Raw genomic sequence first — 288358 nt, 5'->3', positions numbered from 1 at the left:
AAAAGTAACTTCACCTGGTGAGATTTTAAATGTATATATTTTTTATGTTTTTCTTCCATAGTGTGTTAGCCAATGCCAGAACCATTGTTTTACCAGTTTTAGTTGCTAAGGTTAAAGGACCACTTCTCAGGTCATAAAACAGAAAGGAGCTGAAAAATTACACACATAGCCAAGTGAGCCTGGCGCAGAGCTATAACAACCTACCCCTGATATGGTGATATTACTGTAAACAAGGAGGAGCTATAATAACCTACCCCTGATATGGTGATATTACTGTAAACAAGGAGGAGCTATAACAACCTACCCCTGATATGGTGATATTACTGTAAACAAGGAGGAGCTATAACAACCTACCCCTGATTTTAAATGGTGATGTTACTGTAAACAAGGAGGAGCTATAACAAGCTACCCCTGATTTTAAATGGTGATATTACTGTAAAGAAGGAGGAGCTATAACAACCTACCCCTGATGATTTTAAATGGTGATATTACTGTAAACAGAACTATAACAACATACCCCTGATTTCAAATGGTGATATTACTGTAAACAAGGAGGAGCTATAACAACCTACCCCTGATTTTAAATGGTGATATTACTGTAAACAGAACTATAACAACATATCCCTGATTTCAAATGGTGATATTACTGTAAACAAGGAGGAGCTATAACAACCTACCCCTGATTTTAGATGGTGATATTACTGTAAACAGAACTATAAGAATTTGTAAGTCGCTCTGGATAAGAGCGTCTGCTAAATGACTTAAATGTAAATGTAAATGTAAGAACCTTCCCCTGATTTTAAATCTGGATGTTACTGTAAATAGAGCTTGAAAAACCTACCCTTATTTTAAATTGGTGATGTTAGTGTAAACAAGGTGACAATGGGAAGTTTGTGTTTTTTTAAATACAGCGAATAGTTTAATATCAAAATGGGGGTAACACAATCCATATAAAGAATGTTTCTGAATCTTAATCAACTGAAAACATTGTACAGATCAAGCGAGAATAATAGCCAGATTTATAAACAGTGTCAAATCAAGTGGGGTCAAACACAACAAGCAACATCCATGATCTAAATAAATAACAATAGGAACTCAAACATGAGGATATATCAAACAATCAAAGAGCAAACATTATCATCATTACATTCTAAGAGCTCAAATACATTCACACATTACACTGACATAACATGAAGAATAACAAAACTACCTGTAGGTCCATAGGTTCATAATAACAATACACTGTAAACTTAACTTGAACAAAAGTGCAATCGTATTGAAATGGGTTGAAATAAATTACTAGGTTATTTAGAAGATAAAATAAATAGATACATCTATTCTACTTGGTGTATGTTATAATAAAGTACATTCAAACAGTAGCCTTCCCCGTAGCTCAGTTGGTAGAGCATGGTGTTTGCAACATCAGGGTTGTGGGTTCGATTCACACGGGGGGCCAAGTACGAATATTTTTTTTTTTTTATGAAATGAAAAAAAATGAAATGTATGCATTCACGACTGTAAGTCGCTCTGGTTAAGAGCGTCTGCTAAATGACTAAAATGTAAATGTAGGTGGTGCTGTCCTAATAGATGAGGTAACCTAGCCTGACGACTCAAACTAAATTCTTCCTGCTGCTTTGTTGTTCACTACATACTTTAGTCTGAACAGGGTTAGGGTTATTATTGAAGTCGTTGGAGGTGACGAGGGGCATGATGGGCGTTGTACAAAACAATGTCTTCAGCGATTGGATTGTCTTTAACCAATCAGAGTAAAATCGAACCGCTGTTTTACCCACGTGTGTTCTAGCTCTGACTCAACCCATCGTTACTGGACAAATCAGAAGGCCCAGGATGTGTTGGCATTCGGTGAAAGGTTGGGGAGGTACTCAAATCCAGACTCATTGCGAAGAAGAAACTAACGTCCTTGGGCGTGGCGTAACGTTTGGCCGGAGCAAGGAGTTTGGGTAGCCAGGCAACAGGTAACCTACCTCACATCACAACACTCACCTACAAGAGGTCATCAATCTCTCAAACCTAAAAGTGCCATTTCAGTACCTCTAAACAGCATTAACCATATCATGGCTTGTATAATGCATGTGTTAATTAGCTTATTTATGACTGCGTAAGAATGACTCAACAAGGTTCAACATCCAGGCTCAGTAACAACAGGTGCTCCAGTCCTCAACAAAAACAGCTGTCAGCTACAGTGCATATAAGCACGGTCAGCAACAGACAGATGTTTACACAATGCTCCTAAGAGGGTCCTGCTCGTCTGCTGTGGTTGTCAACGCTGCTTGCCTGCAACCTGCCAGATAGAATGTGAAGGTTACTATACTGTACTACAGTGAATCTAAAAGGACGTTCTCCATAAACATTCCTGAGCTCCAAGACATGCGTTGCTCACAGTTTATTTGATAAAAGTCAGAACCATATATAGAGTTGATGACTCAATTCATTCCATTTGTCTTACTAAGAATATTAAAATAAAGATATTACATATTACAGATAATCTTGTACGGACTCACCTTTTTTCTTTAGAAGCTCGACACAGCCAAAGATGACTAAAAGGGAAATGATTAGGAATACTGGAATGGCAACAGCCCACGGGGATGTCCTCTTGTCATCTGGAAGGTGAAACATGAAATTCCACTAAGCATGTGTTTGGAGAGACAGCATTTAATCAGAAGAGAAAGACGAGTAATTTTACATCCTTCCTTTTTAATGCATTCAGTTTGAATAACATGTTGACATCATGTTCTGTCCCATCTATCCAATCATATCATCCATCATGTAGCTTCCCTGAGGATCTGGAAATTACCCAGAACTCAACACAACACTAGACTACAGTGTGATTTTAAAAGGGAGTGACTCGTGATGCTTTACCATGGTAGTCAACATTAAACCCAACAGGTGAGATAAGATTACTAACAGCACTAATAGCATCACAACATTAGCCTTTTGGAACCAGCCTGAAATCGCTGCATTCTGTTCACAGGAAACAGAATGTTGCACTATTGCACGATGATGCTGGTCACAAGGCTTTCACAACATGCCCCTGGGGATGATGTAGCCTGTAAATAGAACGCCAAATTCATGTACCCAAATGTAAATGTTTACTATTAACATCATGAATTTGGCATGCTATTTATAGAGCTAGGGATGATGTTTTCTCATAGTTGTTTTCAAGTTGGACTAATCTGACACGCTAAAATAGTATGGTTTAGAAGTATATAATAGGTCAACATTACGTACCCTCTCCAACCTCCCTCTCTCCAGGGAGAATAGGAAGCAGGACCCGCTCGTGTCTCTGTGTCCTCATCCCATTGTTTACGATACAGTCCACGTATCCACCTGAACCTGGCAACAGTTGGAGGGTGATGTTGCTAATGGCTGTGACAGTTTGGTCTTTGTTAATGACAGTCCAGTTGTTAGGTGTCTTTATGGGTGCTGCTGCAGAAATGTTCCATTGGATCCAAGGTGCTGGTTTACCCGTGGCAGAGCAGCTGACCACAACTTCCATGTCTGCTTTAGGTTCAGTGCTGGGGACTTTTTGCATTGTGGCTCTCACATCAGATACACCTTTGAATAGATGAAACAGAGAATATTAGATCATGTTGAGTTTATTTATATTGCTTATTTTACCTTTATTTTACCAGACATATCAATTAAGAAGAGCTTAAAAAACTATCTATCATGTTTTCATATATGGTTTGACACCAGCCAATTTTCCTTATAAATGCATGCAGAGTTCATGGTTATTCAGACAGTTTTGGGATTCAGACATTTTTTAAATCCTGCCAGTGATGTAACAATGCCAATATGGTGATTTATAGTTGCAGATTTCTGGTGTTCTAAAGCATAGTGTTTCTATTCTCCTAATAAAACCCCTAATAAACCTTTACACCTCCCATACTGTATTATTCAGATAACATGCCTTAGCAAATGTCCTGCTGTAAAAAGGGTGAAGAGGATGATTCTATATTTGGCGAAGCACCAGATGTAAGGACCTTTATATTACCTGTATTGGTTTTGCTTATAAATGTATTAGTGAAGCATTTACAGTGCATTCGTAAAGTATTCAGACTGCTTCCCTTTTTCTAAAATGTATTCTTAAACGGAGTAAATAAAAAAAGTTAATCAATCTACACACAATACCCCATAATGACAAAGCAAAAACATGTTTACACATTCTTGCAATCATAAAAAATTACTTCAATATCACATTTGTTTTATTGAAAATGTAATCCATTTTAGAATAAGGCTGTAACGTAACAAAATGTGCAGAGTCAAGGGGTCTGAATACTTTCCGAATGTACTGAAGGTATTCCTTATGAAGTCTTTATGAATGCTCGATAAGAGGATACCCCCAGTGACTTTCACTTCTATTCCAGTACCAGCACACCTGATTCACTAGGTCTATTCCAGGCTGGATAATTAGTTCACCAGGCGTGTTTGTACCTGTGCTGATTTACGATTATTATTTTGAGTTACAATATCACTTACATTAAAATATAACTTCAACTGAATAGAGAACAATAGAGGTAAGTCCTAAAACTGTTGTTATTCAGTGCATTAAATACCTTGAACAGTAAGACATGTCTGCTTGCGTCTTGATCCACTCGGGTAAACATTGAAGGAACAAATATAGCAGGCTTCGTCCGACCATGTTACATTCTTCACGGTAATAGACGTCGAGTTGAGAGATGCCTCCGTGAAAACCACCTTGCCTCGGTGCGGGTCTATGATTTGAGCTCCAAACCGCTTGCTGTAGGTGGCCAGATTCTCCACCGAGTCGTCTTTGAACAGCCTCTGCCAGGTGACTTGCAGCACACCTGTCGAGTCCGCATGGGTGCAGGTATATGATGCGTCGGCATTGAAGTCAACCCTGGTGTCTCCTCTAGCTACGACGTTGACAGAGACCGCTACAAATGGAAGAAGGCAAGTTTACAGGTAAATAAATAAAACAAGTTTAGCCTACATACAATATAATCAATTACCTGTCAAACTTGGTAAATGTTGTTTACTTAACATATCTCATTTTATATGAGCAGAGTCAACCCCAAGTCAGAAGCCATGGAAAACAATTTACCTTCAGAGAGCAGGCATAAAAGAATGAGAAAAGTCTTCATTCTCAGCTGGTGAATGTTGACTGAAGCTCATGGTTTCTCACGTTGAATCATATATAATATATTGCTTCGTTAGTTGCACGTGAAGTGAGTCAGATTCACCGAAAGTGAAAGAATGTTTTTGGAAAGCCCTTAAATTGTTGATGCGGGAAGCCTTGAGAGTAGCCTAGTTCCCCAGTGGTTCCCGGTCGTAGCCAATTACAACGTGACATCTACTGTAAATTAAATGACAAGGAAGAAGGAACTGTTAGTTCTTGTATTTTCTGTGGCTCACAGTAGGCTGAACCTTAATGACGTCATAGCAAAAAAAAATGAAATGGGAAATCTATTTAGCTATAGTTTGTTGACGTAACATTATTTTTGTTCACAGGCTCTGTGCCAAACTAAACTCCAATTTAGAGGCCATCACATCAAAGGCATCAACAGGCTACTACAACTACAGATAGTTCCAAACAAATTGGCTGCTTATGCTGCACCCCCAGAAACTATACCGAACAGAAATAAACTCAACATGCAACAATTTTATTATTTTACTGTGTTTCAGTTAATATAAGGAAATCAGTCAATTGAAGTAAATTTATTAGGCCCTAATCTATGGATTGACTGGGCAGGGGTGCAGCCATGGGTGGGCCTGGGAGGGCATAAACCCACCCAATGGCAGCCAGGCCCATGCCATTCAGAATTAGTTTTTCCCCACATAAGGGCTTTATTACAGACAGAAATACTCCTCTGTTTCATCAGCTATCCGGGTGGCTGGTCTCAAACGATCCCTCAGGTAAAGAAACTGAATGTGGAGGTCCTGGGCTGGAGTGGTTGCATGTGGTCTGCGGCTGTGAGGCTGGTTGGACGAACTGCCAAATTCTCTAAAATGACGTTGGAGGCGGCTTATGGTAGAGAAATGAACATTAAATTCTCTGGCAACAGTTCTGATGGACATTCCTGCAGTCAGCATGTCAATTGCACACTCTCTCAACTTGAGACATCTGTGGCATTGTTGTGTGACACAGCTGCACATTTTAGTGGCCTTTTATTGTCCCCAGCACAAGGTGTACCTATGTAATGATCATGCTGTTTAATCAGCTTCTTGATATGCCACACCTGTCAGGTGGATGGATTATCTTGGCAAAGTAGAAATGCTCACTAACAGGGATGTAAACAAATTTGTGCACAAAATTGGAAAGAAATAAGCTTGTTGTGCATATGTAAAACTTCTGGGATTTTTTATTTCAGCTCATCAAACATGGGACCAACACTTTACGTGTTGCGTTTTCATATTTTTGTTCAGTATAAATAGGCCTACACTTGATGAACAGTACATTTCAGTCAATCTGCATTAAAAAAAACATTTTACAATGTGGGAAATGATGACTCTGTGTTATGGGAATAAGGTGAACATTTTATGAGTCAGACATTTTAAATCCATTACAGTAGTATGTGTGTGTCATAGGGGTTTAGAGTTTTTACTACATGCTTCTCACATTAAGTGCTGTTCTGTTAATTGTGTCAGCAGGAAGTTACCAGATTCTTCTCCTGGTGGTTGCTGGTCTCCATTGTTAGTCTGGTTTTAGGGGTTGTGGGATTTTCTCTTCCTAGGAGATGTGCAGTGACTGACTGTGCCTGAATGTCATATCAAAAGGGGGAAGTCCACTGCCCCAGTGGGTAGAAGACACGAGTTGCATTACACAAGTGAAACTGAAAGTGTTTAAGATAGTTATGAATTTATTCATTGAAAGTGATGTTAACCTTACTATAACCAGTGGTGTAAAAAATACTTTGAAGTACTACTTAAGTAGTTTTTTGGGGTATCTGTACTTTACTATTTATATTTTTGACTCTACTACATTCCTAAAGAAAATGTTATTTTTACTCCATACATTTTCCCTGATGCTCAAAAGTACCTGTTACAGGACAGGAAAAGTGTCCGATTCACACAGTCCTACCATCCCTGGTCATCCCGACTGCCTCTGATCTGGCGGACTCACTAAACACACACGCTTCGTTTGTAAATGATGTCTAAGTGTTGGAGTTTGCCCCTGGCTATCCGTAAATAAACAAGAAAATGGTGCCATCTGGTTTGTATATATTTTAGGAATTTACATTTACTTTTGATACTTAAACCAAAATACTCTAACACTTTTACTGAAGTAGTTTTTTGCTGGTTCACTTTTACTTGAGTCATTTTATACACTGCTCAAAAAAATAAAGGGAACACTTAAACAACACAATGTAACTCCAAGTCAATCACACTTCTGTGAAATCAAACTGTCCACTTAGGAAGCAACACTGATTGACAATAAATTTCACATGCTGTTGTGCAAATGGAATAGACAACAGGTGGAAATTATAGGCAATTAGCAAGACACCCCCAATAAAGGAGTGGTTCTGCAGGTGGGGACCACAGACCACTTCTCAGTTCCTATGCTTCCTGGCTGATGTTTTGGTCACTTTTGAATGCTGGCGGTGCTTTCACTCTAGTGGTAGCATGAGACGGAGTCTACAACCCACACAAGTGGCTCATGTAGTGCAGCTCATCCAGGATGGCACATCAATGCGAGCTGTGGCAAGACGGTTTGCTGTGTCTGTCAGCGTAGTGTCCAGAGCATGGAGGCGCTACCAGGAGACAGGCCAGTACATCAGCAGACGTGGAGGAGGCCGTAGGAGGGCAACAACCCAGCAGCAGGACCGCTACCTCCGCCTTTGTGCAAGGAGGAGCAGGCGGAGCACTGCCAGAGCCCTGCAAAATGACCTCCAGCAGGCCACAAATGTGCATGTGTCTGCTCAAACGGTCAGAAACAGACTCCATGAGGGTGGTATGAGGGCCCGACGTCCACAGGTGGGGGTTGTGCTTACAGCCCAACACCGTGCAGGATGTTTGGCATTTGCCAGAGAACACCAAGATTGGCAAATTCGCCACTGGCGCCCTGTGCTCTTCACAGATGAAAGCAGGTTCACACTGAGCACGTGACAGACGTGACAGAGTCTGGAGACGCTTCTGCTGAGAACGTTCTGCTGCCTGCAACATCCTCCAGCATGACCGGTTTGGCAGTGGGTCAGTCATGGTGTGGGGTGGCATTTCTTTGGGGGGCCGCACAGCCCTCCATGTGCTCGCCAGAGGTAGCCTGACTGCCATTAGGTACCGAGATGAGATCCTCAGACCAGGGGCGAAAATCTGATATCAACTTTGGAGGGGACAATTACATTAAAATTTCTCAAGAGCAATTCCTGAGGGGGACACCAAACGTAGTGCTGTAACACATAGCCTACGTTGTAATATGGTAAATGTATATTGAGGAACCAAAGAAATAAGGTGTTTGCCGTACTCCTAACTACCGGTACCCAAAACTACACAACTAATCACAACAGCAATACCATTGCCTATAACAAATCTTAGTTCAGTCACCAGTTTAAGTTGAGAGTGGGGGTATCCATGGCATTTTCCAATTATGTTCCTATTTTACAAGTAAAAAAAATTGAGAACCTTTCATAATGTTGCCAAACAAAGACTCAACAAACTTACCTGAGACTCCCTGTCTCTGCCAGTCTGTCCCTGCATATCTGTCCCCAACTCTGCTGTCTGTGTGCCATCTGTTGCCTGCTCTGCCTAATGACATCATTGTGAAACATTCCATTAGCATTTCACTTCTTTCTTATGAACATTTTATCAACTAGTCTGAGATATTAGGCTACTAGGGTTCTTACTTTGCGTTTTGGTGTACTGAAAAATACTCTGATGTCCGTCTTTTTTCTGCCATTTTTCTGCCATTTTTCTACCTGGTTGGCTACACACACACAGTATGTAGGTTATTTACAGTAGGAGATGGGCTTCTATCATCTTATCTTCTATCATTCTATATGGGCTTCGATCTAAAAGGTAGCTAGCAAATGTGAAACGGATTGCAGTGACAAGAGTTGACAGCTGTATGAGTTCAACATTTACACAACATATGCTGCAACCTTTTGTAATTTTAATCGTTTGTTTCATATTGGCTGGCTTCTAACAATAGCTGAATTTGCAAAGCTAGCGAGCACCAATTCAGTGGTGTTTGCTATAATCTTTGCTACCCGGGTTAAATAAAGGTGAAATAAAATATATAAATAAAAGTTCCCTTGCGACAATTTAGCTTTTGCAACGAGACCATTAAATATATTTAAAACAATGGTAGAAGAGAGTGTAGTTGTGTTCAGTTTATCGCTAACCTTATCACAGGGACTTTGAAGCACTAACTTACATGCATGCTGATCGTGGAATAAATTGACGATAGCAAAGATTCCATCTTTGACAACTCCACATAAATGGAATAGGTACTAGCTAGCTTAATAGTTAATATTTGCGCGCTAGCTCTGCATATTCAGCTAGTGTGTGTGCGCGATTGACTGGATTAACCTCACGTCAGTTACGTGCATTGAGTGCCTTTCAGACAGTAGAATCGACCTCTCTGTTACCGAGCAAGCTAAGGAACTGGCTGTGGATCAAACCATTGTAAGGCAAAGGGTGGGGGGGTCGCAATCTTTTTAAACTTAAAAACGCGCTATTAAGTGTCTATAATTAGCACAATTGCTTTCATTGCGTATTATTAATATTATTTAAATTACATAGTTATGTTTCAGTGATATATTGGGGGGGACAAATCATATTTTTCCCAGGATGGGGGGGTCGTGTCCCCCCCGTCCCCCCCGGGATTTCCGCCTCAGACCCCTTGTGAGACCATATGCTGGTGCGGTTGGCCCTGGGTTCCTCCTAATGCAAGACAATGCTAGACCTCATGTGGCTGGAGTGTGTCAGCAGTTCCTGCAAGAAGAAGGCATTGATGCTATGGACTGGCCCGCCCGTTCCCCAGACCTGAATCCAATTGAGCACATCTGGGACATCATGTCTCGCTCCATCCACCAACGCCACGTTGCACCACAGACTGTCCAGGAGTTGGCGGATGCTTTAGTCCAGGTCTGGGAGGAGATCCCTCAGGAGACCATCTGCCACCTCATCAAGAGCATGCCCAGGTGTTGTAGGGAGGTCATACAGGCACGTGGAGGCCACACACACTACTGAGCCTCATTTTGACTTGTTTTAAGGACATTACATCAAAGTTGGATCAGCCTGTAGTGTGGTTTTCCACTTTAATTTTGAGTGTGACTCCAAATCCAGACCTCCATGGGTTGATAAATTGGATTTCCATTGATTATTTTTGTGTGATTTTGTTGTCAGCACATTCAACTATGTAAAGAAAAAAGTATTTAATAAGATTATTTCATTCATTCAGATCTAGGATGTGTTATTTTAGTGTTCCCTTTATTTTTTTGAGCAGTATATTAAGGTAACTTTACTTTTACTTAAGTATGACAATTGGGTACTTTTTCCACCACTGAGTATAACACAGTTAGATTTGAATATCATTTGTTTTTATCTTAATTGTAATAGTACATTTTATTACAAACAGCATGCCCATCGTTCTGTTACCATTTACATTCTATCTGGGAGTAGCCTAAGGGTGGCAGGTAGCCTAGCAGTTAAGGGCATTGGGCCAATAACCGAAAAGTCGCTGGTTCGAATCCCAGAGCCAACTCCGGGGTCACCGTCAATAATGGCTGATCTCTGGCTGTGACCCCACTATCTGAGGGTGTCTCAGGGGGAGTGGCCCAACAGAAGGTCGGAGGGTTACTGTAGAAAATAATGAAAGAGGAACCATCCTGACTGGAGGGTTATTACAGTACTCTGGCCACTTTCAGCAGCCTCTGTGGTAACTGAGTGTTGTACTGAATCCAATTCCAGGAAAGGAGGAGCAGTCAAAAGTAGATACTCCTTATCTGATATCACTGTAAACTTTGATATCCTGTCATTGTTTAAAGGGTGTTGGAATGTGTATGAGGAGTCATCTGGTGAAAGGGTTGCCGGTTAAAATCCCAGGTCAGATGAGACAAACTTCTCCAGGGGCACTGTTGTGTGTGTATGTGTGTAGTTTCCATAGAACCCCCTAATGGGAAATTGCATAAAAAGGTGTGTTCTGACCCGAACATCAGATCCAAAACATGTTCATTATATCTTGGGAAGTACCTGTCTTATATCCTAGTTGGCAGGTGTGGTCTTATGTTACTGTGGTGACATTGATAAATGTAAAGCTGTCTCACTCAACCAGAGGATGATTCCAGCTGCATCTCACTTATCTAATGTACATAACAACAGATAGTGAAATTATACATATTTCTTAACAGCTGATGTAGTCTACAGTACAGAATATTAACTATATAAGGCCTGTTACAAAGAACAAATGGTAAAAAATCTAAAGTACAGAGAGAATTCCACACAATCAGGTGATGCAAGGATCTTACACAAATATAAAGTATCACATATTTAGGTAATCAGACGGGACACTTTCCTGGAATTTTTACTTCAAATGTTGCATCACTATCCGTTCATACCGCTGTGACTAAGTCCTTTTTCAAATGCAGCACAGCGACACCTGGTGGAACTGTAGTTTCTGTTTCTTTACATGCATGTTGCTGTGGAGGCGACAGACACTCACGTCCCTGCTCTCCTGTTGAGCAAGACAAAAACTAGAGGGGGAACCATTGTAATACTATACAGTACCAGTCAAAAGTTTGGACATACCTACTCATTGAAGGGTTTTTCCAAGAGTGTGCAAAGCTGTCATAAAGGGTGGCTACTTTGAAGAATCTCAAAATATATTTTGATTTGTTTAACACTTTTTGGCTACTACATGATCCCGTGTATATATATATATATTTACATATTTTTTTCTTCACTTATCTTTTTACATTTTTTTTTATTCTAAATACTCAACCTCAAAGCACTCTCCTGCAACCCGCCTCATCAATTAAAAAAAAAAGAAAGTATTATTTACCTCATCTGAATTCCACGACAGAAGCTAGCCAGAGGTTAGCCATTTTCACTGGCTAACGTTGAAGTTCAGCTAGCTACGGTTAGCTGTCCTCAGCTATCCATTAGCTCGAAAAGCTATCGCCAGTTTTTGTACAGCGCGACTCAGACCAGAGCATATCGGACCTATTCTCTCTCCTTTCCTCGATTTCTACCGCAGGCTCTGGACATTTACACCTGGATCTTGCAGCTAACTAGCTGCTACCTGAGTGACTATTGGCAACGTCGGTCACGGAATTAACACACACTATTACGGAGCTAGCTAGCCAGCTGAAGAGTTCCGTCAGCCACTCGTGGGCTATTCCTGAGCTAGCCAGCTGAAGTGTCTCCTGGGCTACAAACTCACCTATCCTGACCCGTTTTACTGCCGATGCGGAGCCCCATTGGGTCTTCACGACTGGATCACCGACGTTATCTGCCCGAGGGAGTTGTCCAACGGGCCCCTCCGTCGCGACGTAACCTGATCGCCCATCTGCGGCCAGCTAATCGTTAGCTGTCTTTTCGGCTGCGATCTGAATAGGTCTGTCGGACACTTTTCTTGGGCCACTATAACTAACTATTTTGCCAACTTGGACAGGTCCCCCCTTCCACACGGAACCCCACTAACCCACAGACGGAAATGCACGAGGCGGCTAAAAACAGACCTCCCTCCCATCTTCCACCAGCCTGCTACCTACGGCCCGGCTAGCTGTCTGAATCTCACTGGACCCTCTGATCACTCGGCTAAGCATGCCTCTCCTTAATGTCAATATGCCTTGTCCATTGCTGTTCTGGTTAGTGTTTATTGGCTTATTTCACTGTAGAGCCTCTAGCCCTGCTCATTATACCTTATCCAACCTCTCAGTTCCTCCACCCACACATGCTATGACATCTTCTGGTTTCAATGATGTTTCTAGAGACAATATCTCTCTCATAATCACTAAATGCCTAGGTTTACCTCCTCTGTACTCACATCCCACCATACCTTTGTCTGTACATTATACCTTGAAGCTATTTTATCGCCCCCAGATACCTGCTCCTTTTTCTCTCTATTCTGGACGTCACAGACGACCAATTCTTATAGCTTTTAGCCGTACCCTCATACTTATTCTTCTCTGCTCCGCTGGGGATGTAGAGGTGAATCCAGGCCCTGCAGTGCCTGGCTCCACACCTACTCCCCAGGCGCTCTCTTTTGATGACTTCTGTAACCGTAATAGCCTTGGTTTCATGCATGTTAACATTAGAAGCCTCCTCCCTAAGTTTGTTTTATTCACTGCTTTAGCACACTCTGCCAACCCGGATGTCCTGGCTGTGTCTGAATCTTGGCTTAGGAAGTCCACCAAAAACTGTGAAATCTTCATCCCTAACTACAACGTTTTCAGACAAGATAGAACGACCAAAGGGGGCGGTGTTGCAATCTACTGCAGAGATAGCTTGCAGAGTTCTGTCCTGCTATCCAGGTCTGTACCCAAACAATTTGAACTTCTACTTTTAAAAATCCACCTCTCCAAAAACAAGTCTCTCACCGTTGCCGCCTGCTATAGACCCCCCTCGGCCCCTAGCTGTGCTCTGGACACCATATGTGAACTGATTGCCCCCCATCTATCTTCAGAGCTCGTGCTACTAGGCGACCTAAACTGGGACATGCTTAACACCCCAGCCATTCTACAATCCAAGCTTGATGCCCTCAATCTCACACAAATTATTAATGAACCCACCAGGTACAACCCCAAAGCCGCAAACACTGGCACCCTCATAGATATCATCCTAACCAATGTGCCCTCTAATTACACCTCTGCTGTTTTCAACCAAGATCTCAGCGATCACTGCCTCATTGCCTGCACCCGTAATGGGTCAGCGGTCAAACGACCTCCACTCATCACTGTCAAACGCTCCCTGAAACATTTCAACGAGCAAGCCTTTCTAATCGACCTGGCCCTGGTATCCTGGAAGGATATTGACCTCATCCCGTCAGTAGAGGATGCCTGGTTATTTTTTTTAAATGCCTTCCTCTCCATCTTAAATAAGCATGCCCCTTTCAAGAAATTTAGAACCAGGAACAGATATAGCCCTTGGTTCTCCCCAGACCTGACTGCCCTTAACCAACACAAAAATATCCTGTGGCGTTCTGCATTAGCATCGAACTGCCCCCGCGATATGCAACTTTTTAGGGAAGTTAGAAACCAATACACACAGGCAGTTAGAAACGCCAAGGCTAGCTTTTTCAAACAGAAATTTGCTTCGTGCAACTCCAACTCTAAAACGTTCTGGGACATTGTAAAGTCCATGGAGAATAAGAACACCTCCTCCCAACTGCCCACTGCACTGAGGATAGGAAACTCTGTCACCACCGATAAGCCCACTATAATTGAGAATTTCAATAAGCATTTTTCTACGGCTGGCCATGCTTTCCACCTAACTACCCCTACTGCATTCAACAGCACTGCACCCCCCACAGCTACTCGCCCAAGCCTCCCCCATTTCTCCTTCTCCCAAATCCATTCAGCTGATGTTCTGAAAGAGCTGCAAAATCTGGACCCCTACAAATCAGCTGGGCTTGACAATCTGGACCCTTTCTTTCTAAAATTATCTGCCGAAATTATTGCAACCCCTATTACTAGCCTGTTCAACCTCTCTTTCGTGTCGTCTGAGATTCCCATAGATTGGAAAGCAGCTGCTGTCATCCCCCTCTTCAAAGGAGGTGACACTCTTGACCCAAATTGCTACAGACCTATATCCATCCTACCCTGCCTTTCTAAGGTCTTCGAAAGCCAAGTCAACAAACAGATTACCGACTATTTCGAATCCCACCGCACCCTCTCCGCTATGCAATCTGGTTTCAGAGCTGGTCATGGGTGCACCTCAGCCACGCTCAAGGTCCTAAACGACATCGTAACCGCCATCGATAAGAAACAATACTGTGCTGCCGTATTCATTGACCTGGCCAAAGCTTTTGACTCTGTTAATCACCACATCCTCATCGGCAGACTTAGTAGCCTTGGTTTCTCAAACGATTGCGTCGCCTGGTTCACCAACTACTTCTCTGACAGAGTTCAGTGTGTCAAATCGGAGGGCCTACTGTCTGGACCTCTGGCAGTCTCTATGGGGGTACCACAGGGTTCAATTCTTGGGCCAACTCTTTTCTCTGTATACATAAATGATGTCGCTCTTGCTGCTGGTGAATCTCTGATCCACCTCTACGCAGACGACACCATTCTGTATACTTCTGGCCCTTCTTTGGACACTGTGTTAACAACCCTCCAGACGAGCTTCAATGCCATTCAACTCTCCTTCCGTGGTCTCCAACTGCTCCTAAACACAAGTAAAACTAAATGCATGCTCTTCAACCGATCGCTGCCTGCACCTGCCCGCCCATCCAGCATAACTTCTCTGGACGGTTCTAACTTAGAATTTGTGGACAACTACAAATACCTAGGTGTCTGGTTAGACTGTAAACTCTCCTTCCAGACTCACATCAATCATCTCCAATCCAAAGTGAAATCTAGAATTGGCTTCCTATTTCGCAACAAAGCATCCTTCACTCATGCTGCCAAACATACCCTCGTAAAACTGACCATCCTACCAATCCTCGACTTCGGCGATGTCATTTACAAAATAGCCTCCAATACCCTACTCAACAAGCTGGATGCAGTCTATCACAGTGCCATCCGTTTTGTCACCAAAGCCCCATATACAACCCACCACTGCGACCTGTATGCTCTCGTTGGCTGGCCTTCACTTCATAATCGTCGCCAAACACATTGGCTCCAGGTCATCTACAAGACCCTGCTAGGTAAAGTCCCCCCTTATCTCCGCTCACTGGTCACCATAGCAGCACCCACCTGTAGCACGCGCTCCAGCAGGTATATCTCTCTGGTCACCCCTAAAGCCAACTCCTCCTTTGGTCATCTCTCCTTCCAGTTCTCAGCTGCCAATGACTGGAACGAACTACAAAAATCTCTAAAACTGGAAACACTTATCTCCCTCACTAGCTTTAAGCACCAGCTGTCAGAGCAGCTCACAGATCTCTGCACCTGTACATAGCCCATCTTTAATTTAGCCCAAACTACTACCTCTTCCCCTACTGTATTTATTTATTTTATTTATTTTGCTCCTTTGCACCATATCATTTATATTTTAACTTTTAACTTTTAACTTTCTTCAAACTACAAATCTACCATTCCAGTGTTTTTCTTGCCATACTTTATTTACTTTGCCACCATGGCATTTTTTTGCCTTTACCTCCCTTATCTCACATCATTTGCTCACATTGTATATAGTATTATTTTTTTCTACTGCATCATTGATTGTATGTTGTTTTACTCCATGTGTAACTCTGTGTTTTTGTATGTTGTCGAACTGCTTTGCTTTATCTTGGCCAGGTCGCAATTGTAAATGAGAACTTGTTCTCAACTTGCCTACCTGGTTAAATAAAGGTGAAATAAAAAAAATAAAAAAATACAATGTAGAAAATAGTAAAAAGAAAAGAAAAACCATTGAATGAGTAGGTGTGTCCAAACTTTTGACTGGTAGCGTATATACAGTGCATTCGGAAAGTATTCAGACCCCTTGACTTTTCCCACATTTTGTTGTTAGCCTTATTCTAAAATGGATTCAATTGTTATCCCCGCCCCCCATCAATCTATGCACAATACCCCATAATGACAAAGCAAATACAGGTTTAGAATTTTTTGCAAATGTTTTAAAAATAAACTAGAGTATTACATTTACATCAGTATTCAGACCCTTTACTCAGTACGCCATCCCATCTGGTTTGCGCTTAGTGGGACTATCATTTGTTTTTCAACAGGACAATGACCCAACACTCCTCCAGGCTGTGTAAGGCCTATTTGAACAAGAAGGAGAGTGATGGAGTGCTGCATCAGATGACCTGGCCTCCACAATCACCGATGGTTGGTTCAGAATCGCTGTTCTATTCATTGGCCAGTACAGAGAATTAAGTAAAATCAAAAGTCCAAATCCCTATCACCATCCATGGCTAATTTGGGAAAGGAATGATTTTTACACAACAAGATGCAGAAATTCGTATTTTTTTGTGCACCAGGACCATATACAGCTGAATAATGGCCGTTTTCAGTTGGAGTTTTAATGCTCTTTCACGAGCGTACAGTTTCAGTACGGGTCTGATTTATAATGGGAAACATACTGATGCATGGCGTGCTCCAAGTTTATAAATCTCTATTTTTGTAGGTGCCCAGTCTTTTCAGAAATGGCACACACATATATTTAGTGTGAAATTTACGCAATGGCTATAAATGAGGCCCCTCGGATTTTCTCTCAAATGTGACTTTCATTTTTACACTAGCAATTTAAAGGTCACTGAATTTAGGGAAGTAATCAGAGGTAATATTCATCATACCCTGAAGACAGCTTGCCTGTCGAAACGTTGGATATTTTTCATCTGAGCTCCTAGAGTGTGTGGCTCTCCTTTATTTTTTTAAATATACACCGTCAGACCAAACACTTAGCTTTGACAGAAATATTGAAATAAAATTATGTTCCTCCATGATGTACACACTCACAGGTGTAGTTCTAGTGGTTAGAGTGTTGGGCCAGTAACCGGAAGATTGCTGGATCGAATCCCAGAGCTGACAAGGTAAACATCTGTCGTTCTGCCGCTGAGCAAAGCCCCCTGCACCTCTCTGATTCAGAGGGGTTGGGTTAAATGCGGAAGACACATTTCAGTTGAATACACTCAGTTGGACAACTCACTAGGTATCCCCCTTTCCCTATATCAGATGGTTGTATGTTGGTGATGTGTAGAAACACTGCCATTCTCTAAACTCAGCAAAAAAAGAAACGTCCCTTTTTCAGGACTCTGTCTTTTAAAGAAAATTCGTAAAAATCCAAATAACTTCACTGATCTTCATTGTAAAGGGTTTAAACACGGTTTCCCATGCTTGTTCAATGAACCATAAACAACTAATGAACATGCACCTGTGGAATGGTGGTTAAGACATTAATAGCTTACAGACGGTAGGCAATTAAGATCACAGTTATGAAAACTTAGAGGACACTAAAGAGGCCTTTCTTCTGACTCTGAAAAACACCAAAAGAAAGATGCCCAGGGTCCCTGCTCATCTGCGTGAACATGCCTTAGGCATGCTGCAAGGAGGCATGAGGACTGCAGATGTGGCCAGGGCAATAAATTGCAATGTCTGTACTGTGAGACGCCTAAGACAGTGCTACAGGGAGACAGGACGGACAGCTGATCGTCCTCGCAGTGGCAGACCAGGTTTAACAACACCTGCACAGGATCGGTACATCCGAACATAACACCTGCGGGACAGGTACAGGATGGCAACAACAACTGTCCAAGTTACACCAGGAACGCACAATCCCTCCATCAGTGCTCAGACTGTTCGCAATAGGCTGAGAGAGGCTGGACTGAGAGCTTGTAGGCCTGTTGTAAGGCAGGTCCTCACCAGACATCACCGGCAACAACGTCGCCTATGGGCTCAAACCCACCGTCGCTGGACCAGACAGGACTGGCAAAAAGTGCTCTTCACTGACGAGTTGCGGTTTTGTCTCACCAGGGGTGATGGTCAGATTCACATTTAGGAATGACAGGAATGTCAGTGTTCTGCCATGGCCAGTGAAGAGCCCGGACCTCAATCCCATTGAGCACGTCTTGGACCTGTTGGCTAGAGCCATTTCCCCAGAAATGTCAGGGAACTTGCAGGTGCCTTGGTGGAAGAGTGGGGTAACATCTCACAGCAAGAACTGGCAAATCTGGTGCAGTCCATGAGGAGGAGATGCACTGCAGTACTTAATGCAGCTGGTGGCCACACCAGATACTGACTGTTACTTTTGATTTTGACCCCTTTGTTCAGGGACACATTATTCCATTTCTGTTAGTCACAGGTCTGTGGAACTTGTTCAGTTTGTCTCAGTTGTTGAATCTTATGTTCATACAAATATTTACACATGTTAAGTTTGCTGAAACTAAATGTAGTTGACAGTGAGAGGACATTTCTTTTTTTGCTGAGTTTATATGTAGTGTGAATCTGGGGTCATAAGTGAAGTCGGTACCATTATGGTCGGTCCGAAATTACACTTGACAGTCATTTCCCCCACTTATCACTCTATCTTATCCATTACAAAAAATATTTCATGAGGTGTTTGGCTTGGGCAGAAGGATATCTTTATTTCAGTCACTGCCAACATGAAGGAAAACAGGTTGAGTGTACTGTTTTATGGAAAGTTGATTTCTTATTGACTAACTGCATTTGAACTGCAATCCACAGTTTGTTGCAAAAATGACAGATGTTAAGAAATTAAATCTATCATGCAATACATCCCTGTTACCTTCAACAGCTGTGCACAGACCCCACAGAACCAGAAGCAGAACCAGACTGAATACAAACATACTGACCACCTGCAGAACCAAACGTTACTCAATATTGTCTGCTCAGACCGAGTACAGAACTTAACGGCTATTCAGCGTTATTTGCTCAATAGAGGAACCAGGTAAAAAGCCAACCAAAATGATGCTGGGTTGACTTAGTTATAATGGACCTTGAGAGCTGAGCGTAGGAAGTGCTGCTGTTGTCTAGCTTGTATTAGTTATAATGTGCCTTGAGAGCTGAGCGTAGGAAGTGCTGCTGTTGTCTAGCTTGTATTCATGTTACACCTCTCCTAGTGCATCTTGGTCTTTGTGACTGGGGTCTTTGTGGAGAACTCACCACAGAGAGGTCTTATGATCAGACACATTGTTGCGTCAAAAGACAGGTATTGATATTCAAGGCGTTCAGATTTTCAACTGATTTCAAAGATAAAACACCAGCAGGGGGCGAAAGAGTGTATGCATTGTGGAACCCATCATTAGCTTGTGTTTCCCTGGGGAACATATATACTGGTGCACCTTTGTGATAGCAGGTGGTGAAATGTTTGGTGGAAAAGCATTTCACTGGAAGTCCTTCACGGAAGAGGAGACTCATCCATACACATTCAGCTCATTTAGGATTCTGGAGACTCAACCGGTAGGCACATGGACATTGTTGTGTAAAATTGTTGCAAGTTAGGTGTTTATTTGTGTTGAGAATTGAGACCAATTGTCTAATTTAGTATATAGTATAATTTAGATAATATGACTACATTGAGATTATGTATTTAATTTGAAATGACCTTACTTGAAGTAATGTATATTTATTTTTGTGTTTTGCCTTTAAAGGTTATCAACCTAATTAACTAATTATCAAGCTAACTAAAGAACTAATTAACTAACTAACTGACTAAAGAAATAAAAGAAGTTAGAAGAAAATTGAGTTGTCCCTTGCGTCCTTCAGTCCTTAAAGGCCTTTTTCAAGTTTGGGCAAAGAGCTGCAGTGTGAACCATACACAACTTGACAGTTGATAACCGCGTGGCAGGGAAGACAAAACGATTAACGGCCTGAAGTCAGGAGAGCTGTCGTCGCAGAGAGGAATATTGACTGACGTCTCAACATGGCGGAGGAAGCTCTTGGAATAACAGTGAAGGAGCTGAAGCAAAAAATAACTTTAGCTAAAAGCACTTTTACCAAGCAGGCAAACTTCCTCAGCAGAGTCGCAAAGCACATGACTAAAAGAGAACTACAAGAGGAGTTCAAGAAGCTCAAGTCGGAGGCGAGGACGGTCAGTGAGACAAATGACGAGTACAGGGCTGGCCTTCTGGTAGACATTGAAGCTGGAACCGATGAGGGTGAAGAAGCTGAACTGAGCAAGGAGAAGCAGAATGAAGTTGAGAAGACGTTCCAAGAATGCGAAGCACGATTGGATGAGGTCAGGGAGATGGTCCAGTCCAATCTATGGCCTAGATATGACGAAAATGAGGTGAAGTCTGCAATCCATGAAGCCGAGACAGCCTGTGATGGAGTTGCTCAGATACCTGTTACCGCTGTAAACAGAGATGGCTTTGAGTTACAGTGGGATAGTGTGAAAACACAAGTCCAAAATGCAATCGCAAGCCTAGCAGAGTGGGAGATGTGGATTCCGGTGGCAGAAAAGGAAAGGCTCGGAGGGAGAGTGAAGGATCTGAAGGCATTCGGCAACAACCTTGAAGCAAGGAGGGCAGGATTTCTCACAGCACAAAGAATTGCAGAAGAGGAGAGAGACAGAGGGAGAGTGCCGCAGGTGCCCATGGCAGCTCCACAACCGACACTGAGGATAAAGCCAATCTGTCTACCCAAGTTCGGTGGGTATAAAAGGAACTTCCATCGATGGAGAAGAGACTGGGAGAGTCTGCAAAAGCAGGGGGAACCAACAGGCTCAGTCGAAGTAAAGAGGATCCAACTCATTGACAGTATAGATGAGAGGATATGCAGAGGCCTCCGTTTGTCTTCCTACAACACTGCTGAGGACATGTTCAGGCTGCTGGAGAACAGATATGGAAACAAGTCTACAATTGCCTTGGAGATAATGGAGGATCTGGAGAAAATTCCTGCTTTAAGGGCAAATCAGCCTAGGAAAGTTATCGACATGATCCAAACTATAGAGAAGGCCCTGGATGACCTCACGGAGCTTGGAAACACAGGAGCCATCAACAACCCTCTAGTGATCAGATCCATAGAAAGCAAGTTACCTGACGACATCAAGAGAGAGTGGCTTGTCTTCATGGTTAATCCGAGGAATAATGTCACACCAGACAATCACTTTGAGAACCTTCTTAAATTCCTGAAAACACAAGAGGAAATTCTTGAAAAAATGGAGCAGCTGGGAGTGAGTGAAAGGCCAGAAAAGAGAAATGCTTGCATGGAGAGGAAATATGCATCCACGCGGTCCACAACAAAAGGAGGCTGTGTTGTGTGTGGTGATGAAAAGCACAGAGAAAATATATTCTTTTGCAAGCGTTTCAAGGAACTGAAGCCGGTGGAAAAGTTGGCTGCTGTAGAAAAGCTGGGGGCCTGCAAGAGGTGCTTGGTCTGTCATGGAGAAGATGATGAATGCAAAGAGACATACCTGTGCAGGAACAGAAATTGTAAAAAAGACCATTTCTTTCTATGCCTGAAGGGAGACTTCAGGAGGAGTGACTCAGAAAGAAGACAATTCAATGTGAGAAGGCATACGCGGACTGAGGAGCAGGAAGAATTTGTATCTAAACTCTCCCCAGAGATGGCGGACAAATTCAAGAGAGCGTTCACCAATATCACCGCAAAGACAAACTGTGGTGAAAAGATCCAGCTTGGAGAGATTGTGTCAAGTGCAGTAGAAGAATTGTCAGTTATTCTAATGCTGCTCGAGGTAACTGCCAATGCAGGACAAAAAATTGGAACCCTGATCGACTTGGCATCAGACACAAATTATATCACCCACAGAGCTGCCAGGAGATTAAATCTTAAAAGTGAAAACATCACTTTAGTCGTCCATGGAGTTGGGGGGATGGCCATGAAGGTTAAAACCAGAAGATATCTCCTCAGAGTGAGGGTCAAAATGCCTAGAGGCACAGAAAGAGCCCATGAGCTTGTCTGCTATGGTTTGAATGAAATTGCCAACATCCACAGAGTCATCAAACCTGAGCAACTCAAGAAGTTCTTCCCAGAAGTCAGTCTAGGAGATCTGAGGAGACCGGAGAGCATTGAGCTACTGATAAGCCACCGCGAAGGAAGACTTGCTCCGCAAAGAGTGAAGGTGATTGGAGACCTTGTCTTATGGGAGAGCCCGCTAGGAAAGATTGTTGGTGGAGCACATCCAGATCTGTTTGAAGAAGTCGATATGGCCGCGCACAGGTCTGGAACGCACTTTGCTCGATCCATGAGAGCAACCGCTGTCAAGTATCAGGAGATAACTAAAACACAAGAGTTCACAGCTGAAACCAAAAGCACAGTTGCTCGCAGAGAGTTCTTGGATTGGTGGAAATGGGATAGCATTGGAGCAGCTTGCGAACCGAAGTGTGGAGGATGCCGGTGCGGCAATTGTCAACCAGGAGGCAAGGAAATGACTCTGAGTGAGGAAAGGGAGCTGGAGATCATAAGAAAAGGCCTCACCTACATCAAAGCAGATGCTCACAGCGATAAACCGCACTGGGACACAAAATACCCCTGGATTCAAGATCCAAGTTCCCTTCCTTACAACAGGAGTGGGGTTGAAGCCACCTTCTTAAGAACAGAAAAACAACTCAAGAAAGAGCCAGAGTGGAAAATAGCATACACAGCTCAAGTGCATGAAATGGTGGAGAGAAGAGCAGCAAAGAAACTCACCAAAGAGATGATCGCCAGCTGGAAAGGACCAGTATGGTATGTCAGCCACTTGGTGGCGCCAAACCCACACTCTGTCACAACACCTGTGCGACTGGTATGGAACAGCAGCCAGAAGTTTAAAGGGGTCAGCATGAATGACCTGCTGCTGAAAGGGCCTGATGTCCTCAATCCCATCCGAGCAGTACTACTCAGATTCAGAAGAGGTGTCCATGCTGCTCTTGGCGACATCAGGAAGATGTACAATTCGGTGTGGTTAGAAAACCTGGAGATGCATCTCCACAGATTTCTCTGGAGAAACACTGAGGAGGAAGAGATTGAAGAGTATGCCATCACCAGAGTCAACATTGGCGATCGACCAGCAGGGTGCATTGTACAACTGGCCATGAGAGAGACAGCAAAACTGCCCATGTTCGCTCACCTGGAGGAGGAACGTAGGATCCTTGAAGAGGATGCCTATGTCGATGACATCCTGACTTCCCATAATGACTTACAAAAGCTGGACAAGGACACCAAAGGAGTTGAAGAGATCCTGAGGACAGGCGGATTCTTCCTCAAACCCTGGTTCCGGTCAGGCCAAAGTGGGAGGCAGGAGATCGTACAAGGAGCGGTGTCAGGGACAGTACTTATTCTCCCAAACCAGATGAGGAAAGGAGACAAAGCCCTTGGAGTTGGATACCTTGTTGAAGAGGACAAGCTGTACCTTATGACTTCAATCAATTTCTCAAAGGGGAAAAAGAAGACGAGAGTCGGACAAAATCTCCTTGAAGAAGAGGTGAGAGGGAAAACTCCAAACCCACTGACGAGAAGAGAACTGCTAAGCCAAGTAGCTAGTCTGTATGACCCAATAGGCCTCGTCACACCTGCCAAACAAAAGGGCGCCATTCTTGTCAGAAAGGCGTTTCAAGAAGCTGGAGGCAAAACTCTGACCCGAAACACGTGGGACAAACCTCTGTCTGAACAATTGAGAGAAGAAGCCATCAAACTGTTTGAGGAGTACACACGTCTTAGCCAAATCACCTTACACAGAAGCCTCACACCGGTCAACTGGATTGGTAAACCTTGGGGAATAACATTTTCTGACGGAAGTGAGAAGAGCTATGGAGCCGTAGTGTACTTCAGATGGGAAACCGAGCAAGGCATCCAAGTCAGGTTGGTTGAGTCCAAAGCAAAACTCACACCTTTGGACCAAAAGGGGGAGGCAGTGAAAGCTGAAATCTGCGGTGCTGTCTGCGCAGCACGACTTCGAAAGTACGTTGAAAAACACAGTCGTATAGAAATTGAACGATGGCTCCATCTGCTGGACAGTCAAACTGTGGTGGGAGCTATCCAGAGAGACAGTTATGGGTATCAATCTTTCTTCGCGAACAGAGTTGGAGAGATCCAGAAATCCACATCCGTCGAAGACTGGTGGTGGATCCCGGGAGGCCTGAACAGTGCTGACCTCCAAGAAGATTCCATGTGGCAAAATGGACCAGCGTTCCTGCGGCAACCCATGGAAGAGTGGCCACAGAAGTCAGCCAAAGAAATTGCAGCTTATGCCAAGGAAGGCATAAACAAACTTCAAAGGAAATATTTCTCTGCAGCACTGACCAGAGCGCAGGCCAAGAGAAACAAGAATGATGTACTTCCTGAAGTTGAAGTTCAGAAGGAAAGTCAGAGTGATGCACAGCAAAGCAGGCAAAATAACCCAGATGAACCTAAGACTAAGATCCGAAGACCACCAGCTGGCTCTGCGGTAACAAAACTGATTGACATCAGGAAATTCAGCAGCCTGACCAGGCTGATCCGAGTCATTGCCTGGGTTTGGAGAGCTGCAACGAAATGGAAAGAAGTGTTGACCAGGAATTCAGCCTCAGATAAACCAAAGTGGGAGGAAATTCTTTCAACAAACTGGAAGTCCAGAGGCAAACAAGCTGTACTCACTGTTGGGGAGTGTGAAGATGCACTAAGAGACCTGTTCCTTGCAGCTCAAGAAGGTATAACCTTTCAAGGCACCACTCTCAACAGACTCGCTGTTTACAGAGATGAAGAGACTGGGCTCTTGGTTTGTGGAGGGAGGTTCAAGATCTTTGAGGACGAGACTGCTGTACCAATTCTACCATATGAGGCATGGATATCCACTCTCCTAGCCCAAGAGGCTCATGATGCAAACCATGAAGAAATAGCAGGTACACTCCTCCGGATGAGGAAGAAAGCCTGGGTGATAAAAGGCCGGAAGCTGGCTAAAAAGAGAGTTGACAACTGTGTGGTGTGCAGAAAGGCTAGGGCCAGAAAGTGCCAACAGATCATGAGTGACCTTCCACCCGAGCGTATAACACCAGCCAGACCATTTGAGTATACAACAGTGGACTTATTTGGACCATATGAAGTCAAGGACGAGGTGAGAAAGAAAGTCAAGCTCAAGGTGTGGGGAATTGTCTTCTGCTGTATGGCATCCAGAGCTATACACACAGATGTTGTCAGTAACCAGTCAACTGAAGGCTTCTTACTGGCCTACCAAAGATTCACGGCACTGAGAGGGCATCCAAAGAAACTCTGGTCAGATCCTGGAAAGAACTTTGTGGGTGCCAGACCTGCCCTCAAAGAGCTCTACCACTTCCTGGATCAACAAATTACATCTGAGCTTGAAAATGAAGCTTCAAAGCATGGAACAGAGTGGAGCTGGAAGATCCACCCAGCAGACTCCCCTCACAGGAATGGTGCTGCAGAAGCAGCTGTTCGCACTGTGAAGCGGGCCTTGCACAATATGAGAGGCGAAGGACTCTTCACATGGAGTGAGTTTCAAACATTTATGTTCATGGCTGCTAACCTTGCCAATGAAAGGCCCATAGATGCCAGGACTCAGAGCCGGGAGGACTGCATAGAATACATCAGCCCTAATTCTCTTCTGCTTGGAAGGACTGGACCTAGGGGAGACTTAGGAAACTTTGAGTTTGAAGAATACTTCTACAAATGGTTTAGAGTCATTCAAGCAGAAGTTACCTGGTTCTGGAGGAAGTGGAGTCAGTTGGCTGGACCTAACCTGTTTGTGAGGAGTAAGTGGCACACAAAGCAGCGAAACGTGGCCGTTGGAGACGTCGTCTGGCTTGCAGACCAGAACGCTTTGAGGAGTCAGTATAAGCTTGGTAGGGTCGTCAATGTCAACGTTGACAAGGAGGGCATTGTGAGAGATGCAAATATACGAACCTTCCCAAGTTATCCTATCTCAACTTTGAAGCATGTTTGTGGAGACAAAGCAAAGAAACGTTCAACCAAAATCCCTGCTACAATTCTTCACAGGGACGTCAGGCGTTTGGTTGTGTTATTACCTGTAGAAGAGCAGAAGTAAAGCCATCGAAGATGGAGCCGATGTGACCTCCTTGGGTTCAAGAACCAGGACATCAAGTGGGAGGTGTTGCGTCAAAAGACAGGTATTGATATTCAAGGCGTTCAGATTTTCAACTGATTTCAAAGATAAAACACCAGCAGGGGGCGAAAGAGTGTATGCATTGTGGAACCCATCATTAGCTTGTGTTTCCCTGGGGAACATATATACTGGTGCACCTTTGTGATCGCAGGTGGTGAAATGTTTGGTGGAAAAGCATTTCACTGGAAGTCCTTCACGGAAGAGGAGACTCATCCATACACATTCAGCTCATTTAGGATTCTGGAGACTCAACCGGTAGGCACATGGACATTGTTGTGTAAAATTGTTGCAAGTTAGGTGTTTATTTGTGTTGAGAATTGAGACCAATTGTCTAATTTAGTATATAGTATAATTTAGATAATATGACTACATTGAGATTATGTATTTAATTTGAAATTACCTTACTTGAAGTAATGTATATTTATTTTTTGGGTTTTGCCTTTAAAGGTTATCAACCTAATTAACTAATTATCAAGCTAACTAAAGAACTAATTAACTAACTAACTGACTAAAGAAATAAAAGAAGTTAGAAGAAAATTGAGTTGTCCCTTGCGTCCTTCAGTCCTTAAAGGCCTTTTTCAAGTTTGGGCAAAGAGCTGCAGTGTGAACCATACACAACTTGACACACATCAACAGGTCCACTTCCTTCTTTAGACACAATGATAGATTCTGCACCACCACAAGGCTGAAGGGTGCTTTTATGAAGTGTAGAACTGATGCAGGTATTGGTTAGTTTCAATCAACACTAACACTAACCAAATATAATATATGTTTTTTGTGTTATTCCGGTATCCATGTTTGTAATGTTACCTTTCTCCATCCCCATCCCTCAGCTAATGTGGCTATCATTGGGCTGAAACACAAACTCCAGATTGTGGCTTTATCAATACCACCTGCTGTTTACTTATTGAAAGACCGAAGAGAAGAGTGGAACATATTATAATGTTCACTTCTCTTACAAAATATGACATTAGTCCAGTTATTTTCTTTGTCTGTAATATTTTATCCTTAATTTATTTAACCTCATTTCAAAATGATAGCACGTGTTGAACTTTTGATGTAAGCTGTATGAGTTCTTGTGGTAGTAAAAAGTGATGAAAAAAATACTTGTGTGTTTGGTTGAGTAAATCTTGGGAATCAATTAAGTAATAGTAATTATTACTTAAGTAAAGTAATGCATTTGGCGTCATTAGCGCCTAGGTTCAGAATGTCCCTCTGCACCAACTAAACTGGCCCTTTGTGGTAGAGCGTGCACACCCCTGGACGTTGTGTGCTGGAGTTTGGATTTGTTCTCCTGGTTTCCTACAAACCACTAAGTTATTCTTTGGAATTGCCTGGCTGTAGCAATGAGTAAGATGGCTAACACGACCGAAACGAAAAAGGCTAACAAGCCGGGTTCGGGTTTGAAATCTTGTGTCTCGGCTCGGTGCATGTTCTGGCTGCCCTCACTCTAATCAGTTTGTGTGCAGGACTAGGAGATGGTGTCGGTAAAAGTGTCTTGCCCGCAGCTGGCACTGTTTCCTAGTCATGGGCACAGGTTCTTTTGACAATCATGTAGCATTATTCAGGGGTCTTGTGGTTTCAGATAGTGACTTCCTTGCGGGATGCAGAGATGGATTGGGTCTTTGGTCGGAGCAAATGTCTTGTCTGCCTGGGCGTTGTGTATGCGTCTGTCTCGGTCAACCACCGATTACGTTTCTTCCTAGACTTGTTGATGAAGGGTCCAGTTCCACCTCTGTGATCCGGTCGTACGTAGACTTGAGACTGGGCTAGCTAAACAAGTGCTGCATATGGTGCTAGCTAGGTTGGCTAACTCACCGAGGTGAGCTAGCTATTACTAGCTATTCCTGCCTCCCCTCAGTGGAGTTGTCTGGGTAGCTCTATTGTTTAGTATATGTAGTGTTACGTTTCTTGGTTATTTGAAACGGACCATGCTGCGGTGAACGAGGCTAGATAGCCTCAATTAGACTAAAAAGCCTCCTGGCTAACGTCGGCTATCATGCTAAACTTCCTAGCTTGGCAACCCCATTACTATTTCCAATTTCTGGAATCCGGTAACCCCAGGAGCGAAGAGCCTTCGCACGGGTCCAAGTGACCAGCTCAATGCTTTTCATGCCCGTTTTGAGGGAGGAAATATCCTCCTGTCTCCAGAAGCAGGCATGTCCAATCAATTGAATTTACACCAGGTGGTCTCCAATCAAGTTGTAGAAACATCTCAAGGATGATCAATGGAAACAGGATGCACCTGAGCTCAATTTCGAGTCTCATAGCAAAGGATCTGAATACTTATGTAAATATGTATTTTTTTTGTTTGTTTGTAAAACTAAAAAAAACATGTTTTCGCTTTGTTATTATGGGGTATTGTGTGTAGATTGATGAGGGAAAAAAGGTATTTAATACATTTTAGAACAAGGCTGCGTTAACTGACGCCAATAATCACCTAATCATGATCTTCAGTTTAGAATGACATTTGATTAATCAGCTGTGTTTGCTAGGGATGGAGAAAAAGTGACACCAATCAGCAGAGGTGGGACCAAGTCATTGTTTTACAAGTCACAAGTAAGTCTCAAGTCTTAGCTCTCAAGTCCCAAGTCAAGTCCCAAGTCAAGACAGGCAAGTCCGAGTCAAGTCTCAAGTCCTAATCTTTGAGTTTCGAGTCCTAAACAAGTTATAATGTGCTCTTCACCAAATGTAATACCATTTCATATTTTCAACAAAAGTAATAGTTAGTATATTACATTTACGCAAATCATGAATGCTTTTAAAAATATATATTTATTACTTTCCAAATAAACTTTATATTTCCATGGAAATACATGGGTAGCCATGAGAAAGACCCCCCCCCCCCATAGTGATCGACTATCAATAATTGCTATGGGGCGCAATCGAGCTGTCACTGCTGTTTAAATGATCGGACCAAAATGCAGCGTTTGTTTCGTTCCACATATTTATTCGATTGTGAAACTTAAATGCAAGACCAAAATAAACTGAAAGACAAAATGACAAACCGTGACGCAGGAGGAAGAAACACACTCACAAAATATAATCACCCACAAACACAAGTGGGACAAACATCAATATAAATATGGCCTCCAATTAGAGACAACGACAACCGGCTGCCCCTAATTGGAGGTTATGCCAAAATAAAACCAACCTAGAAATACAAACCTAGAAACTAAACATAGAAATACAAAAATGGACAAACACCCCCTGTCACGCCCTGACCTACTCTACCATAGAAAATAACAACTTACTATGATCAGGACGTGACACAGGCGATGTAGGCTTGTACACAATCGCCCAACCTTAACACACACACCCTCTCTGTGTGTGGTTACAGTAGGCTAACGTATGTCAATGGTTTTAGGAACAGCAGTAACATCAGGCAGGATTTAGGCTACCAGCTGCCTAGCCAGTTGTAGCTCAGTCTTGGGTGCAATGATCACCTTCCCACACTGGCTGACTGTGTGGAGGCTCATTGATTTAACATTACGTTAACCTACATGCTACACTAGCAAAGTTATAAATTATATAACGTTAACTGTCGGCTATATTAGCCACAACTTACCGTTCTTTGTGCAGCTTCAAATGTCAAACAAAGTTGGAAGTTGTTGCGCCTCCTGTAATTTTCTTCCCGAATGTTTTGCAAGTTGCAATCCGTTTTTTGTTGATACCGCGTAGTATTTATAACCGAAAATAATAATTTGGGGTATCATCTTTCCAAGGGCTCCATCTGAATTCAGCCGCTGACGATCCTCTGCACTACCACGTGCAACTTTTTCCCAGCTGGCACAATTTGATTGGCTGCTGTCCGATTCAAACTGTAATCTGTTAAATGAAGAGTTTATGCTTTTTTTTAATAGCATCATTTTTAATATTGGACTTGGGGAGGATATCAAGTCAGTTCGAGTCAAAAGGCTCAAGTCCAAGTTAAGTCACGAGTCATTGGTGTTATAGTCAAAGTCGAGTTGCAAGTCATCATATTTGTGACTCAAGTCTGACTCGAGTCCAAGTCATGTGACTCGAGTCCACACCTCTGCCAATCAGGCCCCGAGAACTGGAGTTGCCCACCACTGCTGTAAGTAACAAAATGTGGAAAAAGGGAAGGGGTCTGAATACTTTACGAATGCGCTGTATGTGCCTTCAGCAAGCACATACAGAATGCTCACTAGCCGGCGGCTTTTACAGCCGATTGGCTGTTGGCAGCAGAGTTGAGGGAGCAAACAGTTACACACATCCATGCTACTGTCCGATATTCAGTCTTTAGGCTTCATAAGAAACAAAGGGGGTGTATACCTATGTATATACCTGCTATAGACCTATATCTATCCTACCCTGTCTTTCTAAGGTCGTCGAAAGCCAAGTTAACAAACAGATTACCGACCATTTCGAATCCCACCGTACCTTCTCCGCTATGCAATCTGGTTTCAGAGCTGGTCATGGGTGCACCTCAGCCACGCTCAAGGTCCTAAACGACATCATAACCGCCATCGATAAGAGACATTACTGTGCAGCCGTATTCATCGACCTGGCCAAGGCTTTCGACTCTGTCAATCACCACATTCTTATTGGCAGACTCGACAGCCTTGGTTTCTCAAATGATTGCCTCACCTGGTTTACCAACTACTTCTCTGATAGAGTTCAGTGTGTCAAATCGGAGGGCCTGTTGTCCGGACCTCTGGCAGTCTCTATGGGGGTGCCACAGGGTTCAATTCTCGGGCGGACTCTCTTCTCTGTATACATCAATGATGTTGCTCTTGCTGCTGGTGATTCTCTGATCCACCTCTACGCAGACGACACCATTCTGTATACTTCTGGCCCCTCTTTGGACACTGTGTTAACTAACCTCCAGACGAGTTTCAATGCCATACAACTCTCCTTCCATGGCCTCCAACTGCTCCTAAACGCAGGTAAAACTAAATGCATGCTATTCAATCGATCACTGCCTGCACCTGCTCGTCCGTCCAGCATCACTACTCTGGACGGCTCTGACTTAGAATACGTGGACAACTACAAATACCTAGGTGTCTGGTTAGACTGTAAACTCTCCTTCCAGACTCACATTAAGCATCTCCAATCCAAAATTAAATCTAGAATTGGCTTCCTATATTGCAACAAAGCCTCCTTCACTCATGCTGCCAAACACACCCTCGTAAAACTGACCATCCTACCGATCCTCGACTTCGGTGATGTCATCTATAAAATAGCCTCCAACACTCTACTCAACAAACTGGATGCAGTCTATCACAGTGCCATCCGTTTTGTCACCAAAGCCCCATACACTACCCACCATTGCGACCTGTACGGTCTCATTGGTTGGCCCTCGCTTCATACTCGTCGCCAAACCCACTGGCTACAGGTTATCTACAAGTCTCTGCTAGGTAAAGCCCCGCCTTATCTCAGCTCACTGGTCACCATAGCAGCACCCACCCGTAGCACGCGCTCCAGCAGGTATATCTCACTGGTCACCCCCAAAGCCAATTCCTCCTTTGGCTGCCTTTCCTTCCAGTTCTCTGCTGCCAATGACTGGAACGAACTGCAAAAATCTATGAAGCTGGAGACTCACATCTCCCTCAATAGCTTTAAGCACCAGCTGTCAGAGCAGCTCACAGATCACTGCACCTGTACATAGCCCATCTGTAAATAGCCCATCTATCTACCTACCTCATCCCCATACTGTATTTATTCATTTATCTTGCTCATTTGCACCCCAGTATCTCTACTTGCACATTCATCTTCTGCACATCTACCATTCCAGTGTTTAATTGCTATATTGTAATTACTTCGCCACCATGGCCTATTTATTGCCTTAACTTACCTCATTTGCACTCACTGTATATAGACTTTTTGTTTTCTTTTGTTCTACTGTATTATTGACTGTATGTTTTGTTTATTCCATGTGTAACTCTGTGTTGTTGTATGTGTCGAATTGCTATGCTTTATCTTGGCCAGGTCGCAGTTGCAAATGAGAACTTGTTCTCAACTAGCCTACCTGGTTAAATAAAGGTGAAATAAATAAATAAAACCCTATAGGTTTGTATCACCTTTAGAAAATAATTCAATATCGACAACTTTAAACGTTATTATCAACGTTTTTAGCCTTATTAAATATCAAACATAACACAACGTTTTATTTTAACTGGGACCTATAACAAATTAACTCTGCTTTAACAACTACTTAACCATTGAGCAGTGCAAGGAGTTAGTGTTACTTATGTCCTCTGTATGGTGTAAAATAATCTAGTACACTGACTATCAAATCCATGTTTCAAAAGTCTTTAAACTGAAGAGAACGGGTGTGATGCGTTCTGCCTCTTTATGAGAGAAGTCAGAGAGAGTCAGTCAAGTAAACTGTGGATCAAGTGGACCATCGGTGGCGCGCAGTTGCATGAGCGCTGCAAAACTACAGTGTCAATCCCGTTTCTCAACAATCTCTCTCTAAAGTTATATTTAGGTGACCTCTAGTGGCAATTGTTTGTATTTTTGGTGTGTCTCTTGAGTTGCAGAAGAATCAGACAATTCACTCTTGAAGCATTTCCAGCAGCAGATTTATAACACATTGTATAACAAGCGATGTCACAACATACATTACAACATTGTTTGACCATTTTATTTATAAAAGTAGAAAACAAACACACAACAAAGGACATCACAACATTGAGTATCTTACAACATTTGATTTATAAAAAGTGAAGAAAGAAAACACACACACACACAAAAACACACACCATGAAAGTAGTCTACATTATGACATTGTGTAGACTATAATATCACAACCCTTGATTTATAAAAAAGTGAAGAATAAAACCACAAACAAGTCTAGTGTGGATTTATCATGTTTCATCATTAACCAACTACAAACTATATTTACATACTGTATTTACATATACAATAACCAGCAGGCCTATGTGTGTCAGCCATTCAGTCCACTATTCAGTACCCACAATGCCTATGGATAGAAACGGTCTCTGAACCACACAGGTGTGTGTGAGACAGTATGGTAGTCACTCAGTCCTCGTAACCCTCTAAAAGTTTCCTAAAATAGATACAACAAAATGGCATAGATATTTATAAAAATATATATATACTTCTGACTGCATCTTTGTAATTATTCATGATTATTTCAGCTCACCTTCTACATTGCAGGTCATCTGGTCTCTCAGGAGATAATCTGTATGAAAGAAGGTAATTAAAATATTGACTGAATGGAGTATCCTATACTAGTGACATGAGTAACATAACAACAATGCAACAAATGCAACTCATTTGCATACATGCAGTCACCATGACTACCACCTCAAAACATCATTCCAGAGCTTCTTGTTCAATGAGAGAATAGGTATAAAAAAAAACATAAAAAACAAGAGAACTTAAACCTACTTCTCTACAACATCTTGTGCTTGTTGCATCATACGATTGGCTGAGGAGCTGAGGGAGTCTATCCTGAAACACAAAGTACATTTTTGAGTATTGTTTGAATTTTGGGGTTATTGTAACCCATTTTAACAATAACAATCATCTGTTTCAAGCACTCTACCAGGATGATCAAATATAGTTGTACAAATACCAACATTTTGAATGGACTGGAGATTGGTGTGGTCCTGAAAGAAATGAACATGGTCAATGTATTGATAAGAACCATATTATCTGTGGTAACACACAGTCAGTGCCGTTTCTAGGCTTAAGTGAAGTGAGCGGCTGCTTAGGGCCCCACAGCTACTAGGGGGCCCCCAACCAAAACAATGTTTTTCTATACAGTATATATCATATTTGTTTTAGGAAGTCAGTCGGGGTCTCAGCATACTGTTGAACTGCAGGACATTAACTTTTAAGCTGCCAAGATGAAGGGCAAAAATCTAGAAACAGCCCTGCAGACAGTGATGTAAACACTGACGTAATAAACATGACCACTCTTTGATCACAGAAATACACATCTTTCCCAAGTTGAGAGAATATATAGTACATTAGTGACATGATGAGTAACAAAGCATAACAAATACTAACATGCAGCTGAATGCATGATGCAGTCACCATGACCACTCTATGACCACCACAGTACATCATTTCAGAGCTTCTTCCTCAAGAAGAGAGACTACAGCAGACAGTGAGAGAATTAAGGTGTAAACCTACTTCTTTACAGCCTCCTGAGCTGGTTGTATCCTACGCTTGTCAGACGAGCTGAGGGATGGTATCCTGAATCAAGATGAATGATTTCGTTATGTTCAGATTTTAGTATTTTTGTTAATTTATACTAAAAGCTTTTGTAACATTCTCAATATCGTCTGTTTCAAGCTTTCTATCGGGATAATCAAATAAAGTTGTAAAAATACTCACATTTGTGACGGACTGGAGCTTGGTGTGAAAGAGATCAAACCAGACAATGTAGCGGCAAAAAACATAAACCACAGAAATACATTTCAAAGTTTCATTCCCAAGTTTCTTGATCAATGAGAGAGATTACAGAAGACATTAGGAGACTATGGAAGTAAACCTACTTCTTAGTCAACCTACGCTTGACTGTTGAGCTGGTTGACAGGTGTGACCTGAAAAAACAAACTTTTTTTTTTAATATAATTATTATTTATCTTAAAAAGCTGCTAAAAATGTTGAAAAGATACTCACATTTGTGATGGACTGGAGGTTGGTGTGACACTGAAATAAATCAAAATAAACACTGTACTGACAAGAACCACATCTGATTCATTATTTCATTACAATTATTTAATCATGAGAATGAGTTTTAACCTGTATAGCACATATTCTCAGAAAATGTAATGATCATGTTTTCTTTCAAATAGGTATCCATCATGATCCCTTAAATGTTCTTTAGAATGAGCATCTTACTGTTTGGATGTTGGTGGTGTCTTTAAGGGAGTTCTGCTGATTTCAAGGTCAGGAACTGGGGGTTTTCTACATCAAATTAGAGATCAACTGGTAAACAACTGGCAGTCAAATCACATTCAATTCAGAGTAACTGTTCAGTTTCAAGGAAATAGTTTTTATCTACCTGGAAGAGGTATCTTTTCTCCTCTTTTGCAGCCATATTACACAGAATACAGCAATGAGACACACTGAACACAACACTGAACCCATCACTGCACCAACCACTGCACCTGTGAATGAGAGAGATGACAAGAGAAGACAGAGGTCAAATTCCCAGGTACACTACACCAACGCCTCATACATGTAAATATGTCTCTGCACTACACCTGAAAGTTGAACAGTAAAACAGTCAGTCAATAGGTTGATTATGACCTGTCATTATTAGAATAACAACCACTTACCACTGACCCTGTCATCAGAGACCTGAGATTGACCTAGAACAGAAATACACAGGAAGTACTTCATCATGAACACAGGCAGTACTTCACCATGAACACAGGCAGTACTTCATCATGAACACGGGCAGTACTTCATCATGAACACAGGCAGTACTTCATCATGAACACAGGCAGTACTTCACCATGAACACAGGCAGTAATTCATCATGAACACAGACAGTACCTCATCATGAACACAGACAGTACTTCATCATGAACACAGGCAGTACCTCATCATGAACACAGACAGTACTTCATCATGTTCCTGATCATGTCAATATATTATGGTGATATTAACCCTAACCATTTCTCACCTGCAAATGAAGCTTGATCCCTAGTTGGAATCACCATGGAAACCTCCTTGACGGCACCACGGGATGACGCTACACACCTAACCCTGGTGTCTTTGTCAGGTAGACTGGACGCTGCCACCATGGCAGTTATGGTGACAGTGACTGTTTCATTGGAATGGGTGACATCAGCCATGGTGGATTTGTCTAGACTGATGTTTTCTATGTGGTCCCAGGTTACTGTAGGAGCAGGTCGTCCCGTAGCAGAACAGGACAGAGTGGTGTGACTGTTGTTGGTTTGTGTGATGAGAAGTGAGGGTCTATACAGCTCTATAGGACAACAACAGACACAGTGAATGTAAATACTATAATGTTTTCATGTACATCAAGGTCAAATGGATGCATGATGATTTGAGGAAATTGTTCCTGGGTTAATCATTTACACACAGGTCAAAGTAGAACAATGGATTGAAGGCATTGGAGGCCATTGTTCCTGTTTTAAAGGAACATAACATTGTTTTAAGACCTCAAAAGTAGTCTAATGTTAAGGTGAATCCACATTATACAATTTGAATTTTAGAGTGTAATGTCCCTTTAACCCCTCCTTACAGTTATCATATTTTACCATTAATTTGGAGGCAGGTCCTGCCACTGATAGCTCCTTCTGGATAGGCGTTAAACAGACACTTGTAGCAGGACTCGTCTCCTCTTGACACTCCTCTGATGACGATAGAGCAGTTCTGCAGTCCCTCGTCCTCAAACTCCACGTTCCTCTGAAAAGGTGGGTTGACTACTGCTCCAAATCGATTGTTGTAGGTGGCCACATTTTCAGTCGCCCCTGGTGTCACTTTCTGCCAGGTGACTTGAAGCACGTCTTTGGGTTTCATGAGCCTGCAGCTGAAGTGAGCGTCCTCTCCCAGGGTTGCCATGACAACCTGCTGTGTTCTCACCAGCTGAGAGAGCCCTGCATGAAGAAAGTTACAGGCTGTTTAGTACACACATCTAATACAGCGCTACATTTTAGCAACCTGCAGTGAACACTATGAAGGGACTAAACAACTGCATAAATACATTTAAAGGTATATGCAGTATTGCATCAATCATTCAAATTCTCATTCTGTATGTTTGTACATTTCAAAGGACTCTTGGAAGACTAGCCCTTGGTGGGCTAAAATAGATCCTAATAAAATAATTTCTAGGCTGTTATGTGTGTATGAAGTTTGAAACACGTATGTTAATGTTGTACTTAGAGTCCCCCTTGACTTCTTTCCAGTTTCAGTTTTTATCCAATTAATTGACTGGACAGTGCTTTTTTCTGTCCTGGCAACAAATCCACTTTTTTGCTATAGCTGATATAATGGCAGCTATTTAAATATATATTTAAACTGTAAACCTGTCCCTGGCAAGTAAATGTACAAAAATAAAGTAAAATACATCTTGCAGAGAGGCACATTGGGAAATATGTTAATAAGACACATGTATTTTAAGCCAACACAGTATTTTAAGCTGACTATTCAATGTCAGCTCAAAAATCTCCCAATTCAAATGTCCAGGCAACTTGGATATTTAAGCTCCATGGACTTTTCTAAGTTGCATTTTCTTTTAAACAGTATAGAACAGGAAGATGCGGATGTTTGTATACTGATGGTGACTGGACCGGCCATTCACCAGTAAAATAGCCACCTTAGCTTCAAATAATATAATAATAATTGTAATTATTATATAATAATAATGAATTCATTGTATTCCTTTCAGGACTATATGCAGTTACAATTGATGCATAATGCACCTATACATTTTACTGTAGTTATCTACATCTCATAATGAAACACAACTCTGAAATGTATAATACTGTATAACTTACATTTTAGACCTACAGACTTATCAAGTACTTCATATGAAAACTGATGTAACTCACCCTCAGTAAAGAATAGCAGCAGAATAGAAAGGTAACTGTTAACATGAGCCATGGCAGCAATGTGTGGCTAGGTGAGGCTAGGTGATGGACCTCTGGATGATGTGTGGCAAAGCATTATTTGAAACTAGGAACCGTTTTCAAGTGAGGCATGGTAACTTAGTGCATTGGATAGTTTAAAAAATAACAAGCTCTGTTCTGCAACCTTGTTGGCCAATTTTGAATGTGGCTTTCTGTTGTGAGCTCCCATAGAGATAAGGACAGTTGCTAGTCTTTCTACAACTCCTCCTCCAGTGAAAGTGAAAGTAAACACAGAACAGTATCAGGAAAACACCTTTGCAAGGTTGGAGGTAATAACATTATGTATCATCATGCATAGCTAAGTGAATCTACTTGTGTGATTAACTTAACCTATATGAAGGTTTTCCCTTGTGTGTGTCAGTACCATTGCTTGCTCAAAGATGTAGCTGTGAAGTAAGTCTCTCCCTACAGCCGTTTGATTGGCTCAGCAAATTGAGTGTGAAATCAAAGATAAGGGTGGCGTTTGAACTATGCTCTACACAGCAAGCAGATTTGATTTGTAAGTACTGTATATTATACATGTGTAGCCAGCATACACAACCAAGTGTGTGTGAGAACGACATGTAAGATATTCATGTGTCAAGGGGAAAATGGACTAGCCTGAGTACCAGTCTCTAGCTAACATTCAATGTTTTATAAGAAACATTAATGTGTTGAAAATTCAAAATTGTTTGCATAGTCAACTTACACACAGCTCTGATACACACACTTACCCCACCAGACATGCTACCAGGGGTTTTTTCATAGTCCCCAAATCCAGAAAAAATGTAAGGTACAGTATTATATAGAGCCATTATTGCAGATCTGGCTCCTGACCCTGAGACTGAGTTTCTCCTCGTCTGGAGGTCCCTGCCTGGTTATTAGTCTACCTCTTCTCTTTCTCTATTGTTGCTTCATTCTTTCCTCCCTTCAACAGTTAAATTAAATAAGTTCCGTTGTCCATATCGTCATCATTCTAATGACATCATTGATTAATAAAGGACTAGAATTAGATGCAGAAGAAGGCTTTCACTTCTCTTCATGAAGATTGAATGGTTATGGGTTTGAATAAATAACTGCCATAGGGTACCGCCATCGCACGTTTGCTCTTCTGCAGTATCTAACATTCAGAAAAAAAGAACTTGCATCCGTCTTCGAAGTCTTGCTATGAGAAATACAAAAAAAAAAAAAAAAGCCCAGCAAGCTGTCATTTAGGGCTAGCTTCTCGCTAGCGGGACACCTGCCGACAACATCCGGTGAAATTGCAGGGTGCGCAAATTCAAATAAATATTCTTAATATTAAACATTCATGAACATGCAAGTGTTTTATATCATTTAAAAGCTTAACTTTTTGTTAATCCAACTGCGTTGTCAAATTTCACAAAGGCTTCATGGCGAAAGCATACCATGCGATTATCTATCTTTTCAACCAGCACAGGCTTCACAAAATCACAAATAGCGATTCAATAAATCACTTACCTTTTGAAGATCTTCCTCTGTTTGCAATCCCAATGGTCCCAGCTACCACATGAATGGTCGTTTTATTCGATAAAATCCTTCTTTATATTCCAAAAGGTCTGTTTAGTTAGTGCAATTGATTTAAGTAATCCACTCGTTCAACATGCAGACAAAGGAGTCCAAAAAGCTACCGGTAAACTTCATCCAAACAAGTCAAACAACGTTTCTACTTAATCCACAGGTAGTCTAAAATGTAAATAAACTGTAATATTTCACACGGAAAGTACTATGATCAATTGGAAAGGAAAATTCATAAGCGCGCACCTTCTCTCTCGCGCACTGAAAGACTGATTTGGTTCAGGTGCTCTCCTAACATAAACTCCAAATACTTGTTCGTTTTTCAAAAAATAAGCCTGAAACCTTGAATAAAGACTGTTGACATCCAGTGGAAGCCACAGGAATTGCAATTTGGGTGATGGATATATATATATATATATATATATATAAGCAATAGGTTTCCATAATAAGAGCCTGGGAGCTGAATTTTTTTAAATTCTGGTCATATTTGTTCCTGCCATATCAATTCTGTTAGAGTCTCAGACATTATTTTAACAGTTTTAGAAACTTCAGAGTGTTTTCTATCCAATGCTATCAATTATATGCATATCCTGGCTTCTGGGCCTGAGTAACAGGCAGTTTACTTTGGGCACGTCAGTCAGGCGGAAATTCAGGAAACTGCCCCCTAGCCCTAAGAAGATGTATAGTCTAGCTTTTCTTGCATAGGACTCCAAGAGCTAAGGATTGTTTTTAAGGAGAGGCCAATGGAGCACAGCTGCTTGCATAATACACAAGAGACAGAGGCTATAAATTAGGAGCCTATTATGCATAACCCATAATTCAATTAAAATTAATTAAAATACAACAATCATCAACATAAACTTTGTACTTGAAAGTTTACTGAAGACAGGCTTAGCACTAAATACATGTAAACAAAAGAGAGTTATCACAAAGACACAGTTTACAGCCAAACATACATTCATCAGACATAGGAACTTTAGTAAATATAAATCAGGGGACTCCACACGGTTGTGCAGGTTTTTGTTCCAGCCCTGTTCTACCACACCTGATTGTAATATTTAAGGTTTTGATAAGCAGCTGACTAGTAGTATTGTGTGGTGTAGAGCAGTCAGAAGTTACAAATATCACAGCTGAGCTGCAGCACGTCACCAAAGACAATACACGAAGTGTATAAAACATTAGGAACACCTTCCTAATATTGAGTTGCACCCCTTTTGCCCTCAGACGAGCTAGTGGTTAGATAATGCAAATAGTAGCAAGGATATAGGGGGCAACTTTGTCTCATGGCCATTTCTAGGTTTATCTTATCCCATAATTGTCAATTTACTACTTTAGCAAGAGGTTCACAATACAGAGTTTGAATGATCCGCTTTGATTCGTTGTTGAAGTAAAAAAATAAAAATCCATAGTGGTGTGAAGGAAATGTATATCATGTGAAGATCCAATGTTTTTGGATTGTAGAAGAGGTTGGGGAGGAAAGCAAATCCAGACTCATCGTGGAGAAGAAAGTGGCGTGGCGTTTGGCCAGAGCAATATGAATGGGTGGTCAGGCTAAACCAAAATGGATCTCTTCTTTTCTACTGTATGTCTATTTGTATTTAGTTATTTTTTAACTAAGCAAGTCAGTTAAAAACAAATTCTTATTTACAATGACGGCCTACCCCGGCCAAACCCGAACGACGCAGGGCCAATTGTGTGCCGCCCTATGGGACTCCCAATCACGGCTGCTTGTGAAACATCCTGGATCCGAACCAGGGTGTCTGTAGTGACGCTTCTAGACAGACAGACAGACAGACAGACAGACAGACAGACAGACAGACAGACAGACAGACAGACAGACAGACAGACATATTATTTAAGTAATATAATCATAATGAATCTAGTTGCGAGAGTCCTCCTGATTTCAGGGTTATCAGGCTCTGTGTATCAAAAAAGAGAACATTTGATAAAGTAATCTGAAAGCAGTCAAATCTCATATTCCACTGGAAGGTACAGCACATATTCCAGAATAACAGCATTAATGGTATTTAGGAAAAACACATGGAAGTTTGACAATCAATGTCACAGTAAAACTGTACTTTCTCTCAGATATCTGAATAAAAACCTGATCTTCCACCACAGTGACCCAGCTAAAGATTGAGAGTTTATGGGGGTAAATTTGGGTAAACAACATGACATGTTATAAATAACATTGTAATTTCTCCCTTTGCACCACAACACTGCCACGGCACTATACCAATACATACATAGGTTAACTGACGTGGCACTCTTAAAATAAGAAAATAGTTTACTATGACTTGGCACTATAACAATAAGTAAAAACTGTAGGTTGACTATGACTTGGCACTATTACAGTAAGTAAGTAGGTTGACTATGACTTGGTACTATTACAGTAAGTAAATAGGTTGACTATGACTTGGCACTATTACAGTAAGTAAGTTGGTTGACTATGACTTGGCACTATTACAGTAAGTAAGTTGGTTGACTATAACTTGGCACTATTACAGTAAGTAAGTTGGTTGACTATAACTTGGCACTATTACAGTAAGTAAGTAGGTTGACTATGACTTGGCACTATTACAATAAGTAAGTAGGTTGACTATGACTTGGCACTATAACAATCACTGAGTTTCCACTGATCCAGATATTGGGAGATTTGAGATTGACCAAGCCCACAAAAAAGAAACACAAAAAAACATGCCAACGTGTTTATAATCATCCCAATTATCATGTATGTATTGACAAACCATGGCCTCTTTCACCAGCCAATCAGACTTAATCACTGACTGAAATCACTATAGAAACATCCTTAGTGGCATCACCAGAAGGCACCACACACTTAACCTTGGTGTCTTTGTCAGGTAGACTGGACACTGTTGTAGTAGTTGTGACAGTTCATTGGGGTGGGTGACATCGACCGTGGTGGAATGTGGTCCCTGGTTTCTATAGGAGCAGGTCGTCCAGTAGCAGAACAGGACAGAGTGGTGTGACTGTTGTTGGTTTGTGTGATGAGGAGTTAGGGTCCATACAGTTCTATAGGACAACAACAGTCACAATGAACAGCACGGGTCATAAAGCAGGTATCTAATTTTTATTTTATTTCACCTTTATTTAAGCAGGTAGGCCAGTTGAGAACAAGTTCTCATTTACAACTGCGACCTGGCCAAGATAAAGCAAAGCAGTTCGACACAAACAACAACACAGAGTTACACATATAATAAACAAACGTACAGTCCATAACACAATAGAAAAAAATATATATACAGTGTGTGCAAATGAGGTAAGATTAGGGAGGTAAGGCAATAAATAGGCCGTAGTGGCGAAGTAATTACAATTTAGTAATTAAACACTGGAGTGATAGATGTGCAGAAGATGAACGTGCAAGTAGAGATACTGGGGTGCAAAGGAGCAAAATAAATAAATAACAATATGGGGATGAGGTAGTTGGATGGGCTATTTACAGATGGGCTATGTACAGGTGCAATGATCTGTGAGCTGCTCTGACAGCTGATGCGTATAGTTATTGAGGGAGATATGAGTCTCCAGCTTCAGGGATTTTTGCAATTCGTTCCAGTCATTGGCAGCAGAGAACTGGAAGGAAAGGCGGCCAAATTAGGAATAGGTTTTGGGGGTGACTAGTGAGATATACCTGCTGGAGCACTTGCTACGGGTGGGTGCTGCTATGGTGACCAGTGAGCTGAGATTTATTTTTTATTTTTTTTCACCTTTATTTAACCAGGTAGGCTAGTTGAGAACAAGTTCTCATTTGCAACTGCGACCTGGCCAAGATAAAGCATAGCAATTCGACACATACAACAACACAGAGTTACACATGGAATAAAAAAAAAACATACAGTCAATAATACAGTAGAACAAAAGAAAACAAAAAGTCTATATACAGTGAGTGCAAATGAGGTACCGTAATTTCCGGACTATTAAGTGCACCTGAATATAAGCCGCACCCACTGAATTAATTTTAAAAAAATATTTTGAACATAAATAAGCCGCACATGTCTATAAGCCGCAGGTGCCTACCGGTACATTGAAACAAATGAACTTTACACAGGCTTTAATGAAACACGGCTTGTAACAAAAATAAATATGCTTTAACGAAGCACGGCTTGTAACAAAAATAAATAGGCTTTAACGAAACACGGCTTGTAACAAAAATAAATAGGCTTTAACGAAACACGGCTTGTAACAAAAAATAAAAAATTAGCAGTAAACAGTAGCCTACCAAGAAAGTCATTGGTCACTATCTTCCTCCTCCTGTGCACTGAAACCATCTCCTCGGTGTCGGAGTTGAATAGCCTCAGAATTGCTTCATCCGATATTGGATCGTTTTCATTGTCGCTCTCGTCACTTTCATCCGGAGGCAAATCCCCCGCTGAGCCCTCTTCAACATGCAGCAGTCCAGCCTTTCGAAACCTGTTGATGATAGTGGATTTTTTGACAATGCTCCACGCTGTCAGGACCCACAAATTTGAAAGCGGGAAAAATCCATATATTAGCCGCGTCATTGTTTAAGCCGCGAAGTTCAAAGCGTGGGGAAAAAGCTTATAGTCCGGAATTTATGGTAAGTTAAGGCAATAAATAGGCCATGGTGGCAAAGTAATTACAATATAGCAATTAAACACTGGAATGGTAGATGTGGAGAAGATTAATGTGCAAGTAGAGATACTGGGGTGCAAAGGAGCAAGATAAATAAATAAATACAGTATGGGGATGAGGTAGGTAGATAGATGGGCTGTTTACAGATGGGCTATGTACAGGTGCAGTGATCTGTGAGCTGCTCTGACAGCTGGTGCTTAAAGCTAGTGAGGGGGATATGAGTCTCCAGCTTCAGAGATTTTTGCAGTTCGTTCCAGTCATTGGCAGCAGAGAACTGGAAGGAAAGACGACCAAAGGAGGAATTGGCTTTGGGGGTGACCAGTGAGATATACCTGCTGGAGCGCATACTAAGAGTGGGTGCTGCTATGGTGACCAGTGAGCTGAGATAAGGCGGGGCTTTACCTAGCAGAGACTTGTAGATAACCTGTAGCCAGTGGGTTTGGTGACGAGTATGAAGCGAGGGCCAACCAACGAGAGCGTACTGGTTGCAATGGTGAGTAGTGTATGGGGCTTTGGTGACAAAACGGATGGCACTGTGATAGACTGCATCCAGTTTGTTGAGTAGAGTGTTGGAGGCTATTTTATAGATGACATCACCGAAGTCGAGGATCGGTAGGATGGCCAGTTTTACGAGGGTGTGTTTGGCAGCATGAGTGAAGGATGCTTTGTTGCGATATAGGAAGCCGATTCTAGATTTAATTTTGGATTGGAGATGCTTGATGTGAGTCTGGAAGGAGAGTTTACAGTCTAACCAGACACCCAGTTATTTGTAATTGTCCACATATTCTAAGTCAGAACTGTCCAGATTAGTGATGCTGGATGGGCGGGCATGTGCGGGCAGCGATCGGTTGAAAAGCATGCATTTAGTTTTACTTGCATTTAAGAGCAGTTGGAGGCCACGGAAGGAGAGTTGTATGGCATTGAAGCTCGTCTGGAGGTTTGTTAACACAGTGTCCAAAGAAGGGCCAGAAGTATACAGAATGGTGTCGTCTGCGTAGAGGTGGATCAGAGAATCACCAGCAGCAAGAGCGACATCAATGATGTATACAGAGAAAAGAATCGGCCCGAGAATTGAACCCTGTGGCACCCCCATAGAGACTGCCAGAGGTCCGGACAACAGGCCCTCCGATTTGACACACTGAACTCTGTCTGAGAAGTAGTAGGTGAACCAGGCGAGGCAGTCATTTGAGAAACCAAGGCTGTTGAGTCTGCCGATAATAATAATAATAACCCTGTTCCTGGAGAGATACCCTCCTGTAGGTTTATAAACCAACCCTGTTCCTGGAGAGATACCCTCCTGTAGGTTTATACTCCAACCCTGTTCCTGGATAGATACCCTCCTGTAGGTTTCTTCTCCAACCCTGTTCCTGGAGAGACACCCTCCTGTAGGTTATACTCCAACTCCAGTTGCATCTAACCTAAATCAACTCACAACCAGCAAATTATTAAAATATTGTGTGCTAGAATAGAGTTGGATTGAAAACCTATAGCATGGTAGCTCTCCAGGAACAGGGTTGGAGATTCCTGCAATATAAAGTATAGTATTGTGATGTAGTACTCAGAAGGGGGAGTAGTCTATAATCTAGTCTAGGTACAGTAGGAGGAAGTTATGAATGAAGGGGCTTTTAAACTGACTGCAGTATGGGTTAGTAATTGACAGCAGTATGGGTTAGTAACTGACTGCAGTATGGGTTAGTAACTGACAGCAGTATGGGTTAGTAACTGACTGCAGTATGGGTTAGTAACTGACAGCAGTATGGGTTAGTAACTGACTGCAGTATGGGTTAGTAACTGACAGCGGTATGGGTTAGTAACTGACAGCGGTATGGGTTAGTAACTGACTGCAGTATGGGTTAGTAACTGACTGCAGTATGGGTTAGTAACTGACAGCGGTATGGGTTAGTAACTGACAGCGGTATGGGTTAGTAACTGACTGCAGTATGGGTTAGTAACTGACTGCAGTATGGGTTAGTAACTGACTGCAGTATGGGTTAGTAACTGACTGCAGTAGGGGTTAGTAACTGACTGCAGTATGGGTTAGTAACTGACTGCAGTATGGGTTAGTAACTGACTGCAGTATGGGTTAGTAACTGACTGCAGTATGGGTTAGTAACTGACAGCAGTATGGGTTAGTAACTGACTGCAGTATGGGTTAGTAACTGACAGCAGTATGGGTTAGTAACTGACTGCAGTATGGGTTAGTAACTGACAGCAGTATGGCTTAGTAAGTGACAGCAGTATGGGTTAGTAACTGACTGCAGTATGGGTTAGTAACTGACTGCAGTATGGGTTAGTAACTGACTGCAGTATGGGTTAGTAACTGACAGCAGTATGGGTTAGTAACTGACTGCAGTATGGGTTAGTAACTGACAGCAGTATGGGTTAGTAACTAACTGATGTATGGGTTAGTAACTGACAGCAGTATGGCTTAGTAAGTGACAGCAGTATGGGTTAGTAACTGACAGCAGTATGGGTTAGTAACTGACTGCAGTATGGGTTAGTAACTGACAGCAGTATGGGTTAGTAATTGACAGCAGTATGGGTTAGTAACTGACTGCAGTATGGGTTAGTAACTGACAGCAGTATGGCTTAGTAACTGACAGCAGTATGGGTTAGTAACTGACAGCAGTATGGGTTAGTAACTGACAGCAGTATGGTTTAGTAACTGACTGCAGTATGGGTTAGTAACTGACAGCAGTATGGGTTAGTAACTGACAGCAGTATGGGTTAGTAACTGACTGCAGTATGGGTTAGTAACTGACAGCAGTATGGGTTAGTAACTGACTGCAGTATGGGTTAGTAACTGACTGCAGCATGGGTTCATGTGGTGAATTATTAAAGTAACAAACTACAGAATGTGTGGACATCAGTGAATAGAAGGAACTATGGCTATAGATCAATCCTCTTAGTTTGTTCTCTGATTAAATCATTGTACACTATACAGTCACTACATTTCACTACTTTCATAATTAAACTTTAATTTAGCCTATAGCAGGGGTGTCAAGCTCATTGCATGGAGGGCTGAGTGTCCGCAGGTTTTTGTTTTTTCCTTTCAATTAAGACCTAGACAACCAAATGAGGAGAGTTCCTTACTAATTAGTGACCTTAATTCATAAATCAAGTGTGAGGGTGGAGCGACATCCCGCAGACACTCGGCCCTCCGTGGAAAGGGTTTGACACGTGGCCTATAGCCACAGTTGAAGTCGGAAGTTTACATACACCTTAGCCAAACACTTTTAAACTCAGATTTTCACAGTTCCTGACATTTAATCCTAGTATGAATTCCCTGTCTTAGGTCAGTTAGGATCACCACTTTTTTTAAGTATTGTATAATGTCAGAATAATAGTAGAGAGAATTATTTATTTCAGATTTTATTTATTTCATCACATTCCCAGTGGGTCAGAAATGTACATATGCTTAATTAGTATTTGGTAGCATTGGCTTTAAATTGTTTAACTTGGGTCAAATGTTTTGGGTAGCCTTCCACAAGCTTCCCACAATAAGTTGGGTGAATTCTGGCCCATTCCTCCTGACAGAGCTGGTGTAACTGAGTCAGGTTTGTAGGCCTCCTTGCTCGCACACACTTTTTCAGTTCTGCCCACAAATTTTCTATGGGATTGAGGTCAGGGCTTTGTGATGGCCACTCCAATACCTTGACTTTGTTGTCCTTAAGCCATTTTGCCACAACTTTGGAAGTATGCTTGGGGTCATTGTCCATTTGGAAGACCCATTTGTGACCAAGCTTTAACTTCCTGACTGATGTCTTGAGATGTTGCTTCAATATATCCACATAATTTTCCTCCCTCATGATGTCATCTATTTTGTGAAGTGCACGAGTCCCTCCTGCACCAAAGAACCCCCACAACATGATGCTGCCACCCCCGTGCTTCACGGTTGGGATGGTGTTCTTCGGTTTGCAAGCCTCCTCCTTTTTCCTCCATACATAATGATGGTCATTATGGCCAAACAGTTCTATATTTGTTTCATCAGACCAGAGGACATTTCTCCAAAAAGTACGATCTTTGTCCCCATGTGCAGTTGCAAACCGTAGTCTGGCTTTTTTAATGGCGGTTTTGGAGCAGTGGCTTCTTCCTTGCTGAGCGGCCTTTCAGGTTTTGTCGATATAGGACTCGTTTAACTGTGGATATAGATACTTTTTTACCTGTTTCCTCCAGCATCTTCACAAGGTCCTTTGCTTTTGTCCTAAAATTGATTTGAACTTTTCGCACCAAAGTCCGTTCATCTCTAGGAGACAGAACGCGTCTCCTTCCTGAGCGGAATGACGGCTGCATGGTCCCATGGCGTTTATACTTGCGTACTATTGTTTGTACAGATGAACGTGGTATCTTCAGGCGTTTGGAAATTGCTCCCAAGGATGAACCAGACTTGTGGAGGTCTTCAATTTTATTTCTGAGGTCTGGCCTGATTTCTTTTGATTTTCCCATGATGTCAAGCAAAGAGGCACTGAGTTTGAAGTTAGGCCTTGAAATACATCCACAGGTACACCTCCAATGGACTCAAATTATGTAAATTAGTCTATCAGAAGCTTCTAAAGCCATGGCATCATTTTCTGGAATTTTCCAAGCTGTTTAAAGGCACAGTCAACTGTCACGGTTGTCGTCGGGAAAGGAGGACCAAAGTGCAGCAGGATTGTGGATGCTCATCTTGACGTTTATTTAACTCAAATGTGAACACCAAAATAATAAAAGACGAAGAACTCATGATCAACACAACAGTCTTGTCAGGCTCACAAACGCTAAACAAGAAACAATCTCCCACAATTACAAACACAAACACACCCTAATATATAGGACTCTCAATCAAAGGCAAATAGACAACACCTGCCTTCAATTGAGAGTCCCTGCCCCAATTAACTAAACATAGAAACAGATTCACTAGACTAAACATAGAAATACATAAACATAACACAGTGCCCAAAACCCCCGGAATACATAAATCAAATGCCCTACTAAATCAACCACCACCCCGAACCACATAAAACAAATACCCTCTGCCACGTCCTGACCAAACTACAATAACAATTAACCCTTATACTGGTCAGGACGTGACAGTACCCCCCCCTAAAGGTGCAGACCCCGGATGCACCTCCTAAATAAACAAACCCCCCCCCCCAAAAAAAAATCCCCCTAAAGGGAGGGAAGGGAGGGTGGCTGCCGTCACCGACGGCGCTAGTGCTACACCCCCCCTCCCCAACCCACCTATGCAGGTGGTGGTTCAGACTCCGGCCTACTGTCCTCCAGAATGCAGACCGACCCGATCAGCCTCGGGCCATAGGCAGACTCCCCTTGTTCCGGATCGTACGCAGACCTCTTCCACTCCACACTATAAGCAGACTTATTAGTTATACAGTTAATTACTTTAAGTTCTGAATTGTCAGGCTTACTCAGTTCAGGGTTGCTGCTAGACTCCCTTGGTTTCGGGTCATTGGCAGACTCTGGGCAGACGGGCCACTCTGGCAGATCCTGGCAGAAGGGCCGCTCTGGCTGATCCTGGCAGACGGGCCGCTCTGGCTGATCCTGGCAGACGGGCCGCTCTGGCTGATCCTGGCAGACGGGCCGCTCTGGCTGATCCTGGCAGACGGGCCGCTCTGGCTGATCCGGGCAGACGGGCCGCTCTGGCTGATCCCGGCAGACGGGCCGCTCTGGCTGATCCGGGCAGACGGGCCGCTCTGGCATCTCCGGGCAGACGGGCCGCTCTGGCATCTCCGGGCAGACGGGCCGCTCTGGCGACTCCTGACTGACGGGCAGCTCTGGCGACTCCTGACTGACGGGCAGCTCTGGCGACTCCTGACTGACGGGCAGCTCTGGCGACTCCTGACTGACGGGCAGCTCTGGCGACTCCTGACTGACGGGCAGCTCTGGCGACTCCTGACTGACGGGCAGCTCTGGCGACTCCTGACTGACGGGCAGCTCTGGCGACTCCTGACTGACGGGCAGCTCTGGCGACTCCTGACTGACGGGCAGCTCTGGCGACTCCTGACTGACGGGCAGCTCTGGCGACTCCTGACTGACGGGCAGCTCTGGCGACTCCTGACGGACGGGCAGCTCTGGCGACTCCTGACGGACGGGCAGCTATGGCGACTCCTGACGGACGGGCAGCTCTGGCGACTCCTGACGGACGGGCAGCTCTGGCGACTCCTGACGGACGGGCAGCTCTGGCGGCACCAGACTGGCGAGGCTGGGCTGGCGCACTAGATGCCTGATGCGTGGGGCTGGTACTGGATGTGCCAGTCTGGGCTCACGCACCTTAGGGCTAGTGCGAGGAGCGGGAACAGGCTGTACTGGACTGGGCTGACTCATTGGAAGCTTGATGCGTGGTGCTGGTACTGGACGTGCCAGACTGGGGTTTCGCACTTCCGGGTCAGCACGAGAGACAGGAACTGGAAACATCGGGCCATGGAGGCGCACAGGCGGCCGTGACCGCACCGCCTGCACAACCCGTCCTGGCTGGATGGAACTAACAGCCCTGTACAAGCGGGGTGCTGGTACAGGGCGAACTGGGCTGTGCAGGGGCCTGATGTTTACCGTGCGTAGAGCGGGAGTAGGGTAGCCTGGTCCTAGGAGGCGTACCGGCGACCAGATGCGCTGCGCAGGCATCCTCCTACCAGGCTGGATGCCCACTCTAGCACGGCATCTGTGCGGGGCTGGAATAACTCGCACCGGACTGTGCGTGCGTATGGGCGAGATTGTGCACACTTCAGATAGCCACACATAGCCAAGTGAGCCTGGTGCAGAGCTATAACAACCGACCCCTGATATGGTGATATTACTGTAAACAAGGAGGAGCTATAACAACCTACCCCTGATATGGTGATATTACTGTAAACAGAGCTATAACAACCTACCCCTGATTTTAAATGGTGCTTTTACTGTAAACAAGGAGGAGCTATAACAACCTACCCGATATGGTGATATTACTGTAAACAAGGAGGAGCTATAACAACCTACCCCTGATATGGTGATATTACTGTAAACAAGGAGGAGCTATAACAACCTACCCCTTATTTTAAATGGTGATATTACTGTAAACAAGGAGGAGCTATAACAACCTACCCCTGGTATGGTGATATTACTGTAAACAAGGAGGAGCTATAACAAACTACCCCTTATTTTAAATGGTGATATTACTGTAAACAGTGCTATAAGAACCTATCGATGATTTTAAATGGTGATATTACTGTAAACAAGGAGGAGCTATAACAACCTACCCCTTGTTTAAAATGGCGATGTTACTATAAACAGTGCTATAACAACCTATCGATGATTTTAAATGGTGATATTACTGTAAACAAGGAGGAGCTATAACAACCTAATCCAGATTTTAAATGGTGATATTACAGTAAACAAGGAGGACCTATAACAACCTACTCCAGATCTTAAATGGTGATGTTAATGTAAACAGAGCTGTAAGAACCTTTCCCTGATTTTAAATGGTGATGTTACTGTAAACATGGCCAGTTTTTTTTTTAAATACAGCGAATAGTTTAATATCAAAAAAGGGTAACATAATCCAGAAATCCATTTAAAGAATGTTTTTGAATCTTAATCAACTGAAAACATCGTACAGATCAAGTGAGAATAATAGCCTGATTGTCACGGTTGTCGTCTTCGTCTTCCGACGATATAACGAAATCGTCGTCTGAAAATGTAGACCAATATGCAGCAGGTACGTGTATGCTCATATTTAGATTTATTCACTACAAAAATGAACATACAAAAATAACAAAATACGAACAACTAACAGTCTGTCAAAGCATAGTGCTTTACACAGAACAATCACCCACAAAACACAAACACAAACACACCCTCATTTATGAGACTCTCAATCAAAGGCAGATAGAAAACACCTGCCTTCAACTGAGAGTCCCAACACCAATTCACCAGACATAGAAACAGACATACTAGACTCCACATAGAACTACCTAGACATAAACCAAAACCCGGACATACTAAATCAAACACCCTTTACACAAACACACCACCCCGAACCACATAAAACAAATACCCTCTGTCACGCCCTGACCAAACTACAAACAATTAACCTTATATACTGGCCAGGACGTGACAGTACCCCCCCCTTAAAGGTGCTACCCCAGAAGCACCTTAACACAAAAAAAATATAAATACCCCCAAACAATACCCAAAAGAAAGATTTCCCCCTTTCTAAAGGGAGGGAAGGGAGGGTGGCTGCCGTCAACGACGGCACTGTGCTACACCCCCCCTCCCCAACCCACCTATATTGGAGGCGGCTCAGGTTCTGGCCGTTCCAGGCAGTCTGGCAGTTCGGGGCAGTCTGGCGGCTCGGGGCAGTCTGGCGGCTCGGGGCGGTCTGGGCAGTCTGTCAGCTCGGGGCGGTCTGGGCAGTCTGTCAGCTCGGGGCGGTCTGGGCAGTCTGTCAGCTCGGGGCGGTCTGGGCAGTCTGTCAGCTCGGGGCGGTCTGGGCAGTCTGTCAGCTCGGGGCGGTCTGGGCAGTCTGGCCACTCGGGCAGGTCTGGGCAGTCTGGCCACTCCGGCAGGTCAGGGCAGTCTGGCCACTCCGGCAGGTCAGGGCAGTCTGGCCACTCCGGCAGGTCAGGGCAGTCTGGCCACTCCGGCAGGTCAGGGCAGTCTGGCCACTCCGGCAGGTCAGGGCAGTCTGGCCACTCCGGCAGTTCAGCGCAGTCTGGCCACTCCGGCAGTTCAGCGCAGTCTGGCCACTCCGGCAGTTCAGCGCAGTCTGGCCACTCCGGCAGTTCAGCGCAGTCTGGCCACTCCGGCAGTTCAGCGCAGTCTGGCCACTCCGGCAGTTCAGCGCAGTCTGGCCACTCCGGCAGTTCAGCGCAGTCTGGCCACTCCGGCAGTTCAGCGCAGTCTGGCCACTCCGGCAGTTCAGCGCAGTCTGGCCACTCCGGCAGTTCAGCGCAGTCTGGCCACTCCGGCAGTTCAGCGCAGTCTGGCCACTCCGGCAGTTCAGCGCAGTCTGGCCACTCCGGCAGTTCAGCGCAGTCTGGCCACTCCGGCAGTTCAGCGCAGTCTGACCACTCCGGCGACTGTTGCATGGCGGGCAGCTCCGACGACTGTTGACTGACGGGCAGCTCGACGACTGTTGACTGACGGGCAGCTCCGACGACTGTTGACTGACGGGCAGCTCCGACGACTGTTGACTGACGGGCAGCTCCGACGACTGTTGACTGACGGCAGCTCCGACGACTGTTGACTGACGGGCAGCTCCGACGACTGTTGACTGACGGGCAGCTCCGACGACTGTTGACTGACGGGCAGCTCCGACGACTGTTGACTGACGGGCAGCTCCGACGACTGTTGACTGAGCGGGCAGCTCCGACGACTGTTGACTGGCGGGCAGCTCCGACGACTGTTGACTGGCGGGCAGCTCCGACGACTGTTGACTGGCGGGCAGCTCCGACGACTGTTGACTGGCGGGCAGCTCCGACGACTGTTGACTGGCGGGCAGCTCCGACGACTGTTGACTGGCGGGCAGCTCCGACGACTGTTGACTGGCGGGCAGCTCCGACGACTGTTGACTGGCGGGCAGCTCCGACGACTGTTGACTGGCGGGCAGCTCCGACGACTGTTGACTGGCGGGCAGCTCCGACGACTGTTGACTGGCGGGCAGCTCCGACGACTGTTGACTGGCGAGGCTGGGTTTACGCACTTGCCGTTTAGTGCGGGGAGCGGGAACAGGACGAGTCGGACTGGGTGGACGCACTTCCGGGTCCGCACGAGAGACAGGAGCTGGAAACCCAGGGCTATGGAGGCGCACAGCCGGTCTAGATCTTACCTCCTGCACAACCCGCCTTGGCTCGATGGAACTAGTAGCCCTGCACGAGCGGAGTGCTCGTACAGGGCAGACTGGGCTGTGCAGGGGCTTGATGGTAGCCGTGCGTAGAGCGGGAGTTGGATAGCCTGGTCCTCGGAGGCGTACCGGCGACCAGATGCGCTGCGCAGGCATCCTCCTACCAGGCTGGATGCCCGCTCTAGCACGGCACCTGCGAGGGGCTGGAATAACTCGCACCGGACTGTGCGTGCGTATGGGTGAGATATTGCGCTTCTCAGCGAAACATGGCGCTCCCCACCTCATACGCTCCTCCATATAACCACGGGTAGCTGGCTTCCGGCTCTTCCTTCGCCTAGCCAAACTACCCGTGTGCCCCCCCCCAAAATTTTCTTTGGGGTGCCTCTCGTGCATCTCCTTCAGCGCGTCTCTGGCCTCGTACCATCGCCTCTCCGCCTTGGCTGCCTCAATTTCCCACTGCGGGCGCTGATAATCCCCAGCCTGATGCCAAGGTCCGGCCCCGTCCAGAACTTCCTCCCAAGTCCATTTTTCCCGCCAGTCCAACTCGAACTCCGTCTGCTCCTTCCTCTGCTGCTTGGTCCTTTGTTGGTGGGTGATTCTGTCACGGTTGTCGTCTTCGTCTTCCGACGATATAACGAAATCGTCGTCTGAAAATGTAGACCAATATGCAGCAGGTACGTGTATGCTCATATTTAGATTTATTCACTACAAAAATGAACATACAAAAATAACAAAATACGAACAACTAACAGTCTGTCAAAGCATAGTGCTTTACACAGAACAATCACCCACAAAACACAAACACAAACACACCCTCATTTATGAGACTCTCAATCAAAGGCAGATAGAAAACACCTGCCTTCAACTGAGAGTCCCAACACCAATTCACCAGACATAGAAACAGACATACTAGACTCCACATAGAACTACCTAGACATAAACCAAAACCCGGACATACTAAATCAAACACCCTTTACACAAACACACCACCCCGAACCACATAAAACAAATACCCTCTGTCACGCCCTGACCAAACTACAAACAATTAACCTTATATACTGGCCAGGACGTGACACTGATTTATAAACAGTGTCAAATCAAGTGGGGTCAAACACAACAAGCAGCATCCATGATCAAAATAAATAACAATAGGAACTCAAACATGAGGATATATCAAACAATCAAAGAGCAAACATTATCATCATTACATTCTAGAGCTCAAATACATTCACACATTACACTGACATAACATGAAGAATAACAAAACTACCTGTAGGTCCATAGGTTCATAATAACAATACACTGTAAACTTAACTTGAACAAAAGTGCAATCGTATTGAAATGGGTTGAAATAAATTACTAGGTTATTTAGAAGATAAAATAAATAGATACATCTATTCTACTTGGTGTATGTTATAATAAAGTACATTCAAACAGTAGGTGGTGCTGTCCTAATAGATGAGGTAACCTAGCTTGACGACTCAAATTACATTTTTCAGCTGCTTTGTCGTTCACTACATACTTTAGTCTGAACATGGTTAGGGTTATTATTGAAGTTGTTGGAGGTGACGAGGGGCATGATGGGCGTTGTACAAACAATGTCTTCAGCGATTGGATTGTCTCTAACCAATCAGAGTAAAAGCCAATGATCATTTTTCAAACCGCTGTTTTACCCACGTGTGTTCTAGCTCTGACTCAACCCATCGTTACCGGACAAATCAGAAGGCCCCGAATGTGTTGGCATTCGGTGAAAGGTTGGGGAGGTACTCAAATCCAGACTCATTGCGAAGAAGAAACGAACGTCCTTGGGCGTGGCGTAACGTTTGGCCGGAGCAAAGAGTTTGGGTAGCCAGGTAACAGGTAACCTACCTCATATCACAACACTCCCCTACAAGAGGTCATCAATCTCTGAAACCTAAAAGTGCCACTTCAGTACCTCTAAACAGCATTAACCATATCATGGCTTGTATAATGCATGTGATAATTAGCTTATTTATGACTGCGTAAGAATGACTCAACAAGGTTCAACATCCAGGCTCAGTAACAACAGGTGCTCCAGTCCTCAACAAAAACAGCTGTCAGCTACAGTGCATATAAGCACGGTCAGCAACAGACAGATGTTTACACAATGCTCCTAAGAGGGTCCTGCTCGTCTGCTGTGGTTGTCAACGCTGCTTGCCTGCAACCTGCCAGATAGAATGTGAAGGTTACTATACTGTACTACAGTGAATCTAAAAGGACGTTCTCCATAAACATTCCTGAGCTCCAAGACATACGTTGCTCACAGTTTATTTGATAAAAGTCAGAACCATATATAGAGTTGATGACTCAATTCATTCCATTTGTCTTACTAAGAATATTAAAATAAAGATATTACATATTACAGATAATCTTGTACGGACTCACCTTTTTTCTTTTGAAGCTCGACACAGCCAAAGATGACTAAAAGGGAAATGATTAGGAATACTGGAATGGCAACAGCCCACGGGGATGTCCTCTTGTCATCTGGAAGGTGAAACATGAAATTCCACTAAGCATGTGTTTGGAGAGACAGCATTTACTCAGAAGAGAAAGACGAGTAATTTTACATCCTTCCTTTTTAATGCATTCAGTTTGAATAACATGTTGACATCATGTTCTGTCCCATCTATCCAATCATATCATCCATCATGTAGCTTCCCTGAGGATCTGGAAACTACCCAGAACTCAACACAGCACTTGACTACAGTGTGATTTTAAAAGGGAGTGACTCGTGATGCTTTGCCATGGTAGTCAACATTAAACCCAACAGGTGAGATAAGATTACTAACAGCACTAATAGCATCACAACATTAGCCTTTTGGAACCAGCCTGAAATCGCTGCGTTCTGTTCACAGGAAACAGAATGTTGCACTATTGCACGATGATGCTGGTCACAAGGCTTTCACATCATGTCCCTGGGGATGATGTAGCCTGTAAATAGAACGCCAAATTCATGTATCCAAATGTAAATGTTAACTATTAACATCATGAATTTGGCATGCTATTTATAGAGCTAGGGATGATGTTTTCTCATAGTTGTTTTCAAGTTGGACTAATCTGACATGCTAAAATAGTATGGTTTAGAAGTATATAATAGGTCAACATTACGTACCCTCTTCAACCTCCCTCTCTCCACTCTCTCCAGGGAGAATAGGAAGCAGGACCCGCTCGTGTCTCTGTGTCCTCATCCCATTGTTTACGATACAGTCCACGTATCCACCTGAGCCTGGCAACAGTTGGAGGGTGATGTTGCTAATGGCTGTGACAGTTTGGTCTTTGTTAATGACAGTCCAGTTGTTAGGTGTCTTTATGGGTTCTGCTGCAGAAATGTTCCATTGGATCCAAGGTGCTGGTTTACCCGTGGCAGAGCAGCTGACCACAACTTCCATGTCTGCTTTAGATTCAGTGCTGGGGACTTTTTGCATTGTGGCTCTCACTTCAGATACACCTTTGAATAGATGAAACAGGGAATATTAGATCATGTTGAGTTTATTTATATTGCTTATTTTACCTTTATTTTACCAGACATATCAATTAAGAAGAGCTTAAAAAACTATGTATCATGTTTTCATATATGGTTTGACACCAGCCAATTTTCCTTATTAATGCATGCAGAGTTCATGGTCTTTCTGAAAGTTTTGGGATTCAGACATGTTTTTAAATCCTGCCAGTGATGTAACAATGCCAATATGGCGATTTATAGTTGCAGATTTCTGGTGTTCTAAAGCATAGTGTTTCTATTCTCCTAATAAAACCCCTAATAAACCTTTACACCTCCCATACTGTATTATTCAGATATCATTTGCCTTAGCAAATGTCCTGCTGTAAAAAGGGTGAAGAGGATGATTCTATATTTGTCGAAGCACCAGATGTAAGGACCTTTATATTACCTGTATTGGTTTTGCTTATAAATGTATTAGTGAAGCATCTACAGTGCATTCGTAAAGTATTCAGACTGCTTCCCTTTTTCTAAAATGTATTCTTAAACGGAGTAAATAAAAAAAGTTCATCAATCTACACACAATACCCCATAATGACAAAGCAAAAACATGTTTACACATTCTTGCAATCATAAAAAATTACTTCAATATCACATTTGTTTTATTGAAAATGTAATCCATTTTAGAATAAGGCTGTAACGTAACAAAATGTGCAGAGTCAAGGGGTCTGAATACTTTCCGAATGTACTGAAGGTATTGCTTATGAAGTCTTTATGAATGCTCGATAAGAGGATACCCCCAGTGACTTTCACTTCTATTCCAGTACCAGCACACCTGATTCACTAGGTCTATTCCAGGCTGGATAATTAGTTCACCAGGCGTGTTTGTACCTGTGCTGATTTACGATTATTATTTTGAGTTACAATATCACTTACATTAAAATATAACTTCAACTGAATAGAGAACAATAGAGGTAAGTCCTAAAACTGTTGTTATTCAGTGCATTAAATACCTTGAACAGTAAGACATGTCTGCTTGCGTCTTGATCCACTCGGGTAAACATTGAAGGAACAAATATAGCAGGCTTCGTCCGCCCATGTTACATTCTTCACCGTAATGGACGTCGAGTTGAGAGATGCCTCCGTGAAAACCACCTTGCCTCGGTGCGGGTCTATGATTTGAGCTCCAAACCGCTTGCTGTAGGTGGCCAGATTCTCCACCGAGTCGTCTTTGAACAGCCTCTGCCAGGTGACTTGCAGCACACCTGTCGAGTCCGCATGGGTGCAGGTATATGATGCGTCGGCATTGAAGTCAACCCTGGTGTCTCCTCTAGCTACGACGTTGACAGAGACCGCTACAAAAGGAAGAAGGCAAGTTTACAGGTAAATGAATAAAGTTTAGCCTACATACAAAATAATCAATTACCTGTCAAACTTGGTAAATGTTGTTTACTTAACATATCTCATTTTATATGAGCAGAGTCAACCCCAAGTCAGAAGCCATGGAAAACAATTTACCTTCAGAGAGCAAGCATAAGAGAATGAGAAAAGTCTTCATTCTCAGCTGGTGAATGTTGACTAAAGCTCATGGTTTCTCACGTTGAATCATATAATATATTGCTTCGTTAGTTGCACGTGAAGTGAGTCAGATTCACCGAAAGTGAAAGAATGTTTTTGGAAAGCCCTTAAATTGTTGATGCGGGAAGCCTTGAGAGTAGCCTAGTTCCCCAGTGGTTCCCGGTCGTAGCCAATTACAACGTGACATCTACTGTAAATTAAATGACAAGGAAGAAGGAACTGTTAGTTCTTGTATTTTCTGTGGCTCACAGTAGGCTGAACCTTAATGACGTCATAGCAAAAAAAAATGAAATGGGAAATCTATTTAGCTATAGTTTGTTGACGTAACATTATTTTTGTTCACAGGCTCTGTGCCAAACTAAACTCCAATTTAGAGGCCATCACATCAAAGGCATCAACAGGCTACTACAACTACAGATAGTTCCAAACAAATTGGCTGCTTATGCTGCACCCCCAGAAACTATACCGAACAGAAATAAACTCAACATGCAACAATTTTATTATTTTACTGTGTTTCAGTTAATATAAGGAAATCAGTCAATTGAAGTAAATTTATTAGGCCCTAATCTATGGATTGACTGGGCAGGGGTGCAGCCATGGGTGGGCCTGGGAGGGCATAAACCCACCCAATGGCAGCCAGGCCCATGCCATTCAGAATGAGTTTTTCCCCACATAAGGGCTTTATTACAGACAGAAATACTCCTCTGTTTCATCAGCTATCCGGGTGGCTGGTCTCAAACGATCCCTCAGGTGAAGAAACTGAATGTGGAGGTCCTGGGCTGGAGTGGTTGCATGTGGTCTGCGGTTGTGAGGCTGGTTGGACGAACTGCCAAATTCTCTAAAATGACGTTGGAGGCGGCTTATGGTAGAGAAATGAACATTAAATTCTCTGGCAACAGTTCTGATGGACATTCCTGCAGTCAGCATGTCAATTGCACACTCTCTCAACTTGAGACATCTGTGGCATTGTTGTGTGACACAGCTGCACATTTTAGTGGCCTTTTATTGTCCCCAGCACAAGGTGTACCTATGTAATGATCATGCTGTTTAATCAGCTTCTTGATATGCCACACCTGTCAGGTGGATGGATTATCTTGGCAAAGTAGAAATGCTCACTAACAGGGATGTAAACAAATTTGGGCACAAAATTGGAAAGAAATAAGCTTGTTGTGCATATGTAAAACTTCTGGGATTTTTTATTTCAGCTCATCAAACATGGGACCAACACTTTACGTGTTGCGTTTTCATATTTTTGTTCAGTATAAATAGGCCTACACTTGATGAACAGTACATTTCAGTCAATCTGCATAAAAAAAAACATTTTACAATGTGGGAAATGATGACTCTGTGTTATGGGAATAAGGTGAACATTTTATGAGTCAGACATTTTAAATCCATTACAGTAGTATGTGTGTGTCATAGGGGTTTAGAGTTTTTACTACATGCTTCTCACATTAAGTGCTGTTCTGTTAATTGTGTCAGCAGGAAGTTACCAGATTCTTCTCCTGGTGGTTGCTGGTCTCCATTGTTAGTCTGGTTTTAGGGGTTGTGGGATTTTCTCTTCCTAGGAGATGTGCAGTGACTGACTGTGCCTGAATGTCATATCAAAAGGGGGAAGTCCACTGCCCCAGTGGGTAGAAGACACGAGTTGCATTACACAAGTGAAACTGAAAGTGTTTAAGATAGTTATGAATTTATTCATTGAAAGTGATGTTAACCTTACTATAACCAGTGGTGTAAAAAATACTTTGAAGTACTACTTAAGTAGTTTTTTGGGGTATCTGTACTTTACTATTTATATTTTTGACTCTACTACATTCCTAAAGAAAATGTTATTTTTACTCCATACATTTTCCCTGATGCTCAAAAGTACCTGTTACAGGACAGGAAAAGTGTCCGATTCACACAGTCCTACCATCCCTGGTCATCCCGACTGCCTCTGATCTGGCGGACTCACTAAACACACACGCTTCGTTTGTAAATGATGTCTAAGTGTTGGAGTTTGCCCCTGGCTATCCGTAAATAAACAAGAAAATGGTGCCATCTGGTTTGTATATATTTTAGGAATTTACATTTACTTTTGATACTTAAACCAAAATACTCTAACACTTTTACTGAAGTAGTTTTTTGCTGGTTCACTTTTACTTGAGTCATTTTATACACTGCTCAAAAAAATAAAGGGAACACTTAAACAACACAATGTAACTCCAAATCAATCACACTTCTGTGAAATCAAACTGTCCACTTAGGAAGCAACACTGATTGACAATACATTTCACATGCTGTTGTGCAAATGGAATAGACAACAGGTGGAAATTATAGGCAATTAGCAAGACACCCCCAATAAAGGAGTGGTTCTGCAGGTGGGGACCACAGACCACTTCTCAGTTCCTATGCTTCCTGGCTGATGTTTTGGTCACTTTTGAATGCTGGCGGTGCTTTCACTCTAGTGGTAGCATGAGACGGAGTCTACAACCCACACAAGTGGCTCATGTAGTGCAGCTCATCCAGGATGGCACATCAATGCGAGCTGTGGCAAGACGGTTTGCTGTGTCTGTCAGCGTAGTGTCCAGAGCATGGAGGCGCTACCAGGAGACAGGCCAGTACATCAGCAGACGTGGAGGAGGCCGTAGGAGGGCAACAACCCAGCAGCAGGACCGCTACCTCCGCCTTTGTGCAAGGAGGAGCAGGCGGAGCACTGCCAGAGCCCTGCAAAATGACCTCCAGCAGGCCGCAAATGTGCATGTGTCTGCTCAAACGGTCAGAAACAGACTCCATGAGGGTGGTATGAGGGCCCGACGTCCACAGGTGGGGGTTGTGCTTACAGCCCAACACCGTGCAGGATGTTTGGCATTTGCCAGAGAACACCAAGATTGGCAAATTCGCCACTGGCGCCCTGTGCTCTTCACAGATGAAAGCAGGTTCACACTGAGCACGTGACAGACGTGACAGAGTCTGGAGACGCTTCTGCTGAGAACGTTCTGCTGCCTGCAACATCCTCCAGCATGACCGGTTTGGCAGTGGGTCAGTCATGGTGTGGGGTGTCATTTCTTTGGGGGGCCGCACAGCCCTCCATGTGCTCGCCAGAGGTAGCCTGACTGCCATTAGGTACCGAGATGAGATCCTCAGACCAGGGGCGAAAATCTGATATCAACTTTGGAGGGGACAATTACATTAAAATTTCTCAAGAGCAATTCCTGAGGGGGACACCAAACGTAGTGCTGTAACACATAGCCTACGTTGTAATATGGTAAATGTATATTGAGGAACCAAAGAAATAAGGTGTTTGCCGTACTCCTAACTACCGGTACCCAAAACTACACAACTAATCACAACAGCAATACCATTGCCTTTAACAAATCTTAGTTCAGTCACCAGTTTAAGTTGAGAGTGGGGGTATCCATGGCATTTTCCAATTATGTTCCTATTTTACAAGTAAAAAAAATTGAGAACCTTTCATAATGTTGCCAAACAAAGACTCAACAAACTTACCTGAGACTCCCTGTCTCTGCCAGTCTGTCCCTGCATATCTGTCCCCAACTCTGCTGTCTGTGTGCCATCTGTTGCCTGCTCTGCCTAATGACATCATTGTGAAACATTCCATTAGCATTTCACTTCTTTCTTATGAACATTTTATCAACTAGTCTGAGATATTAGGCTACTAGGGTTCTTACTTTGCGTTTTGGTGTACTGAAAAATACTCTGATGTCCGTCTTTTTTCTGCCATTTTTCTGCCATTTTTCTACCTGGTTGGCTACACACACACAGTATGTAGGTTATTTACAGTAGGAGATGGGCTTCTATCATCTTATCTTCTATCATTCTATATGGGCTTCGATCTAAAAGGTAGCTAGCAAATGTGAAACGGATTGCAGTGACAAGAGTTGACAGCTGTATGAGTTCAACATTTACACAACATATGCTGCAACCTTTTGTAATTTTAATCGTTTGTTTCATATTGGCTGGCTTCTAACAATAGCTGAATTTGCAAAGCTAGCGAGCACCAATTCAGTGGTGTTTGCTATAATCTTTGCTACCCGGGTTAAATAAAGGTGAAATAAAATATATAAATAAAAGTTCCCTTGCGACAATTTAGCTTTTGCAACGAGACCATTAAATATATTTAAAACAATGGTAGAAGAGAGTGTAGTTGTGTTCAGTTTATCGCTAACCTTATCACAGGGACTTTGAAGCACTAACTTACATGCATGCTGATCGTGGAATAAATTGACGATAGCAAAGATTCCATCTTTGGCAACTCCACATAAATGGAATAGGTACTAGCTAGCTTAATAGGTAATATTTGCGCGCTAGCTCTGCATATTCAGCTAGTGTGTGTGCGCGATTGACTGGATTAACCTCACGTCAGTTACGTGCATTGAGTGCCTTTCAGACAGTAGAATCGACCTCTCTGTTACCGAGCAAGCTAAGGAACTGGCTGTGGATCAAACCATTGTAAGGCAAAGGGTGGGGGGGTCGCAATCTTTTTAAACTTAAAAACGCGCTATTAAGTGTCTATAATTAGCACAATTGCTTTCATTGCGTATTATTAATATTATTTAAATTACATAGTTATGTTTCAGTGACATATTGGGGGGGACAAATCATATTTTTCCCAGGATGGGGGGGTCGTGTCCCCCCCGTCCCCCCCGGGATTTCCGCCTCAGACCCCTTGTGAGACCATATGCTGGTGCGGTTGGCCCTGGGTTCCTCCTAATGCAAGACAATGCTAGACCTCATGTGGCTGGAGTGTGTCAGCAGTTCCTGCAAGAAGAAGGCATTGATGCTATGGACTGGCCCGCCCGTTCCCCAGACCTGAATCCAATTGAGCACATCTGGGACATCATGTCTCGCTCCATCCACCAACGCCACGTTGCACCACAGACTGTCCAGGAGTTGGCGGATGCTTTAGTCCAGGTCTGGGAGGAGATCCCTCAGGAGACCATCCGCCACCTCATCAAGAGCATGCCCAGGCGTTGTAGGGAGGTCATACAGGCACGTGGAGGCCACACACACTACTGAGCCTCATTTTGACTTGTTTTAAGGACATTACATCAAAGTTGGATCAGCCTGTAGTGTGGTTTTCCACTTTAATTTTGAGTGTGACTCCAAATCCAGACCTCCATGGGTTGATAAATTGGATTTCCATTGATTATTTTTGTGTGATTTTGTTGTCAGCACATTCAACTATGTAAAGAAAAAAGTATTTAATAAGATTATTTCATTCATTCAGATCTAGGATGTGTTATTTTAGTGTTCCCTTTATTTTTTTGAGCAGTATATTAAGGTAACTTTACTTTTACTTAAGTATGACAATTGGGTACTTTTTCCACCACTGAGTATAACACAGTTAGATTTGTATATCATTTGTTTTTATCTTAATTGTAATAGTACATTTTATTACAAACAGCATGCCCATCGTTCTGTTACCATTTACATTCTAGCTGGGAGTAGCCTAAGGGTGGCAGGTAGCCTAGCAGTTAAGGGCATTGGGCCAATAACCGAAAAGTCGCTGGTTCGAATCCCAGAGCCAACTCCAGGGTCACCGTCAATAATGGCTGATCTCTGGCTGTGACCCCACTATCTGAGGGTGTCTCAGGGGGAGTGGCCCAACAGAAGGTCTGAGGGTTACTGTAGAAAATAATGAAAGAGGAACCATCCTGACTGGAGGGTTATTACAGTACTCTGGCCACTTTCAGCAGCCTCTGTGGTAACTGAGTGTTGTACTGAATCCAATTCCAGGAAAGGAGGAGCAGTCAAAAGTAGACACTCCTTATCTGATATCACTGTAAACTTTGATATCCTGTCATTGTTTAAAGGGTGTTGGAATGTGTATGAGGAGTCATCTGGTGAAAGGGTTGCCGGTTAAAATCCCAGGTCAGATGAGACAAACTTCTCCAGGGGCACTGTTGTGTGTGTGTGTGTGTGTGTGTAGTTTCCATAGAACCCCCTAATGGGAAATTGCATAAAAAGGTGTGTTCTGACCCGAACATCAGATCCAAAACATGTTCATTATATCTTGGGAAGTACCTGTCTTATATCCTAGTTGGCAGGTGTGGTCTTATGTTACTGTGGTGACATTGATAAATGTAAAGCTGTCTCACTCAACCAGAGGATGATTCCAGCTGCATCTCACTTATCTAATGTACATAACAACAGATAGTGAAATTATACATATTTCTTAACAGCTGATGTAGTCTACAGTACAGAATATGAACTATATAAGGCCTGTTACAAAGAACAAATGGTAAAAAATCTAAAGTACAGAGAGAATTCCACACAATCAGGTGATGCAAGGATCTTACACAAATATAAAGTATCACATATTTAGGTAATCAGACGGGACACTTTCCTGGAATTTTTACTTCAAATGTTGCATCACTATCCGTTCATACCGCTGTGACTAAGTCCTTTTTCAAATGCAGCACAGCGACACCTGGTGGAACTGTAGTTTCTGTTTCTTTACATGCATGTTGCTGTGGAGGCGACAGATACTCACATCCCTGCTCTCCTGTTGAGCAAGACAAAAACTAGAGGGGGAACCATTGTAATACTATACAGTACCAGTCAAAAGTTTGGACATACCTACTCATTGAAGGGTTTTTCCAAGAGTGTGCAAAGCTGTCATAAAGGGTGGCTACTTTGAAGAATCTCAAAATATATTTTGATTTGTTTAACACTTTTTGGCTACTACATGATTCCATATGTTATTTCATAGTTTTGATGTCTTCACTATTATTCTACAATGTAGAAATAGTAAAAAGAAAAGAAAAACCATTGAATGAGTAGGTGTGTCCAGACTTTTGACTGGTAGCGTATATACAGTGCATTCGGAAAGTATTCAGACCCCTTGACTTTTCCCACATTTTGTTGTTAGCCTTATTCTAAAATGGATTCAATTGTTATCCCCGCCCCCCATCAATCTATGCACAATACCCCATAATGACAAAGCAAATACAGGTTTAGAATTTTTTGCAAATGTTTTAAAAATAAACTAGAGTATTACATTTACATCAGTATTCAGACCCTTTACTCAGTACGCCATCCCATCTGGTTTGCGCTTAGTGGGACTATCATTTGTTTTTCAACAGGACAATGACCCAACACTCCTCCAGGCTGTGTAAGGCCTATTTGAACAAGAAGGAGAGTGATGGAGTGCTGCATCAGATGACCTGGCCTCCACAATCACCGATGGTTGGTTCAGAATCGCTGTTCTATTCATTGGCCAGTACAGAGAATTAAGTAAAATCAAAAGTCCAAATCCCTATCACCATCCATGGCTAATTTGGGAAAGGAATGATTTTTACACAACAAGATGCAGAAATTCTTATTTTTTTGTGCACCAGGACCATATACAGCTGAATAATGGGCGTTTTCAGTTGGAGTTTTAATGCTCTTTCACGAGCGTACAGTTTCAGTACGGGTCTGATTTATAATGGGAAACATACTGATGCATGGCGCGCTCCAAGTTTATAAATCTCTATTTTTGTAGGTGCCCAGTCTTTTCAGAAATGGCACACACAGATATTTAGTGTGAAATTTACGCAATGGTTATAAATGAGGCCCCTCGGGTTTGTGAGGGAGTTTGTGAAAGGATTTTCTCTCAAATGTGACTTTCATTTTCACATTAGCAATTTAAAGGTCACTGAATTTAGGGAAGTAATCAGAGGTAATATTCATCATACCCTGAAGACAGCTTGCCTGTCGAAACGTTGGATATTTTTCATCTGAGCTCCTAGAGTGTGTGGCTCTCCTTTATTTTTTTAAATATACACCGTCAGACCAAACACTTAGCTTTGACAGAAATATTTAAATAAAATTATGTTCCTCCATGATGTACACACTCACAGGTGTAGTTCTAGTGGTTAGAGTGTTGGGCCAGTAACCGGAAGGTTGCTGGATCGAATCCCAGAGCTGACAAGGTAAACATCTGTCGTTCTGCCCCTGAGCAAAGCCCCCTGCACCTCTCTGATTCAGAGGGGTTGGGTTAAATGCGGAAGACACATTTCAGTTGAATACACTCAGTTGGACAACTCACTAGGTATCCCCCTTTCCCTATATCAGATGGTTGTATGTTGGTGATGTGTAGAAACACTGCCATTCTCTAAACTCAGCAAAAAAAGAAACGTCTCTTTTTCAGGACTCTGTCTTTTAAAGAAAATTCGTAAAAATCCAAATAACTTCACTGATCTTCATTGTAAAGGGTTTAAACACGGTTTCCCATGCTTGTTCAATGAACCATAAACAACTAATGAACATGCACCTGTGGAATGGTGGTTAAGACATTAATAGCTTACAGACGGTAGGCAATTAAGATCACAGTTATGAAAACTTAGAGGACACTAAAGAGGCCTTTCTTCTGACTCTGAAAAACACCAAAAGAAAGATGCCCAGGGTCCCTGCTCATCTGCGTGAACATGCCTTAGGCATGCTGCAAGGAGGCATGAGGACTGCAGATGTGGCCAGGGCAATAAATTGCAATGTCTGTACTGTGAGACGCCTAAGACAGTGCTACAGGGAGACAGGACGGACAGCTGATCGTCCTCGCAGTGGCAGACCACGTTTAACAACACCTGCACAGGATCGGTACATCCGAACATAACACCTGCGGGACAGGTACAAGATGGCAACAACAACTACCCGAGTTACACCAGGAACGCACAATCCCTCCATCAGTGCTCAGACTGTCCGCAATTGGCTGAGAGAGGCTGGACTGAGAGCTTGTAGGCCTGTTGTAAGGCAGGTCCTCACCAGACATCACCGGCAACAACGTCGCCTATGGGCTCAAACCCACCGTCGCTGGACCAGACAGGACTGGCAAAAAGTGCTCTTCACTGACGAGTTGCGGTTTTGTCTCACCAGGGGTGATGGTCAGATTCACATTTAGGAATGACAGGAATGTCAGTGTTCTGCCATGGCCAGTGAAGAGCCCGGACCTCAATCCCATTGAGCACGTCTTGGACCTGTTGGCTAGAGCCATTTCCCCAGAAATGTCAGGGAACTTGCAGGTGCCTTGGTGGAAGAGTGGGGTAACATCTCACAGCAAGAACTGGCAAATCTGGTGCAGTCCATGAGGAGGAGATGCACTGCAGTACTTAATGCAGCTGGTGGCCACACCAGATACTGACTGTTACTTTTGATTTTGACCCCTTTGTTCAGGGACACATTATTCCATTTCTGTTAGTCACAGGTCTGTGGAACTTGTTCAGTTTGTCTCAGTTGTTCAATCTTATGTTCATACAAATATTTATACATGTTAAGTTTGCTGAAACTAAATGTAGTTGACAGTGAGAGGACATTTCTTTTTTTGCTGAGTTTATATGTAGTGTGAATCTGGGGTCATAAGTGAAGTCGGTACCATTATGGTCGGTCCGAAATTACACTTGACAGTCATTTCCCCCACTTATCACTCTATCTTATCCATTACAAAAAATATTTCATGAGGTGTTTGGCTTCGGCAGAAGGATATCTTTATTTCAGTCACTGCCAACATGAAGGGAAACAGGTTGAGTGTACTGTTTTATGGAAAGTTGATTTCTTATTGACTAACTGCATCTGAACTGCAATCCACAGTTTGTTGTAAAAATGACAGATGTTAAGAAATTAAATCTATCATGCAATACATCCCTGTTACCTTCAACAGCTGTGCACAGACCCCACAGAACCAGAAGCAGAACCAGACTGAATACAAACATACTGACCACCTGCAGAACCAAACGTTACTCAATATTGTCTGCACAGACCGAGTACAGAACTTAACGGCTATTCAGCGTTATTTGCTCAATAGAGGAACCAGGTAAAAAGCCAACCAAAATGATGCTGGATTGACTTAGTTATAATGGACCTTGAGAGCTGAGCGTAGGAAGTGCTGCTGTTGTCTAGCTTGTATTCATGTTACACCTCTGCTAGTGCATCTTGGTCTTTGTGACTGGGGTCTTTGTGGAGAACTCACCACAGAGAGGTCTTATGATCAGACACATCAACAGGTCCACTTCCTTCTTTAGACACAATGATACATTCTGCACCACCATAAGGCTGAAGGGTGCTTTTATCAAGTGTAGAACTGATGCAGGTATTGGTTAGTTTCAGTCAACACAAACACTAACCAAATATAATATATGTTTTTGTGTTATTCCGGTATCCATGTTTGTAATGTTACCTTTCTCCATCCCCATCCCTCAGCTAATGTGGCTATCATCGGGCTGAAACACAAACTCCAGATTGTGGCTTTATCAATACCACCTGCTGTTTACTTATTGAAAGACCGAAGAGAAGAGTGGAACATATTATAATGTTTACTTCTCTTACAAAATATGACATTAGTCCAGTTATTTTCTTTGTCTGCAATATTTTATCCTTAATTTATTTAACCTCATTCCATTTCAAAATGATAGCACGTGTTGAACTTTTATTGATGTAAGCTGTATGAGTTCTGGTGGTAGTAAAAAGTGATGAAAAAAATACTTATGACGTGTGTTTGGTTGAGTAAATCTTGGGTATCAATTAAGTAATAATTACTTAATTAAAGTAATGCATTTGGCGTCATTAGCGCCTAGGTTCAGAATGTCCCTTCTGCACCAACTAAACTGGCCCTTTGTGGTAGAGCGTGCACACCCCTGGACGTTGTGTGCTGGAGTTTGGATTTGTTCTCCTGGTTTCCTACAAACCACTAAGTTATTCTTTGGAATTGCCTGGCTGTAGCAATGAGTAAGATGGCAAACACGACCGAAACGAAAAAGGCTAACAAGCCGGGTTCGGGTTTGAAACCTTGTATGTCTCGGCTCGGTGCATGTTCTGGCTGCCCTCACTCTAATCAGTTTGTGTGCAAGACTAGGAGATAGTGTCGGTAAAAGTGTCTTGCTGGCACTGTTTCCTAGTCATGGGCACAGGTTCTCTTGACAATCATGTAGCATTCTTCAGGGGTCTTGTGGTTTCCGATAGTGACTTCCTTGCGGGATGCAGAGATGGATTGGGTCTTTGGTCGGAGCAAATGTCTTGTCTGCCTGGGCGTTGTGTATGCGTCTGTCTCGGTCAACCACCGATTACGTTTCTTCCTAGACTTGTTGATGAAGGGTCCAGTTCCACCTCTGTGATCCGGTCGTACGTAGACTTGAGACTGGGCTAGCTAAACAAGTGCTCCATATGGTGCTAGCTAGGTTGGCTAACTCACCGAGGTGAGCTAGCTATTACTAGCTATTCCTGCCTCCCCACAGTGGAGTTGTCTGGGTAGCTCTATTGTTTAGTATATGTAGTGTTAAGTTATTTGAAACGGACCATGCTGCGGTGAACGAGGCTAGATAGCCTCAATTAGACTAAAAAGCCTCCTGGCTAATGTCGGCTATCTTGCTAAACTTCCTAGCTTGGCAACCCCATTACTATTTCCAATTTCTGGAATCCGGTAACCCCAGGAGCGAAGAGCCTTCGCACGGGTCCAAGTGACCAGCTCAATGCTTTTCATGCCCGTTTTGAGGGAGGAAATATCCTCCTGTCTCCAGAAGCAGGCATGTCCAATCAATTGAATTTACACCAGGTGGTCTCCAATCAAGTTGTAGAAACATCTCAAGGATGATCAATGGAAACAGGATGCACCTGAGCTCAATTTCGAGTCTCATAGCAAAGGATCTGAATACTTATGTAAATATGTATTTTTTTTTGTTTGTTTGTAAAACTAAAAAAAACATGTTTTCGCTTTGTCATTATGGGGTATTGTGTGTAGATTGATGAGTGAAAAAAGGTATTTAATACATTTTAGAACAAGGCTGCGTTAACTGACGCCAATAATCACCTAATCATGATCTTCAGTTTAGAATGACATTTGATTAATCAGCTGTGTTTGCTAGGGATGGAGAAAAAGTGACACCAATCAGCAGAGGTGGGACCAAGTCATTGTTTTACAACCTCACAAGTAAGTCTCAAGTCTTAGCTCTCAAGTCCCAAGTCAAGACAGGCAAGTCCGAGTCAAGTCTCAAGTCCTAAACTTTGAGTTTCGAGTCCTAAACAAGTTATAATGTGCTCTTCACCAAATGTAATACCATTTCATATTTTCAACAAAAGTAATAGTTAGTATATTACATTTACGCAAATCATGAATGCTTTTAACAATATATATATTTATTACTTTCCAAATAAACTTTATATTTCCATGGAAATACATGGGTAGCCCCCCCCATAGCGATCGACTTTCAATAATCGCTATGGGGCGCAATCGGGCTGTCACGGCTATTTAAATGATCGGACCAAAAATGCAGCGTCTGTTTCGTTCCACATATTTATTCGATTGTGAAACTTAAATGCAAGACCAAAATAAACTGAAAGACAAAACGACAAACCGTGACCCAGGAGGAAGAAACACACTCACAAAATATAATCACCCACAAACACAAGTGGGACAAACATCAATATAAATATGGCCTCCAATTAGAGACAACGACAACCGGCTGCCTCTAATTGGAGGTTATGCCAAAATAAAACCAACCTAGAAATACAAACCTAGAAACTAAACATAGAAATACAAAAACGGACAAACACCCCCTGTCACGCCCTGACCTACTCTACCATAGAAAATAACAACTTACTATGATCAGGACATGACACGGGCGATGTAGGCTTGTACACAATCGCCCAACCTTAACACACACACACACACACCCTCTCTGTGTGTGGTTACAGTAGGCTAATGTATGTCAATGGTTTTAGGAACAGCAGTAACATCAGGCAGGATTTAGGCTACCAGCTGCCTAGCCAGTTGTAGCTCAATCTTGGGTGCAATGATCACCTTCCCACACTGGCTGACTGTGTGGAGGCTCATTGATTTAACATTACGTTAACCTACATGCTACACTAGCAAAGTTATAAATTATAGAACGTTAGCTGTCGGCTATATAAGCCACAACTTACCGTTCTTTGTGTAGCTTCAAATGTCAAACAAAGTTGGAAGTTGTTGCGCCTCCTGTAATTTTCTTCCCGAATTTTTTGCAAGTTGCAATCCGTTTTTTGTTGATACCGCGTAGTATTTATAACCGAAAATAATCATTTGGGGTATCGTCTTTCCAAGGGCTCCATCTGAATTCAGCCGCTGACGATCCTCTGCACTACCACGTGCAACTTTTTCCCAGCTGGCACAATTTGATTGGCTGCTGTCCGATTCAAACTGTAATCTGTTAAATGAAGAGTTTATGCTTTTTTTTAATAGCATAATTTTTAATATTGGACTTGGGGAGGATATCAAGTCAGTTCGAGTCAAATGGCTCAAGTCCAAGTTAAGTCACGAGTCATTGGTGTTATAGTCAAAGTCGAGTTGCAAGTCATCATATTTGTGACTCAAGTCTGACTCGAGTCCAAGTCATGGCCCTGAGAACTGGAGTTGCCCACCTCTGCTGTAAGTAACAAAATGTGGAAAAAGGGAAGGGGTCTGAATACTTTCCGAATGCGCTGTATGTGCCTTCAGCAAGCACCTCAGAGCCTACAAATTCAGAATGCTCACTAGCCGGCGGCTTTTACAGCCGATTGGCTGTTGGCAGCAGAGTTGAGGGAGCAAACAGTTACACACATCCATGCTACTGTCTGATATTCAGTCTTTAGGCTTCATAAGAAACAAAGGGGTATATACCTATATATATACCTGCTATAGACCTATATCTATCCTACCCTGTCTTTCTAAGGTCTTCGAAAGCCAAGTTAACAAACACATTACCGACCATTTCGAATCCCACCGTACCTTCTCCGCTATGCAATCTGGTTTCAGAGCTGGTCATGGGTGCACCTCAGCCACGCTCAAGGTCCTAAACGACATCATAACCGCCATCGATTAGAGACATTACTGTGCAGCCGTATTCATCGACCTGGCCAAGGCTTTCGACTCTGTCAATCACCACATTCTTTTTGGTAGACTCGACAGCCTTGGTTTCTCAAATGATTGCCTCACCTGGTTTACCAACTACTTCTCTGATAGAGTTCAGTGTGTCAAATCGGAGGGCCTGTTGTCCGGACCTCTGGCAGTCTCTATGGGTGTGCCACAGGGTTCAATTCTCGGGCCGACTCTCTTCTCTGTATACATCAATGATGTTGCTCTTGCTGCTGGTGATTCTCTGATCCACCTCTACGCAGACGACACCATTCTGTATACTTCTGGCCCCTCTTTGGACACTGTGTTAACTAACCTCCAGACGAGTTTCAATGCCATACAACTCTCCTTCCGTGGCCTCCAACTGCTCTTAAACGCAGGTAAAACTAAATGCATGCTATTCAATCGATCACTGCCCGCACCTGCTCGCCCGTCCAGCATCACTACTCTGGACGGCTCTGACTTAGAATACGTGGACAACTACAAATACCTGGGTGTCTGGTTAGACTGTAAACTCTCTTTCCAGACTCACATTAAGCATCTCCAATCCAAAATGAAATCTAGAATCGGCTTCCTATATCGCAACAAAGCATCCTTCACTCATGCTGCCAAACAGACCCTCGTAAAACTGACCATCCTACCAATCCTCGACTTCGGTGATGTCATCTATAAATTAGCCTCCAACACTCTACTCAACAAACTGGATGCAGTCTATCACAGTGCCATCTGTTTTGTCACCAAAGCCCCATACACTACCCACCATTGCGACCTGTACGCTCTCATTGGTTGGCCCTCGCTTCATACTCGTCGCCAAACCCACTGGCTACAGGTTATCTACAAGTCTCTGCTAGGTAAAGCCCCGCCTTATCTCAGCTCACTGGTAACCATAGCAGCACCCACTCGTAGCATGCGCTCCAGCAGGTATATCTCACTGGTCACCCCCAAAGCCAATTCCTCCTTTGGCCGCCTTTCCTTCCAGTTCTCTGCTGCCAATGACTGGAACGAACTGCAAAAATCTCTGAAGCTGGAGACTCACATCTCCCTCAATAGCTTTAACCTGTCTGGGCAAGGTGGGACGTTTGCGTCCCACCCTAGTCAACAGCCAGTGGAATCGCGTCGCGCGAAATACAAAACCTCATTAACCTGTTGGGGCTAGGGGGCAGTATTTGCACGGCCGGATAAAAAACGTACCCGATTTAATCTGGTTACTACTCCTGCCCAGTAACTAGAATATGCATATAATTGTTTGATTTGGATAGAAAACACCCTAAAGTTTCTAAAACTGTTTGAATGGTGTCTGTGAGTATAACAGAACTCATTTGGCAGGCCAAAACCTGAGAAGATTCCAAACAGGAAGCGCTCTCTCTGACCATTTCATGGCCTTCTTGATCATCTCTAACAAAAACAGGGGATCTCTGGCATGACGTGACATTTTCTAACGCTCCCATAGGCTCTCAGAAGGCGCCAGAAAGCTGAATCGTGGCTTTGCAGCCCATGGCTGAAAAACATTAGCGCATTTTGATAGTGGTCGATCTGAGGACAATGGGACGGTGCCCGAGTCGACTCCATGTTTACTTTCTCTCTCTTTGAACGAAAACCACCACTCCCGGTCGGAATATTATCGCTTTTTTACGAGAAAAATTGCATAAAAATTGATTTTAAACAGCGGTTGACATGCTTCGAAGTACGGTAATGGAATATTTAGAATTATTTTGTCACGAAACGCGTCGGGTGCGTGACCCTTATTTACCCTTCGGATAGTGTCTTGAACGCACGAACAAAACGCCGCTATTTGGATATAACTATGGATTATTTTGAACCAAACCAACATTTGTTATTGAAGTAGAAGTCCTGGGAGTGCATTCTGACGAAGAACACCAAAGGTAATCAAACTTTTCGAATAGTAAATCGGAGTTTGGTGAGTACCACACTTGGTTGGTGTCAAAAAAGCTAGCCTGTGATAGCTGGGCTATCTACTTAGAATATTGCAAAATGTGCTTTCACCGAAAAGCTATTTTAAAATCGGACATAGCGAGTGCATAAAGGAGTTCTGTATCTATAATTCTTAAAATAATTGTTATGTTTTTTGTGAACGTTTATCGTGAGTAATTTAGTAAATTCACCGGAAGTGTTCGGTGGGAATGCTAGTCACGTGCTAGTCACATGCTAATGTAAAAAGCTGGTTTTTGATATAAATATGAACTTGATTGAACAAAACATGCATGTATTGTATAACATAATGTCCTAAGATTGTCATCTGATGAAGATCATCAAAGGTTAGTGCTGCATTTAGCTGTGGTTTGGGTTTATGTGACATTATATGCTAGCTTGAAAAATGGGTGTCTGATTATATCTGGCTGGGTACTCTGCTGACATAATCTAATGTTTTGCTTTCGTTGTAAAGCCTTTTTGAAATCGGACAGTGTGGTTAGATTAACGAGAGTCTTGTCTTTAAAATGCTGTAAAATAGTCATATGTTTGAGAAATTGAAGTAATAGCATTTCTAAGGTATTTGAATAACGCGCCACGGGATTCCACTGGCTGTTGAGTAGGTGGGACAGCCCATAGAGGTTAATGCTATAACTTCAATTTCTCAAACATATGACTATTTTACACCATTTTATAGATACACCTCTCCTGAATCGAAGCACGTTGTCCGATTTCAAAAAGGCTTTACAGCAAAAGCAAAACATTAGATTATGTTAGGAGAGTACCCTGCCAAAAAAAAATCACACTGCCATTTTCAAAGCAACTAGATGCATCACAAATACCCAAAACACAGCTAAATGCAGCACTAACCTTTGACAATCTTCATCAGATGACACTCCTAGGACATCATGTTACACAATACATGCATTTTGTGTTCGATAAAGTTCATATTTATATATAAAAACAGCATTTTACATCGGCGCGTGACGTTCAGAAAATATTTTCCCTCAAATGCTTCCGGTGAATCAGCGCTACAATTTACAAAATTACTATTCGAAAACATTGTTAAAATGTAATATTGTCATTCAAAGAATTATAGATTAACATCTCGTGAATGCAACCGCATTGCCAGATTTAAAAATAACTTTACTGGGAAATCACACTTTGCAATAAACGACATGGTATGCTCAGAAAAATAGGCTAGGCGATACATGTTAGCTCCATCTTGGAACCATCTGAAATCAAAAATACTATTGTAAATATTCCCTTACCTTTGATTATCTTCATCAGAAGGCACTTCCAGGGATCCCAGGTCCACAAAAAATGTAGTTTTGTTCGAAAAAGTTAATAATTTATGTCCCAATAGTTCCTTCTTGTTAGCGCGTTCCGAAGGCTACTCATAATGTACTGAAGCGCGCGGGACTTGTCGTCACGAATGTGCAAAAAAAATAGATTTACGTTCGTTCAAACATGTCAAACGTTGTATAACATAAATCTTTAGGGCCTTTTTCAACCAGAGCTTCAATAATATTCAAGGCGGACGATTGCATTGTCTTACTAAACGTTTCGGAACAAAAGGTTTCCCATGGGCGCCCGCGTCATAGTAGTAATAGCCCTCCCCCTGTGACCAACTTCCCAAGCCTCTCTTCGGGTCAGTTTCTACCATAGAAGACTCAAACCACTTTGTAAAGACTGTCGACATCTAGTGGAAGCCTTAGGAAGTGCTAAATGATTAATAAGTCCCTGTGTGTTTCAATGGCAAAGGTTTGAAGTGATTCCACACATCAGATTTCCATTTCCTGTTAGGATTTGTCTCAGGGTTTTGACTGCCATATGAGTTCTGTTATACTCAGACACCATTCAAACAGTTTTAGAAACTTGTGCTTTCTATCCAAATCTACTAATTATATGCATATTCTAGTTACTGGGCAGGAGTAGTAACCAGATTAAATCGGGTACGTTTTTTATCCGGCCCTGCAAATACTGCCCCCTATCCCCAACAGGTTTTAAGCACCAGCTGTCAGAGCAGCTCACTGCACCTGTACATAGCCCATCTGTAAATAGCCCATCTATCTACCTACCTCATCACCATACTGTATTTATTTATCTTGCTCATTTGCACCCCAGTATCTCTACTTGCACATTCATCTTCTGCACATCTACCATTCCAGTGTTTAATTGCTATATTGTAATTACTTCGCCACCATGGCCTATTTATTGCTTTAACTTACCTCATTTGCACTCACTTTATATAGACTTTTTGTTTTCTTTTGTTCTACTGTATTATTGACTATGTTTTGTTTATTCTATGTGTAACTCTGTTGTTGTTTGTGTCGAATTGCTACACTTTATCTTGGCCAGGTCACAGTTGTAAATGAGAACTTGTTCTCAACTAGCCTACCTGGTTAAATAAAGGTGAAATAAATAAATAAAACCCTATAGGTTTGTATCACCTTTAGAAAATAATTCAAAATCGACAATTTTAAACGTTATTATGAAAGTTTTTAGCCTTATTAAATATCAAACATAACACAACGTTTTGTAACAAATTAACTCTGCTTTAACAACTACTTAACCATTGAGCAGTGCAAGGAGTTAGTGAGAATTACTTATGTCCTCTGTATGGTGTAAAACAATCTGGTACACTGACTATCAAATCCATGTTTCAAAAGTCTTTAAACTGAAGAGACCAGGGTGTGATGCGTTCTGCCTCTTTATGAGAGACGTCAGAGAGAGTCAGTCAAGTAAACTGTGGATCAAGTGGACCATCGGTGGCGTGCAGTTGCATGAGCGCTGCAAAACTACAGTGTCAATCCCTTTTCTCAACAATCTCTCTCTAAAGTTATATTTAGGTGACCTCTAGTGGCAATTGTTTGTTTTTTGGTCGGTCTCTTGAGTGGCAGAAGAATCAGACAATTCACTCTTGAAGCATTTCCAGCAGCAGATTTATGACACATTGTATAACAAGCGATGTCACAACATACAATTTTAAACAACGTTGTAGTGTATTGATAAAAGTAGAAAACAAACACACAAAGGACATCACAACATTGAGTATCTTTCAACATTTGATTTATAGAGTGAAGAAAGTAAACACACACAAAAACACACCATGAAAGTAGTCTACATTATGACATTGTGTAGACTATAATATTACAACACTTGATTTATAAAAAAAGTGAAGAAAACCACAAACAAGTCGTGTGGATTTATCATGTTTCATCATTAACCAACTACAAACTATATTTACATACTGTATTTACATATACAATAACCAGCAGGCTTATGTGTGTCAGCCATTCAGTCCACTATTCAGTACCCACAATGCCTATGGATAGAAACGGTCTCTGAACCACACAGATGTGTGTGAGACAGTATGGTAGTCACTCAGTCCTCGTAACCCTCTAAAAGTTTCCTAAGATAGATACAACAAAATGGCATAGATATTTATTTAAAAAAATATATACTTCTGACTGCATCTTTGTAATTCTTTCTAATGATTTCAGCTCACCTTCTACATTGCAGGTCATCTGGTCTCTCAGGAGATAATCTGTATGAAAGAAGGTCATTTAAATATTGACTGAATGGAGTATCCTATACTAGTGACATGAGTAACATAACAACAATGCAGCAACGCAACAAATGCAACTCATTTGCATGTATGCAGTCACCATGACTACCACCTCAAAACATCATTCCAGAGCTTCTTGTTCAATGAGAGAATATGGTATAAAAAACCCACAAAAAAGAAGAGAACTTAAACCTACTTCTCTACAACATCTTGTGCTTGTTGCATTATACGCTTGGCTGAGGAGCTGAGGGAGTCTATCCTGAAACACAAAAAGTACATTTTTGAGTAATGTTTGAATTTTGGGGTTATTGTAACCCATTTTAACATTCACAATCATCTGTTTCAAGCACTCTACCAGGATGATCAAATATAGTTGTACAAATACTCACATTTTGAATGGACTGGAGATTGGTGTGGTCCTGAAAGAAATGAACATGGTCAATGTATTGATAAGAACCATATTATCTGTGGTAACACACAGTCAGTGCCGTTTCTAGACTTAAGTGAAGTGAGCGGCTGCTTAGGGCCCCACATGCAGGACATTAACTTTTAAGCTGCCAAGATGAAGGGCAAAAATCTAGAAACAGCCCTGTAGACAGTGATGTAAACACTGATGTAATAAACATGACCACTCTTTGATCACAGAAATACACATCTTTCCCAAGTTGAGAGAATATATAGTACATTAGTGACATGATGAGTAACAAAGCATAACAAATACTAACATGCAGCTGAATGCATGATGCAGTCACCATGACCACTCTATGACCACCACAGTAGTACATCATTTCAGAGCTTCTTCCTCAAGAAGAGAGACTAAAGCAGACAGTGAGAGAATTAAGGTGTAAACCTACTTCTTTACAGCCTCCTGAGCTGGTTGTATCCTACGCTTGTCAGACGAGCTGAGGGATGGTATCCTGAATCAAGATGAATGATTTCGTTATGTTCAGATTTTTGTATTTTTGTTAATTTATACTAAAAGCTTTTGTAACATTCTCAATATCGTCTGTTTCAAGCTTTCTATCAGGATAATCAAATAAAGTTGTAAAAATACTCACATTTGTGACGGACTGGAGCTTGGTGTGAAAGAGATCAAACCAGACAATGTAGCGGCAAAAAACATACACCACAGAAATGCATTTCAAAGTTTCATTCCCAAGTTTCTTGATCAATGAGAGAGATTACAGAAGACATTAGGAGACTGAAAGTGAACCTACTTCTTAGTCAACCTACGCTTGACTGTTGAGCTGGTTGACAAGTGTGACCTGAAAAAACAAACTTTTTTTTTTTAACATAATTATTATTTATCTTAAAAAGCTGCTAAAAATGTTGAAAAGATACTCACATTTGTGATGGACTGGAGGTTGGTGTGACACTGAAATAAATCAAAATAAACACTGTACTGACAAGAACCACATCATCTGATTCATTATTCATTCATTACAATTATTTAATCATGAGAATGAGTTTTAACCTGTATAGCATATTCTCAGAAAATGTAATTATCATGTTTTCTTTCAAATAGGTATCCATCATGATCCCTTAAATGTTCTTTAGAATGAGCATCTTACTGTTTGGATGTTGGTGGTGTCTTTAAGGGAGTTCTGCTGATTTCAGGGTCAGGAACTGGGGGTTTTCTACATCAAATTAGAGATCAACTGGTAAACAACTGGCAGTCAAATCACATTCAATTCAGAGTAACTGTTCAGTTTCAAGGAAATAGTTTTTATCTACCTGGAAGAGGTATCTGTTCTCCTCTTTTGCAGCCATATTACACAGAATACAGCAATGAGACACACTGAACCCAAGACTGAACCCATCACTGCACCAATCACTGCACCTGTGAATGAGAGAGATGACAAGAGAAGACAGAGGTCAAATTCACAGGTACACTACACTAACGCTTCATACATGTAAATATGTCTCTGCACTACACCTGAAAGTTGAATAGTAAAAGAGTCAGTCAATAGGTTGATTATGACCTGTCATTATTAGAATAACAACCACTTACCACTGATCCTGTCATCAGAGACCTGAGATTGACCTAGCACAAAAACACACAGGAAGTACTTCATCATGAACACAGGAAGTACCTCATCATGAACACAGACAGTACTTCATCATGAACATAGGCAGTACCTCATCATGAACACAGGCAGTACTTCACCATGAACACAGGCAGTACTTCATCATGAACACAGGCAGTACTTCATCATGAACACGGGCAGTACTTCATCATGAACACAGGCAGTACTTCATCATGAACACAGGCAGTACTTCACCATGAACACAGGCAGTAATTCATCATGAACACAGACAGTACCTCATCATGAACACAGACAGTACCTCATCATGAACACAGACAGTACTTCACCATGAACACAGGCAGTACTTCACCATGAACACAGGCAGTAATTCATCATGAACACAGACAGTACTTCACCATGAACATAGGCAGTACCTCATCATGAACACAGGCAGTACCTCATCATGAACACAGACAGTACTTCATCATGAACACAGACAGTACTTCATCATGAACACAGACAGTACTTCATCATGAACACAGGCAGTACTTCACCATGAACACAGGCAGTACCTCATCATGAACACAGGCAGTACCTCATCATGAACACAGGCAGTACCTCATCATGAACACAGACAGTACTTCAGCATGAACACAGACAGTACTTCATCATGAACACAGACAGTACCTCATCATGAACACAGACAGTACCTCATCATGAACACAGGCAGTACCTCATCATGAACACAGACAGTACTTCATCATGTTCCTGATCATGTCAATATATTATGGTGGTATTAACGCTAACCGTTTCTCACCTGCAAATGAAGCTTGATCCCTAGTTGGAATCACCATGGAAACCTCCTTGACGGCACCACGGGATGACGCTACACACCCAACCCTGGTGTCTTTGTCAGGTAGACTGGACGCTGCCACCATGGCAGTTATGGTGACAGTGACTGTTTCATTGGAATGGGTGACATCAGCCATGGTGGATTTGTCTAGACTGATGTTTTCTATGTGGTCCCAGGTTACTGTAGGAACAGGTCGTCCCGTAGCAGAACAGGACAGAGTGGTGTGACTGTTGTTGGTTTGTGTGATGAGGAGTGAGGGTCCATACAGCTCTATAGGACAACAACAGACATAGTTCACAGTGAATGTAAATACTATAATGTTTTCATGTACATCAAGGTCAAATGGATGCATGATGATTTGAGGGAATTGTTCCTGGGTTAATAATTTACACACAGGTCAAGGTAGAACAATGGATTGAAGGCATTGGAGGCCATTGTTCCTGTTTTAAAGGAAAAAAACATTGTTTTAAGACCTCAAAAGTAGTCTAATGTTAAGGTGAATCCACATTATACAATTTGAATTTTAGAGTGTAATGTCCCTTTAACCCCTCCTTACAGTTATCATATTTTACCATTTACTTGGAGGCAGGTCCTGCCACTGATAGCTCCTTCTGGATAGGCGTTAAACAGACACTTGTAGCAGGACTCATCTCCTCTTGACACTCCTCTGATGATGATAGAACAGTTCTGCAGTCCCTCGTCCTCAAACTCCACTTTCCCCTTAAAAGGTGGGTTGACTACTGCTCCAAATCGATTGTTGTAGGTGGCCACATTTTCAGTCGCCCCTGGTGTCACTTTCTGCCAGGTGACTTGAAGCACGTCTTTGGGTTTCATGAGCCTGCAGTTGAAGTGAGCGTCCTCTCCCAGGGTTGCTATGACAACCTGCTGTGTACTCACCAGCTGAGAGAGCCCTGCATGAAGATAGTTACAGGCTGTTTAGTACACACATCTAATACAGCGCTACATTTTAGCTACCTGCGGTGAACACTGTGAAGGGATTAAACAACTGCATAAATACATTTAAATGTATATACAGTATTGTATCAATCATTAAAATTCTCATTCTGTATGTTTGTACATTTCAAAGGACTCTTGGAAGACTAGCCCTTGGTGGGCTAAAAGAGATCCTAATAAAATCATTTCTAGGCTGTTATATATGTATGAAGTTTGAGACACGTATGTTAATGTTGTACTTAGAGTCCCCCTTGACTTTTTTTATTTATTTTTTATTTATTTTTTTTATTTTTTTTCACCTTTATTTAACCAGGTAGGCAAGTTGAGAACAAGTTCTCATTTACAATTGCGACCTGGCCAAGATAAAGCAAAGCAGTTCGACAACATACAAAAACACAGAGTTACACATGGAGTAAAACAACACACAATCAATGATGCAGTAGAAAAAAATAAGACTATATACAATGTGAGCAAATGATGTGAGATAATGGAGGTAAAGGCAAAAAAATGCCATGGTGGCAAAGTAAATAAAGTATGGCAAGAAAAAACACTGGAATGGTAGATTTGTAGTTTGAAGAAAGTTAAAAGTTAAAATATAAATATAAATAATATGGTGCAAAGGAGCAAAATAAATAAAATAAATAAATACAGTAGGGGAAAAGGTAGTAGTTTGGGCTCAATTAAAGATGGGCTATGTACAGGTGCAGAGATCTGTGAGCTGCTCTGACAGCTGGTGCTTAAAGCTAGTGAGGGAGATAAGTGTTTCCAGTTTTAGAGATTTTTGTAGTTCGTTCCAATCATTGGCAGCTGAGAACTGGAAGGAGAGACGACCAAAGGAGGAGTTGGCTTTAGGGGTGACCAGAGAGATATACCTGCTGGAGCGCGTGCTACAGGTGGGTGCTGCTATGGTGACCAGTGAGCGGAGATAAGGGGGGACTTTACCTAGCAGGGTCTTGTAGATGACCTGGAGCCAATGTGTTTGGCGACGATGATGAAGTGAAGGCCAGCCAACGAGAGCATACAGGTCGCAGTGGTGGGTTGTATATGGGGCTTTGGTGACAAAACGGATGGCACTGTGATAGACTGCATCCAGCTTGTTGAGTAGGGTATTGGAGGCTATTTTGTAAATGACATCGCCGAAGTCGAGGATTGGTAGGATGGTCAGTTTTACGAGGGTATGTTTGGCAGCATGAGTGAAGGATGCTTTGTTGCGAAATAGGAAGCCAATTCTAGATTTCACTTTGGATTGGAGATGATTGATGTGAGTCTGGAAGGAGAGTTTACAGTCTAACCAGACACCTAGGTATTTGTAGTTGTCCACAAATTCTAAGTTAGAACCGTCCAGAGAAGTGATGCTGGATGGGCGGGCAGGTGCAGGCAGCGATCGGTTGAAGAGCATACATTTAGTTTTACTTGTGTTTAGGAGCAGTTGGAGACCACGGAAGGAGAGTTGAATGGCATTGAAGCTCGTCTGGAGGGTTGTTAACACAGTGTCCAAAGAAGGGCCAGAAGTATACAGAATGGTGTCGTCTGCGTAGAGGTGGATCAGAGATTCACCAGCAGCAAGAGCGACATCATTTATGTATACAGAGAAAAGAGTTGGCCCAAGAATTGAACCCTGTGGTACCCCCATAGAGACTGCCAGAGGTCCAGACAGTAGGCCCTCCGATTTGACACACTGAACTCTGTCAGAGAAGTAGTTGGTGAACCAGGCGACGCAATCGTTTGAGAAACCAAGGCTACTAAGTCTGCCGATGAGGATGTGGTGATTAACAGAGTCAAAAGCTTTGGCCAGGTCAATGAATACGGCAGCACAGTAATGTTTCTTATCGATGGCGGTTACGATGTCGTTTAGGACCTTGAGCGTGGCTGAGGTGCACCCATGACCAGCTCTGAAACCAGATTGCATAGCGGAGAGGGTGCGGTGGGATTCAAAATAGTCGGTAATCTGTTTGTTGACTTGGCTTTCGAAGACCTTAGAAAGGCAGGGTAGGATGGATATAGGTCTGTAGCAACTTGGGTCAAGAGTGTCACCTCCTTTGAAGAGGGGGATGACAGCAGCTGCTTTCCAATCTATGGGAATCTCAGACGACACGAAAGAGAGGTTGAACAGGCTAGTAATAGGGGTTGCAATAATTTCGGCAGATAATTTTAGAAAGAAAGGGTCCAGATTGTCAAGCCCAGCTGATTTGTAGGGGTCCAGATTTTGCAGCGCTTTCAGAACATCAGCTGAATGGATTTGGGAGAAGGAGAAATGGGGGAGGCTTGGGCGAGTAGCTGTGGGGGGGTGCAGTGCTGTTGAATGCAGTAGGGGTAGTTAGGTGGAAAGCATGGCCAGCCGTAGAAAAATGCTTATTGAAATTCTCAATTATAGTGGGCTTATCGGTGGTGACAGAGTTTCCTATCCTCAGTGCAGTGGGCAGTTGGGAGGAGGTGTTCTTATTCTCCATGGACTTTACAATGTCCCAGAACTTTTTAGAGTTGGAGTTGCACGAAGCAAATTTCTGTTTGAAAAAGCTAGCCTTGGCGTTTCTAACTGCCTGTGTGTATTGGTTTCTAACTTCCCTAAAAAGTTGCATATCGCGGGGGCAGTTCGATGCTAATGCAGAACGCCACAGGATATTTTTGTGTTGGTTAAGGGCAGTCAGGTCTGGGGAGAACCAAGGGCTATATCTGTTCCTGGTTCTAAATTTCTTGAAAGGGGCATGCTTATTTAAGATGGAGAGGAAGGCATTTTAAAAAAATAACCAGGCATCCTCTACTGACGGGATGAGGTCAATATCCTTCCAGGATACCAGGGCCAGGTCGATTAGAAAGGCTTGCTCGTTGAAATGTTTCAGGGAGCGTTTGACAGTGATGAGTGGAGGTCGTTTGACCGCTGACCCATTACGGGTGCAGGCAATGAGGCAGTGATCGCTGAGATCTTGGTTGAAAACAGCAGAGGTGTAATTAGAGGGCACATTGGTTAGGATGATATCTATGAGGGTGCCAGTGTTTGCGGCTTTGGGGTTGTACCTGGTGGGTTCATTAATAATTTGTGTGAGATTGAGGGCATCAAGCTTGGATTGTAGAATGGCTGGGGTGTTAAGCATGTCCCAGTTTGGTCGCCTAGTAGCACGAGCTCTGAAGATAGATGGGGGGCAATCAGTTCACATATGGTGTCCAGAGCACAGCTAGGGGCCGAGGGGGGTCTATAGCAGGCGGCAACGGTGAGAGACTTGTTTTTGGAGAGGTGGATTTTTAAAAGTAGAAGTTCAAATTGTTTGGGTACAGACCTGGATAGCAGGACAGAACTCTGCAAGCTATCTCTGCAGTAGATTGCAACACCGCCCCCTTTGGTCGTTCTATCTTGTCTGAAAACGTTGTAGTTAGGGATGAAGATTTCACAGTTTTTGGTGGACTTCCTAAGCCAAGATTCAGACACAGCCAGGACATCCGGGTTGGCAGAGTGTGCTAAAGCAGTGAATAAAACAAACTTAGGGAGGAGGCTTCTAATGTTAACATGCATGAAACCAAGGCTATTACGGTTACAGAAGTCATCAAAAGAGAGCGCCTGGGGAGTAGGTGTGGAGCCAGGCACTGAAGGGCCTGGATTCACCTCTACATCCCCAGCGGAGCAGAGAAGGATAAGTATGAGGGTACGGCTAAAAGCTATAAGAATTGGTCGTCTGTGACGTCCAGAATAGAGAGAAAAAGGAGCAGGTATCTGGGGGCGATAAAATAGCTTCAAGGTATAATGTACAGACAAAGGTATGGTGGGATGTGAGTACAGAGGAGGTAAACCTAGGCATTTAGTGATTATGAGAGAGATATTGTCTCTAGAAATATCATTGAAACCAGAAGATGTCATAGCATGTGTGGGTGGAGGAACTGAGAGGTTGGATAAGGTATAATGAGCAGGGCTAGAGGCTCTACAGTGAAATAAGCCAATAAACACTAACCAGAACAGCAATGGACAAGGCATATTGACATTAAGGAGAGGCATGCTTAGCCGAGTGATCAGAGGGTCCAGTGAGAATCAGACAGCTAGCCGGGCCATAGGTAGCAAGCTGGTGGAAGATGGGAGGGAGGTCTGTTTTTAGCCGCCTCGTGCGTTTCCGTCTGTGGGTTAGTGGGGTTCCGTGTGGAAGGGGGGACCTGTCCAAGTTGGCAAAATAGTTAGTTATAGTGGCCCAAGAAAAGTGTCCGACAGACCTATTCAGATCGCAGCCGAAAAGACAGCTAACGATTAGCTGGCCGCAGATGGGCGATCAGGTTACGTCGAGACGGAGGGGCCAGTTGGAACAACTCCCTCGGGCAGATAACGTCGGTGATCCAGTCGTGAAGACCCAATGGGGCTCCGCATCGGCAGTAAAACGGGTCAGGATAGGTGAGTTGTAGCCCAGGAGACACTTCAGCTGGCTAGCTCAGGAGTAGCCCACGAGTGGCTGACGGAATTCTTCAGCTGGCTAGCTAGCTAGCTCCGTAATAGTGTGTGTTAATTCCGAGACCGACGTTGCCAATAGTCACTCAGGTAGCAGCTAGTTAGCTGCAAGATCCAGGTGTAAATGTCCAGAGCCTGCGGTAGAAATCGAGGAAAGGAGAGAGAATAGGTCCGATATGCTCTGGTCTGAGTCGCGCTGTACAAAAACTGGCGATAGCTTTTCGAGCTAATGGATAGCTGAGGACAGCTAACCGTAGCTAGCTGAACTTCAACGTTAGCCAGTGAAAATAGCTAACCTCTGGCTAGCTTCTGTCGTGGAATTCAGATGAGGTAAATAATACTTTATTTTTTTTTTAAATTGATGAGGCGGGTTGCAGGAGAGTGCTTTGAGGTTGAGTATTTAGAATAAAAAAATGTAAAAAGATAAGTGAAGAAAAAAATATGTAAATATATATATATATATATACACGGGACACGACAGGACGTCTGAACTGCTATGCCATCTTGGATAGAGGACCCAGGACTTCTTTCCAGTTTCAGTTTTTATCCAATTAATTGACTGGACAGTGCTTTTTTCTGTCCTGACAACAAATCCACTTTTTTGCTATAGCTGATATAATGCATCATATGGCAGCTATTTAAATATATATTTAAACTGTAAACCTGTCCCTGGCAAGGAAATGTACAAAAATAAAGTAAAATACATCTTGCAGAGAGGCACATTGGGAAATATGTTAATAAGACACATGTATTTTAAGCCAACACAGTATTTTAAGCTGACTATTCAATGTCAGCTCAAAAATCTCCCAATTCAAATGTCCAGGCAACTTGGATATTTAAGCTACAACGACTTTTCTAAGTTGCATTTTTTTTTAAAAACAGTATAGAACAGGAAGATGCGGATGTTTGTATACTGATGGTGACTGGACCGGCCATTCACCAGTAAAATAGCCACCTTAGCTTCAAATAATATAATAATAATTGTAATTATTATATAATAATAATGAATTAATTGTATTCCTTTCAGGACTATATGCAGTTACAATTGATGTATAATGCACCTATACATTTTACTGTAGTTATCTACATCTCATAATGAAACACAACTCTGAAATGTATAATACTGTATAACTTACATTTTAGACCTACAGACTTATCAAGTACTTCATATGAAAACTGATGTAACTCACCCTCAGTAAAGAATAGCAGTAGAATAGAAAGGTAACTGTTAACATGAGCCATGGCAGCAATGTGTGGCTAGGTGAGGCTAGGTGATGGACCACTGGATGATGTGTGGCAAAGCATTATTTTAAACTAGGAACCGTTTTCAAGTGAGGCATGGTAACTTAGTACATTGGATAGTTTAAAAAATAACAAGCTCTGTTCTGCAACCTTGTTGGCCAATTTTGAATGTGGCTTTGTGTTGTGAGCTCCAATAGAGATACAATAGAGATAAGGGCAGTTGCTAGTCTTTCTACAACTCCTCCTCCAGTGAAAGTGAAAGTAAACACAGAACAGTATCAGGAAAACACCTTTGCAAGGTTGGAGGTAATAACATTATGTATCATCATGCATAGCTAAGTGAATCTACTGGTGTGATTAACTTAACCTATATGAAGGTTTTCCCTTGTGTGTGTCAGTACCATTGCTTGCTCAAAGATGTAGCTGTGAAGTAAGTCTCTCCCTACAGCCGTTTGATTGGCTCAGCAAATTGAGTGTGAAATCAAAGATAAGGGTGGCGTCTGAACTATGCTCTACACAGCAAGCAGATTTGATTTGTAAGTACTGTATATTATACATGTGTAGCCAGCATACACAACCAAGTGTGTGTGAGAACGACATGTAAGATATTCATGTGTCAAGGGGAAAATGGACTAGCCTGAGTACCAGTCTCTAGCTAACATTCAATGTTTTATAAGAAACATTAATGTGTTGAAAATTCAAAATTGTTTGCATAGTCAACTTACACACAGCTCTGACACACACGCTTACCCCACCAGACATGCTCCCCAGGGTTTTTCATAGTCCCCAAATCCAGAAAAAAATGTAAGGTACAGTATTATATAGAGCCATTATTGCAGATCTGGCTCGTGACATTGAGACTGAGTTTCTCCTCGTCTGGAGGTCCCTGCCTGGTCCGGTTGGGGGAGTCTCCACCAGAGCCAGAGCCCTTTACGCTGTCATAGAGCTACTACCTGGCCCTGCTCTAGGGATCAAGCCAGATCCTGCCAATGGAGCCCAGAGCGCTCCCTCCTTCCAGTCTCAGACTGTGTTAGACCCAGAGACTGTTTCCTCTGACAAGTCTGCCCCTAGTACAGATATCCTGCTGGTAGCCACAACAGCCTCTGATAGTCAGTTTCTGGAGACCTGTTGGACCATATAGTAGGACCTGTCTGCCAGTCTTTACCTGCCACAGTGTCCTGCCCTTAGATATTAGTCATGCCATGTTCCCGAGTGGCGCAGCGGTCTAAGGAACTGCATCTCAGTGCAAGAGGCGTCACTACATTCCCTGGTCGAATCCAGGCTGTATCACATCCGGCTGTGATTGGGAGTCCCATGGGGCGGCACACAATTGGCCCAGCGTTGACTGGGGAAGACCGTCATTGTAAATAAGAATTTGTTCTTAACTGTCTTGCCTAGTTAAATAAAGGTTAAAAATTTAAAATATTTCCCTTCATGTTATTAGTCTACCTCTTCTCTTTCTCTATTGTTGCTTCATTCTTTCCTCCCTTCAACAGTTAAATTAAATAAGTTCCGTTGTCCATATCGTCATCATTCTAACGACATCATTGATTAATAAAGGACTAGAATTAGATGCAGAAGAAGGCTTTCACTTCTCTTCATGAAGATTGAATGGTTATGGGTTTGAATAAATAACTGCCATAGGGTACCGCCATCGCACGTTTGCTCTTCTGCAGTATCTAACATTCAGAAAAAAAGAACTTGCATCCGTCTTCGAAGTCTTGCTATGAGAAATACAAAAAAAAAAAAAAAAGCCCAGCAAGCTGTCATTTAGGGCTAGCTTCTCGCTAGCGGGACACCTGCCGACAACATCCGGTGAAATTGCAGGGTGCGCAAATTCAAATAAATATTCTTAATATTAAACATTCATGAACATGCAAGTGTTTTATATCATTTAAAAGCTTAACTTTTTGTTAATCCAACTGCGTTGTCAAATTTCACAAAGGCTTCATGGCGAAAGCATACCATGCGATTATCTATCTTTTCAACCAGCACAGGCTTCACAAAATCACAAATAGCGATTCAATAAATCACTTACCTTTGAAGATCTTCCTCTGTTTGCAATCCCAATGGTCCCAGCTACCACATGAATGGTCGTTTTATTCGATAAAATCCTTCTTTATATTCCAAAAGGTCTGTTTAGTTAGTGCAATTGATTTAAGTAATCCACTCGTTCAACATGCAGACAAAGGAGTCCAAAAAGCTACCGGTAAACTTCGTCCAAACAAGTCAAACAACGTTTCTACTTAATCCACAGGTAGTCTAAAATGTAAATAAACTGTAATATTTCACACGGAAAGTACTATGATCAATTGGAAAGGAAAATTCATAAGCGCGCACCTTCTCTCTCGCGCACTGAAAGACTGATTTGGTTCAGGTGCTCTCCTAACATAAACTCCAAATATTTGTTCGTTTTTCAAAAAATAAGCCTGAAACCTTGAATAAAGACTGTTGACATCCAGTGGAAGCCACAGGAATTGCAATTTGGGTGATGGATATATATATATATATATATATATATATATATATATATATATATAAGCAATAGGTTTCCATAATAAGAGCCTGGGAGCTGAATTTTTTTAAATTCTGGTCATATTTGTTCCTGCCATATCAATTCTGTTAGAGTCCCTGACATTATTTTAACAGTTTTATAAACTTCAGAGTGTTTTCTATCCAATGCTATCAATTATATGCATATCCTGGCTTCTGGGCCTGAGTAACAGGCAGTTTACTTTGGGCACGTCAGTCAGGCGGAAATTCAGGAAACTGCCCCCTAGCCCTAAGAAGATGTATAGTCTAGCTTTTCTTGCATAGGACTCCAAGAGCTAAGGATTGTTTTTAAGGAGAGGCCAATGGAGCACAGCTGCTTGCATAATACACAAGAGACAGAGGCTATAAATTAGGAGCCTATTATGCATAACCCATAATTCAATTAAAATTAATTAAAATACAACAATCATCAACATAAACTTTGTACTTGAAAGTTTACTGAAGACAGGCTTAGCACTAAATACATGTAAACAAAAGAGAGTTATCACAAAGACACAGTTTACAGCCAAACATACATTCATCAGACATAGGAACTTTAGTAAATATAAATCAGGGGTCTCCACACGGTTGTGCAGGTTTTTGTTCCAGCCCTGTTCTACCACACCTGATTGTAATATTTAAGGTTTTGATAAGCAGCTGACTAGTAGTATTGTGTGGTGTAGAGCAGTCAGAAGTTACAAATATCACAGCTGAGCTGCAGCACGTCACCAAAGACAATACACGAAGTGTATAAAACATTAGGAACACCTTCCTAATATTGAGTTGCACCCCTTTTGCCCTCAGCTGAGCTAGTGGTTAGATAATGCAAATAGTAGCAAGGATATAGGGGGCAACTTTGTCTCATGGCCATTTCTAGGTTTATCTTATCCCATAATTGTCAATTTACTACTTTAGCAAGAGGTTCACAATACAGAGTTTGAATGATCCGCTTTGATTCGTTGTTGAAGTAAAAAAATAAAAATCCATAGTGGTGTGAAGGAAATGTATATCATGTGAAGATCCAATGTTTTTGGATTGTAGAAGAGGTTGGGGAGGAAAGCAAATCCAGACTCATCGTGGAGAAGAAAGTGGCGTGGCGTTTGGCCAGAGCAATATGAATGGGTGGTCAGGCTAAACCAAAATGGATCTCTTCTTTTCTACTGTATGTCTATTTGTATTTAGTTATTTTTTAACTACGCAAGTCAGTTAAAAACAAATTCTTATTTACAATGACGGCCTACCCCGGCCAAACCCGGACGACGCTGGGCCAATTGTGTGCCGCCCTATGGGACTCCCAATCAGACAGACAGACAGACAGACAGACAGACAGACAGACAGACAGACAGACAGACAGACAGACAGACAGACAGACAGACAGACAGACAGACAGACAGACAGACAGATAGATAGATAGATAGATAGATAGATAGATAGATAGATAGATAGATAGATAGATAGATAGATAGATAAGATAGATAAGTAGGTAAGCTGAGCGGCAGACCAGACACTGCACGGTAACTCTGCCTCAGACTTGAAGTAGTGCCTCTCCGGTTCAACCAACACCATGCTCAGCAGTTTCTGAGAAACAACAAAGAAGATTTGTCACATTTCAATTTGGTCAATTCAGAGATCTTTGTGGGAAATAGTGTGTCTGTACAGTCTACCATAAAGGTTTAATGCTAAACCTGTCAATGGGACTACAGTCATTGTGGAACATGTTGTAGTTTGAGTAAAATGTTTGAATTTGCAACGTAACCTTCAAAAGGAATATGTGCAAATATATTGTTTTTGCAAACAGCAAAAAACATTATAATATAATGTTTTGTCCACATACATATTATTTAAGTAATATAATCATAATGAATCTAGTTGCGAGAGTCCTCCTGATTTCAGGGTTATCAGGCTCTGTGTATCAAAAAAGAGAACATTTGATAAAGTAATCTGAAAGCAGTCAAATCTCATATTCCACTGGAAGGTACAGCACATATTCCAGAATAACAGCATTAATGCTTTTAGGGGAAAATACATGGAAGTTTGTCAATCAATGTCACAGTAAAACTGTACTTTCTCTCAGATATCTGAATAAAAACCTGATCTTCCACCACAGTGACCCAACTAAAGATTGAGGGTTTATGGGGGTAAATTTGGGTAAACAACATGACATGTTATAAATAACATTGTAATTTCTCCCTTTGCACCACAACACTGCCACGGCACTATACCAATTCATACATAGGTTAACTGACGTGGCACTCTTAAAATAAGAAAATAGTTTACTATGACTTGGCACTATAACAATAAGTAAAAACTGTAGGTTGACTATGACTTGGTACTATTACAGTAAGTAAGTAGGTTGACTATGACTTGGCACTATTACAGTAAGTAAGTAGGTTGACTATGACTTGGCACTATTACAATAAGTAAGTTGGTTGACGATGACTTGGCACTATTACAGTAAGTAAGTTGGTTGACTATAACTTGGCACTATTACACTAAGTAAGTAGGTTGACTATGACTTGGCACTATTACAATAAGTAAGTAGGTTGACTATGACTTGGCACTATAACAATCACTGAGTTTCCACTGATCCAGATATTGGAGATTTGAGATTGACCTAGACCTATCATGCCAATTATCATGCATGTATTGACAAACCATGGCCTCTTTCACCAGCCAATGAGACTTAATCACTGACTGAAATCACCATAGAAACGTCCTTAGTGGCACCACCAGAAAGCACCACACACTTAACCTTGGTGTCTTTGTCAGGTAGACTGGACACTGTTGTAGTAGTTGTGACAGTTCATTGGGGTGGGTGACATCGACCGTGGTGGAATGTGGTCCCTGGTTACTATAGGAGCAGGTCGTCCAGTAGCAGAACAGGACAGAGTGGTGTGACTGTTGTTGGTTTGTGTGATGAGGAGTGAGGGTCCATACAGCTCTATAGGACAACAACAGACACTTTTTTTTTTTTCTGGCTCCTGACCCTGAGACTGATTTTTTTTTCACCTTTATTTAACCAGGTAGGCCAGTTGAGAACAAGTTCTCATTTACAACTGCAACCTGGCCAAGATAAAGCAAAGCAGTTCGACACAAACAACAACACAGAGTTACACATATAATAAACAAACGTACAGTCCATAACACAATAGAAAAAAATCTATATATAGTGTGTGCAAATGAGGTAAGATTAGGGAGGTAAGGCAATAAATAGGCCGTAGTGGCGAAGTAATTACAATTTAGTAATTAAACACTGGAGTGATAGATGTGCAGAAGATGAACGTGCAAGTAGAGATACTGGGGTGCAAAGGAGCAAAATAAATAAATAACAATATGGGGATGAGGTAGTTGGATGGGCTATTCACAGATTGGCTATGTACAGGTGCAATGATCTGTGAGCTGCTCTGACAGCTGATGCGTATAGTTATTGAGGGAGATATGAGTCTCCAGCTTCAGTGATTTTTGCAATTCGTTCCAGTCATTGGCAGCAGAGAACTGGAAGGAAAGGCGGCCAAATTAGGAATAGGCTTTGGGGGTGACTAGTGAGATATACCTGCTGGAGCACTTGCTACGGGTGGGTGCTGCTATGGTGACCAGTGAGCTGAGATTTATTTTTTCTTTTTTTCACCTTTATTTAACCAGGTAGGCTAGTTGAGAACAAGTTCTCATTTGCAACTGCGACCTGGCCAAGATAAAGCATAGCAATTCGACACATACAACAACACAGAGTTACACATGGAATAAAAAAAAACATACAGTCAATAATACAGTAGAACAAAAGAAAACAAAAAGTCTATATACAGTGAGTGCAAATGAGGTACCGTGATTTCCGGACTATTAAGCGCACCTGAATATAAGCCGCACCCACTGATTTTTTTTTATTTTTTTTATTTTGAACATAAATAAGCTGCACATGTCTATAAGCCGCAGGTTCCTACCGGTACATTGAAACAAATTAACTTTACACAGGCTTTAACAAAACACGGCTTGTAACAAAAATAAATAGGCTTTAACGAAGCACGGCTTGTAACAAAAATAAATAGGCTTTAACGAAACATGGCTTGTAACAAAAAATAAAAATTTGCAGTAAACAGTAGCCTACCAAGAAAGTCATTGGTCACTATCTTCCTCCTCCTGTGCACTGAAACCATCTCCTTCGGTGTCGGAGTTGAATATTCTCAGAATTGCCTCATCCGATATTGGATCGTTTTCATTGTCGCTCTCGTCACTTTCATCCGGAGGCAAATCCACCGCTGAGCCCTGAGCCCTCCAGCCTTTCGAAACCCGTTGATGATAGTGGATTTTTTGACAATGCTCCACGCTGTCAGGACCCACAAATTTGAAAGCGGGAAAAATCCATATATTAGCCGCGTCATTGTTTAAGCCGCGAAGTTCAAAGTGTGGGAAAAAAGTTGCGGCTTATAGTCCGGAATTTATGGTAAGTTAAGGCAATAAATAGGCCATGGTGGCGAAGTAATTACAATATAGCAATTAAACACCGGAATGGTAGATGTGCAGAAGATGAATGTGCAAGTAGAGATACTGGGGTGCAAAGGAGAAAGATAAATAAATAAATACAGTATGGGGATGAGGTAGGTAGATAGATGAGCTGTTTACAGATGGGCTATGTACAGGTGCAGTGATCTGTGAGCTGCTCTGACAGCTGGTGCTTAAAGCTAGTGAGGGGGATATGAGTCTCCAGCTTCAGAGATTTTTGCAGTTCTTTCCAGTCATTGGCAGCAGAGAATTGGAAGGAAAGACGACCAAAGGAGGAATTGGCTTTGGGGGTGACCAGTGAGATATACCTGCTGGAGCGCATACTAAGAGTGGGTGCTGCTATGGTGACCAGTGAGCTGAGATAAGGCGGGGCTTTACCTAGCAGAGACTTGTAGATAACCTGTAGCCAGTGGGTTTGGCGACGAGTATGAAGCGAGGGCCAACCAACGAGAGCGTACTGGTCACAATGGTGGGTAGCGTATGGGGCTTTGGTGACAAAACGGATGGCACTGTGATAGACTGCATCCAGTTTGTTGAGTAGAGTGTTGGAGGCTATTTTATAGATGACATCACCGAAGTCGAGGATCGGTAGGATTGTCAGTTTTACGAGGGTATGTTTGGCAGCATGAGTGAAGGATGCTTTGTTGTGAAATAGGAAACCGATTCTAGATTTAATTTTGGATTGGAGATGCTTAATGTGAGTCTGGAAGGAGAGTTTATATTCTAACCAGACACCTAGTTATTTGCATATTCTAAGTCAGAACTGTCCAGATTAGTGATGCTGGATGGGCGGGCATGAGAGGGCAGCGATTGGTTGAAAAGCATGCATTTAGTTTTACTTGCATTTAAGAGCAGTTGGAGGCCACGGAAGAAGAGTTGTATGGCATTGAAGCTCGTCTGGAGGTTTGTTAACAGTGTCCAAAGGGCCAGAAGTATACAGAATGGTGTCGTCTGTGTAGAGGTGGATCAGAGAATCACCAGCAGCAAGAGCGACATCAATGATGTATACAGAAAAAAGAATCGGCCCGAGAATTGAACCCTGTGGCACCCCCATAGAGACTGCCAGAGGTCCGGACAACAGGCCCTCCGATTTGACACACTGAACTGTCTGAGAAGTAGTAGGTGAACCAGGCGAGGCAGTAATTTGAGAAACCAAGGCTGTGGAGTCTGCTGATAATAATAATAATAACCTTGTTCCTGGAGAGATACCCTCCTGTAGGTTTATAAACCAACCCTGTTCCTGGAGAGATACCCTCCTGTAGGTTTATACTCCAACCCTGTTCCTGGAGAGATACCGTCCTGTAGGTTTATACTCCAACTCCAGTTGTATCTAACCTAAATCAACTCACAACCAGCAAATTATTAAAATAATGTGTGCTAGAATAGAGTTGGATTGAAAACCTATAGCACGGTAGCTCTCCAGGAACAGGGTTGGAGATTCCTGCAATATAAAGTATAGTATTGTGATGTAGTACTCAGAAGGGGGAGTAGTCTATAATCTAGTCTAGGTACAGTAGGAGGAAGTTATGAATGAAAGGGCTTTTAAACTGACTGCAGTATGGGTTAGTAACTGACTGCAGTATGGGTTAGTAACTGACTGCAGTATGGGTTAGTAACTGACAGCAGTATGGGTAAGTAACTGACTGCAGTATGGGTTAGTAACTGACTGCAGTATGGGTTAGTAACTGACTGCAGTATGGGTTAGTAACTGACAGCAGTATGGGTTAGTAACTGACTGCAGTATGGGTTAGTAACTGACAGCAGTATGGGTTAGTAACTGACTGCAGTATGGGTTCATGTGTTGAATTATTAAAGTAACATCAACTACAGAATGTGTGGACATCAGTGAATATAAGGAGCTATGGCTATAGATCAATCCTCTTACTTTGTTCTCTGATTAAATCATTGTACACTATACAGTCACTACATTTCACTACTTTCATAATTAAACTTTAATTTAGCCTATAGCAGGGGTGTCATGCTCATTGCATGGAGGGCTGAGTGTCCGCAGGTTTTTGTTTTTTCCTTTCAATTAAGACCTAGACAACCAAATGAGGAGAGTTCCTTACTAATTAGTGACCTTAATTCATAAATCAAGTGCGAGGGTGGAGCAACATCCCGCAGACACTCGGCCCTCCGTGGAAGGAGTTTGACACGTGGTCGATAGCCACAGTTGAAGTCGGAAGTTTACATACACCTTAGCCAAACACGTTTAAACTCAGATTTTCACAGTTCCTGACATTTAATCCTAGTATGAATTCCCTGTCTTAGGTCAGTTAGGATCACCACTTTTTTTAAGTATTGTGAAATGTCAGAATAATAGTAGAGAGAATGATTTATTTCAGATTTTATTTATTTCATCACATTCCCAGTGGGTCAGAAATGTACATATGCTCAATTAGTATTTGGTAGCATTGGCTTTAAATTGTTTAACTTGGGTCAAATGTTTTGGGTAGCCTTCCACACGCTTCCCACAATAAGTTGGGTGAATTCTGGCCCATTCCTCCTGACAGAGCTGGTGTACTTGACTCAGGTTTGTAGGCCTCCTTGCTCGCACATGCTTTTTCAGTTCTGCCCACAATTTTTTTTATGGGATTGAGGTCAGGGCTTTGTGATGGCCACTCCAATACCTTGACTTTGTTGTCCTTAAGCCATTTTGCCACAACTTTGGAAGTATGCTTGGGGTCATTGTCCATTTGGAAGACCCATTTGTGACCAAGCTTTAACTTCCTGACTGATGTCTTGAGATGTTGCTTCAATATATCCACATAATTTTCCTCTCTCATGATGTCATCTATTTTGTGAAGTGCACCAGTCCCTCCTGCACCAAAGAACCCCCACAACATGATGCTGCCACCCCCATGCTTCACGGTTGGGATGGTGTTCTTTGGTTTGCAAGCCTCCTCCTTTTTCCTCCATACATAATGATGGTCATTATGGCCAAACAGTTCTATATTTGTTTCATCAGACCAGAGGACATTTCTCCAAAAAGTACGATCTTTGTCCCCATGTGCAGTTGCAAACCGTAGTCTGGCTTTTTTAATGGCGGTTTTGGAGCAGTGGCTTCTTCCTTGCTGAGCGGCCTTTCAGGTTTTGTCGATATAGGACTCGTTTAACTGTGGATATAGATACTTTTTTACCTGTTTCCTCCAGCATCTTCACAAGGTCCTTTGCTGTTGTCCTGGGATTGATTTGTACTTTTAGCACCAAAGTCCGTTCATCTCTAGGAGACAGAACGCGTCTCCTTCCTGAGCGGAATGACGGCTGCATGGTCCCATGGCGTTTATACTTGCGTACTATTGTTTGTACAGATGAACGTGGTACCTTCAGGCGTTTGGAAATTGCTCCCAAGGATGAACCAGACTTGTGGAGGTCTTCAATTTTATTTCTGAGGTCTTGGCTGATTTCTTTTGATTTTCCCATGATGTCAAGCAAAGAGGCACTGAGTTTGAAGTTAGGCCTTGAAATACATCCACAGGTACACCTCCAATGGACTCAAATTATGTAAATTAGCCTATCAGAAGCTTCTAAAGCCATGGCATCATTTTCTGGAATTTTCCAAGCTGTTTAAAGGCACAGTCAACTGTCACGGTTGTCGTCGGGAAAGGAGGACCAAAGTGCAGCAGGATTGTGGATGCTCATCTTGACGTTTATTTAACTCAAATGTGAACACCAAAATAATAAAAGACGAAGAACTCACGATCAACACAACAGTCTTGTCAGGCTCACAAACGCTAAACAAGAAACAATCTCCCACAATTACAAACACAAACACACCCTAATATATAGGACTCTCAATCAAAGGCAAATAGACAACACCTGCCTTCAATTGAGAGTCCCTGCCTCAATTAACTAAACATAGAAACAGATTCACTAGACTAAACATAGAAATACATAAACATAACACAGTGCCCAAAACCCCCGGAATACATAAATCAAATGCCCTACTAAATCAACCACCACCCCGAACCACATAAAACAAATACCCTCTGCCACGTCCTGACCAAACTACAATAACAATTAACCCTTATACTGGTCAGGATGTGACAGTACCCCCCCCCCCTAAAGGTGCAGACCCCGGATGCACCTCCTAAATAAACAAACCCCCCCCCCCCAAAAAAAATCCCCCTAAACTAAAGGGAGGGAAGGGAGGGTGGCTTCCGTCACCGACGGCGCTAGTGCTACACCCCCCCTCCCCAACCCACCTATGCAGGTGGTGGTTCAGGCTCCGGCCTACTGTCCTCCAGAATGCAGACCAACCCGATCAGCCTCGGGCCGTAGGCAGACTCCCCCTGTTCCGGATCGTACGCAGACCTCTTCCACTCCACACTGTAAGCAGACTTATTAGTTATACAGTTAATTACTTTAAGTTCTGAATTGTCAGGATTACTCAGTTCAGGGTTGCTGCTAGACTCCCTTGGTTTCGGGTCATCGGCAGACTCTGGGCAGACGGGCCACTCTGGCAGATCCAGCGCGGCAGGCCGCTCTGGCAGATCCTGGCAGACGGGCCGCTCTGGCAGATCCTGGCAGACGGGCCGCTCTGGCTGATCCTGGCAGACGGGCCGCTCTGGCTGATCCTGGCAGACGGGCCGCTCTGGCTGATCCGGGCAGACGGGCCGCTCTGGCTGATCCCGGCAGACGGGCCGCTCTGGCTGATCCCGGCAGACGGGCCGCTCTGGCTGATCCGGGCAGACGGGCCGCTCTGGCATCTCCGGGCAGACGGGCCGCTCTGGCATCTCCGGGAAGACGGGCCGCTCTGGCATCTCCGGGCAGACGGGCCGCTGTGGCGACTCCTGACTGACGGGCAGCTCTGGCGACTCCTGACTGACGGGCAGCTCTGGCGACTCCTGACTGACGGGCAGCTCTGGCGACTCCTGACTGACGGGCAGCTCTGGCGACTCCTGACTGACGGGCAGCTCTGGCGACTCCTGACTGACGGGCAGCTCTGACGACTCCTGACTGACGGGCAGCTCTGGCGACTCCTGACTGACGGGCAGCTCTGGCGACTCCTGACTGACGGGCAGCTCTGGCGACTCCTGACGGACGGGCAGCTCTGGCGACTCCTGACGGACGGGCAGCTATGGCGACTCCTGACTGACGGGCGGCTCTGGCGGCACCAGACTGGCGAGGCTGGGCTGGCGCACTAGATGCCTGATGCGTGGGGCTGGTACTGGATGTGCCAGTCTGGGCTCACGCACCTTAGGGCTAGTGCGAGGAGCGGGAACAGGCTGTACTGGACTGGGCTGACTCATTGGAAGCTTCATGCGTGGTGCTGGTACTGTGCCAGACTGGGGTTTCGCACTTCCGGGTCAGCACGAGAGACAGGAACTGGAAACACCGGGCCATGGAGGCGCACAGGCGGCCGTGACCGCACCGCCTGCACAACCCGTCCTGGCTGGATGGAACTAACAGCCCTGTACAAGCGGGGTGCTGGTACAGGGCGAACTGGGCTGTGCAGGGGCCTGATGTTTACCGTGCGTAGAGCGGGAGTAGGGTAGCCTGGTCCTAGGAGGTGTACCGGCGACCAGATGCGCTGCGCAGGCATCCTCCTACCAGGCTGGATGCCCACTCTAGCACGGCATCTGCGCGGGGCTGGAATAACTCACACCGGACTGTGCGTGCGTATGGGCGAGATTGTGCACACTTCAGATAGCCACACATAGCCAAGTGAGCCTGGTGCAGAGCTATAACAACCGACCCCTGATATGGTGATATTACTGTAAACAAGGAGGAGCTATAACAACCTACCCCTGATATGGTGATATTACTGTAAACAGAGCTATAACAACCTACCCCTGATTTTAAATGGTGCTATTACTGTAAACAAGGAGGAGCTATAACAACCTACCCGATATGGTGATATTACTGTAAACAAGGAGGAGCTATAACAACCTACCCCTGATATGGTGATATTACTGTAAACAAGAAGGACCTATAACAACCTATCGATGATTTTAAATGGTGATATTACTGTAAACAAGGAGGAGCTATAACAACCTACCCCTTATTTTAAATGGTGATATTACTGTAAACAGTGCTATAAGAACCTATCGATGATTTTAAATGGTGATATTACTGTAAACAAGGAGGAGCTATAACAACCTACCCCTTGTTTAAAATGGCGATGTTACTATAAACAGTGCTATAACAACCTATCGATGATTTTAAATGGTGATATTACTGTAAACAAGGAGGAGCTATAACAACCTACTCCAGATTTTAAATGGTGATATTACAGTAAACAAGGAGGAGCTATAACAACCTACTCCAGATCTTAAATTGTGATGTTAATGTAAACAGAGCTGTAAGAACCTACCCCTGATTTTAAGTCGTGATATTACTGTAAACAGAGCAATAAGAACCTTTCCCTGATTTTAAATGGTGATGTTACTGTAAACATGGGCAGTTTTTTTTTTAAATACAGTGAATAGTTTAATATCAAAAAAGGGTAACATAATCCAGAAATCCATTTAAAGAATGTTTTTGAATCTTAATCAACTGAAAACATTGTACAGATCAAGTGAGAATAATAGCCTGATTTATAAACAGTGTCAAATCAAGTGGGGTCAAACACAACAAGCAGCATCCATGATCTGAATAAAAATAGGAACTCAAACATGAGGATATATCAAAGAGCAAACATTATCATCATTACATTCTAAGAGCTCAAATACATTCACACATTACACTGACATAACTTGAAGAAAAACAAAACTACCTGTAGGTCCATAAGTTCATAATAACAATACACTGTAAACTTAACTTGAACAAAAGTGCAATCGTATTGAAATGGGTTGAAATAAATTACTAGGTTATTTAGAAGATAAAATAAATAGATACATCTATTCTACTTGGTGTATGTTATAATAAAGTACATTCAAACAGTAGGTGGTGCTGTCCTAATAGATGAGGTAACCTAGCCTGACGACTCAAATTACATTTTTCAGCTGCTTTGTCGTTCACTACATACTTTAGTCTGAATAGGGTTAGGGTTATTATTGAAGTTGTTGGAGGTGACGAGGGGCACGACGGGCGTTGTACAAACAATGTCTTCGGCGATTGGATTGTCTCTAACCAATCAGAGTAAAAGCCAATGATCATTTTTCAAACAGCTGTTTTACCCACGTGTGTTCTAGCTCTGACTCAACCCATTGTTACCGGACAAATCAGAAGGCCTAGAATGTGGTCGCATTCGTTGAAAGGTTGGGGAGGTACTCAAATCCAGAATCATTGTGAAGAAGAAACGAACGTCCTTGGGCGTGGCGTAACGTTTGGCCGGAGCAAGGAGTTTGGGTAGCCAGGCAACAGGTAACCTACCTCACATCACAACACTCCCCTACAAGAGGTCATCAATCTCTCAAACCTAAAAGTGCCATTTCAGTACCTCTAAACAGCATTAACCATATCATGGCTTGTATAATGCATGTGATAATTAGCTTATTTATGACTGCGTAAGAATGACTCAACAAGGTTCAACATCCAGGCTCAGTAACAACAGGTGCTCCAGTCCTCAACAAAAACAGCTGTCAGCTACAGTGCATATAAGCACGGTCAGCAACAGACAGATGTTTACACAATGCTCCTAAGAGGGTCCTGCTCGTCTGCTGTGGTTGTCAACGCTGCTTGCCTGCAACCTGCCAGATAGAATGTGAAGGTTACTATACTGTACTACAGTGAATCTAAAAGGACGTTCTCCAGAAACATTCCTGAGCTCCAAGACATGCGTTGCTCACAGTTTATTTGATAAAAGTCAGAACCATATATAGAGTTGATGACTCAATTCATTCCATTTGTCTTACTAAGAATATTAAAATAAAGATATTACATATTACAGATAATCTTGTACGGACTCACCTTTTTTCTTTTGAAGCTCGACACAGCCAAAGATGACTAAAAGGGAAATGATTAGGAATACTGGAATGGCAACAGCCCACGGGGATGTCCTCTTGTCATCTGGAAGGTGAAACATGAAATTCCACTAAGCATGTGTTTGGAGAGACAGCATTTACTCAGAAGAGAAAGACGAGTAATTTTACATCCTTCCTTTTTAATGCATTCAGTTTGAATAACATGTTGACATCATGTTCTGTCCCATCTATCCAATCATATCATCCATCATGTAGCTTCCCTGAGGATCTGGAAATTACCCAGAACTCAACACAGCACTTGACTACAGTGTGATTTTAAAAGGGAGTGACTCGTGATGCTTTACCATGGTAGTCAACATTAAACCCAACAGGTGAGATAAGATTACTAACAGCACTAATAGCATCACAACATTAGCCTCTTGGAACCAGCCTGAAATCGCTGCATTCTGTTCACAGGAAACAGAATGTTGCACTATTGCACGATGATGCTGGTCACAAGGCTTTCACAACATGCCCCTGGGGATGATGTAGCCTGTAAATAGAACGCCAAATTCATGTACCCAAATGTAAATGTTTACTATTAACATCATGAATTTGGCATGCTATTTATAGAGCTAGGGATGATGTTTTCTCATAGTTGTTTTCAAGTTGGACTAATCTGACACGCTAAAATAGTATGGTTTAGAAGTATATAATAGGTCAACATTACGTACCCTCTTCAACCTCCCTCTCTCCAGGGAGAATAGGAAGCAGGACCCGCTCGTGTCTCTGTGTCCTCATCCCATTGTTTACGATACAGTCCACGTATCCCCCTGAACCTGGCAACAGTTGGAGGGTGATGTTGCTAATGGCTGTGACAGTTTGGTCTTTGTTAATGACAGTCCAGTTGTTAGGTGTCTTTATGGGTACTGCTGCAGAAATGTTCCATTGGATCCAAGGTGCTGGTTTACCCGTGGCAGAGCAGCTGACCACAACTTCCATGTCTGCTTTAGGTTCAGTGCTGGGGACTTTTTGCATTGTGGCTCTCACTTCAGATACACCTTTGAATAGATGAAACAGGGAATATTAGATCATATTGATTTTATTTATATTACTTATTTTACCTTTATTTTACCAGACATATCAATTAAGAAGAGCTTAAAAAACTATGTATCATGTTTTCATATATGGTTTGACACCAGCCAATTTTCCTTATTAATGCATGCAGAGTTCATGGTCTTTCTGAAAGTTTTGGGATTCAGACATTTTTGAAATCCTGCCAGTGATGTAACAATGCCAATATGGTGATTTATAGTTGCAGATTTCTGGTGTTCTAAAGCATAGTGTTTCTATTCTCCTAATAAAACCCCCAATAAACCTTTACACCTCCCATACTGTATTATTCAGATAACATTTGCCTTAGCAAATGTCCTGCTGTAAAAAGGGTGAAGAGGATGATTCTATATTTGGCGAAGCACCAGATGTAAGGACCTTTATATTACCTGTATTGGTTTTGCTTATAAATGTATTAGTGAAGCATTTACAGTGCATTCGTAAAGTATTCAGACTGCTTCCCTTTTTCCACATTCAGTTACGTTACAGACTTATTCTAAAATTGATTAAATAAATACAAATTCCTCATCAATCTACACACAATACTCCATAATGACAAAGCAAAAACATGTTTAGACATTTTTGCAAATCTTTATTTTTTTTAAAAATCCATTTTAGGCTGTAACGTAACAAAATGTGCAGAGTCAAGGGGTCTGAATACTTTCCGAATGTACTGAAGGTATTGCTTATGAAGTCTTTATGAATGCTCGATAAGAGGATACCCCCAGTGACTTTCACTTCTATTCCAGTACCAGCACACCTGATTCACTAGGTCTATTCCAGGCTGGATAATTAGTTCACCAGGCGTGTTTGTACCTGTGCTGATTTACGATTATTATTTTGAGTTACAATATCACTTACATTAAAATATAACTTCAACTGAATAGAGAACAATAGAGGTAAGTCCTAAAACTGTTGTTATTCAGTGCATTAAATACCTTGAACAGTAAGACATGTCTGCTTGCGTCTTGATCCACTCGGGTAAACATTGAAGGAACAAATATAGCAGGCTTCGTCCGACCATGTTACATTCTTCACCGTAATGGACGTCGAGTTGAGAGATGCCTCCGTGAAAACCACCTTGCCTCGGTGCGGGTCTATGATTTGAGCTCCAAACCGCTTGCTGTAGGTGGCCAGATTCTCCACCGAGTCGTCTTTGAACAGCCTCTGCCAGGTGACTTGCAGCACACCTGTCGAGTCCGCATGGGTGCAGGTATATGATGCGTCGGCATTGAAGTCAACCCTGGTGTCTCCTCTAGCTACGACGTTGACAGAGACCGCTACAAAAGGAAGAAGGCAAGTTTACAGGTAAATGAATAAAGTTTAGCCTACATACAAAATAATCAATTACCTGTCAAACTTGGTAAATGTTGTTTACTTAACATATCTCATTTTATATGAGCAGAGTCAACCCCAAGTCAGAAGCCATGGAAAACAATTTACCTTCAGAGAGCAAGCATAAGAGAATGAGAAAAGTCTTCATTCTCAGCTGGTGAATGTTGACTAAAGCTCATGGTTTCTCACGTTGAATCATATATAATATATTGCTTCGTTAGTTGCACGTGAAGTGAGTCAGATTCACCGAAAGTGAAAGAATGTTTTTGGAAAGCCCTTAAATTGTTGATGCGGGAAGCCTTGAGAGTAGCCTAGTTCCCCAGTGGTTCCCGGTCGTAGCCAATTACAACGTGACATCTACTGTAAATTAAATGACAAGGAAGAAGGAACTGTTAGTTCTTGATTTTTTTGTGGTTCACGTTAGGCTGAAGCTGAAAGACGTCATAGCAACAAAATAAACGCTGAAATGGGAAATGTATTTATTTTGACATAAAAAAAAAAATTGGTTCACATGCTCTGTGCTGAACTAAACTCCAATTTAGAGGCCACCACATCAAAGGCATCGAAAGGCTACTGTAACCACAGCAAGTTCCAAACCAATTGGCTGCTAGTGCTCCACCCCATAAACTAAACACGCCTACACTTGATGAACATAGCATAGCATACATTTCAGTCTATCTACAGTACCAGTCAAAAGTCTGGACACACCTACTCATTCAAGGGTTTTTCATTATTTTTACTAGTTTCTACATTTTAGAATAATAGTGAAGACCTCAACTATGAAATAACACATATGGAATCATGTAGTAACCATAAGTGTTAAACAAATCAAAATATATTTGACATTTTTCTAAGTAGCCATCCTTTTGCCTTTGATAGCTTTGCACACTCTTGGCATTCTCTCAACCAGCTTCACCTGGAGTGCTTTTCCAACAGTCTTGAAGGAGTTCCCACATATGCTGAGCACTTGTTTGGTTGCTTTTCCTTCACTCTGCGGTCCAACTAATCCCAAACCATCTCAATTGGGATGAGGTTGGGTGATTGTGGAGGCCATCTGATGCAGCACTCCATCACTCTCCTTCTTGGTCAAACAGCCCTTACACAGCCTGGAGGTGTGTTGGGTCATTGTCCTGTTGAAAAACAAATGATAGTCCCACTAAGTGCCAACCAGATGGGATGGCATATCGCTGCAGAATGCTGCGGTAGCCATGCTTGTTAAGTGTGCCTTGAATTCTAAATAAATCACAGACAGTGTCACCAGCAAAGCACCCCCACACCTCCACCTCCATGCGTCACGGTGGGAACCACACATGCAGAGATTATCCGTTCCCCTACTCTGCGTCTCACAAAGATACAGTGGTTGGAACCAAAAATCAAAAATTTGGACCCATCAGACCAAAGGACAGATTTCCACCGGTCTAATGTCCATTGCTAGTGTTTCTTGGCCCAAGCAAGTCTCTTCTTCTTATTGGTGTCCTTTAGTAGGGGTTTCTTTGCAGCAATTCGACCATGAAGGCCTGATTCACACAGTCTCCTCTGAACAGTTGATGTTGAGATGTGTCTGTTATTTGAACTCTGTGAAGCATTTATTTGGGCTGCAATTTCTGAGGCTGTTAACTCTAATGAATGTATCCTCTGCAGTAGGGGTAACTCTGGGTCTTCCTTTCCTGTGGCGGTCCTCATGAGAGCCAGTTTCATCATAGTGCTTGAGGGTTTTTGTGACTGCACTTGAAGAAACTTTAAAAGTTCTTGAAATTTTCCAGATTGATTGACCTTCATATCTTAAAGTAATGATGGATTGTTGTTTCTCTTTGCTTATTTGAGCTGTTCTTGCCATAATATGGACAAGATATTTTACCAAATAGGGCTATTATCTGTATTCCACACCTACCTTGTCACAAAACAACTGCTTGGCTGAAACGCATTAAGAAGGAAAGAAATTCCCCAAATTAACTTTTAACAAGTGTTAGGGTTCGTTCCTTTCGTCCTTGTCAATCATCATTGGCTCATTGGTGAAATTAGCATTATGACAATATCTTTAATTAAATCATTCAAAAACCTTTATTAATGCAATTGCAGACAGAAGTTGACAATCAGTAACATAGCACGCATGTTCCGAGTAAGTTCTGCATCAAACAAAAAGTCTCAAGTTGTTTTGTTACACCCTCAGTCTAGCCTGGTGATGTCACTACCTACGTCATTACCTTTTTACCCCTGAGACCAAAATCCTGCCTACCAAGCTGTATAAACAATGGCTTTTAGTGTTATCTAAAACTTAGTAAACGTTCACTCCCCAAAGTTGATTTATTGTGGAATGTTTGACTAGTCTTATCTCCTCCACTCCCCTGCAGAGTTCTGTCTCAGTCACACATTCTCAGAGGGGCCTCTTTATAAGAAAGAGAGAGAGAACTAAAAAACAATTGTGGAATACTAAACCTCTACAATGAATATATATTGTTAATCTGTAGTCTAGGACCCTATAAATCGTCTGAGATTCCCAAAGATTGGAAAGCTGCCGCGGTCATCCCCCTCTTCAAAGGGGGTGACACTCTAGACCCAAACTGCTACAGACCTATATCTATCCTACCCTGTCTTTCTAAGGTCTTCGAAAGCCAAGTTAACAAACAGATTACCGACCATTTCGAATCCCACCGTACCTTCTCCGCTATGCAATCTGGTTTCAGAGCTGGTCATGGGTGCACCTCAGCCACGCTCAAGGTCCTAAACAACATCATAATCGCCATCGATAAAAGACATTACTGTGCAGCCGTATTCATCGACCTGGCCAAGGCTTTCGACTCTGTCAATCACCACATTCTTATTGGCAGACTCGACAGCCTTGGGTTCTCAAATGATTGCCTCGCCTGGTTCACCAACTACTTCTCTGATAGAGTTCAGTGTGTCAAATCGGAGGGCCTGTTGTCCGGACCTCTGGCAGTCTCTATGGGTGTGCCACAGGGTTCAATTCTCGGGCCGACTCTCTTCTCTGTATACATCAATGATGTTGCTCTTGCTGCTGGTGATTCTCTGATCCACCTCTACGCAGACGACACCATTCTGTATACTTCTGGCCCCTCTTTGGACACTGTGTTAACTAACCTCCAGATGAGCTTCAATGCCATACAACTCTCCTTCCGTGGCCTCCAACTGCTCTTAAACGCAGGTAAAACTAAATGCATGCTATTCAATCGATCACTGCCTGCACCTGCTCGCCCGGCTCTGACTTAGAATACGTGGACAACTACAAATACCTGGGTGTCTGGTTAGACTGTGAACTCTCCTTCCAGACTCACATCAAGCATCTCCAATCCAAAACTAAATCAAGAATCGGCTTCCTATATCGCAACAAAGCATCCTTCACTCATGCTGCCAAACACACCCTCGTAAAACTGACCATCCTACCGATCCTCGACTTCGGTGATGTCATCTATAAAATACCTCCAACACTCTACTCAACAAACTGGATGCAGTCTATCACAGTGCCATCCGTTTTGTCACCAAAGCCCCATACACTACCCACCATTGTGACCTGTACGCTCTCATTGGTTGGCCCTCGCTTCATACTCGTCGCCAAACCCACTGGCTACAGGTTATCTACAAGTCTCTGCTAGGTAAAGCCCCGCCTTATCTCAGCTCACTGGTCACCATAGCCGCACCCACTCGTAGCATGCTCTCCAGCAGGTATATCTCACTGGTCACCCCCAAAGCCAATTCCTCCTTTGGCCGCCTTTCCTTCCAGTTCTCTGCTGCCAATGACTGGAATGAACTGCAAAAATCTCTGAAGCTGGAGACTCATATCTCCCTCACTAGCTTTAAGCACCAGCTGTCAGAGCAGCTCACAGATCACTGCACCTGTTCATAGCCCATCTGTAAACAGCCCATCTATCTACCTACCTCATCCCCATACTGTATTTATTTATCTTGCTTCTTTGCACCCCATTATCTCTACTTGCACATTCATCTTCTGCACATTCTACCATTCCAGTGTTTAATTGCTATATTGTAATTACTTCGCCACCATGGCCTATTTATTGCCTTAACTTACCGCATTTGCACTCACTGTATATAGACTTTTTGTTTTCTTTTGTTCTACTGTATTAATGACTGTATGTTTTGTTTATTCCATGTGTAACTCTGTGTTGTTGTTTGTGTCGAATTGCTACACTTTATCTTGGCCAGGTCGCAGTTGCAAATGAGAACTTGTTCTCAACTAGCCTACCTGGTTAAATAAAGGTGGAAAAACAAAAAAAATGTAAGGAGGGAGAGGTCTTAAAACCCCTCCCCTTCTATTAATATAACATAAGCATAATCAATTATTCTAATACATCAAACATTTGTACAGCCCCAATCATGACCCCTAGGTGAACCCTAACACAAGGCACACTTGTTAATTGAAATGCATTCCAGGTGACTACCTCATGAAGCTGTTTGAGAGAATGTCAAGAGTGTGCAAAGCTGTCAAGGCAAAGGGTGGCAACTTTAAAGAATATAAAATATATTTGATTTTACACTTTTTTGGTTACTGCATGATTCCAAATGTGTCATTTCATAGTTTTGATGTCTTCACTATTATTCTACAATTTATAAAAGAGTAAAAATAAAGAAAAACCCTTGAATGAGTAGGTGTCCAAACGTTTGACTGGTACTGTACATAAAACATTTTACAATGTGGGAAATGACGACTCCGTGTTATGGTAATAAGGTGAGCATTTTATGAGTCAGACATTTTCAACATTTTAAATCTATTCCAGTAGTATGTCTGTCATAGGGGTTTAGAGTTTTTACTACATGCTTCTCACATTAAGTGCTGCTCTGGTAATTGTGTCAGCAGGAAGTTCCCCGATTCTTCTCCTGGTGGTTGCTGGTCCCCATTGTTAATCTGGTTTTAGGGGTTGTGGGCTTTTCTCTTCCTAGGAGATGTGTAGTGACTGACTGTGTCTGAATGTCATAGCAAAAGGGGGAAGTCCACTGCCCCAGTGGGTAGAAGACAGGAGTTGAATTACGCAAGTGAACTGAAAGCTCTTTAGATACTTATGTGACTTCATTAATTGAAGGTGATGTTAACATCACGTTAGTATAACCAGTGGTGTAAAATACTATCATGTACTACTTGAGTAGTTTTTGGGCGTATCTGTACTTTACTTCAGTATTCATTTTTTTGACAACTTTTACTCCACTACATTCCTAAATAAAATAAGGTACTTTTTACTCCCATACATTGTCCCTAACACCCAAAAGTACTCGTTATATTTTGAATGTTTAGCAGGACAGAAAATGGTCCAATTCTCGAGAATATCTGACAGACTCACAAAAAACATATTTTGTTTGTAAATGTTGTCTGGTTTGCTTAATATAAGGAATTAGAAAAGATTTATACTTTCATTTTTGCTACTTAAGTATATTTTAGCAATTACTTGTACTTTTGATACTTTATTTTTTTGTACCTTTGTTTAACTAGGCAAGTCCGTTAAGAACAAATTCTTATTTACAACGACGGCCTACCGGGGAACAGTGGGCAGAAGGACAGTTTTTTACCTTGTCAGCTCAGGGATTCGATCCATCAACCTTTCGGTTACTGGCCCAACGCTCTAACCACTAGGCTACCTGCTGCCCCACTTGATTATATTTAAATTCAAATACTTTTAGACTTTTACTCAAGTAGTATTTTACTGGTTGACTTTCCCTTTTACTTTAGTAATTTTTTGTTAAGGTATCATTACTTTTACTTAAGTATGACAATTGGGCCCATCACTGAGTAATATAGTTTGTTTTATTCTCATAATTGGGTTATAATTGTAATGGTACATTTTATTACATCATAAACTGCATGTCTATTAAAGTATAAGCCCATCATTCTGTAATTTTACCATTTACAATCTAGCTAGGAGTAGCCTTAAGGGTGGCAGGTAGCCTAGTGGTTAAGAGCATTGGGCCAATAACCGAAAGGTTGCTGGTTCGAGTCCCTGAACCCACTCCAGGGTCGCCATCAATAATGGCTGATCTCCGAGGGTGTCTTGGGGAGTGGCCCAAGAGAAGGTCTGAGTCATGGTTACTGTAGAAAGGAATAAAATGAAAGAGGATCCACTACTGGAGGGTTGTTACAATACTCTGGGCCAGTCTCTGTGGCCTCGGAAGTAACTGAATCCAATTCCAGGAAAGGAGAACAGTCAAAATGATACTTACAGTAGACACTCATTATCATAAATCACTGTTCACTTTGATATCCTGTGATTGTATAAAGGGTATTGGAATGTGTACTAAGAGTTATCTGGTAAAACTGAAAGTAGCCTAGTTTAGAGAGGCGGGCCAGTAACCAGAAGGTTGCCGGTGCAAATCCCATGCCAGACGGGAGAAACTTCTCCAGGGCTGCTGTACTGCAGTGTGTACAGTGTCACAACACTGTAGGGGCAAATTGTGTACGTATGTAGTTTTGATAAAAAACCCTGACAGGGGAATAAAGGTGTGTTGAGTAAAAAGGTGTGTTCTAATCCGAACATCTGAACCAAACATTTTCATTATATCTTGGGAAGAACCTGTTTAATATTCTGGTTGGCAGTTGTGGTCTTAAATTACTGTGGTGACATTGATACATGTGACACTGTCTCACTCAACCAGAGGATGATTCCAGCTGCATCTCAACACTGATGTATCTAATGTACATAAAAACAGACAGTGAAAAGACAAAGATGATAACATTTTCTGAAACACATATTTCTTAACAATTGATGTAGTCTAGAGTACAGAATAGACTATATAAGGTCTGTTACAAACACAACGGTAAAAAATCTAAAGTATGGAGAGAATTCAGTACAGTCAGGTGATGCAAGGATCTTACACAAATATAAAGCATTCACATATGTCATCAGACAGGACACTTTTCTGGAATTTTTACTTCAGAAATGTTGCATCACTATCCGTTCATTGCACTGTGACAGTCCTTTTTCAAATGCAGCACAGCGACACCTAGTGGAACTGCAGTTTTATTTTCCTTTTTGTTTCTTAAAAAAACCATAGGAATTTAAATGAAGGATTTTAATAATGCATATTGCTGTGGAGGTGACAGACACTCATGGCCTGTCTCTACTGTTCAGCAACACTACATACATACACGCATGCATACACAGTACCAGTCAAAAATCTGGACACACCTACTCATGAGGGTTTTTATTTTTACTATTTCTAAATTGTAGAATAATAGTGAAGACATCAACTATGAAATAACACATATGGAATCATGTAGTTTTTATTTAACTAGGCAAGTCAGTTCAGAACAAATTCTTATTTTCAATGGCAGTCTAGGAACTGCCTTGTTCAGGGGCAGAATGATAGATTTTTACCTTGTCAGCTCAGGGATTCGATCTTGCAACCTTTCGGTTACTAGTCCAACGCTCTAACCACTAGGCTACCTGTTACCAAAAAACTGTTAAACAAATCAAAATATATGAGATTCTTCAAAGTTGCCTTGATTACAGCTTTGCACACTCTTGGCATTCTCTCAACCAGCTTCATGAGGTGTGCTCATTAGGTGTGCCTTAGCTTGCTAGCTAGCCACCGGAGTACAACACAACGAGATGCAACAATTGACGTTTTTTTTCTGTCAATAAAGACGTTTTGCTTGTGATGTGATTGGTCTGAAGCCAAATACACACTCGCTTCCCTTGACAATTTTTTTAATGTATTTTTTATTTTGGTGCACCCGGACGATTCACAGCTGAACGATTGGCTTTTTCAGGTGAAGTTAATGTCTTTCACGAGCGTACAGTTTCAGGGCAGGTCTGATTTATAATGGGAAACATACTGATGCATGGCGTGCTCCAAGTTTATAAATCTCTATTTTTATAGGTGCCCAGTCTTTTCAGAAATGGCGCACACAGATATTTAGTGTGAAATGTACACAACGGTTATAAATGAGGACCCCAGAGGTTGTGAGGGAGGTTGTGAGGGAGGCTGTGAGGGAGGTTGTGAGGGAGGTGGTGGGGGAGGTTGTGCACCTATAACATTTCTGTCAACTGTGACTTTCATTATCACACTGTTGCGATTTAAAGTTCACTGAATTTCCGTGAAGTAAGCAGAGGTAATATTCACCATCAGACCAAACACTTACCTTTGACAGAAATATTGAAATGAAAAAAGTATTTTCCTCCATGTTATACACACTGACAGGTGATGTGTAGAAAAACTCTGTCACTCTCTATATGTCGTGTGAATCTGGGGTCACAAGTGAAGTCTGTACCATTATGGCAGTGGTGGAAAAAGTACACAATTGTCATATTTGAGTAAAAGTAAAGATACGTTAATAGAAAAGAGCGTCTGCTAATTGATGTAAATGTAAAATGACTCAAGTAAAAGTGAAAGTCACACAGGAAAATACTACTTGAGTAAAAGTTTTTGGATTTAAAAATACTTAAGTATCAAAAGTATAAATCATTTCAAATTCCTTATATTAATTAAGCAAACCAGACGGCACCATTTTCTTGTTTTTTTAATTTACGGCTAGCCAGGGGCACACTCCAACACTCAGACATAATTTACAAACAAAGCATTTGTGTTTAGTGAGTCCACCAGATCTGAGGCAGTAGGGATGACCAGGGATGTTCACTTTATAAGTGTGTGAATTGGACCATTTTCTTGTCCTCCTAAGCATCCAAAATGTAACGAGTACTTTTAGGTGTCAGGGAAAATATATGGAGTAAAAAGTACATTACTTTCACTTCACTACATTCCTAAAGAAAATAAAGGTTGTCGATATATAAAAAAAGTAAAGTACAGATACACCCCAAAAAATACTTAAGTAGCACTTGAAATATTTTTACTTAAATACTTTACACAACTGCATTATTGAATCTGGGGTCCTAAATGAAGTATGTACCATTATGGTCGGTCCGAAATTACACTTGACAGTCATTCCCCCCACATATCACTCCATTTTATATATTACAAAAAATGATTCACAGTGTTTGGGTTGGGCAGAAGGATGTCTTTATTTCAGTCACTGCCAACATGAAGGCAAACAGGTTGTGAGTGTACTGTTTCATGGTTTTTAGATTGAGCATTAGTAGTGAAGTGAAAAAGTAAAGTTGATTTCTTATTGACTAACTGCAACCCACAGCACCAGAAGCAGCCTGAATACAAACACTAACCAACTGCAGAACCAAACATTACTCAATATTATCTGCTCAGACCGAGTACAGAACTCAACGTCTATCCAACGTTAGTTGTTCAATAGAGAAACAAAGTAAAACTTGGGTTGACCAGTTATAATGGACCTTGAGATCTGAGAGGAGGAAGTGGTGCTGTTTTCTAGCTTCTACCTGTCTTACTGTTTCACAGAAACACTTGGACCTCTGCTAGTGCATCTTGGTCTTTGCAAAGCACCACAGAGAGGCCAAATTATTAACTACAGACACCTCAACAGGTCCACTTCCTTCTTTAGACACAAACAATGATAGATTCTGCACCACCACAAGGCTGAAGGGTTCTTATAGCATAAGCCTGATGTATATAATGGTTTGTTTTCCTCTAGAGCCGGTATTCCCAAACTGGGGTACGGGCAATGCTGTTGGGGGTACATCAAATAAAAATGTGATTTACATTTTTTTTTTAAATCTCATATATAAAATTTTATTATTATTATTCTTTTTTTCACATTTTCAAACTGTCCATTTAGATTTTCCAACAGGGCTATACATTTGGGTGAGGTTTTTTTCCCCCTCGCCTGAGTAGCCTCGTTTCACTGCCAAAAAAAAAATTAAACCATCTAGTGTTCAGCGAAATAACAACACAATGTCAAATACAGGTAGCCTCGTCAAATAATTAACATCCAATCACATTAACCGTTACTCTCTGGTGGGAATTCCACTAACGGTCCGTATGTAGCCAAAACGTAGCTACTGCTCATTCCATTTGCTCAAAAATGGATTAATGGTTAAAAAAAGTAAGGCCATAGAGACACAAGTCCATAGAGACACAAACCAGCTCTACTGGTAGTACTGCTACTACCAGCAGTACTACACCTGCACCTGTCGACGACACAAGTTGTTCTGCTTCCATGAGCACATCTAATGCTAGCATCAGTAATTCTATTTTTGTTGTTAGCCCAGCTAGCATTGACACTGACAGTTGTGAATCTGATGCAGCCGAAGAGCTACTGCCCCCTTACCCGGGAAAGCACCGAACAACAGACAGGGACGTTGGACCATCGAAGAGGCGTAAATATGATGAGAACCACATTGATTTGGGGTTCACTTATATTGGGAGTAGTGTCTTTCCTCAGCCACAGTGTGTTATATGTGCAAAAGTACTATCTCACAACTCGATGAAACCTTGCGCAGACATTTAGAATCAAAACATGCCAATTTGAAAAATAAGCCACGGGAGTTTTTGGAGCGAGAATTAAGATGACTTTCGAGTGGTAAGACATGTATAAAAGCCACAGATACCATTAATTAGAAGGGGCTAGAAGCGTCTTATATGGTGAGCTACCAAGTGGCTAGGACAGGCAAGCCCCATACTATTGTGGAGGACTTAATTCTTCCTGCTTCCGTGGATATGGCTGGGACAATGCTGGGGGAAAAGGCCAAAAAAACTATACAGACAATGCCTTCATCAAACAACACCGTTTCACGATGCATCAGTGACATGGCAGGAGATGTCTTGAAACAATTAATGCTTCGCAGACAAGCCAGTGAACTCTATGCATTACAGCTGGATGAGTCAACAGACATGGCGGGCCTGGCACAGCTCCTGGTATATGTCCGTTACGTTTATGGGGGGTTGTCACGACTTGTACGGGTGGTGCTCGGCGATCGACGTCACCGGTCTTCTAGCCATCATTGATCCATTTTTCATTTTCCATTGGTTTTGTCTTGTCTTCCTACACACCTGATTCCAATCCCATTAATTACATGCTGTGTATTTAACCCTCTGTTTTCCCCTCATGTCTTTGTCGGAGATTGTTTGGTGTTATTATGTTCGTGTATTTTGTATAGGTGTGAGACGGGTATGTTTACCCATGTTTTCTTTATGTACGCTGAGATTGGAGTTTGTTTTAAAAATATATTAAACCACTCCAATTATATTAAGTTGGTTTCTCCTGCGCCTGACTTCCCTGACACCTACACACACACACACAACAGTGACAGGGGTAAATTAAGGAAGACATCCTCTTCTGCAAACCACTGGAAACCAGGATAACAGGAGAGGATATTTTTAAAGTACTGGACAACTTTGTGACATCAAATGGACTTTGGTGGTCAAGATGTGTTTGTATCTGTACTGATGGTGCAAAAGCCATGACAGGGAGACATAGTGGAGTGGTAAAGCGCGTGCAAGGAGTTGGGACAGCTTTATCGCTATGTGAGAGTGATATGGGATGCAAATAATATCGCCACAGATCTGACCATCAGAGTCGTTTTGGTGATTTCTGGAGACTGCTGACATATCAGCAGCTGAGCTTCAACATAAAATCGTGGGCAGCATAGAGGATAATGGGCTGGATATTTCAAAATGTCATGGGCAGGGGTATGATGGAGCTGCTATAATGAGCAGGATCTATTCGGGTGTGCAGGCCAGAATATCTGAAAAAGAGCCGCTTGCTGTTTATGTGCATTGCGCACCATCTTAACCTGGCTCTCAACGACTCTGTCAAAAATGTGCCAGAGATTAAACAGTTTTATGATACTGTTGAACTGTTATACACCTTCGGGTATAGCATAAAGAGATGGTCAATGTTGAGTGGTATATTTGATTTTGCATCAGAAAAGGAAAATGTAACTCTAAAACGACTGGGTCCCACCCGCTGGTCATCTAGATATGAGTCCCTTGCCGCCCTGAGATACAGATATGTGGACGTAATGAAGGCCCTCACCAACATTGTGCTTTTAAGTGACAGGAAGGACAAGATGGATGATGCAGCAGCACTGAAAAAGAAAATGGAAACATTTATTTGTATTTTTTTGTCATTCTGCAGACTAAGGTTTTAGAAAATGTGAACGTTGTCTCCAAAATGCTACAGGCCAAAGACGCAGACCTGCACACGTCAGTCAGCCTACTCAAGGACATGATAGAGGTCCTGTCCGGATTCCGATAGGATTTTGAGAAGGCCAAAGTCGCTGCAAAGACCCTTGCCGACAAATGGGGAGCTCAGAACGCATTTGAAGACAATCGGAGAAGGAAGGCGAAGCGTGATTTTGATGAGCTATGCGAGGACGAGCGACTGTGTGATGGGGAGAGTAGTTTTAGAGTCAGCGTCTTTATTGCAAACCTTGACATCGTTATCCACCAGCTGTCAAACAGATTTAAAAGTCTGCGGGCAACATCGAGTCTGTTTGGCTAATGCAGATGATGATGAGCTCTACGAGACCACCAGCTTGTTGGCTGAACATTACAGAAAAGATATATCAGCAAGATTCCCTGGTCAATTACTCTTTCAGGGCCTGTTTTAAGAAGGAAATAGCAATGCACACTACAGTGAGAGACCTGGCCAAGATGCCCATTGTGGATTACAATTCAGTCACTGCTACATTTGGCAACTGCTCGGCCTCACTGGGGCCAAGCTTCCTGCCATCCAGGACCTCTATACCAGGCGGTGTCAGAGGAAAGCCCTGAAAATGGTCAAAGACTCAAGCCATCCTAGTCATAGACTGTTCTCTCTGCTACCACATGGCAAGCGGTACCGGAGCGCCAAGTCTAGGACCAAGAGGCTTCTAAACAGCTTCTACCCCCAAGCCATAAGACTCCTGAACATCTAGACAAATGGCTACCCAGACTATTTGCATTGCCCCCCTCCCCTCTCCACACCACTGCCACTCTCTGTTGTCATCTATGCATAGTCACTTTAATTAACTCTACCTACATCTACATACTACCTCAACTAACCAGTGCCCCCGCACATTGACTCTGAACCGGCACCCCCCTGTATATATTGTTATTTTTTACTGCTCCTCTTTTCACTGACAGATCTACACCTGTTGTATTCGGCACATGTGACTAATACAATTTGATTTGATTTGGGGAAGTAGTTACTGCAATGCTCTTTTCTAGACACTGTCTGTAACGGTAGCAGTGCCGACCGCTCCTTAAACAAACAGAACATAATGAAATCATACCTGAGGAGCAGCATGGGACAGGAGAGACTGAGTGGGTTGGCCATTCTGTCCATTGAAAACACCAGGGCCAGGACCATGGATATGAATGCCCTAGTCAACGACTTCGCAGAGCGCAAGGCCCTTCGAATGCCAATCAAATGAGTGAGTAAGCTTATATTTTTACAGGGCAGGCTACCCAGACAGCCTATATGAATCAAGCTTCATTGAGATTAATTTACATTGCTTGTCAATCTACAACTATGCTCGATCTGTCTTTGGAGACCATGTTCTGTTGCACGGCCGCTGAGCCATTTCATTGTCATCATAGCCTACATGTTTAACTAGGCTATAAGAATAATAGTAAGCATATACACATCATATACTGTTAAAAAGGCATGCTGCCATTTAAGCAATGTGTTTGAATGCTCCACTTGATTGATTTGCTGGTGTTTTTGCTATAGGCCTCTACGGGAGGCAGATCATTTGAAATACCGATATGGCAGAATGCCGCCGTGCATAACTTCAGCGAGCATGTACTGGGTCATTAGCTGTGTTTTGGTGTTTCTGTCAAGAGATTGATCTATATATTTATGTTTTATAATATAGGCTATTGCCTATTATTTGCAGATAAAATAGGGTGTTTTTTGACCGCTTTGTGCTTTCCGTGGTGCTGATCGACATATACAGGTTCATTTCTGACCGCCGTCCATGGTGCTGAATGTATTGGCTACATTACGGCTTCTCTTGTAACAGCTTCAAATGTGCCCTTAGATTAGGTTCTGCTCTGCTGTTACAATGCTTAGTAATATTAACACACAGCCTTACCAACAAAATTATTTTAATTTTAAGGGAAATATGGGTGGTGATAGGGGCCCGTAATTGTTTTGGGCACCTGAGCCCGTCATGATTAAGCTACGCTACTGAGCCTGATGTAGATAATGGTTTGTTTTCCTCTAGAGTGTACATGCTGGGTTAGGTACATACAGTCCGTACAGTATACATATTACTATAGAGGTCATGGATCTGTTTGGATGTCTTTAGATATTTTTGTCAGATGTTACTATGGAATACTGAAGTATAATTACAAGCATTTCATAAGTGTCAAAGGCTTTTATTGACAATTACATGAAGTTGATGCAAAGAGTCAATATTTGCAGTGTTGACCCTTCTTTTTTTCAAGACCTCTGCAATCCGCCCTCGCATGCTGTCAATTAACTTCTGGGCCACATCCTGACTGATGGCAGCGCATTCTTGCATAATCAATGCTTGGAGTTTGTCAGAATTTGTGGGTTTTTGTTTGTCCACCCGCCTCTAGAGGATTGATCACAAGTTCTCAATGGGATTAAGGTCTGGGGAGTTTCCTGGCCATGGACCCAAAATATCAATGTTTTGTTCCCCGAGCCACTTAGTTATCATTTTTGCCTTATGGCAAGGTGCTCCATCATGCTGGAAAAGCCATTGTTCGTCACCAAACTGTTCCTGGATGGTTGGGAGAAGTTACACTCTGAGGATGTGTTGGTACCATTCTTTATTCATGGATGTGTTCTTAGGCAAAATTGTGAGTGACCTCACTCCCTTGGCTGAGAAGCAACCACACATGAATGGTCTCAGGATGCTTTACTGTTGGCATGACACAGGACTGATGGTAGCGCTCACCTTGTCTTCTCCAGACAAGCTTTTTTCCGCATGCCCCAAACAATCGGAAAGGGGATTCATCAGAGAAAATGACTTTACCACAGTCCTCAGCAGTCCAATCCCTGTACCTTTTGCAGAATATCAGTCTGTCCCTGATGTTTTTCCTGGAGAGAAGTGGATTCTTTGCTGCCCTTCTTGACACCAGGCCATCCTCCAAAAGTCTTCGCCTCACTGTGCGTGCAGATGCACTCACACCTGCCTGCTGCCATTCCTGAGCAAGTTCTGTACTGGTGGTGCCCCGATCACGCAGCTGAATCAACTTTAGGAGACGGTCCTGGCGCTGGCTGGACTTTCTTGGGCGCCCTGAAGCCTCCTTTTGTGGCAGGGCTGAGGGGGGGATTCAGTTCATTTGCATGGCAAAGAGGGACTTTGCAATTAATTGCAATTCATCTGATCACTCTTCATAAAATTCTGGAGTATATGCAAATTGCATCATTCAAACTGAGGCAGCAGACTTTGTGAAAATTAATATTTGTGTCATTCTCAAAACTTTTGGCCACGACTGTAGTGTGAATCTGGGGTCAGTACCATTATGGTTGGTCCGAAATTACACCTTACAGTCATTACCCCCACTTATCACTCTCTTATATATTACAAAACATAATTGGGCAGACGGATGTCTTTATTTCAGTCACTGCCAACATGAAGGGGAACAGAGTGTGAGTGTACTGTTTCATGGGATTTAGATTGAGCAAAAAGTTAAGTTGATTTCTGTCACGTCCTGACCAGTAAGGGGTTATTTGTTCTTATAGTTTGGTCAGGACGTGGCAGGGGGTATTTATTTTATATGGTTGTGTTGTAGAGGGGTGTTAGATTTATGTATTCTGGGGTTTTTGGTTATTGTTCTATGTTAGTTTATTTCTATGTTCTGTCTAGTCGTTTGTATTTCTATGTTTTTCTAATTGGTGTTGGGGCCTTCAGTTGGAGGCAGCTGTCTATCGTTGCCTCTGATTGAAGGTCCTATAATTAGGAGTATGTTTGTTTTGGGGTTTGTGGGAGATTGTTTCTCGTTTTGCTGTGTGCCTGACAAGACTGTCTAGTTCGGTTTCTTGTTTTGTTAAGTGTTTAAAAAAAATAAAAGTTAAATATGAGAATTCACGTACCCGCTGCGTTTTGGTCTACACCCTACGACAACCGTGACAATTTCATATTGACTAACTGCACCCCACAGCACCAGACAGTATTATGACTACAGGTAACAGAGCAAGCAACAACAGCCCTGACAGTATTATGACTACCGGTAACAGAGCAAGCAGTAACAGCCCTGACAGTATTATGACTACCGGTAACAGAGTAAGCAACAACAGCCCTGACAGTATTATGACTACCGGTAACAGAGTAAGCAACAACAGCCCTGACAGTATTATGACTACCGGTAACAGAGTAAGCAACAACAGCCCTGACAGTATTATGACTACCGGTAACAGAGCAAGCAGTAACAGCCCTGACAGTATTATGACTACCGGTAACAGAGTAAGCAACAACAGCCCTGACAGTATTATGACTACCGGTAACAGAGTAAGCAACAGCAGCCCTGACAGTATTATGACTACCGGTAACAGAGTAAGCAACAACAGCCCTGACAGTATTATGACTACCGGTAACAGAGTAAGCAACAGCAGCCCTGACAGTATTATGACTACCGGTAACAGAGTAAGCAAGAACAGCCCTGACAGTATTACGACTACCGGTAACAGAGTAAGCAACAACAGCCCTGACAGTATTATGACTACCGGTAACAGAGTAAGCAAGAACAGCCCTGACAGTATTACGATTGATTACAGGTAACATCAAGCAATAACAGCTCTGACTGTCTTGCGACTCCAGGTAACAGCAAGCATAACAGTTTTAACTGTCTTACGACTCCAGGTAACAGCAAGCATAACAGCCCTGACTGTCTTACGACTCCAGGTAACAGCAAGCATAACAGTTTTAACTGTCTTACGACTCCAGGTAACAGCAAGCATAACAGCCCTGACTGTCTTACGACTCCAGGTAACAGCAAGCATAACAGCCCTGACTGTCTTACGACTCCAGGTAACAGCAAGCATAACAGCCCTGACTGTCTTACGACTCCAGGTAACAGCAAGCATAACAGCTCTGACAGAAAAGACGTAACATGGTTTTACACAAGATGCTTTCTGGAACAAAATGTTTGTATGTGTGTGTTTGTGCGTGGCTGCGTGCATGTTTTTTTCCGACACTCATTTTTGACAAGGCAGGAAGTGAGAACCCTCAACAGTTCAATTATTAGTGACCTACAATAACCTTATAGAGTCAGACTTGAATGTAGGTCAAGTAGCCTATATCATACATCAGGGTATTTCATATGATCTCAGATCTGTTTATACTCTCTTGCCAGCTCTTTGTCACTCATAGTCACACCATTGACATTTAGTTGGCAAGAGAGCACAAACAAATTCTGGACCTACAGTATAGCCTACCGCATATTTCTGAGGCCCATTGTTCTCTATATGAATTGTAGATCAGATTGTTATTTGAGATTGATCTTACAGTATATTATTACAGTAACAAAGTAATTGATTAATTCAATGACCAAATATGTCAAATACCTGTCAAGTTTTCTTTTAACAAGCTAATAAGAATCTCTTACTTGAGATTACATTTCCTCATGATTATTCCAACGAGGACAGCGACAGCTACAAATCCTGCAACGGCTGTTATTATTGTGACATGGAAAGGACGTTGGAAAGAAAGGTTGTTTGTGACATGGGATCCTGAATAAGAAAAGAGAAGAACTCATTGTGATCCTATATGACTTGTTTCTCTTCCTCCACTCTGGTCATTTACATTGTTTACAGATGCTCAATTTGAAGACTATTTTAGATACAATCCAGTTCACTTGGACTTGGATGGTAGATATTACTAAATGAGACCAAACATTCACAGTACAAGCTAAATGTGACACGCAAACCAAACACTTACCATTGACAGAAATATTGAGATGCAAAAAATGTGTTCCTCCATTATATGTACACTCACAGGTGTAGTTCCCTTCATCAGATGGTTGTATGTTGGTGATGTGTAGAAACACTCTGTCACTCTCTATCTGTAGTGTGACTCTGGGGTCACAAGTGCTGTTTGTACCATTTTGGTCAAACCGAAGAGACACTTGACACTCATTCCCACCACTTATCACTCTATCTATCTTACACATTACAAACATAATGTCATGACTGGTTTGGTTTGGACAGGTAAGAGTGCCCAAATCTGCTCCTGTTTCCAATGTTTTCACTTGGATCTCTGTAAACATGAAGGGAAATGGGTTGTGAGTGTATTGTTTCATTTTAAATGTTTATTTTGCATTGACTACCATTACAATTGCAATGCACAGTTTGTTGTATAAGAGAAAGGTGTATAAAAAAAGAGAGAATATTCCGACACAAATTGTGCTTATCTAAATGCAGTTCAGATTGTGCTGAGTGGAACTCCTGTTGTGATACGAGGTAATGCTAATGCCATTAACATTTCACTAATGAAATGTGAGGACAGGACCTCTTTCCTTTTTCAGTGTTGTACAAACTGTACATGCATGCTGTGTGTTTGATAAAAGGACATGTCTTACCTTCAAAGGCTGTGCACACACCCCACACCTGCAGAAGCAGAGAAAGCCCGAATGCACGTCTTCCACACATAATGACCAACTGCAGAACCAAATGTTAGTCCAATATTTTCTGCTCAGACCGACAGCAGAACAAAAGGCAAACCAAAGTGATGGTCCTGTTGAAAGGTTTGAACCAGTTACATGATCTGGTGCTGGCTGAGAGGAGGAAGTGGTGCTGTGTGAGTGTATTCTAAGTGTGACTTTCACAATGATAATACATCTCTTGGACTGTGTCTAGGGGCTCTGCAGCGCAACCACCACATATCATAATAAACTACATGTCAAGAGGTCATCTTCCTGCTCCAGCAACAATGATAGATGATAGACACCACAAGACTGAGGGGGGTTATATCAAGTGTATGCAAGTGATGGTTATTTGTATTTGTATTTATTATGGATCCCCATTAGCTGCTGCCTTGGCAGCAGCTACTCTTCCTGGGGTCCAGCAAAATTAAGGCAGTTTATACAATTTTAAAAACATTACAATACATTCACAGACTGTGTGTCCTCAGGCCCCTACTTCACCACTGCCACATATATACAGTACAAAGTCCATGTGTACGTGTGTCTATAGTGCGTATGCTATCGTGTGTGTGTGTGTGTGTGTGTGTGTGTGTGTGTGTGTGTGTGTGTGTGTGTGTGTGTGTGTGTGTGTGTGTGTGTGTGTGTGTGTGTGTGTGTGTGTGTGTGTGTGTGTGTGTGAATGCATGTGTCTATGTTTGTGTTGCTTCACAGTCTCCGCTGTTCCATTAGGTGCTTTTTTTATCTGTTTTTTAGATCAAATGTTACTGCTTGCATGAGTTGCTTGATGTGGAATAGTGTTAGATCTGGTCCTCCAGGTTAATAACAGGAAATTAACCTACCCAGTGCTATGTTTATGATATTACAAATTATTATAATCATTCAATTATTACCTTGTATATACCAATGCCTTATTGATACATTTGCAACAGGGCAATAAAGTTCTGGGGCCTCATTTATAAACCCTTCATACTTATTAAATGGACTGTGCTCCAGTAGGGGTATGTGGGTACAATCACCTATGTGCTTGTCAAGACTTCCACCGAAGGTGGTTCCTCTCCCTGTTCGGGCGGCGCTCGGCGCTCGGCGCGCCGGCCTACTAGCCATCACCGATCCTTTTTTCCTTTTCCGTTTGTTTTGTCTGTGGTTCTTTCACACCTGGTTTCATTTGCCTTAATTTCTGTGTGTATAATTACCCCTGTTGCCTGCCTAGGTTTGTGCGGGATTATTTCATGTGATGTTGCTCGTTAAGGTTGTGCCTTGTTTGTGGTCACGTATTTATACCAAGTGTGTATAAGTTTAGGAGCGTTGTTTTTTTCCCCTCCTTCCGTGAGTACTGGTTTCTCTGTTGTCGAGGGCGTTTATTTTGGTATTGTACCTGACCTGTATGTTTGTGGACTTGCCTATTAAATAATGCATCTCTGCTCTCCTGCGCTTGACTCCTTCACCTACCTCTAAACACAAGCTCGTCACAGTGCTGTGATAATTGCATTTATTGCGCTATAACCTGTGAGTTAATTTGCCTTGACACCGTGATATATATAGGCCTAAAGGCCGAGATAATAAGAAGACAGTGGCAGAATAAATTAAACCACACTTTTGTTTAATTACAAAACCGGAGAGCTACATCTATCTGGTGAAGTCTACAAATGTCAGAATGTGCGCAACTGGTTGAAGGGAAGTCAGGTGCAGGAGAGCAGAGAAGGGTGATAACAGGTGCACTTTATTCAGGCCCAAGGAAAAGGGCGAATAACGCACAAAGTACACCACAGGTACAATGAACAAAAACACAGGTAAAACACATACCCGGCGCAAACCAGTCTGATGCGAAACACACGTAACAAACAATTCCACACAGACATGGGGGAAACAGAGGGTAATATACAATTAGTCTGATGAGGGAATGTATACCAGGTGTGCGGGAAAACAAGACAAAACAAATGGAAAATGAAAGGTGGAGCGGCGATGGCTAGAAGACTGGTGACGTCGAACGCCGCCCGAACAAGGAGAGGGACCGACTTTGGCGGAAGTCGTGACAACAAAACATATTGCATGTAACAAACAGTTAAGTGACCTACAACATGGTCAAGCAAGGTAATGTTGCTGACATTTTAGGACTACTAAATAACTATTAATTTAGAACCATGGAGAGTTACCGCAAGTCACAAAGAAAACAGGAGCTGCCTCCACTATTCCAGCACCATTTCAACTTCAACATTTAATCACCTATGCTTAGTCTAATAGAGTGATAACTAAAAGATATCCAGAACCATTTAGTCCAATCAACGTAAGCTAAATATGCAGTAGCTGTCCATGGGACTGATTTCTGTGTGTGTGTGTGTGTGCGTGTGTGTGTGTGTGTGTGCATGCAAGTAGAAAAAACATGTTGACTCACCCTACTTGTAGAGAAACGCCAATGCCATCCTCCTCTTTCATGTTGCTTAAATGGTCTATAACTCTGTCATACAGTACACACTTTTAGTTTTTGTTGTCCTAGGCTACCTGGCTAAAATACTTGCTCACGAGACTAACTTCCTTTCATGGACAACAATACACCAGGCCAGCTAGTTAACATTAACCTTCTACATCTAGCTACATGTTTAACTTCCATCCTCTCAGGCCAGGGGCACAATATGTTAATTAATGGTTGGATCACAATCTCTGTTATAATCATTGGCCTGTACGAAGAATTAAGTAAAACCACAACTCTAAATCTCCATCCATGGCTAATTTGGGAAAGGGCAGATTTTAAGCTAGCTAGTTAGCCAACCGTAGTACAAGAACACAACGAGATGCAACAATTCACGTTTTTTTTCTGTCAATAAAGACGTTTGGCTTGTGATGTGATTGGTCTGAAGCCAAATCCAAACTGGATTCCCTTGACACGTTTATTTTTTTTTTGTGTGCACCAGGACCATTCACAGCTGAATGATGAGCATTTTCAGGTGGAGTTTTAATGCTCTTTCACGCGCATACAGTTTCAAGACAGGTCTGATTTATAATGGGAAACATGCACGTGCGCAGTCTTTTCAGAAATGTCACATGCATATATTTAGTGTGAAATTTACGCAATGGTTATAAATGAGGCCCCTGTGGTTTGTGAGGGAGGCTGTGAGAGGATTTTGCAACTATAACGTTTATGTCAACTGTGACTTTCGTTATCACACTGTAGCAATTTAAAGGTAACGGAATTCCAGTTAAGTAAGCAGAGATAATATACACCATCAGACCAAACACTGTGTAGAAACACTGACACTTATGCCTATGCTGTCTGCTCAGACTGAGTACAGAACTCAACGTCTATCCAACATTAGTTGTTCAATAGAGAAACAAAGTAAAACTTGAGTTGACCAGTTATAATGGACCTTGAGAGCTGAGAGGAGGAAGTGGTGCTGTTTTCTAGCTTCTACCTGTCTTACTGTTTCACAGAAACACTTGGACCTCTGCTAGTGCATCTTGGTCTTTGCAAAGCACCACAGAGAGGTCAAATTATTAACGACAGACACCTCAACAGGTCCACTTCCTTCTTTAGACACAAACAATGATAGATTCTGCACCACCACAAGGCTGAAGGGTTCTTATATTATATGAGCCTGATGTAGATAATGGTTTGTTTTCCTCTAGAGTGTACATGCTGGGTTAGATACATACAGTCCATACAGTATACATATTACTATAGAGGTCATGGATCTGTTTGGAAATGAAGTTTTAATGAAGGGTTTAGTTTTGTCGTTACATCTCTTCACTTAAACATGTAATTCATGTAGACCTACATGATAAAGGGAGATGGAACAATGAAAGCAAGGAAAATACATTGTCATGAAGCAGGTTGTGATGATGACTGTACCTCTACTGCTGCAGGGAATATCTTTTACAAATGCAATACACTGACACCTGGTGGAAATAAACATCACATCTGTCCACAGGAACATTGGTTCTACGTAACTGATATCATCTGTCCACAGGAACATTGGTTCTACGTAACTGATATCATCTGTCCACAGGAACATTGGTTCTACGTAACTGATATCATCTGTCCACAGGAACATTGGTTCTACGTAACTGATATCATCTGTCCACAGGAACATTGGTTCTACATAACTGATATCATCTGTCCACAGGAGCATTGGTTCTACTTGGTTCTACGTAACATAATGTGCAGTATTCATACAGTAAGTGCTGATATTTACAGCAACAGAAGACAATCTACAGTAAAGGACCTATTCATCCAGGTGTCCGTAACCAATCAATGGAACTATATAAAGTCAGTGTATCAGCTGTAAAAATAGGGGCATTACAGTAATCAAGGTATACAGTAAATGGATATACTGTACAGTTGTACTATTTAACCCCTAGTGATAGAAAAAGGTGTCTAATGCCCTGTTGTCATTGGTCAACGGTGCCAGAGGGTCAGGGGTTAGAATGTGTCAGCTGCAGAGTTGAGTAAAGCCCATTGTCTCTCCTTGTAAACGAGCTGTAGGGCTCAATGTCCTGTTGCTCCACCTATAAAAACATTAACAATATGTCACCATATTACACTGTAAAGTCTCATATGGGGCTGTGGAAATATTTGGAAATGTTGGAAAATTCAATTGAAAATGTGAAAGAGCATAGTCTGCAGATGCCTTACGACTCCAGGTAACAGCAAGCAACAACAGCCCTGACAGTATTATAACTACAGGTAACAGAGCAAGCAGTAACAGCCCTGACAGTATTATGACTACAGGTAACAGCAAGCAGTAACAGCCCTGACAGTATTATGACTACAGGTAACAGCAAGCAGTAACAGCCCTGACAGTATTATGACTACAGGTAACAGAGCAAGCAATAACAGCCCTGACAGTATTATGACTACAGGTAACAGCAAGCAGTAACAGCCCTGACAGTATTATGACTACAGGTAACAGAGCAAGCAGTAACAGCCCTGACAGTATTATAACTACAGGTAACAGAGCAAGCAATAACAGCCCTGACAGTATTATAACTACAGGTAACAGAGCAAGCAGTAACAGCCCTGACAGTATTATAACTACAGGTAACAGAGCAAGCAGTAACAGCCCTGACAGTATTATGACTACAGGTAACAGAGTAAGCAGTAACAGCCCTGACAGTATTATAACTACAGGTAACAGCAAGCAGTAACAGCCCTGACAGTATTATAACTACAGGTAACAGAGTAAGCAATAACAGCCCTGACAGTATTATGACTACAGGTAACAGAGTAAGCAATAACAGCCCTGACAGAAAATACAGTGTTGTTGCATCACCTCTTTAAAGGTGTACACTGCTTTCTGCTGTGTTCTCCTGCTGTGTAAAAGAAGAGAAGACCAGTGAATGAATGTAGCATAACATGGTTTTACACAAGATGCTTTCTGGAACAAAATGTTTGTATGTGTGTGTTTGTGCGTGGCTGCGTGCATGTTTTTTCCGACACTAATTTTTGACAAGGCAGGAAGTGAGAACCCTCAACAGTTCAATTATTAGTGACCTACAATAACCTTATAGAGTCAGACTTGAATGTAGGTCAAGTAGCCTATATCATACATCAGGGTATTTCATATGATCTCAGATCTGTTTATACTCTCTTGCCAGCTCTTTGTCACTCATAGTCACACCATTTGAGAGGACCTACAGTATAGCCTACCGCATATTTCTGAGGCCCATTGTTCTCTATATGAATTGTAGATCAGATTGTTATTTGAGATTGAACTTACAGTATATTATTACAGTACCTCCATAACAAAGGAATTGATTAATTAAATTACCAAATACCCATCAACTTTTCTTTTAACAAGCTAATAAGAATCTCTTACTTGAGATTACATTTCCTCATGATTATTCCAACGAGGACAGCGACAGCTACAAATCCTGCAACGGCTGTTATTATTGTGACATGGAAAGGACGTTGGAAAGAAAGGTTGTTTGTGACATGGGATCCTGAATAAGAAAAGAGAAGAACTCATTGTGATCCTATATGACTTGTTTCTCTTCCTCCACTCTGGTCATTTACATTGTTTACAGATGCTCAATTTGAAGACTATTTTAGATACAATCCAGTTCACTTGGACTTGGATGGTAGATATTACTAAATGAGACCAAACATTCACAGTACAAGCTAAATGTGACACGCAAACCAAACACTTACCATTGACAGAAATATTGAGATGCAAAAAATGTGTTCCTCCATTATATGTACACTCACAGGTGTAGTTCCCTTCATCAGATGGTTGTATGTTGGTGATGTGTAGAAACACTCTGTCACTCTCTATCTGTAGTGTGACTCTGGGGTCACAAGTGCTGTTTGTACCATTTTGGTCAAACCGAAGAGACACTTGACACTCATTCCCACCACTTATCACTCTATCTATCTTACACATTACAAACATAATGTCATGACTGGTTTGGTTTGGACAGGTAAGAGTGCCCAAATCTGCTCCTGTTTCCAATGTTTTTACTTGAATCTCTGTAAACATGAAGGGAAATGGGTTGTGAGTGTATTGTTTCATTTTAAATGTTTATTTTGCATTGACTACCATTACAATTGCAATGCACGGTTTGTTGCATAAGAGAAAGGTGTGTGTGTGTGCATATATATATATATATATATATATATATATATATATATATTCTGACGCAAATGTTTCTGCTTCCATAAATGCAGTTCAGATTGTGCTGAGTAGAACTCCTATTCCTATACAAGGTAATGCTAATGCCGTTAAAATTTAACAAATTAAACATGAGGACAGAACCTCTTTTCTTCTGTGTTTGCGAAAAGGACAAATCTTACCTTCAAAGGCTGTGCACACACCCCACACCAGCTGAAGCAGAGAAAGCCTGAATGCACGTCTTCCACACATAATGACCAACTGCCAAACTAAACGTTAGTCCAATATTTTCTGCTCAGACTGACAGCAGAACAAAAGTCAAACTAAAGCAAACCAAAGTGATGGTCCTGTTGAAAGGTTTGAACCAGTTACATGATCTGGTGCTGGCTGAGAGGAGGAAGTGGTGCTGTGTAAATGCATTCTAGCTTCTATGTGTAGCTTTCACATTGACAATACATCTCTTGGGCTGTGTCTAGGGGCTCTGCAGTGCAACCACCACGTATTGCATAACAATAAATACACATTTCAAGAGGTCCACTTCCTGCTCTAGAAACAGTGATATATTCTGACATCACCACAAGACTGAGAGGGGTTACAGTTGATGTCAGAAGTTTACATACACTTAGGTTGGAGTCATTAAAACTCGTTTTTTAACCACTCCACAAATGTCTTGTTAACAAATTAGTTTTGGCAAGTCTGTTAGGACTTCTACTTTGTTTATGACACAAGTCATTTTTCCAACAATTGTTTACAGACAGATTATTTCACTTATAACTCACAGTACCACAATTCCAGTGGGTCAGATGTTTACATACACTAAATTGACTGTGCCTTTAAACAGCTTGGAAAATTCCAGAAAATTATGTCATGGCTTTAGAAGCTTCTGATAAAACACCATGAGACCACGCAGCCGTCATACCGCTCAGGAAGGAGACGCGTTCTGTCTCCTAGAGATGAACATACTTCGGTGCAAACAGTGCAAATCAATCCCAGAACAACAGCAAAGGACCTTGTGAAGATGCTGGAGGAAACAGGTAAAAAAGTTTCTATATCCACAGTAAAACAAGTCCTATATCGACATAACCTGAAAGGCCGCTCAGCAAGGAAGAAGCCACTGCTCCAAAACATTTTACATTTACATTTTGCAGACGCTCTTATCCAGAGCGACTTACAGTAGTGAATGCATACCTTTTTTTTTTTTGTACTGGCCCCCCATGGGAATCGAACCCACAACCCTGGCGTTGCACACACCATGCTGGCATTGCAAACACCATGCTCTACCAACTGAGCCATAGGGAAGACTACCATAAAAAAGCCAGACTATGGTTTGCAACTGCACATGGGGACAAAGATCGTACTTTTTGGAGAAATGTCCTCTGGTCTGATGAAACAAAAATAGAACTGTTTGGCCATTGTCATATGCGTCGAAAGGGACAGACCAAAGCGCAGCGTGTTGAGTGCTCATCTTCTTTTAATAACGTATAAAGTGAACACTTAAACAACATTAACAACGCGACAATCGACAGTTCTGTAAGGTCCACAGACTATACAGAAAACAACCACCCACAAACCCAAAGGAAAAAACAGGCTGCCTAAGTATGGCTTCCAATCAGAGACAACGAAAGACACCTGCCTCTGATTAGAAACCATACTCGGCCACACATAGAAAATGAACATAGAAAATGAAAACTAGAACAAATCCCCATGAAACAAACCAACCCCAAAACACACAAAAACAACACCCCCTGCCACGCCCTGACCATACTACAATGACAAATGACCCCTTTTACTGGTCAGGACGTGACAGACCATAATGACCATCATTATGTTTGGAGGAAAAGGGGGAGGCTTGCAAGCCAAAGAACACCATCCCAACCCTGAAGCATGGGGGTGGAAGCATTATGTTGTGGGGGTGCTTTGCTGCAGGAGGGACTGCTGAACTTCACAAAATAGATGGCATCATGAGGGAGTAAAATTATGTTGATATATTGAAGCAACATCTCAAGACATCAGTCAGGAAGTTAAAGCTTGCTCGCAAATGGGTCTTCCAAATGGACAAAGACCCCAAGCATACTTCCAAAGTTGTAACAAAATGGCTTAAGGACAACAAGGTCAAGGTATTGGAGTGGCCATCACAAAGCCCTGACCTCAATCCTATATAAAATGTGTGGGCAGAACTGAAAAATTGTGTGCCAGCAAGGAGGCCTACAAACCTGACTCAGTTACACCAGCTCTGTCAGGAGGAATGGACCAAAATTCACCCAACTTATTGTGGGAAGCTTGTGGAAGGCTACCTGAAACATTTGACCCAAGTTAAACAATTTAAAGGCAATGCTACCAAATACTAATTGAGTGTATGTAAACTTCTGACCCACTGGGAATGTGATGAAAGAAATAAAAGCTGAAATAAATCATTCTCTCTACTCTTATTCTGACATTCCACATTCGTAAAATAAAGTGGTGATCCTACCTGACCTAAGACAGGACATTTTCACTAGGATTAAATGTCAGGAATTGTAAAAAACTGAGTTTAAATGTATTTGGCTAAGGTGTATGTAAACTTCTGACTTCAACTGTATACCAAGTGTATGTAAGTGATGGTTAGAACTGGTCCTCCAGGTTAATAACAGGAAATGAACCTACCAACTGCTATGTTTATGATTTAACATTATTATAATCATTCAATTCAATTGTTACCTTTTATATACACCAATATCTTTTTAATACATCTGCAGCAGGGCAATAAAGTCCAGGGGCCTCATTTATAAACCCTGCGTACTTATAAAATAGAGCCCAGAATGTGTGTGCACCAGTAGGGGTGCGTTGGTAAAATCACTGGGGAAACCAATCCCAGAAAAAAAGCCCTATTACAACCTATGTGTTGTGATAATTGCATTGTTTGCTCTGTAACCTGTTAGTTCATATGCCTTGACACTGTGATATACAGGCCGAGTCAATAAGAAGACAGTGGCAGAATAAATTCAACCACTCCTTTGTTTAATGTTTCTTACATTTTCAGACTACTAAACAACTGTTGATTTAATGGAGAGTTACCGCAAGTCACAAAGAATAACAGGAGCTGCCTCCACTATTCCAGCACCATATTTCAACTTCAACATTTCAACATATAATCACCTATTCTTAGTCTAATACAGTGACAACTAAAAGATACCAAAAACGATTTAGTCTAATCAACATAAACTAAATATGCTGTGGCTGTCCATGGCACTGATTTCTGTGTGCGTGTGCAAGTAGAAAACACATGTTGACTCACCCTACTTGTGGAGAAACGCCAATGCCATCCTCCTCTTTCATGTTGCTTAAATGGTCTATAACTCTGTCATATAGAACACGCTTTTAGTTTTTGTTGTCCTAGGCTACCTGGCTAAAATACTTGCTCACTAGACTAACTTCCTTTCATGGACAACAATACACCAGGCCAGCTAGTTAACATTAACCTACTACATCTAGCTACATGTTGAACGTCCATCCTCTCAAGCCAGGGGCACAATATATTAATTAATGGTTGGATCACAATCTCTGTTATAATCATTGGCCTGTACGGAGAATTAAGTAAAACAACAAGTCCAAATCCCTATCTCCATCCATGGCTAATTTGGGAAAGGGATGATTTTTAGCTAACTAGTTAGCCACTGGAGTACAACAACACAACGAGATGCAACAATTCAAGTTTTTTTCTGTCAATAAAGACGCTTGGCTTGTGATATGATTGGTCTGAAGCCAAATCCAAACTGGCTTCCCTTGACACCAGGACGATTCACACCTGAATGATGGACGTTTTCAAGTGGAGTTTTAATGCTCTTTCACGAGCGTACAGTTTCAGGACAGGTCTGATTTATAATGGGAAACATACTGATGCATGGCGTGCTCCAAGTTTATAAATCTCTATTTTTGTAGGTGCGCAGTCTTTTCAGAAATGGCACCACACGCATATATTTAGTGTGAAATTTACACAACGGTTTTGAATGAGGACCCTGGAGTTTGTGAGGGAGGTGGTGAGGGAGTTTGAGGAAGTTGTGAGGGAGGTTGTGAGGGAGGCTGTGAGAGGATTTTGCAACTATAACATTTCTGTCAACTGTGACTTTCGTTATCACACTGTAGCAATTTAAAAGTGCTGTTGATATCACTTGTCTCAAACAGATATGAGACTTGACATTCAACCCCTCTACTTATCGTACATGTTACAAATAATATGTTAAGTGTTCGGTTTATACAGATTAAAGATCTGCTCTTCCTTTTTCCAATGTTTTCACTTGTGTCTCTGTAAACAGGAAGGGAAACAATTGTGGGTGTACTGTTTCATGGGATTGGTTGTCTTGAGCATGAATAGCGAAGTGAAAATGTATTTTGAGTTGACCAAGTGCATCAAAACTGCAAAGCTAAAGATGTATAATAAACAATAATACTGTTCTTACTCAGTTAACATTGTCCTGAGTTACCCTTATATTGTTAGAAAAGGTTTGAATCTTAACAGAAATGCCGCCAACATTTAAAAAAATCTTAGGACATGTAAGCTTCCCTTTTTTTGTGTTGCTTCTACATGCTGTGTACATTGAGAAAACAACTCTTACCTTGAGGATTGGTGCACACACCCCATATCAGCAGAAGCAGAGCAAGACTGAAAGCACATAATGACCAGCAGCAGAACGAAAAGCTAGGCCAATATGTTCTGCTCAGACCCACAGCAGAACAAAACTCAAACTAAAGCAAACCAAAGTGATGGTCCTTGACCTGGTTTGACCCAGTCGCGAACTCTCTTAAATGTGCTATCCAAGAGGAGGAAGTGGTGCTGTGTAAATGTGTTCTAGCTTCTATGTGTGACTTTCACAATGACAATACATATTTTGGGCTGTGCACAGGAGGCTGCTGAGGGGAGGACGGCTCACAATAATGGAGTAAATGGAATGGTATCAACCAGATGGAAAATGTGTTTGTGTTCGATTCCATTTATTCTGTTCCAGCCATTACTATGAGCCATTCCTCCCCAATGAAGGTGCCACCAGCTGCCTGTGATGCAGTGCAACCACCACAGATAATAAACTATGTGTCAAGAGGTCCACCTCCTGCTCCAGCAACAATGATAGATTCTGACACCACCACCAGACTGAGAGGGTCTATATCAAGTGTATGTAAGTGATGGTTAGATCTGGATTTCCAGATTAATAAAAGGAAAACCTATCAAGTGCTATGTTTCTGTTTATGACATAACATTAGTATAATTCATTTAAATGATTACCTTAATAAATGCCCTATTGACAAACAGCAGAGCAACACATGATTTGAATCTAAGGGAGTTTGTGAGAGGGTGTGAGGATTTTGCACAGGTATATGTAATGTGGCACTTCTGAGTGCTGATGTTCATTTTACTGATCAAATACACATATTTTATTAGCATCACATTTAGGCTATCTACATCACACTAAAGGTCTCACTTCTAAAAAACAATGCATTCTTCCTCTCATGAGAAACCGCAAGGTACAGTTTCTAAGGTTAAGTAGTCATCTGCGCCTCCCCCCTAATGTGTGGTGTGTTCTCACTTCTCAAACCCCATAACAGACGAAACATGGTAGTGAAGTATAATATTGTCTTGCGGCGAGCTGCTCTATTAAAGCCACAGTCTCGCGTGGCTATCTTCAGTGACAAGCTGAAGACTCTTCTGGTTGCCTTTTGACACGGTGGCGGAATGCGAACGAAATGAGGCTCGAGCGATGTTTCTGTAGGCTACTGCGATGGCAGAGTTTGCAAAACAAATCCCCTCCCAATTGAAACAAATAATAATCATGATATCATTCTGCCAGGTAGGCATATTTTGTAGTTAACGTTTAATTGAGAATGTTAGTGGGAAAGCCTTTCTATCTACTCATAAGACAGTTGCAGTATCATTAGTAGTTTATCGCTAACTGACTACACAAAGTGATAAACGCCCGCGCCCGCACACAAATACCCATGCTGTTGCTTCTTCAGAAAGCTGTATACTACACTATTGTTTTTTAAACATTTAATTATTGTAACATTATTTGTCTGCCTGTTGAGGGTGACAGTTTGGTTTGGTGCTCATCTTTCTGCTTCCACGCAATATAGTCCAGTGGATAAATTAAATAATTGTAAAATTGTATAATACAAGTATCAAACTTGGTACACTAATACTTCCTACCTTAAGGACTATTTTAAAGATTGGAGGCAGTCTGGGATGCCTGTCAATCAACCAGGACTGATATTTTAATCAAATGGCTGACATCTGGATTTCCTGTTAGAAGAAAATAGGGTATAGAAACAGAGTCGCACACTCCATACGTATAACCTCCCAGTAATTTATTGAGTAGATAACACCAACTTTTCAGCATCACTGTGCCTTCTTCAGGATAAAATAGGGTAAAATCATTCCAAACAATATACAAATTGCTAATGTTATCTACCCACTAAATAAATCCCACAGGTAATATAGAAAGTAATTATGATCATAAAGTACTCTTAAGAGTTCGCCAAATGTCAGTTTGTGACAAAACAAGCAAGTAAAGAATCATTGTACCATCTGAACCGCTATTAAATATATTTTCCATAACCAAACATATTGTATTTACAGCTGTTTGAAGCTGGTGTACAAAACCGAAAGTAAAAGACGCAACAACTCAATTTAAGAATGGGTAGCATAGAAATAGCTCACATAGAACAGATCTGCCGCATCTTAGACTTGCTTTCAATGAGTATGACAGATCATTTCTATGTGAATTAGGTCTGGTCGTCCCAAACGTTACATATTGCAACTTTAATAGGGGTCATTTTGAGGTCCTTTTGACCACAGCTAGGTAATGTCTAAATAAGTAATTTTGGCTATAGTGCCATAACTGATTTTGTCCGTTAGTCCCCTGGTGGTAATTTCCAATATGGCCACCAACCAGCTGCGTGCATGGGGAGATATTGGACTAGATTCACATGACGATATCTCCATAAATAATTGGTACATACAGCCCATTGATGGTTTAAAATGTTTGAGGGGGTCTGGAAACACAATAAAATGGCGCAGAAATGCCATATATACGTATCCTTTAAACTTTTTGTAGAAAAGTGGGGAAAACTGATCCCTGGTTGACTGTCATGCTTCCCAAACTGCCTCCAAACTTTAAAATGTTCCTTAAGGTCTCTAGTATTAGTGGGCCAAGTTTGATGCTTGGAACGATCTTGTGTATACTGTATTTGGTTCTTATCCACTGTTAGGTTCACTTTCACCTCCAGGCCAGCAGAGGGCAATACCACGTTCCCCTCCCCTCAAATTACCCATTGTTAGTTTCTACATCGGTGGTCTTTATCAAATCTGTCAGATTTCTCCGGTGCTTTACGCCGGGTACAGAGTTTAAAAGTCCAGTTAAACATTTATGCAGGTAAGCGCCATAAATTATGATTTTGCAGTCGGGTTATTAAGAGGTGTAGTTAGCTCAGAGCGTACTGATTTGACTTTTAGAAGCTGCGTTTGCTGTGTCTAAGGTTTGCATTGCATTGTGTTGTCTAGCTAACGTAGCTAATTTAGCTAGCAAGCAATGATTAGCCTGCTGTCTAATTCTTCACTCAGCTAAACGTGTATTCTGTTTTTGGACTAGCCACACAGTCTTTTGTCATGTTATGACACTGCTTCTTGCTAAATTGTATTTTGCTTGCTGTTCAGCAATATCTCTTTCTGTTTTGCTTCCCAATGCAATGCTGTGTCAGTCATGGCATGTAACGTTATCCTTCTGTTTTCACTAGTCACTGATCATGAAAAGTTCAAAGGAAGCTGTGCAGACTGCTGCCAAGGAGTTCCTCCAGTTCGTGAACAAAGGAGTGTCTCCATACCACGGTAAGAACCCCAATCATTCTAGGACTGGTAGTTTGATGGTTAAAGAAATGGTGTCTGTGCTACAGGTTCAGAACAATGGCAATATAATATTTAGTAGGCATGTAGCTGTCAAGAACCTGTAACCAAATGCAGTGGGAGACTATTCCAACCTAACTTGAATGGACCTTGATCTTTAAATAAGATATCTTGCAGGCGGATGTCCTCTTTCTGAGCCTGTACTGATGCCAGTTTTGTTGTGCAGCCAACCTTTGCACTCTGATCCATGTACAGTCCGTTCACACTATCCTTAGCCTAGATCCTGTCCTGAGCTGTCTTAAAGCCACCCTCTTATCAGACATTTAATTCATATGTCCCCTGGTTGCACAGGTTGTAACTCATAAAAGGAACGAGGTGGCTTGAAGTGAATGTCCTGCTCTTTTCACTCTGTCCTATGTGTGAGCAGTGGTTGAGGAGTGTAAGTCTCGTCTGCTGGGGGCTGGCTTCACTGAGCTGAAGGAGACTGAGCAGTGGAACATCAAGCCTGCCAGTAAGGTCAGTCAGTACATGGAGGTTCCAGTCCCAACCTGATCTACACAGCTTTATAGGGCTTCTTCATATAGGGATCAAATAATATTTTCCTGTCAAACTGTGCTTGATTGAGAATTAACTACTCCTCTTCTCTCAAAAGTACTTTGTGACCCGTAACTACTCCTCCATCATCGCTTTTGCTGTGGGTGGACATTTCCAGCCAGGCAATGGCTTCACTATGATTGGAGCACACACAGACAGCCCCTGTCTGAGGGTAAGGATGAAATTCTACACTGGGCAAAGAACTGAGCTGTGTTTGTTAGGGACAAAATGTTTTGAAACCGTCAGGTAATGTCTGAAATATTTTAGTTTTCTGTTGCCAAACGATTTACTACAGTGTACCCTACTGAACACGACCCAGGGCTAACACCGCCAACCACTGGGGATAGTAGGTCATACTTGTATTTGGTCGCTAACTTGACACCCTTCTCTCTCTGTGGTTGATTCAGATTAAGCCACGGTCCAAGAAGACTAAACAGGGCTGTCTGCAGGTCGGGGTGGAGTGCTACGGAGGAGGAATCTGGAACACCTGGTTCGACCGTGATCTGACCATCGCCGGTCGTGTTATGGTCAAGGTATGGCAATGTAACCCTACCGATCTAACCCTTCATTCACCAGTGACACATTAAGGTTGGCCCATTCTTAGGTTTCTGAACTTGTATGAACTATGTGTTGAAGTGTGTCTGGAGAATGGCAGTGGTTTTTTTGAGGACCTTACGTGGGAGTTGTTGTGTTGTGGTGCAGACTGGAGATAAGCTGGTCCATCGTCTGGTTCACGTGCCCCGGCCGATCATGAGGATCCCCCACCTGGCCATCCACCTCCAGAGGGACATCAACGACTCCTTCGGCCCCAACAAGGAGAACCACCTGTAAGTCCCGGATTGCATCTCAACAGTCTTAACTGGCTTCCTCTCCTTGCCACCTCTCCTTGCCACCTCTCCTTGCCACCTCTCCTTGCCACCTCTCCTTGCCACCTCTCCTCCATCTACTGATCTGACGACAGGACAGGTGAAGGCAGTATGGCAGGAATTTGCTTTCACCTGTTCTGTTCTTTCAGTGCAGTTGAAGGGGAGGAGACCAGGAGCGGAAGCTGCTTGAGACTATTGAGATACACCCCTCATGGGAACCAGGAGAACAAACATGAATTGGACAGAGAAATAAGTGTTTAGTAACTGTGTGTGTGACAGAGTGCCCATCCTAGCCACTGCTGTCCAGGAGGAGTTGGAGACTGGCTGCTGTTCCACTGGGGATGCCTGTGACGCCACCACTGTTGTAAGACTCTAACTATCTATATCTCTCACTGTACAGTATGGCCAAAGGTTTTGAGAATGACACAAATATTAATTTTCAAAGTTTTCTGCTTCAGTGTCTTTAGATATTTTTGTCAGATGTTACTATGGAATACTGAAGTATAATTACAAGCATTTCATAAGTGTCAAAGGCTTTTATTGACAATTACATGAAGTTGATATTTTCAGTGTTGACCCTTCTTTTTTTCAAGACCTCTGCAATCTGCCCTGGCATGCTGTCAATTAACTTCTGGGCCACATCCTGACTGATGGCAACCCATTCTTGCATAATCAATGCTTGGAGTTTGTCAGAATTTGTAGGTTTTTGTTTGTCCACCCGCCTCTTGAGGATTGACCACAAGTTCTCAATAGGATTAAGGTCTGGGGAGTTTCCTGGCCATGGACCCAAAATATCGATGTTTTGTTCCTTGAGCCACTTAGTTATCACTTTTGCCTTATGGCAAGGTGCTCCATCATGCTGGAAAAGGCATTGTTTGTCACCAAACTGTTCCTGGATGGTTGGGAGAAGTTGCTCTCGGAGGATGTGTTGGTACCATTCTTTATTCATGGCTGTGTTCTTAGGCAAATTGTGAGTGAGCCCACTCCCTTGGCTGAGAAGCAACCCCACACATGAATGGTCTCAGGATGCTTTACTGTTGTCATGACACAGGACTGATGGTAGTGCTCACCTTGTCTTCTCCGGACAAGCTTTTTTCCGGATGCCCCAAACAATTGTAAAGGGGATTCATCAGAGAAAATGTCTTTACCCCAGTCCTCAGCAGTCCAATCCCTGTACCTTTTGCAGAATATCAGTCTGTCCCTGATGTTTTTCCTGGAGAGAAGTGGCTTCTTTGCTGCCCTTCTTGACACCAGGCCATCCTCCAAAAGTATTTGCCTCACTGTGCGTGCAGATGCACTCACACCTGCAGGCTGCCAGTCCTGAGCAAGTTCTGTACTGGTGGTGCCCCGATCCCGCAGCTGAATCAACTTTAGGAGACGGTCCAGGCGCTTGCTGGACTTTCTTGGGCGCCCTGAAGACTTCTTCACAATAATTGAACCGCTCTCTTTGAAGTCCGATAAATGGTTGATTTAGGTGCAATCTTACTGGCAGCAATATCCTTGCCTGTGAAGCCCTTTTTGTGCAAAGCAATGATGATGACACGTGTTTCCTTGCAGGTAACCATGGTTGACAGAGGAAGACCAATGATTCCAAGCACCACCCTCCTTTTGAAGCTTCCAGTCTGTTATTTGAACTCAATCAGCATGACAGTGATCTCCAGCCTTGTCCTTGTCAACCCTCACACCTGTGTTAACAAGAGAATCACTGACATGTCAGCTGGTCCTTTTGTGGCAGGGCTGAAATGCAGTGGAAATGTTTTTGGGGGATTCAGTTCATTTGCATGGCAAAGAGGGACTTTGCAATTAATTGCAATTCATCTGATCACTCTTCATAACATTCTGGAGTATATGCAAATTGCCATCATACAAACTGAGGCAGCAGACTGTGAAAATTTATATTTGTGTCATTCTCAACTTTTGGCAACGACTGTACACTCTACAGTACTAGATACAGTTATACACAGTCCAGTGTACCACGCGCGCGCACACACACACACTAATCAAACTTGCCTTACTCAACTTCAGTAGGCCTTCAGTACGTTTCTCCATCTCTCCCCTCTCTCACTCGTCCAGGCAGAGAAGCACCACCCGGCCCTGGTCAAGGTGCTGTGTTCAGAGCTGGACGTTCAGCCTGAGGCCCTGCTGGACTTTGAGCTGTGTCTGGCTGACACTCAACCGGGGGTTAGTCTTGTCTCAACATCTCCTCCCCCTCTGTTAATGACATCGATAACAGATTACTGACGTGTGTGTTTGCTGTGTAGGCAATTGGAGGTGTGTTTGAAGAGTTCATCTACTCCCCCCGTCTGGACAACCTCCACAGCTGCTACTGTGCCCTACAGGTGAGTCTCCTCTCTCCTCTGTTCCAACTCAACACTCCACCTCCAGACACTAACAACAGGTCTCCTTCTCAAAGTACATGAAGATCTGAGAGTAGGAACCTCACATCTTTTCCTCCAGTGTGTTTGAGAGGGACGAGAGGAATCGGAACATGACTACCACCATAATGTGAATGTCCTCTTTAACCTTACCATTCATTCTACTTCCTCTTTAACCTTAACCTTCATTCACCTAACTTTACCCTCTTTTCCTCTGTCCACTAGGCTCTGATGGACTCCTGCATCTCTGGAGACTCTTTGGCCACAGACCCCAACATCAGGATGGTGACTCTGTTTGACAATGAAGAGGTCAGTACCCCAGTCCTGTGTTGGCTAAATTCCTTCTGTGTAGAGCTTCTCCTTATCACTGGGCTATAGCTATGAACTATAACTAGAGCCCAGAGTTTTCTGGTGGTCAGGAAAACCCCCTGGCAACATATTCACAAAGTATCTCTGATAAGGAGTGCTGATATAGGATCAGGTTCACCCTCTAATTATAATGTAAAAGGCCCTGACCCTCGGTATATCTAACCCAGGGCTCTCCAACCCTGTTCCTGGAGAGATGCCCTCCTGTAGGTTTATACTCCCACCCTGTTCCTGGAGAGATACCCTCCTGTAGGTTTTCACTTCTTCTCCAGTTGTAGAATAACTGATTTAGCCTATCACCCAGCTAATTATTAGAATCAGGTGCTCTAAATTAGGGTTGAAGTATAAACCTACAGGAGGGAACAGGTTAGGGCTCTCCAAACCTATCTGGTGTGCTAACACTTAACACTTCCCCCTGTGGCCTGTAGGTGGGGTCAGAGAGCGCCCAGGGGGCGGCGTCCAACCTGACAGAGCTGATCCTGAGTCGTCTGTCCTCCTCCCCCACCAACCTCACAGCCTTCCAGCAGGCGGTGCCACGCTCCTTCATGATCAGTGCCGACATGGCCCACGCCCTGCACCCCAACTACCAGTCAGTACCATACAGTAACCTGTCAATCACTCTGTTTCTATAGTAACACTCCAACTACCAGTCAGTTTACCCCTACTCCCTATAGAAACACCATACTGTTAATCACTCTGTCTCTATAGTAACACTCCAACTACCAGTCAGTTTACCCCTACTCCCTATAGAAACACCATACTGTTAATCACTCTGTTTCTATAGTAACACTCCAACTACCAGTCAGTTTACCCTTACTCCCTATAGAAACACCATACTGTTAATCACTCTGTTTCTATAGTAACACCCCAACTACCAGTCAGTTTACCCCTACTCCCTATAGAAACACCATACTGTTAATCACTCTGTTTCTAGTAACACCCCAACTACCAGTCAGTTTACCCCTACTCCCTATAGAAACACCATACTGTTAATCACTCTGTGGTTGCATCCCAATTCTCACCATTTTCCCAAAGTGTCTACTTCCTGCCATGGATTTAATGGTGGAACCTCCCTCCAGACCATTATTACACCAATGAAGCGTTTTTAGGTCCATGATAGAAAGTGTGCAAGTGCAGTCAGGTTCTAGAACAACATCCCAACTAGCAGTCAGGTTCTAGAACAACATCCCAACTACCAGTCAGTGTACAGTATGCCTGGGGAATAATAGTCTCATTTATATATTTATATCATATTAGATATATAATTGACTGCTGTTGTAATGTTGTTGTTGTGCCGGCTGGGACCAGAAGACAGTTTGAAAGATGTTTGCTGTGTTTATAGTTTTGATAGACTTTCATTTTCACCCCAGGGAGAAGCATGATGAAAACCACAGACCAGCCTTCCACAAGGTACAGAGCTCAAATTACCACCTCAGCAATACACTGAAAACCCCCATTAGAACTGGTGGACTTATTGTTGGAATCTTCTACAAAGAATGTCTACAATTAGATTTAGGTAAAATGGTCATGATGGTCCTGTGTGTAATATTTGTGGCAGACATGCTATACAATTATTTCTGTATGTTTTCTATACAAATATCTGAAGTCCTAGTCGGTGTGATTGTCTGAATGTCCTCTCTCTCTCAGGGTCCTGTAGTTAAATTCAACAGTAACCAGCGCTATGCCACTACGGCTGTGACAGCCTCCATCTTGAGAGAGATCGCCAGTCGTGTTGGTGTGCCTCTTCAGGTAATTGGCGTGTGCGCTCGTGTGATTTTTGTTCATACATGCTTGTTTCTCTGTGTGCTTTGTGGACTGCGTGGGTTTGTGATCTTGTTTCTTAAATCCACTCTGCAAGGAGCACATCTTCTAGCAAAGTAGTGCTGAGGTGAAGAAAGTGTAGTGGTGATTTAAACCAAGCCTTAGTGCAGTGGGGATTTAAACCAAGCCTTAGTGCAGTGGGGATTTAAACCAAGCCTTAGTGCAGTGGGGATTTAAACCAAGCCTTAGTGCAGTGGGGATTTAAACCAAGCCTTAGTGCAGTGGGGATTTAAACCAGAAGCCTTAGTGCAGTGGGGATTTAAACCAGAAGCCTTAGTGCAGTGGGGATTTAAACCAGAAGCCTTAGTGCAGTGGGGATTTAAACCAGAAGCCTTAGTGCAGTGGGGATTTAAACCAGAAGCCTTAGTGCAGTGGGGATTTAAACCAGAAGCCTTAGTGCAGTGGGGATTTAAACCAGAAGCCTTAGTGCAGTGGGGATTTAAACCAGAAGCCTTAGTGCAGTGGGGATTTAAACCAGAAGCCTTAGTGCAGTGGGGATTTAAACCAGAAGCCTTAGTGCAGTGGGGATTTAAACCAGAAGCCTTAGTGCAGTGGGGATTTAAACCAGAAGCCTTAGTGCAGTGGGGATTTAAACCAGAAGCCCTAGTGCAGTGGGGATTTAAACCAGAAGCCCTAGTGCAGTGGGGATTTAAACCAGAAGCCCTAGTGCAGTGGGGATTTAAACCAGAAGCCTTAGTGCAGTGGGGATTTAAACCAGAAGCCTTAGTGCAGTGGGGATTTAAACCAGAAGCCTTAGTGCAGTGGGGATTTAAACCAGAAGCCTTAGTGCAGTGGGGATTTAAACCAGAAGCCTTAGTGCAGTGGGGATTTAAACCAGAAGCCTTAGTGCAGTGGGGATTTAAACCAGAAGCCTTAGTGCAGTGGGGATTTAAACCAGAAGCCTTAGTGCAGTGGGGATTTAAACCAGAAGCCTTAGTGCAGTGGGGATTTAAACCAGAAGCCTTAGTGCAGTGGGGATTTAAACCAGAAGCCTTAGTGCAGTGGGGATTTAAACCAGAAGCCTTAGTGCAGTGGGGATTTAAACCAGAAGCCTTAGTGCAGTGGGGATTTAAACCAAGCTTAATGGAGAGGGAGACTGAAATCGAGAGCCTCTTAAGAGTAGATGATGAAGGATGTTCAGCTCCCACAAGGACACTTTATTCACCTTAGTGCCTGGTGAAACTATGGCTCTGGTCCATTTCCCTCCCTGGAGTGTGCACTCATTCACCCCCATGTGGACTCAGAAGGAATGGACTGGTGTAAATCCAGATTTAAATAGAGATGCAGGAACGACACTTCCAGTTCTGACACATGTTGAGTTTCCCCACACAGCTGACATCCAATTTATGCCTGAGTGATTAATGAGCATCCATGGCACATGGAAATGGAATCAATAAAACTGAATGCAACAGTACATTTGTGTATTCTTTCCACAGATGCTTCAACTGTACCTAGTAAGCATGAGTTAGTTCATTACCCTCCTGACCCTGTTTCTGTGGCCCCAGGATGTGATGGTGCGTAACGACAGCCCCTGTGGGACCACCATCGGCCCCATCCTGTCTTCCCGCCTGGGGATCCCCGTGCTGGACATCGGTGCCCCCCAGCTGGCCATGCACTCCATCAGGGAGATGTGCTGCACCTCTGGAGTGCTCCAGTCTACCAACCTATTCAAGGTACTGGACCCTGTACTAACCCACTCCAGGGTTGGGGTCCATTTCAAATCAGGAAGTACACTAAAATTCCAATTCCCTTGAATGCTTGTCAAGTAGGAAAATGTGGCTTTGGCATGACCCCCAAACCCTGACCCACTCCATCACCCTGATACCCTTTTCACTCTGCTGTTTCTCTGAACCAAACTGAGCCAAGCGGTTCTGCCTGGCCTGGGTGCACATCTACTGTATTTGCTGGGCAATGTGGAAGGAAAATATCAGAGCCAGCACAGTGTGGTTGGGAACAGCACGATAGTGTGAAAGTGGTATCAGACAGTCAGTACATTCTATGGGTCTAATTGTGTTGTAATCTGACCAGACATAGTGAACCATAATGTCTCACTATGTTGGTGGATGATGATGATGATGATGATGAGGGGCTGATATGTCTTCCGTCTGTTCTTACCAGGGCTTCTTTGAGCTCTTCCCCACTGTGAGAGACATGGTGACTGTGGACTAGCCTGGGGAAAGGACACAACATGGACAGACAGATGTCCTCCTCTGGGTCTCTCTACACAGTGTGTTATTTGTTTACTCACATGACACAGTGCCACAGCAGAACTTTTTGCACACATTCAGAGACAAGGAAAGATCCTTCAAATGATGTTTCTGATGAACTGAAATGGTTTATAAAATTATATCTTTAATCTACACATCCTCTCTCCTTCCCTTGTTTTTGCTGACTCATTCTAATACGAAAGACACTGACTAATTCATAGAGGTCATAGGATATAGAGCATTCATTTGTCTATATGCTCACAGAGATCCACACATATAACCCAAAAGGCTGGAAGCAATGGGCACCGCAGCGCCCCTGGACCAATTATAGGGGGTTAAGTAACTTGCTTAAAGGCACAACGGCAGATGATGCATTTCCGCACTAGATTTTCCCGTCTTGAGTTGGGATTCGAACCAGCAACCCTCTGGTTGAGGCCTGCTTCTCTAACCGCTGCCTCTTATGTTGCACTGGATCTCCAATTCAAAGAAAGTGTTTGGCCCACACTCCATAGCAAGTCTAGTACCAGTGGTGAAACAACATACAATGTTGACAAAAATCTAAACACAACAATTTTACTGAGTTACAGTTCATATAAGGAAATCAGTCAATTGAAATGCATTCATTAGGCCCTAATCTATGGATTTCACATTACTGGGTGCAGCCATGGGTGGGCCTAGGAGGGCATAGGCCCACCTACTTGGGAGCCAGGCCCAGCCAATCAGAATTAGTTTTTCCCCACCAAACCTTATTTCAGACAGAAATACTCCTCAGTTTCATCAGCTGTCCGGTCCTGGGCTGGCGTGGTTACACAAGATTGGAAGCAGTTTATGGTAGAGAAATGAACATTCAGTTCTCTGGCAACAGCTCTGTTGGACATTACTGCAGTTAGCATGCCAATTACACGCTCCCTCAACTTGAGACATCTGTGACATTGTGTTGTGTGACAAAACTGCACATTTTTAGAGTGGCCTTTTATTGTCCCCAGCACAGGGTGCACCTGTGTAATGATCATGCTTCTTAATCCATCCACCTGACAGGTGTGGTATATCATCTTGGCAAATGAGAAATTATCACTAACAGGGATGTAAACAAATTTGTGCACAATTTGAGAGAAATAAGCTTTTTGTGAGTTTGGAACATTTCTGGGATATTTTATTTCAGCAGATGAAACATGGGACAAACACTTTACATGTTGCATTTATATTTTTTATTCAGTATAATTAGAGGAACTGAGGAATACATGGTAAGAATTACTTGAACTTTGTTCATTTTGCCCAATGGGCTATGACGCAATGGTGGATCTCCCAAAGGTGAACCGGCCATGCAGAAAGACTTCCGCTCCTGATCCGAAGCAGCGCGCATCCCGGGATTTACACATTTCTCGCAACACTTGCTGTCGCACTCACAGTTGGTGCACTTCTGCTGCCGAAAATCCACGTCCTTTGGAGTCGGAGTGGATGTGCGGCATTAGAAAGTCTCTTCGATAGTTGACACGGATCATGAGGGTTTAAAACGCACCGCTGAACAGCTCTGTCTGTCTTGGGGAAACCATGGGATCTCAGCGGCTATGGAGCGTGTTATGTGTGATGACGGTGTGCTATCAGACGGGGATGTCAAGCAGATACGGTAAGGGAGAAAATGAACTGAGTCACTCACAGAGGCAGGTAACAGGTCTACATACACAGCCATTTAGAAATCTCAGCCAAAGCAATAGCATATAGTGAATAAATCAATGCAATATATTGACGGGGTCCATGAGCCATATTCTGCTACTTCAAACTGGATTTGCCAGAATAACAACTAAGAATATAGCCACATATGCTCAATTATTTTAGTATCATTCACCATACTGTTTTGCTTTTCTGTGCATTGTAGCAGGCAATATTAGTATAGTGTTGTAAACAACGTGCATGTACTTATACACAACACATGTTAAGAAATGGAGAGATTCAGATGTGATTCAACATTTCTGGATGTCAGTTATGTTTGTTTAGGCTACTGGAGGCTATTTATGTAGGCTAAATATGAAATTGCGTCACAACACACTTGGTTTGAATAGTGACTTGGGGCTGTAGACTTCTGCTTGGATTGAATGATGGGTTTGCGAAAACAGCGTCAGATAGGCATGATTCATCATAGCTCTTCTCCGCAATAATAGTGGATGAAGGACCAGTAATAGCCTGCTGTGCCCCACGCCTTGGCTCGGCGCGCTCAATAAAAACAACACTGCGAGGGAGAGCGCTTCTTCACGTCATTCAAAAGTCAGAAGATTAGGGTTATGTTTTTGTGTCGGCTACGCGTCTGTTGTTTTTGATTTTTGTAGATGACGATATCATTTTGATTTGTGTAAAATGACCTGCGCTAAGTTTAAACAACCATGTGAGCACAATGTAGCAGGTAGCCTAGTGGTTAGAGCGTTGGGCCAGTAACCGAAAGGCTGCTGGATCGAATCCTCGAGCTGACAAGGCCGTCATTGTAAATAAGATTTTGTTCTTAACTGACTTGCCTAGTTAAATAAAGGATAAAAAAATGTAATGAAATTGAATGACAACAACCACTGTCATTATAGGTTTACAAAGGCCCGTTCTGTAATACTGCGATTACAACCACCCACTGACCTCGCGCCCTCCAGGCTGGTTAGACCTCGCGCCCTCCAGGCTGGTTAGACCTCGCGCCCTCCCTCCAGGCTTGTTAGAAGTTAAATTACTAAAGTTGGATCATGTTCTAATGTAACCAGCCTACTGATGGCAGTTTGTCAAGCTGCAGCCAATCCTACCACCTCGAACTTTACATCAGTAGTGCACTGTCCATGGTGCTGAAATGAGCGCGCAGGCGCAATGGCATGTGCGTTGGTTATAGCCAGTCTTTTTAGAACCATGGACAGACGGCAAACAGACTGATGGTTCGCTTGGTTTCGGTGTCGATGGCCGCTTGATATTTCGGTGCTGTAGGGCAGGCTAAACCTGTGCTGTGGAGGCAGACAGGCAGGCACACACACTGCCTGTCCACTGACCTTAACTCCGTTCTGGTGAGACGTCGACCTGACTACTGTTAGTTCATCACACTAGGGGAAAAGGTATTGCTTTGCCTCCTTCATTTCCAGCTGTGTCAATCTAAGGAGAATTATACCATATCTAACTGGCTATGACTGCCTTCCTTTTGACATGCCGGTTTGTGGAGTTAGCAGAAGTGAAACAGTAGGCCTAGGCCTAACATTGTGCAGGTAACTAATAAATCAATAGTAGCGTACTACTGTGTGTTCTATACCCCCCTCCCCCCATCGGTGTGACTCACCACGAGGACTGTCGTCAGAACCTGAAGGATCCTTCATTCATATGGCTTCACCCCATGTGAATAAACAGGAATGAGTGAGAACTGCATACATTCTAATGTATTTGGAGATTTTGTTGGATGACCAGACCAATTTACTGAGCATGTTTAAGGCACAATACTAACAAAGCTGAAGAGGCATATACACGTGTATGTATCAAGTATAACTCACCTATTCTGATGGTTATGAATCACATAACGATAGTCTTTAAATCCAGTGGTACTGATGGTTATGAATTACATAACGATAGTCTTTAAATCCGGTGGTACTGATGGTTATGAATCACAATATGATAGTCTTTAAATCCGGTGGTACTGATGGTTATGAATCACATAACGATAGTCTTTAAATCCGGTGGTACTGATGGTTATGAATCACAATATGATAGTCTTTAAATCCGGTGGTACTGATGGTTATGAATTACATAACGATAGTCTTTAAATCCGGTGGTACTGATGGTTATGAATTACATAACGATAGTCTTTAAATCCGGTGGTACTGATGGTTATGAATCACATAACGATAGTCTTTAAATCCAGTGGTACTGATGGTTATGAATCACATAACGATAGTCTTTAAATCCAGTGGTACTGATGGTTATGAATCACATAACGATAGTCTTTAAATCCGGTGGTACTGATGGTTATGAATCACAATATGATAGTCTTTAAATCCGGTGGTACTGATGGTTATGAATTACATAACGATAGTCTTTAAATCCGGTGGTACTGATGGTTATGAATCACATAACGATAGTCTTTAAATCCGGTGGTACTGATGGTTATGAATCACAATATGATAGTCTTTAAATCCGGTGGTACTGATGGTTATGAATTACATAACGATAGTCTTTAAATCCGGTGGTACTGATGGTTATGAATTACATAACGATAGTCTTTAAATCCGGTGGTACTGATGTTTATGAATCACATAACGATAGTCTTTAAATCCAGTGGTACTGATGGTTATGAATCACATAACGATAGTCTTTAAATCCAGTGGTACTGATGGTTATGAATCACATAACGATAGTCTTTAAATCCGGTGGTACTGATGGTTATGAATCACAATATGATAGTCTTTAAATCCGGTGGTACTGATGGTTATGAATTACATAACGATAGTCTTTAAATCCGGTGGTACTGATGGTTATGAATCACATAACGATAGTCTTTAAATCCGGTGGTACTGATGGTTATGAATCACAATATGATAGTCTTTAAATCCGGTGGTACTGATGGTTATGAATCACATAACGATAGTCTTTAAATCCGGTGGTACTGATGGTTATGAATCACAATATGATAGTCTTTAAATCCAGTGGTACTGATTGTTATGAATCGCATAACGATAGTCTTTAAATCCGGTGGTACTGATGGTTATGAATCACAATATGATAGTCTTTAAATCCGGTGGTACTGATGGTTATGAATCACATAACGATAGTCTTTAAATCCGGTGGTACTGATGGTTATGAATCACAATATGATAGTCTTTAAATCCGGTGGTACTGATGGTTATGAATCACAATATGATAGTCTTTAAATCCAGTGGTACTGATGGTTATGAATCACAATATGATAGTCTTTAAATCCGGTGGTACTGATGGTTATGAATATGATACTTTTTAGATCTGGTGGGGTGTTACATTTCTCAGGTTGTCAGACAGTGAGAGGTGAGACACAGGGAAATGGTGTGTGATTTCAGCCCATAGCATCACCTGTCATGGCCATCTGTCTATATACACCTCAGAGGACAAAAACAAGTCTGTTATCTGAAGATTAAAGGGGCCATCTGCAGTTGAAACAATAACAAAGAGGCCTCCCCGCCACCGTTTTGATAAAAAGTTGAGGGATGGGGTGGCTGGAGAAATGTAACCACTCTGAAATTCTGCCCATCAATTAAATACAGATGATAGTTGTAACCATGTTTTGAGGCTATACAGTGTTTGTTTACATTCACATTGGAGTAAATCAAGCTTATCGTGTTGGATTCTGATGGGGTACAACATATTCATGAAGCATTTCTAAGTTATATTGTTCAAGAATCAATGGGTACATATCATTAATGTATGAGTCCAAGAATGGATGTAGCAACTGTAGATTACCCCTTTAAATCTGTAAAATATAAATCTGCATCCCAAATGGCACCCTATTCCCTATATAGTGCACTACTTTAGACCAGGGCCCTATTCCCTATATAGTGCACTACTTTTGACCAGGGCCCATAGGGAACAGGGTACCATTTGATATTCAGACTCTTATCTGAAGCTATAAAAGAGAACTCAAATGGACTCAAAGCCTCACCAGACTCACCATTATTCAACTCAACATGCCGTGTCTGTCCTCACTCTATCCCTGTACTTATAGCCCATTATTTTATTCTCATTTCAGATATGATTGTAGTTGCAGTAACACTTTAAAAATAGCCCTTGTGTTGTAGAGTGCTCCCCCACTTCCTCTGTCCAGGCCCTGACTTCCAGGTCTGTACCTATCTTAATTTGATCACTCTGTTGTCGCAGAGATATCCTGCAAATTGTAGTGTATTCAAGGTTTTAAAAGGCTTCTAAAGTTGGTAATTTCCACCTGATTTGCACCAGCGGAAAATGTATCAAACCCTACAAAAATGTCCATTAATTATAATCCACATAATAATTCAAATTTCCTGTTGCTTGAGGATTATTTTCCTGCTGTGAGAAGCAGGGTCAAATTAAGGTAGCGCATCTGTAGGCTGAGAGAGAGTTTGATGGGGGGAGAGAGTTTGATGGGGGGAGAGAGAGAGTTTGAGGGGGAGAGAGAGAGAGAGTGAGGGGGAGAGAGTTTGAGGGAGAGAGTGAGGGGAAGAGAGAGAGATTGAGGGGGAGAGAGAGAGAGTTTGAGGGGGAGAGAAAGAGAGAGCGAGAGAGTTTGAAGGGGAGAGTGAGGGGGAGTGAGAGTGAGGGAGAGAGAGAGCGTTTGAGAGGCAGAGAGAGAGAGTTTGAGGGGGAGGGGGAGAGAAAGAGAGGCAGAGAGAGTTTGAAGGGGAGAGAGAGTTTGAGGGGGGAGAGAGTGAGTTTGAGGGGGAGACAGAGAGAGAGAGAATTTGAAGAGGAGAGAGAGAGAGAGTTTGAAAGGGGGAGAGAGAGAGAGCGTTTGAAGGGGGGAGAGAGAGAGTGAGTTTGAGAGAGGGAGGGAGAGAGAGAGAGAGAGAGTGAGTTTGAGAGAGAGAGAGAGAGAGAGAGTGAGTTTGAGGGGGAGAGAGAGAGAGAGAGTTTGAGAGGGAGATTATGGGAAGGGAGATGGAGGAAAACAAACTCAGATCACCGTGGAGAAAGAACAAGAAACACCCAGTCATGTGACTGAGTTTAACTCTGGGATTGAATTCATAAAAGTGTGTGTGGGGTGGAAACATCCAAGGTGATAATTATGTCCAGGCTGTATACAGCACAATGCAGCAAATGTTGCTATGATACAGCCCTGTGCTAATTATTGACTGCTGTAATAGCTTTTATTGACTGTTGTGGGATACACATAATCAGCCTTCAGCACATGCCTCTTCCCCAGAGATAACCTAGACTCCTGCTAAACTTGTGTTGTGTGTTACATCTCTCCCTCATATTTCTGAACAGCTGAAATAACAACAAAACAGCCCAGAGAATTACGCCACGCAGTTTGATCAAGACTGTTGCTATGATACTTCCAACCCAGTTCACTTCACGTTATTGTCTAATTTCACATCTTGAGTTCCTTGAGGTAGAACACAATGGACATTGCCATAGATGACATCACAAGGTCACACCAACAGAATGCAAAACACGTGATACAACACAGTGCTGTACAACAGTCAAGAATAAGTCTAGAATACAGGGCCAAAGTATATTATCTTAGATGCAGGATACAGCTATACTCATTACTAGAACAAGAGATGTACTATGATGTAGCCCCCTGGGATTGATAGTCTGTATTTTTGTATGCGGTTGATTGATTGACATGCTCTTGGGGCTCGGGGGCAGTGCACTAGTGGTTTGTCCAGTCTGTGATGGACTCTAGCTTGGCAACAATCTCCCCTGCTACTGCTGCAGACAGACGAGAGAGGGATGGACAGAGGAAGAGAGAGAGGCGTGTGAAGAAAGGGAGGGATAGAGTGTGTATTAGTCATCATATGGCAGATATATCCAGACATGGATTCAAATAGTATCTGACTTCTTTCAAATACTTTGAGCCTTTGATTGAGCCTGCCTGAAGTGCCAGATGGACGAGGCTTGGACCGTTGGAACTATTCCATTGGTTCCGTTGCTCGGCGCCAGGCAAACTCAATCAAATGCAGCTAAAGTATTTGAAAGACAACTAATACTATTTCTGGTGCACGGACAGACATGCTCTGTTTTCTCCTCTATGTTTCATCTTGTCTTGTCTGTGATCTTGTCTTTGTGTCTGGGGAATCGTATTGTTTTTCCCACAGAGAGACAGCCCTCTAGGCCAGTCTGTCCCCAGTTTCTGTTTTTGTAATACAGTACACACATAATCATGAATGCAAACTCACTCACTCACACATACACACACTCACACACACAGTGTGTACAGCCGTGTTGTGTCACATCTGGCCGTGTTTCCTCCCCGAGCAGATTGGAGCTCTGTAAAGGTCACCCATTACCTCCTTCATATACACACACACACACACACACACACACACACACACACACACACACACACACACACACACACACCCCTGCTCTCTCTCTCAATTCAAAGGGCTTTATTGGCATGGGAAACATATGTTTACATTGCCAAAGCAAGTTAAATAAAAAATGAACAGTAAACATTACACTCACAAAAGTTCCATAGGAATAGAGACATTTCAAATGTCATATTATGTCTATATACAGTTTAGCAATGATGTGCAAATAGTTTAAGTACACAAGGGAAAATAAATAAACATAAATATGGGTTGTATTTACAATGGTGTTTGTTCTTCACTGGTTTCCCTTTTCTTGTGGCAACAGGTCACAAATATTGCTTCTGTGATGTCACACTGTGGTATTTCACCCAGTAGATATGGGAGTTTATCAAAATGTGGATTTGTTTTCAAATTCTTTATGGGTCTGAGGGATATACAGTGCATTCGGAAAGTCTTCAGACCCCTAGACTTTTTCCACATTTTGTTACGTTACAGCCTTATTCTAAAATAGATTTTTTTCAAATTCCCCTCTCATCAATCTATACACAATACCCCATAATGATAAAGCAAAAACAGTTTTTTAGAATTTTTTGCAAATGTATTAAAAATAAACAACTAAAATATCCCATTTACATAAGTATTCAGACCCTTTACTCAGTACTTTGTTGAAGCACCTTTGGCAGCGATTACAGCCTTGAGTCTTCTTCGGTATGACGCTACAAGCTTGGCACATCTGTATTTGGAGAGTTTCTCCTATTCTTCTCTGCAGATCCTCTCAAGCTCTGTCAGGTTGGATGGGGAGCATCGCTACACAGCTATTTTCAGGTCTCTCCAGAGATGTTAGATCGGGTTCAAGTCTGGGTTCTGGCTGGACCAATCAAGGACATTTAGAGATTTGTCCCGAAGCCACTCCTGCGTTACCTTGGCTGTGTGCTTAGGGTCGTTGTCCCGTTGGAAGATGGACCTCCACCCCAGTCTGAGGTCCTGAGCGCTCTGGGGCAAGTTTTCATTAAGGATCTCTCTGTACTTTGCTCCGTTTATCTTTCCTTCGATCCTAACTAGTCTCCCAGTCCCTGCCATTGAAAAACATCCCCACAGCATGATGCTGCCAACACAATGCATCACTGTAGGGATGTTGCCAGGTTTCCTCCAGACGTGACACTTGGCCTTCAGGCAAAGGAGTTCAATCTTGGTTTCATCAGACCAGAGAATCTGGTTTCTCATGGTCTGAGAGTCCTTTAGGTGCCTTTTGGCAAACTCCAAGCGGACTGTTATGTGCCTTTTACTGAAGAGTGGGTTCCTTCTGGCCACTCTACCATAAATGCCTGATTGGTGGAGTGCTACAGAGATGGTTGTCCTTCTGGAAGGTTCTCTCATCTCCACAGAGGAACTCTGCAGCTGTATCAGAGTGACCATCGGGTTCTTAGTCACCTTCCTGACCAAGCCTCTTCTCCCCCAATTGCTCAGTTTTACCGGGCGGCCAGCTCTAAGAAGAGTCTTGGTGGTTCCAAACTTCTTCCATTTAAGAAAGATGGAGGACACTGTGTTCTTGGGGACCTCCAATGCTGCAGAAATAGTTTGGTACCCTTCCCCAGATCTGTGCCTCGACACAAACCAGTCTCGGAGCTCTACGGACAATTCCTTCCACCTCATGGCTTGGTTTTTGCTCTGACATGTACTATCAACTGTGGGACCTTATATAGACAGGTGTGTGCCTTTCCAAATCATGTCCAATCAATTGAATTTATCACAGGTGGATTCCAATTAAAGTTGTAGAAACATCTCAAGGATGATCAATGGAACATAGCAAAGGGTCTGAATACTTATTTAAATAAGGTATTTATGTTTTTTATCTTTAATACATTTGCAAAAATGTCTAAAAAAACTATTTTTGCTGTGTCATTATGGGGTATTGTGTGTAGATTGATGAGGAAAATGTTTTATTTAATCCAATTTAGAATAAGGCTGTAATGGAACAAAATGTGGAAAAAGTCAAAGGGTCAATACTTTCCGAAAGCACTGTGTGTGTCTCTACTATGGTCATACATTTGGCAGGAGGTTAGGAAGTGCAGCGCAGTTTCCACCTCATTTTGTGGGCAGTGTGCACATAGTCTGTCTTCTCTTGAGTGCCAGGTCTGCCTACGGCGACCTTTCTCAATAGTCAGTCTCAGTGGTCAGGTATTCTGCCACTGTGTATTCTCTGTTAGGGCCAAATAGCATTCTAGTTTGCTCCGTTTTTTTGTTAATTCTTTCCTATGTGTCAAGTAATTATCTTTTTGTTTTCTCATGATTTGGTTGGATCTAATTGTGTTGCTGTCCTGGGGCTCTGTGGGGTGTGTTTGTGTTTGTGAACAGAGCCCCAGGACCAGCTTGCTTAGGGGACTCTTCTCCAGGTTCATTCATCTGTAGGTGATGGATTTGTTATGGAAGGTTTGGGAATCGCTTCTTTTTAGGTGGTTGTAGAATTTAACGGCTCTTAAATTCTCTATCTCTCTTTTTCTCTCTTTTTCTCTTTTTCCATCTCTCTCTCTCTCATTTCCCTCCTCCAGTTTAATTCAAGGGTACATTATTGTCATGACGTATTGTCAATTGCCAGAAAATCTGAAATAATAGAAAATCTCTCTCTCCCTTCCTCCTCTCGCTCTCTTCCTCCCTCTCTATCTCTCTCTGTTCTTCCCCTCCCTCTTTCTGTCTTTCTTTCTCTCTCTCTTTTCCTCTCTCTCTCTTTCTCCTCCCCCTCTCCATGTGCTTCTCAGGCTGTCTGTTTGAGAAGAAGCTCTGCCCCAGAGACCAGCCCTGCTCAGATGGTCAGTATGACATGATAACACTATCTCTCTATCTAACCCATCTTCTTCACGTCGTCTCACTATACAATCATCTCACTGTCACCAGACACTCCAGGGGGTGTTGGCAGTTCTTTAATAAGACAGGGGTGTCAAATTCTTAGTCCTCGTGTGCCAAAGTCTCTTCCTGTTTCCATTTCAACTGTAACTGATTGGCTGGAGGCTACACAAATGTCCAATCAGTCTGTGGTCTAGACCTGGGAAATCAGGTGTGTAGCCTCCAGCCAATCAGAAACAGTAATGTATCAATAAGTTGAAACGGAAACAGGAAGAGACTTTGACGCTTGACGAAGATTTTCTATTATATTGACAAGATGGTCGAGTGACCGCTCTAACAATGGAAATACATGTCCTCAAAGATGGAAGCCAGGCAGGCAGGAGGAGTTGAGATCAGGTATTTGTATTTATTATGGATCCCCATTAGCTGCTGCCAAAGCAGCAGCTACTCTTCCTGGGGTCCAGCAAAATTAAGGCAGTTTATACAATTTTAAAACATTAAAATACATTCACAGATTTCGCAACACACCGTGTGCCCTCAGGTCCCTACTTCACCACTACATATCTACAGTACTAAATTTGTGTGTGTGTGTGTGTGTGTGTGTGTGTGTGTGTGCCAATGTTTGTGTTGCTTCACAGTCCCCGCTGTTCCATAAGGTGTTTTTTAATCTGTTTTTTAAATGTAATTTTACTGCTTACGTCAGTTACTTGATGTGGAATAGAGTTCCATGTAGTCATGGCTCTATGTAGTACTGTGTGCCTTCCATAGTCTGTTCTGAACTTGGGGACTGTGAAGAGACCTCTGGTGGCATGTCTTGTGTGGTATGCATGTATGTCCGAGCTGTGTGCCAGTAGTTTAGACGGACAGCTTGGTGCATTCAACATGTTAATACCTCTCATAAATAAAAGTAGTGATGAAGTCAATCAAGAGAAGACTCCACTTTCAGCCAGGAGAGATTGACATGCATATTATTAATATTAGCTCTCTGTGTACATCCAAGGTCCAGCCGTGCTGCCCTGTTCTGAGCCAATTGCAATTTTACGAAGTCCTTTTTTGTGGCACCTGACCACACTACTGAACAGTAGTCTAGGTGTGACAAAACTAGGGCCTGTAGGACCTGCCTTGTTGATAGTGTTGTTAAGAAGGCAGAGCATCACTTTATTATAGACAGACTTTTCCCCATCTTAGCTACTACTGCATCAATATGTTTTGACCATAACAGTTTACAATCTAATGTTTCTCCAAGCAGTTTAGTCATCTCAACTTGCTCAATTTCCACATTATTTATTACAAGATTTAGTTGAGGTTTAGGGTTTAGTGAGGGTTTTGTTCCAAATACAATGCTTTTAATTTTTGAAATATTTAGGGCTAACTTATTCCTTGCCACCCACTCTGAAACTAACTGCAGCTCTTTGTTAAGTGTTGCAGTCATTTCATCGCTGTAGTAGCTGACGTGTATAGTGTTGAGTCGTCCGCATACATAGAAACTCTGGCTTTACTCAAAGTCAGTGGCATGTCGTTAGTAAAAATTGAAAAAAGCAAGGGGCCTAAACAGCTACCCTGGGGAATTCCTAATTCTAACTGTATTATATTTGATAGGCTTCCATTAAAGAACAACCTCTGTGTTCTGTTAGACAAGTAACTCTTTATCCACATTATAGCAGGGGGTGTAAAGCCATAACACAATAATGTCAAAAGCTGCACTGAAGTCTAACAAGACAGCCCCCACAATCATTTTATCATCAATTTCTCTCAACCAATCATCAGTCATTTGTGTAAGGTGGCACTATTCTAGCCAATCAGAGGACAGATACGCTTGTGAACAACAGGAAAAACTCCATATAAAGTTGCCAAAATGCTGCATACATCCACTTATGTCAGTTCATTCATAACAACCTAACCATTACGAAACCTCTATTCGATCGAATAAGCCTCACGTAGCAAATTAGCAATAAAAAAGTGTGTTGACCAAATTCCACACTCTCTCATTGATCTCCATACAAAAATTCCTCACTTCCTGGTTTTATTTTCTTGGACAGACTTTGGGTGGAGTAAACCCTCTCACTTCGCCTCTTCCTCTCTGCGTTGGAGGACTAGAGTTTGACACCCGGTATTAAAACAAACAGTCCGCTAATAGTAAAACCTACAGCACACATTGAACCCTGTATCTCTTTCCTTCCCCCCTCGTCCGTTATGTCTTCCCTCCTTCATTCACCCCCCTTGTCTCACCCTCCTTGTCTCACCCTCCTTGTCTCACCGCCTTGTCTCACCCCCCTTGTCTCATCCCCCTTGTTTCACCCCCCTTGTCTCTTGACTCTGTTGTTTAATCTGTAATCAGTCACATCCTGTCTTGGAAATGGTATTTGCTCCCCAGTTCCAGTGTGCATCCCAAATGGCACCCTATTCTATGGACCCTGGGCAGAAGTAGTGCACTATATAGGGAATAGGGTGTCATTTGGGACTTCATGCATATAATGACGTTAACCAGTTCAACTGTTGTGATGGGCAGGTGTTCTGCTGTCTACTGTCTCATAGGAAATACTACATTATTCATACTCAATTAACTCAATGGCAGTTGTCATGTGTTTCCTGATTTTTGTCTACAGAACTGCATGTGTGCAAATGCGTTTGCGAGTGTGTGTGAGCATGTGTGCCTTCATGTACGATGAGGCACACTCTGAGCATTGGTGTGTAAACATACGGCCTCTCTCCGTCAACCTGCTCTTAACCAATCACGTCTCTTTCCCACCATTTCCATGGCAACAGTGACATCACCCAGCTGACGGCAGTGTCTCTCCCCCATGTGTATGTTAGAGAGAGAGAATGGGTGAGAGAGAGAATAGAGCTGGGCGATGACTCATCGAGACCCACTCACACATCTACAAACACACAAACATCACCATAGTACATCACTATAATTGTGTGCGCGTGCATATGTGTGTTTGTGTGCATGCATGCGTGTGTGTGTTCTGCTGTGTTCTCTGTGCTCTGTAGATGTGTCTGCTGCCCCAACAGGAGAGTGTTCTGTTGGGTTCTGATGTGTTCTGCTGTGTTCTCTATATTCTGTAGATGGACTGTTTGGCCAGTGTCTGCTGCCCCAGCAGGAGAGGGTTCTGTTGGGTTCTGATGTGTTCTGATGTGTTCTCTGAACTCTGTAGATGGACTGTTTGGCCAGTGTCTGCTGCCCCAGCAGGAGAGGGTTCTGTATGAGGTGTCAGTGCCTGTGCTGCACAGACTACAGGAAGTGCTCAAGGAACTGATGATGCAAGGTAATTAAAGTCACGCACACATGTACACACACACACACACACACACACACACACACACACACACACACACACACACACACACACACACACACACACACACACACAGCCACATATAGACATATCCATACTCCATGCATACTCACTAACCCATTCCCACAAAGGTTGTTAGGTTCAGAGTGTGGTTGTAAAAGTCAACTGTTACCTTAGTGATGGTGGTAAAGATAATGAACAGATAATCAGGTCTCATCTGCTACCACGGCAACAGGGCTGAGGGCTCTATAAGGTCACACTCCTCAAGTTACCAGGTTATATCTATGACTACTGTGATTGACATCTGTATCGGCCTATGGCTGTGCAGGATTGTCCTGGCAGGATGACATCACCCAGTACGTCATTCGCAAGGAGCTGAGCCGTGTTTCACTGACCCGCCCCTCGTCTGGACGTCATGACAACCCCTCGTCTCAGTGAGTCTCCTGCTCTGTTGACTATAATTAAAAGCAGATCTATAATTACATCTGTTCCATTTATTGTCTGCAGATTTTCGCAGGAAGGTCTGTGACTCAATGGGGGAATTGTTTTGTAATAGCAGCCAGGAAAGGTTATGAGATTAGGAAGAGACCGTTAGAAAACCCCAGAAGCAAATCTTTGAGTTTAGAGAAGAGATGTTTAAAATCCAGTCCACGAGGGACAGGCCACAGCCTCTGCGTCTCTCTCTTCCACTGGTAGTTGATTGATTGGTTGGTTTTATTTGTCAGTTAAAAACGTATACACACAGTACATGTATATTTTTTAAACATGGTCGGGATAGCACAGTTCATTCAGATACTTATTTCCATTGTGGTCCCATTGATGAGTGACCTAACCAGACAGTAAGTCACTGTCACTGAGAGTCTGACATAGAGCACAAGTAGACTAAGTCAGACTCAAATGTTGTTAGAAAAAGTGGCCCTCAGAGGACTGGCATCAAATACTTCTGCATTAGAAGGGAGCCATCCTCAGAGGACTGGAGTCAAATACTCCTGCAGTAGAGGGAAGCCATCCTCAGAGGACTGGAATCAAATACTCCTGCAGTAGAGGGAAGCCATCCTCAGAGGACTGGAGTCAAATACTCCTGCAGTAGAGGGAAGCCATCCTCAGAGGACTGGAGTCAAATACTCCTGCAGTAGAGGGAAGCCATCCTCAGAGGACTGGAGTCAAATACTCCTGCAGTAGAGGGAAGCCATCCTCAGAGGACTGGAGTCAAATACTCCTGCAGTAGAGGGAAGCCATCCTCAGAGGACTGGAGTCAAATACTCCTGCAGTAGAGGGAAGCCATCCTCAGAGGATTGGAATCAAATACTCCTGCAGTAGAGGGAAGCCATCCTCAGAGGACGGAATCAAATACTCCTGCAGTAGAGGGAAGCCATCCTCAGAGGACTGGAATCAAATACTCCTGCAGTAGAGGGAAGCCATCCTCAGAGGACTGGAATCAAATACTCCTGCAGTAGAGGGAAGCCATCCTCAGAGGACTGGAATCAAATACTCCTGCAGTAGAGGGAAGCCATCCTCAGAGGACTGGAATCAAATACTCCTGCAGTAGAGGGAAGCCATCCTCAGAGGACTGGAATCAAATAATCCTGCAGTAGAGGGAAGCCATCCTCAGAGGACTGGAATCAAATACTCCTGCAGTAGAGGGAAGCCATCCTCAGAGGACTGGAGTCAAATACTCCTGCAGTAGAGGGAAGCCATCCCCAGAGAACTGGAGTCAAATACTCCTGCATTAGAGGGAAGCCATCCTCAGAGGACTGGAGTCAAATACTCCTGCATTAGAGGGAAGCCATTTTTAGACAGGTGCAGGATGACTTGGAAGTTGAGTTCTTGTGAGTGAGGGAAGCTACGTTCCCTATGAGGGTCTGCAAGTGCTAAGGGGTTGGCCTTATTCTGATATTGTCCATTCACACGGTATCTCTCAGGTCCTCAGAACCTGTGCAGAATGCCCATCTTTCCAAGATGCAGTATCCTCCCAGCTCCAGGACCAAGGCTCAAGGGGACGATCCCAACCCAGACCTGATGCAGAGTTACCTGGACTACATGATCGTGGATCCCTCAAAGGCCTCCCAGTCCCTCCACATGCAAACTCTGGACCCTTACCGCCAGGTGGGAATGGACACACACACACACACACACACACATCTACAGTGTATTTACATAACACTACTCATAGTTATATGGTATTTATCTATTGTATGTACATTCATACACACATAACTACTATTACCACATACAGTTCATGTGTGTAAGAATGTATACACAGTACATAGATACTATATAACTATGAGTAGTGTTATGTAAATACACTTCATCTGTACAGTAGATAGATACCATGTAACTATGAGTAGTATGATGTAAATACACTTAATTTCTACAGTAGATAGATACTATATAACTATGATATATAAATACACTGTAGATAGATACTATATAACTATGATATATAAATACACTGTAGATAGATACTATATAACTATGATATGTAAATACACTGTAGATAGATACTATATAAATATGAGTAGTATGGTGTAAATACACTGTAGATAGATACTATGATATATAAATTCACTGTAGATAGATACTATATAACTATGATATATAAATACACTGTAGATAGATACTATATAACTATGATATATAAATACACTGTAGATAGATACTATATAACTATGATATATAAATACACTGTAGATAGATACCATGTAACTATGATATATAAATACACTGTAGATAGATACTATATAACTATGATATATAAGTACACTGTAGATAGATACTATATATCTATGAGTAGTATGGTGTAAATACACTTAATTTCTACAGTAGATAGATACCATATAACTATGATATATCAATACACTGTAGATAGATACTATATAACTATGAGTAGTATGGTGTAAATACACTTAATCTCTACAGTAGATAGATACCATATAACTATGATATATAAATACACTGTAGATAGATACTATATAACTATGATATATAAATACACTGTAGATAGATACTATATAACTATGATATATAAGTACACTGTAGATAGATACTATATAACTATGAGTAGTATGGTGTAAATACACTGTAGATAGATACTATATAACTATGATATATAAATACACTGTAGATAGATACTATATAACTATGAGTAGTATGGTGTAAATACACTTAATCTCTACAGTAGATAGATACTATGATATAAATACACTGTAGATAAATACCATATAATACCCCACAAGATATGCCACGAGGTCTCTTCACAGTCCCCAAGTCCAGAACAGACTATGGGAGGTGTACAAAACTACATGGGGCGGCAGGTAGCCTAGTGGTTAGAGCGTTGGGCCAGTAACTGAAAGGTAAAAATCTGTCATTCTGCCCCTGAACAAGTTAGTTAACCCACTGTTCCCCAGTAGGCCGTCATTGTAAATAAGAATGTGTTCTTAACTGACTTGCCTAGTTAGATATAGGTTACATTTGAATTAAAAAATTAAAAAATGCATCGAGCCATGGAACTCTATTCCACATCAGGTAACTGATGCAAGCAGTAAAGTTAGATTTAAAAACCAGGTAAAAATACACCTTATGGAACAGTGGGGACTGTGAAGCAACACAAACATAGACACATACACACACACACACACATGATAACATAAGCGCTATACACACACACGTTGACATGGATTTAGTACTTTAGATATGTGGTAGTTGTGGAGTAGGGGCCTGAGGGCACACAGTGGGTTGTGAAATCTGTGAATGTATTGTAATGTTTTTAAAATTGTATAAACTGCCTTAATTTTGCTGGACCCCAGGAAGCTAATGGGGATCCATAATAAAGACAAATACAGTAGATTGTATCAATTCCTTTTCCCAGAGGGCATCTCTGTGTCTGTTTATGGGTTTATTAAGCAGCAGTATGGTTACCAGGACGACGAGGAGCGCTCTCTTAACTCTCTGGAGGGTGGTGGTTTCCCCCGCCCTTCTTCTCACGCCGGGGGTAAAGGGTCCCGCCCCCAGGACCGAGACCGCCAGGTGCTCCAGGACCTGGTCTCCCTGTACCTCTCCTCCCCCGCCCAGCCGACCTCCCGCCACCGTGGGGCAGCAGCACCGATCTCTACCTCTCCCTTGTACCAGGACCTGGACTTCCCTCTGGACTATGCAGAGAACTACGTTTCCCAGCAGGACGTGGAGGTCCGCAAGCAGCAGCAGCTGGATCAGACGCAGAGGAAAGCTCAGAAGGACTATGGATCGCTGGCTGGATTGGATGGTGAGTGTGTGGCAGTCAGTGTGTGTGTGTGGGGGGGGGGGGGGGGGGTTTGGGGTGTTGTGTGTGTCACAGGAGGTTGGTGGTACCTTAATTTGGGAGGACGGGCTCGTGGCAATGACTGGAGCGGAATCAGTGGAATGGTATCAAAGATACATCAAATGCATGGTTTCCATGGTTTCCATGTTTGATGCCATTCCATTCACTCTGTTCCAGCCATTATTATGAGCAGTTCTCCCCTCACCATCCTCCACTGGGTGGGTGGGTGGGTGGGTGGGTGTGCCACATGAAAATATATCACATTGGACCCCACCACCACCACAGGCCACACCAACCCTGCGCAATTGCTGTAACCACACACCTCCAGAACCCAATCGACCCATTCAAAGCTTTAAATAACTCTAGCTTTTCAGGCTTGCAACTCTCTTGTAGTCCAATATTTACTGACAGTGAGCTGTGAAAATATAACACTGTGCAGACATGCATGCAACATTCTGCATACAGTGGGATTCACTATTTGATGCAAGACTGATACCCTCTATAAGAAATGTGCTAAAGGCCATCTTTTACAGTCTAAATGTCATTTTATTTGGAAAATTCTTCAATGGAAAATTCTCTTAACATTAATGAATAACTTAAAATAAACATAACTTAAATATACATGAACCTTTTCAATGAAAATAAATTAACGTTATCATCTATAGAATAATATAACAAACAAAATAATCAAATCAGCAGCAGATTGTTGAACTAAGTATACATACCAACTAGGAAATAAGCAGCTGGAAAAGTACAAATGGAAAACAAAATGGAAATGAAAAGGCCTGATGGTGGCGCTAGAGGAAAGGTCAAGAGGTCACCAAATCAATAAGTTTCTTCCACTTGGAGTCTTGATTGTGCACAACGAATTTTATGGCAATCCAGCCATTACTTTGAGATATATCTTGTTCTCAGCCTGTGGGCATCATGTGTGTAGTTGTTATGGTTCGTTCCTTTCCTCCTTGTCAATCATCATTGGTTCATTGGTGAAATTAGCATTATGACAATATATTTAATTAAATCATTCAAAAACCTTTATTAATGCAATTGCAGACAGCACGCATGTTACTCCTGAGACCAAAACCCTGCGTCCACAGCTGTACAAACAGAGAGTTACAGTGTTTATCTAAAAGCTAGGCAATAAATGTCCCCAAAGTAGATTTTTTGTGAATGTCTGAGTAGTCTCTTATCTCCTCCACTCCCCTGCAGAGTTCTGTCTCAGTCACACATCTCTAAGAGGGGTCTTCTTTATAAGAGAGAGAAAGAAAGAGCAAACAACTGTGGACCAATTCTAAAACTATATAATGAATATATATATATTGTTAATCTGTAGTCTAGGACCCTATAAATGTAAGGGGGGGGGGGGGGTCTTATAACCCCTCCCATTCTATTAATATGACATAAGCATAATCAATTATTCTAAAACATCAAATATTTGTACAGCCCCAAATCATGACCGCTAGGTGAATCCTGACATAGTGATCCAATATCCATAGCCATGCCATTTAACAGTTATCACTGGCCCTTGTTCAGCCTTACTTACCAAGGGCCCAGCGCCGAGGCTTCTTGCTAGCAAAGTCACTGAACAAGTCCTTGAAGTACAGCTTTCTAGCTAACTGACTTTCAATGGACAGCATGGCAAGACTGCAAAGCCTGTCCAGGGACATAGTGGACCTCAAATAGTTTTTTATCCGTTTTAGCTTACTGAAAGCTCTCTCGCCACCATAAATATACGTAAAGCAATGCACACTTCTCCAAAATGCTTTGCAGCTGCATCTTACAGATTGCATTCAGGAGACCAAGAGGGGACAAGTTAGGGGGGAAAGTGGCAGCAGATACAGTGTTCAGGTGTCTGATCTCTGGAATACTTCATGATCAGTGGTTGGCACACAGAAGGGACTTTATCCTCACTAATCTGCCCAACTTTCAGAACAGCAGAGAATGATTCAAAGTGTTTTGCAGTGGTGTGGAACCTAGTGTCCAAGTCACTTATGATGCTGTCCATAGCAGTAAAAACACAGTGTTCCCAAACACCGTTGCTGCACTGTCCTGAACTGTCTCCTCTTCAGAGGTCTCATCATGGAATCTCTTCCTTTTCCTCTGTGTTCCCAAACACCGCTGCTGCACTGTCCTGAACTGTCTCTTCAGAGGTCTCATCATGGAATCTCTTCCTTTTCCTCTGGCGGCTGTGTTTCTTGCTAAATTGAGGTGCAACATCCATTTGCAGTGTTGCCTCAGACAGGAGAGACTCCCATCCATTTCTAAGAGACTGCATCTCTTCCTTTAAGGCTCTGATATTGACTGCTTCTGTGTCAAGTGAGATTTTTCCTGACTGGAGAATCACATTCCTGTCCTCAATGCATTGCAGTACCTGCAATTATGCCAACTGACATGTCATTCAACACAATGCTGCTCACCTCCTTCAGTTGTGAGTAGGGCTGGTTCAGGGGTATGGGGAGACAGGGCTGGTTCAGGGGTATGGGGAGACAGGGCTGGTTCAGGGGTATGGGGATGGGGAGACAGGGCTGGTTCAGGGGGATGGGGAGACAGGGCTGGTTCAGGGGGATGGGGATGGGGAGACAGGGCTGGTTCAGGGGGATGGGGATGGGGAGACAGGGCTGGTTCAGGGGTATGGGGATGGGGAGACAGGGCTGGTTCAGGGGGATGGGGATGGGGAGACAGGGCTGGTTCAGGGGGATGGGGATGGGGAGACAGGGCTGGTTCAGGGGGATGGGGATGGGGAGACAGGGCTGGTTCAGGGGTATGGGGATGGGGAGACAGGGCTGGTTCAGGGGTATGGGGATGGTGAGACAGGGCTGGTTCAGGGGGATGGGGAGACAGGGCTGGTTCAGGGGTATGGGGATGGGGAGACAGGGCTGGTTCAGGGGGATGGGGATGGGGAGACAGGGCTGGTTCAGGGGGATGGGGATGGGGAGACAGGGCTGGTTCAGGGGGATGGGGAGACAGGGCTGGTTCAGGGGTATGGGGATGGGGAGACAGGGCTGGTTCAGGGGGATGGGGATGGGGAGACAGGGCTGGTTCAGGGGGATGGGGATGGGGAGACAGGGCTGGTTCAGGGGGATGGGGAGACAGGGCTGGTTCAGGGGGATGGGGAGACAGGGCTGGTTCAGGGGGATGGGGAGACAGGGCTGGTTCAGGGGGATGGGGATGGGGAGACAGGTCTGGTTCAGGGGTATGGGGATGGGGAGACAGGGCTGGTTCAGGGGGATGGGGAGACAGGGCTGGTCCAGGGGGATGGGGATGGGGAGACAGGGCTGGTTCAGGGGGATGGGGATGGGGAGACAGGGCTGGTTCAGGGGTATGGGGATGGGGAGACAGGGCTGGTTCAGGGGGATGGGGATGGGGAGACAGGGCTGATTCAGGGGTATGGGGATGGGGAGACAGGGCTGGTTCAGGGGTATGGGGATGGGGAGACAGGGCTGGTTCAGGGGGATGGGGAGACAGGGCTGGTCCAGGGGGATGGGGATGGGGAGACAGGGCTGGTTCAGGGGGATGGGGATGGGGAGACAGGGCTGGTTCAGGGGTATGGGGATGGGGAGACAAGGCTGCTTCAGGGGGATGGAGAGACAGGGCTGCTTCAGGGGGATGGGGATGGGGAGACAGGGCTGGTTCAGGGGTATGGGGATGGGGAGACAGGGCTGGTTCAGGGGTATGGGGATGGGGAGACAGGGCTGGTTCAGGGGGATGGGGATGGGGAGACAGGGCTGGTTCAGGGGGATGGGGAGACAGGGCTGCTGAGCCTGAAGCTGTTTCTGTTGGGCCTGGCACCAGGCAGGGGCAGGAACAACTGATTTAGTATGAATAGCTTGCTAAAAGTTTGCCTGCATTGATTAAATGTCGGCTAAAAGAGGAGCGAAATGTAAACACTCAGAATGTAAACACTTAGAATGTAAACACTCAGAATTTTCTGTGAAGATAATATTAAGTAACTAATGTTAGGGGAGCAAAAGTAGCTTATTTCACTATGGACGAAGCTAACAGGTTAATTTCCACCACTCACGGTCTACACCCACCTTCCTTTGTAAAAAATCGGGTGACATACTGTCGCCCTTTTCTCTCTCCTGTCTTTCTTTTCTTTCTTTCGTTTTTGGAAGCCACTTGTCACTCGCAATTCACTGCTAGCAAGTACCTATCACGCCTGGTTTCAAATCAAATCAAATTGTATTATTTTATTTTATGCGAATAGTCTGTGTAGCCATTAGACTAGATGTCAGGAGTCTTATGGCTTGGAGGTAGAAGCTGTTTAGAAGCCTCTTGGTCCTAGACTTGGCGCTCCGGGTACCGCTTGCCGTGTGGTAGCAGAGAGAACAGTCTATGACTAGGGTGGCTTGAGTCTTTGACAGTTTTTAGGGCCTTCCTCTGACACCGCCTGGTATAGAGGTCCTGGATGGCAGGAAGCTTGGCCCCAGCCTTGTGAATTTTGACCTGTCAAAAGGTCCTGGGGGCAGGATCAAACCATTTCATGTAAATAGAGGGGGGTTGGGCAATACAGAGGCCCTCTGGATGTTTACTTTTACATTGTAAATAAAATATTATATTAATGATGAAAGGTTAATCATTTAATATAGATTTTTTTATTACCTAATGTTGTAAAATGTTTTAGGGCCCCTGTGACTGGCCCCCTTAGAATCGTTCTAAACCCCCCCCCCCAATACGGCGCCGCCGTCTATAGGATGTATTTTTCAATCTTCTTGCTTGCTGTGGCTGAGACACTGGATGCCAAATGTCTGGCCTGCCTGTACTTTTTTCATCACCTGCCTAATGACCTTTCCCCTCTAACTGTGCATGACCCTGTCTGTTTGTTCAGATGACTCCCTGCAGAAACTGGCTCTGCTCCTGGACCACTATGGCATCGATATGAAGGACTTAACCCCTCCACAGCTGGCCAACCTGCCTGCAGCACTGAAACAGCTGCAGATGGAGAGTGCTACTGACTTGGGCACCGACACAGCAGGTTTGTCATAGCGCAGGCCTGCAGCTGAACCTGTCAAAGCACCAGACCTACACTACGGGTCAAACGTTTAGACACACCTCCCCATTCAAGGGTTTTTCTTTATTTTGACTCTTTTCTACATTGTAGAATCATAGTGAAGACATCAAAATTATGACATTTTATATGGAATCATGTAGTCACCCAAAAAATTGTTAAACAAAACAAAATATATTTTATTCTTCAAATAACCACCCTTTGCCTTGATGACAGCTTTGTACACTCTTGGCATTCCATCAACCAGCTTCACCTGGAATCCTTTTCCAACAATCTTGAAGGAGTTCCCACATATATTGAACACTTGTTGGCTGCTTTTCCTTCACTCTGAGGTCTGACTCATCCCAAACCATCTCAATTTGGTTGAGGTCGGGGGATTGTGGAGGCCAGGTCATCTGATGCAAACCTCCATCACTCTCCTTCTCGATAAAATAGCCCTTACACAGCCTGGAGGTGTGTCGGGTCATTGTCCTGTTGAAAAACAAATGATAGTCCCACCAGATGGGATCAAATCAAATTTTATTGCTCACATACACATGTTTAACAGTTGTTAATGCGAGTGTAGCGAAATGCTTGTGCTTCTAGTTCTGACAGTGCAGTAATATCTAACAAGTAATCTAACAATTCCCCAACAACTACCTAATACACACAAATCTAAAGGGGTGAATGAGAATATGTACATTTAAATATATGAATGAGCGATGGCCGAGCTGCATAGGCAAGGTGCAATAGATGGTATAAAATACAGTATATATATATGATATGAGTAATGTAAGATATGTAAACATTATTAAAGTGGTATTACTTAAAGTGGCATTGTTTAAAGTGACTAGTGATCCATTTATTAAAGTGGTGAGTGATTGGGTTTCAATGTAGGCAGCAGCCTCTCTGAGTTAGTGATTGCTGTTTAGCAGTCTGATGGCCTTGAGATAGAAGCTGTTTTTCAGTCTCTCGGTCCCAGCTTTGATGCACCTGTACTGACCTCGCCTTCTGGATGTTAGCGGGGTGAACAGGCAGTGGCTCGGGTGGTCGTTGTCCTTGATGATCTTTTTGGCCTTCCTGTGACATCGGGTGCTGTAGGTGTCATGGAGGGCAGGTAGTTTCCCCCTGGTGATGCATTGTGCAACGCATCAAATGGCGTATCCCTGCAGAATGCTGTGGTAGCCTTGCTGGTTAAGTGTGCCTTGAATTCTAAATAAATCACAGACAGTGTCACCAGCAAAGCACCCGCACACCATCACACCTTCTCCTCCGTGCTTTGCGGTGGGAAATACACATGCAGAGATCATCCGTTCACCCACACGTGTCTCACAAAGACACGGCTGTTGGAACCAAAAATGGAACCAATTTGGACTCCAGACCAAAGGACACATTTCCACCGGTCTAATGTTCATTGCTTGTGTTTCTTGGCCTAAGCAAGTCTCTTCTTCTTATTGGTGTCCTTTAGTAGTGGTTTCTTTGCAGCAATTCGACCAGGAAGGCCTGATTCACACAGTCTCCCCTGAACAGTTGATGTTGAGATCTGTTTGTTACTTGAAAAATATATTTGGGCTGCAATTTCTGAGGCTGGTAACTCTAATGAATGTTTCCTCTGCAGTAGAGGTAACTCTGGGTCTTCCTTTCCTGTGGCGGTTCTCATGAGAGCAAGTTTAATCATAGCGCTTGATGGTTTTTGCGACTGCACTTGAAGAAACTTTAAAAGTTCTTGAAATGTTCCGTATTGACTGACCTTCATGTCTTAAAGTAATGATGGACTGTTGTTTCTCTTTGCTTTTTTGAGCTGTTCTTGCCATAATATGGACTTGGTCTTTTACCAAATAGGGCAATCTTCTGTATTCCCCCCCCCCCCACACACACCTTGTCACAACGCAACTGATTGGCTCAAATGCATTTAGAAGGAAAGAAATTCCACAAATTAACTTTTTAAGAAGACCTGTTAATTGAAATGCATTCCAGGTGATTACCTCATGAAGCTTGTTGAGAGAATGCCAAGAGTGTGCAAAGCTGTCATCAAGGCAAAGGGTGGCTATTTGAAGAATCTCAAATAGAAAATATATTTTGATTTGTTTAACACTTTTCTGGTTACTACATGAATCCATATATGTTATTTCATAATTGTGATGTCTTCACTATGATTCTACAATGTAGAAAATAGTAAAAATAAAGAAAAACCTTTGAATGAGTAGGTGTAAAACTTTTGACCGGTAGTGTAATTCACTGGTCCAGCACTTTACAGAAAACACCTTACTGAAATGTTGTCTGAAATCACAGTCTTTTCACCACACAGAAAGACCCTTCCAAGTTGTGGCCTCAAAAGGCGAGACTACTGTATATGTCACTAGTATCATTCATTAAATGAGATACTGTGATATAATAAAGGACGTCACATTGTGCACCACAACACACTGCAGGAATACCTGCAGTATCTTTATACAAAATGGCATGATAATAATAATGAGACTGAAAAAGGTGACGATTTACACTGTGACAATTACAGATACTGAAACAATTATTATCTGTGTGTCAGGTAATGAGAATCGTTATTCTTTGCTTTTCAGATAAATACCGGAACAGTGCTGCCCCACGTAAGAAGGTAAGTTGAGATAAAACAGTCCAGTAAAACTCTACAAATTCAATTATTGCTTGTGTTGTTTATTTAACAATATGAATTTGTTTTATTGCTTTTTATACAATGTTAATAGCATTTACAGTAAATGTAGAATGGCAATAATTAGGCTTTCTGGTTGTTGTCATTGCATCTAACAAACAGTAAGTGGCAGAACATCCACAAGCTGAGGAAATCAGTGGTCTATTTTACATATCCTGGAGTAATATTCAAATAAAACATGTATTTATTAAATCCTATTATAATGGATCTTAAGGTGTTTGGTGCCTCCTCCTATTCCTCATCAGATCACTGAGGGGGCCATGACACACAAGGTGGACAAATCTCCCGTGCTAGATGCCCCCACCTCCCTTCCTGCCCCGCCCCCTGGGCCCCAAGCCTCCCCAGATAACCCTCCCACCGTAGGGGCCCCTCCTGCCACAGAGGGAGCCAGTGTGAATGAGCCAGGGGCCCCGGTGGAAACAGAGACGCAGGGGAAGAAAGAACCAGCAGGAGGGACCACACATGTGAAGGAGGAATACGGCTACATCGTCACTAACCAAAGGTCTTCTAACCCTAATGTTCATAAACACAGGAATGTTGGTGTAGGAGCGTATATCTGTCTGTCTGTCTACGTGTCTGTCTCAGAGTCTTTGACTGTACATGGCGTGTGTATGTAAGCGTGTGTATGTAAGCGTTTGTGTTTGTGTGTGTTTGCAGGTGTGTGTATCTGTGTTTGTGATTTTGCTTGCAGTTGTACTGTATACGTGTGTGTGTGTGTGTGTGTGTGTGTGTTTGTGCTTTTGCTTTTTTCTTCAGTGCTCTGTGTGTATGCATGTATGAGTGTGTCCATGTGTATGAGTGTGTCCGTGTGTATGAGTGTGTATGAGTGTGTCCGTGTGTATGAATGCATGTGTATTTCTCCGCAGCCCCCTCAGTCTGTACGACGGGGTGCGTCTGCTGGGGCTCCTGGCTGAGAGGATCCCACTCTCCACTGGCTCTTTCATCAACATCAGGTAGGCTATAGGCATAGAGGCCCACTGGCCGATGGTCCAATGAGGAGAGATGACAATTAGCTGGCTGCTAATTGATAATAAGCAGATGATAATTAGTTGGCTGGTTTAATCTGGCACATTTACAGAAATGTTAATAAATGTGCATCGTCCTGATTGTCAAATAACGTATTAATGTAAAATGAGAGGATCAGAAGATCTCAGTGCAGAGGGGCCATCTCAGTGCAGAGGGCCCATCTCAGTGCAGAGGGCCCATCTCAGTGCAGAGGGCCCATCTCAGTGCAGAGGGCCCATCTCAGTGCAGAGGGCCCATCTCAGTGCAGAGGGCCCAATCTCAGTGCAGAGGGCCCAATCTCAGTGCAGAGGGCCCAATCTCAGTGCAGAGGGCCCAATCTCAGTGCAGAGGGCCCAATCTCAGTGCAGAGGGCCCAATCTCAGTGCAGAGGGCCCAATCTCAGTGCAGAGGGCCCAATCTCAGTGCAGAGGGCCCAATCTCAGTGCACAGGGGCCAATCTCTGTGCAGAGGGGGCATCTCTGTGCAGAGGGGGCATCTCTGTGTAGACAGCAGGAGCGGTAGAGATACTCTGAATGTGATCGGCTACGAAAAGCCAACTGACATTTACTCCTGAGGTGCTGACCTGTTGCACCCTTGACAACCACTGGGATTATTATTATTTGACCCTGCTGGTCATCTATGAACATTTGAACATCTTGGCCACGTACTGTTATAATCTCCACCCGGCACAGCCAGAAGAGGACTGGCCACCCCTCATAAACTGGTTCCTCTCTAGGTTTCTTCCTAGGTTCTGGCCTTACTAGGGAGTTTTTCCTAGCCACCGTGCTTCCACACCTGCATTGTTTGGGGTTTTAGGCTGGGTTTCTGTACAGCACTTTGAGATATCAGCTGATGTAAGAAGGGCTTTATAAATACATTTGATTTGTAGAGGGGTATCTCAGTGTAGAGAGGGGCATCTCAGCTCAGGTACTTCTATGATCAACGGCAACATGTTCCATTCCTCTACTGCTTGACGACTGAGCTCAAACTCGGGTGTGGCGTCTAGGTGGAGCTCCTTCTGTGGCCTTTTCTCATTTGGGCAAAAGTCCATCCTACACCCTCTCTCTTCCGTCCTCTCTCCTCCGTCCTCTCCTACACCCTCTCTCCTCCGTCCTCTCTCCTACACCCTCTCTCCTCCGTCCTCTCTCCTACACCCTCTCTCCTCCGTCCTCTTTCCTGCACCCTCCCTCCTCTGTCCTCTCTCCTCCGTCCTCTCTCCTACACCCTCTCTCCTACACCCTCTCTCCTCCGTCCTCTTTCCTGCACCCTCTCTCCTCTGTCCTCTCTCCTCTGTCCTCTCTCCTACACCCTCTCTCCTCTGTCCTCTCTCCTACACCCTCTCTCCTCTGTCCTCTCTCCTACACCCTCTCTCCTCCGTCCTCTCTCCTACACCCTCTCTCCTCCGTCCTCTCTCCTACACCCTCTCTCCTCCGTCCTCTTTCCTGCACCCTCCCTCCTCTGTCCTCTCTCCTCCGTCCTCTCTCCTACACCCTCTCTCCTACACCCTCTCTCCTCCGTCCTCTTTCCTGCACCCTCTCTCCTCTGTCCTCTCTCCTCTGTCCTCTCTCCTACACCCTCTCTCCTCCGTCCTCTCTCCTACACCCTCTTTCCTCCGTCCTCTCTCCTACACCCTCTCTCCTCCGTCCTCTCTCCTACACTCTCTTTCCTCCGCCCTCTCTCCTACACCCTCTCTCCTCTGTCCTCTCTCCTACACCCTCTCTCCTCCGTCCTCTCTCCTACACCCTCTCTCCTATACCCTCTCTCCTCCGTCCTCTTTCCTGCACCCTCCCTCCTCTGTCCTCTCTCCTCCATCCTCTCTCCTACACCCTCTCTCCTACACCCTCTCTCCTCCGTCCTCTTTCCTGCACCCTCCCTCCTCTGTCCTCTCTCCTCTGTCCTCTCTCCTACACCCTCTCTCCTCCGTCCTCTCTCCTACACCCTCTCTCCTCTGTCCTCTCTCCTACACCCTCTCTCCTACACCCTCTCTCCTCCGTCCTCTTTCCTCTGTCCTCTCTCCTACACCCTCTCTCCTCTGTCCTCTCTCCTACACCCTCTTTCCTCTGTCCTCTCTCCTACACCCTCTCTCCTCTGTGACCGGGAAACCGATGAGTGGTTGAGGAGCTGTAAATTCATTGCTAGGTGAATGGAAGTGTCCTCCCTCCTCGATAGCCACCTTTCATCGAGGATAATCGTTTGGATCCTACCTAAGGCCTTCGTGGAAAAGTTTGGAAATCTGCCACAACCCTTTTGAATCAGCTTTTGTTTTGGCGGAGAAAACCATGCACATGTTTAAGAACAAAATGCTACTTATCGTTTTATCTATAACATGTCTGGCACAACTAACTTAGTTTGTTTTTATCTCTTTACACATTTATTTTGGGATCCACCCTGTAAACGTCATTAGCAAGTGGAGAAGGAGAGTCTCATTTCATTCAAGCGCTTTTTCATCCGCATTGCCTCTCCTCGATCACCTTTGACTTTTTTCAAAAGGAGGTGAGGCAGAACGGAGGAGAGAGGACGTAGGAGTTGAGGAAATCAGAAATAGAGGAAGGACTAAAAACAAACAAAATATAACTATTGTAAAATTGTGTCTGTAAAATGTGAATAATATGTATAAACTGAAGATAGAAGCCTAAGTGTTATTGTTTATTAGTTTACTCCAATTGGGGGAGGGGTGGTAGGGTTTGCGGGGAATAATAAAGGTATATTCTAAAACAAAAGTGTGTATATGTATGTATGTACAGTTGAAGTCGGAAGTTTACATACCCCTAAGCCAAATATATTTAAATTCAGTTTTTCACAATTCCTGACATGTAATCCTAGTAAAGATTCCCTGTCTTAGGTCAGGTAGGATCACAACTTTATTTTAAGAATGTGAAATGTCAGAATAATAGTAGAGAGAATGATTTATTTCAGATTTTATTTCTTTCATCACATTCCCAGTGGGTCAGAAGTTTACATACAGTCAATTAGTATTTGGTAGCATTGCCTTTGAATTGTTTAACTTGGGTCAAACATTTCGGGTAGCCTTCCACAAGCTTCCCACAATAAGTCGGGTGAATTTTGGCCCATTCCTCCTGACAGAGCTGGTGTAACTGAGTCAGGTTTGTAGGCCTCCTTGCTCGCACACACTTTTTCCAGTTCTGCCCACAAATTTTCTATGGGATTGAGGTCAGGGCTTTGTGATGCCCACTCCAATACCTTGACTTTGTTGTCCTTAAGCAATTTTGCCACAACTTTGGAAGTATGCTTGGGGTCATTGTCCATTTGGAAGACCCATTTGCGACCAAGCTTTAACTTCTTGACTGATGTCTTGTTGTTGCTTCAATATATCCACATCATTTTCTTTCCTCATGATGCCATCTATTTTGTGAAGTGCACCAGTCCCTCCTGCAGTAAAGCACCCCCACAACATGATGCTGCTACCCCCGTGCTTCACGGTTGGGATGGTGTTCTTCAGCTTGCAAGCCTCCCCCTTTTTCCTCCAAAAATAACGATGGTCATTATGGCCAAACAGTTCTATTTTTGTTTCATCAGACCAGAGGATATTTCTCCAAAATGTACGATCTTTGTCCCCATGTGCAGTTGCAAACCTTAGTCTGGCTTTTTTTATGGCGGCTTTGGAGCAGTGGCTTCTTCCTTGCTGAGTGGCCTTTCAGGTTATGTCGATATTGGACTCGTTTTACTGTGGATATAGATACTTTTGTACCTGTTTCCTCCAGCATCTTCACAAGGTCCGTTGCTGTTGTTCTGGGATTGATTTGCACTTTTCGCACCAGAGTACGTTCATCTCTAGGAGACAGAACGCGTCTCCTTCCTGAGTGGTATGACGGCTGCGTGGTCCCATGGTGTTTATACTTGCGTACTATTGTTTGTACAGATGAACGTGTTACCTTCAGGCGTTTGTAAATTGCTCTCAAGGATGAACCAGACTTGTGGAGGTCTACAATTTTTTTCTGCGCTCTTGGCTGATTTCTTTAGATTTTCCCATGATGTCAAGCAAAGAGGCACTGAGTTTGAAGGTAGGCCTTGAAATACATCCACAGGTACACCTCCAATTGACTAAAATTATGTCAATTAGCCTATAAGAAGCTTCTAAAGCCATGACATCATTTTCTGGAATTTTCCAAGCTGTTTAAAGGCACAGTCAACTTATTGTATGGAAACTTCTGACCCACTGGAATTGTGATACAGTGAATTATAAGTGAAATAATCTGTCTGTAAACAATTGTTGGAAAAATTACTTGTGTCATGCACAAAGTAGATGTCTTAACCGACTTGCCAAAACTATAGTTTGTTAGCAAGAAATTTGTGGAGTGGTTGAAAAACGAGTTTTAATGACTCCAACCTAAGTGTATGTAACTTCAGACTTCAACTGTACTGTATGTATGTATGTATGTATGTATGTATGTATGTATGTATGTATGTATGTATGTATGTATGTATGTATGTATGTATGTATGTATGTATGTATGTATTTACCCCCCAAAATATATGGGGGATTGGAAATGATGCAGACAATTACATTGATGGAAGCAACAATCTATCTGCAATATTAAAGTTGATCCACCCCCTAAGAAAAAAAGTATAAGAAAAAAATAAAGTGGTAGGGGTAGTCGTTGTTGGGGCTTATTCACACCCCAAATAAAGGCTCCCCCCACCCCCCAGTCCTCCTGCTCCTACCACCATCCCACCACCCCTCTCTCTCTCCCGGCCCCAGCTATATCAATCAATAGTTTGATGGAATGTTGCTGTCTGTCTCTCTACAGTGTGGTGGGGCCTGCCCTGACATTCCGTGTCCGGCCCAACAGCCAGAACCTGAGTGCTGAAGACGTGGCAGAGAAAGCCGGTAAGTGGACCTGTTACTGGGGTCAGACGGGGTCAAATTGACCCATTGTCCCGCTGCTCTGTGTAAACCACCAAGACAATATCTACACACACACACACACACACACACACACACACACACACACACTTGGACAAAAAGTGAGATAGGGGTATAAAAGGGATTTTTGAGCCACTCTGGTGTTTTTTAAATATGTATTAGCAAGAATATAACTTTTTTTGCAAGATGGCAACTATTTTATATTGTAATTTACTTAGTTGCAGAGAAGAACTTTCTGGAGTCTGAAACTGCTCTGAAGATCCTGCAGACAGGTGTTGGTGAGGTAAGAGCATGTTATGCTGCATTTAGTGTGTGTGTGTGTGTGTGTGTGTGAGAGAGAGACCGAGGGGGGGGGCTCTTTGCATTAGAATCTATTGGCATTCATCATCAATATTCTGTGCGTCCTTCTGTGCATTTTCACCGTCAAACTCTTTTCCCCTGCCGGAAATGCCTGAATGGCTAAAATCCTTTGATATGACAAACGTATTTTGCGGTCGAACGAAACGTGCGCGCTCCCGAAAGACACAAGACCGTCTCTTTAATTCATATTGGTCACGCGCACCACTCCTCTCTTGGTCGTCTCATATCGTCCCTGGGCCTGAGCTAGTAGGTCACACTGCCGCCAAAATTCAATCAAATGATGCGCTATTCTCCACTTTAGAAACGCATTATGGAAAGCAAGAGACAGATCTTATTTTATTTTGTGCGTTATCAAAGTCAAGTCGCCTTTCTTTCACGGAAGGTGGATGTTGGGTGAGTGTCGCTTATATTTAGCATAATAATAGGCTATTCATACTTTTGAATGGTAGATTTGTCTAGAGTTATTCGTTATGGGCCCAAGTCGCGAATTGTATTTCTTATAGGCCTAATTTGATTCTATAATAGTTACATTTAGTTCCACTTCAAATATGTCTACGATTTAGTTGCCATTTGTAAATTGCTTACGCATTAACCTGTTATCTGTTAATTTAGACTTTTTCATCAGATTCTGCCGGCATAGCGCACGCACATCTACGAGATGCCCAGCCCGCGTGGTGTTTGTGGGATAGTCGCATGATTCGTTGTCAAATATTATGTTTTGGTTTATCTGGGTATTTAATCATAATGAAGATTTGAACAACATATTCAAGAACGTACAACAAATAACACATTTATCGAATTTAATCTGTTTGAGGACACGTCTATCAATATTATACCATTTAAGGGGACCTATATCGGGTTACAGTAATTAGTGTTGGTGCACATTGTAACTGTATCTTGTTTGCATTTTGTATAATTTCACATTGGCAATCTCTCCTCTCTTGAATTATAAGAATACTGCAATAATGTCCATTAGATTTCTCTTGGAAATCTGAAATTGTGCAAAGACACACAAATGTACCAGTGTGTCATCTAAGTTTAAAACCCTTTCATTCCAGTTGTCTATTCCATTTTTATTTAGTGAAAAAGAAAAGTTAGGCCTTATGTTTGCTAACTGTTTGTATCACTCACAAGTGTGATGAATGAAGTGATGAATGAAGTTGCATATCGCTTTTGGCAACAACAAACTGAGTTAAGACTCTTGCCACAGTGACAGAAGTCAATGTCTGCAGTAATAGAATGATCTGGAGTCTATCTACTGTACTCCTCATGCTACTCTTCTATTGAATCATACTCTTGGTTTCTCTGTTGTCTTCAATCTAAACTGCAACCTCTTGGTCTCTCTGTTGTCTTCAATCTAAACTGCAACCTCTTGGTCTCTCTGTTGTCTTCAATCTAAACTGCAACCTCTTGGTCTCTCTGTTGCCTTAAATCAATCAGTCTCTTCCTCCCTTCCTCCCCTCCTACAGCCATCCCTCTCTTCCTCCCTTCCTCCCCTCCTACACCCATCCCTCTCTTCCTCCCTTCCTCCCATCCTACACCCATCCCTCTCTTCTTCCCTCCCTCCCCTCCTACAGCCATCCCTCTCTTCTTCCCTCCCTCCCCTCCTACAGCCATCCCTCTCTTCTTCCCTCCCTCCCCTCCTACAGCCATCCCTCTCTTCTTCCCTCCCTCCCCTCCTACAGCCATCCCTCTCTTCTTCCCTCCCTCCCCTCCTACAGCCATCCCTCTCTTCTTCCCTCCCTCCCCTCCTACAGCCATCCCTCTCTTCTTCCCTCCCTCCCCTCCTACAGCCATCCCTCTCTTCTTCCCTCCCTCCCCTCCTACACCCATCCCTCTCTTCTTCCCTCCCTCCCTCCCCTCCTACACCCATCCCTATCTTCTTCCCTTCCTCCCCTCCTACAGCCATCCCTCTCTTCTTCACTCCCCTCCTACACCCATCCCTCTCTTCTTCCCTCCCTCCCCTCCTACACCCATCCCTCTCTTCTTCCCTCCCCTCCTACACCCATCGCCCCCTTCCTCTGTCTCTCCTCTCCTACACCCATCCCTCTCTTCTTCACTCCCCTCCTACACCCATCGCCCCCTTCCTCCGTCTCTCCTCTCCTACACCCAGCCCTCACCCCTGCATCCCCTGATGTCAGTTAGGTAAATTCACCTCATGTCCAGAGAGAGATCTTAATACTCGTCTCCAGAAACGGGTCATTCGGTTCTTCCCCCTTTCTGTTTTCTTCCCCTTCCCCCCTTTTCTCTCCCATTTCTCATCTTCGGGCCCCTTTAGTCTGATAGTCTATCATATTCGCCCCCCCCCAATGTCTCAGACTATAGCTCCATCCCCTCACCCCAATGTCTCAGACTATAGCTCCATCCCCTCTCCCCAATGTCTCAGACTATAGCTCCACCCCCTCTCCCCAATGTCTCAGACTATAGCTCCACCCCCTCACCCCAATGGCTCAGACTATAGCTCCACCCCCTCTCCCCAATGTCTCAGACTATAGCTCCACCCCCTCACCCCAATGTCTCAGACTATAGCTCCACCCCCTCACCCCAATGTCTCAGACTATAGCTCCACCCCCTCACCCCAATGTCTCAGACTATAGCTCCATCCCCCAACCCCCAAATCCTTCAGCACATTCCTGGGGCCTCTGAAGAGGAAAGAGAGGTCAGGAGGGCAGGAGAGGCAACCGTGGCAACCAGGGAGGAGAAGGAGAGATGAAAGAGAATAAATGATTGGGGGTCAGGCTGCAACAGTACTTGTGTTGCATTCAGTGGGGTACAATGTAGAAAAACGTTTCGCAACGTGAATATCTCTGTCCTGATTGGACGTTTCACTCTGTTTAAAAAAAAATGTCACCCTAATGAACACCACCCAGGTTTTCTCTCATCCACCTCCTCAATAATAATAACTTTGATCAATTCTTCTGTTGCAGGACATTAGTGGGGCTCTAAAGAACCAGAGTCTCATCCTTCCACTAACCGATAAACACTCTTTCAAAAGCTATTTTAGTGGCTCATCAGTGAGATATTCAGCTAACAATTTAGTTTTCCTTCTTTCTCTCTCTCTCTCTCTCTCTCTCTCTCTCTCTGTCTCTGTCTCTGTCTCTGTCTCTGTCACCTCCCTTCTCGACAGAGAACTGATGGGCGGGGCTTACCTCAGGCCACCCGGGTCCAAGATGGCTCCCGTTGGGTGTTCATGACCATGGTGGGCGTGGCCTGTGTTGGCGGGATCCTGGTGGCGACAATGACCATCGTCTGCCTGCGTCGCCATACCAACCGCCTGGCATCTGAGAAGCTAGGTCTGGGGCCAGAGGGAGGCAGCGTTACACACCAGGAGTACCAGGTAGGTGCACACACACACATATAGGTAAGTAGGCCCAGCCGTCAACTGACACCTCACAGTCATGCAGGACCAAGTCAAGTGGGAGTACTGTAGACTACAGACAGACAGCACATTGCTCGATGAGATATGATTGACAAACCAATTTCCCCTCGGGGATCAATAAAGTATTTATCATACATGGGTTTGTCCAGCCGCTATGTCTTAGTTTTCTTATGTCTCCCTCTCTTCACCAATGTCAACACAGTGTAATACTCCCTAAAAAGACAACTCACAAACAGTCCAACATGAACACATTCACTCTTTAGTTTTCAACCTACACAAGCATTCACTAGTCTGAGACATGAGATGTATTGAAAGAAACCTGTGCATGCTGCAGACCCCAACTTCCCAGGACTACCAGTGTGACTGTATCCACGGGACAATGATCCCAGGACTACCAGTGTGACTGTATCCACGGGACAATGATCCCAGGACTACCAGTGTGACTGTATCCACGGGACAATGATCCCAGGACTACCAGTGTGACTGTATCCACGGGACAATGATCCCAGGACTACCAGTGTGACTGTATCCACGGGACATTGATCCCAGGACTACCAGTGTGACTGTATCCACGGGACAATGATCCCAGGACTACCAGTGTGACTGTATCCACGGGACAATGATCCCAGGACTACCAGTGTGACTGTATCCACGGGACAATGATCCCAGGACTACCTGTGTGACTGTATCCACGGGACAATGATCCCAGGACTACCAGTGTGACTGTATCCACGGGACAATGATCCCAGGACTACCAGTGTGACTGTATCCACGGGACATTGATCCCAGGACTACCAGTGTGACTGTATCCACGGGACAATGATCCCAGGACTACCAGTGTGACTGTATCCACGGGACATTGATCCCAGGACTACCAGTGTGACTGTATCCACGGGACAATGATCCCAGGACTACCAGTGTGACTGTATCCACGGGACAATGATCCCAGGACTACCAGTGTGACTGTATCCACGGGACAATGATCCCAGGACTACCAGTGTGACTGTATCCACGGGACATTGATCCCAGGACTACCAGTGTGACTGTATCCACGGGACATTGATCCCAGGACTACCAGTGTGACTGTATCCACGGGACATTGATCCCAGGACTACCAGTGTGACTGTATCCACGGGACAATGATCCCTGATTTAGTAATACATTGTGTCCATAGAAAGCCCATTGACTGTCATGTCCCCATCTCCTTCTGTCAGGACCTGTGTCGTCAGCACATGGGATCCAGGGGACTCTTCGAGCGTCAGGAGGGGACAGGAGCAGCGGGTGGGGGTGCTAGTGGAGGTGGTGGAGGAGGAGGAGGAGGTGTTGGTGGAGGAGGCGGTACGGACACGTCCAGGGTGAGCAGTGTGTCGTCCCAGTTCAGCGACGCGCCCCAGCCCAGCGACGCGCCCCAGCCCAGCCCGAGCTCCCACAGCAGCACCTCTTCCTGGTGCGAGGAACCAGCGCAGACCAACATGGACATCTCCACCGGTCACATGATCCTGGTCAGTGTCACTCTGAACATTTACTCTATTCATTCATTCATTAATTTATTAATTAATTCATTTATTCCTACTCAGCCTCAGATCTCTACCGCTGTTCGGACTAACACCTGGGTTAAAATAGTTATTGTTTTCCATCAAATACTTTTGCTGCGTTTGATTGAACTTGCCTAGCTGCTTTGCGCAATGGAACCAATGGACTAGTCCCAAAAGTGCAAATCTTACCCACCTGGCACTGCAGGTAGGCTCAATCAAACCCTAAAAATATTTGAAATATAACAAATGCTATTTGAATCCAGGTCTAGTACTGACAATTAAATACACATTAACCATCAGACTCTAAAAGACATTCATCCAGTTGAAGTCATTGACAGAGGAAAAGTGTAGTGTATTATATAAGTAAGAGTCATCCTAGTACTGAGAGCCCCCTCTGTCCTCCTAACCCACAGGCTTACATGGAGGACCACCTGAAGAACAAGGACCGTCTGCTGAAGGAGTGGGAGGCCCTGTGTTCCTACCAGGCTGAACCCAGCACCATGTCTGTGGCCCAGAGTGACACCAACCTGAAGAAGAACCGCTGCCCTGACTCTGTGCCCTGTAAGTTCTTCTTCTTCCCCTCATCCTCCTCTTTCTTCTTCCCTCCTTTCTTCCACATCTCCTCCTTGATTTATTTCCCCTTTGTATTTTCTTGGGTGATTTTTGTTGAACAGAAAGTGATAGCCTGGGTCCCAGAGCTGTTTGGGATGTTTTGCTCCTTGTCAATCTCTCACCAAACATGTTATGTCAACAGATCTGAGACCAGGCTAGGAAAGTGGACAGACAGGAAAGTTAGGAGGAGATCCAGTCAAAATGACATCACCCACACAGACTGTATGCTGAGGGTGACCAGTGGCATCACCAGCTAGACCACCCAGGTGGCCTGGCCTCTATGATCCTAGGTTAAAACACCCAGGCGGCCTCCATGATCCTAGGTTAAACCACCCAGGCGGCCTCCATGATTCTAGGTTAAACCACCCAGGTGGCCTCCATGATTCTAGGTTAAACCGCCCAGGCGGCCTCCGTGATTCTAGGTTAAACCACCCAGGCGGCCTCCGTGATTCTAGGTTAAACCATCCAGGCGGCCTCCGTGATTCTAGGTTAAACCATCCAGGCGGCCTCCGTGATTCTAGGTTAAACCACCCAGGCGGCCTCCGTGATTCTAGGTTAAACCACCCAGGCGGCCTCCGTGATTCTAGGTTAAACCACCCAGGCGGCCTCCTTGATTCTAGGTTAAACCACCCAGGCGGCCTCCGTGATTCTAGGTTAAACCACCCAGGCGGCCTCCGTGATCCTAGGTTAAACCGCCCAGGCGGCCTCCGTGATTCTAGGTTAAACCACCCAGGCGGCCTCCGTGATTCTAGGTTAAACCACCCAGGCGGCCTCCGTGATTCTAGGTTAAACCACCCAGGCGGCCTCCGTGATTCTAGGTTAAACCACCCAGGCGGCCTCCGTGATTCTAGGTTAAACCACCCAGGCGGCCTCCGTGATTCTAGGTTAAACCACCCAGCTGGCCTCCATGATTCTAGGTTTGTGTTTTGTGTCTTTGCACTGCAGATGATCACTCCAGGGTGAAGATGAAGGCGGAGAACAACCCCTCCAGGACTGACTACATCAACGCCAGCACCATAGTAAGAAGTAATCCTGATCCCCGCTGTCGCCATGGTACCTGTCTGGTTAACTCAAATCCATCCCAGTGAGCAAAATTGGTTGAAAGACATCTTTTCAATGTCTTTGCAACCAAAAATATGTATTTTCAACATCTTGTGCTCATAGGGATAGATCCGCACCCAAAGCCTTCTCTATATATCACTCTGATCTGTATTAGAAAAGGGCCTCAGGGTAGAAGTGCTGATCTAGGATCCATATGATCTGTCATTATGATCTAAAAGACTGATCCTATATCAGGACTCCTACTCTGAGACTCTTTCTGAATACGGCCCTGGTCCCACCTATGGCCCTATAGCCGTCTCCGACACCAACCCTCCATTGATCAAACTGGAACACTAGTTGTGGAATCTCTCCCATGATGCTTCCCAAATGGTACTCTGTCCCCTACCCAGTGCACTACTTTTGACCAGAGCGCTATGAGCCCTGCTCAAAATAAGTGCACTCTATAGGGAATAGGGTGCCATTTGGGAAGCAGATCCACTCACCCGCCCCGTAAATGCCACTGGTCAGTGAATGGAACCATCGCCACGGTGACCACCAGTGTCCATATTGTCTTCTATTGTGGACGCCAGGAGGTGACCCATGATGACCTTTCCCCTCTGTGACCCCTAGATCGAGCATGACCCCCGGATGCCAACATACATCGCCACCCAAGGACCCCTGTCTCACACCATCTCCGAATTCTGGCAGGTCAGTCACTCCGGATGAGTATTCATATGTGTGTAATATGAATACAATTCAAATGCAAAACTTTATTGTCCCTTAAGGGAAATGACAATTTGTTGCTGCTGCTGCTTTAATCTAAATGTTTTAAGAATGTACCCTAACTTGAACCATATAATGTGTACAAACATTTGTTCACATAAATCAACACTCAAAACACATGCCAATGTGATGATGAAAGAAGATTACACTATGGACTACATTATGATGTTATTGGTCTCCAAGCTCTCTGTGTGTGTGTGTGTGTGTGTGTGTGTGTGTGTGTGTGTGTGTGTGTGTGTGTGTGTGTGTGTGTGTGTGTGTGTGATGGTGTTCCTCTATAGATGGTTTGGGAGAATGGCTGCACGGTGATAGTGATGATGACAGCCCTGGTTGAGGACGGAGAGAAACAGTGTGATCGCTACTGGCCTGACGAGGGATCCTCCCTCTACCACATCTATGAGGTGTGTGTGAGACTCGGTGTGTGTGAGACTCGGTGTGTGTGTGTCTGTCTGTCTGTCCTGATCTGTAACAATGGTCTGTGTGTCCATCAGGTGAACCTGGTTTCGGAGCACATCTGGTGCAATGACTTCCTGGTTCGTAGTTTCTACCTGAAGAACGTCCAGACCCAGGAGACCCGCACACTCACCCAGTTCCACTTCCTGAGCTGGCCTGCCCAGGGCATCCCCACCTCCACACGCACCCTACTGGACTTCCGCAGGTACCGCATGGACATTGAACGCAGGGTTGTTTACTAGGCACGAAATGGGGGAAAAAATGGACTGAAACAGGGAGTGACTACTGCTCATTTTCGTTTTCCGTTTGAAAAACACTTTAAAATATTGCATGCTATAATGAACACAACCCAGATTTACAGGACAACAGAATGTCTGACAATTTGAGGTTTGGAAGGGATTTTATTATATGATGCATCCTATAGTTTTGCCAGACCATGTGTAACCGATGTGAAATGGCTAGTTAGTTAGCGGTGGTGCGCGCTAATAGCGTTTCAATCGGTGACGTCACTCGCTCTGAGACTTGAAGTAGGGTTTCCCCTTGCGTTGCAAGGGCCGCGGCTTTTGTGGCGCGATGGGTAACAATGCTTTGTGGGGTGTCAGTTGTTGATGTGTGCAAGGGTCCCTGGTTGGAGCCCGGGTTGGGGCGAAGAGAAGGACGGAACCTACACTGTTACATTGGTGCCCTGACCCGGATCATTGGTTGCTGCGGAAAAGGAGGAGGTCAAAAGGGGGGTGAGTGTAACCGATGTGAAATGGCTAGTTAGTTAGCGGTGGTGCGCGCTAATAGCGTTTCAATCGGTGACGTCACTCGCTCTGAGACTTGAAGTAGGGTTTCCCCTTGCGTTGCAAGGGCCGCGGCTTTTGTGGCGCGATGGGTAACGATGCTTCGTGGGGTGTCAGTTGTTGATGTGTGCAAGGGTCCCTGGTTCGAGCCCAGGTTGGGGTGAAGAGAGGGACGGAACCTACACTGTTACACATGCTCCTATCTTGTTTGGTCTCAAATTCCTTTGTCACTCGTCAACAGTGTCAGTTTCACAGACTTTTCTCTGTCCACAACTCCTTATAATCCTCAATCCATTTTACTCATGTGATCCCTACTAGATGATGGGATGACTAAAACATGTCATTTCAATCATCCATCCTGCTCTCTTTCCTTTTACCCTCTCTCTGTCTCGCTCTGTCTGTCTCTCTGTGTGTGTGTGTTGTCTTTACTTAATTAGCCTTTCGCTTTCCCTTTCAATCCCTCCTCACATCTCTCCCTTGGACACTCCCTCTGTCCCTCCTCTTCTTTGCTCTCACACATCTATCTTGCGATGGAGGTCAGCGGGCTCATGATATTTTACATATCTGTCCGTGTCATCTTTGTGATTTGCAGCTAGTAGTCTGGGTCCAGTTGCATAGTCACAAAAATGATCATGGACAGGTGTGGCTGCAGCAGGAGGTCCATCGCCTAACCCCTTTGCTCCCTCGTCTCTCTCCCTTTTTTATACTCTCTCTGTCTACATTTCTCACCCTTTTGACTCTCCTCCTCATCACTATGCTGCGAACGCTCCTCTTCATCTAAAAGTTATTTTCATCCTATAATGATTGTTAAACTGGAGTGGAGCTTCAAACAGGGCTGTTTTCCTCCATATTGAATACACACTGACTGCTTGTTTAGAACCGCTAGGCTGCGTTCCAGTGTGACTATATTGCTGCCAGATCTAATGCTTGCATAGGTCTTTAAAAAAAGATCAACGAGCCACATCGTATGATTACGCAGTCTGATGCCCAACTGCACAGTCGGATGACCTGGCACGCAACCATTGGTTGATGCAATGCAACATCTGCAATGTAAACAACATTTTTATTAATTAGGACACGGCTGCAATCGAGTTAGGATTTGTGTTGTCGTCCTCATTTTAGCTTGTCTGACGTTTGTATGACTTGCCATTGTCAAGCATGGTCAATATATATGTTCTCCATCAGTGTTCACTATTTATTCAGTATTCACTTATATTTGATCCCCCTCTCTCTCTCTGCATCTCCACAGAAAGGTGAATAAGTGCTACAGAGGCAGATCTTGTCCGATCATTGTACACTGCAGGTAAACCAACGTTTGCAATACAACTTTTGTCCACACGGTGGCAGAACCTCGCCATTCTCTTTCAGATGCTGCTTGGCTCAGGTGTCGGAGAGAGTGGAAATGTAGCACAGATGTTCCACTATATTGACCCAGATGCTCTATTGGCCGCCCTAACAATGAAAATAAATGTCTTAAAAAATGGAAGACAGTCGGGACGAGGCAAGACAGGTGGGACCCTTCTGACCCCTGTGGCTCAGTTGGTAGAGTGTGGCGCTTGCAACACCAGGGTTACAAAAAATGTATGCACTCACTGCTGTAAATCGCTCTGGATAATTGTCTGCTAAATGACTAACCCGTAAAAATGTAATTCTAGCCAATGAGAGGGCAGATACATGTGTGAACAACCGCAATGGTATTTGCTAGCTGGGATCCTTGGGACGTCCCTATCCCGTTGAAGTGTAAAACGGTTAAAGATCCCGCAAAGCACAGGCACAACTTCAATATAAAGTTGCCTGATTTCACGTTTACTACTTATATCAATACACGCGCAACAACCTAAGAATTACAACACTTATATTCGATCAAATTAACCATTACATTTTTTGTTGACCAAATTCGACATTCATTGACCACCATACAAAAACTCCTTGCTTGGTGAGCGGGAAAAAAATGAAACAACGCCACCTGCTGGGGAACAGAGATTTTAGGCCGAGTTCTCCCTCTCACTTCGCCTCTTCCTCTCTGAATGCACTCCATTATCTATGGTGGTGTTATGACTAAATCATGCATGCAATATAGATTGACGTTTATTGTCCAACAAGCGAGAAATCTTAGCACAGCTTGCACATTACATACACAAAACACAGCAGGAAACAAACAACCAGAGGGGGCTGGTGGGAGGAGCTGTAGGAGGACGGGCTCATTGTAATGGCTAGAATGGAATCAATGGAACGGTACCAAACACATGGAAACAACGTGTTTGACTCTGTTCCATTGATTGCATTCCAGCCATTACAATGAGCCCGTCCTCCTATAGCTCCTCCCACCAGCCTCCTCAGCAAACAATAGTTGTAAGTTGATATGTTTATTGTTCAGTCAGTGGTTTGGTCTTTTATTAATGTTAAGATATTCATGTTTTCCTACACAGTGATGGTACAGGCCGGACTGGCACCTATATCCTGATTGACATGGTTCTGAACCGCATGGCCAAGGGTAAGCATATTAGACTGTCCATTTCCGTGTATGTATGTGTGTGATTTTGGTATAGGAGTGTTTTCTGCATGCATTTTTGGCTTAAAGTTGAAGTTTTATTTCAGGAGTGAAAGAGATTGACATTGCTGCTACCCTGGAACACGTCCGTGACCAGAGACCAGGGATGGTGCGCACCAAGGTACTGTCATAAACACAACCTTGTGTATGTATAGTATATCATCTATGGTGGATAAATTCCCAAACATGACATGCATTGTGTCATCAGACCATAATTGAAGGTTGGACTATAACCTATATATTCACTGTTCAATTTAAATCACATAATGATAATTTTCCCTACAGGAGCAGTTTGAGTTTGCCCTGACCGCTGTGGCGGAGGAGGTGAATGCCATCCTGAAAGCCCTGCCCCAGTGAAACCAACTCGATTCAGACCTGCCTACATGCCTGTACCACAGACCCCCCCACTCAATGATCCTTCCCTTGCGCCATGGAATTATATCTTCAATCATCAACTGTGTCTTACCTCACCTTTTCTCTACAATATGGTGTAGAATGACCAAGCTGTTCTTTGTGCTTTCTCTCCTGTTTGAATGATGCCTTCGATTTCTTGCTATTCTCTTTGGTGGTGGTGGTGGTGATGAGGAAGAGGGTGTTTCTGTCATCTTCTATACGTGTCCTCTGACGAGTCCCCTTGTCAACGGTTTCCAGGTTATTGGGGTGAGCTGAGATGGCTTATTGTTCTCTCTCTCAAAGGTAGATAAAAATCATAATATTTGAATGTTTTACATCAAAGAACTATGTCCTTTTCAGAGAGTGTCATCACAAATTGTTTCGGCTGTGGTTGGTGATTGAGGATGGATGTGAGTCAAGAAGGGTTGCCAGCTGTCACTCTCCGATTCTCCCTGCTCCTCAGAGTGTATTTGTTTACAATTTACCCAAATCTCAAACCCTGCTCATTGACATTCCATGTTCTCGTGTTTTACTAACCCTTTGGGTAAAATGACTAACCGTTACTTCCCTCTTCTCTTCCTGTGCCATATAGATTGTTGTAAATGATTTGTTCAATTGTTGTTGTTTACCTCAAGCAAACCAGAAAAATAAACAAAAAATGTTAAAATATGAAAAATGCCTATTTTGTAACTTTGTGTGGTAACTAATAAACGTTGATGTGTGTGTTGCAAATGCTTAATAGACTGAGTGCTGTTTTCTCTGATATTTGTTTTCAATGTTTACTTATTTATTGTGCAGGATTAAATGTTTTGGTCATTTGGACGTTCAAGTCCTACCAATCACAATCGTTCAAGGGGTCAAATTGGTTTTAAACATGCACGTGTCCTATTTGCCATGCAAACAGTCTGACGTCTCCTATCACGAGGGTGGCACCTGCCAACGAGAGCTAGTGTGAGGTAAGGTTTCATCCCAATATGCTGACAAAGTCATCCAATCGTTATGAACATTAATAACGTTACAGTAATATAAATGTGCTTTCAACCACGAAGTCCTTTGATTCAATTGAAAATAAAAGTTTTGGCCAGCCATGAAGGCATATCGCGCGCCAGGGAGGCCACACCTCTGCTGTTAGCTAGAAGAGCTAGCTAACTTCAGGCATCCCCTTCATACAGAAAGAATTAGCGAAAATGTGTACTTTTAAGATTGTCTCCTGACGAATTTCATGGTAGTCGTATTGTCCTTTGGTGAAAAAAAACAATGCAACTCAATGTATTTTATTGTCCAGTCTAGTTTACGTTCGACTATAATCTGATAGCAAGAGGTGGGGAAACGGTTTTGAGCGGTCATCCAGCTCGTAATTCCAAATCGGGCATCTTTCTTGAACTCCGTCGTAAATATCACTGACGTCATGATTTGAACTCGTTTTGACCCCAGTTCCCAATGCCGCGTTCAAAACAACTGGGAACTCTGAAAAATACCAGGTCAAATCATGACGTCAGTTACATTTAGGTCGGAAAGTCGGAGCTCCAGAAAGACTACCCAAGTTCGATTTTCCCCAGTCGGAGCTCGTCCCCCCCCCCCCCCCCCTAGTTCCCAGTTGTTTTGAACGCCCTGAAGTCAGATGTCAGAGAGTTCCCAGTTGGGAGTTCCCAGTTGTTTTTGAACGGCACCAGTTATCACGAAAGCACTATTAGACAATGTGTAGAGTGTATGTCATAAGGTAGATAATCACAGAATCCGCGAAAACAATGGGTTATTGTTTTCTCTGATATATGCCTATACTTTAAGTCCTCTTATTGATACTGTTTTTGGTAGACAGCAATATTTTGACTTTGAGGGTCTAACAAAGTGGGATTTAACAAGAGGATGTAGGATAACCATCACTTCAATCAACCATAGAAGGGAAAGGCTGTTTACATTTAGGCCCTAATGCATGTTTAATCTCTTCATTGCTAGTAAGGCAGTGAAGAGCTCAGTAAGAGGATTGGGTTGTTTTTCAAAGTGGAGATTATTTACCAATGAAAGTGAATTCCATAAATTTCAAGCATACAGTATTATAACTTGAGTGCATTTTGATGTACAGGAGCTGTACTATAGCATGCAGTAGCATAAGGTTGTATGGTCAGAAAACATCTGGGGAGAGCGAGAGGGTTAATGTTTGATAAAATCTGGTTTAGTAAACCTCTCTAAATGTCTGACTTGTAAGTTTTGCAGCTCCGTATAGCTTGGCCTACCACCTACTTTAGAAACGGCTCACTTTAAAATGTCCTACAGTTGTATGCTGAATCTTTTTCTCAGCTTGGCACATCACCTCACGCCTCGATCACACCGACAGCGTCATTATATTTTTTGGTACACCAGAAGTACATTCATTTCCAATGGAACGCTGCATTTGCCTTGCAGCATTGCGTTGCAGAGGCAGTTGCAGTGCGTTCTGTGTGGTGCATACGTTGGGTTTATTGAACATATGCTTCAAACTGTATACATAGACGGCTTGACAGAAATGGTAGCAGAAGAGGAATGTTGAACTTTTGTTCCACACATCCAGATGATGCTGCATATTATTTTGCGAAATTACGCTGTTGTTGTGATCAACGCGTTAGAAAGATCTGCTACTTCATGTTGACATACCAAGAGGTTTCATCCAATAAACACAAGACACTCATTTTATTTTCATATTTTATTCATACTGGCTGATGTGAGGCAGGAAGGTTCTTCTTGTAGCTGGGTGGAATGTGCTTACTCTATGGAATGATTTCCAATATTAGTCTGTTACACCCTTTTTGTTGTTTTCTTACTACTTGCACATTATATTAATGGAACATCAGCAGATCAGGAGTTACACTCTTTAGTACTCCTCTCCTTCTTCATCCTCTTCTCCGATGCTGTCAGTACCCACCTCTTCATAATCCTTCTCCAGGGCTGCCATGTCCTCTCTGGCCTCTGAGAACTCTCCCTCCTCCATGCCCTCTCCCACATACCAGTGCACAAAAGCTCTCTTTGCATACATCAGATCAAACTTGTGGTCAAGCCTAGCCCAGGCCTCAGCGATGGCGGTGGTGTTGCTCAGCATGCACACAGCTCTCTGGACCTTGGCCAGATCTCCTCCAGGGACCACTGTGGGTGGCTGGTAGTTGATACCGACCTTGAAGCCAGTGGGACACCAGTCCACAAACTGGATGGTGCGCTTGGTCTTGATTGTGGCGATGGCAGAGTTGACATCTTTGGGCACAACGTCACCACGGTAGAGCAGGCAGCAGGCCATGTACTTGCCGTGACGTGGGTCACATTTCACCATCTGATTGGCTGGCTCAAAGCAGGCGTTGGTGATGTCAGCAACAGACAGCTGCTCATGGTAGGCCTTCTCAGCAGAGATGACTGGAGCATAGGTGGCCAGAGGGAAGTGGATACGGGGGTAAGGCACCAAGTTGGTCTGGAACTCTGTCAGGTCCACATTGAGGGCCCCATCGAAACGCAGGGAGGCGGTGATGGAGGAGACGATCTGACCAATCAGCCTGTTGAGGTTGGTGTAGGTGGGGCGCTCAATGTCCAGGTTCCTGCGGCAGATATCATAGATGGCCTCATTGTCCACCATGAAGGCACAGTCCGAGTGTTCCAGGGTGGTGTGGGTGGTCAGGATAGAGTTGTAAGGCTCCACCACAGCAGTAGAAACTTGGGGAGCAGGGTAAACAGCAAATTCAAGCTTGGACTTCTTCCCATAGTCGACAGAGAGACGTTCCATCAACAGGGAGGTGAACCCAGAACCGGTGCCGCCTCCAAAACTGTGGAAGATCAGGAAGCCCTGGAGACCAGTGCACTGGTCAGCCTGAAAGAAACAAAGGGAAGAAAATTAAGAAATGTACCCTTCATTCAAATGTATACCTTTTGGTTTTAGTACAAGGTCAACACAAGGCCTAGCTTTGAAATGGATCTTACCAGTTTGCGCGTCCTATCGAGTACCAGGTCGATGATCTCCTTGCCAATGGTGTAGTGACCACGGGCATAGTTGTTGGCAGCGTCCTCCTTGCCTGTGATCAGCTGCTCAGGGTGGAACAGCTGGCGGTAGGTACCTGTGCGTACCTCATCTGTGGAATGACAGGATGAAAGCCAGTTAGAATTAAAGTATAAATACTGGCTAAAAAAATTACAAAAAATATTACTAGGCATGTTTTACATTTTGTGATTGAGGATAGGTGCATTACCGATGACGGTTGGCTCCAGGTCTACAAAGACTGCACGAGGAACATGTTTACCAGCCCCAGTCTCACTGAAGAAGGTGTTGAAGGAGTCATCTCCCCCTCCGATTGTCTTATCACTGGGCATCTGTCCGTCAGGCTGGATCCCATGCTCTAGGCAGTACAATTCCCAGCATGCATTGCCCATCTGGGCTCCGGCCTGACCGACATGCATAGAAATACACTCACGCTGCAGAGAAACAGAGATGTCAATTTATGGCCTTCATGAAGCTCAAGGTCAAGAAAACGTCATCCCTCAACTGATGAATTTTCATGGATATCCTATCTGTTAGTGTTATTCAATCAAACACAAAAGACAAATGTTGACACTACAATTCATGAATGGCTCTAGGCACAGGCCAAACTGTTTGTGGCCAAGAAACCGCTTACACCTCCACAAACTCTGAAGAGCTCTGTTGGATGAATAAGAGCAAGTGTTATTCATGGAACTGGCTGTGGAAGAAAATCTGAAAATGATACATACAACTAAATCAGCCCTGTCATCTGTGAATCCTATTCATGATGAAGGTAGGACCTTCTATTTCCTTTGTTTTCCGTTTTAGATTCCTGGCTGCAGACTGGTCACATGCATATAGCCCACAGTTTCCAATGATACTCTCTCACTGTCCCAGTTTAGATATCTGAATCGATCATAGGCCAGGGATTCAATGTCATTGCTGCTTGGCAACAAGCACCATCCTTACCAACTGCAAATCAGTAGTCCTATTGTTAGGATACAAATTATTATAAATCAATAGTGAAAGTTGGCATTTTACTGTGTCTAACACCTGTGCCATCTTTAAATCTTATATTAGCCCAACGACAGCTGGTTAAAGGGTGGGGTTGCTCCTCTGTAGGCTGTGAAGCTTTGAGCAGCTGAATGCTGAGTCATATGAGGGTTATTACTGCAGCCCCACAGAGACTGAGCTGTGTGAACCCCAATTATTGGTACCGTGATTGTCCTTCCAAAAAAACATTTATTTACAGGAAGATTGACCAGGATGATTGCAATTTGTTCCATTCATTATAATGGGGGGATCCTGTTTTCTACTAACAATGCCTGTTGTACTGCGGTCGGTCTTGAACTAACCCTGTCTTCAATGAGAGGGGGCAGTCGTTCTCCAATGAAACCAGCAGTGCAGTTATGAACTCCCAGTGCTACGGGGGAAAATCCATAGTCCGGCAGGCCACTCCCCACTCTGCCCTCAGTGCCAAAGCGCGCTGCTTTGTGTAACGCACAGACAGGATATCTGATTGTGTCCTCTAGAACATACTCAAACCTTTTTTTTCTTCATAACTGCTCAACCCAGATACAAATATCCCCTCCCCTGTTATTACCCGAGAAGGAAAGTACAAAAAAATGGCATTTAGCCAAAACAAATGGCCACGTAAACAATTTTGTAAATACCCCTCCACCCAAACAAATGGAATAATTGTTCTTGAAAATTCATTTCTACATCAAATTGAGGCAAGTGCTTCTGACTGTAGTGTGCTTTCCTCCCGCTGGTGGAGGAAACTGTGCCAGTTCTCTGGCGTCAGCCCCACATGCTCTGAGTCCCCTTCGTCACAGTGCTGAGTCCGTCTCCTCCACTGCACCCAAACCCACAGCCTATCCAACAACGGCAGCGTGGCTTTTAATGCTATCTATAAGATAAAAAAAACCCTGTAACATTAGCCAATGATAGTGTATAGTTATCAAACACTAACAAACTAGAAATAAATATACCCCTATATATTTGACCGAAAATGTACAAATGTTCAATCCAAGGACATTTTTACTTCTCTCACTGTTTGTCTAAAATGTAGTTATTTTTTTCAGAATCAACTGCAGTACTCGGCACTCACCATTTTGACAGATTTCTTTCCTTCGGCCGACGTTGAGGATTCGGAGAATGAAGGCTGTAATGGGGGAGGGGGCCAAGGTGGGGTTTTTATACTGTCTGGTGGAGGGGGGGGATGCAGGAAGCTGTATTATTTTCTCTTGGCGGGAGCGACTGTTAGCACAAAAAAAAGGGGCGGCTCCTCTGCAAGCTGCTAATCTTTCTCAGGGACAGAGTCAGAGCTGTAGTTCTGCTTTCAAAGCGCAGTCCACATTTCACACACAGACTCTATAACCCAAAGGAATGCTCCTTGGGCAAAAAAAGGTTGACAAGCAGATGTTACATAGTGGGATGACTAATATCTTTCATAATCACTATCACTAATATAATATTTAATGTAGAGAACAGGGAATGGAAGTTGGCTCTACTGGAAGGGAAAGAAACTACTCAAAACACAGGGGAGGGGCTTGCAACTTTGCATATAATACCTGCTACTGGGAACAAAAGAGCTGAGAAGTAGCCTAAACCGAAAGTCATCTTTTTAAAGTAAGAAATATTTGTCACAATCCTAAATGTATTTTTTTCATTCATGCTCAAGGGGCATTTCAAAGTTATATTGGTAACACTTAAGAATCGATGTGTAGGCCTATATCATTAATTTAAATGATAGTAAATATTGGAGATGGCATCTTTTTAAGTACCCTGTTATTAACCTAGTTTTGTAGAGAACACAATTGTAGGTCAGATTTACAAAGACTGAACTGCTGTGGAATTAGCTATTTGTTTTTTGCCCCAACTAAACATTTGGAAGATGAGCCTAGTTACATTTCAACTCAATCACATACACTGATTGTACAAAACATTAGGAACACCTTCCTAATATTGTGTTGCACCCCATTTTGCCTCATAACAGCCTCAATTCGTCAGGGCATGGACTCTACAAGGTGTCAAGTGTTCCACAGGGATGCTGGCCCATGTTGACTCCAATGCTTCCCACAGTTGTGTCAAGTTGGCTGAATATCCTTTGGGTGGTGGACCATTCTTGATACACGTGGGAAACTGTTGAGTGTGAAAAACCCAGCAGATTTGCAGTTCTTGACACACACAAACTTGTACACCTGGCACCTACTACTATACCCCGCTCAAAGGCACTTAAATATTTTGTCTTGCCCATTCACCCTCTAAATGACACATACACAATCCATGTTTCAATTGTCTCAAGGTTTAAAAATCCTTCTTTAGCCCTTCATCTACACTGATTGAAGTGGATTTAACAGGTGACCCCAATAAGGGATCATAGCATTCACCTGGTCAGTCTGTCATGGAAAGAGCAGGTGTTCCTAATGTTTTGTACACTGTGTATTTTACTAGATTTTGATCAAACTTTGTGATGTGAGGGGTAACTTTTTAATACATGTTGTGGGTGGATGAGGTGTTTCATTGAACTTTAAATACAGTGATAAGGGTTGTTGTTAGATGGAAAGGATTCAACTATTTTCAGTCAGTTTTAGGACTATACAAGATCGAAAAATAAAATGTAAAATACCATTTGTGGCTTCCCTACCTAGTTTGTGAGAATTTATTGAATGACCGTTAATGTTGTTTTAGTAACTTGTTGAAGCCACTCATAGTGATGAATTTTGTAGCGTAGGGCTGTGATGAATAGCTTCTGTTTGACTGATCGTCAGCCTCTGGATTTCCTCTTGTCTGTTCACATTATAAAACAAGTTATCTTGTGATGATCAGGCGATAGCCTAGTGTAAGAGTAGCTCTACTTTTTTAATACAAGTCGCATTCATATGGTGATGAGTGAATGGAGAACAATGCTGATTATCATTCACACTGTAAGACAATGGTGTTTTATTCAAGACATGGCTTGTGCAATTCAAAACATGCAAATTATGAAGAGGAGAGGGAGAGATGCGTTCATGAATGGATTGTTTCCACATTTGCAAACTATTGAGCGCTGTGTTGGTCACCAACAAAGTACGCTAGCTTTGTGCTATTGGAAAACACTATTCAGAGTAGAAACGGAGTCTCATGAAAATGCATGGTTTATTTGAATGTAAATTCATAATGTATTTGTAGTAGGGCTTGATGTATTCCTGAAATTAAATTACTTTACAGATAGGATGGTGTTCTTTACAGATGGGATGGTGTTCTTTACAGATGGGATGGTGTTCTTTACAGATGGGATGGTGTTCTTTACAGATGGGATGGTGTTCTTTACAGATGGGATGGTGTTCTTTACAGATGGGATGGTGTTCTTTACAGATGGGATGGTGTTCTTTACAGATGGGGTGGTGTTCTTTACAGATGGGATGGTGTTCTTTACAGATGGGATGGTGTTCTTTACAGATGGGATGGTGTTCTTTACAGATGGGATGGTGTTCTTTACAGATGGGATGGTGTTCTTTACAGATGGGATGGTGTTCTTTACAGATGGGATGGTGTTCTTTACAGATGGGATGGTGTTCTTTACAGATGGGATGGTGTTCTTTACAGATGGGATGGTGTTCTTTACAGATGGGATGGTGTTCTTTACAGATGGGATGATGTTCTTTACAGATGGGATGGTGTTCTTTACAGATGGGTTTTTTTCGGGCTTGACTACTCTACTTGTTAATATTCCTCTCCCTCCTCCTCCCCCTCGTCCCCTACACTGTCAGTACCCACCTCTTCATAATCCTTCTCCAGGGCTGCCATATCCTCTCTGGCCTCTGAGAACTCTCCCTCCTCCATGCCCTCTCCCACATACCAGTGCACAAAAGCTCTCTTTGCGTACATCAGATCAAACTTGTGGTCAAGCCTGGCCCAGGCCTCAGCGATGGCGGTGGTGTTGCTCAGCATGCACACAGCTCTCTGGACCTTGGCCAGATCTCCTCCAGGGACCACTGTGGGTGGCTGGTAGTTGATACCGACCTTGAAGCCAGTGGGACACCCGTCCACAAACTGGATGGTGCGCTTGGTCTTGATTGTGGCGATGGCAGAGTTGACATCTTTGGGCACAACGTCACCACGGTAGAGCAGGCAGCAGGCCATGTACTTGCCGTGACGTGGGTCACATTTCACCATCTGATTGGCTGGCTCAAAGCAGGCGTTGGTGATCTCAGCCACTGATAGCATCTCGTGATAGGCCTTCTCAGCAGAAATGACTGGAGCATAGGTGGCCAGAGGGAAGTGGATAGGGCACCAAGTTGGTCTGGAACTCTGTCAGGTCCACATTGAGGGCCCCATCAAAGCGCAGGGAGGCGGTGATGGAGGAGACGATCTGACCAATCAGCCTGTTGAGGTTGGTGTAGGTGGGGCGCTCAATGTCCAGGTTCCTGCGGCAGATATCATAGATGGCCTCATTGTCCACCATGAAGGCACAGTCAGAGTGCTCCAGGGTGGTGTGGGTGGTCAGGATGGAGTTGTAAGGCTCCACCACAGCAGTAGAAACTTGGGGAGCAGGGTAAACAGCAAATTCAAGCTTGGACTTCTTCCCATAGTTGATAGAGAGACGTTCCATCAACAGGGAGGTGAACCCAGAACCGGTGCCTCCTCCAAAGCTGTGGAAGATCAAGAAGCCCTGGAGCCCAGTGCCTTGGTCAGCCTGAAAGAACCACGGAGGAATGTGTCACAAACCATATATTTTTTTTATCAAAGATAGAAGGTACATCCACCTAGAAAGATGACTAGGTTGGGTCTTACCAGTTTGCGAGTCCTATCGAGTACCAGGTCGATGATCTCCTTGCCAATGGTGTAGTGACCACGGGCATAGTTGTTGGCAGCGTCCTCCTTGCCTGTGATCAGCTGCTCAGGGTGGAACAGCTGGCGGTAGGTACCTGTGCGTACCTCATCTATTGGGAGACGACAATACATTTAGAAAACTACTATTGACGTATGCTTTTTGTCAAATTCCATCAGCTGTTAATAAAAGCCTCCTGTTTACCAATGACAGTTGGCTCCAGGTCTACAAAGACTGCACGGGGAACATGTTTACCAGCCCCAGTCTCACTGAAGAAGGTGTTGAAGGAGTCATCTCCCCCTCACTTGGCATCTGTCCATCCAGCTGGATCCCATGCTCCAGGCAATAGAGCTCCCAGCATGCATTTCCAATTGGAGCCCCAGCTTGGCCAATGTGTACAGAGTTACATTCACCCTGGAGAGAGAGAAAAGAATCACTCAAGTCACATGCCACTTACAGAAGAGGATTTTTTTTAAACAAGTTGTGGTGGAAACAGCTGAACTATTGCTACACTAATTTGAGGAAAACTAGTTTCTGTTTCTTGATTGAATTATTTCATATAAAGGTTGCTATGGCCTGGTGAGTTTTTTAATGATAAGTCTGTAGTTAATTGCCTCACGATGACAAACGTAACATGAAAATATTACTAAAATCATAATCTTTTACAAAATTTATATTTGTCTTTTAAATATTTTAACTTTTTAAATTGCAAGCATACATTCGATTTTAGAAAACGCTCTCACCATTTTTCAGACTCGGACTCTCTTGATGCAGTTGCCTACTCGGGGAATCTTTTATATTGTCATGTAAAGGCTTACGGAGCAACTTTTTAACTGTGCTGGATTGCTAGGCAACAATGGTGTATTGTTGTAGTAACTGGAGAACTCGGATAAGCTGATACCATCTTTGATTCTTAACTGAAACGGGGACAAAGACAAATAATATTAATTGCTACCCTGAGTCTAGGATGGGTGAACAGTAACCTTGACCTGTCCAGTATTTGTGAAATAAGACCTATATGTATTACATTTACTTGCCTTGGCCCCCTCATATAGACGTTACATTTCACAAGTAAAATGTAACCTGTTAAGTTATAAAGAAAAATAACTTTTAAAATGTATTTTGCACTCTGAACAAAGTCTGTTTCAAGATATTTTGTGTTCTTGTTTGAATGGTTTTCACTCATTTACCTTAGAGGACACTGTACACATTTACTGCTCAAACTCTTTCCAACTAAAGAGGATCCATTTTGTAAAGGTCATGTTGTCCCATTGCCCTGAGGAAAGAAAATGGATACCTCCCCATGGTGACTTGAATAGGCTGTTGTTACAGGAGATCATTATGGTCACCATGGTAGTAGAGATTCATTTACAATGCAAATGTCCTCAGGTGAGCGGGCGCCTAGGGAAAACCTCAGGGTCTGTCTTCCGGAAAGCAGGTGTCATTTGAGAGCTCTGTCTATAGTCCTATTGTCTATAACAGAATGTGAACAGCTGGCTTCACACAAGTTGTTCTTTTTGAAACCAAGTGCTTTTGTTCTTAGTTTATCTGGTGTGTGTGTGTGTGTGTGTGTGTGTGTGTGGTCAGAAGTCTTCATTGTTTGCCAGGGAAGCAGTATTTCCTTTCAATGGATCGGCTAACTATATGTAATATTTATAAAAATGCTTGTCTATTAAAAGAGCATATTATATATCAACTAAATTGTTTATTCTTGTCATCAATATTGTGTAGTTTTACAATTCATGCTGTCAAATTCACAGCTCTAAGGCATTACCGCAGCAGTATTTGTTTTACTTTTGAGTGTGGTGAAAATTATTATGGTTCTACCACTAAGGTTTTGTTAGCTGTTAAAACCTCTTCGCTATAGGGGGCAGTATTTTCACGGCCGGATGAAAAACGTACCCAAATTAAACAGCCTACTACTCGGGCCCAGAGTGAAATATTTGCATATTATTAATAGATTTGGATAGAAAACACTCTGAAGTTTCTAAAACTGTTTGAATGTTGTCTGTGAGTATAACAGAACTCATATGGCAGGAAAAAACCTGAGAAAAATCCAACCAGGAAGTGGGAAGTCTGAGACTTGTAGTCTTTCAGACCATTTTCTATTGAAACTACAGTGTCTGTGGGGTCAACTTGCACTTCCTAAGGCTTCCACTAGATGTCAACAGTCTTTACAAAGTTGTTTGAGTCTTCTATGGTGAATGTTGACCGAATAACAGCCGGTTCAAGCAGTGGACTGTCTGAGGTCATGTAGTTACTTCATGCGCATTCACGCATGGATAGCATTTTTTATTTTTCTTCTGTAATGAATGCGCTATTGTCCGGTTGGAATATTATCGATTGTTTATGTTAACTGTATAACTTTCATTGATGGCGGAGCTCTGTACTCAGAATATTGTTCAATGTGCTTTCTCCGTAAAGTTATTTTGAAATCTGACAGCGGTTGCATTAAGAGGTCGTATATCTATAATTCTTTAAATAATTGTTATATATTTTGTCAACGTTTATGATGAGTATTTCTGTAAATGAATGTGCACATTCACCGGAATTTTTTTAGGCAAGTCATTTTCTGAACATCACGCGTCAATGTAAAATGCTGTTTTTGGATATAAATATGAACTTGATCGAACAAAACATACATGTATTGTGTAACATGCTGTCCTAGGAGTGTCATCTGATGAAGATCGTCAAAGGTTAGTGCTTCATTTTAGCTGGATTTTGGGGTTTTTGTGACACAGCCATTTTACTAACAAGGAGATGTGTGGCTTTTCTTGTTTAGGTGGTGTCCTAACATAATCTAATGTTTTGCTTTTGCTGTAAAGCCTTTTTGAAATCGGACAACGTGGTTGGATTCAGGAGAAGTGTATCTTTTTAAAATGGTGTAAAAGTCATATGTTTGAGAAATTGAAATTATTAGATTTTTGATGTTTTGAATTTCGCGCCCTGCTGTTCCATTGGCTGTTGGCTAGGGGTCCCGCTGGCGGAACGGGGTCCCGCTGGCGGAACGCCTAGATGCAAGAAGTTAAATACACTGGATGTAAGCAAGTGTTGGGCAATGTATAACCACAGATACTGTAGCCACAGCTGACTTTTCATCAATGAGTATCTAAGGAGATACTGTAGTTCTCATTTGGTTGTCTTAGTTACCAATTCTTTTTTTAAAACACTGACTCTTCTCAGGAGTCAGTGTTTTACAGCTGTGTGTCAGCTGAGCTTGGCGCTTTGTTTCATAAGAAATAGAGACCTGAGAGTTGGATGGCTTCAGTGTGAGCTGACTACATATCACCAAAAGTGGTGTGTTTACAGCACTCAACAGCCTTAACCAAACACTCTCCCACAGCTGGAGCAGGACGGGATGGAGAAGTTAAGCCGAAGTTCAGGAAAGACAAAGGACACCATTAACACCAGTGTGTGGCGGTTGATGGTGCACTACCTCCTCAAATAGATCATTGTTTGATACCATATGACTGACTACCCTCAAGGCAGAACCTCTTGCCACAACAACAGCTGTGGAATGAGACAGGGTAGGGGGTTTATATATTGACATTACAGAAAAATTGGTTTTGAGCAAGCATGACACAGAGAAATATTTTGGGTGTTGACAATGAATGCTTTATTTTTTCACAGGAAGGATTCATATCCAAAGAAATAGATGGTTAAAAATGATTATTATTCTCAATTTGGTCAAAACTGTGTCTGGCTGACAATAAGACTCGTGTAGTTTCAACATTCATGTTGTAAAGCTGAGACTATAGATCCTAACATCCTACTCTTCCTCCCCCATATCCTCCTCTTCATTCCCTGTTGTTCTTCAGATGTTCTTTACCAGTTGACTACTTTTTAATATTCCTCTCCCTCCTCCTCCCCCTCGTCCCCTACACTGTCAGTACCCACCTCTTCATAATCCTTCTCCAGGGCTGCCATATCCTCTCTGGCCTCTGAGAACTCTCCCTCCTCCATGCCCTCTCCCACATACCAGTGCACAAAGGCTCTCTTTGCGTACATCAGATCAAACTTGTGGTCAAGCCTGGCCCAGGCCTCAGCGATGGCGGTGGTGTTGCTCAGCATGCACACAGCTCTCTGGACCTTGGCCAGATCTCCTCCAGGGACCACTGTGGGTGGCTGGTAGTTGATACCGACCTTGAAGCCAGTGGGACACCAGTCCACAAACTGGATGGTGCGCTTGGTCTTGATTGTGGCGATGGCAGAGTTGACATCTTTGGGCACAACATCACCACGGTAGAGCAGGCAGCAGGCCATGTACTTGCCGTGACGTGGGTCACATTTCACCATCTGATTGGCTGGCTCAAAGCAGGCGTTGGTGATCTCAGCCACTGATAGCATCTCGTGATAGGCCTTCTCAGCAGAGATGACTGGAGCATAGGTGGCCAGAGGGAAGTGGATACGGGGGTAGGGCACCAAGTTGGTCTGGAACTCTGTCAGGTCCACATTGAGGGCCCCATCGAAACGCAGGGAGGCGGTGATGGAGGAGACGATCTGACCAATCAGCCTGTTGAGGTTGGTGTAGGTGGGGCGCTCAATGTCCAGGTTCCTGCGGCAGATATCATAGATGGCCTCATTGTCCACCATGAAGGCACAGTCCGAGTGCTCCAGGGTGGTGTGGGTGGTCAGGATGGAGTTATAAGGCTCCACCACAGCAGTAGACACCTGAGGAGCTGGATAGATGGCAAACTCAAGCTTGGACTTCTTCCCATAGTCGACAGAGAGACGTTCCATCAACAGGGAGGTGAACCCAGAACCGGTGCCTCCTCCAAAGCTGTGGAAGATCAGGAAGCCCTGGAGACCAGTGCACTGGTCAGCCTGAAAGAAACAGAAGGTAGAAATGTAAGAAATGTATTTATTAGTGATGGGCACTGATATGGAAAATCAATATCCATGTCAGTTGAACTTTTTCGAACCGATATCACATTAGTTTGACTGAATAACATTGCAACTGTGTGGAATACATTTCCACGGCTTTGTGAAGTTCAGACTGCTCGCTGGTTGCCTATTGGGCCAGGTGTGAATGTCCAGGAGGCCTAATCATCCTACACAACCAGTTTGAATACAATGGGCAGCCCGTTGAAGTCTCCTCTCCACCCCACTTATTACACGATTGAATTGAAACGACGCAACGCGGAGTGCCTGGACACAGCCCTTAGCCGTGGTGTATATATATATACTGCTCAAAAAAATAAAGGGAACACTTTAACAACACATCCTAGATCTGAATGAATGAAATAATCTTATTAAATACTTTTTTCATTACATAGTTGAATGTGCTGACAACAAAATCATACAAAAATAATCAATGGAAATCCAATTTATCAACCCATGGAGGTCTGGATTTGGAGTCACACTCAAAATGAAAGTGGAAAACCACACTACAGGCTGATGCAACTTTGATGTAATGTCCTTAAAACAAGTCAAAATGAGGCTCAGTAGTGTGTGTGGCCTCCACGTGCCTGTATGACCTCCCTACAATGCCTGGGAATGCTCCTGATGAGGTGGCGGATGGTCTCCTGAGGGATCTCCTCCCAGACCTGGACTAAAGCATCCGCCAACTCCTGGACAGTCTGTGGTGCAACGTGGCGTTGGTGGATGGAGCGAGACATGATGTCCCAGATGTGCTCAATTGGATTCAGGTCTGGGGAACGGGCGGGCCAGTCCATAGCATCAATGCCTTCCTCTTGCAGGAACTGCTGACACACTCCAGCCACATGAGTTCTAGCATTGCCTTGCATTAGGAGGAACCCAGGGCCAACCGCACCAGCATATGGTCTCACAAGGGGTCTGAGGATCTCATCTCAGTACCTAATTGCAGTCAGGCTACCTCTGGCGAGCACATGGAGTGCTGTGTGGCCCCCCAAAGAAATGCCACCCCACACCATGACTGACCCACCGCCAAACCGGTCATGCTGGAGGATGTTGCAAGCAGCAGAACGTTCTCCACGGCGTCTCCAGACTCTGTCACGCCTGTCACGTGCTCAGTGTGAACCTGCTTTCATCTGTGAAGAGCACAGGGCGCCAGTGGCGAATTTGCCAATCTTGGTGTTCTCTGGCAAATGCCAAACGTCCTGCACGGTGTTGGGCTGTAAGCACAACCCCCACCTGTGGACGTCGGGCCCTCATATCACCCTCATGGAGTCTGTTTCTGACCGTTTGAGCAGACACATGCACATTTGTGGCCTGCTGGAGGTCATTTTGCAGGGCTCTGGCAGTGCTTCTCCTGCTCCTCCTTGCACAAAGGCGGAGGTAGCGGTCCTGCTGCTGGGTTGTTGCCCTCCTACGGCCTCCTCCACGTCTCCTGATGTACTGGCCTGTCTCCTGGTAGCGCCTCCATGCTCTGGACACTACGCTGACAGACACAGCAAACCTTCTTGCCACAACTCGCATTGATGTGCCATCCTGGATGAGCTGCACTACCTGAGCAACTTGTGTGGGTTGTAGACTCCGTCTCATGCTACCACTAGAGTGAAAGCACCGCCAGCATTTAAAAGTGACCAAAACATCAGCCAGGAAGCATAGGAACTGAGAAGTGGTCTGTGGTCCCCACCTGCAGAACCACTCCTTTATTGAGGGTGTCTTGCTAATTGCCTATAATTTCCACCTGTTGTCTATTCCATTTGCACAACAGCATGTGAAATTTATTGTCAATCAGTGTTGCTTCCTAAGTGGACAGTTTGATTTCACAGAAGTATGATTGACTTGGAGTTACATTGTGTTGTTTAAGTGTTCCCTTTATTTTTTTGAGCAGTGTATATTGGCTATATACACCACACCCCCTTGGGCCTTATTGCTTAAGGATAAACCGATATCACGATAGGCCTTGCTCACATCGATATCAAACGTTATTGATATCATATAGAAGTATTGATCCACTCCACTAGTATTTATTAGCATTTCCACATTTAGTGTCAACACAAGGCCTTGCTTTAAAATAGTATGAGTCTCACCAGTTCTTTCTTAACTGAAAGAAACAGGGAGGAATGTGTTACAAACCGTATATATTTGTATCAAAGATGGACGGTACATCCACCTAGAAAGATGACTAGGTTGGGTCTTACCAGTTTGCGTGTCCGGTCGAGTACCAGGTCGATGATCTCCTTGCCAATGGTGTAGTGACCACGGGCATAGTTGTTGGCAGCGTCCTCCTTGCCTGTGATCAGCTGCTCAGGGTGGAACAGCTGGCGGTAGGTACCTGTGCGGACCTCGTCTGTGGACATGGGGAATTGACATTTAATATCTGTAGCTTTAACCTATAAAAATATGGAGATTGGAATGTCATTAGGTAAATTGTTTGTCAACTTACCAATGACGGTTGGCTCCAGGTCTACAAAGACTGCACGAGGAACATGTTTACCAGCCCCAGTCTCACTGAAGAAGGTGTTGAAGGAGTCATCTCCCCCTCCGATTGTCTTATCACTGGGCATCTGTCCGTCAGGCTGGATCCCATGTTCCAGGCAGTACAGTTCCCAGCATGCATTGCCCATCTGGACACCTGCCTGGCCGACGTGGACAGAGATGCATTCACGCTGCAGAGAAAGGACAGAATTGAAACCATTAGCCATAATAAAATGTTCACAACTTTAGGTTACGGTTTTTGGGAGGATTTAGGTCAAACAATTAAATAACATTTCTAATGTTACAGCTAAACGTCTCTCTAAATTTGCTCAGTAACATTATCAGTATCAATATTGCCAATACAATTATATCTCTAACCATATATATTTGATCTATCAAGGCAATGAAACAAGAAGCAGATCTGTTTTAAGAGACATGAGTCGTAGTGAAGAAACAAAGGATGGGAGCGCTGCATGAAGGGAGCAGGAGACCAAATATTCAGAAGCTTACCATTGTTGCAGTTTCTTCAGGCCGACGTTAAGGATCTGCGTCAGAAATCTCGCTCGTGTGTCCTGGTGGCGGCTCGTCTGTATTTATAGGATTAGCGAACACCTTGGTAACAAGCTTTGTTGTTGGTAACAAAGGGGTTAAATGTGTTTGGTCGATCGGAGTTCTGGGCTGGGAAGAGGAAAGCCAATCATTCAGCTCGAGAGGAGACACTGCATACAAGCCCTGCCGCACATCAATAACTCCTCCCCATCTACCCAGGATGATAATGTGTAACTCTGACCAACCGACCGACCAGCCCCATCTTGCATAGGACAAAAGGTTCCTAAGGGGACTGTAATTTAATCCCTAAACATTAAAGAACAACCTGTACCACAACAAATGTTTGAGAAAATACACATACTATGTTAGTGGCAGTACCATGGGTCCGTTAACGAAGGAATTTAGGAATTAGTCACTTTAAGATGGTTGTTCCCCTCCCCCATAGCCCCTGCTGTTTGAGCCATTTGTTATTCAAAGTTGCTGCCTTCCCCGCCCTCACTCCCTCCCCTTGTCCCTGTGGCCTGGCAGGGTTCTGTTGTGTTTCATGCTTCGTTGACTGTATCCTATGGTAACAACGGCACCATAGGTAACGGCTACACCAAGGTGACCTTCTAACTCAGACTCCTTCATTGGCACAAGGAATCATTTATAATTAGTTTGTTTTCCAAAATTATCAAGTTTTAAAACATTTGACTTGTTTAATCCATTTCATATGATAAATGAATGAATTCATGGGGATGCTCCTATACTTATTTGGGAGTTAAGAAATATGTATTTATGTCACTGAATCCGTAGTGATTGTTTGAGGCATGGCTTGAAAGGGGAGCCAGTCTGAGTCCTGGAAGCATCTCCATCGCATGCACCTGCTAACAGAGTATACTGTATATTCACCACAGAAGCAGCAATGATGTCATGAGAGGAATGTGACTAAGCAAGTCCTGCTATTGGCCGCCATTACAATGCTTTGCCGTAAAGGCCTGGCAAGTCACACTGCCTCCTGGTGTTATAATAAAGTAGCACAGACCATTACTATGTGGGTGTAGTCCCTGAGTGAGAGCAGCTGTCTGATTGGTCTTCTGCTGTGTGATCAGTAGGGTGTGAAAATGTTGTTTAGGTTATCACCATACAGGCCTGCATGCAGAGGTGTTCAAACCCCCAGGTGTAAAGCAGGTGAAACAATGAAGGCCACAGTGTCTGGTGTTGAACCCATCTTTAATGTTGTAAAGAAGACTGTCGGTTACAGGCTTGATCACTTTCCACTGAGAGACATTTTTAACATACAGTCAGTGTGTTCACACAGGTGTTGATTTTCAGCTATATCTAGGAGTTGAACACAGTACATCCCATAGGCTTAATTTGACTGAGTTTAACTTTGGTTTTCAGCAGGGCACATGGTGGACATTGAGATTATTTGTTTCAGGGCTCTTTGATACTTGTATGGTTTGTTACATTAACATTGTATGACACCCATAAATAGTTGCCTTACTTTTGACCAGAACGTTGACCACAGTTCTAAAAATCTTCTGAACATGTGGTTTGTTAATTAGCCCACGCCTCCAGCACTTATCAACATATTGTAGTACAGACAGTTAGGTGTAGATTTTATGATTGAGCCATTATCGACAGGCTTCACTCCACTCAGAGCCAGGCCATAACCTGAGTTGTAATGAAACCAATACCACAGAGTTGAGGGCATATGATGCTCTTGCTTTAGTTATCCAGTGTTTCACAAAAGTTGTCGCAACCATAGAAATAGAATCCATAGAACAGGCTTCCTCATTCAAGTCAATGATGGCATAGTGGGTGGACTGGCAGCCATTGCACACATGAGTTTACCAGTCAAATTGCCAGGGCTAGAGGTTTCAACTTCAAAGCCCTTTCTATGGATTCCATGTATATGGTTGCAACCCTGCAGGGCTTCTGCACACCATTCCCTAACACATGTCCCAGGAATCTCTTTCACAGGAGAGGGACTGATAGAAAAATACACAGATCTAGGGAGCCTGTTTCTGATGTGTGTCCTGACTCCTGACCACATCTCTGAGGGATTTCTCTCTAAGGGAGAGAGCAAAGGCTGGGTTTCCTTTATTTCCCTTCAACTACTGCTTAGGAGAGAGGGACAGTACAACACATAAAGGTGGCAAGTGGGACAGTACAATACAAAGGTGGCGAGAGGGACAGTACAATAGATAAAACATTCATCTTAGCAGAGCGACAGCCTAGGGAGCCCACTTCTCAGGGGCAAATGGTACATTAAACAGGTCACAGATATAAGATCACATGGTTTCAGAACAGCTACTGAGTCTTTTTGCATTTCATTGGGCAAAATAGAATAATAGTGACTTAAAGTTTGATACAGACATAAAGTATAGACTTAAGAGTTAACGACAACAGAGCCAGTAGGGTGAATGTGGAGGTATACTACCTGAACTGTCCAATAAGAACAGAGATGTTTATGTTTTCCCATTGCAAAACGTTTTACTGTAGAGTACCCTTCCAAACATGACCCAGGTCACGTTGCTTTAATCTGGTGTGGTGTACCCCAAGGTTCTGGTCCAGTACCAGTACATTATTCATCTCATCACAGTCAGAACTGAAGGACTGAGAGCTGATACCAGAGCAGTCCCAATCTCTGTCTAGGGGTGTGATGTTGTTACAAAGTAAATGACTACAGTATAATGATCATGCAACTCTTAATGTTTTTTTTTTTTACATGACATGTCAAAAGGTGTTCAAGCAGTCTGACATCCATTACTTTTTTCATTGAAACTAGCATACTCTTTGTTTCTACTGGCCACATTAGCTTAGCATAAATACATTACTGACCGCATTAGCAAAAACACATACATTACGTAGTCAAATGTAACAAATCAAAACAGTAATCGTGCGAATCTGCTATAATATACCAGCACATTTGATACATGGGTCAAGGATTGAGATGATGTGGTTTTGGTTTGTTTCTATCCTGGCAGATGTCCCAAAGGACAGGAGAGGGGAAGGGGGATGAGAGGGGAAGTGGGAGTGCAGGTTGGATGGGATGTCCGGCTCACAACTTCTGGGTAAAGTTTTCAGGGAAGACTCCTTTTGCCAAGAGGTCTTTGTTCTCCAGCCAATGAGATTCCTTCACGCCCATGAGCCAGCCGTCATCCTGCACACACAACAAACAGCATGGTTATCAGAGGATGTAACCCAATCACTTGTGAAAACGTGTTATAGTTCTCAATGGGGGTAGAATGCGGCTGGCTACTGACCTGCTCATCAGGATTCTCCCAGGCCAGGACCAGCACAACATCTCCTGCTTTCATCTCCAGCTCGTCTCCATCGGTGGCAGCATAGTCATGCATGGCTTTGACCTGAATTTTTTTGTTGTTGACATCACACACAGCGATATTGCTACCTGATTTAAGATATACCTACCGCAACAACCAAGATCCATTGTTGGCAGAATATTGAAAAATACTAGCGTGCTGGAGTTTTCTTCCTCCATGAACCTGGAACTAGGTGTGCAAACAACCCCTTTTCAGTAGCTGTCTCTATGGTCCTCTAGAAACAAGACAAGCGAAGGGCTCACCTTGTAAATGACTCCAGCCGGCAGCACCTCAGAAGACCCATTGGTCACCGCAGTCTGGATTCAGAAATAAGCAGAGAAAAGGCTTCATTTGATACTGAGAAATGTATTAAGTGGTCAATCAATTCTACAATGGTTACATCACACTGTAGAGGGAGTGATATGCCAGGGACCCAATGTTTGTACTGTATATGAATGGCTCATTTACTCCAGTACTTACGGTTGCAGTCCCTGCAGCGGCTGCCACAGCAGTGTCAGTCTGAAAGGGAGCAAAAGGGGAGGTGAGAATTCCCAATGGACATGCATCTCTCCCATCCCACAGAGATCAGCATACACATACAGGTATGAAGACTTCACAGGAATACATACACACAGGCACAAAGACTCTCTCCCTGGGCACAATCTGTCAACATGTGCCACCATCAGACCGCCACAACAGCCATGCCATCTATCTACGGATCCTAAAGATGGGAGACTGAAACTTGATCAACCTCCTGTCAGATGGGGTACTCACAGGGTGTTTGTTTGTCCCAGTCAGCGATCAACACCCAGCTGTCCATCGTGTTTCTGAAGCCTTGGTCTCCCATCACTACTGTAATGAACCTCCTGTCCATCTACCAGCGCTACCTATAGCACATCTACACTCCCCTACGGTACTTCCTCGTTCCCCGCCTACTCACGCTCTGCTCTGAGACAGCCCAGCCAGTCTGCCCAGAGACAGCCCAGCCCACCTCTCCGTCTGCAGCTGGCTCCTCTGCCCACCCAGCCTGGGCACCCACATCACCCCAGCCTGCCTGTCCATCAGTGGCAGCATCTGCAGCCTCTTCCCCTACCTGGGCCCCGTTATCGCTCCAGCCACCCTGAGAATGCCCAGTCTGGGTCACATCCTGGTCCCAGCCTGCCTGAGAAGCCTGCGGTGTCCCTTCAGTATCCCAGCTCGGGGCGGTCCCAGTCTCATCATCGCCCCAGCCACCCTGGTTGGCTGCAGGCTCGTCTTCCTCCCAGCCGGCCTTGGCCTCCTGGGACTCTTTGTCGTCGTTCTGCTGGGGCTCCTCCGCTGCAGGGGGCTGCTCGGGTTCAGGCTGAGGAGGGAAGGGGGCGAGGCAGTATGGCAGGTAGAGGGGTGTCCAAGGTGCACGTGGGTGGGGCAACAGAGAATTTGGAATGGGACCGACGGTTTGATGACAAAAAGCCACAGGGCATAAAGGGGTCATGGGTCCAAGCAGGAATTGTAGGATAAGGGATAACAGACCAAGAGAAGATGAGAGAGATCTGTGAGTGCTGCCAGAGACCAGCTCGCCATTCAAGTGTCCGCAGAATATGGTACCCAGCTAACCAAGAACATTCCTATTGCTATTAATATGTTTCAAAGAAAATGCTTGAAAGGAAATATCCTAGAACATTGAATAAAAGTACAAATTAAAAACAATTATCCCAAATGCCCAGGGCCACATTCAGTATTCAAACGTTGTAGATATAAATGCAATGAATGGAGCCGACGTGATTCTTTTATTCTACTTGTTCTACATAGAAACATGCTATCTGAACGTCCCAAAACATTTCGTCCTTGTGAACGCGCCCCAGGTCACTCCTTGATTAATCCACCTAAGTAGCCAATCAGACCTAACTTCCCTTGACACCAAAGGCAGGACTTTCACCCTACTGCTGTCACACCTGATCCCAATCAGTGTATCAACCTGAGCAGAGGCAGTCTAAGAATAGTTTGGTTTTTGAGAGTCTTGAGACTTTTTCCTTTAGATGCAAATAACAATTTCTCTACAATCTTTATATCCTACGAAGCAAGCTAGACCTACTCAGGGTTTTCTAAACCTAGTCAGATTGAGTTAGCTATACATTCCGTGGTTTCCATGGCACAGTGAGGTCGCCTAGGCAGAGCGCTACTGTACATTTGGTAAATATCTGTATAATTAATACATTGTTATGGCATTTTTCCATGCACCCTTTTTGTTTTAACAATTAATATAGTTAATTAATATCATTAGAATCAACCACAGAGTTTCAAGACTGAAGCTGGCAAGTTATTTGTTTGCTGGGCAAGCTAGCTAACTGTCAGCTAGCTAGCTAATGTCAGCTGGCAATTGTTCTGATTTGAATGCCAGCCGTTTGTCCGGAGGTTGAGGATGGAGAGAAGCAAGACAGCTGAGGTGTGCAGTGATGAGGATCGTAAGGATGACTAAGTTACAAGGCTACTCTTGAATTATCATTGAAATGCTGTGTGCTTTCTGGCGCCATGTGACTGACGTAGCGTCACCCAAGTGCGTGTGTCATCTTGGTAGTAGTGAAACCTAGCTACAGCTACTACGGAGTCCATGAACTGGAGAAGCCACACGGACGGCGAGACACCTTGATGACACCTTGCGGCCGAGACCATCTTTAAAAAAAAATATATATATATATATATATACACACTGCTCAAAAAAATAAAGGGAACACTTAAACAACACAATGTAACTCCAAGTCAATCACACTTCTGTGAAATCAAACTGTCCACTTAGGAAGCAACACTGATTGACAATACATTTCACATGCTGTTGTGCAAATGGAATAGACAACAGGTGGAAATTATAGGCAATTAGCAAGACACCCCCAATAAAGGAGTGTTTCTGCAGGTGGGGACCACAGACCACTTCTCAGTTCCTATGCTTCCTGGCTGATGTTTTGGTCACTTTTGAATGCTGGCGGTGCTTTCACTCTAGTGGTAGCATGAGACGGAGTCTACAACCCACACAAGTGGCTCAGGTAGTGCAGCTCATCCAGGATGGCACATCAATGCGAGCTGTGGCAAGAAGGTTTGCTGTGTCTGTCAGCGCAGTGTCCAGAGCGTGGAGGCGCTACCAGGAGACAGGCCAGTACATCAGGAGACGTGGAGGAGGCCGTAGGAGGGCAACAACCCAGCAGCAGGACCGCTACCTCCGCCTTTGTGCAAGGAGGAGCAGGAGAAGCACTGCCAGAGCCATGCAAAATGACCTCCAGCAGGCCACAAATGTGCTTGTGTCTGCTCAAACGGTCAGAAACAGACTCCATGAGGGTGATATGAGGGCCCGACGTCCACAGGTGGGGGTTGTGCTTACAGCCCAACACCGTACAGGACGTTTGGCATTTGCCAGAGAACACCAAGATTGGCAAATTCGCCACTGGCGCCCTGTGCTCTTCACAGATGAAAGCAGGTTCACACTGAGCACGTGACAGACGTGACAGAGTCTGGAGACGCCGTGGAGAACGTTCTGCTGCCTGCAACATCCTCCAGCATGACCGGTTTGGCGGTGGGTCAGTCATGGTGTGGGGTGGCATTTCTTTGGGGGGCCGCACAGCCCTCCATGGGCTCGCCAGAGGTAGCCTGACTGCCATTAGGTACCGAGATGAGATCCTCAGACCCCTTGTGAGACCATATGCTGGTGCGGTTGGCCCTGGGTTCCTCCTAATGCAAGACAATGCTAGACCTCATGTGGCTGGAGTGTGTCAGCAGTTCCTGCAAGAGGAAGGCATTGATGCTATGGACTGGCCCGCCCGTTCCCCACACCTGAATCCAATTGAGCACATCTGGGACATCATGTCTCGCTCCATCCACCAACGCCACGTTGCACCACAGACTGTCCAGGAGTTGGCGGATGCTTTAGTCCAGGTCTGGGAGGAGATCCCTCAGGAGACCATCCGCCACCTCATCAGGAGCATGCCCAGGCGTTGTAGGGAGGTCATACAGGCACGTGGAGGCCACACACACTGAGCCTCATTTTGACTTGTTTTAAGGACATTACATCAAAGTTGGATCAGCCTGTAGTGTGGTTTCCACTTTAATTTTGAGTGTGACTCCAAATCCAGACCTCCATGGGTTGATAAATTGGATTTCCATTGATTATTTGTGTGTGATTTTGTTGTCAGCACATTCAACTATGTAAAGATTTTTTTTTTTTAATAAGATTATTTATTTCATTCAGATATAGGATGTGTTGTTTAAGTGTTCCCTTTTATTTTTTTGAGCAGTATATATTTATATTTAACTAGGCAAGTCCGTGAACAAATTCTTAATAACAATGACGGCCTACACCGGCCAAACTCGGACGACACTGGGCCAATTGTGTGCCACCCTATGGGACTCCCAATCATGGCCGGTTGTGATACAGCCTGGAATCGAACCAGGGTATCTGTAGTGATGCCTCAAGCACTGAGATGCAGTGCCTTAGACCGCTGCGCCACTCAGGAGCCCTCTTTGCTTACTCTCCCCCTTTGATCACTCAAGCCATGAACTTTCCAACCGTCTCATGAATTAGGTTTTCTAAATTGCTTGTATTTTTTTGTGTTGCTTTAAAGCGCTTTGAGATTCTTTATGTAATGAATAGCGCTATGAAAGTTGAATAAATTGTTATTCCAGCTGAGGCTTCATCCATACTACAACAGTGGATATTGCTCGTCCGCTTGCCGCTAAAGGCTTCCGCATGCTACGGTTTCGGCTGGCGGTTAGCCGAACTTAGCTAGGCAAACTGAACGAGTGTTTGCATACTCCCTTAAAAGACCTTCGCATGAAAAACTAGAAAAGGAGGCAATAGTACCGTTTGTCCATCTTGAGACTCCGTAGCCAGTATACACTTCCTCAAAGTAGTCAGAATTAATTTAAGAACTCAAATCTGTCATTAATTTTGACATTTTTGCCGAGGAGATCTTAGTCACACAATATTACATCTAACTATGATGTTTGGTGCAGCATTTCTCAAGTGAAAAAACGTGTGAAAACAAGTCGTTGAATAGCAAACACTTCATTGAAGAATCCCTACTCTTGACCAATGACCAACGAAGGTGTGTAGACTTCGGCTCCGAACTTCAGCTTACCTCGAAAAAATTGCTAGTATCCTACACATGGTTGATGATATTACTAGGTTAACTAGTGATTATGTGAAGATTGTTTTTTATAAGATAAGTTTAATGCTAGCTAGCAACTTCTTGGCTCATTGCAGCCACAAGGCCCTTTTTGACGATGCACTCATGTAACAGGTGGTCAGCCTGCCACGCAGTTTCCTCTTGGATTGCAATGTAATCGGCCATAATCAGCATCCAAAAAGGCAGATTACCGATTGTTATGAAAACTTGAAATCGGCCCTGCCGATTAATCGGTCGACCTTGCTTTACACAGCATGATTGAAATTTAAAGGCAATGTCCCGCGTTAGTGGAGACTGCATTCACGGTGAACGCTGATGATATCGGCTCAAATGGAAATCACCTTTACATTTCAAGCGTGCTATTGTAACAAATTGAAAATGTAGAGGTTCCATCAACCTCACGGCAATGTAGACATCAAAGAACGCCGCCGTTCGCGGTAGAGCAGTGGGTGAAACCATTTACTTCAGGAAAAGGGGTGATATAAATAGCTTCCTTTCATTATGTGTTACTGAATTCATAAAAATATTTGCTGCCATTGTAGTAAGGTTGGTAATATGAGAGGTCTTCGGACTTACCGTTTTTGTATTATTTTCTTTGAAAGAACAACTAGTGGGTTTTGAGTGCTTCTCCCCTATTTGGGAAGTTGGTCTGCCTGCTCCTCAGTCTGAGAGAGAGATTCTGAGCAGGTTCGTGTCTCTTTTCTCTCTATATAAAAACGTTTAAAAACTGTATAACACAATAGTGTTTTTGGAAAACTGGTTCATATATCCTAAAGTCAATAGTGAATGTGGCTATGTATATATTTATTTCGCCGTTAATGTATTGAAGGCCTATTTCAGCAAGTTAACCAAGTTTTTGCTGGCTTAGCTAGCCATGTTAATGACGAGCTAACTAGCACCGTTGGTCACTGCAGTAGAATGTCACGCTAGCTATTGCCAGCAGGTGATTTGCTAGCAGGTGACTTATTGAAATATTAAGTGAATATTTGTTCATTTTCTTACAACCGTAACATTTTTATATAAAAAGGGTTGTACGTGTGCTCTGTATTTATAGATTAATATCACTTCACATTGAGGGCATGAGTCACTTTTCTGTATTTTTGTTATTTTCTAAACACAACGCATGTATACTATACGATCACTTTAAGGATTGAGTCAGAGAGATATTCTGAGAGCAGTGAACGTTTTACTTCAGATAAAAACCGAGTCACCCTGACGTGTCCATGTGCCTTCTTCTGGGGGGCTATGTGAAGTTGTACATCTGTAAAGATTGAATAGAACCTTAAGTATTCTGCTAATTTTGATGGAGCTGTTATTCAGAACACCTATAACAACATACAAGGAACATTCCTGCTTGACTAATAAAATTAGTGTAATATGGTGATAGTGATTCTACTAATGTTGGAGATTTTAAAAACAGAAACGGGGAACAATCCTGTAAGACAAAGTTATGCTTGTTATAAGAAGTTGCCAAATGCCAGTATTTTTTTTGAGAAAGGGTATTGCCCAGATTAGAACCTGTGACCTTCTGGTTTATATCCCAGTGCCTAGTCTACTGTGTCACTAGGGAGGGAAGCACCAGAATTGTTTTGTCACATATTTAAAGCTTTTTGTTCAGTCAGTCAGTTTACTATAAATGTGATTATTTAAGAATGTTGGGTATAGTTGCAAAACAAAAGTTGCAACTTGGATTCGAACTGGCCACTTAACAGGTCGCAGCCCTCGCGTAATGCCTTCCTTCCACGTCCAACCTACCACCCTTAAGTATATTTTTCCCAAACATGGAGAGCAATCAGGAGGGCTGGAGAGGAAAAATACAGGAAGTGCTTACCTCCCATGAGTCCCAGGAAGCCGCCTTCCGTGAGGCAATAAGAGATGAGACCAGACGAGTTAAGAAAATGCTGTGTAAACATGTCAACTAGGAACGATCTTTATAAACTTTATATAAAGGTTTCAGCTAAACACCTTTTAACCACCAGACTAGGGTGGAATATTTTCCTGTTATTTTACAAATGCTCCGTCCTGACAATAAATCACTTTCAGAGATGTAGAGAATGAAGTTGGGCTACTTCTAAGTAACTTTGGCTGACTCCTATGTCATCTCCTACATGTGACCTTCCATTATAGAGCTTTGCTTTGGATTGAGGATTATACATTCATATCAGTTGTGTTGCCCCATTGTATTCAGCTTTACTGATTTCTATTGTGGATTGCGTTTCTGTACACCAATGGAAAGTCTACAAAACTATGAGCAAATTTGTATTGAATTCCATGTATTGAATACATGGAATTGGATTGTGATACCATGAATGAATCATGCACACAATGTGCTTATTTTATTTAATTTATCAGGAATCAAATTTGATGTTTGAAATTGTTTGGTGATATATGCATAAAAAGGTTAGTAATTACCCATAATTCTGCACCTTTGGCTAGTTGTACTTCCAGTTTTGATCATAATGATTTAGTGACTACAAATAACACACACACACACACACGGATCTACTGGGATTTAAAAAAAAGACAGACTAACTTTTTGTCTTGTCTTCTTGGACTCAAGAGAAAAGTATAGTTGTTAATATTTTGACAGGCAGTCGTGTTCTTTTGATGAATGTATTTGCAATTTTGACGGTATATATTTTTTAGGAATGCTTTTGTTTTAAGACAACTACATTTTGAAAAAGCATTTACTGTTTTGCAAAAGTTCTGTTGCTTGTTGACGGTTTTGAAAATCGACATTGTTCCAAAAAATTATTGTAGGCGATTGAGAGAAACTGTAATACGTAAAGACAGTTGCTCCCTGATTTAAATAGTACAAGAGTACACCATGCTGGACAGAAATGCTTACAGCACCTGGTGTTCCCAGGCAGTGTACCATCCAAGTACTAACCAGGCCCGACCCTGCTTAGCTTCCGAGACTCGGCGTAAGCCAATGACTGTATTGTGTATATATGCCGTAAGCGAAGGAATAACTCTTGGTACACTATTTCAAGTTTGTCACTTGAAAAAGTGCAGTGTGAAATCATAGAAATAGAATCAATGGGATAAACAGACAGTTACTTTAACACAGGCAGATGAGGTACAAACCTTGTATACATTTCAATCGCATATATTTGAGTCTTATGGAAATAGCAGGCCTTTCAAATAATGACATCAGACAACGTTACCGGTATGTGAGGCAGTCCATGACTTTAGCACATTTAATAGTTTATACTGTATATTCATTCTTCTTGTGTATATATTTCCAATCATAACAATTGTTTGTTTTAACAACTTTATTACTTCGGTATGTGTATATTTTTGATAATGCGTATAGCACTGAGAGCTTGCAAGTAAGCATTTCACTGTGCTGTTTACACCCTGTATCCCGTGCACGTGACAAATAAACTTTAATTAGTGCTGGTCAAGTCGGTCTTCTATCTAGCCATCATTGAGATGAAATTGTTGAAATGTGAAAATACAATATACATCATGATCCTAACAAATTAAAACTAATCAACTCTGTTGTCTCTGCCTGATTTATCTTTACAGTGACGGGGTGGACCGTTCTTGGAGGTACTGCAATACCAGGTCGATGCGTGGAGTGGACGGACCAAACACCTATTCCATCTCCCTGTTCCAAAAATCAATTTAATATATGGTCCCCAGATATTAAACTGATAAGAACAGGTTTTTTTTTTTTTTATTAAATTTTTTATTTTCATTTCACATTCAAATACAATTACAAATTCAGTGCATTACGTTGTACACAACATGGATTCATAAAAACAGTATCAAAGAGCACCGTAACAATACAAAAATAAACTCCTCAAAAAAGTGCTGTTCTGCGGAACCTGACCAGCATTATATGCCTACATTCAAGACCAGCATGCCTCCAACAATCTCCGAAAAGAATACAAACAACTCAAATAAAAACATACACATATGCCAAAGTGATCTCCAAATAAACCTTAGTGCTTATCAAATATGTACAAAGGCCCACCCTACACCTCAATTTTACCTACGAAATACAATGATATATATATACACTATAGAAACTGTTTACAATGAAGGGTATATCCCTTTCCATCTCTGCTTGAATGATATGATGCCCCACTTATCTATTTCGAATTGTATTCTTTTCCAAATGTCTTATTTAATAAATTGAACCAATCCCGTCGGTGACCACTTGAGGGTGTCATTGAGCGCACCACACCTGGCCTCCCAAAGTTTTGTCTCGATAAGGGACACCAGAGTCACTAATTCTAATAAATGCACCTTTTCCAAATTTTTTGGTTCAAATTTGGCTACCCCTTCATAATCAATGTTTTTTAAAATCTCAATTTAAAAAAAATATTTTTCCAAACTAATTGGGCAAAAGAACATTCCCATAATACATGGGGAATTGTTTCAATTGCGAAACAATTGTCCCTGGGACAAAATGTATTCAGGGTCAAATTATGATCGTGTAATGTTGAACGGACCAGAAGACATCTGTGTAAAACCAGCCAATTAAAATCTTTCAGTCTTATCTAAACCTTTTAATTGTGCCCGTAGCCAGGTGGAAGGCGATATTGGTAATCGGTCTCTAGGACGACAATTTTCTATCAATTTCGCGTATAGCAATCTGTGGTTGATTACATTTTCTTTTACCTTGCAGACAGGGGTTTTCCTTGCCCATTCCACAATTTTCTTAAAATGTAATGGGATAATTTGAGCTTTTGGCTTACTATTATCCCACTCCACCATGAACCTTAACGGTACGGACAGCCAGAATTTGATTAAAATTTGACATTTATGTACACAAGACGACAAAAGACAACAAACATTTGAGTAGAACAACGCATCTAGCTTGAGAGGAATATGAGGGAAATCCCTTCCACCAGCCTCTATAGGCTGGTACATCCGATCTCTACGGATGTACTCATATCACCCCCAAAAGAAATTAAACAGTACCCGTATGAAAGTTTTTCTTAGACACCGGCATGGGAAACACATAGGCAAGGTGAAGTAATGAAGGCAGAATGTTCGCCTTCAGCACTAACACCTTTCCACTAAATGATAGGCGCCTCACTTTCCACAGTCCCAATCTTTTATTAATCGATAGTTTTTCCTTCCAATTAAACATGTCATCTTTAATTTCATTTCCGAAAGATATCCCGAGCACTACCATTGGTCCTGTGCACACAGTCAAACCATATAACCGATCAGTTCTCCATTTCCACTGTCCCATATATTTTATCTCTGCAACAGAGAATTCATCAATGACTGAAAGCCTCTTTCAAGCTCAGGTCGTCTTGTAAATATAAAACTGTGTCGTCCGCATATTGCGAAATTTTTTGAATATCCCCTCCAGGTAATTTTATGCCTTTGATGTTGTAATTTGTCCTAATTGCGCATGCGAAAGGTTCATTATAAATATATATATCTCCCCCTGTCTGACACCTTGTAATTGCTTGATAACATTTCCAATATTCCCATTAATATTTACCCTGCTACCCACATTACTATAAAGAATTTTTACCCATTTCACAAAATTATTTCCAAAACCCAATTTTTCCAGAACTCTAAATAAAAACGAATGGTTTACCATGTCAAAAGCTTTTTCCTGGTCCAAATTCACAGTAATAGCTGGCAGGTGCCTTTCCTCTAAATATGCTTGAACGTCTCTGTGCAATTGCAAGTTCCAGGTTATTTTTCTCCCCACCACACCGCATGTTTGGTCTAAACCAACAACATATGCCATGGCAGAAGATAGGCGATTAGTTATGGCTTTGCTTAATAATTTATAGTCAACACACATTGTTAAAGGTCTCCAATTTGCTAGTGTCTTGGGGTCTCCCTTTTTGTAAAGTAGAGAGATTACCCCCTCACACATCGAACCTCCCATATGCTCCAAACCAAATATAACTCTAAACACTTTGAAACAGATGACATCCAATTAAATCCCAAAAAAACGATGTAAAACTCTTTAGAGAGCCCATCCACACCTGGTACTTTTATCTTTCATGCTCTTCAGTGCCATATACATTTAATCTAATTTCAATTCCCCTTCTAATTGGTCTCTAATATCAAAAGGTATCTGCACATCCAAGCATTTTAAAAAGGTAGTCCCCTTCTCATAATCAATTGTTTGTTTTTGAAATAGCTGAGAAAAGTGGTGTGTAGCGACACCAAGCATGCCATCTCCATCCTCAACCATCTCCCCATCTTGGTCCAATAAAGCAGAAATAGTCCTCTTTCCCCGTGATTTAATTTGTTTAAAGAAATATGCAGAGCACTTCATCATTATCCGATTTATCTTGCTGACTTTTAAAAATGAAATCTCGAGCTTTCTTTTCAAAAAAGGCATGCTGCTTTTGCTGCAGGATACACAATGTGTCTTTATCTAAATCACCACCATTCAAGTTGCCTTGGCTGTGCAGATTTTCTAGTTCCTTCTGCAACTTATAAAATTCTTTGTGGTTATTACGTACTTTATCTTTGCAAAAATTCTGAATAAAATTCTTTTCTTAATTTTGTGCTCTCCCACCACTCTGACAGTAGAATAAAAATATTTAATCGTTACACAGCCCTTGAAAAAAATACCTAAATCTTGTGTCAAAAGTTGTCATGTAAAATGTCGTTATTAATTTTCCAATACCCTTTTCCAAATGCAATTGTTTTTAATTCTGTCACAGACAAGCAACTGTGGTCTGAATAAAATACCGGAGTGACGCGCGCAGAGGACACACCGAGTCCACGCGGAACAAACATATAATCTATGCGGCTCCTCGCGCCCCTGCTGATCATCTGCATGCGCCACTCTATAAGAATCAACCAAATTATATTTCTCTATTAGACTTTTTACAAGATGTCCTCCTAGATTACCTCGGTCATATGACACATTAAAATCTCCCCCCATAAACACCTGTCTGTTTGTCATAAAAATAGCGTCTAGGTCGTTAAGCATTTCCCTCCTTTCCTTGGGTGTCGGTGGTGCATATACATTAATAAATCGAAAACATTTACTCCTCCAATCTATATCTACTACTAAAACCCTCCCGTGTACTGCCGAAAAACGTCCTACTATTTTTAACTCCCTATTCCCACATAGCACCCCGACCCCTGTAGAGTGCACCCCGCCGACACTCCACCTCGACTCTCCCTGAACCCATTCCCGCGTAAACCTCTCCACATCATTTTGATCTTTTAAATGTACTTTTTGTAAAAAACACAGAAAAGCAAATGGAGGACAAATGGGAAAAAATAGTCGCCCTTTTAACTGGGTTCCTAAGCCCTCTAACATTAATGCTAGCTAGGTTAAAAATAGACGACATGGGATAAGGAGGGAAACGGACAACTATCTAAATATGACATTATATTCAAGACTCACTTCAAGTACAGTTCCTCATTAGGAGGCCTGCCTGGGAACCGATGGTCCCCGGCAGGAGGACTGTCCACAAAGATAGGGGTCGTGAATACACTGCCTTCCTCAGACTGCTCCCCCTCCGTCTGTGTGGGTGCTGGGACACCGCTGGGTGCAAGACCACTGCTGCCGATGGAGCTGCCTGACTGGGAAAGCAGAGTCTCCTCTGCGCTGCCCGGGTCTCCCTCGCTTTTCTCCTCCGACTTCCCGCTCGCAAAACAACTGAAGCGATTCCCCCCCATGGCGGACTTCTCCGTCGCCTCCATGCGAACGAGTGGGGAAACAGGGCTCATCTGCTTCCTTTTGACAGAGCACTTCCTCCTCTCTCCCACCGTTGTCCAGCTCTCCGGAGCCGAGGGCGCGGTGGTCTCTCCCTGAGCCTCCTCCACTTGCTTGTTCCAACTCCTGTCCTCCTCTCCGCTCTCCTCGGGAGATGATGGCGCCTTACTCCCGTCGTTCTCTCTACATCACTATCTCATCCACAACCTCCTCAATGGCGCGTAGTTCCATGCCTTCTCCCTCATCTTTCCCGCTCTCCGCTCTTTTCCCGCTCTCCGCTCTGCCTTCGGGCAGTGACGGAACAGGTGGTCCGAGTTGCACAGACTGCAGCGTTTGGGCACGGTGCAATCCCTCATTACGTGACCGAGAGTCCCACAGTTTCTGCACCTTGTCTGGGTGCAGGCATCGGCGAGGTGCCCATATGTTCTGCACTTCCTGCAGAAACGAGGCTGTCCAGCATACATGAGGTAACCCCTGTCTGCACCGATAGTAAAAGAGGCGGGAGGATGGCGGTAGCCATCATGGCCGCTCTCATCTTCCCTCAGCAGCACCCAAAACTGCCTCTTCCCTGTCCAGATGTCTAGGGCATCCTTAATATTTCTCACTCCTGGCAAGATGGTCACGTACCGGCTGAGGTAGCACACTAATGTTTCTTCGGTGACCCAGGGGTTAAACATGTGCACCGTTAGCACCCTCATAGTGTGCCTGCGTAGGGACTCAACTTGAAAAGCACTGAGAGCGGGTGCTGTCGCGTTCGCACGGAAGAGCCCTCTCACCTCCTCCAGCCGGGTGATGGTGTAGAACGACATCATAAAACTTCTTGGGTGTGTTCTGTTGCAGACAGTGCACATCTTCTGCTGTCAGACAGAGGTCCAAAAAGAACTTCCTTACCAAAACGAACTATTTCCATCAAATTCTCTTCTCCAGTCCATTGAAACCGCAGCGTGTTCTTCAGTCCAGCGGCCGCTGACTGTGATGTGGCCGACGACGCCATCGCACCACCTTGAGGATCCCTTGGGTACTGCACTCGATCTTTATCTTGATCTTAGCCAAAAGGCGGAGAAGCGATACCGCAATGCTATCGAAAGGTACCATTCTCAGACACGTCAAATTCGATTACACCAAAATGATATCTGTAAACTTTCCGCCAAATATCAAAGATTATGCTTTTTAAAAATCGTGGCATAGATTTGATCAACGTCGGCAGTAACCACTTGACTGTTACAAAGTAACTGTTACAACGTTGGTAGGTTCAAAGTCACATGGGTCATCCGCCTTCCAATCAGAAATGAGTGTTACATTAAAACCAGATTAACAGAAATTGGAATAATAATATCACGGGTGGGGGGGAAACAATTTGGAGTTAATAATAATAATAATAATAATAATAATAGTGACATTTGATCTTGTATCAAATATCTCTGGTATCATTGCTGCCACAACGTAACTGAAGATATTGTCCACTTGGTGGCACCAGAGTTCCACCGACTGATCAAGATCAAATGTTATGATGGCCATGGAGGAAGGAGATGGGGAGCAAAGTGAAAATGACATGGCTTGAGAACACCTCTTGGAACCTGTGGCCAGACGGGGGAAGACTGGGTGAAAGCATGAGGAGGTTTTTTAGGGCCTTTATTTTTGTGGAACCCAGCAGAAAAGTATCTTGAAGGCATAGAGTCAGGTGAAGAGAGAGTGGGAATTGTCATGTTATCAAACTTTGGTTTTACATTGCATATATAATTATGCATAGCTTAACACATTAATACTGTTATGTTTTGTATTTCTTTTTGCTTTTCAAGTCTTATGCTATAACTCTCTTAGGAACCAGAAGCTAAAATGGAGAAAGTCAAAATGTCATTCTGTTATCTGACGAGAGATGGAAATAAGTGCGCATAGTGTGATTTATAGAACAGAGGCCACAAGTCTTGGATTTGTAAACATAATCAACTGTGAATGTTAAATCATGTTTTATTATCATTGTTCATTAAGTAATTTCCAAGTTTATATAAATGATGAACAGTATGAAGGTAATGTTCAAAAGGGATGGGTTCTGACTTCTAAACTTGAAATATTGTTAATCATCAGGTATCCTATGGAAATGAGAAGGGCCACAGTCTGGTTTCTACACCAGAAGCTAATGGGTATCTGTAGGAGGAATGTGTATGGTGGAGTCGATTTAAGGTTGGATATGAGCCAGGGGCTTAGACTGGCAATCACATGGTTGCCGTCACTGATAAGGGTGAAGAGCTGTGGATTAGTGAGGAATGGGGGCCCAGGTCAGGTCACATTAAGGGAGAAGGAACAGTTTATTACCCACATCTATCTATTGAAGTGAATGCTTAAAGAGTAGGAGGAGCCTTCACCTAAATTGGGGTGGGTATATATAACATTACATTACATACATAACATGTGTGCTGGTGGGAACATGTCTTGCTCCGTTCAGCAGTCTGACCCATTGGGTGAATAAACGGTTAGAATTTTACTGAGTTTTTACTCTTTATTTAGAACCTAACAATATAAATATCTGGATTTGATTAGAGCTTTGATCAGCATGAAAATGCCAACCTGATGCTACCTGAGCCTGATGAGACATATTAAATACATTTAATGAGCCCTACATTAACCACATTTAATAAGCCTAAATGATTTTGCCCTTATCCAATAGGCTACATACATGATAGACACATTAGGACTTTTCAGGCTACAGAAAAGGTCAATTTGTCAGCAAGGTGCATCAATTAATGTAGACCCAATCAATGGCAATTGCTGAACTTCATTAGGCAAACTTTTTGGTGTTCTGTAACATGTCTATTTACATTCAACAAATGGCACTAGTTTGCTATGTTGTTGTGCCATGCTATGTTGTTGTCTTAGGTTTGTCTTTATGTAGTGTTGTCTCTTATCATGTGTTTTGTCCTATATTTTTAATCCCAGCCCCCGCAGGAGGCCTTTTGGTAGGCCGTCATTGTGATTAAGAATGTGTTCTTAACTGACATGCCTAGTTAAATAATAATAATAGTAGGTTATACGTGCAGTTTGGATGCTGAAATCATTTTGGAGTGGAAGAACATGCACAAAAGTAGCCTACATTTTGAAGTGATTTGTTTGACAAATCAGATAAATATCATGACTGGTTGTGTTTATGCCACATTATTATTATTTTTTTTAAATACCATTTAATTGACTTCTTTATTAGGCCCAATAAATATGTTTTACTGGTATGTGAGGCAGTCCATGTTACCAGTGCATGACTTTAGCACATTTCATAATTTATATTGTATAGTCTTCTTGTGTATACATTTCCAATCATAACAATTTTCTTCTTTTTTTTTACTACTTTATTACTTAGCTAGTATATTTTTGATTATGTGTATTGCACTGTTGGGGAGAGCTTGCAAGTAAGCATTTCACTGTACCGTTTATCCATACACATGAAGAATAAACTTTGATTAGAAGATTAACGCAGCATTCTCATCAGCTATCATAGTCAACTTTCGCAAATGTGAAAAAACATCATGATCCTAACGAATTAAAACTAAGCAACTCCGTTACCTCTACTTGATTTATCTTTACAATGACAGGGGTGCACCGTTCCTGGAGGTACTGCAATACCAGGTCGATGCGTGGAGTGGACGGAGCAAGCCCCTATTCCATCTCCCTGTTCCAAAAATCAATTTAATATATGGTCCCCAGATAGGGGACGTATCAGATATTAAACTGATAAGAACAGATACTACACTTGATCTTAGCCAAAAGGCCGAGAAGCGATACCGCAATGCTTTCGGGAGGAAGGTGCCGTTCTCCGACACGTCAAATTCGACTATGGTTACAACAAAATGAGCTCTGTAAACTTTCCACCAAATATCAAAGATAATGCTTTAAAAAAATGGTGGCATGGATTGGGAGATAATCAAAGTCGGGAATAGCCACGTTTGACTGTTACAATGTAACAAATTGGTAAAATCGAAGTCACGTGGTCATCCGCCCTCCAATCGGAAATGAGAGAAAGCGTTAAAATAAAACCAGATTAACAGCTAAATTGGAGTAATAATATATCACGGGTGGGGGGAAACAATTGAGATAATAATAAATTGTGACATAACATTTGATCTTGTATCAAATATCTCTGGTAGCGTTGCTGCCACAACGGAACTGAAAACATTGTCCACTTGGTGGCGACAGAGTTCCACCGACCGTCGCTTTTTCCAAGCTGTCCTGTGTGGTGCACGAAACTGCATTTGAATGTTGAACCACTTGACTTCAATACATCAATGCAAATAATGTGAACAATAAAAATAGTCTGCCTTTTTTATATCTCCTCTGTAAAGCCTTGTATGATAAGGCCATTGTGAGGAGGCCTTCATAAAGTTGCCCTCCTAAATTACTAGAGACCAAACTTCAACGACGGCACTGGACTGCAGGAGCGGTCTTGGCGTATGGTCCTGGCTACCTAAATGTGTCCTCCACATAATAAACTGTACAAACATGGCACTTTTGAGGGTTACTTATACAATTAAACTTACTCAGTCACTACAAGAAATGTCATATCATGGTCATAAAACGCCATTAGGCCTAATGAAAATACTGTATATGTAAGTTATTTGGTTGGTGTTTTGTGAATCAACCTGTATGTGCATTAGGGTTGAATATTATCCCAGTATCTTACAAATGTTCCTCCCGAGAATAAATCACTTTTCTCCCGGGTAACCCGTTATTAACCGAGAATAAATATGTTTTCTCTGGGGTATTTCCCGCCAGGAAACCGAAAGTGACATTCAAAAGCATCATAAAGCATATAAATATCTGGATTTGATTAGAGCTTTGATCAGCATGAAAATTCAAACCTGATGCTACCTGAGCCTGATGAGACATTAACCAACCACATTTAATGAGCCCTAAATTAGCCGCATTTAATGAGCCCTACATTAACCACATTTGGTGGTTGGACTGAACTTAACGGGAAGCATAGAAATAGCACACATAGAACAAATCTACCACTTCTTAGACTTGCTTTCAATGAAAGATCTATAACTTATTTATATGTGAATTTGGTCAGGTCGCCCAAAAAGTAACATATTGCAGCTTTAAATCTGAGGTACTGTGTCTGTCTGTCAGTCTGTCTGTACCCTGTCAGTGTGTCTGTCTGTCCCCGGTCTGTCAGTCTTACTGCCATGTGAGGAAGGCTGTCAGTTCGTCCCTTGCATGCATTGAGTGAATCCATGCATAGCATGCAAAGACTGTGCACTGAACGAGGGGAAGAGTTTAAACCACCAGGACCACAAGCCTGTCTGACTGACCCCTGAATCTGGACACCTTGCTGCCTGACCAATGGGGAGACACACCAACTTTGAGTGGCGGCCTGCAATAGTACATCCAGGTCCATATGGAGCAGGTTAATAAACCCTGCTGGGGCCAAACACTGCCACACACACGAGGAGGAAGACAAGCACTGGGATTACTGGGACATTTTACTGGGAAGGTCCTGGAGATGACTGGTGTGGTGTTACCAGTTGTAATAGTTGCAGAGATATGGATAGGCAGGTGAACAAGTAGGTGGAGGATGGATGAAGAGGGTGAAGAGAGGATGGATGAAGAGGGTGAAGGACTGACCAGAGAATGAAAGGAGGTGAGATCATCAGAAAGTGGTAAGCTGGAGTGGACGGATGGATGGAGAAAGAAAATAAAGATAGGGCAAGCTGAAAACAAGGGGGAAGAGGAGGTGGGAGACCAGACCATCCCTAGGAAAACAAGGAGGAAGAGGAGGTGGGAGACCAGACCATCCCTAGGAAAACAAGGGGGAAGAGGAGGTGGGAGGCCAGACCATCCCTAGGAAAACAAGGGGGAAGAGGAGGTGGGAGGCCAGACCATCCCTAGGAAAACAAGGGGGAAGAGGAGGTGGGAGACCAGACCATCCCTAGGAAAACAAGGGGGAAGAGGAGGTGGGAGACCAGACCATCCCTAGGAAAACAAGGGGGAAGAGGAGGTGGGAGGCCAGACCATCCCTAGGAAAACAAGGAGGAAGAGGAGGTGGGAGACCAGACCATCCCTAGGAAAACAAGGGGGAAGAGGTGGGAGGCCAGACCATCCCTAGGAAAACAAGGGGGAAGAGGAGGTGGGAGGCCAGACCATCCCTAGGAAAACAAGGGGGAAGAGGAGGTGGGAGACCAGACCATCCCTAGGAAAACAAGGGGGAAGAGGAGGTGGGAGACCAGACCATCCCTAGGAAAACAAGGAGGAAGAGGAGGTGGGAGACCAGACCATCCCTAGGAAAACAAGGGGGAAGAGGAGGTGGGAGGCCAGACCATCCCTAGGAAAACAAGGGGGAAGAGGAGGTGGGAGACCAGACCATCCCTAGGCTAGAACCTATGAGCCGTCTGAGTTGACACTGAGGGTATGATGTTGATGGAAGCCTGAGGGGACATTATGACATCATCTGACCTGCGGCTGTGATGGAGTGGTTGCCTGTGATGGAGTGGTTGCCTGTGATGGAGCGGTTGCCTGTGATGGAGTGGTTGCCTGTGATGGAGTGGTTGCCTGTGACGGTGGGGCTGTGTTAGCGTCGGGCACCAGGGCTTCGCCATCGAAGGAGATTATGTCCTGTTGCGTGTCTGGAGCTGGAGTCAACGAGGGTCTGGGGCTGGGGGGCGGGCGTACAGGGGCGGGTCCAGGGGGCGCCGGCCTCGTCTGGAGGGTCCACGGAAGTATGTACACACATGCAACAGTAGTGAGGGAGACACAGCACACAGGTTAGTAAAACACACGGTAAACGCTGCGCATGTTGGCTCAAGCGTAAATTACCTTTAGAAATCAAGTGCAATGCGCTGCTCTATAACATGCCATGGATTGGATCCAGCCCTAGTCTAAGGCAATGCGCTGCTCTATAACGCGCCATGGATTGGATCCAGCCCTAGTTTGGATCCAGCCCTAGTCTGTAAGGCAATGCGCTGCTCTATAACGCACAATGGATTGGATCCAGCCCTAGTTTGTAAGCGGTGTCTATGTTAGAAAAGCCCATTTCTATCAAACCAATGGAGAGAAACTCTCCAATCAACATGCTCTGGGTTAGTTTCATCTCTCGCTTTGAGAGTTTTCCTGAAGAGAATGTTAGTGACTGTGTGTGTGCTCGCAATTGTACCGTCCTCTCCTTTTTCCACCCTTTTGAATTCAACACCTTAAAAATACTCCTGAGGGTTACAGACCTTAAACAGACCCTAAACTCAAGATTTTCCACACACACACACACTTCTGACCCACGCTTCTAAAAATGACACTCATTCATCAACGCACAAACCCCAGTCACTCAAGACAAACACAGAGACAGTCAGACACGTTACAGCCCCTGTATGAGGGAACCTTACCTTGGGTGCAGCGTCTGGGGTAATGCTGTGGTTGGCGGCAACTGCCTCACTGGGAAAGAGAGAGAAAGGGAGAATTACTGACTGACTCCCGTGTCATGCCATGATGAAGATGTCCTGGTTGTGTTCAGTAGAGAGAGAACATTTTACTGTATTTATTTTTCTAGGAAGGAGAAAGTAGAAAATAAAAAGGGCAGAGGAGGAGGAGAGAACGAGAGAGGGGGCAGAGGAGGAGAGAGAACGAGAGAGGGGCAGAGGAGAGAGAGAACGAGAGAGGGGCAGAGGAGAGGGAGAACGAGAGAGGGGCAGAGGAGAGAGAGAACGAGAGAGGGGCAGAGGAGAGAGAGAACGAGAGAGGGGCAGAGGAGAGAGAGAACGAGAGGGGGGACAATGACCTCAGTTGTGTTGGAGCAACGTGCGGGCGATTCACTAAGATGATAGTACAACGGGCAAAGATGTAGCAGCTTATCAGTTTCAGTCATCCACAGTGGTGAAGGTCTGACTATCTGGTGGCGGCTGCCCCGATTAGTTTTTTTAGCACACACTGTCCCCCTGTATCACCATGGGAAAGCAGAACAGGGTCAACTGGTGTGCGTAAGAGAAAACATTTTGAAACTGAGTGAAATGCATTGGTACTACCATTGACCTTGTCCGATAAGAACACAGACGTTCGTTATTTTTGTCATAAAACATTTTGTTACGGTGTGCCCTACTGAACACAACCTAGATGTATTTGTGTGTAGTCAACAGTCTGCACCATCCACCAAGACCACAAGATGGGAGCAGGGGGCTGAGAAGTATATTTAATGATCTGTGTATACAGCCTCATTTTAGCAGGGAGAATGAGCATATGCCAAACAAACCATTCTTTATTATTAATATATAACAAGACCGTGCGTAGTACTCCACAAATACACAGCTCAGAGCAAAAACTATTTGAGGACGTTGCTGCGGCATAAGACACCAACTCACAACACAAGGCTTCCTCAAACGTCATGCTGCGGCCATGCAGAGGAGTGCCTGACATGAAACACACGGACACTCAGACTGAGAACTAGAGGAACACCATGAATGTCCAAGCACACAGCAGAACTCCATGCACTACTTGACAGATGACGGTTCACTTGGACAACTAAAGGTCTGTATGTATCCTGTGTTGAGTCCTCCAATCCTTTATTCTCACTCAGTATCTAACTGCACCATGCAGAGAGACTAGTGCTGTGCAATTAACCGGAATGCAGGTTATTTTTTGGTTTTTAAACAACTAATTCAACAACTTCAGTTCAATTATTTGAATTCCATTTTTTTTCTTTTTTTCTTCTCCGAGTTCATTGTGCACATAGTGCTGCCGAACTGTGTGATGTAGTAGGGAGTTGTAGTTTCCAACAAGCTCTTTACAAACCAGATCATGCTGAACTGTGTGATGTAGTAGGGAGTTGTAGTTTCCAACAAGCTCTTTACAAACCAGATCATGCTGAACTGTGTGATGTAGTAGGGAGTTGTAGTCTCCAACAAGCTCTTTACAAACCAGATCATGCTGAACTGTGTGATGTAGTAGGGAGTTGTAGTCTCCAACAAGCTCTTTACAAACCAGATCATGCTGAACTGTGTGATGTAGTAGGGAGTTGTAGTCTCCAACAAGCTCTTTATAAACCAGATCATGCTGAACTGTGCGATGTAGTAGGGAGTTGTAGTATCCAACAAGTCCTTTATTCTCAGTCAGTATCTAACTGCACCATGCAGAAGGACACACACAGGCACATATAAACTGTCACACTGGTCACTCCCAGTCAGGTCCATTACCTCTTCTTGGGTCCAGGCTTCCAGTCTTTACCTGCCTTTCTGTGGGGAGGGGGGGGGGGGGTGTAATTTACTCTACAGTATTCTATATTCAGCCAGTCATTTCACTTCCTCACTAGAATGTGTAAGCACAGGGTTGGATAAGTTACTTTGTAAATGTAATCTGTTACAGTTATTAGTTACCTGTCCAAAAGTGTAATCGGTAACAGAACTTTTGGAATACCCAAACTCAGTAACGTAATCTGATTACATTCCGTTACTTTTAGATTAATTTCCCCTTAAGAGGCATTAGAAGAAGACAAAAATGTATGTTGCCAATTGAACGACATCTATTGCAGGATAAATCATTGTAAAAGTTTACATAACTGGCCATATATGGATGTTTCATTTTACTTTATGGGTTGGTTATGTAGGCTTCTTCTAACCCATCGCTTTCTACTACAGATAATAATAAGATTAAATTATATCCTTACATTATAAACCAAATTCTATCAGAATTCCAGTCATTCCAATAAATGTTATACCTCTTGATCTCAAAGAATAGGACTTGGAAATATGGAAGTATAGATTAGCCAAATTGTTTTATATGCGCCCTACTCTGTTGTTTATGATTGTGTTGTCATGGAGGACTGATTGGGCTCATTGATTCGAGTTGAAAAATAAATGCTGCGCTCATGGAATGGCATGCTTTGACCAATAATAAGTGATATCCATATCAAATTAGACTACACCACTGCTGTCATCCTTACCTCCAAGTGTTTATTCAAGTTGGATAATCTTTGGATGCCAAAAGCAGTCACACCATTGGAAGACATAGCTTGGACTGTAGCCTACAAAAACCTATTCCTGCTCTTTCCCCGCAATCCATCAAACACATTTGGTGTGTCGTCATTGTCATGACGTTGCCCTCTTTGGGTACAGCGAGCACTATTCCCCCCTCCCTCTGCACCATCCCCCTACCTCTCTCCCTGTTACAGTCAGGCTGCTGTGGTCAGAGAGGTCGTAAATTCCTGGAGGAGAATCCTGCCTCAGGGCCAGACAGTATATAGAGAGAGTTTCATAGAGAGAACAAAGGAATTTCTTCCACCTCACAGAACTGGAGGTCCGAACAATATTCATGTTCTAGAGAATGTATAAAAGATCGGTGAAGAATCTAGCTACGAACTGGTCCGTTTGGTACAATTTTGTGAAACTCATGAGACAATACGGCCACATTACCATAACCATGTTTATACAATAGCCTCAGTTATGAGGCTTACATCTAATTGTTGTATGGAGTGAATGAGTGGTGATGATACTGTTTGTGAAATGATGTGGTGCTATGTAATGATGTTAATGTGAGAGAATTGTATTTCTGTTTAAAGTTTCACTAAGTCCTTGGCACGCCCCCAGTGACACAGACAGGACCTGGCGTCATGAGACAGCCTTTTCTATGTTCCGAATAAGACCAGTACCTCTATCATAGAGGGAAATAAGGTTTAAGTAGATTGCTGAATCTTTTAACCATCCCACGTGGTTAAACTCTTAGACTATCGATACCGACAGAATAAGTCTGATATTAATTACTAGTCTGCAGCTAGGAATTCGGTATCATTGAACGCGAAGACCGACAACCGCCGAAACATCTATCCTATAACGACATGAATGGATGTCACTCTGAACTATCCATTCTAACCAGGACAGACAGACAGACAGACAGACAGACAGACAGACAGACAGACAGACAGACAGACAGACAGACAGACACAGAGACACAGAGACACAGAGAGAGGGCGGACAAACTCTCCAACAGAAACAAACTTTTCAACAGAGATCCCGACGACACCCTGAGCGTAAATATACATATTGATTGCAGTTATTTCCGAATGAGTGAGCGTTCACGTGCAAAGGATTATCATTTCAATTGTTATAATTATCAACTTTGTAGTGTCTCTTATCTTTCGCGCCCTTATCAGTCCCTCTGTCTAACAAGCCGCCATGCCGGTTTAGACCACTAGGGCACATTCCCCTATAATTTCTTTGTAACCATATCTACTGTTTGTTATGCATTTCTGTGAGTACTTAGTTAGTAAATAAATGATTTTAAGACAATTGATGTATGGATGACTCATAGTGAAGACTGGGTTCGTGCAGATAACCAACAATTTATGACGTTTGGAATGAGACTAACGTGAGGTAAAGAATAATTCCTTAATCAGAAGACTAAGTGATCAGATATTAAAATATCTGAAAGTTATATTAGGAAAATTATAACTTTGTAATCTGAATATTTTCCTTGGTGCCCCGACTTCCTAGTTAATTACAGTTACATGATTAAGTAGTTTAATCACGTAATAATAATAATTACAGAGAATTTTTGATAAAGATGAATCTTCCATTTAATGATGCCAAAGACACGACATCATGTAATCCGTTACTCCCCAACCCTGTGTATGCATTGGACCTCATTTCTCTAGAATTACCATAAAGTTCCTAAAAGGTGCACCAGACAGAGGTAGATTTTACAGGTACATATAACAGTGGGGCAAAGTGGACAGGTATGCCATAGATGAACACTATCATATGTACAATACTCCACTGGTATTCGCAACACTGGTATTATGTCAAAGTCTCACTCACTTGGCCAGCCTCTGCTCATCCAGTTTGGTCATGACATCATTCAGGTCCTGGTTCAGCTGCAAACAGAAAGATTGGAGGAGGTAAATGAATCAATCTAGACATGTATTATCAATCAGTCCCATGTACTGACGGTAGGCACCCAGCTCTCCCTCTCACCTTTCCCATGTCTTTGTGGAACCTCTGCTGATATCCAGCCATACTCTGGAATGTGTTAACATAGAAGCCAACACGACTAGAGAGGAGAGAGAGAAGGTGTTAACATGGTGGCTGGCAACACTGCGTGTGTGTGTGTGTGTGTGTGTGTCTGACTGTCTGTGATGACATGTGGAAGAGAGAACGTGATAACAGTGGCTGTAAGTGGGTGGCTCTTCAGAAAGACAGAGGGAAGGAGATTGTGTCAGCCTGGTAGCATCAGTGAGAGGGTGGAGAAGTCTCACCTGTTCCACAGCTGTGGAAGCTCATCCTGCAGATCTACGTTGATCTCCTCAAATACTTTCTGAGCTCTCCCTAACTCCTCCTCTGCCTGTAGACACCATCACACATCCACAGAGGTTAAACAATGTTAGTATATGCCTGTACAGACACCATCACACATCCACAGAGGTTAAACAATGTTAGTATCTGCCTGTACAGACGCCATCACACATCCACAGAGGTTAAACAATGTTAGTATCTGCCTGTACAGACACCATCACACATCCACAGAGGTTGAACAATTCTACAGTATCATGTTTGTTAGTATATGTTACTCAAAAGAAAGCGCATTATCTACAATCAAACTAAAGAATGACATGGAATGCAGACAAAATGTTAGGGCATGGTGGCATAGAATTAGGAATTAGAACTCAGAATGGGTGATTGACAAGTGAGTGTTGAAGGCAAGGCGGGGTCAGGGTGAAGTGTGACGGGTGAGAGGGTGAGTTAATTAGACATCAGTCACCTGGTTTCTGGTCAGGTTAGTTTGAGCTATTTGATGAGCAGACAGAATCCCCTGGGCCCAACCTGGGGCAGCCTTCTCCACAAGAGACATCGGCTAGCCATGCAGACGGACAGAGAGAAGCAAGACAAATAGTTTGACAGGCAGGTTAGCATTCAGACAGGCAGGTTAGCAATTCAGACAGGCAGGTTTGAGAGAGTTTTGAAATAGGGCAAGAGTATTTCCATATTGTACATTAACTAACACCCAATCAAACACACACACATGAAAAACAGGTTAATGAGACTTTTTCCCCCAGTAGGTTGATTGGTTGCTTATTTCAACTTGTATAGCCTAAGCCCATGGGAGCATGTGGCAAGCATAGCAAAACGTGCCGCGCCAAAATTGCAACGCAGAATGTTGCTTACTGACATCAGACATCATAATGTGGGTATTTGCATTAGCTTTGTTAAGGCCTTTATAGAGTCATGACTGAGTCACATTATAGAGCCGACCTGAACTGAACTGGCCTGGATATTTTCTCTTTACATTGTTCTGTTCCTTCCAAGAAGGTTCCAGAAATGCTGGTCCTCTGTAGTTGGTAGAGCATGGCGCTTACAACGCCAGGATAGTGAGTTTGATTCCCGGGACCACCCGTACGTAACATGTAGGCATCCATGACTAAGTTGCTTTGGATAAAAGCATCTGATAAATGGAATATATTATTTGTTATTTTAAACGATGGTGGATGCAAAACCAGGCCATCCCAGTACAGCTGGCTCAGCTTGGTTTGGCTCAGCAGTGTGATACCGTAATGAACCCAGGAAACGATGCAGCGGGCGACCATCTTACCTTGGCAATCTTGGCCTGGTCCTGCTTCTTGCCCTTCTGTAGGGAGCCAAAGTGATGCCTCGCACTGTCGTAGTCGGTCATCTTCCTGTCCCGCTTAGCGATGCGTGCCTGGTCAGAGACACCAGACAAACATACCCACAGAGTCACTGATAGATAGAAGGCTGCAGCTTCTTGAGAACCAATTAATCAAGTGTATGTATTGATGTATCCTCTAACTGGTCAGGGAACTGAGCTGTTTCAGGGCTCCATTTAAATTCAGGATCGCTGAAACTTTAAAGATTGCGCACCAGAAATGTAAAGGTGATTTCCTACTGAGCAGACATATGCAGTGTTTACCATGAATGCAGTCTCCGCAAACAGAGGAACATTACATTTTAATCTCGCTGTAACTCTGAACTTCCACCATATGGATTGTATAGAGCCCAGTATGCGTAGCCTGTTCTGTTAGAGCCCTCGGTACCAGTATGCGTAGCCTGTTCTGTTAGAGCCCTCGGTACCAGTATGCGTAGCCTGTTCTGTTAGAGCCCTCGGTACCAGTATGCGTAGCCTGTTCTGTTAGAGCCCTCGGTACCAGTATGCGTAGCCTGTTCTGTTAGAGCCCTCGGTACCAGTATGCGTAGCCTGTTCTGTTAGAGCCCTCGGTACCAGTATGTGTAGCCTGTTCTGTTAGAGCCCTTGGTACCAGTATGTGTAGTCTGTTCTGTTTGTTAATGTGAAAAATCTATAAATTTTTTATAAAAACAGATTTATTTATTTATTTATTTATTTATTTTGGAGCTTCATTTTTCACAAAAGGGCCAAACACACACCCTCACACTGAGCACCTGACTGCAGTGACACACACCTTAACGTCAGGGAACTGGGCCAGATAGGTATCCATGGCGATCATGGAATTGTCCACAAGCTTGTCGTGGTAATCTGACCACAGGATGTCTGTCTCCTACAATACAGACAGCTGAGTCAAACAACACACTCACAAATGCAAACACTCACGCATACACCCACCCCCACCCCAATAACAGCTCCACTAACAGTGCAGTTCAGAGCTAGTCTGAAACTAGTGCCATGTCTTCTAGCTATAGATCTAGTGTAGGCCACAGCTATTCCCACTAGTCCTCATTCATCACCAGTCTACACAGTCATGAATGAGCTGTCCTTTACCTCCATGCAATAGTCCATCTCCTTCTCTATCATCTCCTACAGACGGAAGGATGGAGAGATGGAGGGAAAGAGACATGCAGTGAGAGAGAGAGGAGTATGTGTTGCAGGGAGAAGAAGTGAATGTGACAGTGATGAAATGGAGGGAGGAAACTAGACACTGGTTCCCTTTTCTATTCTCTTTTTACTCAAACAACCAATAGAATTGATCTGAAGTTCTCATGTTCTTTCTGCATTTTCAATTATACATTTAATTCAACCTCTGAAGTTTTGTACACCTCTTTCACAGAGGAACAGGTAGTCTTTCATCCTGAATTCCCATAGATCTCACACACACACCAACCGTGCTAGTCTCTCTCACCTCTGCGATGGTATCCACTTCCTCCTTGCCAAACCACTCTGGCTCGTACATATCCGCCAGACAGTCCTGCAGACGCTTGGACGCATCATGCATGGCTGAGGACAGACAGGCAGACACAGACAGACAGACAGACAGACAGGTCAAAAACTGAAATGAAACTGGGCCTACAACAGGAAGAGGTCTGTGTGTATTAGTGTGTGTGTGAACACTACAACTGTGTCGCTCCCAAAATAGACAAGATCGAAACTGACAGATATTACTGTAATACCTAATAATAAGTTACAGGATACCTGCACACACATTTATACATTTACGTCATTTAGCAGACGCTCTTATCCAGGGCGACTTACAAATTGGTGCATTCACCTTATGATATCCAGTGGAACAACCACTTTACAACAGTACATCTATGTCTTTTTTTGGGGGGGGGGTTAGAAGGATTACTATATCCTATCCCAGGTATTCCTTAAAGAGGTGGGGTTTCAGGTGTCTACGGAAGGTGGTGATTGACTCCGCTGTCCTGGCGTCGTGAGGGAGCTTGTTCCACCATTGGGGTGCCAGAGCAGCGAACAGTTTTGACTGGGCTGAGCGGGAACTGTGCTTCCGCAGAGGTAGGGAGGCGAGCAGGCCAGAGGTGGATGAATGCAGTGCCCTTGTTTGGGTGTAGGGCCTGATCAGAGCCTGAAGGTACAGAGGTGCCGTTCCCCGTTTATAAGTCTATGCTAGGTAAAACCCTGCCTTATCTCAGCTCACTGGTCACCATAGCAGCACCCACCCGTAGCACGCGCTCCAGCAGGTATATCTCACTGGTCACCCCCAAAGCCAATTCCTCCTTTGGCCGCCTTTCCTTCCAGTTCTCTGCTGCCAATGACTGGAACGAACTGCAAAAATCACTGAAGCTGGAGACCCATATCTCCCTCACTAGCTTTAAGCACCAGCTGTCAGAGCAGCTCACAGATCACTGCACCTGTACATAGCCCATCTGTAAACAGCCCATCCAACTACCTCATCCCCATACTGTATTTATTTATCTTGCTCCTTTGCACCCCAGTATCTCTACTTGCACATCTACCATTCCAGTGTCTAATTGCTGTATTTGAATTACTTCGCCACCATGGCCTATTTATTTATCTTACCTCATTTGCACTCACTGTATATAGATTTTTCTTTTTTCTACTGTATATTTGTTTATTCCATGTGTAACTCTGTGTTGCTGTATGTGTCGAACTGCTGTACTTTATCTTGGCCAGGTCGCAGTTGTAAATGAGAACTTGTTATCAACTAGCCTACCTGGTTAAATAAAGGTGAAATATATATATATTTTTAAAAACACACACACACGCACACACACACACACACACACACACACACACACACAGAAAGACATGCTTCTTACTTTTAACTGCTGCCAGGTAGGCCCTCAAGTCTTTCTGCAGTTTGGTGCCCTCGGCCTGGAAAATACAACAATGGTTTGGACTGGGATTGTGAGCATGATGCCATTTTCACATTACAGAACCAAACTGAGCCAAGCTGTACTGTGCTGCCCTGGTTACACATACAACATAGTTGCTGGGACCATACTGGAAAGGATATTGTGAAAAGACTATCTTAACCAGCCCAGTACGGTTCAGGTCAGTCATGGATCCGTTTGTGTGTGTGTGTGTGTGTGTGTGTGTGTAGGCTGGGAGGGGAGGGAACATTGGGCCACAACAGTGGGTTCACCATCTCAATGAGAGAGGAAGGAGAAAGAGTTGGAAGAGGCGGGACTCTCACCATCTGCTTGTTGAAGTTAGCCACACCCTCCTCGAACGCTGTGTCCCTGGTCTCATCAGCTTTACCCAGCTTCTGAAGGACCTGCCAGAAAGACAAAACATCCCTGGGTGAATACATGAGCACTACAGGGCTACTGCAGGACCTGGGAGAGCACAGTCAATAATCATACACAGTAATACTTTACTTAAAGAGACCCTAGTCTTAATGGCAACGCCCTGCGTAAATAAAGGTAAAATAATACATCTACTGACCTACAAAAATGAATGATATCTTTCCAATTGATTTGGAGGAACGATATAACTGGTAATACACTTGTCTATTTTTAGGCAGGCTGTCAAAGCCATGTGTCTCCTCTGTCTCTGGCAGAGACCAGCTGACAAGCACACCAAAGGCTCTGTCTCCATCTCCTAGTTCAACATGGAGAACTTTGAAGTGTTAAGCTGTTCAACTCTGACTCTCTCTGGTGGAATTTTCTAAATGACACTAAATATTGTATACTACCCTGATAAAGCACATTTCAGTTTCAAAACAGGGCTTGTGAAATGTCATTTTTCATCTCACAGGAAAATAATTCATTTGTGGAGGGGGTTACTGTAGCCTTGTTCACATTGGCAGTTTGAAGTTACTCAAATACAATTTAGATTTATTTGGCATATCTTGTTGCTTGCTAGCTACTTTGTTGACAGTTTGACAAGAACATGACGTTGTAGCTAACTAGCTTGTTAACTATTTACAGACATGAATGTGCTAGAAAGCTAAACAGCTACATACTAGCTAGCTGACTGCCGTGGCAAGCTCGCTGACTGCCGTGGCTAGCTAGCTGACTGCCGTGGCTAGCTCGCTGACTGCCGTGGCAAGCTCGCTGACTGCCGTGGCTAGCTCGCTGACTGCCGTGGCTAGCTCGCTGACTGCCGTGGCTAGCCAAAAACCACTTGTTTTGAAAGTTTGATCATCTTATTCTGAGGCTTTAAGTGTTCTTCCACTATGAATTTGAATATTCAAAACAACTGGGAGCTATTGTTGTCACAACTTGTTACATGACTTCTGCGTGATAGGAAGCACGAGCACCACCAATCAGACTACACCACTGCGCACACACCCGTCATTACTATGACAACTAGCATAGCCATGTCAACAAATAACTGCTGTCTGAACACAAACAAATCTGATTTGGTCACTTGCTGTTTGGACAGTCAGTATTCCAAAACAGATTTGAAAAACAAAACAGATTTCAGCATTAAGGCCTGCAGTGTGAACAAGGCTTAAGTGTCTTCTGTTCAGGGTCAGTTTCCCAAACCCAGATTGAGCATAGTCCTTCACTAAAAACCATTCAAGGGAAAATCTCCATTGAAAGTCCAGGATTCTGAGAAACTGAAACCTTAAAGTTTCACTTCTGTATTCTTTAACATTATAACCTCTGACTCATTCAAACAATAGAAAACGAAAACAGCAGACGTCAGCTTTTAGAAGAGCTTTCATCATTAAAAGAAGGAAGAGGGGAAAGAGGACAAGAATAGAAAAGTAAGCATTACATTGAAGTGAAAAGGAGGGAGTGATTGGGCAATGAAGAGCTGATGACTTGGGGAGTGATGGGGCAATGAAGAGCTGATGACTTGGGGAGTGATGGGGCAATGAAGAGCTGATGACTTGGGGAGTGATGGGGCAATGAAGAGCTGATGACTTGGGGAGTGATGGGGCAATGAAGAGCTGATGACTAGGGGAGATGGGGCAATGAAGAGCTGATGACTTGGGGAGTGATGGGGCAATGAAGAGCTGATGACTTGGGGAGTGATGGGGCAATGAAGAGCTGATGACTTGGGGAGTGATGGGGCAATGAAGAGCTGATGACTTGGGGAGTGATGGGGCAATGAAGAGCTGATGACTAGGGGAGATGGGGCAATGAAGAGCTGATGACTAGGGGAGATGGGGCAATGAAGAGCTGATGACTTGGGGAGTGATGGGGCAATGAAGAGCTGATGACTTGGGGAGTGATGGGGCAATGAAGAGCTGATGACTTGGGGAGTGATGGGGCAATGAAGAGCTGATGACTAGGGGAGATGGATGTACAAATGTAGAGGTTAGAGGGCAGTGAAAGGAAGTAGAGGAAAATATGCAAGGTAAAGGAAGATAAAAAGTCCCCTCATCCAGCTGATCCTGGGGCTGAGTTCACTAACACACTGAATGAAGTCTCAGGACCAGAACAAGCAATCAATCAGAATAAACCAAATTACAACAGTCAAAACAAAACTTCATTACCTATTGGGAAACACAAGCATAAAGCAAACTGCAGTGTTATATGGCCCTAAAATCGACAGTACACCATGGCAAACTATTTCACCATGGTTACTGATCGAAAATGTTGAAAAACCCAACAACAATGCCTTGTGTCCTATTTTTTGTATTTGCTTCGTGCTGTTGATGGTAGTTGCACTTGATTCAGCAGCCGTAGCGCCGGGAAGGCAAAGTGTTCCCATTTTGAACCATTTCATGTCTGAAGGTAGAATTCTGCCTACCAGGCAGGACCAAAGAGTAAATCAAGTGCACCTACAGGCCTACCCCTGGCCAATCAGATAGCTCAGATCACCGTATATGCAGTTTCCTTGCGCCTTGATTGTAAAAAGAAGCCTCAAACGCACACGAAAGTTGATAATATGAGATTTTAAACTTTTAAAACCATGACTAGCGAGAGACTCAACGAAAACAGCAAAGAGCTACAGTTATGAGTAAGTTCGTGTTTAAGTTGTTATTCAGCACTGTCAACACTTTGTTCAACAGGTTTATCAGCCATAAAATGCGCATTTCGTTAAGCTTGCGTTATTATTTGCGGCTTGTCGTCTTTAATATAGAGGAACATTTCACTTTCTCTGCTCATAGGAGTAACATGACTTGGTGCATGAGGCAGAAGTAACGTACCGTTTCCACTACTTCCGAATTCGCCAGACGAAGTTCCGCCCCATTCATTTTCAATGGGAGCACGCGGAGCAATGCGCAGGGGATTGTGGGAAGGTTAGCGGAGCGATAGAAAAAGTCCAGCTCTATTTTATGCAAATTACACGCGGCCACCGCTGTCGTTGAAAAATCAGGTGAGGAGCAGATGTTTGCTTGAAAGTTTTCCCTTCATGAAACATAGTTCCTTCTGTCATTATTTCCGGGCAAACAAAAAAAAAGATGGAGGAAAGCCAAATTGTTGCTGTGTCTGGATTTCTAATTCTATAGGATTTCCTAGAATACAGAGACAAAATCATAAGGTATGAAGGACAATTGCATTGATTTTTGGTGTTGATGGTTGAGGAGAGATTTGCACAACAATGTTTGTTTGTGCTGCCTGTTAGCTATGAACCTCAAGCAACCTATATTACATTTTACATTTTAGTCATTTAGCAGACGCTCTTATCCAGAGCAACTTACAGTAGTGAATGCACACATTTCATACAAAAAAAATTCTCTCCGTACTGGTCCCCTGTGGGAATCAAACCCACAACCCTGGCGTTGCAAACACCATGCTCTACCAACTGAGCCACACGGCTTCGATCGCAAAACTGTGATCGAAGCCACCATTTGTGAATGTGTTGAGTCAATTCAAATTGTGAAATTTGCCCACCAAAGGATAGAAATCACCAGTAACACACATTTATAAATGATAAACTAAGAGCCAAGTTATGCTTGATCCGTGAATGTCGTACGGATGGTGTGACGCCTCCGGAGGCACGCAGAGGTCAAATCAAGCTCCGCCTCTCAAATTTAGTAACAATGCGGATGGCTCCGTATAGCTCCGCATTGACATGATTGGTTGACGGTAGGTGGGGGCGGGAGATCCTTTATAAACAAACTGACTTCCTTGACAACAGCTTTGTACTGCTCTGCGAAGAGTAAGAAGTATAAATGCCTTTACTTCTGCAGAGGCCCCATCACCGTAAATGGTGCACAGCCAATGCAGACGTCTGAATGACCATGCAGCACATTTAAGCATGAATTTCCTATGTAATATGCTACCAATTGGATTATGGTTATGGCTCTTTCATTATACTTGTGTCATGGCATTGATGATTATAACTCACTTCCTGTAAAATACATTGGCCTACATGGACATAAATGGATACTTTGGGTAAAGGACATTGTGGCTTTGACTTGCAAACATTGTTGTACAAATCTCTCTCCCTATCAACATCTCTGTAATCCTCCTCCATGCCATTGACCTTCTGATTTTGTCTCTGTAGTCTAAAATCATTCTCAGAAAATAAACGAGGTAGAATTACAACGCTCCCCCCAACGCACGACACATTTTTAATTTGCCCACAAATTGCCAGCTCCTTATTTCCATGTACAGTCCTGTACCTAGAATCCAAGGGTTGGATTTGCACTAAACAATTTCATGTCAGAAACATCATGTAGAACATCGTATGGTTAGACTCATACATGATCTAGTGCATCAGTTTAAACTGAGAGCATATATAGCTAGTTCATCACTATGTAAATGATGTGTGAGTTTAGCTATTCTCTGCTTCAGATGTATGATGTCAAGGGGCACATGTCCATTAGGCCAGTAATGACATCATACTGTAGACATATGGCTGCATTGGTGATGCATGTCATTATGATATGCAGCCTCCTCCGAACAGTTGATGTTGATGTGTCTAACTTAATCTGTGAAGCATTTATTTGGGCTGCAATTTCTGAGGCTGGTAACTCTAATGAACTTATCCTCTGCAGCAGAGGGAACTCTGGGTCTTCCATTCCTGTGGCGGTCCTCATGAGAGCCAGTTTCATCATAGAGCTGGATGTTTTTTGCGACTGTACTTCAATAAACTTTTCAAACACAATAAGAAGGAAAGAAATTACAAATTAACAAGACACCTGTTAATTGCAATGCATTTCATCCTCATGAAGCTGGTTGAGAGAATGTCAAGAGTGTGCAAAGGGTGGCTACTTTGAAGAATCTCAAATAGAAAAGATATTGATTTATTTAACACTTTTGGTTACATTATTTCATCATTTTGATGTCTTCACTATTATCTTACAATGTATAAAATAGTAAAAAGAAAAACCCTTGAATAAGTAGGTGTCCAAATTTGACTGGTACTTTACATTGTCATGCCAATAAAGCAATTTGAATGTAATTTTGTGTGAGAGAGAGAACTGATAACACTTTAAATGTCTCTTTTTTTTAAAACGTTTGAGTTCAATATCTACTGTTCAATTTTAATAGTTTGTTTTGCGTCTTCTCACTTTTGTTTACTTCACTTGCTTTGGCAATGTAAACATGTTTCCCATGCCAATAAAGCCCCTTTGAAAGAGAGGACTGAAATTGTTGTGGACCTGAGAGAGCGTCAGAGCTCTTTGGCTCGTCATTGTGTCAACAGAGGATGTTGCCAAGGTCACCAGCTAATCTGGTCAGTTGACTCCTCCCACCACACAGCTATAACTAACCCCGGCCACCTGGCTGCCTAATTCTGGCCCAGGACTGGCCCACACGGGACCAGGGGACTTCACTTACACCACGGGGATGATGATCACCACTTCCTGGACATCACAATTATGGACCAGGTTCCATTTCACTCCCTAGTCTCTTGCCATAGAGCCTGGTTGTGTCCAGTAGGCACAAAACAGGAAAAATAAAAAACATTTTGAAACATCAAGGTACTATCTGAACTTGTCCAATAGGAAACGCTTGTTGCATTTTTTGCTACGGTGTGCCCTATTGAACACTACCCTTGCCCTGACACTTTGGCTTTATCACTGAAGAAGACCGTGACAGTATTGACAGATCTGAAAAGACTGGGTAGGTATAATCAATCACTATGTGTCAATGCCGTTGCCTGGTTCTCCCAAAGGATATGTTGTAGCCTCCGCCATTTTGATTTAGCCTGTCCAATCCTCTCAGATCTGAAAAAACAGAAGAGTAGGGGCAACACCATAGTTGTCAGAAAATGAAAATGACCCAGGCCAGAGACAGTGGCACTTGCTGATGGCACAGGGCTTTCCTCTAGTCTTGGACACAATGAGCAACAGTGGCATTTCCTGATGGCACAGGGCTTTCCTCTAGTCTAGGACACATTGAGCAACAGTGGCATTTCCTGATGGCACAGGGTTTTCCTCTCATCTAGGACTCAAGCAACAGTGGCATTTCCTGATGGCACAGGGTTTTCCTCTCGTCTAGGACACAAGCAACAGTGGCATTTCCTGATGGCACAGGGTTTTCCTCTCGTCTCGGACACAAGCAACAGTGGCATTTCCTGATGGCACAGGGTTTTCCTCTCGTCTAGGACACAAGCAACAGTGGCATTTCCTGATGGCACAGGGCTTTCCTCTAGTCTAGGACACAAGCAACAGTGGCATTTCCTGCACCACAGAATGAATAACAGTGGTGCTTCTGTAACAGTGTAGGTTCCGTCCCTCTCTTCGCCCCAACCTGGGCTCGAACCAGAGACCCTTGCACACATCAACAACTGACACCCCACGAAGCATCGTTACCCATCGCACCACAAAAGCCGCGGCCATTGCAACGCAAGGGGAAACCCTACTTCAAGTCTCAGAGCGAGTGACGTCACTGATTGAAACGCTATTAGCGCGCACCACCGCTAACTAACTAGCCATTTCACATCGGTTACACTTCTTACAGTGAGAAACAGCCTTGTGGGCTGTTTTACTGTAGTGTCTACTGTAGTGGAACAGCAGCCTTGGGGCCTGGTTTACTGTAGTGTCTACTGTAGTGGAACAGCAGCCTTGTGGCCTGGTTTACTGTAGTGTCTACTGTAGTGGTACAGCAGCCTTGTGGGCCTGGTTTACTGTAGTGTCTACTGTAGTGGAACAGCAGCCTTGTGGGCCTGGTTTACTGTAGTGTCTACTGTAGTGGAACAGCAGCCTTGTGGGCCTGGTTTACTGTAGTGTCTACTGTAGTGGAACAGCAGCCTTGTGGGCCTGGTTTACTGTAGTGGTACAGCAGCCTTGTGGGCCTGGTTTACTGTAGTGTCTACTGTAGTGGTACAGCAGCCTTGTGGGCCTGGTTTACTGTAGTGTCTACTGTAGTGGAACAGCAGCCTTGTGGGCTGGTTTACTGTAGTGGTACAGACAGACGTCTTATCTTCTGTGAGTGAGGTTAGCCTGACCCAATGCCATCAACACAACCAGATAACTACCAGATGGTTTGTTTGACCTCAGGGATCCTGTGATACCTTCATACAGTGTCATCATCCCCCATATTTAGCCCATGAAAACTACTGTAAAGTTGCCCCCTTGGCCAACTGCCATGCTGTCTAACACCACGCCCCTGAGATCAGAAGTTACAACCTTTTGGTGGAATGTCTAATGGGTGGGTGCAGCAGGAAGAAACTCTATCCATGACCCCCACCATAAGGAGGACTTGAGTCTTAAAGGGATAGTTTACTTTTTGGCCTGAAACCGCTAACTGAGACAATCAATTTCCACTAGAATTGCTGCATTCTCCAAATGCTAAAAACATACTAAAGAACCTACAAATAGTTAGCTAGGTATGTCGAAAATAATGTACTTTTTTTTTTAAACAAGAAGTGAACAATCCTGTTAAACAAGATGAGCAGCAGTCTGTCAGGGGGAGTGCAGAGAGGAAGAGGAAATAGCAGGAAGGGGAGGGGCTGTACAGTAGAAGACTGCCAAGGACTTCAAAGAACTCCGGCAGTGATTAAACACCAGGCATGGGGCCTTACTGTAAGCTGTAGGGGCCTTGGGGCCTTACTGTAAGCTGTACAGATCATGAGTCCCAGGAGTACATTTCAGGAGTACATTTCAGGAGTACATTTCATCACAGACTCTTAGCTCGTAGTTGTCGTGAGTTCGGGGTTCTCATTCAACACTGTGAGCGAGTCACTACTTCTGTGGTCAGAAGTTCCATATGTTAAGAGGACGGGGAAGTCCCGAGGTCTATTCTTATACGTTCTAGACTGTCTGCAGCACCTGCTGTGGCAAGGTTGAAACTAAAGGTCCTAAAGCAATGGTATCACTATTTCCAGTGATATTCTCCCTCCCGACAACATCTCGAGTACTGACCAGCACATTCTACTCTCCACGTGTCAACCAAGCCCCCCTGAGGTGATGTTCTGACTAATAGAAGATCAAAAAGAAAGTTACACACTCATTTCTCCTTGCTGTGGACTGATTCAACCAAGCACCACAAGACTCATCCAGAGTCTGGACGCCGTTCCATATTCCGTCAGGTTGAACTCTATAGCCTCTAGATCTGTCAGTGTGGTAATTCACCACAGGAGTTGTTGACAGGCCAAACTGAATAGAATGTTTTACTGTAGCTGCCCTGAATCAACCAGTTGACTTCACTGACCGAAGGTTGACATTTTAGTCCCCAGGTCAGAGTGTAACAGCCCGACCCCACGTGGCGTGCAAAGAGATGTGCTACTTTCCACCACCAACTACCAGAAGTAACGGAACACACAGAAAAATACACATCACAGTCTCTCTCTCTCCCCCTCACACAGTCTCTCTCGCTCCCCCTCACACACCCCACCAGGCCCCTCTCTGGGTCTTAAGAGAGATTTACCAGGAGCCAAACGGGTTTACTGTGTGTATGTGTGTGTGTGTGTGTGTGTGAAAGAGGGACTGTGTGTGATGTAAGTCGCTCTGGATAAGAGCGTCTGCTAAATGACTTAAATGTAAATGTAAATGTATTTTTCTGTGTGTACCGTCACTTATCTCCCCTCCCCCCTCTCTCTCTCGCAACCCCATCTCTCACACCTCTCCTTCCCCAACTCTGTTTCTCCCTCTCTCCTCCCCTCTCAGCTCTACTAGATCTCTCTCCTTACCCAGTAGAGAGGAATCCATGGAGAAGGAATCTCCGCTGCAGTGCCACACACACAGACACACACACTCCATTAGGCCTCTCTGGGTCTTAAGAGAGAGATTTACCAGGAGCCAAACAGGTTTACTGTGTGTGTGTGCTGCAGAAGTGGATCTTGTGTGTAAAGGTGTGTTCCTCTCCTTCTGGTCTACTAGGCGTTGACAGAGGCCTGAGACATGCCTGCTGCTGCTGACCGGTGTTCAATTTCAGCCCCCAAAATACCCCCGCAGGCCTGACTGGGATGCCAGTGCCAACCACCACCCCTGTCTCTCTCACTCACACACACACACACACACACACACACACACACACACACACACACACACACACACACACACACACGATGGAGGCCTTGTGAGCTACTGCTATTCATAGATACCCCCCCAGTCCAGCAGAGAGGTTTTCAGGGCATGGACAGGTGTGCAGGCAGAGCTGTGGTGGAGGGAGGGAGGGAGGGAGGGAGGGAGGGAGGGAGGGAAGCTTTGAGCCTCAGGGACATGAGGGTGGGCTCTGGAGGTCTGGGAGGTTTTGTCACTACGTGAATAGCATAGGGTCATAACTGGGGTGGCAGAGGTGCAGAGGTCAGTGTATTCAAAGTGCAGGGGGTGTCGGACTTCTGAATGAGACAGGGTGGCCGTCAGGTTTCAAAAGGACACCACCACATGACCGATCAGACACATCCGGATTCCCCAGGAGGAATTCTCCCATCATGCTTTACTGCATGGGTCATTATTGGGCTGCTCGTTGTGTCTACCCTCAGAGGGCGCGGGCTGGCATGACATCACTATGACAACCACGATGGGCACCCAGTGACAGCGTCCTCTAGATTCCTCCACTCCGTCCACTGGTGAAACTTTAGGTCAGTCACTAGGGAGGGGTTAGCCAATAGCAAGCCAAAAACTACCAAGTGGAATCTAAATGTGACCACCACCCACCAGCCATGCAGACAGAGTTACTGGTCAGAGAAGACAGCTGGTGGCAGGGTGAAGGGGTAAGGCAGAGTTACTGGTCAGAGAAGACAGCTGGTGGCAGGGTGAAGGGGTAAGGCAGAGTTACTGGTCAGAGAAGACAGCTGGTGGCAGGGTGAAGGGGTAAGGCAGAGTTACTGGTCAGAGAAGACAGCTGGTGGCAGGGTGAAGGGTTAAGGCAGAGTTACTGGTCAGAGAAGACAGCTGGTGGCAGGGTGAAGGGGTAAGGCAGAGTTACTGGTCAGAGAAGACAGCTGGTGGCAGGGTGAAGGGGTAAGGCAGAGTTACTGGTCAGAGAAGACAGCTGGTGGCAGGGTGAAGGGGTAAGGCAGAGTTACTGGTCAGAGAAGACAGCTGGTGGCAGGGTGAAGGGTTAAGGCAGAGTTACTGGTCAGAGAAGACAGCTGGTGGCAGGGTGAAGGGTTAAGGCAGAGTTACTGGTCAGAGAAGACAGCTGGTGGCAGGGTGAAGGGGTAAAGCAGAGGGGGAAAATACATGTGTCTTTCTCATAGCCGAGCAATGGATGAGACTTGACAGTATGGTAACACAAGAATAGTGGCTATGATGTTGAGGAGTGAGATGGTTAATGAGGGTGGGGACAGAAACATATTAAAGTTTTTCAGGTGAGAGTGATGTTGCTTCCCCTCTTGAGACGCGTCAACTCAAACCGAGCTCCTTCCAGGAGAACTCATTCCCTATAATACAACTCCTTTTACTTTTTTGTTTACGTTTCAAGTTATCGATTTCATTCAGGCATTGATTCAAACTCCTGAAATAGCTCTACTGCTGACTTGGGGATGAAGGTTAATGCCAGAAGACTCCAGGTCAAAGGTCAAACCAGGAGGGCTGGCAAGCACTCTCTCAAACACACATATGTACTGTATGTATACACATTATCAGACGGACAAACACACAAGAACACTGAAGAATGCCAAGTCACACTCAGCCAGTCTTTTTCCATCCCTACTCCCCTCCCCATCCTAGGGGCCCATCCTAGGGGCCAAGCATCTATCCATAGATTGTCATTCCAAGCCAAGTAGACAGGAGTGGGATTACCATTCCTATAATGAGGACATGACAGGAAGTGACCATGTGGATTTGTAGACAAGCCTGTACTCCAACCGAAACCGAGGTGTCCCACTGTGGTAAAGTAGAGCTGAAGAGAAGACGAGGCTAGGTCTGTCTGCTCCATGGTTTAGTTCCCCCCTTGCAGTTGACTGAGCTTCCTGTTGTATGCCAGAGTCTGGTGTTGTTATGGTCGTTAATGCCCCAGGGTTTAGGCAAAGAGTCATCCAACTAGACAACATTTCCTGCCTGCTTCACTTAGGAGAAGTTCGGCTTTGGAAAGTAGAAAGTCTCGTTGAAAATGTTATTCTGACACTATCATGTAATTACTCATAATTAATAATCGTGCACACAATTTCAAAGTTCAATCAGTGAGGACATTTCCAGGACTAGACGCATAAAAGTAAAAAAAAAAACAGGTCAAATAAAACAGCAATTTTAGCAATAACCTACACTTCGCTGCGAGCTCTAGATAGGCTAGTCTACATTGTAACATCATACTGTAACACACGCATTGTAACAAAGTAGTTATTTGGACAGAACAAAGACAACCGGTTAGAAAAATAAGCATGCGTGTGTCTGCAATTTCATTTGTCTGCGCATTCGGCTCTTCCTGCAATAACCCAACCCCCTGCTGCCTGTCAAAACTAACGGGTTAGATTCACAAATGAGGCCGAGAACGCAAATAGAAATAGCGGAGCGGGCTTGACATTTAGATGGAAAGCTGGGTGTAGAACTGGACAACCACAGTACCCAGTTGAATGCACTCTGTGCGGTTTCAATGGAGAAAAAACCGTAGTGTGAAAGTAGGTAACAGTTCACGTCAGTCTACCTGCTTACCTTTTCTTGCGCTCTGCTAAGTCTTTTCTGCATGTTGGTGGCCAGTTTCCCAGTGTTGATCCCTTTCCCCGTTTTTCCCTGCTCCTCAGCCATTGTACCGTTCTTTACTGCTCCGAATCCCCAATAAACAGATATGGGATGTAAACTGGTGTGAAGAAAGAAAGGGACAGAACTTGTCGAACAGGAGGGAGGGTATGGGCAGATGCGAGGGACTCCCCAGGACTCGGTGCTGCGTAAAAGCCCTCGATAACGGTGTGGGTACCGCGTAATTGTAATCCCGATGACTGCTTCTTAAAGGTGCAACACGTAATCTAATAAACTCAGGTAGTTTAACAACATAGTCCCACGTGTAAAAACAAAGAAAAAAAGTAACTTTTTGGCAATTGACGCTACAAGAAGCGAATTGATGAAGCAAAGATCCGAAAATCGTCCCTTCTTGCTCGTCAGTCAATTGATGAGCCTTTGGCCCGTTATGGAGCGATTACATTTCCCCTCTGTTCGTCAACCCTCTTAAAGGCACAGTAGTTAACACTTATTAGCCGACTCGCCAACTGTTATGGCTGCAACTGGTGTTGCTGCTGCGAATAGACTTCTACTTTATGATTTCATTGAATCATATGAAGTATTTTTAACAGTCTACCATCTATGATTTAAAACAGTTATATAGTCTGAGAGAAAGTAGGCCATCTGTAGGCTACATTTTGTTACATGTCATTGTGGCCACAAAATGTCATCGTTATCATATGTGTATTCTGCATCTTGGTTTGAATGGGATTCACCGATGCAGCGAAGTTAAATTGAGATCATAGAAGCGTATTATCGCGTGGAATTCTCTATCACCCTCGTACAGTATCATTGTCTACCAGTAGATGGCAGTAAGAGAAGCTGTGCCAAGACTTAAGAAACAATCTTAAATGCTTTATGAAGCCTTCATATAACTTTTATGGCTTCAGCCTTTAAAGTTGTTGCTTGGGTCCATATCTACAGTAAAGATAGTTACAGTGTTGCGATTTATAATAGGCAACAAAACCAGCAGCATTTCCATAATATTTAATTTCAAAAAATAAATCTTTAAATATCTCATTATACATAATATTAAAATCATAAATATTTCAGACATCGCTTTAATAAAATACAGTAAATGTTGCCTTAAAATATCATACCTCTAGATATGTTCTATTCATGAAGCCTATATTTTCGTTCAGTTGCCAAGTTGTGACATCATAGTTGTGTGCCGACTGTTGTGTCACGGACATCTTACTATGAAGCAATCAAAAAAGATCAAAAAAGAAAATGCTTTAGATTTTCTTCATAATGGTAGCTTGATTTCAATGAGACACTTCTCAATGTTAAATAAAACAAACTCTCTCCCCTTTAGAAACTATGGTCTCACGCACAGACATGACAAGGTCCACCTGTCCCATCTGTGTGAAGAGGACACACCCATTTGTATTTTTTCCTCAGGGGTCACAATGATTCGTATACTATGGTGTGAGAGAACACATATTGTCTGTCTGTCCAGATTCATTCATGGCTCAATCTCCTCTCTCCAATGAAATAGGGTGGTCAGTCGTCCAGCCCCACACTTTTCCTGAGAGTCCGCCCTCTGCATCAGTGTGCTAGACTCGAGAACAAGGTAAGCCCCGCCCATTTATAGTCAGGTCCAATGGGGCATCAGTCCAGTGGGTCATCTGGTCTGTATATCTCCCAACCAAGCCAGTTACATTACTTCTTCATTTCCTTCCCAGTCTCCTTCCTCATCTAGAGTCTCACCTCCCTGGGTCAGCCAGTCCCCAGGGATGGAAGTGTCCAGAGTCCAGCAGCAGACTGCCTATCCAGTACAGCAACTGGGAGTACCAGTGAACCCCGGTGTCTCCAAAATGTCCGCCAGTGGAGCCAGTCCAACGGTGCAGCAGGCGCAGCGGGGCGAAGGCTCTGTGGGCGAGGTCATGCCCATCCACCACCGCGTAGCACGATGCCACCATGCCGTTCACCGACAGCGTCCCATGGCGGGTGAGGGGTGCAAACACGCCCTTGTCCTCCTGCACACTCACCCGGGAGATGCGCGAGAGATGCCCCACGCCTTTTCTCCCCTCCTCCCCCTTTCCAACCCCCTCCCCAGACACTGTGGTTAGCACACACTGTCCCGGCCGCGCGTCGCTGGCGTATACCGTCCTCATACTACCAGGAGTTGGCTCCGCCCCCTCAGAGCAGTTTCCCTCGGACACGAACAGCAGGTGGGCAGCAGTGAGTGACATGCTAACCCCGCCTTCTGTCCCAATGGTGTAGAATTCCTTCCGGGTTGCGGGGTCGCGGTCCAGGAAGGTGAGGACCTCGCTGTAAACGAGCTCTCCGCTGCCGTCGCTCCCTGAAGAGGCAAGGACTCGCTCACCCGGCTGCAGGTCCTGGATCAACCTTTGACCCCCGTCCTCTAGGGTCACCCACGCCCCTCCCGGAAAACACCCCCCTGATTTAGCGGCAACGGAGTGCTCTGAGAGAGAGAGAGAGAGAGAGAGAGAGAGAGAGAGGTTGTGAAACAATGCATTCTGTGAGGTGGGTAGGTACACAGTAAGTCTACGCATAGCAAATATATTCCGCCCTTTAAGTAAATATTAGCGTCTTTATTTCCGTCTACTCCACAGAAAAAACTAAAGCTGGCTGAAAGATTAAAGCTGCTGTTTGAATGTGTGTGTGTGTGTGTTTCCATCCCTCAGTTTGTGTGTGTGTAAGTCTGTGTTCATTTGTGTTTTAAGGTGCTGAACTTGATGTGGTACGTTGGGACTGTCTCAAGTCTATCTACACAAATATCTGGGCAAGGTAGGACCAAGGCCAGGTCCAGCCAAGTGATCGGAGAAACAGGAAGTGGAGGTTAATCATCTGTGGACCGAGACTCCGCCCATTGCACCAACATAACCTCAAACTCCACATCATCTCCAATGTATGGTGTAAGTCTTGGTTGTTCAGTGGTGAAGTTTCCTCTAGGCACAGGTCTAGGATCAGCTTCCGTTCCCCCAATCATAAGCTTAACCATTAGTGGGGAAAATACAAAACTGACCCAAGATCAGCATCTAGGGGCACCTTCTTGGTAAATCATTCTTCTTCATTCACCTTTCCAGTCCTGAATTTAGTAGGGGTCGGTTTGGGTAGCGCTCCTTTGTGTGCTCTTGGGGTCAGTTTTATTTAACTAGGCAAGTCAGTTAAGAACAAATTCTTATTTTCAATGACGGCCCAGGAACAGCCTTGTTCAGGGGCAGAACCACAGATTTTTACCTTGTCAGCTCAGGGATTCGATCTTGCAACCTTTCGGTTACTAGTCCAACGCTCTAACCACTAGGCTACCTACTGCCCCGCCCCTCAGTAAGTGTTAGAATGGAGTTTCAAGGAAGCCTTGGTATTATGATGTCACTTGTAGCAGCAGATGAGACTTCTTGGTCTATGAAGAGATGTCTTTCTTGAGTGGTTTTTCTTTTTCACAGTTTGAAGTTTCAGTTGAAAAAATAAAAATAAAAATGCCGCCTGGTGCCGTCTTCCGATCAAGTCAAGGACTGGTGACTCGCAACCCGATCTGGGTAGGAAAGACAGAAGGAACAGAGGAAAAGTAAAGAGAGGACAGAGGGAAAAGATCATTTCAGGCACCACGTAGTACAAGAGAAGACAGTTTGATCTGTCTCTGCTCTGTTTTTCTATTCTGTGTTCTATACCGTTCCCCTGACAACCAAATCAGTCCTGAACAAGGGTCATCGCTTAGCTACACTACTAACATCTGTGGCTTTATCAATGAGGCTACATCAATGGGAGGAAGAAGAAGCAGAAGAGAGGCACAAAGTTAACTGAAGCAACGCTGAGCACCAACATATTGCCGCAGCATAGCATGCCAGTAACATAAGGGAATCATTTCTAGCAAAAGGGGGGTTGTGAGTGAGTGAGTGACCACATAAAGTTGCAGTAGCTACCTCTCCCTTAATGCTGAGTCACTCTACTGATCCAAATGTAAGCTTTAAGCAACAATGGACAGGTCATAGATGGGTCAAGAGACAGTGGCGGTGAAGAGGGTTAGAAGGGGTTAGGGAAGAAGCTGAGAAGTCAGTCACCCAAAGCGGCTGTATGTCCCTCTAGCTGTGACCCCCCCAAAAAAAGCAGGCGTCCGTTTTGATTTGATCCATAGTGACGAGGGGGCCACAGTTGAAGGACGTCTTCAAGTGGTTCAGTGTTATGTTTAGTAAGGAATGTAGAGGTGATGCTGTCCCTCCTCTGCTAAGTGTCCAATGTGTGTCCAGTTAAGGTGAAGGCAGTCAAAAACCCTCTCAAATCATTCACTGTGTATCAAATCATTCACTATCCATATTTTCACTATTATCACGTACCGAGAAAGAGTGAGAGGTTGTTTTTTTCGTTAGTGGCAGTTAGGTGAAACAGACGTCCATGCACAGTGTGTTACTGCTGCATCCTCCTTCCTCCTTCCTCCGGTCTCTCTCTGACGCTTGTTCAATCTCCCTCTCCCCTTCAGCCCTCTTTCCCTCCCCTCCTTCCTGCCCCTCTCTCTCCGTCTCTCACCCGACTTCACGCTGCAGTGCACGTGGGCCTTGGACTCGTAGTAGACCCAGTCGAAGCCGGCCTCGACTGCCAGTCGAGCCAACATGGCGTACTTGTTGCGGTCGCGGTCAGAGGTCGTGATGTCGACCGCCCGTCCCTCGTAGTGGAGCGACTCCTCAGAATGGTGGCCGTCCTCGTCCCAGCCCTCTGTGACCCGGAGGCGTACCCCCGGCCACAGGTTCATCACCGAGATGGCCAGAGAGTTCAGCTTGTCCTTGCAGCGCTGCCCGGGGAGGGTAAAGGTTTAAGGGTCATGGGAGGGAGGGAGGGAGGGAGGAGAGGGAGGCAAGAGAGACAGGAGTGTTAGAGATGTGGGGTGATACTTCATGCATCAGTGTGTAATCCAAAGTACATTTATGACAGTTCATGGACTTAAAATGGCTGAAAGAATGATTACACATCCATCTCAATGTAGTCCATAGCTCTTTCTCAATGGTCTTTCTTTGATTCCTCGTGTCTTCTTTTCTCACCTCCTGCTCAAAAGGCATTGGAGGAGAAGATCAAAAAGTCCAGACACAAGCATTCGAGGACAGCCAATTGAGAAAGAACCCTGGTGCTATAGCTATCCATCAGGCATCCACCCCATCCAACCAATGTAGAAGCCTGGGGCTGTTCAACAAACCACCCCCCCCCCCGCATCTGGCCTGCACACAATGCCCCCCTACAGTCTCATCAGCCTGGGTGTTTGCTCTCTGTGGTGAGAGAGGAGGCTGAGAGTCTAAGTTAGGGACCGGAGAAAGGGACCGGAGATAGGGACCGGAGAAAGGGACCGGAGAAAGGGACCGGAGAAAGGGACCGGAGAAAGGGACCGGAGAAAGGGACCGGAGAAAGGGTGGAGAGGTAGGTGGGATAGGGTGGAGAGGTAGGTGGGATAGGGTGGACTGGTAGGTGGGATAGGGTGGACTGGTAGGTTGGGGTGAGGTTAGGGGGGTATTGGGGTAGAGGGGTGGTGTGAAGTTAGAGGGTATTGGACAGGAGGATAGAGGGAGACGTGGGTATGAACAGCCCGCCAATGCAGCTCTCCCCAAACTTGGGTCTGGTGAGGGTGAACAAATAGAGGGTGAGAGGTCCTATTGAGGACCCTGAGGGTGTTGGACGTTCCCTAGTCACACACACACACACACACACACACACACACACACACACACACACACACCACTTGCCCTCAGATCACCTAAAGCTTAATTTCTCATTATTTTTGTCACCATCTCATTCACAATAGGATACATGACACTACTTTGTGATAAGTGTGAAAACACAGAGCAGGGGTATTCAAATCTCACCCTATACGAGGTCCAGACTACTGCTGGTTCTCTCGTCTACCTGATAATGAATTGCACTCACCTGGTGTCCCAGGTCTAAATCATTCCCTGAATAGAGGGGAAGAATGAAAAAAAAAGCAACAGAACTGGCTTGGTCCAGATTACAATTTGAGGGACATGTAGACAGTGTGACATATAGCTTCTGCAGACTGAAAGGGTGCGTTAGGTCACAAGTTTCCCGAAGCCGGTGATATACACAGGCCCTTACTGTTTCACCCTGTATACATTTCTGTTCAGAACACATACAGTGTACATGTCTGGTAGGTGTATTATATATATATATATATATATATATATATATATATATATATATATATATATATATATATACATACATACATACATACATACATACATACATACATACATACATACATACATACATACACACACACACACACACACACACACACACACACACACACACACACACACACACACACACACACACAGTGGTAGGTGTATTATATATATACACGTATAAACTGAGTGTACAAAACATTTAGGTACACCTATATGTACACAGTGAATTTGGAAAGTATTCAGACCCCTTGACTTTATCCACATTTTGTTACGTTACAGCCTTATTCTAAAATGGATTTTACGTTTCTTTTCCCTCATTGATCTACACACAATACCCTATAAAACAGAAATACCTTATTGACATAAGTATTCACTCTCTTTGCTATGAGTTGAGCTCAGGTGTATCCGTTACCCATTGATCATCCTTGAGATGTTTCTACAACTTGATTGGAGTCCCTCTGTGGTAAATTTAATTGATTGGACATGATTTGGAAAGGCACACACCTGTCTATATAAGGTCCCACAGTTGAAAGTGCACGTCAGAGCAAAAACCAAGCTATGAGGTGGAAGGAATTGTCCGTAGTGCTCAGAGACAGCATTGTGTTGAGGCACAGATCTGGTGAAGGGTACCCAAACATTTCTGCAGCATTGAAGGTCCCCAAGAACACAGTGGCCTCCATCATAATTAAATGGAAGAAGTTTGGAACCACCAAGACTCTTCCTTGAGCTGGCTGCCCAGCCAAACTGAGCAATCGGGGGAGAAGAGGCTTGGTCAGGAAGGTGACCAAGAACCCGATGGTCACTCTGACAGAGCTCCAGAGTTCCTCTTTGGAGATGGGAGAACCTTCCATAAGGACAACCATCTCTGCAGCACTCCACCAATCAGGCCTTTAAGGTAGAGTGGCCAGACGGAAGCCACTCCTCATTAAAAGGAGCATGACAGCCCGCTTAAAGTTTGCCAAAAGACACCTAAAGACTCTCAGACCATGAGAAACAAGATTCTCTGGTCTGATGAAACCAAGATTGAACCCAAGTGCATTGTCTGGAGGAAACCTGGCACCATCCCTATGGTGAAGCATGCTCATGGCAGCATCATGCTGTGGGGATGTTTTTCAGCAGCAGGGACTGGGAGACTAGTCAGGATTGAGGGAAAGATGAACAGAGCAAAGTACAGAGAGATCCTTGATGAAAACCTGCTCCAGAGTGCTCAGGACCTCAGACTGGGGTGAAGGTTCCCCTTCCAACAGGATAACGACCCTAAGCACACAGCCAAGACAACGCAAGGGTGTCTTCGGTACAAGTCTCTGAATGTCCTTGAGTGGCCCAGCCAGAGCTTGGACATGAACCCGTTTTAACATCTCTGGAGAGCCCTGAAAATAGCTGTGCAGCGACGCAGAGCTTGAGAGGATCAGCAGAGAAGAATAGGAGAAACTCCCCAAATACAGGTGTGCCAAGCTTGTAGCGTCATACCCAAGAAGACTCAAGGCAGTAATCACTGCCAAAGGTGCTTCAACAAAGTACTGAGTAAAGGTGATTTCTGTTTATTTTTATAAATTTGCAAACATTTCTAAAAACCTGTTTTTGCTTTGTCATTATGGGGTATCGTGTGTAGATTAATGAAGAAAAAAAACAATTTCATCATTTTAGAATAAGACTAATGTAACAAAATGTGGAAAAAGTCACGGGTCTGAATACTTTCCGAATGCAGTGTATACACTACCGTTCAAAAGTTTGGGGTCACATATAAATATCCTTCTTATTGAAAGAAAAGCACATTTTTTGTCCATTAAAATAACATCCAATTGATCAGAAATACAGTGTAGACATTGTTAATGTTGTAAATGAGTATTGTAGCTGGAAACGGCTGATTTTTAATGTAATATCTACATAGGCGTACAGAGGCCCATTATCACTCCTGTGTTCCAATGGCACGTTGTGTTAGCTAATCCACGTTTATAATTTTAAAAAGGCTAATTGATCATTAGAAAACCTTTTGCAATTATGTTAGCACAGCTGAAAATTGTTGTCCTGATTAAAGAAGCAAAAGAACTTGCCTTCTTTAGACTAGTTGAGAAACTGGAGCATCAGCATTTGTGGGTTCGATTACAGGCTCAAGATGGCCAGAAACTCATCAGTCTATTCTTGTTCTGGGAAATGAAGGATATTCCATGCGAGAAATGGAACATCTTGTACAACACTATGTACTACTCCCTTCACAGAACACTGCAAACTGGCTCTAACCAGAATAGAAAGAGGAGTGGGAGGCCCCAGTGCACAACTGAGCAAGAGGACAAGTACATTAGAGTGTCTAGTTTAAGTAACAGACGCCTCAAGTCCTCAACTGGCAGCTTCATTAAATAGTACCCGCAAAACACCAGTCTCAACATCAACAGCGAAGAGGCGACTCCGGGATACTGGCCTTCTAGGCAGAGTTCCTCTGTCCAGTGTCTGTGTTCTTTTGACCATCTTAATCTTTTATTTTTATTGGCCAGTCTGAGATATGGCTTCTTCTTTGCAACTCTGCCTAGAAGGCCAGCATCCCGGAGTCGCCTCTTCACTGTTGACGTGAAGAACAGTAGTGTGTGTATATATATATATATATATATATATATATATATATACACACACACACACACACACACACACACATACATACATACATACATACCACACTGAGTGTATAAAACATTCAAAACACCTTCCTAATATTGAGTTTCCCCCCTTTTGCCCTCAGAACAGCCTCAATTTGTCGGGCATGGACTCTACAAGGTGTCGAACAGACTGAAATTGGGACGCTGGCCCACGTTGACTCCAATGCTTCCTTCCGTTGTGTCCAGTTGGCTGGATGTCTTTTGGCTGGTGGACAATTCTTGATACACACTGGAAGCTGTTGAGCTTTTCCGTTTTTGACACTCAAACCGGTGCGCCTGGCACCTACTACCATACCCTATTCAAAGGTATGTAAATCTTTTAGTGTTCATAGCAATTAGTGTTCATAGCTTTGGCCTGGATTCACCTGGTCAGTCTGTCAAGGAAACAGCAGGTGTTCATAATGTTTTGTACACTCAGTGTATGTATTCTACCGCATGATGTCTATTAAGAGGAGACATAGGCAGAGGCACTGCCACTCTAGGCCAACTGCACAGCTAAACTCGTGCTAGATTGGTAGTGGCCCCTATAGGTTACAATAATATTTTGACACTATGCGTCTTTTACGTGTTGCATTTGGAAAGGCTTAGGCTATTAGTTTGGCCAATGTTGTATTTCAAAATCTATGTATGGTATTCTAACTTATTTTTCCATGTCGGTCCTCTCAGGTTCACCGGGATAAGAATAGCTCATTGCAGAGTCCCAATAGATGCCTTTTCACAGAGTGGTGTGGATTTTAACATCTATATTTTTTCTCTGCGGTCGCAGACACGAACTAGAGTCCATAAATCAGTCGATTAATTTTGTTGGTTTTACTTTCAAGGTACAGATCGACGGGGTTTCTGTAGGCGCGGTTTCGCACTGACCACGAGCTACACAAACATTCGATGTCGAGTTGACAACACGTGCCTGTGCAGTGTGCACACCTATGGCTTCAGCCGCTGAACAGTCACGTCTGTATGAGCGCTCCAGTGCCACTCGCGGGCAGGCAAGTCACCACCGCTGATTTAAAAATAAGAGGCGAAAAAATGTGTATAATTAAGTCTTGAATGCATGATGTGAAGTGGCCTATTTTTGCACATGTGTGCTTCAAAAACAAACAGAAAAATAACACAAAATAGTGAAAAACAAACAGGAGTTTGTCTCCTGTGGCAGGCGGCGGCGGTCGCGCTCGGAGCACATAAATTGTGCGCAGGTCAAGTTAAACGCGCAGCCCTGTTTGTTGTGTGCGCTTGGAGCGAGGTGACAGCTAAAAACCGAGTGAGATCGGCACTCTGTTTCCACGTGGGGGACATAAATGCTCGCCTTTCAGAGGAAGCCCGTGGTCACAAGAGGCAGATATAAATACTTTATTCCGAGGGAATTGAAGTCAAATAAATTCCACTCTCGGAACCACATCAATGAGCGTGTCGTAAAAAGTCTGACAGTCCAAAAGGCGACCGTTAACTCTGGCCAGTCAGGCTTAAACGAACTGTAAACATTTGCATATGCACAGAGTCAGGCTCTGACCAAGTAGGACGATTGGGTGTTTTTACCCAAAAATGATCCGTACTTTTATTGAAATGGTTGCGTTCTAGGGTTTGTTGCAGCTGCCCAGCTTTACGCATGCGGCAGCCCCAATTTTAATGAACTCCAAATAACTCATGTGATGCTATTTCAGCTCTGGACGAAAAATGTTGGAACCAACCATCAGACCAGTTATTGGAGCCGTCAGTCCAACTTTTACTGATGTCCTGCGGGTGACCTGATGAGGGACAGACTGGCAAACCTCTCCATATCCCAATAGCATTCTGAGTCACCCTCCATATCTATCGTGTTGCCAACAATACGCTCTTTGGATTGCGTGACTCAAGCACGTTGTGCAAATACGCACTCTGTAATCAGTGCTGTGCACTGCTCCTGGCCAGGAAACCAAAGTCAATAACACGGCATCGATAAGACAGGTCCACGGGTTTAAAGGCTGAGCAAAGTACAAGAGGTAGGCTTTAGGCAGATACCCAATCCCACATAAGTGTCCCAAGTGCAGCTATGCGTTTGACATGGCCAATGAAACATGATATCACAGTAGGGCTTTACGAATCTAGTCTATCCAGGGTAGAGGCTAGTCTTACCTGTGTCATCATCCGGTCTGCACCTGTGTTCTCTTCATCTTTAAAGATGATGTCAGGGTTATAGTTCGGGGTCAGCTCTTTGAAGCGCTCCGAGTTCCGTGTTATTTTCCCCTCATATCGACCACTCGCACCTAGTGTCTTCTCGGCTACGTTAGGGCTGAACTGCTTGTAGGCAAGTGGCGCGAGCTTCCTCGGTGACCTCCTCTTGCCATATCCCCTTCCCGGCCCGCAGCCCTCGCTGACCTGCGAGAGAATCACTGCGCACCCGGCGAGGCACACCACGAGCCTGGGGAGTAGCATTCCACTCACCCACGCCAACGGACACCCCAAAAGGAGGTGACAGAAACAAATGTCACTGATCAATTTAAAACACCTCCTCCCCCTGGTCGCTGCTTATCTCCTTTCACAGGGTACAAGAGGGGGAGGAGTACAGGACAGTTACAAATTAATCACCAAGTCCCCAAAACTCGCCATATCCCGGCGCGCAAAAAGACGCTGCGCTACTGGAGATGTAGTACCGCGCCGGCGTCTTTTAAAACCCCAGGTAAGATCCCCTATAATAAAGTACTGGTGCGTTCAGCTGCTCCTCTCACGGTGAACGTCTCGTCTCCCAGTCCAAGTGGAGACACGCGCATAAATAGGGAAAGATCGTTTATCTTGGCAGACAGGTTCAAAGCCGTTCCCTAGCTGTGAGAAACGTCCCTCAGTCAGACAGGCCCGGGTGCGCAGACTGACTGGGCTTTTTGGGTAGCGGTCAAAGGGTGTCCCCGCAGCGGTTTTCCTGCCACTCGGCTTGGCTCTCAATGCGTGGCCTGTGGTGCAAGACTCTCAGCTCAACTGGAAATGGAAGAGTTCCGAAAGATCAGATGCCGTGGAGGAGACCGCGCCCTGCCAGTCCTGCCCTCTGTCCCGTCCCAGCCTACCTCTCCTCCCATCTGGTCAGCCCGGCCGAGCCATTTCACTTTATTGCCCACACGCTCGGCTCTTTCTGCTCAACGCCACTGTGCTAGACAAACACCAGCCTACAGCAGTCTAGACTCGCGCACACACCGACACTGTCCTTTGGACCCGTGTGATTATCTTGAACTCATAACCTGGTGAAAGACACGCGCGCGCTCCTTCCCCCCCCAGAATAGTGTTAATGCGAACAGAATTGAATCGCCCTCAGTAAGAAGCGCGGCAATTGCCGCATGTATGTCCGATTTCACCAAGGGAGACAGTCAGGACATCCAAAACCCGTCAACGACTCCTGTACCCCCACTGTGGTCCCTCCTTTGCTGCTATAACAGCCTCCACTCTTCTGGGAAGGCTTTCTACTAGATGCTGGAACACTGCTGCGGGGATTTTCTTCCATTCAGCCACAAGAGCATTAGTGAGGTCGGACACTGATGTTGGCCGATTAGGCCTGGCTCGCAGTCAGCGTTCTAATTCATCACAAAGGTGTTCGATGGGGTTGAGGTCAGGGCTCTGTGCAGGCCAGTCAAGTTCTTCCACACCGACCTCGACAAACCATTTCTGTATGAACCTCTCTTTGTGCACATGGGCATTGTCATACTGAAACAGGAAAGGGCCTTCCCCAAACTGTTGCCACAAAGTTGGAAGCACATAATGGTCTAGAATGTCATTGTATGCTGTAGGGTTAAGATTTCCCTTCACTGGAACTAAGGGGCCTAGCCCGTACCATGAAAAACAGCTCCAGAACATTATTCCTCCTCCACCAAACATTACAGTTGGCGCTATGCATTCAGGCAGGTAGCACTGTTCCCGAGTCCAACGGCGGCGAGCTTTACACCCCTCCAGTAGACACTTGGCATTGCGCATGGTGAGCTTAAGCTTGTGTGCAGCTGCTCAGCCGTGGAAACCCATTTCATGAAGCTCCCAACGAACAGCTCTGACGTCGCTTCCAGAGGCAGTTTAGAACTCGGTGGTGAGCATTGCAAATGAGTAGAGATGATTTTTACACCCTATACGCTTCAGCAGTCCTGTTCTGTGAGCTTGTGTGGCCTACCACTTCCTGGTTGAGCTGTTGTTACTCCTAGACATTCCCACTTCACAATAACAGCACTTACAGTTGACCAGGGCAGCTCAAGCAGGGCAGAAAATTTACAAACTGACTTGTTGGAAAGGTGGCATCCTATGACGGTGCCACGTTGAAAGTCACTGAGCACTTCAGTAAGGACATGCTACTGCCAATGTTTGTCTATGGAGATTGCATGACTGTGTGCTCTATTTCATACCCCCACCAGCAACGGTTGTGGCTGATATAACTGATTCCACTAATTTGAAGGGGTGTCCACATACTTTTGTATATATAGTGTAACATCCATTTGAGACAATGTGCCCTCTAACGTCAGGCATTTCAAACATTTAGTGTCTCCCCTGTAGAGCGGCTGACACATTAAAACTGAGATAAATTGATATCACAAAATGTATAAATATGCATTCTGACTGAGCTACGACAGTGTTCTAACGGCGTTGACTTTTGAAAACAAGCCAAGTCGTAGACCAATGATTGAACAGGACTTCAATAGCATTCCAAGCATTCTACAACACCTTGAGTCAATATCTCACTCTCTCTCGAAAGAAATAAGAATTAATTGCCAACACACTGCCAACCATCCAATAAGGATAAGGCGTCTGGAGCATGCATCAACTAGCCCTGTGGTTGGGGTAGACGCAGGCCTGGTACATTACTGCCATTACAGGACAACTCCATTCTGCCCAGAAGTTGAAACAAGTATTTCATGATGTTCCAAAAATGCAGATCAGTTGCAAATGTGGTGAGAACACAGTCATTGATCCACATCTAACACTTATATTGATAAGACACTAAATTGTCACACTATTTATTTATTATTTAGACAATTAAAAAATACACATCCATCAAACAATGAAACAGCCAAGGAAAAACATGCATATCTAATTATTGAATTTTAAAAAACGTAAAAAAAAAAAAAAAAAAGGACATCAGTAGATGAGTACTTGAAAAACATGTCACATGAAGTAAGGTGGTAGTGCTCATAGACGGCGTCCCAAAAGACACCCCATTCCCTACATAGTGCACTACTTTTGACCGTGTCATTTGGGACGTAGTCACAGACAGTCTCCATAGTGTTCGGTGCACTACTGGTTCTGAGGTCATCCAAAAAGCCCCTTAGCTTTCTTCTTCTTGGGTCGCGCGGGGGGCCGATCTGCGGCAGCAGCCATGGGAACTGCAGTCTGTGAGGACGGCAACAGACGTGTTAGAAACAAGGTAAGGATATTATGGTTACATTATTGCCTTCACTCTTCAGTCTGAGGGAGAGGGGTCTAGGCTGGGTTACCATACAGCCCTTAGGCGGCGTTTACACAGGCAGCCCAATTCTGATCTTTTGCCCAATTATTGGCAATACAGCTGATCGGATTGCTCAAAATACCAATTAGTGAAGAAAAAAAAAATTACAATTGAGCTGCCTGTGTAAACGCAGCCTTAGTTACATCTGCTGATGTAAAAGGGCTTACCAATAAATCGTATTGGTTCATTCATTATTAATGGTAAATCAGAATCATTGCAGAGTTGACCAGACCTGTTCCTCATTAGGTCTCTCTGAGTCTGTGGTTCTGGCTCGGACCCCCCGTCCAGTCTGCCTCTTATCCCCCTGGTCCAGACCATGGTTCACCTCCTCTCCTGTAGGGAATAAACAAACCACCAATTCACACCTACAGTGGCCATAATCAGACGCTAAAACCCATTTTTCACACTATTGAGCCGAGCCAAACCAAGCTGAGCTGAGCTGTCCTGGCCACGGCAGCCTTGGTATGAGCTGCAACGTTGCAACACATTTATCAACGTTGCAACAAAGGTATCAAACCGCTTGAGACTCCAACTTTCCCACGCCAGTTGTTGTGTTAAAAGCAGCACTAGCAGGAGAAGTGAAGTGTTCGGGTGATTGATGTTGTTCAGCTAGATTACAGAAATGTCTGGGACAGAATATAGTACTTCATCCCTCCCCCTAGTGATCTCTTATAGAATGTATGTGTGTGTGTCTGTGTGAGAGAGAGAGAGTGTTGGTAGGACATGCGATCATACAGGTCCAAATCTGAGGCCTTGGGCCACAGAGGTGACGGCAAGGTGGGCGGGATTAGAAAGATCATCTGACCAATGAGAGGAGAGGTCCATACCTGGGGGCTGTGTGCCGCTGGCGGCGTGGTTAGGGTCACGGTCCTTTGTGGTGGATTGGTCCTCTTCGGGGGCGTGTCTCTCAGAGATCTTACGTTTGCGAGCGTTGGTGTTGCCGTAGGACGTGACGGCTGAGTAGAGCTCCTGCAGCTCAGAGTCAAACCCCAGACTGCCCTGCCTCGCACATACCTGTGGCACAGTCTGAGGGAGAGAATGGGAGAGAGAGGGAGAGAGAGAATGGGAAAGTGAGAAAATTATGACAAATCCAACTAATGTCAAAACTGTTGGCTATCTTTCCATAAATATAAATTAATATTTTCCTGCACACTATATTTTGAGGGGATTAAATGAAAGAAAAATAAGAGTACAGGAAGCAGAGGGAAATGACCAGAAATAAACAGTGACCTGAGCAAACACTAAGCTATCAGAGAGAGCGTGTGAGGGAGAGAAACAGTATGAGGGAACGAGTAAGTGGTGTAGAGAAAAACCTACACTAAATGATTGAGAGAGAATAAATGAATGATATGGAAAGCCTATCTCCTTCAGTGAGTGTCTGTCAGTCAATCAGCCTGCCTCCTGCCTGTTGGCCTCCTGCCTGTTGACCTGCAGCCGTGGCCTGCTTTCCTCAGTCAGTCAGTCAGCCTACCTCCTGCCTGTTGGCCTGCAGCCGTGGCCTGCCTTCCCCAGTCAGTCAGTCAGCCTGCCTCCTGCCTGTTGGCCTCCTACCTGTTGACCTGCAGCCGTGGCCTGCTTTCCCCAGTCAGTCAGCCTGCCTCCTGCCTGTTGGCCTGCAGACGTGGCCTGCTTTCCCCAGTCAGTCAGTCAGTCAGCCAACCTCCTGCCTGCAGCCGTGGCCTGCTTTCCCCAGTCAGTCAGTCAGCCTACCTCCTGCCTGTTGGCCTCCTGCCTGTTGGCCTGCAGCCGTGGCCTGCTTTCCCCAGTCAGTCAGTCAGCCTGCCTCCTGCCTGCAGCCGTGGCCTGCCTTCCCCAGTCAGTCAGTCAGCCTGCCTCCTGCCTGTTGGCCTGCAGCCGTGGCCTGCCTTCCCCAGTCAGTCAGTCAGCCTACCTCCTGCCTGCAGCCGTGGCCTGCCTTCCCCAGTCAGTCAGTCAGCCTGCCTCCTGCCTGTTGGCCTGCAGCCGTGGCCTGCCTTCCCCAGTCAGTCACATGGTAGAGGTCTGGGGGAGTGACTGAAGGCTGAAGGCCTGATAAGGGTCTAATCTAAGCAGTTTTTCTAGCAGCTCCAGCACAAGGTAGAGACTAGCAGACAGGAACAACACTACAGGAGACAGGAAACAGGAACAACACTACAGGAGACAGGAAACTTGGGTAGGTCTATATAGGCTGTTGCAACACCGTACTGCACTGTTGTGTGTGTGTGTGTGTACACACACGTTGACGCCACAACCAACTACAAGTCAAGACAGATAACATACTAAACTCATACAGCACGTACACACTATTCATTCTACTCTTTCACTCACTTTTTTCAGTCAAACGGAGAGGACAAACTCTGAATTAGCTGTTCAAATATTGACCGGGAGAAATTGGTGGTCTCGCACTGCTGTCAGTGAGAGGGGCTCCTAAACATACTTGGTCAGGTTTAGAGGTCTGCATTGATTTATTTTAGTTTTTTGTTTGTTTAAATATGGTAAAAATAAATGTATGGTCTGGTCAGGCTTTAGTTCCCCTTTGGGCACAGAGCAACCAATGTGTGGAGGACCAGCGGCTCCATAGAAAAGGAGCAGAGCCACCCTTCTCTTCTCCGCTCTCCTCCTCACTCTCTCCATCATCTCATTTTCTGTTCCACACCTTCATCTTTATCATTCAACCTCCGGTTTTCATCCATTTTATCATTCATGCTATAATTTGGCCCTCGTCTTTTCTCCCACACTTCTATCAATGTTCTCCCCTTGCCTTGTGCCACACAAACCACTGCATTTCAGTCTAAATAAGTGTTTACTGCATTCAATTCCTGTAACTACAGTGCCTTGTGAAATGTGGAAACTTGCTGTTTTCCCATTTTGTCCCAACCTTCTCCTGTAGGACACATTGGAAAACATTTGGCATGCACACCACTTCGGCAAATTTGCTCCATTTCTGTCAAGTTGTTTGAGGATCATTGATGGACAGTAATAGTCAAATAATAGTCCAAAAATTGTGAAATCCTTAATGGTGAAACTGCTACGTCTGTTTGTGATGTTACAACAACAAACAAGTTACTGCAAAGAACAAACACTTTATTTTTTAAAATCAGACATCATTGCTCACAATGTGCACAGCAATATTTTTACCATGCTGCGCGACGTCGCCTCAGCTTGGCAACAAAACCAATAATGGTGGTGGGGCGGCCAGCGGTGCCATTTCCCCTTACAACGGATTACATCTAAGTCAGAGCTGTAACTAGGCCTTTAAACCGTCAAGTGTAAAGCATTCTCAAAAGTATGTCCAATGTATTGGGCCTGCGTCTCAGAGTAGGAGTGTTGTTCTAGGATCAGTTTAGCCTTTTAAAGCATAATGAATAAGGGCATGGACCTGATCGTAGATCAGCCCTCCTGGATGATAAACAACTCTTAAAACCATAAAAAGGGAAAGAATGGCATAAAGAGTTAACAAAACAAAGGTCAAAGGTCAGTTTAAATAGACTACCGTGGTTCAACCACCTCTCTACCTCACAGTTAATAATATTCATCTGGAACGTTTCTGTGACCTCCACCAGACTGAGGCCTGCGCTGTCATAACTGACCAAAGTCCTGCAGTGCGGAGAGAGGGGAGGAGCTACTGCTTTGGTGAGCTCACCTGTGTTAGGGATTTGGTTGTGGTTAGGGTCAGTTTACCCTCATCAGACTGTCAATGGGATGCACGCCAGTCAAGTTCCTTTAGTTGCACCCTTGTTAGTAGAGATCGACCGATTAATCGGAATGGCCGATTAATTAGGGCCGATTTCAAGTTTCCATAACAATCGGTAATCGGTATTTTTGGCCACCGATTTGCCGATTTTTTTTTCTTTTTATATATATATATATAAAAAGAAAAAAATCTCTCTATATATATATTCTTATCTATATTCTTTAATATAAATATTTTTGAACAAGGCAAGTCAGTTAAGAACACATTCTTATTTTCAATGACGGCCTAGGAACGGTGGGTTAACTGCCTTGTTCAGGGGCAGAACGACAGATTTTTACCTTGTCAGCTTGGGGATGCAACCTTACGGTTAACTAGTCCAACGCTCTAACCACCTGCTTTACATTGCACTCCACGAGGAGCCTGCCTGTTCCGCGAATGCAGTAAGAAGCCAAGGTAAGTTGCTAGCTAGCATTAAACTTATCTTATAAAAACAATCAATCAATCATAATCACTAGTTAACTACACATAGTTGATGATATTACTAGTTTATCTAGCGTGTCCTGCGTTGCATATAATCGATGCGGTGCGCATTCGCGAAAAAGGTCTGTCGTTGCTCCAACTTGTACCCAACCATAAACATCAATGTCTTTCTTAAAATCAATACACAAGTATATATTTTTAAACCTGCATCTTTAGTTAATATTGCCTGCTAACATGAATTTCTTTTAACTAGGGAAAATGTGTCACCTCTGCAACAGAGTCAGGGTATATGCAGCAGTTTGGGCCGCCTGGCTCGTTGCGAACTGTGAAGACTATTTCTTCCTAACAAAGACAGCCGACTTCGCCAAACGGGGGATGATTTAACAAAAGTGCATTTGCGAAAAAAGCACAATCGTTGCACGACTGTACCTAACCATAAACATCAATGCCTTTCTTAAAATCAATACACAGAAGTATATATTTTTAAACCTGCATATTTAGCTAAAAGAAATCCAGGTTAGCAGGCAATATTAACCAGGTGAAATTGTCACTTCTCTTCTGTTCATTGCACGCAGAGTCAGGGTATATGCAACAGTTTGGGCCGCCTGGCTCTTTGCGAACTAATTTGCCAGAATTTTACGTAATTATGACATAACAATGAAGGTTGTGCAATGTAACAGGAATATTTAGACTTATGGATGCCACCCGTTAGATAAAATAAGGAACGGTTCCGTATTTCACTGAAAGAATAAACGTGATAGTTTCCGGATTCGACCATATTAATGACTTAAGGCTCGTGTTTCTGTGTGTTATGTTATAATTAAGTCTATGATTTAATAGAGCAGTCTGACCGAGCGATGGTAGGCAGCAGCAGGCTGGTAAGCATTCATTCAAAATAGCACTTTCGTGCGTTTTGCCAGAAGCCCTTCGCAATGCATTGCGCTGTTTATGACTTCAAGCCTATCAACTCCCAAGATTAGGCTGGTGTAACCGATGTGAAATGGCTAGCTAGTTAGCGGGTGCGCGCTAATAGCGTTTCAAACATCACTCGCTCTGAGACTTGGAGTAGTTTCCCTTGCTCTACATGGGTAACGCTGCTTCGTGGGTGGCTGTTGTTCGATTTGTTCCTGGTTCGAGCCCAGGTAAGAGCGAGGAGAGGGACGGAAGCTATACTGTTACACTGGCAATACTAAAGTGCCTATAAGAACATCCAATAGTCAAAGGTATATGAAATACAAATCGTATAGAGAGAAATAGTCCTATAATTCCTATAATAACTACAACCTAAAACTTCTTACCTGGGAATATTGAAGACTCATGTTAAAAGGAACCACCAGCTTTCATATGTTCTCATGTTCTGAGCAAGGAACTTAAACATTAGCTTTCTTACATGGCACATATTGCACTTTTACTTTCTTCTCCAACACTTTGTTTTTGCATTATTTAAACCAAATTGAACATGTTTCATTATTTATTTGAGGCTAAATAGATTTTATTGATGTATTATATTAAGTTAAAATAAGTGTTCATTCAGTATTGGTGTAATTGTGATTATTACAAATAAATAAATTAAATCGGCCGATTAAATCGGCAGAGCCTTTTTTTTTTGGGTCCTCCAATAATCGGTATCGGTGTTGAAAAATCATAATCGGCCGGCCTCTAGTTGTTAGACTGCTGGCCATCCATAATCCACACTGGCACCTTAGCCAATCACTGCCCTGCGGCCTAACCAAAGAAAAACAGGGAAGGTGAAAGAAGGGGAGGATAAGTAGAAGGAGGGTGAGGGATGTTGACATTTCCCTCTATTACTAGTGGGTAAACAGCTCTGGGTATAGCCGGTGTTGTTTTCTGAGATAGACCACAGTCTCTAGGCCGGTGTTGTTTTCTGAGATAGACCAGTCTCTAGGCTGGTGTTGAGTAGTGGGGATTGGTGCTGACCGACCTTCATGGAACCCTGGTACAGACTGCTGGGGCCTCACCTGATCTATAGTAAAAACACTGATGCTGAAACCTAAACTAACCCTTAGCCCCTACCCCTAACACCCTAGTCAGTAACCACTGACCCATACACCCTAGTCAGGAACCACTAGTCCCTACACCCTAGTCAGTAGCCCCTACACCGTAACCCTGACACCCTAGTGGGTAACCACTGACCCCAACACCCTAGTGGGTAACCACTGACCCCTACACCCTAGTGGGTAACCACTGACCCCGACACCCTAGTGGGTAACCACTGAACCCCGACACCCAAGTGGATAACCACTGACCCCGACACCCTAGTGGGTAACCACTGACCCCTAGCCCCAACACCCTAGTCAGTAACCACTGACCCCGACACCCTAGTGGGTAACCACTGACCCCTACACCCTAGTGGGTAACCACTGACCCCTACACCCTAGTGGGTAACCACTAACCCCTAGCCCCGACACCCTTGTCAGTAACCACTGACCCCTAGCCCAGGCACCCTAGTCAGTAACCACTGACCCCTAGTCAGTAACCACTGACCCCTAGACAGTAACCACTGACCCCTAGACAGTAACCACTGACCCCTAGACAGTAACCACTGACCCCTAGACAGTAACCACTGACCCCTAGTCAGTAACTAGTCAGTTCCTCCCTCTCGCTCTTCCCAGTCAACTACTCTCACCCTCTTCCTCCTCTTCCCAGTCAACTACTCCCACCCTCTTCCTCCTCTCTTCCCAGTCAACTACTCTCACCCTCTTCCTCCCTCTCTTCCCAGTCAACTACTCTCACCCTCTTCCTCCCTCTCTTCCCAGTCAACTACTCTCACCCTCTTCCTCCCTCTCTTCCCAGTCAACTACTCTCACCCTCTTCCTCCCTCTCTTCCCAGTCAACTACTCTCACCCTCTTCCTCCTCTCTTCCCAGTCAACTACTCTCACCCTCTTCCTCCTCTCTTCCCAGTCAACTACTCTCACCCTCTTCCTCCCTCTCTTCCCAGTCAACTACTCTCACCCTCTTCCTCCTCTCTTCCCAGTCAACTACTCCCACCCTCTTCCTCCTCTCTTCCCAGTCAACTACTCTCACCCTCTTCCTCCTCTCTTCCCAGTCAACTACTCTCACCCTCTTCCTCCTCTCTTCCCAGTCAACTACTCCCACCCTCTTCCTCCCTCTCTTCCCAGTCAACTACTCTCACCCTCTTCCTCCTCTCTTCCCAGTCAACTACTCTCACCCTCTTCCTCCTCTCTTCCCAGTCAACTACTCTCACCCTCTTCCTCCTCTCTTCCCAGTCAACTACTCTCACCCTCTTCCTCCTCTCTTCCCAGTCAACTACTCCCACCCTCTTCCTCCTCTCTTCCCAGTCAACTACTCTCACCCTCTTCCTCCCTCTCTTCCCAGTCAACTACTCTCACCCTCTTCCTCCCTCTCTTCCCAGTCAACTACTCTCACCCTCTTCCTCCTCTCTTCCCAGTCAACTACTCTCACCCTCTTCCTCCCTCTCTTCCCAGTCAACTACTCTCACCCTCTTCCTCCTCTCTTCCCAGTCAACTACTCTCACCCTCTTCCTCCCTCTCTTCCCAGTCAACTACTCTCACCCTCTTCCTCCTCTCTTCCCAGTCAACTACTCCCACCCTCTTCCTCCTCTCTTCCCAGTCAACTACTCCCACCCTCTTCCTCCTCTCTTCCCAGTCAACTACTCTCACCCTCTTCCTCCCTCTCTTCCCAGTCAACTACTCTCACCCTCTTCCTCCCTCTCTTCCCAGTCAACTACTCTCACCCTCTTCCTCCTTCTCTTCCCAGTCAACTACTCTCACCCTCTTCCTCCTCTCTTCCCAGTCAACTACTCTCACCCTCTTCCTCCCTCTCTTCCCAGTCAACTACTCCCACCCTCTTCCTCCCTCTCTTCCCAGTCAACTACTCCCACCCTCTTCCTCCTCTCTTCCCAGTCAACTACTCTCACCCTCTTCCTCCCTCTCTTCCCAGTCAACTACTCCCACCCTCTTCCTCCCTCTCTTCCCAGTCAACTACTCCCACCCTCTTCCTCCCTCTCTTCCCAGTCAACTACTCCCACCCTCTTCCTCCCTCTCTTCCCAGTCAACTACTCTCACCCTCTTCCTCCTCTCTTCCCAGTCAACTACTCTCACCCTCTTCCTCCCTCTCTTCCCAGTCAACTACTCCCACCCTCTTCCTCCTCTCTTCCCAGTCAACTACTCTCACCCTCTTCCTCCTCTTCCCAGTCAACTACTCCCACCCTCTTCCTCCTCTCTTCCCAGTCAACTACTCTCACCCTCTTCCTCCTCTCTTCCAGTCAACTACTCTCACCCTCTTCCTCCTCTCTTCCCAGTCAACTACTCTCACCCTCTTCCTCCCTCTCTTCCCAGTCAACTACTCCCACCCTCTTCCTCCTCTCTTCCCAGTCAACTACTCTCACCCTCTTCCTCCCTCTCTTCCCAGTCAACTACTCTCACCCTCTTCCTCCCTCTCTTCCCAGTCAACTACTCTCACCCTCTTCCTCCTCTCTTCCCAGTCAACTACTCTCACCCTCTTCCTCCCTCTCTTCCCAGTCAACTACTCTCACCCTCTTCCTCCCTCTCTTCCCAGTCAACTACTCCCTCCCTCTCTTCCCAGTCAACTACTCCCACCCTCTTCCTCCCTCTCTTCCCAGTCACTACTCTCACCCTCTTCCTCCTCTCTTCCCAGTCAACTACTCTCACCCTCTTCCTCCTCTCTTCCCAGTCAACTACTCCCACCCTCTTCCTCCTCTCTTCCCAGTCAACTACTCCCACCCTCTTCCTCCCTCTCTTCCCAGTCAACTACTCTCACCCTCTTCCTCCTCTCTTCCCAGTCAACTACTCCCACCCTCTTCCTCCCTCTCTTCCCAGTCAACTACTCCCACCCTCTTCCTCCCTCTCTTCCCAGTCAACTACTCCCACCCTCTTCCTCCCTCTCTTCCCAGTCAACTACTCTCACCCTCTTCCTCCTCTCTTCCCAGTCAACTACTCCCACCCTCTTCCTCCCTCTCTTCCCAGTCAACTACTCTCACCCTCTTCCTCCTCTCTTCCCAGTCAACTACTCTCACCCTCTTCCTCCTCTCTTCCCAGTCAACTACTCTCACCCTCTTCCTCCTCTCTTCCCAGTCAACTACTCCCACCCTCTTCCTCCCTCTCTTCCCAGTCAACTACTCCCACCCTCTTCCTCCCTCTCTTCCCAGTCAACTACTCCCACCCTCTTCCTCCCTCTCTTCCCAGTCAACTACTCTCACCCTCTTCCTCCCTCTCTTCCCAGTCAACTACTCCCACCCTCTTCCTCCTTCTCTTCCCAGTCAACTACTCTCACCCTCTTCCTCCCTCTCTTCCCAGTCAACTACTCTCACCCTCTTCCTCCTCTCTTCCCAGTCAACTACTCCCACCCTCTTCCTCCTCTCTTCCCAGTCAACTACTCTCACCCTCTTCCTCCTCTCTTCCCAGTCAACTACTCCCACCCTCTTCCTCCTCTCTTCCCAGTCAACTACTCTCACCCTCTTCCTCCTCTCTTCCCAGTCAACTACTCCCACCCTCTTCCTCCCTCTCTTCCCAGTCAACTACTCTCACCCTCTTCCTCCCTCTCTTCCCAGTCAACTACTCTCACCCTCTTCCTCCTCTCTTCCCAGTCAACTACTCTCACCCTCTTCCTCCTCTCTTCCCAGTCAACTACTCTCACCCTCTTCCTCCTCTCTTCCCAGTCAACTACTCTCACCCTCTTCCTCCCTCTCTTCCCAGTCAACTACTCTCACCCTCTTCCTCCCTCTCTTCCCAGTCAACTACTCTCACCCTCTTCCTCCTCTTCCCAGTCAACTACTCCCACCCTCTTCCTCCTCTCTTCCCAGTCAACTACTCCCACCCTCTTCCTCCCTCTCTTCCCAGTCAACTACTCCCACCCTCTTCCTCCCTCTCTTCCCAGTCAACTACTCCCACCCTCTTCCTCCTCTCTTCCCAGTCAACTACTCTCACCCTCTTCCTCCTCTTCCCAGTCAACTACTCCCACCCTCTTCCTCCTCTCTTCCCAGTCAACTACTCCCACCCTCTTCCTCCCTCTCTTCCCAGTCAACTACTCCCACCCTCTTCCTCCCTCTCTTCCCAGTCAACTACTCTCACCCTCTTCCTCCCTCTCTTCCCAGTCAACTACTCCCACCCTCTTCCTCCTCTCTTCCCAGTCAACTACTCTCACCCTCTTCCTCCTCTTCCCAGTCAACTACTCCCACCCTCTTCCTCCTCTCTTCCCAGTCAACTACTCCCACCCTCTTCCTCCTCTCTTCCCAGTCAACTACTCCCACCCTCTTCCTCCCTCTCTTCCCAGTCAACTACTCCCACCCTCTTCCTCCCTCTCTTCCCAGTCAACTACTCTCACCCTCTTCCTCCCTCTCTTCCCAGTCAACTACTCCCACCCTCTTCCTCCTCTCTTCCCAGTCAACTACTCTCACCCTCTTCCTCCTCTTCCCAGTCAACTACTCCCACCCTCTTCCTCCTCTCTTCCCAGTCAACTACTCCCACCCTCTTCCTCCCTCTCTTCCCAGTCAACTACTCTCACCCTCTTCCTCCTCTCTTCCCAGTCAACTACTCCCACCCTCTTCCTCCTCTCTTCCCAGTCAACTACTCCCACCCTCTTCCTCCCTCTCTTCCCAGTCAACTACTCCCACCCTCTTCCTCCCTCTCTTCCCAGTCAACTACTCTCACCCTCTTCCTCCCTCTCTTCCCAGTCAACTACTCTCACCCTCTTCCTCCTCTTCCCAGTCAACTACTCTCACCCTCTTCCTCCCTCTCTTCCCAGTCAACTACTCTCACCCTCTTTCTTTCTCTCAGGCCAGGAGAGGAGCCAGGAGACTGAGGAGAGTCTTCCCCACGTCACTCCCTCTCTCTGGGACCACTGACAGGAGGAGAGGGGGTCAGACCTCTGCAGGGGATTTATGATTTTATGAGGATCCCCATTAGCCGACGCCACTGATGTCAGACCCCAGGAAGACTAACTGTCATAACGAAAAAGACAGACAAATATACTCTATACATACACACACACATAAAAACTGAGCAATCGGGAGATTAGGTCCTTGGTCAGGGAGGTGACCAAGAACCCGATGATCACTCTGACAGAGCTCCTCTGTGGTGATGAGAGAACCTTCCAGAAGGACAACCATCTCTGCAGCACTCCACCAATCAGGCCTTTATGGTAGAGTGGCCAGACGGAAGCAACTCTTCAGTAAAAGGCACATGACAGCCCGCTTGGAGTTTGCCAAAAGGCACCTAAAGACTCTCAGACCACGAGAAATAAGATTCTCTGGTCTGATGAAACCAAGATTGAACCCTTTGGCCAGAATGCCAAGCGTCATGTCTGGAGGAAACCAGGCACCGCTTATCAACACCATGCCCTGTCCCTAAAAACAGACACATGGTGAGGTAGAGAAGTAGGAACAGAGAGGCGTGGGGGGGGCTGCCTTAACCGACATCCACGACTTCGGCGCCCGGGGAACAGTGGGTTAATTGCCTTGCTCAGGGGCAGAACGACAGATTTTTACCTTGTCAGCTCTAGGATTCGATCCAGCAACCTTTACGGTTACTGGCCCAACACTCTAACCACATCAACCCCAGGCCTTATCCCTAAAAACAGACATGGTGAGGTACAGAGGTAGAAACACACATCAACCCCAGACCTCGTCCCTAAAAACAGACATGGTGAGGTACAGAGGTAGAAACACATCAACCCCAGGCCTCGTCCCTAAAAACAGACATGGTGAGGTACAGAGGTAGAAACACATCAACCCCAGGCCTCGTCCCTAAAAACAGACATGGTGAGGTACAGAGGTAGAAATGTAGAAAGCCATCACCGACAGCTGTCCAAGATTCTACATGGTGAATAAGTAAAGACAACCTCTGATCACAGGCTATTACAGGCAACAATGAAGAACACATCCAACGAACTATCCAAGGTCCCTCCCCTCAGAGCCTCTCCAATGGTTTAGAGGAGGCGGCAAGGGTAGAGGATGCAAGGGATCGAGGAAAGATGAATTGAGAAAGATCCTTCCTCATGTCTCCTTTTCTTCTTCTGTCCTTCCACTTGCACACAGTTTCCACAGGGCTCTCCCCTGCCTCTGGGCCTGTAATTAGGGCCATTGTGGCCTGGCCTGCTCCCTCTCACTGCCCTTCAGCTGGCGGGCCTGGTTCTGGACGGCCCAGTGTGGCGTCCCACAAGACATCAGGACGGGCTACCGGCCCAGCGTTACACAGATCCCAGCAACCTTCAGACACGTGATGTAAACACTGGCTGCAGTCCAAACTCAAAGTAGACCGCCCTCGGCCCTAATCCCTCAGTCCTTCAATGACGTTTTACATCGTCACATCCCAGTGAACCTTAAATGTCCCTTGCCCAAGTGAGGGAGAGTGATGATCGGAGAGGCAACATCCTAGGTGGAAATCGCCAAGTTGATTTTAAAAATAACCAACCTAAAGCTATTAATGTACCTAGCAAGCTAACGTAGCTCACTAGCACTCCTGTCAGGAAGCTAGCTAAAGTCCCCCATAGCTGGCAAGCTAGTTTTATAGTATTCCCCAAAATGTTTATGAAGCTAGCTACGTTTAATGGGCTCCTCACTACGAGACTAAGCCAATTTGTCAACGCTAAAATCAATGTCATCCACAGTATATATATTTTTCACCAAGCTAGCATCGGAAGTTTGTCTGACACGGCGAAAATAGAGCCGTGTTGATTCGCGGCCACCAGAATGACATGTGACTACAGTTTGCATTGAATTGTGGGTCATATCAACCCCAAAAGTGATCAAAGTTCTTCACTCACTCTCTGGAGCTAAATGGAGGGCTGAGGGGCAACGTTAGTGAACTGGCCCTCCACTTAAGATGGCAATCAAACTGCATCCGGTTTTGACGGCGATTCCCCCGAGGGAAAGTGTCTAGCGCGAGGGCTGAGGGGGTAAAAATAACATGTTTGGACTGCAGCCACTCGCTCTGTCCTTTCTCTATTAGGGAAGAAGGGAGGGAAGAGAAGAAGGATATTATAAAGATCTTCTCTCATCTTTCTATTTCTCTCCTTCCCTCTCTGTTGATCTCTCCTTCTCTGGTCCTGGCCTACCAGTGGGCCTCCAGTCCAGGATGGTTATTAGGGACTTTACATGCTTATCAGTTAGGAATGATGATGATGGAGGCCCAGCCCAGAGCCTGGGGCTCCATTACCGCCAGAGGCCTGGGCAGAGGCCTCCCCCTGGGGACACAAGCCCCCCCCTCCCCACCCCCCTAGTGAGGAGGGAGTGGGCATGAAGTTCCATGAAGAGTACGTCCAGCACATAAACCAGTCTCCGCTTTATCACCTGCTGTCAATAAAACATCAGTGAACAAGCAGGATCCACTGACAGACAGCAGCCAGTCACTTCAAGTGTGTTTGTTTCAGTCATTACATCACCCAATCAAATGACAGAGATGGACACCTTTGAACCCAACCTGATACCAAAGAAAGTCAGCACTCAGCTGTGGGACACTGGTCCAGCTGTGGGACACTGGTCCAGCTGTGGGACACTGGTCCAGCTGTGGGACACTGGTCCAGCTGTGGGACACTGGTCCAGCTGTGGGACACTGGTCCAGCTGTGGGACACTGGTCCAGCTGTGGGACACTGGTCCAGCTGTGAGCGCCTGGGGGCAGTGGCGTCTCCCGAGCACAAAGGGGAGCTATTCAACCCACAGGGTTGCCAGGTATCACGTGAGTTATTAAACACAGGGTTGCCAGGTATCACGTGAGTTATTAACCACAGGGTTGCCAGGTATCCTGTGCGTTATTAACCACAGGGCTGCCAGGTATCCCGTGCGTTATTAACCACAGGGTTGCCAGGTATCACCTGAGTTATTAACCGCAGGGTTGCCAGGTATCACCTGAGTTATTAACCGCAGGGTTGCCAGGTATCCCGTGCGTTATTAACCACAGGGTTGCCAGGTATCACCTGAGTTATTAACCACAGGGTTGCCAGGTATCCCGTGCGTTATTAACCACAGGGTTGCCAGGTATCACCTGAGTTATTAACCGCAGGGTTGCCAGGTATCACCTGAGTTATTAACCACAGGGCTGCCAGGTATCCCGTGCGTTATTAACCACAGGGTTGCCAGGTATCACCTGAGTTATTAACCGCAGGGTTGCCAGGTATCACCTGAGTTATTAACCGCAGGGTTGCCAGGTATCACCTGAGTTATTAACCACAGGGTTGCCAGGTATCCCGTGCGTTATTAACCACAGGGCTGCCAGGTATCCCGTGCGTTATTAACCACAGGGTTGCCAGGTATCACCTGAGTTATTAACCGCAGGGTTGCCAGGTATCACCTGAGTTATTAACCACAGGGCTGCCAGGTATCCCGTGCGTTATTAACCACAGGGTTGCCAGGTAAAAACTACCAAACCCAGCTCATACCTTTAACAACACCCCTCTAAAAAAACTACAAAACCCAGTCCATCACCTCATGCCTCTCCACCAAATTAACAGGGTAATCTAACCCAGGCTGTGCCAGTGAGCCACAGGAGCTGGTCTAACTGACTGTCTGGTAGAACAGGGCAACAGGAGCTGGTCCAACTGACTGTCTGGTAGAACAGGGCAACAGGAGCTGGTCCAACTGACTGTGTCTGGTAGAACAGGGCCACAGGAGCTGGTCCAACTGACTGTGTCTGGTAGAACAGGGCCACAGGAGCTGGTCCAACTGACTGTGTCTGGTAGAACAGGGCCACAGGAGCTGGTCCAACTGACTGTGTCTGGTAGAACAGGGCCACAGGAGCTGGTCCAACTGACTGTGTCTGGTAGAGCAGGGCAACAGGAGCTGGTCCAACTGACTGTGTCTGGTAGAACAGGGCAACAGGAGCTGGTCCAACTGACTGTGTCTGGTAGAACAGGGCCACAGGAGCTGGTCCAACTGACTGTGTCTGGTAGAACAGGGCCACAGGAGCTGGTCCAACTGACTGTGTCTGGTAGAACAGGGCCACAGGAGCTGGTCCAACTGACTGTCTGGTAGAACAGGGCAACAGGAGCTGGTCCAACTGACTGTGTCTGGTAGAACAGGGCAACAGGAGCTGGTCCAACTGACTGTGTCTGGTAGAACAGGGCAACAGGAGCTGGTCCAACTGACTGTGTCTGGTAGAACAGGGCAACAGGAGCTGGTCCAACTGACTGTGTCTGGTAGAACAGGGCCACAGGAGCTGGTCCAACTGACTGTGTCTGGTAGAACAGGGCAACAGGAGCTGGTCCAACTGACTGTGTCTGGTAGAACAGGGCCACAGGAGCTGGTCCAACTGACTGTGTCTGGTAGAACAGGGCCACAGGAGCTGGTCCAACTGACTGTGTCTGGTAGAACAGGGCAACAGGAGCTGGTCCAACCGACTGTATGGCTGTTAGTTTAATAGGGAGCCCTACCTACAGTCACACTGAGCAGGAATTCCTCAGCCGTGTGTGATAAGGCCCACTCCTGTTGAGAAGACCGCTGTCAATGATTTACCACACAGAAGAGGGAGGGAGAGAGAGAGAGAGAGAGAGAGAGAGAGAGGGAGAGAGAGAGAGAGAGGGAGGGAGAGAGAGAGAGAGAGGGGGGAGAGAGAGGGCAAGAGAGGGGGGAGGAGGGAGAGAGATAGAGGAGGAAAGGGGGGAGAGCAAGAGAGAGTGGGAGAAAAGGGGAGAGCATGGGGGGAGGGAGAGAGAGAGCGTGGGGGGAGGGAGAGAGAGAGCGTGGGGGGAGGGAGAGAGAGAGAGCAAGAGAGAGGGGGGAGAAGAGGAGAGAGAGAGAGAGGTGAACGAGAGAAAGACATGGAGAGGAAAGCAAGAGAGGATGACCAGAGCATAGAACCATGGCATCAGCTCAGCCACTGATCTCAAAACAGCCTCTATCTATCTAGCAGTGCTTGGACTGATCTAGACAGGAGCTGTATGACAGTTCACACAGGTGGCTGGTCTAGCCTCCTACACACAGGTCTACACTGTCTGCATAGGTTTAAATAGGGCCTGCTGCCCTTTGACACAAACTCTCTCTAGCTTTCCCCACGGCCATCCTCTCTCTCTCTGTTCAATGAAGACAGAAAATACATGACATCTACATAAAGGGAGATGACATAGGAGCAGCAGAGCCAGATCTGAAGTCCAGAGGTGATGACAGTCTCTGGCGGATGGAGCCCCTGAATAACCAGGGGGAGATGCTACCCTCAAACCCGCAGTAGCTCCCCACATCCCCTGCTTCCAGACTTCTCCCTACCCCCTCCACCCCCCGTCCCCCACCCCATAGACCCCCAGGGAGAACCAAATCCACAGCCCTACAGATGGACTAGCATGTTAACTCACTACTGTAAACGCTCCACTCCCCCTCCCCTGATCTGACCAGCCTGTTCCTATCCAGCATGGGTGAGAAGGGGGAGGGGTGTGGGGTAGACCACAGGGAACATGTCCCTCCCCTCTTTCACTCAGTCACAATGTTTTTCTCCACTCAGCACCAAAACCCCAAGGCATGCGTCACTGCTGCGGACTGGTCACACACACACACACACACACACACACACACACACACACACACACACACACACACACACACACACAACCTCCCCTCTGAAACCAAAACCATGCGTCATTACCCGATCCAGTGTGGACAAACAGACACGCCCCTTGCCAGGCCAGATCCACAAGCGCTGACAAAACAGCCCCAAAACGGGTCAAAAACAGGTGACAAAACAGCCCCAAAACAGGTCCAAAACAGGTGACAAAACATCCCCAAAACAGGTCAAAAACAGGTGACAAAACATCCCCAAAACAGGTCAAAAACAGGTGAAAACGAGGGAAGCCCAGATGGAGATCAGTGTGATCTAAAAGAAGGACAGAAGGGTTTTTCACCACAACACTGTCACTCTGGGCCCCTCCACCTCACATCAGAAATGGGCATCTAGATTCCAGATGAACCCAGGACACGGTGTGTGTGTGTGTGTGCGCGAGACAGTGGACGGGTAGTCTAATTCCAACCTCCATGTCAATGTTGACCTGTGGTGGGTGGGGTGTTTCTGTGGGGTGATGAGGGGCTCCAATGGAAAGCTAGAAAGGTACCTGGGTTGACTTTCTCTTCCCCGTCTGTCTCTTTCCCCTCCTTTCATCTGCACACCTCTCTCATCCTCCTTTCCAGGAGGTCTACTCTACAGTGGAAGAGGATGGCAATAGAAAATCCCCAGTGGTGGGATGAGAGAGGGGGGGGGGGGGGTGAAGGAAGGTACAAACCACACCTGGGTTCAAATAGTATTTGAAATACTTTGAGCGGTTCCCTGAGCCTGCGCGGATGGGCAGCGTTTGCACTTTTGGGACCATTCCATTGGTCCCTTTGCGCCAGGCAAGCTCAGTCAAGCAGAGCGCAAGTATTTGAAAGATTTCAAACGCTATTTGAACCCAGGTCTGTTGACAAATAGAGAAGTCTTTCCTTTCATTTGCAGGAAAATCATTCTCCAAAAATACCCCGGCTCACCACTTTGAAGGCCAGATATGTCATTCTAAATGTGTTTGCCCACAGATAAAGGCATCTTTCAGTTGCCATTGAGTAAGAGTCACCATCAAAAGGTAGGTGCCGTGTTGACTGAGGTGAGCGGAGGTGAAGGGGGCATTATCTGGGCCTGGGTTCCCAGCATAGCCTTACGAGCTGAAGGCTGAAGGCTAAAACAGATCCTAGTATTGCCCTACGAGCTGAAGGCTGGAGGCTGAAACAGATCCTAGTATAGACCTACGAGCTGAAGGCTGGAGGCTAAAACAGATCCTAGTATAGACCTACAAGCTGAAGGCTGAAACAGATCCTAGTATAGACCTACGAGCTGAAGGCTGAAGGCTAAAACAGATCCCAGTATAGCCCTACGAGCTGAAGGCTGAAGGCTAAAACAGATCCTAGTATAAACCTACGAGCCGAAGGCTAAAACAGATTTTATTTTATTTATTTTAATTGAACCTTTATTTAACTAGGCAAGTCAGTAAAGAACAAATTCTTATTTACAATGACGGCCTACACTGGCCAAACCCGGACGACACTGGGCCAATTGTGCGCCGCCCTATGGGACTCCCAAACATGGCCAGTTGTGATACAGCCTGGATTCGAACCAGGGTGTCTGTAGTGACGCCTCAAGCACTGAGATGAAGTGCCTTAGACCGCTGCATCTCAGTGCTTGTATAGACCTACGAGCTGAAGGCTAAAACAGATCCCAGTAAAGCCCAACGAGCTGAAGGCTGGAGGCTAAAACAGATCCCAGTAAAGCCCAAAGAGCTGAAGGCTGGAGGCTAAAACAGATCCCAGTATTGCCCAACGAGCTGAAGGCTGGAGGCTAAAACAGATCCCAGTATTGCCCAACGAGCTGAAGGCTGGAGGCTAAAACAGATCCCAGTAAAGCCCAAAGAGCTGAAGGCTGGAGGCTAAAATAGAGCCGACTTAAGAGGGAAGACGAACAGCAAGACACCAGGAGAGACAGATGGACACAAAGGTACACAGAGAGTCTTCCCAGAGGGGGAAAAGCAAACAGAGACCCCACCTCCTCCACCCATCTGTCTACTGGTGAGGCCATGAGCCCAAAGGAATGGCTGGCCACAGATGCCACCTCCCTCTCCAGTGTGTGTGTTGCCTTGACACTTCGCAGTGAAATTTTTCCAGACACTTAATTTCAGTTTGGACTTTGGTCCGTGGCGGCCTGTCGGCGCTCAGTGGAATTTGCCGTGGCCGGGAGAAGAAGGGTGTGAGGTGTGTGTACTTTGATCTGAGAGGAGGAAAGGCCACGTTCCCCTGCATGCATTGCCATTCTCTTTATGGGCCAGGTCCAAATGAGCATTTCCCCAAACCTCCAGGGAGGCTTACTACAGTAAGGTTCGAGCCCAAGGTAGAGGGCCTCGACGGGGTCAGGAAGGAGGACGAGTACCCACTACCCTCCGTACGGGACAGGAGGGAGGGAGAGTGGACCCTGCCTGCTCCCTGTTCCACACTGCAGAGTTCAGACAGAAATCCATCTCTACATTCCCAGGACACTTTGAAATGCCAACACATACACACAGGTCAGGGATGGGGGTCAATGAAGCAGCGACTGAGAAATTCCACATCCTACCACACACTCAAACTGAAACACACTCAACACACCAACTAAAACACAGGCTCATTAAACTACCAGGGCACCAAACAAACACACACATCAACTGCATGGATCCCACTACTACTGTTAACACAAGAGCAATTCAGCCAATTTATTTTGAGCGTAAATAGGAAGTATTCAAGGTCTATTCTTACAATAAAGCACTATTTTGGACAAACAAATGATCTAACTTTGTGTTTGCATAATCTGCTATATATTTTATAGTCTTTTTTGCTCCTCATTATCAAAGGGGGCCTGACTGCACATACACTCTCCGCCGTATTTAAACAGCTACAACTTTCTACTCTCTTCCAGCATGTTTCCTATGAGGCGACAGGACACAAAGTCACCTTTTATTTGGTGGTATTTCCATCCATGTTTTACCGTTTAGATTAGAAATGAAAGCACTGTGTTTCTAGTCCCTCCATTTGAAGGTGTCATAAGTATTTGGAAAAAATGCACTTATAGTGTATTAAAGTAGTCAAACGTTTAGTATTTGGTCACATATTCCTAGCACACAATGACTACATCAAGCTTGTGACTTTACAAACTTGTTCGATGACTTTGCAGTTTGTTGGGAATAGGAACTGAATGTAGGAACTGAATGTTGAATAACATTGTGTCATTTTGGAGTCACATTTATTGGAAATAAGAATAGAATGTTTCTAAACACTTCTACAATAATGTTGATGTTACCATGATTGCGCATAATCGTGGATAATGACAGAACGTTAGAGGCAAAATGATACCCTCCTAAAACATGCTAACCTCTTAAAATGACCAATAACAGGGGAGGGTAGCATTTTGAGGGGGTAAGAGCAAGGACCCAGCCCTCACCAGGCGACCCAGGCGACCACGCACCAGAGGAGCGTAAATCTCTATCATCTGGATGACGGAGTGCACGACGATCGACTAGGAAAGTTGATTTCCCCCGAGCGGACCCATCATAAGTGCAAAGTAGAGCTGTGACGGTCATGGAATTTTGGATGACGGTTATTGGTCAGCATAATGACCGCGGTCAGAGTTGTAATCGCTTGAATAGCAAAATGTTTTAGTTAATTTTTTATTTTAAAGACGCATATTTTCTTCTCTCCTCCACTCCTGCATGTGCTGCAGGAAGTGGGGCGTTGCCTAGGCAACCAAAGCCTTGTTTGCTACAGCAAGGAGCAACAAAGTCTCCTCAAGTTGTAAAGAGTCCATGTAACCATAGAAACAGACAACGAATGCCCGTCCGCCCCGTCTTCAGTCAGCTGTTCCTTCCATAATGGTTTTTTATAGGTTATGACAGTTATTTTATTTCATGGAGGTCTTCATCCATAACCGTCGGTTACGTGATCATGCGGTAATTGCGCCAGCCCTCGTGCCAAGGTGATGACCGAGGGCGGCAGCAGTAAGAGGTTTATCAGCTCCTCCCCTGAAGAGGCCACCGAGGCCAATGAGGAGATACACCAGCGCATCGTGTCCTCCAAGACTCTTCACCTGACTTTAACCCAACGGGAAATTTACTTGGCCATGATCCAGCCAAACCTAGCACCTCCCACCAGCCACCTCATGGCTACAATGCCCCAAGAACAGAACAAACTACATCCACCAGTCGGCTGAGCAAGAACCCAGTCCTCACTAGACGACCCAGGGTGCCATGCAACTGAGCACAATGAGCGCCTTGTGCAAACAAAGCATTTCCTTTAAAGCCTGAACACACGATTGTCTTTCAGGTCTAGATAAAGGTTAAACTAGAACTTCATTATAAAAATAACAACTGTTATTTACAAAAGTGTGGACACACTACTGTCAGTGATCACTGGGTAAAACAAGGACAGACAACCATCCAATAAGTAGAACACTACCTTGTTTATGGAAGGCCACGCTCAGAGAGACACACCAACACAAAGTATTGCAGCAGAAACCTGGTTTATTGTGGCTTACTTACTAAGCTGAGTATTCAAAGGCAGCTCTTGCCAGGCTTCCGCTTTCCCAGTAATATATTCCTCCTAACTATGCATGTTCAGTATGCCTGAGATTGTGACTGAAACTTACCTGTGTCAGGAAGTTCTCTCTGTAGCTCTGTTCCTCAAACAACTCTGTCTGCAATCGCTCTGCAAAAC

General features: G+C 43.9%; 12 protein-coding genes, 2 long non-coding RNA genes, 1 other non-coding gene and 2 pseudogenes across 30 annotated transcripts; 3 read left to right on the top strand and 14 right to left on the bottom strand.

Annotated features, from left to right (window-relative positions):
- Positions 1-1775: 1775 nt before the first annotated feature.
- LOC115182128 (OX-2 membrane glycoprotein-like) lies at positions 1776-5647 on the bottom strand. The gene is made up of 5 exons (XM_029743791.1): positions 5087-5647; positions 4578-4919; positions 3250-3576; positions 2523-2621; positions 1776-2302 (listed from the first exon to the last, which is right to left on the bottom strand). The coding sequence occupies exons 1-5, from the start codon at positions 5124-5126 to the stop codon at positions 2238-2240; spliced, it is 873 nt and encodes a 290-aa protein (XP_029599651.1). The 5' UTR covers positions 5127-5647; the 3' UTR covers positions 1776-2237.
- Positions 5648-33126: 27479 nt separating this feature from the next.
- Positions 33127-38224, bottom strand: LOC115182122 (CD226 antigen). 2 transcript variants are annotated; one of them, XM_029743780.1, is made up of 14 exons: positions 38124-38224; positions 36831-37169; positions 36230-36535; positions 35880-35912; positions 35603-35708; positions 35440-35505; positions 35218-35247; positions 35091-35138; positions 34930-34947; positions 34726-34788; positions 34167-34196; positions 33976-34038; positions 33728-33766; positions 33127-33631 (listed from the first exon to the last, which is right to left on the bottom strand). In XM_029743780.1, the coding sequence occupies exons 1-14, from the start codon at positions 38173-38175 to the stop codon at positions 33604-33606; spliced, it is 1221 nt and encodes a 406-aa protein (XP_029599640.1). In that variant the 5' UTR covers positions 38176-38224; the 3' UTR covers positions 33127-33603. The 2 variants fall into 2 exon arrangements, with proteins under 2 accessions (XP_029599640.1, XP_029599641.1); XM_029743781.1 differs by lacking the exon at positions 35880-35912.
- A 17822-nt stretch (positions 38225-56046) lies between these two features.
- LOC115182126 (OX-2 membrane glycoprotein-like) lies at positions 56047-59540 on the bottom strand. Its single transcript, XM_029743788.1, has 5 exons — positions 59120-59540; positions 58615-58956; positions 57275-57610; positions 56548-56646; positions 56047-56327 (listed from the first exon to the last, which is right to left on the bottom strand). Exons 1-5 carry the CDS (start codon positions 59157-59159, stop codon positions 56263-56265), a joined length of 882 nt encoding a protein of 293 aa, XP_029599648.1. The 5' UTR covers positions 59160-59540; the 3' UTR covers positions 56047-56262.
- Positions 59541-77879: 18339 nt separating this feature from the next.
- Positions 77880-88170, bottom strand: LOC115182123 (CD226 antigen-like). Of its 6 annotated transcripts, none has more exons than XM_029743783.1 (14): positions 87970-88169; positions 81975-82313; positions 81367-81672; positions 80534-80566; positions 80257-80362; positions 80094-80159; positions 79868-79897; positions 79740-79787; positions 79581-79592; positions 79377-79439; positions 78912-78941; positions 78719-78781; positions 78463-78501; positions 77880-78366 (listed from the first exon to the last, which is right to left on the bottom strand). In XM_029743783.1, exons 1-14 carry the CDS (start codon positions 88019-88021, stop codon positions 78339-78341), a joined length of 1215 nt encoding a protein of 404 aa, XP_029599643.1. In that variant the 5' UTR covers positions 88022-88169; the 3' UTR covers positions 77880-78338. The 6 variants fall into 6 exon arrangements, with proteins under 6 accessions (XP_029599643.1, XP_029599642.1, XP_029599645.1 ...); XM_029743782.1 differs by having other exon boundaries at positions 79581-79598; positions 87970-88168; XM_029743785.1 differs by lacking the exon at positions 79740-79787 and having other exon boundaries at positions 87970-88170.
- Positions 88171-101456: 13286 nt separating this feature from the next.
- On the bottom strand, positions 101457-105777 carry LOC115182127 (OX-2 membrane glycoprotein-like). Its single transcript, XM_029743789.1, has 5 exons — positions 105454-105777; positions 104949-105290; positions 103632-103958; positions 102905-103003; positions 101457-102684 (listed from the first exon to the last, which is right to left on the bottom strand). Exons 1-5 carry the CDS (start codon positions 105491-105493, stop codon positions 102620-102622), a joined length of 873 nt encoding a protein of 290 aa, XP_029599649.1. The 5' UTR covers positions 105494-105777; the 3' UTR covers positions 101457-102619.
- Positions 105778-122727: 16950 nt separating this feature from the next.
- LOC115182119 (uncharacterized) lies at positions 122728-123739 on the bottom strand. Its single transcript, XR_003873626.1, has 3 exons — positions 123712-123739; positions 123072-123389; positions 122728-122863 (listed from the first exon to the last, which is right to left on the bottom strand). It is a non-coding gene; the product is annotated as an uncharacterized LOC115182119 (long non-coding RNA).
- A 3721-nt stretch (positions 123740-127460) lies between these two features.
- On the bottom strand, positions 127461-131031 carry LOC115182117 (uncharacterized). 4 transcript variants are annotated; one of them, XM_029743774.1, is made up of 5 exons: positions 130559-131031; positions 129917-130234; positions 129585-129708; positions 129039-129078; positions 127461-128274 (listed from the first exon to the last, which is right to left on the bottom strand). In XM_029743774.1, the coding sequence occupies exons 1-5, from the start codon at positions 130626-130628 to the stop codon at positions 128182-128184; spliced, it is 645 nt and encodes a 214-aa protein (XP_029599634.1). In that variant the 5' UTR covers positions 130629-131031; the 3' UTR covers positions 127461-128181. The 4 variants fall into 4 exon arrangements, 3 of the variants coding, with proteins under 3 accessions (XP_029599634.1, XP_029599635.1, XP_029599636.1); XM_029743775.1 differs by having other exon boundaries at positions 129039-129075; XR_003873625.1 differs by lacking the exon at positions 129585-129708.
- A 5030-nt stretch (positions 131032-136061) lies between these two features.
- On the top strand, positions 136062-146627 carry LOC115182105 (aspartyl aminopeptidase). 3 transcript variants are annotated; one of them, XM_029743759.1, is made up of 15 exons: positions 136062-136195; positions 138138-138228; positions 138671-138759; positions 138896-139009; positions 139245-139370; positions 139540-139664; positions 139983-140067; positions 141777-141884; positions 141965-142042; positions 142304-142387; positions 142873-143033; positions 143815-143854; positions 144092-144193; positions 145771-145938; positions 146384-146627. In XM_029743759.1, the coding sequence occupies exons 1-15, from the start codon at positions 136127-136129 to the stop codon at positions 146432-146434; spliced, it is 1491 nt and encodes a 496-aa protein (XP_029599619.1). In that variant the 5' UTR covers positions 136062-136126; the 3' UTR covers positions 146435-146627. The 3 variants fall into 3 exon arrangements, with proteins under 3 accessions (XP_029599619.1, XP_029599620.1, XP_029599621.1); XM_029743760.1 differs by lacking the exon at positions 136062-136195 and adding an exon at positions 137667-137776; XM_029743761.1 differs by lacking the exon at positions 136062-136195 and adding an exon at positions 137792-137879.
- Positions 146628-147778: 1151 nt separating this feature from the next.
- Positions 147779-191094, top strand: LOC115182116 (receptor-type tyrosine-protein phosphatase-like N). The gene is made up of 22 exons (XM_029743773.1): positions 147779-148099; positions 157217-157267; positions 160460-160570; positions 160929-161034; positions 162523-162706; positions 164507-164861; positions 169726-169872; positions 172464-172498; positions 172819-173075; positions 178348-178427; positions 178682-178746; positions 181951-182160; positions 183417-183704; positions 184151-184298; positions 185295-185368; positions 186021-186098; positions 186455-186574; positions 186665-186831; positions 188661-188714; positions 189841-189905; positions 190010-190083; positions 190248-191094. The coding sequence occupies exons 1-22, from the start codon at positions 148024-148026 to the stop codon at positions 190317-190319; spliced, it is 2817 nt and encodes a 938-aa protein (XP_029599633.1). The 5' UTR covers positions 147779-148023; the 3' UTR covers positions 190320-191094.
- A 1926-nt stretch (positions 191095-193020) lies between these two features.
- LOC115182088 (tubulin alpha chain) lies at positions 193021-196570 on the bottom strand. Of its 3 annotated transcripts, XM_029743739.1 has the most exons (5): positions 196436-196544; positions 195681-196234; positions 194558-194780; positions 194292-194440; positions 193021-194181 (listed from the first exon to the last, which is right to left on the bottom strand). In XM_029743739.1, exons 3-5 carry the CDS (start codon positions 194763-194765, stop codon positions 193204-193206), a joined length of 1335 nt encoding a protein of 444 aa, XP_029599599.1. In that variant the 5' UTR covers positions 194766-194780; positions 195681-196234; positions 196436-196544; the 3' UTR covers positions 193021-193203. The 3 variants fall into 3 exon arrangements, with proteins under 3 accessions (XP_029599599.1, XP_029599596.1, XP_029599597.1); XM_029743736.1 differs by lacking the exon at positions 195681-196234 and having other exon boundaries at positions 196436-196570; XM_029743737.1 differs by having other exon boundaries at positions 194558-196234.
- A 2462-nt stretch (positions 196571-199032) lies between these two features.
- On the bottom strand, positions 199033-201492 carry LOC115182108 (tubulin alpha-1 chain-like; annotated as a pseudogene).
- A 2240-nt stretch (positions 201493-203732) lies between these two features.
- LOC115182087 (tubulin alpha-1A chain-like) lies at positions 203733-208248 on the bottom strand. Its single transcript, XM_029743735.1, has 4 exons — positions 207998-208248; positions 207456-207678; positions 207211-207359; positions 203733-204964 (listed from the first exon to the last, which is right to left on the bottom strand). The coding sequence occupies exons 1-4, from the start codon at positions 207998-208000 to the stop codon at positions 203984-203986; spliced, it is 1356 nt and encodes a 451-aa protein (XP_029599595.1). The 5' UTR covers positions 208001-208248; the 3' UTR covers positions 203733-203983.
- A 983-nt stretch (positions 208249-209231) lies between these two features.
- Positions 209232-253169, bottom strand: LOC115182086 (myc box-dependent-interacting protein 1-like). Of its 3 annotated transcripts, XM_029743733.1 has the most exons (17): positions 252695-253169; positions 240998-241078; positions 240621-240675; positions 239225-239319; positions 238550-238645; positions 237706-237813; positions 236375-236460; positions 236094-236169; positions 235938-235993; positions 233322-233360; positions 231522-231570; positions 230680-230847; positions 230602-230643; positions 211825-211863; positions 211608-211661; positions 211288-211389; positions 209232-211184 (listed from the first exon to the last, which is right to left on the bottom strand). In XM_029743733.1, the coding sequence occupies exons 1-17, from the start codon at positions 252785-252787 to the stop codon at positions 211083-211085; spliced, it is 1341 nt and encodes a 446-aa protein (XP_029599593.1). In that variant the 5' UTR covers positions 252788-253169; the 3' UTR covers positions 209232-211082. The 3 variants fall into 3 exon arrangements, with proteins under 3 accessions (XP_029599593.1, XP_029599592.1, XP_029599594.1); XM_029743732.1 differs by having other exon boundaries at positions 230602-230847; XM_029743734.1 differs by lacking the exons at positions 230602-230643; positions 230680-230847 and having other exon boundaries at positions 252695-253166.
- On the bottom strand, positions 220031-220190 carry LOC115182134 (uncharacterized; annotated as a pseudogene).
- On the bottom strand, positions 227742-227932 carry LOC115182133 (U2 spliceosomal RNA). The gene has a single exon (XR_003873628.1). It is a non-coding gene; the product is annotated as a U2 spliceosomal RNA (small nuclear RNA).
- LOC115182089 (uncharacterized) lies at positions 229923-230519 on the top strand. The gene is made up of 2 exons (XR_003873619.1): positions 229923-230190; positions 230276-230519. It is a non-coding gene; the product is annotated as an uncharacterized LOC115182089 (long non-coding RNA).
- Positions 253170-253727: 558 nt separating the features above from the next.
- On the bottom strand, positions 253728-264699 carry LOC115182103 (indian hedgehog B protein). The gene is made up of 3 exons (XM_029743756.1): positions 263673-264699; positions 257249-257510; positions 253728-255185 (listed from the first exon to the last, which is right to left on the bottom strand). The coding sequence occupies exons 1-3, from the start codon at positions 263970-263972 to the stop codon at positions 254464-254466; spliced, it is 1284 nt and encodes a 427-aa protein (XP_029599616.1). The 5' UTR covers positions 263973-264699; the 3' UTR covers positions 253728-254463.
- Positions 264700-288358: the final 23659 nt, after the last annotated feature.

The sequence above is a fragment of the Salmo trutta genome, unplaced genomic scaffold (genome assembly GCF_901001165.1).
Source record: "Salmo trutta unplaced genomic scaffold, fSalTru1.1, whole genome shotgun sequence".
NCBI classification, from domain to species: Eukaryota; Metazoa; Chordata; class Actinopteri; order Salmoniformes; family Salmonidae; genus Salmo; species Salmo trutta.
The sequence above is the reverse complement of the archived record's forward strand: the minus strand, read 5'-3'. Positions and strand labels throughout refer to the sequence as shown.

Bases quoted from the DNA above. Each gene is read 5' to 3' on its own strand.
- LOC115182126 (XM_029743788.1), bottom strand. From the start codon at position 59,159: ATGAAGACTTTTCTCATTCTCTTATGCTTGCTCTCTGAAG. The intron at 58,957-59,119 runs GTAAATTGTTTT...TTCCTTTTGTAG, and splicing joins CTTATGCTTGCTCTCTGAAG to CGGTCTCTGTCAACGTCGTA. The intron at 56,328-56,547 runs GTGAGTCCGTAC...TCTATCTGGCAG, and splicing joins CGAGCTTCAAAAGAAAAAAG to GTTGCAGGCAAGCAGCGTTG.
- LOC115182105 (XM_029743759.1), top strand. From the start codon at position 136,127: ATGGCAGAGTTTGCAAAACAAATCCCCTCCCAATTGAAACAAATAATA. The intron at 138,760-138,895 runs GTCAGTCAGTAC...TTCTCTCAAAAG, and splicing joins ACATCAAGCCTGCCAGTAAG to TACTTTGTGACCCGTAACTA. The intron at 143,855-144,091 runs GTACAGAGCTCA...TCTCTCTCTCAG, and splicing joins ACAGACCAGCCTTCCACAAG to GGTCCTGTAGTTAAATTCAA.
- LOC115182122 (XM_029743780.1), bottom strand. From the start codon at position 38,175: ATGGCTCATGTTAACAGTTACCTTTCTATTCTGCTGCTATTCTTTACT. The intron at 35,913-36,229 runs GTGAGAAATGGT...TTTCTGTTCTAG, and splicing joins GGATCAAGCTTCATTTGCAG to GTCAATCTCAGGTCTCTGAT. The intron at 34,039-34,166 runs GTTGGTATTTGT...TTTGTGTTTCAG, and splicing joins ATCTCCAGTCCATTCAAAAT to GATAGACTCCCTCAGCTCCT.
- LOC115182116 (XM_029743773.1), top strand. From the start codon at position 148,024: ATGGGATCTCAGCGGCTATGGAGCGTGTTATGTGTGATGACGGTGTGC. The intron at 172,499-172,818 runs GTAAGTTGAGAT...ATTCCTCATCAG, and splicing joins GTGCTGCCCCACGTAAGAAG to ATCACTGAGGGGGCCATGAC. The intron at 189,906-190,009 runs GTAAGCATATTA...GTTTTATTTCAG, and splicing joins TCTGAACCGCATGGCCAAGG to GAGTGAAAGAGATTGACATT.
- LOC115182117 (XM_029743774.1), bottom strand. From the start codon at position 130,628: ATGTGTGGAAGACGTGCATTCAGGCTTTCTCTGCTTCAGCTGGTGTGG. The intron at 129,709-129,916 runs GTAAGTGTTTGG...TTTCTTATTCAG, and splicing joins TCTCAATATTTCTGTCAATG to GATCCCATGTCACAAACAAC. The intron at 129,079-129,584 runs GTAAGAGATTCT...TCTTTTACACAG, and splicing joins ATGAGGAAATGTAATCTCAA to CAGGAGAACACAGCAGAAAG.
- LOC115182088 (XM_029743736.1), bottom strand. The intron at 194,441-194,557 runs GTAATGCACCTA...GTCATTCCACAG, and splicing joins CCTGGAGCCAACCGTCATCG to ATGAGGTACGCACAGGTACC. The intron at 194,182-194,291 runs GTAAGATCCATT...TGTTTCTTTCAG, and splicing joins TCGATAGGACGCGCAAACTG to GCTGACCAGTGCACTGGTCT.
- LOC115182087 (XM_029743735.1), bottom strand. The intron at 207,360-207,455 runs GTAAGTTGACAA...CCATGTCCACAG, and splicing joins CCTGGAGCCAACCGTCATTG to ACGAGGTCCGCACAGGTACC. The intron at 204,965-207,210 runs GTAAGACCCAAC...TGTTTCTTTCAG, and splicing joins TCGACCGGACACGCAAACTG to GCTGACCAGTGCACTGGTCT.
- LOC115182128 (XM_029743791.1), bottom strand. From the start codon at position 5,126: ATGAAGACTTTTCTCATTCTTTTATGCCTGCTCTCTGAAG. The intron at 4,920-5,086 runs GTAAATTGTTTT...TTCCATTTGTAG, and splicing joins TTTATGCCTGCTCTCTGAAG to CGGTCTCTGTCAACGTCGTA. The intron at 2,303-2,522 runs GTGAGTCCGTAC...TCTATCTGGCAG, and splicing joins CGAGCTTCTAAAGAAAAAAG to GTTGCAGGCAAGCAGCGTTG.
- LOC115182103 (XM_029743756.1), bottom strand. From the start codon at position 263,972: ATGCTACTCCCCAGGCTCGTGGTGTGCCTCGCCGGGTGCGCAGTGATT. The intron at 257,511-263,672 runs GTAAGACTAGCC...CTCCCCGGGCAG, and splicing joins CAGACCGGATGATGACACAG to CGCTGCAAGGACAAGCTGAA. The intron at 255,186-257,248 runs GTGAGAGACGGA...TCTCTCTCTCAG, and splicing joins GCACTGCAGCGTGAAGTCGG to AGCACTCCGTTGCCGCTAAA.
- LOC115182127 (XM_029743789.1), bottom strand. From the start codon at position 105,493: ATGAAGACTTTTCTCATTCTCTTATGCTTGCTCTCTGAAG. The intron at 103,959-104,948 runs GTATTTAATGCA...ATCTATTCAAAG, and splicing joins GACATGTCTTACTGTTCAAG to GTGTATCTGAAGTGAGAGCC. The intron at 102,685-102,904 runs GTGAGTCCGTAC...TCTATCTGGCAG, and splicing joins CGAGCTTCAAAAGAAAAAAG to GTTGCAGGCAAGCAGCGTTG.
- LOC115182123 (XM_029743782.1), bottom strand. From the start codon at position 88,021: ATGGCTCATGTTAACAGTTACCTTTCTATTCTACTGCTATTCTTTACT. The intron at 82,314-87,969 runs GTGAGTTACATC...ATCTTCATGCAG, and splicing joins ACTGCTATTCTTTACTGAGG to GGCTCTCTCAGCTGGTGAGT. The intron at 78,782-78,911 runs GTGAGTATTTGT...TTTGTGTTTCAG, and splicing joins ATCTCCAGTCCATTCAAAAT to GATAGACTCCCTCAGCTCCT.
- LOC115182086 (XM_029743732.1), bottom strand. From the start codon at position 252,787: ATGGCTGAGGAGCAGGGAAAAACGGGGAAAGGGATCAACACTGGGAAA. The intron at 239,320-240,620 runs GTAAGAAGCATG...GTCTGTCCTCAG, and splicing joins CTACCTGGCAGCAGTTAAAA to CCATGCATGATGCGTCCAAG. The intron at 235,994-236,093 runs GTGAGAGGGAGA...TTCTGTTTGCAG, and splicing joins TCCACAAAGACATGGGAAAG to CTGAACCAGGACCTGAATGA.